Raw genomic sequence first — 274198 nt, 5'->3', positions numbered from 1 at the left:
CAGGAGGTCCCCTGATCCTTTGGGGCTCTTACCAAACCCATCATTAGGACACTGCACACTGGGAGAGAAGCCTGCTGTGGGACTGGGCTTGGCCACAGACACTGCCAGGCCGGCAATTCGGCTGGTTCTCCCCTTCAGCTTCTCCATCAGATTCCTGGAATAGAGAGGCAACACCATGAAGAAAGATGGACAGGTTATCAGGGGCCCAATATCTTGCCCCCAAGGATGGAAACAAATGGGGAACTAATGGAATCCAACCTGTTGACTCCTTGTCTGCCTAAAACTAACGTAACACTGTGTGTCAACTATACACATAAAAAAAACAAACTAAACCCCCCACAACCTTTGACTCATTTCTTGCGTTCTCCGCCTCTAACTCCTTTTTTTTTTTTCCCGCCTCTAACTCCTAAGTGAGAACTATGATGCAACCTGAGCTCAGGGTTTAATCTCTGAGGGACCCTATGGACCCCTCCTTCCTCCCTGGAGCTCTATTTATAAGGTCACCAAGATGATTCCTTTGCAAGTGCATATTTTCTTCTGCGACTCACTCCCACCCCTGCCCCGACCAGAGCTGGGCAGCCAAAGGATGTTTCCATTCACAGGGGTGAGGACAATCCCTCAAATCTTCCCCTCTTTGGCCATGGTTTCCCAGCAGGCACACATAGCCCCTACCTGGTGAAGAGCGCGCCCTCCAGCAGAACCACGTACGGAGGGTTGGGGCCATCGGTCAGCACCCACTGCAGGTCCTCTTCCTTCTCCACGACGTGGATGACCCCCGTGTCCCCGCTGACGGAAGCTGCCAGGATACGGGTCACATTAAAGCTCTCACAGCTGACGATTTTGACTTTGCTTCACTGATTCTGCAGATCGTTTATCCCCCAAACGTGGCACGGGACGTTGGGTGAATGCCGCCATCGCCAGCCTTAGACTTGAACTGAAGGCTGAGTCACCCGGCTCTGTCTGAGGGCCACCAGAGAGCCCAAGAAGTCTACTCATTAGAGGTTTCATTCACTAAATCTCAGAAAGGTTGTACAATCATTTTCTTGCCCTCTTCCTTCAACCTCATTTGGCCATACATAGAAATTTCTAGAAAGCAGACACGAAAGTTTTCAAACCTGTATTTTCTCTAGGAAATGGCAGGTTCTAGATTCCTAAATCTAGTTCAAAGTTCTAGCACGAATCTTCTTTGTGAGAACACATGTGTAGACTCCTTTGGCTTCTTCATTTTTTTTTCAAAGATTTAATTTATTTATTTGACAGAGACAGAGAGTGAACACAAGCAGGGGAGGGGCAGAGGGAGAAGCAGGCTCCCCACTGAGCAGGGAGCATGACGTGGGGCTCAATTCCAGGCCTCTGGCATCATGACCTGAGCTGAAGGTAGATGCTGAAGCGACTGAGCCATCCAGATGCCCCCTGGGTCTCCATTCCTTTGCCCTATTTGGGAATGACTTTACTTGCTTTTATCCAGTTTTAGGTAAGGTTAATGAAGAACTTTGAGGTCTCTAGAAGACGGCTTCCCAACTGATGGGCTTTGCTAGATTAGCAATGAGATGATACTGACCTCCCCCTAATTTCTGGGGACCTAGGTTTTCCAAAGGCCCTAGACTGGTCACCCCCAGCAGACTCATCCATTACCCCAGGATGCCCTACAAGTATCATCCATTTCCATATATGCCAGGATACCACACAAATAACATTTTCTGGGATCCCTGGGTGGCGCAGCGGTTTAGCGCCTGCCTTTGGCCCAGGGCGTGATCCTGGAGACCCGGGATCGAATCCCACGTCGGGCTCCTGGTGCATGGAGCCTGCTTCTCCCTCTGCCTATGTCTCTGCCTCTCTCTCTCTCTCTCTCTCTATCATAAAAAAACAAAAACAAAAACAAAAACAAAAAACAAATAACATTTTCTATGTGTCTCAAGAATGACAAAGATCGGGAAGCACTGCAGTAGAGGATGGGTGGTTCACAGTCCTGAATGCCTGTCAAGTCCCTAGTGATTCACGTAGACATTCTACGGTCTCCCCATGAGCCTTAAACCCAGGGAAAATTGGATGTGTTATTTGCATATTGTCTTAGAGCAGTAATTCTTGACTCTGGTTGTGGAACACTTCGGAGTTTTAAAAAAACAGGTACTTGGGCTTCATCTCAGATCTACTAAATTAAAGTCTCTAAAGCTGAAGCCAAGGTATGTGCACTTTCCAAAGTTGCTACATAGTTTTTTTTTTTTTTTTAAAGATTTATTTTAAAGAGACAGAGAGCCAGCAAGCACACATGAGTGGGAGGGGCAGAGAGAGAATCTCCAACACATTCCACGCTGGGCGTGGAGCCTGACACAGGACTCAATCTCACAGCCCTGAGATCACAATGTGAGCCAAAACCAAGAGTCTGACACTTAACCAACTACACCAGTCAGGCGCCCCCATATGATTATTATACGAAGCCAGTCATGAGAATTATGGTTCTAGGTCAAGGCCATGAATTATTTCTAACTGGCACGACACAAAACTTTACCCACATTCTGACCTCCAGCCAAGTAGGTTTCTTTTGTGGAAACTGGTAAAATCTAGACATGGAAGCAAGTCCCCAACCTTCAACTATGTCTTACAGAGAATAAGTACCTAGTAAGTTCACGAGAGATAATAATAAACTTAAGAGGAATATCAGAATGCGGATTGGCTAAAATAAAGATCTAGCTATGAAATGGCAGTTCTCAGTTCAATAAAAGGCAACAGTCCTTGCCACACGAATCCCTGAAAAAGGAAAAGCTGTTCAGGCAAAACGATGTGTATCACTGCAGGCCCAAGGAGCACACAGAGAACACGAGCCAGGATGCTGGAATGAAACACCCAGATTCTAATCTGGATTGCAGTTGGTGACTGTGTAGTCTGGAGTAGCTTGCTCACTTTCTCTGGGCCTTTGATGAGGAGAAACATTCTCAAGCCTTATTCATCTTATATAGTGGAGGCAGATTAAAAAAGGAAAGGAAGGAAGGAAAGGAAAGAAATCTACATAAAGCCTCCTCTGAGCACTTTAAAAGGGGCCAAAAGGGGCACCTGACTGGCTCAGCCGGTGGAGCATGTGACTCTTGATCTCTGGGTTGGAGGCTGGAGCCCCATATTGGGTGTAAAGATTACTTAAAAATAAAATCTTTAAAATAAATAAAAGGAGCCAAGAGAAGCAGAGCATTATAATTAGAAAATCAGACCTACATCTTTTTTCCTTAAGTTTATTGTGCCAGCAATCCTAATTAAAGAGGGTGTGGCTTGCTTGGGATGGACAAATGTGAAGTAAGACTTAGAAAGAAGTTGAAAAGGAGACAAGCTCTCCATGAGGAAGTGGCCAGAGTCCAACCCCACCCCTCTCGTTTCTCGTACTGGCACTTGGCTTACTTCTACAGGCTACTGCTTTGCTTCCTACAGAGCTGCTCTAAGAACATGAAGCAGAATGACTCATTCCAAAGAGGTTATCTTAGCACACACCTCTGGGAGGATGGGGGCCCTAGCCTTTTGGCAGGAGAGTGGAGCTCCAGCAAGCCCAGCAGTCTGATCTCACCCCACACTGGACGTGGCTCTCCTCCACCCACAAATCCAGTTTAAGAATGATGTCCGGATATTTTATTCGGAACTGTCTGGAGCCAGTTAATCTACCTCTAGAGCGTTCTGTGACAAGGACGCAGCACAATTAACACAGAGTACAGCTCTGGGAAGGATGGATCCTCCCCAGTGTGTGTCCTCCTACCAATCCGGAAGGTTTTAGGCAATCATAGTACTCCTGGGACCATGCTGCTTATGCAGCATCATCAATTAGAGTCTATACAAGGTAGTTTGACTTTCAGCTTTGTGCATGTATATTTTAGCTTTTTTTACAGGTATAAACTGAAATTCACACGTAACCAATTTAATGATGAAGCAGCCAAGATCTGGGGTGCCTGGGTAACTCTGTTAAGGGTCTTCCTTTGGCTCAGGTCATGATCTTAAGGCCCTGGGATTGAACCCTATGTTGGGCTCCCTGCTCAGTTGGGAGTCGGCTTCTCCTTTTCCCTCAGCTGCTCCCCACCCCACTTATGGACTCTCTCTCTCCCCCTCTCAAAAAAAAAAAAAGGCAGCCAAGACCTGACTCTAAGTTTCCTGCTTACTGCCCAATTACATTCTGACAGAGCAACTATTCACAGAAGAACAATATCTGAAGACTGAAGACAGCAGGTGAAGCAGCAGAGGAATCAGGCTTTCTCCCCTTGCATAGTTTTATGACCATATTGTCACCGGGCCCTGTTTTGGGCATAAAGGCATAAAAACAAATCTAAATGCTTTACTAATTCCTCTTGCAACTGTTTGGCTTTCTCAATGTCTTCTCTTTAAAGAGTCCACTGCCTTAACGAAGCCCATTTTGGTTCCAAAGAGATTATTCAGAGTGCTGGTGACAGTGGGCTCCATAATATACGAGGCTTCCTTTTCCTTAGAAGACAGTAGTTTTCTACCTTAACTAGTGGATGGTTAAGAGTCCCGGCTTAGAACTTGGACCATGAGGCTCAATTTCAAGTTTCATCACTTAATAGCATGATGATCTTGGAAAAGTTACTCAACTTCTCTCAGTTTCAGTTTTGTGATTTGTAAAACAGGGCTAATAAGAGAATCTACTCCACGGGGCTGAGGTGGTTAAACGAGATGCTCTAGAAGAAGCTTAAGTATGCAGCATTGACTCATTATCTTGCCTGACTTGACCAACAGTTCTCTATCACCTCCTACACACATGGACTAATTTGTGTGCTGAGACTCTGAAGCAATAACGCGGATCTTGGGCAGCCCAGGGGGCCCAGCAGTTTAGCGCCGCCTTCAGCTCAGGGCGTGATCCTGGAGTCCTGGGATTGAGTCCCACGTCAGGCTCCCTGCATGGAGCCTGCTTCTCCCTCTGCCTGTGTCTCTGCCTCTCTGTGTGTCTCTCATGAATAAATAAATAAATAAATAAAATATTAAAAAAAAAAAACCTAGATCTTTATACCGAGGGCACAGAAATACCAACGGCCACAAACACAAATCCAACCTCAACTCACACTGGCAGCCAATCTGGTGAGTGGCATTGAGCAGACGGACACAAGGAGCTGTTTTATTTAAGGAGATGTAGATCTTCCTCTCCACGGAATTGCCCCTGCAGAAACCTGATAGGAAGATAAAAAGAGAGTTAGGAAAAACCGAGAGATATTGCCGTTATCAAGTCATTTGCTCGCTGTACGGCTTGGGTATATCACACTTTCTGAAATGGGGCTAACTAATGTCCACTCTTCTCATGTCCTGGACGCAGTTTGGGGGGACGGATAAATGCACCCAGCTGGGTGCCAGAGAGTCATTACAAATTTCACTTAGGGCAACGGATATCAAAGCTAAAAGCAAGCAAGCTTCATTTCCTAAAGGAGAAGCACGAAACCTCAGGATGTACTGGCTTCTGGTCCCGGAGGGGCCAACATGCTTCTGCTTCCTATCCCGTGTGTCTGTATCTACCTACTTAACAAAAGGGTGCCAGGGCCAAGAATGGAGATTACAATAAAAAGCTTTTTGAGGGGCAGCCCGGGTGGCTCAGCCGCCTTCAGCCCAGGGCGTGATCCTGGAGTTCCCGGATCGAGTCCCACGTTGGGCTCCCTGCATGGGGCCTGCTTCTCTGCCTCTCTCTCTCTCTCTGTGTCTCTGATGAATAAATAAAATCGTAAAAAAAAAAAAGCTTTTTGAGGCATGTTTGCAGGAATCTGGACAGAATTGGGAGCAACCTCCTGCCACAGATCCACCAGCCGGTGTGCCAGCCCTTGGTCGCCGGTGTGTGGCTGCGGGGTGGGGCGACCGACTAATCTTTCTCCTCCGGGAATCTTCGGAGACAGCGGGAGCTTGGGGGCAGGTAGTGACGGTCGGTCGCATCCAGGCGTGTTTGCATCTTAGGGCTTGGCCTACCCACCCAGCAAGGCCTACACTGCGGCATCCAGGCGCCTAAGCCAAGCCTCCTGCCAGCTCCTTGAGTCGTTCGTTATTCCACGGTCTCAGCGCTTAGGAGCAGCCACGGCCACCTTCGTCCCACTTTACTGATGAGACAAACGGAGGCAAAACGCAGGGACGCGGGTTTCGGGCGCATCCGCACGCAGAGAGCCTGGCCGCGTCCACCTTGAGCGGCCCCCGAGCTCTGGCGGCAGCTGGAGCGACACCTGTCCTGGCTGACAGGTGGGTGCGGAGGAGGGAGCAGAAGGGAGGTGCAGGGAGGTGGAGGGAGCGCTCAGGTGAGACGCTCCCAGGACGTCCAGGGAGAGGCCCGGGGAGGACCTGGGGAGACACGGCGCGCCGCAGGGGGCGGGGGGCGGGGCGGGGAGGCAAATCGGGGGGAACTTCTGTCGCGGGAACGAAAGAGAAAGAGGATTCACAGGGCGCGGGGACCAGAGCGGGGCCCGGCCGGCGGCGCTCACGGCCTGGCCCATCCCGGCGCTTCTGCGCACGCACCGCAGCTCGCGCGCGGAGGACTCACCCGCCAGCAGGACGCAGAAGGACACCAGGCGGAGAGGACTCCGACTGCCCGGGCCGGCCGCGGAGCCGCCCCCAGCCGCGGCCATCTTGCCTCTGTGCCGAGCGGAAGCCTCCCCGCCACGCCCCGCCCCTTCCGGGCGGCCGGCTTCTCTAGGCCGCCGGAGTCTCTGTGGTCTGGAGGTGGGGTGGGCGGGGGCGCCTGGGACCGGAAGTTCGTGTCTGCGGAGCTTCCGGGAGCCACGGCGGAGCGCGGCTGACGTGGAGGGAGCCGGGGGCGGCCGGCCGCGGCGGGCCTGAAGGATGCTAACCAAATTCGAGACCAAGAGCGCGCGGGTCAAAGGTAGGGGCGCGGACCCGGGAGCGCTGCGGGCGGGGGGGGTGGGCCGCGGCGCTGTGGCGGGGGGCGAGAGAGGCCGAGCGGGCCCCGGGGCCCCGGGGGCGGGCCGGCTTGGCGGGGCTTCTGCTGCCGCTTTCTCCGGAGCGGCCCGGGGGTGCGCGCGGCTGACCTCCGAGGCCGCGTCGGCCTGCCCCCGGTGCCCCCCCCGGGCCCCCCTCCTGGGCCGCCGCTCGCGGCTTTGCTCCCGCCGCCCGGGCCGGCGATGACCCCGCGGTGACCCCGCGGTGACCCGGCGATGTAGGGAGCGGGCCTGGGGACCTGGGGACCGGGCCTGCAGGCGTCCCGCTCGCATCCAGGTTCAGCGTTTGCTCGAGCTCGGCGGCGCCACGTCCACGTCCACGTCCACGTCCACGTCCACGTCCGGTGCCTCCCACGGACCGTGGTATCCTGCGAGGCCCGTGACCCCGGTGAAGTCTGTGCGGTTGCCGCGTGGACACCTATAGTTAGAACTTCAGATGAACCGCGAAGGGATCCCCGAGTACTGTCCGCTGTTTATCCGACCTTCAAGTTTAACGCGGCGTCTTCACTCTTGTTCCCTAAATAATGGCAACGCCCAGGCTTTGAGTTATCAGCAAAGGGAGGCGGCGGGCAAAGTGGCCTAAGTCGCCGAAGTCGCCGTAGTCCGTCCCTTAGGATGTTAGAGGGGGAAGGACACAGAAGTAAGGTCTTGAGATGTTGAAACGTATGTGTACGTACATCTGGAATATTTGGTAAGATGCAGTAGAACAAGGTGTTTGGGAGCTTGGGTGTTTGGAGTCCCACTGGCTTGCTTGCTCTGGAATCCTGAACATCCCGCAGCAAGAAGTATGATCTTGGGGGACCTACTTAAGGTTCCCGAGCCTCTACTTTCTCATCCCTAAAATGCAGATAGTTTTCTCTTACAGAGAGAATTAGAATAAGATATCAGGGGATCCCTGGGGGGCTCAGTGGTTCAGCACCTGCCTTTGGACCAGGGTGTGACCTCGAGTCCCGCGTCAGGATCCCCGCATGGAGCCTGCTTCTCCCTCTGCCTGTGTCTCTGCCTCTCTCTCTGTGTCTCTCATGAATAAATAAATAAAATATTTTTTAAAATTTTAGGTTAATAAAACAAAACAACAAATAACCAATTAACACCTGGGTTCAGTGACGTATGCAGATTCATATCTTTGAAAACCTGGTGAGACTTTAAACCCCTAGTCTTTTTGCAATCAGATAGTATCTACAAAAATGTTAAATGCACGTACGCTATTCCTGAGCAATCCTACTTTCAATCCTACTTTAGGGATCCATTGTCACTAGAATAATTTTAAATTTTGCTACAAAAAAAAAAAAAAAGAAAGAATAATAAAAATAAAACATGCTACACATTTGTGTTTTGCTGTTAGAAAGAATGAGGTTATGATTATACATACTTAATGAGATCCAGGGTATATAGCTAAGCGAGAAAAGACATGTGCATAACATATTTCCATTTTCACAAAATGAGGTTTGCATTAGAAATCTGAAAGGAGGGGATCCTGGGTGGCTCAGTGGTTTAGCCCCTGCCTTCAGCCCAGGGTGTGATCCTGGAGACCCGGGATCAAGTCCCACATCGGGCTCCCTGCATGGAGCCTGCTTCTCCCTCTGCCTGTGTCTGTGCCTCTCTCTCTCTCTCTCTCTCTCTCTCTGTCTCTCATGAATAAATAAATTAAAAAAAAAAAAAAAGAAATCTGAAAGGATACACTCCAGACTCTTAGCAGTTGTTACTTCTGTGGACTTCCATTTCCAGTTGTGATGGAGTAAGAAGACCAGAGTTACCTTTTCACCTTTAAACAGCTGTACAACTAAACAAAATGTATGAAACAAAGGTTTTCAGGTATGACAGGCAGTGTAGGAGAGTGATTCTTGAGAGAGAAATAAATAAGGTGACTCCTATGATTGTTTCTACCTGGAGAGTTTCCAGGCCGTGACATATGGGAGGGGGAAGAGCGCTGTGATCTCATGGAGGAGACAGTTTAGAGTTCAGGGAGGTCAGGACAGCAAGAATTTGCTGGACAGAATAACAAATACCACATGGAACCCTCTGCAGGCCTTTGAGTCCTAATCTGCATATGCATTTGAGGAAATGACCCAAAGCCTGGGAAGGAACCTTTGGAGAGAAGGCAGAGTAATCCCCTGAACTCTCTTAGAGCTGGGAATAGTTTTGTGTTCCTGCTAGCCAGAATGGAAAGGCCTCCTGATACTTACTGCAAGGCGTCATCTCGAGATCTCGGATGCTATCACCTTAATAGTGGTTCCAAATTAGACCTACACTAAAGGCTCTTACAGACCGACACTAACAAAACTAAAAGCACACTTTAAAACAAGTAACCTCACAACATCCTAAAACAAAGTTTATGTGTCTTTAAGGGAATGTAACAAAATCCAGTGCCTAACAGCATAAAATTCATAACGTCTGGCATCCAGTGAATTCCTAGGATTAACCGAGCTCTTTGTTTTCTTCTCTAAATTGTAGCCCATACTTAGCTAATTGGATCATTCCCTGTTTGTTTGTTTTTTCCTCCCTAGGGCTCAGTTTTCACCCCAAAAGACCCTGGATCCTGACCAGTTTACACAATGGGGTCATCCAGTTATGGGACTACCGGATGTGTACCCTTATTGACAAGTTTGATGAACATGATGGTAAGATAACAGTTTCTTGGAGGAAATTAAAGAACTATAAGTATTTATTGTCTTCTGGAGTGGTTTAAGCTTTGTTTAAGATTGAAGAATATGGAAGGGCTGGATCTGAAAACTCCTGAATAAGAATTACCTTAGAGATTATGCAGCTCTCTTAAACATATATTGCCTGCTTTCTTCCCCAGGTCCAGTACGAGGGATTGACTTCCATAAGCAGCAGCCATTGTTTGTCTCTGGAGGAGATGACTATAAGATTAAGGTACAGGGACACCTGGGTGGCTCAGTGGTTGAGCGTCTGCCTTTGGCTCAGGAGGTGATTCTGGGGTTCCGGGATTGAGTCCCACATCAGGTTCCCCACAGGGAGCCTGTTTGTCCCTCTGCCTATGTCTCTGTCTCTCTGTGTGTCTCTCATGAGTAAATAAAAAAGATCTTAAAAAAAAAAAAGATTAAGTTACAAGGGATCTGTTATGACTGGGAGTAAGGATAGGATTTGGGATTTGGCAATTATGGAAGGGACTAAAACCAGGATGTCATTCATACAGAGTTCAGGCTTCTGATGTTATCAGGGACCCTTACCCAGCAAACATTTACTGAATACTTACTGTGTACCAGACACTGTATTATTTTTTTGGGAATTCAAAAATAAATAAATGATCTCTGTTCTCAAGAACTTTTATCCTAATGGAGGAGATACACATATACCCAAAATAATAGACGTATAGTTTGGTGGGTGATACAATAGATAATGAAAGTGAAATTGGGAAAGACAGTCCACATCCAAAGACAAAAAGGCATAGGTGACATACATAGGTGAATACATATGAGAAACAGTAACTAATTTTGTGTGAATAAACTCTGAAGAAAAGGTGAGATAAGGGCCAGAAGATGAGAGGGGCTGGATTATGGGTACATATTTGCAGTGCTCAGAAGTTTGGGTGTCATCATATAGATAACAAAGAGCCATTATAGGGCTTTAAATAGAGAAGTGACATCAGATTTGTTTTTTTTTTTTAAAGATTGCTTGAGTGGTAGTATAGAGAAAGGATTGGATGAAGTGGACAAGCCTCAAGGCAAAGATGCCAATTAGGAGACCATTGTATAACCCAATTGGTAGTTGGGCGGGACCTGACCTCAGGAGGTAGCGTTGCAGAATGGAGAGGTGGAGATGAGAGTTTAGGGAACGGCATCAGTGAGTCTGCTGGAGGGATGGTGGGGGAAACAAATGAGATGAAACTTATCGCAGATATCTAGCCTAGGTTACTGGGTGCCATTCATCAGGAAAGGAAAAACAAGGAGATATAGTTTCTGGAGTGTTGGGAGAGAGGATGGTGTCTTGGTCTGTTGGGGCTACTGTAACAAAATACCACAATGTGGGCGCCTTATAAACAACAGAAACGTCTCACGATTTTGGAGGCTGCAAGTCCAAGATTAGGGTGCTAGCATAGTCAGCTTCTGGTAAGGTCCCTCTTCTAGGTTGCAGATGGCTGACTTCTCTCTGTGTCTTCACATGGAGGAAGAGTGAGGGATCTCTGCAGAGTCTCTCTGATAAGGACACTAACCCCCTTTAGGAGGGTTCCACCCTCAGGACCTAAGCACTCCTCAAAGGCCCCACCTCCTCATTCCTAAACATTGGGTGGTAGAATTTTAACGTAAGAATTCTGGGCAGGATATAGACATTCAGTCCATAGCAGATGGGTAACGAATACTGTCTTGAAACATGAGTTTGAGGTATGTAAGGGGAAAAATGCACCTGTGCTGGAGTCCTCTCTGGGACCTGGCATTGTGAAGGAGGGAGCCAAAGCAGAGGTGGTATAAGGTATCCCTCTGGGATTATGTTGAATGGGAAGATAAGCTGTCATTTAAGAGCTAGAGGAAGTAGAGTTGTATAGGAAAGAATGATTTTAGAAGTTGCAGATGGAACAGGCGGAAGCCTGTGAGATGCCAAGGAAGGAGAGAATTTTGGGAAGGAGAAAGTGGTCGGAATAAGACGGACCCAATAACCTTTGGATTGCTTAATTAGGAAGATCTTAGTGGTCCAGCACCTTAACATAAAGTGAGGGAACAGAATATAGGGGATTCTTTGAAGAAGCTTGACTGATAAAGGCAAAACTAGAGCCAGAGGCTTGGAATATGTTAAAAAAAAATCAAAAATTTCTTTTTACTTTACAAGATGTTTTCATTAAAGCATGTGTATCCAATCAAACTAGTGAAATTTACCTCACGAAAAAAGTTGACAGTTTTTTCAGAAGCCAGTTCAGAAGGTTATGTTTTAGATTACACAGCAGAACCGAGGTGACAGGCATGACAAGTGAGGGCTGCCCACGGAGAAAAGAGGTGTTAGGATTATAGGAAGGACAGTCCTGTTTCTTAGATTTTGGTCCTGCATCCTGGGGACAGCTAGTGGAGGCTCAAACCACCTGACAGAGACCTCAAAAGCTCTTAGGGATTTCACTTTATTGTAATATTTTTAATAAAGTATTTGTTATTTATATTGATGACCATTGACTATCCAGAATGGTTAACTTGGGTTCCTTATAATCTGTTTAAGAAAGGAAAGACTGGGTGACATTGAAGGAAAAAGATTTCCCCAAAAATCATATTTTTAAAAAAGGATTATTTTTCATTTATATGAAATGTCCACATAGGCAAGTCAGTAGAGACGGAGGTAGATTAGTGGTTGTCTGAGGTTGGAGGGGTTGGAAGGAAATGGGGAGTCACAGCTATAGGGTATTGTTTTGAAGGGGAGGATGATAATGTGTTCTAAAATTGGTGGTGATGATGGTGGCACAGCTCTGAGTGTACTAGAAACATTGAATTTTATATTTTAAATGGGCAAATTTGGGGGGATTTGAATTATTTCAGTAAAGCCATTAAATAAAGAAATTAGCTAGCTGGCAGGTGTGCGGTGTTACAACAGGAAGCCACAGATAGCCAGAGTTTAAAAACCCTTTAGGTCTTTGTAAGAATGCACCTTCTGGAGTTTGGTAGAGGACTATAAAGGAGTCGAGATAGTTTGAAGCTGGAAATGTGGAAGTTTAGAACACTGAACTCTGTAAGGAGGAAAAAAGTTAAGAGAATGGTATTTATGGTGTGATCTAATTTCTGTGTGGCACTCAAACTCCATTGGGTACATGTATTTTATTTATACATAATTCAGCAGATGACAGTGAAAGTATTGGGATACTTTCATGTTTCGTGTTCTCTTTTCTCATTTCTACACATACTGTTGAGCACCTCCTAAGTGTTAGCTGCTGTATTAGGTACTAGGGAAATAGTGTTGAGCATGGTAGACAAGGACTCTGCCTTTAGGGATTTCACATTCTCGTTTGGACAATCATACTTTCAGGTTGTTTGAATTTGTTACAGAAAATGGTATTACCTTTTGTAATTTGCCCAAAAAAATTGAAAAAAATTTTTTTAAAAAAGATTTTACGTATTTATTCATGAGAGACAGAGACAGAGAGAGAGAAAGAGAGAGAGGCACAGACACAGGCAGAGGGAGAAGCAGGCTCCATGCAGGGAGCCTGACGCGGGACTTTATCCTGGGTCTTCAGGATCAAGCCCTGGGCTGAAGGTGGCACTAAACCGCTGGGCCACCTGGGCTGCCCTGAAAGTTTAAGTAAAAATAGTAACTAGTTAGTTTAGGGATGGTAGATTATAAGAAAATTTTAAATGTTAAAAGTATAGAAAGCCAAAAAGCCAACTGGTCTTGTAATTGGGCGCTTTTTGGGTGGTTTTCTGGATGGGAGTGCATACTTAGGTTTTTGGTCCTGGTTTAGCATCTTCCTCAGTTATGTGCATTGATATCTGCTACTTTGGTAGTTGGCTCAACTTTATATCTGAATATGATGTCTTTCTGATTAGCTCATCCTAGCTGAGCAACGTAGTATTTTCCATAGTGAAGGAATAAAGTCTGTCTGCCAAGTACAGACCGTGAATATATGGTCATCATTTGCCACCAAGTTAGCAGTCTAAGTGAAGATGATGCCATATGTTATATTATTGTTTCCTTTAGAGTCATGGTATTTGTCCTACTTTTTTCATCCTGAGCTAAGGTAGTAGGTAATGTACTAGGGGGTCAGTGTGCAAGCTAAGAACACAATTATGCAGTAGAAAGAAAAGTTAAGCCCTGGATAAACCTCTTGTTTCATGTTATTAAATAGAGATGGCTTCTCCCCAAGCAATATACTATTGCTTACTTGGATTTCTCTTTGCAGGTGTGGAATTACAAGCTGCGGCGCTGTCTCTTCACATTGCTTGGGCATTTAGACTACATTCGCACCACATTTTTTCATCATGTAAGTAGCCATGGTGGCTCTAGTTGTAGAGTATTCTTCAGTTTCGTTGTGGGAATCTTCTACTTCTCAAGAAGCCATGCTTTGATAACAGAATTACTGGAGTTCTTTAAGTGGCTCTTCTAGACTGTGTGTGGTGTTGACCTTTCTGCTTTGTTTTCCTTCTGCAAAAGGAGGTACTCAGGGTTATATTGAACTTAACTTAATTGGATTCATTGGACTGTATAAGGAAGGCATTGGTTTTCTATAGGGAAAAGTAGAGATTTGATTTCAGGTTTGCTGAGCTAGTGAACAAAAGTTTACAGACTAACCCCATGTGGAGTGTTATTAAGTAGGTGGGTCTGGAGGGATGTAGAGGTTAGATGCCATTGTGATGAGCTAATGTTTTGAGGCACTAACAATCAATTCTATCCTAGGATTTTAGGCTATAGTAGAGGCTGTTCCTCTAGCCAGGCTTTCTACCCTCCTTGATCTGTCAGATATCCTAGAAGACAGATACTGATTTATATGTAGATTAGAGATTCCAGCCTCTTAATCCAGTCTATAATTCTATGCTATTAGATTTAATTTATACTGTTGTTTTTACTCTCAGTAAACTAAGTCTCTTGAGTTAAGTTAGAATGTAATGAAATAAGAGTTTCTAAGTATACTTTATTTTTTTGTAATATTAAAAAGAAATTAGGGTAGAATGATTATAAAATTATAGCTAAAACATTTGAGAATGATGAACCAAATAGGCAAAATAATTATATTCTGAAAACTATAAAGCACTGATGAAAGAAATTGGAAATGACACAAAGAAATGGAAAGACATTCCATGCACATATTTTGGAAGAACAAACAAATACTGTTAAAATATCTATATTCAAAAAAAAAAATCTATATTCCCCAAAGTAATCTAAAGATTTAATGCAATCCCTATCAAAATACCAGCATCATTTTTCACAGTACAAGAACAAACAATCTTAAAATTTGTATGGAACTACGTAAGGCCCCTGAGTAGCCAAAGTAATTTTGAAAAAGAAAACTAGAGGTAAAAAGAAAAGGAAAGAAAACTAGGATGAAAACTATCACAATTTCAGACTTCAAATTATATTACAAAGTAGTAGTAATTAAAACAGTATGGTGCTGGCATAAAAATAGACACATTGATCATTGGAATAGAATAGAGAGCCCAGAAGTAAACACACACTTATAAGGTCAGTTAATCTTGGACAAAATAAGAATGAATATACAATGGGACAGTCTCTTCAACAAATGGTTTTGGGAAAACTGGGCAGCTACATGCAAAAGAATGAAACATGACTGTTTCCTTTCACCATAGACAAAAGTAAACTCAAAATGGATTAGGGACCTAAATATGAGACCTGAAACCATAAAAATCCTTGAAGATGGTGCCTGGGTGGCTCAGTTGGTTAAGTGGCTGACTCTTGATCTCAACTCAGGTCTTGACCTCAGGGTTGTGAGTTTAAGCCCCACATTGGGCTACACACTGGTGTGGCACCTACTTCAAAACCAAACCAAACCAATTGTTTTTACATGTTATTTTCTGCTTCGGTTCCTGAGATGGGAATATTTTGAGACTGGATGGTCTGACAAGAAATCTGACCATAGAAGTTTCTTATAGAGGATCATATGGGAAGGGAGGGAAAAATAAAACAAGATGAAATCAGAGAGGGAGACAAACCATAAGAGACTCTTAATCATAGGAAACAAATGAGGGTTGTTGGGGACGGGTATGTGGTAATTGGGTGATACATTATATGTTAGTTAATTGAATTTAAATAAAGCAATAAAAATAACAATGTTCTAATCCTAGAGTTAGAGAAGATCCTCTCAAAGGATCTTAATTTACAGGACTAGTAGTGTATAAATAGAAATACATTTATGCACACACATATAAATAAAAGTAGGTATGGTATGTATTATTTGCCTTTCAGAATCCTTTATGCTTTTGCCTGACTTCTCTTCTGAAATCTCCAGGTGAAAGTGCCAGTGTGGGAAAAGCTGGTAGAATGGTGGGGAGGAGACAGCGAGGCTGTGAATCCGAAGATGGGATCCCTTTGCTGGTTCAGCTGAGACACCCAGTAGTGGAGTGTTTCAGAGCCTGAAAGTACATGTTTGTTTAGTGTTAAAACCCTTTGTCTGAAAACAAAGCAAAACAATCCTTTGTCTGGATTATCTTTCAGGAATATCCCTGGATTCTGAGCGCCTCGGATGATCAGACCATCAGGGTGTGGAACTGGCAGTCTAGAACCTGTGTCTGGTAAAGCAGGAGATGCAGCTGAGAGAGAGGCTTCATTCTGCCTCCTATATTCATAATGAGCTTTTCTCTTCAGAGCAATCATTTCCCTTTCCCAGTAGGCCCTGCCTGCCGATTAATTCCTGATTGTCCCTGTAGGATGCTTTTACGTACAAAATGATAAATACAGAGGCAATCTTGTTAATAATGTATGAATCTGGATTTTCTGATCGTTTCTTGCCAAAGAAGGGAGGTCATAGCACTAGGTTTTTGCTGGTTTTCAGTTCTGTTCCTATGAAATCTGAGTTAAGGTCTAGACCTCCATTCTGCTTTGTGTTCAGGTCTTGAGCTTTCCATGAAGATATAAGGACCATTGAAAATGATGCCATTTAAGAGGGATGTCCTACCAAAATGTAACTGGTAGTTTTTTGTGTAAATTACTAGATTCCATTTATTTTGATCTTTGAACATCTTTAACATGAGAGGAGAGTTGTGCAATTTCACTTCTCTTGAAATTGGTAATATTTAAATACTGAAGCATCGGGGATAAAAGAGGACTATTGGTAAAACAGCTGACCTTGTTTATTGTTACTGATTCAGAATTGTTAGGATGACTTGCCTTTGCCTCCAAGAATACTTGGGTGTGTAGGCTTCTGTTGAGTCCTGCCTCTAATATGGTATTGTCTTTTTTCTTCTTGCAGTGTGCTAACGGGACACAACCATTATGTAATGTGTGCTCAGTTTCACCCCTCGGAAGACCTGGTTGTGTCAGCCAGCCTGGACCAGACTGTGCGCGTTTGGGATATTTCTGGTGAGCTGCCCAAGTTCAGGGGACAGTCTCATCACATCTGACGCAAAACTGCAATTGCTGAAAATAGTGAGGGTAGTTGGCTTAGAACAGGAAAAGTTAGACTATTCTGTTCTTGTATAATAGTATCTCTGCTTATGAGGGTATTAAGTCTGCTTTTGGTGGTTCTTTATGTTAGTATTCTGGAGAAAAGTGGCTGCTCTAGAAAGTGCGTTTAACTTGAAGAAAATTTCACTTTATAGTTTGTTTCAGTTTGTAGTTTAAGTTTGTGGATACCATATCTAGTATAGTTTATAGAATCTGTATAGTTGGGGGTATTTTTTTTTTTTTTAAGATTTTATTTATTCATGAGAGACACACACAGAGAGAGAGAGGCAGAGACACAGGCAGAGGGAGAATCAGGCTCCATGTAGGGAGCCTGATGAGGGACTCAATCCTGGGACTCCAGGATCACGCCCTAGGCCGAAGGCAGGCACCAAACTGCTGAGCTACCCAGGGATCCCCAAGTTGGGGGTATTTGATTAAGATTCATGCTTTCCAGTAAAATAAAGCAAGAAATGCATCTTCCACAAAAATGAATTTTAGGAATAGCTCAGTGCTGGGAAACAGGACTCTGGGGTCATGTGGGCTCATTTAGAAATAGGAAAACCCCTCTCTTCCTTCTAGTGTAGAGAGTACAGGGGAGGGTGGGATTTTTATGTCCAGAACACCTTTCAGTGGGCAGACTTCTAGAAATTAAAATAGATTTGTACATTTTTTAATAAAATTTATTTATTCATGAGAGATGCAGAGAGAGGGGCAGAGACATAGGTAGAGGGAGAAGTAGGACTTGATGTGGGACTTGATACTGGGACTGGGGGATCATGCCCTAAGCCAAAGGCAGACGCTCAACCACAGAGCCACCCAGGCATCCAGATTTGTACATTTTGGATAGTAGGGATAATCCCTCTTTTCACAGTTTATATATCTTGATTTTGGGATAAGGATTTGTTTTTTTTTGTTTTTTGTTTTTTTTTTTTTAATTTTTTATTTATTTATGATAGTCACACACACACACACAGAGAGAGAGAGAGAGAGGCAGAGACATAGACAGAGTTCTCCCGGAGAAGCAGGCTCCATGCACCGGGAGCCCGATGTGGGATTCGATCCCGGGTCTCCAGGATCGCGCCCTGGGCCAAAGGCAGGCGCTAAACTGCTGCGCCACCCAGGGATCCCGGGATAAGGATTTGTATGTTTAGTGCTATGGAGAGGAAATGTGAGAAGTTGCTAGGTTGAGATTGTAAATTTGAGGGAAGGACGGCCCTTGTGAGGCTGTCAGGCCAGCTGGCTCCCTGGAAGTGCTTTGTGGATGGTTGGAATATGGAAAAGGAACTCCTAAGTGCTGTGGTTTCCTGCCCAGTCAAATCTGCCTTATCACTTGTTGAATTGTCTCCTTTATTTGTTTATTGCCTTTGGAATTCTCAGAGTTTGGGGTTCTGGGGAAGGTCAGTTGCTACACTGCAAAACACTTGCTTTGTTCTATAAAAGGAAGGCCCTTCAGAGGCCCTTGCCTGGTTCTTTATGGTGGTAAAGGTATCAATTGTGAATTGTGTGGCCAAGATGACAGGGTGGGCTAGAGCAGTATGGTACTTGCTGTCCTAATAAGCCACAAATGAATAGCAAGTCAGAAATCTGGATTTCCGGGTGCAGCACTTGGAATGTTGTAATAGTAGTTGGTTAAGATTCATGCAGCAAGAGAGCAACCAGGGGAGGAGGACAGTGGGAGAGCAGAACCTTTGGGTTCTTTCTTTTTTCACTTTTTGACTTTCTGATGGTTATGTATTTTGGTGCAGCAGAGATCTGAAGAGCTGAAAACTAATTTAGGTGGCCCAAGTGCTCTTACATATCTCTCCAGCTCCCTTCCCTTCTCAACCATGAGAAGAATTTTTGACAAAAATTCAGTGTATGTTAGGTATGGTCTTGAATTCAGGGATGACAGTCTTGAGTCCTGTGTCCCCATGAATCATTGTGATGACTCTCATCTTAGGATTTCTAGAATCTCGTGCAGTTTTCAGAGGGTCAGAATTAGAAGGGAATGGTATCAACAAGATTGTGTTGGAGATAGGGAAGTTGAACTCTTTCCACTAGAGTTTTTGCCATTGCAGTTTTTCGTCAGACTGATGAGGCTTTTTGAAGTACACCCAGATGTGACCAGCCTTGCCGACAGGAGTTAAGTACAGGCCCTACAAGCCTGTGCTCTCTCCTCACTGCTAGTGCCAGGGAGCTCCTTGTTTACTCTCTCAGTAACCTAGCTGTGGCTTTCCATGGTTTTTTGCTGTGCACACATTCAAAGCCCCCTCTCTGTCTCAGGATATAGGAGCCTGGTGGGGTTGGATCTGGCTCATGCTATTCTTGCTGATTAGCAGCCAGTTTTTGGAATAGCGTTTCCCAGCCAGAGCTCCGTGACAGAAGAAAGCACCACTCAAATACTTTGAGTGGCTGTTTTCTCAGTTCTTATGAGAACAGTGTATAGCTAATGCCATTGCAGATCATAAAGAAGTTTACTCATCACACACATAAAAGGGACGGTTTGGCCATTAGGGCTTAATTCTTTCCTCAGAGCACTGGGCTGAGAAGGGCCTCTTACTGCCCTCCTCTGAGAGTACTGTTCATGCTACCTGATGCTAGCATGGCAGGTACCTGTGGCCCACGCTACAGCGATTGGGGCAGTTGGGTGGATGGATTCTCACCGATAACCTGAAATGCCCAAGGCAAGAAATCCTTTCTTTGCTTTTGTAGGTTGAAGATCATTTTTACATCAGAATTAAGGACCTTAGAGAAGAGAGGGAGTGTGGCCCCAGTTGCTTGTGGGTCACACTTGCTCTTGAATGTGTGCAGTGCCTGGGTCACCATATAAAAATATTGCAGTAGCTTTACTTGTTTGGCATGTGTGATGCTGAGAATCTTGCACTAACTTGCTATACTAATGTTAATGTTCTCTTTACCATTTCTACGTGTTTTTCTCTACTCACAACTCTCTTGACTTCCAGTAACGCCTTAATCAGAGTAAAAGGAGATGTTTTAGTCTTTAGCCAAATGGAGCTTTAAGTTAGACTTTTGCATTTATTCTTTCCTTTTCTGGAAATCAGCATACTCTTTTTAGCAGTTATGTTTGCCTGGGTTCAAATAAGTGAACACAGGAAGAGGAATTAGCTTTTAAGTCTGTTAGGGACCAGAGTAGTAATTCTGAGAGAGGAAAAGTTAGTTCTGAGTCAGAGAATGAATACCCACATTTAAAGACTGCTGGAAATCCTAATTGTTTGGAATGTCTAGCTGTTGGAGCTCAGTATACAATGAGAAAACAGATCTTTAAAAGAAAACCTGTATTCTTGTTATCTGTCCCATGAGAATTGAGCCCTCTAGGGCTTACTTAACCTGAATCTTTTCTGTTAGCCTGGCAAAAACATGTATTTAAAAGAGAATATATTTATAATCTAGTTCTAGAAGATAATTTTTTTTAGCTTGATTTTCCAAGTAAACTGACAGTAAAATGATCTTAATGTGCTTACATCTTTGCATGTCAAGCCCATGTAATTTAGACTTAATCTTTGAAATGACAACTAAAAAAGTATTAATTTGCTGCCAATTCCTATCCTTATTCCTCTCTTCTTACTCCTGCCCCTGGCCCCCGTTGGGAAGCGTGCGTCAAACTGGTCCAGTCTGAGAGTGAACTCCCTTCCCTCTGGATTTGAGTAGCTGCTGTAGAAATTTTCCATCTGTCGTTCAGTCATAGCGAGAGGCTTGTCACAGGCTCAAATACTTCTCTAAGTATCTTTTCACTGCCTGTCACTATTCATCTGTCTGTTTTTGCTCTCCCTCCCCCTCCCCACTGTCGTGACAGCGAGTGCAGCAGAGGCTTGCATTCTGTCATACGGCTTTCCTTTTAATGTGTGTGTGTTGAAGGTTATTAGAGGTGAAGTTCCTCACAGGTGTCTGTCTTTGCACCTTCCTCTGAATCTGTTTCATACTCCAGACTCATTAGAAGAAGTTGACAGATCCTATTAAAGAGACAGGCGAAGTAAGTGAGAAGAGACATCCCTGTGATAACGTATTTATGAAGCCTGGGAGGGTGCATTTTTGTTCAAGTGTGGCTTTATTCCTCTTACCTGTTAACTGCTCACCTTGGACAGAGGATGAGATGATCAACATTGTCAGGCCATTGTGAAGGCCTCCCTCTCCGATGCTGCTGTCTGCATGCCCTTGGAAGAGAGATTACATGAATATTGTGATTTTAAAACAACACAGATAAATATAATCATTACTCTTAAATGTTCATATTTCCCTAGAGATTCCAAAATTTGGGCTTAAAGTGACTTAGGTTTTATTTTCAGTGATGGCTTTTATTTTCCCCTCAATTATGATGAATACTTGCTTTTTATTTTACAAGTGCCAGTTGCTTGAATTTCCTCTTTTCCCCACAAATACTTCAAAAGATAGAATTTTAGTCCCAATTCTATTTTCCTATTTATATATAATCATACCTGCTAGTCTGTCTCAAGGGTTGTTAACAGGATCAAATTACAGAACATATATTAGCACTTTGAAAATCACGGAATGCTTTTCCAGTGTAAAGCAGTTGTATTGTTTGCATAACTTTGCTTGTGACTGTACCACAGATAGTTTTAAAAGGTGTGGATGAGTTGTAAGTTTGGGTCCTATACACATACGATTCTTCTTATCTTGGTGTCTTTTTTCTATTTTCAAATTAAGGGCAGTTCCTCCCAGTGATACTACCCTCCAAAAGTTTTACTGGCAAAATACACGTATTCAGATCTGTAACTAGCCTTTTTAAGTAAGAGCTTAAAAGGACACGATGGTTATTTATACATACATACATACATACATACATAATGTACCTGAACTAGATTTTATTAGTCATGATCTAAAAGAAAGAAGTTACGTTCATCTGGCAGTCTTTTTGTTGAATACATTTATAAAGTACTGTTGTGCATAAGGACATGATAGTTTAAATCATTTTGTTCTGTGCCCAAGAGTCACATAGAAGAGTACACTTGCTGCGATAGTTGTAGTTTTATACTCTCTTCCACAAGGTAGCTGTTTGGTTTCCTCTCCTGCTCTGGAACTTCCCCGTGAGTTGCCGAACAGCTTCTGGTTTGAGAAACAAAGAGCCGTGGCTTCCCCAAATGGCTTTTCTTTTAAAAGTTTTTGAGGTGATGGAAGAGAAGTTGCTGTAGTTGTCATAAAGTTGAGAGTGGAAATGGGACGCTTATCATTTGAGTCTGCATTTCCAGAACAGTAAAGACTAGAAATTTTCTCAAGTAGGCTGCTCCTGAGGCAAGGCTTGCGGAGGAAGTTAGCTGTGTTAGAAGTTTAGATTGTCATCCTCTGGGAGGAAACACAGTAGCAGGTCTGTTAAGTGTCAGGGGAAGAAAAGAGAGGATAGTGAAAGTGCTTCAACATCTGGAACATTTTTAGAAAGAGAGAGATAGGAGCCCTTGACTTCTTTCTTGAGTCTGTCTAGATTTCTTTTCCCCTCCTTTTTCATTCTCATTAGTCTATCCCTGTCCCTTCCTGTGCCTCTCTTACTGTGTTCTTTTTGGTAACACTATTTTGTGTCTTCCATCCCACTCCTTATCCCTTCAAAGGTCTAAGGAAAAAAAACTTGTCCCCTGGTGCAGTGGAGTCCGACGTGAGAGGAATAACTGGGGTTGATCTATTTGGAACGACAGATGCAGTGGTGAAGCACGTGCTGGAGGTACTTGTCTTCACAGCCTGCAACTCACATGGGCTCTTCTCCGGGAAATGGTGACAGCATGCCACTCATTTGTTCATTCCTGCAACAGAATTGTGTGGTGCTTATGAAATGGCACTGTTTTGAGGTGCTGGAAGCAGAATATCCCGTGAGCCAGGAGAAAGGAGGCTCCTGTGCCACCTAAGGGAGAGTCACATTACTTCCTAAACCCAGCGGGGAGAGCAGGAGAACGCTGGCGTAGGCTCCGTCACCATTCCAAAGCAGAGTCCGTTCACACGCCTCTTGTGAGAGTTGGGGCGGGGGGTGGGAGGATTTAATCGGACTAATTGAGGACCAGCCATGTGTAAGTAATTTGTGTGCGTGGTGAGAAAATAGAAAAGCGCTAGAGAAAGAAACTAGATTTTAAAAAAACATCTAATTTAATCCTCACAGCTATCCTCTGAAGTAGATATTAGTAACCTCATTTTACAGATGAAAAAAAATTGAGACTTAGAGAAATTGAGCAGTATACCAAAATCCACATGTATCTAGTAAATGGAAGAACTAGGATTTGAACGTGGATTGGATTCCGAACCCAGGGGACTTTGCCCACAGCATGAAGTCTCTCAGAAACACTGGTGATTTGAAACTACCTTATCTATGATTCTGCTGTAGTGCTGAGTACAACTAGATAAATGAAGTATAAGATATATTAAAGTTGGCAGTTCTTTTTTTTTTAATATTTTATTTATCCATGAGAGACACACAGAGAGAGTCAGAGACACAGGCAGAGGGAGAAGCAGGCTCTATGCAGGGGACCTCATGTGGGACTTAATCCTGGGACCCCAGGATCAGGCCCTGGGCCGAAGGTAGGCGCTAAACCGCTGAACAAGGGAATCCCTTAAAATAAGCAGTTCTTTCTTTCTTTTTTTTTTTTTAATTATTTATTTATTTATGATAGTCACACACAGAGAGAGAGAGAGAGAGGCAGAGACACAGGCAGAGGGAGAAGCAGGCTCCATGCACCAGGAGCCCGACGTGGGATTCGATCCCGGGTCTCCAGGATCGCGCCCTGGGCCAAAGGCAGGCGCTAAACCGCTGCACCACCCAGGGATCCCAAAATAAGCAGTTCTTAAACTTCGTGGTCTGAGAACCTCCTTATCCTCTTAAGACTTACTGAGGACCTCAAAGAGTTCTTGTTTATGTGGTTTATATCTTTCAGTTTTTACCATATCTGAAATTAAAGCTAAGAACACTTAAAAACACAAAATATATAAGCACATATTCTGTTAACCATCAAAGCAATGATATCATTTCATGTAGCCTCTGGAAAACTTTATCCTTGGGAGAGAATAAGAGTGAAAAAGGCAAATAACATCTCAATGTTACTATGAAAATGGTTTTGACCTTGCATATTTCCTCACTCATCTGAGAGTTTCCCAACCATATTTACTTATTATGTTATGAGATTGGTTTTTATTCTTGAACTAATCATTAATAATTAGCTGAGGAAATAACATATAAGTAGACAACAAAGCAAGGCAGTATATCCCAAACGCAGATGACACTAAATTTGGGAGTAGAAAGATTTGGGAATTGGCATGAGAATTTGGGTGTAATACTGAATGGGTTGACGTACCTGTCATGTTTATATCTTAGAATAGCAAAATCCCTTGAGTCTTTTCACAGGAAGAACAAAAATCAGACATTTTTTATAATCACCCGCATGGCCCATAAGTTTTCTTTCAGTAATAGTACAAAGTCATTTCAGAAGAACCAATTCTTTTTTGCCACAGGGTCATGATCGTGGAGTAAACTGGGCTGCCTTTCACCCGACTATGCCCCTTATTGTCTCTGGGGCAGATGACCGTCAGGTGAAGATCTGGCGCATGAATGGTGAGTAGACCAGTGACCAAATCACCATGTCTAAAAAATTGACTGCTGAGCAGCAAGGTGAAGTAGCTGGGTCTTCTGCACTTAGTGACCCATTTTCCTACCTTAGGTTCTTTTTTCCTCTTTTTGAGGCATCCTGGTTTTGAGGAGTCTGAGCATAGTTAAGAGTAACCATTTATTCATTCAAAAAATATTTATTGGGTACCTGCTTTGGAGTTACAATGGTGACTAAAACACATGGAGCTTATATTTGTTCTATCATGACAGCTGGTGACAAATAAGACCGGGTAAGCAAGAGGATAAAGGATGATGGAGAAGAGGTGCTGTCACTGGTAGGAAGGTCCAAATGAAAGAACAAAGAAACATGTATAGATTCTGAGGCTTAAATGAAGAAAATTACTCTGTTCGAGAGAAGTTGCTGATGCAGCTTTGGAGTAGCACCTAGCATTTGATGACAGATGCTGTGATTTTAAGTCCTGGATTTGTAATAGTAGAGAGTTGTTGTAATCTAATTCTTCTCCATCCTTCAGAGTCAAAGGCGTGGGAGGTTGACACCTGCCGAGGTCATTACAACAATGTATCTTGTGCTGTCTTCCACCCTCGCCAAGAGCTGATCCTCAGCAATTCTGAGGACAAGAGTATCCGAGTCTGGGATATGTCCAAGCGGTAAGGGGGTTTTGATGGGTGTGTGACCAAAGCCAGGGGAAGGCCCCTCCTTTCTCTCATTCTGTCCTAAAAGTTAGATTAGAGGACTTCTGTGCATCTCTTCATCTTCAGCATATAGAGACACCAGGTCCGATGTAATGGAAGCTTTAAGGAGCCTAGCAACAGCCAGCATTTACAGATCTCCCCTCAAATACAGTCTCCACGTGCATTCTTTTTCTCCAAATTTAAGGGTGTTCTTCTGTAGTTAGAGAAATAAGAAATATGGAATGAAGGTAGTATTACAAGAAATCATGATGAATAAGGGGAAATTGAAATCCCAAAATAGTAGGGTCTTTGTCTTCTTGGTAGAATTTATTAAGACTCCCCTTTACTTAGTATATGCGATTTGCTGTCCCTGATTTAATCTTTAATCAGTGTGCTGGCTTATAGTCAGTGCTCTCATATATGATGGGCTGAGGATTTCTCAGAAATGAACTCTTTCATTTGTGTACCTTTTGCTTTCCTAGGACTGGTGTTCAGACCTTCCGCAGGGACCACGATCGTTTCTGGGTCCTGGCTGCCCACCCTAATCTGAACCTTTTTGCGGCAGGTAAGGGCCATTTCTTCTCTTTTTCCCTTGAGTTCAGAGTTTGTAAGATATGAGAGTGATTCTGCATTTGCTTTTTCTGATTGATGCATAGCAGGATGGCGGGAAGGAGAAGGAGGGTTCTCAGAGCTGTGCAGTTGAAGCTTTTCTCCTTTGCTCTCCTTTACCTTCCTGGAGAACCATTCTTTCAGTGTTCATTGTCCACCTGGATCCATTTGCCAATAAAGCCCATTACCTTTGATCATTTAGGAGGCCAGTGGTGGACACTCAGGATTCTCTGACAGAGGAAGTGAGAAGCTAGAGGCAGAGCTTCTGTCATTCGTTTAGCTGATACAAACGGAGCCTCAGGCCCTAGTCTGGGTGTTGGTGTGAGAGCAGCCTCAAGCAGTATCCCTGACATTATGGAACTTTGATTTGTAGTGAAGGGAGAGAGACCATAAACCGTAAATATATAAAACAAATGTGGAAAATACTTTGAGAAAAGTAAGGCAAAAGGAAGGGGCATGGAGAGGGATGCATGTGGGGCACTGCTGCTTCCTACTGGGTGTTGAAGGAAGTGAGGGGTGACCCACTCACTGACAGTGCTGTGAGCAGTGCTGGACCTGTGTGAGTGGCATCGGAGGCCAGGAGGGTACAGCCAGTGTAGGCTGAGTCATGGGACGGAAGAGCAGTCTCGGTTGTGGCTCCGCCTTACGGGCCAAGCTCAGATTCAAGATTTTATTAATGGGTGGAGAGCCATTGGAAAGTGCTGGATAGGGAAGTGAATGATCTGGTTTGTGTGTGGAGAGCTGACTAGAATGACAAAGGTCAGAGGTTGATGATGCTAGTAGGGAAAAAGCAAAATATTTTTAAAAAAACAACTGTACAGGCTTTTTTTTTTTTTTTTTTTAATATTTATTCATGAGAGACAGAGAGAGAGAAAGAGAGAGGCAGAGACATAGGCAGAGGGAGAAGCAGGCCCCATGCAGGGAGCCCGATGCGAGACTCAACTCCAGACCCCAGGATCACACCCTGAGCCAAAGGCAGATGCCCAACCGCCAAGCCACCCAGGCATCCCTGGACAGGCTTTTTAAACTAGCATCCCTGTTCAGCAAAAACTTTTTTGTTCTTGCTATATGCTAAGGATGGGGGAAGGGTGGAAATTACCGTAATTTCTGTCTTCAGGGAGCTCGTGGTATAGTAGAGCTGGTGGACTTAAACAATCACAGTGCAGGGTGTTCAGTGCTATACTAGAGAGTTTTTTTTTGTTTTTTGTATTTTTAATTGAAGCATAATGGACAAGTATACTCTATCCTATTAGTTTTAGGTGAACATCATAATGATTTGATATAGTTGATAAAATGATATATGGAATAGGGGACAAAATAGTCTCCTTGATTAAATCTAGTTACCATCGGTCACCACACAGTTCTTAGAGTATCATTCTTTATGCTATTCATTACATCCCCATGACTAACTTATTTTGTAACTGAATATTTATACCTCATAATCTTCTTTATCTATTTGGATCACTCTCCACCTCCTCCAGCCTCTGGTAGCTTGTTTATTCTCTATATCTGTGCTCTGTTTCAGTTTTGGGTTTTTTTGTTTTTGTTCATTTGGTTTTTTTTTTAGATTCCATATATTAGTGATCTTTTACAGTATCATTCTGTGTCTGAGTATTTCACTTAGCATAATTCCTCTAAGTCCATATTGTTGTAAATGCAAGATCTCATTCTTTTTTATGGCTGAGTAATGTGCCATTTTGTGTGTGTATGTGTGTGTGTATGTGTGTAAAACATTTCCTTTATCCATTTATCAGTGGAAACTTAACATTGCTTCTATATCTCTTGGCTACTATAAATAATGTTGTGGTGAATGTGGGAGTACATATATCTCTTCAAACTGGTGTTTAATTTTCTTCAGATGGATACCCACTAGTGGAATTGCTGGATCATATGGTGGTTCTATTTTTAATTTTTTGAGGAATCTCCATACTGTTTTCCTTGGGAGCTGCAAACAATTTACATCCCCACCAGCCGGGCACCAGGAGAGTTTTCTTTTCTCCACATCCTCACCAATACTTGTTATTTCTTGTCATTTTTTTAACTAGCCGTTCTTAACTGGTGTGAACTGATACTCATTGTGGTTTTTGATTTGCATTTCCCTGATGATAAATGATGTGGAGCATCTCTTCATGTGTCTGTTGGCCGTTTCTGTGTCTTTGGAGAAATGTCTGTTCGAGTCCTCTGTCTGGTTTTTAATTGGTTGTTTGTGTGTGGTTTTCTTTTTTTATATTGAGTTGCATTCTTTATGTATTTTGGATATTAACCTCTTATCAGATACGTGATTTGCAGATATTTTCTCCCATTCAGCAGTTTGCCCTTTCATCTTGATGATTTGCTTCAGTGTGCTGAAGCCTTTTAGTTTGATGCAACTCCATGTGTTTATCTTAGGTACAATGGAACTTTGTACAGAGTGTTAGGAGAACACAGAGGAGGGTGTGTCTAACTGTGACAGTATGATAAGAAAGCATTAGGAAAGGATTCACAGATTTTTTGAATAAGAAATCTAATAACTGTGAGAATTTAGGCAAAAAGCATTTAGGCATCTTTGTTTTTAGTACACATACAGCCCTCGTCCTTGTGTATCTCCTGTTTCCAGCTTTCTTGCCTACAGCTAATTCTTTCCTCTTCTCACTGTGCTCCAGGCCATGATGGTGGCATGATCGTCTTTAAACTAGAACGGGAACGGCCAGCCTATGCTGTTCATGGCAATATGCTACATTATGTCAAAGACCGATTCTTACGTCAGTTGGATTTCAACAGCTCCAAAGATGTAGCTGTGATGCAGTTGCGGAGGTAAATCAGACCTGTTCCCTCCCTCCACACCCTCCTCTGTCACCACGATGTGATACCTACGAACTGGACTCTGTCTTTCAACATTTTGCATTTTGGATCTCCTCTCCTCTCACAGATTGAATCCCTACTGGGGAGACTGCTCAGTTTAAACCCCAAGAGCACGGTGGGCACAGAGGAGGCCATGAGGAGAATGAGAGTTTCCCTAATGAGAATGCTAGTGACCCTGTGCAGAGGAGATCATACTTCCACTGTTTGCCAGGTCTCTTGCAAACCAGAGAAAGTTTCCTGGTAGAGAGCAGCCAAACTTGGTGACAGGCATTTTTGCCTCTATTTGGCATTTCTGTAACTCTTCTTTGCTTTCCAGCAAAACGCACACATCTCTAAACTAGAATATATGTCTCTGGAAGCTCTTAACTCTGAAGATATGATAACCTCTGGGATGTCTGGCAAAAAGAACTGTCCTCTTGGAAAGCCAGCTGCATCAGCATGCTGAAACATTCATGGTGGCAAACTCTGGCATGAGGGTTTGATAACCAGCCTCCAGCATTACTACAATAAAAAGATGGGTTTATGTGAACACTCCAAGGGACAGGAGAAATTAGCCAGAGACAGAGCACATCATGTTACTCTGTGGTGTCCCCTGCAATTATGTGTAGGAATTTGTACCCAAGAGGAACCAGTCCCACTCAGTACAATGAGTGCTAACCCTACCTTCTGTTGAATAATTGGGCTTGTAGTAGGGTTTGCCTTTTTTAAACTGTTTGTCAAAGCTGAGTTAGGGATCTCCTCAAGCGTTAAAGGAAGGAAGAGAGTAGATGCAATATTTATTTTTATTCCTGATTATAAAAGTGATGAGTATATGTATAAAGACTAGATAAGTAGGAGGTTTGGGAGTAATTCCATTCTTTCTTCCGTCCTTATTCCTCTTCCTTATTTTCTCTTTTTTTCCACGTATAACTCCAGTGGTTCCAAGTTTCCAGTGTTCAATATGTCATACAATCCAGCAGAAAATGCAGTCCTATTGTGTACGGTATGTAACCCACGGTGTCCTCCTATGATTGTCCTATTTCCCGTAACTTTCTTTCTCATGCTCTTAGGGAACCTCTAGTGGCTGTTTAGAAACTATGTAGTGGTCATTTTAAAAGAGCTAACATAGTGAACAGGCTCAAACCAGGTCCACTCCAGTGATACCAGCATGTTAGGGTTTATGAACTTTCATAAGTCTGACAATTTCTAAACTTAACAGAGCATCAAGATGAGTGACCCAAATCACTACAAGTATATATATTCTATGCAAATAAGATGCTTATCTTGATTCCTCCATGTGGGTAAAAATTGTAGGGCTGACTTGGAAGAGGGTTGCTTTCCTTGGAGTTGCCTTTGGGGCCAGCAGGTGAGCCCCCACATTTCTTCATATAATTTGGGAGAAAAAGGAAATGACATTTTACTTTTAGTGCCCCTGTTTGCCAAGTTAAAAAGAATGAAAACCTGTCTTTCCCCATATGACTTCTAGTCTAACCCTAGTTAGTATCTAAGAACATTTTTTTCCTCACAGTTGTGTTTCTTATCTTTTCTTTGATTTTTTTTTTCCCCCTTTTGAACAGATTTTTAAGTTGATGAGTATACACAGGTAGAGCAACCAGAATATTGGGGATTTGGTTCATTAAGTTTTCGAGGCAAGAGCAATCCTTGCTTCCTTTCAAATAACATCTGCGTTTTTGGAAGATAAAGGTGCTGTGAATTCGGAGCCTGAGAATTTTTAGCAGTAGAAACATTTGCTTGCCCTCTGGGTGAAGGAAAAGGAAGGGATAGCTTCAGATTGTTGTACGATGGCACAGTTTTCTCTGTCAGAATAAACTGCCATCTTGGTTCCCCTCGCTAATGATTTGACTTCTTTCTCCTTTACAGAGAGCCAGCAATTTAGAGAACAGTACCTATGACCTGTACACCATCCCCAAGGATGCAGACTCACAGAATCCTGATGGTAGGTGCTTCCTGTGTCTGCAGGCTTTGCGCACAGCTCCCGTCTCCCGCGCCGTCACGCCTCTTCAGGTTTTTCACTTTCCATCCCCAGCCTGCGGCCACATCACTCATGTCTGTTGGCAGGTGCCGCTGACAGTTGCATCAGAGGCGACCATGGTGTGAAATATTCATGTTCCTCCTCCATTTTATTACTCCAGCTAGATATATATTTTTTATAATTTGGTTATTAGAAACTCTCCATTTTCTCTTTCAGCACAGCATGTTATCTTGGTTTATTGTCAGCTGATATGACTTTCACCCTGGTAGTTTCATTTATTTAAGAATGTGGTTCCAATCTTGCAGTGTCTCATCCTGGGACTAGGGATTTATGCCCTCCCATCCACATCCAGATCCGATTGGCTTCCTTTTGCATGTCAGAGAGATGAGGCTATTCGCAGCCCCATGCCCCACCAGGGATCCTAGGATCCAGCTGAGACCCCTGTCTACCTCTTCCATCACCACCACCCCTGGTTGAGTCCTTCCTATTAGAATTCGCTGACAAGAATTCGCTGACAGCCTTCTCATAATGGACATGTCTCGCCTAAGCTCCTTTCAGTCCACTTCCTCCCGTTGCTTTACAGAGGGTTTGTTCCTTGGGTCCCCACCTTACTAGCACACTTCCATGATATTTTAAACTCCTGTCAGCAGAACGTGAGAAATCATTGTGCTAGTTCTGTCCCTGTTGTTAGTGCTACTGTGTCCTTAGTGTTGCTAATATGATGTACCTTAAAAAAAAAAAAAAAAAATGTGGTTCTGGTGAGAAGAGGGGAAATCTGTCTTTGGTATCCATAAATCAGTTTCCCTATAAATTAAACAGTTAAGTCATTTCTGACCAAATTTTATGATTAAGTTCCTTCCTATCCACCCCCTTGCTCTTTTTCCCCATCTGTTACAATTAATAGAGTTTAAAATATCTTAGTTCTGTTTTCCTACCACTTCTGTTTTCTTCGTCTTTCAAGGGAGAGAATAGTAAAGGAGTAAAGGTGCAGCCCGGTGACAGGGAGCAGAGAGGAAGAGAAAGAGCAAAAGCTTGACTCAGCGTGGGTCCCTAGCCCCTGCAGAATGGGGGTGTTGGTTGTGATAAGAATTGCCTGTCACCACAGGTGCTAGAGAGGTGTACAGAGCAAGGCTGGCCAGCATGTTTTGTTTACTTTTCTGCTGATGCTATAGATCAAAGAGTATTTCGTGCAGCCTTCTGTGTGTGACTGTTGAAGTTTCCCCAAGAGTAGAGAGCCCATTCAGAATTCTCATCAGCCAGTGAAATGTTGGGGAACTGAGGAGCATTTTACAACTTTCTTCAGGGTAATAAGAGTGATTGACATTTATAGAGCAACAGCTTGGTGCTAAATAGTGCCCACACAGAGCTCATCTGCCTGTCGAGATTTAGTTGGGAGCGCTGTGCCCCACCCTGCTCTACCCGGAGGTCTGCATTTGCATGTTAAAAGCAGTAGAGCAGCTGCGTCCTGGGGAGGGGGCTCGGTCTCTACTCCAGCTTGTTGAGATAGGAGGTCCTAGACACTGACAGGCTGCTTGCAGCGCTCCATGGCTTGGCCAGCAAGGCCCTGCTCGTTAGCTTGATGGAGTGTGCTGTCTCCCAAGATGGGCGGTCCTTCTGCCAGTACATGGTGTTGGCTGAAATGCAGCCACTTGGCCTAGAGAAAAGAGGCTTGGCAGGGGTGGAGGTTGGAGTTTGGAGGGGACTGGTGGGGAAAGTCACTGACAATAGCCTCAGGTTACAGCTGAATTAGTTAGGAAGCAGCTGAACTGGCGAAGCCAACATGGCAGCCAGCAAGACTGGCAGCTCCGTGGCACCTGACTCTGTCACCTGCCAGTGGTTCACCACATGCTCCCACCCTTTGGTTTTGTTCTCAGCTCCTGAAGGGAAACGATCTTCAGGCCTGACAGCCGTTTGGGTTGCTAGAAATCGGTTTGCTGTCCTAGATCGGATGCATTCGGTGAGTTAAGCCTAAAAGGGGAAACTGACACAGGCAGTGTGGTAGCAGTGGTCTACGTATTGCATGAAGAAAGAGCATGTTTTTTCTCTGCTCACCACCTGGGGAGCTGTGATCATTGTGCAGATACCCTAGTCCCCTTAGGAAATAAACCTTAAAATTGATTTGACTGGGTTGATGATCACTGTGGGTCTGAGCTTGAGAACAACCAAGCTAATACCACTCTTGATAACACAGAAGCCAAAAACCATCAAATGTGAAATAGGTGGATTGGACAAGGAGTAAATCCTCTTCCTTATCCTAGTTATTCCCACTGGTATTAAAATGTAAGCCATCCTCAACAAGACAGCCAAAGCTCTTTCAAGAAAATATGTAACAAAAATTTAAGCCCCAGAAGTGCTGTTCTCTGTTTGAAGGAGGAATTCAGACTTTAGTTGGTTTTCTCAGGATGTTTCAGTTGGGGGAAGAAACAGAAGCTCTCAAGGCCCCTGAAGAGGGTCTTGTTTGGGGTGGTCTGCCCGGCGTGGTGACTCACCTGGATAGAAAATGACCCAGACTTGGTTTCTTGAAGCTGAGGAACAGTTGCTGAGGCACATCGTCAACTGCAGCTTACGAATGTGCATTTCTGATAACCCCACCTGTGATCATTATTTCAGCTTCTGATCAAGAATCTGAAGAATGAGATCACCAAAAAGGTACAGGTGCCCAACTGTGATGAGATCTTTTACGCTGGCACAGGCAACCTCCTACTTCGAGACGCAGAATCCATCACGCTGTTTGATGTACAGCAGAAGCGGTAACGTGTTAGGTGCCCCTAAAGCAGATAGGCATATGGGGGGGTGAGAGTGGACATCTGTAGTGGGAGGTTTTTCTCCCAGTGACTCTACCTTAGGCTTGGCCACTTGTGTGCTCTAACTCCAAGACTCTTTCTCACCACTTTCTCCTCTGGGTCACTTTCCATCCTGTCTGTACACACTAGCATTACAATGAGGGGCTTATTTATCTGTTTTTGGAGCACTTGCCTGAACAAAGAATGTTTTGGAGACATAGAACTGTAGGCATATAGGGATGAATAGCACAATTCTTATCCTTAAAGGAGCTTACAGTCCACTGGTGAGACCAGACATACACAAATCCCTAGTAGTACGTGGGAATAAGAGGCAGGGAGTTGAGGGAGGGCAAAGTGTACAGTGTGAGCCAAAATGTTTCAGTCACTCAGCTACAATACAGAGAGCGTTCATTTGGCATTATTTTAAGAAACTGGGGCTTACGTTAATTTTGAGATAAAAGGATGTAGGTCTCAACCTGGGACGAGAGAGTTGAGTCCACTCACATTCGTTCACCTTTCTCTCTCTGCCCCAGAACTTTGGCCTCTGTGAAGATTTCCAAGGTGAAATATGTTATCTGGTCTGCAGACATGTCCCATGTAGCACTACTGGCCAAACATGGTAAGTCTTCATTGTATCCACCCTGATTTAGAGATCAGCCCTTCCCTCCCCATCCCTGCCAGTCTGCTTCACTCACCCTGTCCAGCAGAGCACTCATGCCCTTTGCCTCTTACAGCCATTGTGATCTGTAACCGCAAACTGGAGGCTCTGTGTAACATTCATGAGAACATTCGCGTCAAGAGTGGGGCCTGGGATGAGAGTGGGGTATTTATCTATACCACAAGCAACCACATCAAATATGCCGTCACCACCGGGTAAGTGAATTATCTGATACACAGAGAGGGAGAAGGTAGCTCTTGAAATCACTGTCCTGTCTCGAGGGATGTAACTGATTCCTCCTTGAACTTGCTTCGTGGGAAATCGTTCTCGGGCACATATGTACTGGGCACGGCTGACCAGTCTTTTTCAACTCTTAAAAAAAATTGTGACATATGACTCAGAGAAATTCATGGAGTACATATGTAGAAAATAGCAGATTGTCAGAGGGGCTATAGCACACAATATAGTCCACAATAGCAGATTGTGGACGTCCATGTACCTGCCACTCAAGTCAGGAGCTAGGGCAGTGCCAGCGGCCAGAAGCCCTTGGCCATGTGGTTGTTACTGATCACAACCATGTCCACTTCCCACCCAAAGATCACATTATTCTGATTTTTAAGGAAATTTTGACCTAGCTATTCTTTGTAATTTTACCACCCAATATGTGTCTTAAAATAGTATCTTAGTTTTGCCTTGTTTTGAATGTCATGTAAATCATACTGAATGTATTGTTCCATATTTTGCTTATTTTATTTACTATTTTGTTTGTAAGATGCATCCATGTTATAGCTCTAATTTATTTATTTTCATTGTTATGTCATATTCTCTTATATGAACATACCACAGTTTATCAGTTCTACTCTACAGGGATATTTGAGTGATTTCTAGAATTTGGCTGCTATGATGAACAGTGTTCTTTTAAGCATTTCTTTATATGTTCTGGTGCGTATGCACATAACGTTTCTCTAGAGTGTCCACCCAGAGTTGAATTGCCGGATCATAGAGTATGTGTATCTTTATGTTTACTAGGTAACGTGAAACTGCACTCCAAAGTGGCTATACCGGTTTGCATGTCTACTAGCATACTATAAAAAGGTCCTTGCTTGTCTTCCTGGCCAACTTATTTGTGTCTTTGCCACCTACTTGTGTCTGTCTGATGGGCGTGTAATGGCATCTCATTGTCATTTTACTTTGCTATTCTCTGATTCCTGAGATTGAGCAACTTTTCAGTTGACCATCCATCAGGATTTTCTCTTTGTGAATTCTGTTCAGGCCTTTTATCCTTTTTTTTTTTTTTTTTTTTTAAGTGAATTATCCTGGGCAGCCCCAGTGGCTCAGTGGTTTAGCGCTGCCTACGGCCGGGGACGTGATCCTGGAGACCCGGGATCAAGTCCCATACCGGGCTCCCTACATGGAGCCTGCTTCTCCCTCTCTGCCTGTGTCTCTGCCTCTCTCTGTGTGTCTCTATGAATAAATAAATAAAATCTTAAAAAAAAAAAAAAAGAAATGGGTGATCAAGCAATATCAGAAACATCATGACCAAGTTAGATCTGTATCAGGAGGGGCAGCCCCAGTGGCGCAGCGGTTTAGCGCCGCCTGAAGCCCGGGGTGTAATCCTGGAGATCCGGGATCAAGTCCCATATCAGGCTTCCTGCATGGAGCCTGCTTCTCCCTCTGCCTCTCTCGCTCTCTCTGAATAAATAAATAAATAAATCTTTTAAAAAAAAAAAAGATCTGTATCAGGAATACAATGTTGGTCTAACATTTTTTAAAAAATCAATTTAATTCACTAATCAATAAAAGGAGAAAATCCTATGATTACCTCAGCATATGCAGAAAAAAGTATCTAATAAAACTCAATATTCACCTGAAATATAGCAAGAAAATTCCTTAATAAATAAAAGCTATCTCTAAAGATATCTACAACAAGCTTACATAATGCCAATACAATCAAAGCTTGCTCTTTTTCTTTTCTTAAAGATTTTGTTTACGGGCAGGGGGTGGGGTGGGCACACAAGCAGGAGGAGTAAATTGAGGAATCTCAAGCAGATTCCAAGCCAAGTACGGCACCCAACGTTGTTGCACTCAATCTCACAACCCCGAAATCACAACCCAAGCTAAAATCATAAGTCAGACACTTAACGAACTGAACCACCCAGGCACCTCAAAGCTTACTCTTTAAAATTGGGAACAAGAAAAGAAAATTTGCCATCACCACATTTATTCAAAACTATGCTGGAGGGATCCCTGGGTGGCGCAGCGGTTTGGCGCCTGCCTTTGGCCCAGGGCGCGATCCTGGAGACCCGGGATCGAATCCCACGTCAGGCTCCCGGTGCATGGAGCCTGCTTCTCCCTCTGCCTGTGTCTCTGCCTCTCTCTCTCTCTCTCTCTCTGTATGACTATCATAAATAAATTAAAAAAAAAAAAAAAAAAAAACTATGCTGGAGATTCTGGTCAGTACAAGAAAAACACATGAAAGTATAAGTACTAGAAAAGAAGAAACAAATTGTTATCACCCACAGATGCTATGATTATCTGTGAAAAAAAGACAAAAGGCTAACAAGGTCTCTGAAATAAAATCAACCTAAAAATTTACTTGTGTTTCTAAATATCATAAAAAATTAGAAAATTAAATTCTTAAATGGATACTATCCACTTACAAATCTCATTGAAAACTACCAAGGGCCTAAGAATAATCTAAAGAACTCTATGGAGAAAATTGTAAAAACTTTATTGAAAAAGCTTTTGGAAGACCTAAATAAATGAAGAGTTACTACACCGCATTCACAGATCAGGAAATTTAATACTGCAAAGATTCAGCTAGGCCCAAAATGACAAACAGATCCAATACAATCTCAACTGAAATCACAATAGTGTGTTTTGTTTGTTTTATTCTGCATGGAATTTCACAGGCTGATTCTAACATACTTTTTTTTTTTTAAGATTTTATTTATTTATGAGAGAGAGAGAGAGGCAGAGACACAGGCAGAGGGAGAAGCAGGCTCCATGCAGGGAGCCAGATGCGGGACTCGATTCCGGGTCTCCAGGATCACGTCCTGGGCTGAAGGTGGCGCTAAACCGCTGAGCCACCCGGGCTGCCCCTAACATACTTTTTTAAGGAAAAAAAAATGTGACAATTTGCCTTTTCAAGCCAAAATTAGAAAATAGCCTAATAACTTCAAAAACTGAAAGAAAGTGGGAAAGATGTGAAGAGTTGCTTTAGCAGATGCGAAGACTCCTCATGGTTTAAATGCTTAAGACAGAAGACACACACCACAAGAAACAGGTCCTTGCATTTTTGTAAAGATGATTCATATGTGACAAAGACGGCATTGCAGGGCTAGAGAATAAAGGCTAGTCTTTTCAGTAAATGACATTGAACAGCTGAATGTCCATAAGTAAAATGTGAAACTGAGCTCCCTGTACCTCACATGCCACACAAAAATCAACTTCAAGCAGATCACAGTTCTAGATATAAAAACAGAACTATAAAGTTTCTACAAGAGAACATAAAATAATGCCTTTATAACCTTGGAGTCGATAATGATTTCTTACATGAAATACAAAACCTAATATCCATAAAAGATAAGATTCATAAATTCAACAATATTAAAATAACACCTGTTCATTAAAGGGTATCATAAACAGAATCAAGAGACAAGCTACAGAATGGAAAGAGACATTAAGATTTGCAATGTGTAGCCCTAACAGAGGACACATACTCAAATATATGAAAAGCTCCTAAAATTACCAAGGATAATTCATTTATTTTTTTTAAGATTTTTATTTATTCATGAGAATACACAGAGTACAACTCTCAGTGAGTTTGTAATAAAATTCAATTTAATTCTTCCTGAGATGGGGTGGCCCGGGTGGTTCAGCGGTTTAGCGCTGCCTTCAGCCCAGGGTGTGATCCTGGGGACCTGGGATCGAGTCCCACGTCAGGGCCCCTGCATGGAGCCTGCTTCTCCCTCTGCCTGTGTCTCTGCCACTCCCTCCCTCTCTCTCTCTCTCTCTTTCTCTCTCTCTCTCCCCCTCCCCCCCCCATGAATAAATTACATCTTTAAAAAAATTTTTTTTCCTGAAATGTTAGGTAGAATTTGCCTGTGAAGTCATCCAGGCCTGGGGCTTTCTTTTATAGGAAGATTTTTTTATGATTCAGTTTATCTTGTGTAATAGTTACAGGACTGTATGGGGTTTTCTAATTCTTTTTAGTCAGTTTTGGTAAATTTTACTTTTCTTGGAATTTGATCATTTAAAAAAGTTTATGCCTATCCTCATCCTACAAGAGCCAGAGGAATACCCCATTTTCCATTCCTATTTTTGCTATTCTTTTTTTCTTAATTAGCCTAATGAGAGGTTTATCAATTTTATTTAGTTTTTGTCTTTATTGAACTTCTGTGTTGTAGTTTTGTTTTCCATTTCTTAAATTTATGATTGGCTTCATTTTTTTCTAAGTATATTCTTTAACTTTTAAAAGAACAAAGTTTTTGAGCCAAGTGCTTATTAATTTTTATTACATTTTAATTTTTTGTCTTATATTGATTTTCTAATGTATGTACGTAGAGCTCATTAGTCTTCAGTGTTTTCTTTTAGTACAGTGTGTGCACTTAGCATCCTAGATTATCAGTCATGTATTGTGTTAGCTGTGCCCATAAGTTTGATAAACTTTTTTTTTTTTTTAAGATTTTATTTATTTATTCATGAGAGACAGAAAGGCAGAGACACAAGGCAGAGGGAGAAGCAGGCTCCCTGCGGGGAGCCTGATGTGAGACTCAATCCCGGACCCCCTGGGACCATGCCCCGAACTGAAGGCAGATGCTCTATCACTGAGCCACCCAGGCGTCCCAGTTTGATAAACTCTTAATTTTTGTTCAACTTAAAATATTTTTACTTTTTGTTATTTCTTCCTGTGTCAGAAGGTTGCGTCTCCTGCTCTTCTACTTTCACTTGTAGCTTGCAAGGAAGGATTTAACTGGCCTGGTGACTATATATCAGAACTTAAGATTTAACTTTAGGGGAAAAAAAAGAAAGATTTAACTTTAGGCCTGATTCCTATAGCCGTGTCTGTTGGCGCCCAGAATAATAGCTTATGAAGGGAGATCATATCATGCGCCCCATCTTTTCCTGCTTCATACAAAAGAATAAGTAAATGTGGCATTTAGTTCTGTTTTTTTTTGACTTGCTTCCCATCTATACCATTGTGCAAATAGCAGTGACAAGCTAAAAAGTAGTGTCCTTGGCTTGTTCCAGGTCCTTACAGGTTGTGTTTTCCCCATCACTTGCTGAAATTTGTGCCCTCTAATTCCTGTTTGCAGGGACTATGGAATCATCCGAACCCTGGATTTACCAATCTATGTTACGCGGGTGAAGGGCAACAATGTGTATTGCCTGGACAGGGAGTGTCGTCCTCGAGTGCTCACCATTGATCCCACTGAGTTCAAGTTCAAGCTGGCCCTAATCAACAGAAAATATGATGAGGTATAAAACGAGAGTGCACACTGGGGGTGTGAGAGAGGGCTGGCACTCCTTTTTTCCTCTGCGTGATCTCTTTTTCTGCCCGACCCCACCCCAAATGTCTAGGTACTGCACATGGTGAGGAATGCCAAACTAGTAGGCCAGTCTATCATTGCTTACCTGCAGAAGAAGGGCTACCCTGAAGTGGCACTGCATTTCGTCAAGGATGAGAAAACTCGCTTTAGTCTGGCACTCGAATGTGGAAACATTGAGGTGAGGGAGACGTGGTCATGAGCCCCATGTCATTGCAGAGAAGGTTGAGAGGGTTATGATCACATTGTGAGGACTTTATTCTAGGCCGCTTCTTCAGCAAGTATGATGCAATTTGAGATTTTTCTAGTTGTTAGGTAGAGCTATTTTCCTGTTGCTGTTTGCCCATCTCTGCTACTTCCTGTCTCTGCTTCTGCCATAGCATTGCTACTGTCATCATTATCAGTCATTCTGAATTCATTAACTTCTAGAATTGGAGCAACAGAGCATGGAATCTGAAAAATCTCATTATTTCCTTCACCTTTTACTTCCTGGTGGGCTGCTTAGATGTAATAGTACTTACGATATTTTGGGACCTGGAGGGGTACTTGGGTGGCTCAGTCAGCATCTGACTCGATCTCAGCTTAGTGAGTTCAAGTCCTGTGTTGAGCTCCACGCTGGATGTGGAGCCTACCTAACGATAAAATAAAATCTTAAAAAATTGTTGAGGGGCGCCTAGGTGGCTCAGTTGGTCAGGTGTCTGCCTTCAGCTCAGGTCATAAGTTCCAAGGTCCTGGATCAAGCCCCACCTTGAGTTCCTTGCTCTGTGGGGAGCCTGCTTCTCCCTCACCCTCTGCCTGTTGCTCCACGCAGCTTGCACTCTCTTTCTGTCAAAGAAATAAATAAAATCTTTAAAAAAAAAAAATGTGGGGACCTAGGGTGTACAGGCATTATTTTTAAATGGGGGGAGGGCTTAGGTGAGTTAATTTTCTAGTTCTATTTTCTGTAAAAGTAAACATCTTTTTTTTTTTTTTAAGATTTTATTTATTCGTGAGGGGAGGGGCAGAGACACAGGCAGAGGGAAAAGCAGGCTCCATGAAGGGAGCCTGATGCGGGACTGGATCCCAGGACTCCAGGATCACAGCCTGGGCCTAAGGCAGGCGCTAAACCACTGAGCCACCCAGGGATCCCCTAAAAGTAAATTGCTGAGGAGAAGGATAGTGTGATGTGATTCTTTCCATGGAGCCAGAGGGACTCTGTGTGGTGATAGGAATTTTCAGTAGAATTAAACTGAAAACTGGGAGTGATTACAGCTATAGAGAGCCTGTGGGAAATTTATGTAGAGGCAGATACTTTGTAGTCCCTGGTTTTGAGTCACAGTATCTGCCAACCTGTTAACTCTGACCCTCGGGATTCTTTAGATTGCTCTGGAAGCAGCCAAAGCACTGGATGACAAGAACTGCTGGGAAAAGCTAGGAGAAGTGGCCTTGCTACAGGGGAACCACCAGATTGTAGAAATGTGTTATCAGCGCACCAAGAACTTTGACAAACTTTCTTTCTTGTACCTCATCACTGGCAACCTAGAGAAACTTCGCAAGATGATGAAGATTGGTGAGCCCCGGCAACTAAGGATGGGAAGAGTGGTCCTTGGGGAAGGGAGGAAGGCAAAAAGAGGAACATGAGAACTTAAGAGAAAAGAGCTAACATGGTATCTCTTCCTGTCTTGATGCAGCTGAGATCCGAAAGGACATGAGTGGCCATTATCAGAACGCCCTCTACCTGGGGGACGTGTCTGAGCGGGTGCGGATCCTGAAGAACTGTGGGCAGAGTAAGTCAGCACGCGGGACTCACCAGCTCTTTTGGGGCTTAGTATTTTCTCTTCGTGGTGAGTTACCAGGTGTAGGGATGAGGTATTTCCCTTTGTTGTGCGTTTTTCCAGGAGAGAAAGCATGCTCCCATCCTGCTCAGAGAACATTCTTCAGAGCCAGGTGGGGGGGTACAGCCAGAGTATTCAGTCTGACCAAGCACTCCTAGGAAAACAGTTAATAGTCATGTAGAGCTAGGAGGTTTTAAAAGGTCCTGAAGCAGAGACATTAGTAAATAGTTGGATGCCATTAAAATTTTACCGTTTTGCTTCAGGTCTGGAGGTTTTACTCATTTACTTATTTATTTGTTTGTATATCGAAGGGTTATTTTCAGAGAACCAAGAGGGTACCAAACACAATACTAGTGTTTGAGATATGCTAGGAAACAAGAAAGGTGAAAGATGTGATTTGCACGAAGGTGCTAAGCTGTGAAGGGGTCAGACTTGGCGTATGTTGTAAATGTGGAAACAACATGATTTATTGAAGGGTTAGGTGTGTGACGAGAGGAGTCAGGAATGATTCCAAGATTCTTGTCAGTGCTGATGAGTGAGCTTAAGGACAAGCGACTGTATTAGTTCCTTACTGCTGTGTAGCAAATTACCCCAAAGCTGAGTAGTTTAAAATAACAAATGCAAAAAAAAAAAAAAATAAAAAATAAAATAAAATAACAAATGCTGATTATCTCTGTGGCATGGCTTAGCTGGTTGCCTCTGGCTCAGTGTTTCTCAGGAGTCTGTGGTCAGGGTGTTGGCCAGGCTGCAGATATCTCAAGGCTGGAGTGGGGGATGATCCCTCTCCCACACTCTCCACATGGCTGCAGGCTGCCCTCAGGTCCTCGTGGGCTGTTGGCTGGGAAGTGTCAATTCTCTGCCACATAGGCGTCTCCTTAGGGCAGTTTACAGCATGGCAGTTGGTTTCTCTCCGAGCCGGCGATGGCATCCTGGTGGAGGCCACTGGCTTTGTATCCTAGCCTTGGAAGTGACAGCCCATCACTTCTGCTGTGTCTTGTTCAGTAGAAGTGCATCACCAAGTCTGTTCCACCCTTAAGGTGTGTGTGTGGTGGGGAGTGGATGGATTTTGCACAGGCTTAAATACCGGGAGGCAGGGATTGCTGGGGGACATCTTGGAGGCTGTCTGCCACAAGTCTCTCTTCTCTGCAGAGTCACTGGCCTATCTCACAGCTGCCACTCATGGCTTAGATGAAGAAGCTGAGAGCCTGAAGGAGACATTTGACCCAGAGAAAGAGACAGTGAGTCTTTATTTACATGAGTGTCTGGTTATAGGAGTAACTCTGAGATCTCAGGACAGTTTAAATCTAGAGACGTTAGTCTCCCACCTGGTTACCAGGAGAGGCAGAGAAATGAGATCAAGGGAGGCTCTGTAACGTTCCCTACATGATTCCTGAGAGCTGTTTGCTTTTAATCTTCTGCCTTTTAGATCCCAGACATTGATCCCAATGCCAAGCTGCTCCAGCCACCTGCACCTATCATGCCATTGGATACCAATTGGCCCTTACTGACTGTATCTAAAGGCTTCTTTGAAGGCTCCATTGCCAGCAAGGGTAAGTGCCCCCTTCCGTAGTGTTTTCGTAGTCATTTGTTTTGTGAAGAGCTGCCTACAGAGTGCCGTCAGCTCCTCTGTCCTTTCTTCTGTGTGAGCATTGTGGAGCACTGAGCCTCCAATCTGAGCTGTGGTACCTGCTTTTAAAAATGAAGTAGGAGCATTATGAGATCATTAAAATTTGGAAAATAGAGAAAAGAACGTTGTGTCTTAGTCCAGGCCTCCAACACCACTCTGAACATTTGGATGCATCCTCAGGCTTTTCCATGTGCATGTGTTCACTCAGTCCCAGTCAGTATTTCATCATTCATGATGTGCAGTCTTAAGGTATCAGGGCAATGACCTCAGGCTCTGGCATGTGGGTGTATGCAGACATGTGCTACCACCTGCCACCACTCCCATCCTTACCTGTTCCTGTTTTCTTGGATATGTCTACTGGCTTGTTTTTCTTGGCTGACGGCCTAGATAGACTCCTGGGCATCTTGTGCCCAGCCCTGCTTGTTCCTCCATCTCTCGCCAACCCTGTGTCACCATGCCCCGTATACACTTGTGGTGGTGGTAGCTTAGCAGAGATCTCAGCAGGAAACTTAGTCTAAGAGTTGCTAAGGAAAAAGTGGGTTAAGAGGGGCGCCTGGGCGCCTCAGTTAAGCGCCTGCCTTTGGCTCAGGTCATGATCCTGGGGTCCTGGGATTGAGCTGTGCATTTGTCTCCCTGCTCAGTTGGGGAGCCTACTTCTCCTTCTCTCTCTGCCCCACCCCCTTGCTCGTATACATGCTCACTCTCTCTTTCAAGTAAATAAAATCTTAAAAAAAAAATGATTTTAGAGGCAGGGTTTGGGAGCACGAAGGCCAGTTGTTTCCATCTTTTTTCAATTCCCTCTCACTTTGAAACCTACTGCAAGTTAGCATAGCATATATACTACAAAAATAAAAAATAAGAATGTTAAGTGGACAGAGCCTTGGCACCTGCATTGGTAAGGATGCAGCTTGCCTGTAGAAGAAGCCAGATTTCAGACTTGATTGGCTATAACCAGCTCCTTTTTGTTCCTTCCCTCCACAGGCAAGGGAGGAGCACTGGCTGCTGACATTGACATTGACACTGTTGGCACCGAGGGTTGGGGAGAGGATGCGGAGCTGCAGCTGGATGAAGGTAAGAGTGTGCTTCTTGGACTCTCCTAGCAGGATGGTGGCCTGGACAGGGGCTGGGTCATGGGGAGAACCCTGGTCCCAGGGTTCCAGACCATGGGACCCACAAAGATCCCAGCATTGTGATTTATTTGGGCTAAGATTGTATCACTTTGCAAATCCACTTTGAGCCTGGATTTTCTTACAGACGGGTTTGTGGAAGCTACAGAAGGTCTGGGGGACGATGCTCTTGGCAAGGGACAGGAAGAAGGAGGCGGCTGGGATGTTGAAGAGGACCTGGAGCTCCCTCCTGAGCTGGTGCGTGGGGTTCTCACCCTTAGAAGGGTCCCTCTGCTTCTCCCTGTGCAAGCCGGTATCCTTACTGCCCCTCTCCCCCTTCCTGAGACTCCTGAAAGGGAGGGGGGTCTAGACCCTCCTGATCTGATGCTTGTCTCTCAATTTGAAAGAAAGCAGGAGGTAATTAGGTTGTGCCAACAGCAGCTAATGAAAAGGCAGCAGGCTTTATTGTCTGAATTGGAACTTTTGGGGTATCATTTTGCTGGTGAAGCTGCTCCTATTTTGAGGGTCTTCTCCCACAACCACCCCCTTCCTCCACAGTTGAGGCTGGGAACAAGGCAGAGGGCTATGTTTAGATTTATCAGGACAAAGTGCTTGAATGGCTTATAAGATGACCGACCTGTTTTTTGCCTAGGATATACCCCCTGGGGCAGCTGGGGGTGCTGAGGATGGGTTCTTTGTGCCCCCCACCAAGGGAACCAGCCCAGCTCAGGTAAGCAGGGAGGCACGGCCTTGTGGGCATGACTGTTTATGAGCTGGCCCTGCTGGGTTAGTGTGTCAAGAGCATCTGTACTCCTCTGCTCTAGAGACAGAGTTGGATAGTTTAGGAGGAGAAAGGGCAAAGTTTCACTTGGCTTGGGTTTTCCGTTTCTTGTTAGATCTGGTGCAATAACTCTCAGCTTCCAGTTGATCACATCCTGGCAGGCTCCTTTGAAACAGCCATGCGGGTAAGTCTTGCAATTACGTTGGCTTTTGTTGAGTGTTCCTCGTTCAGGGTCCCCAGGGAGACGGTTGACTCATCTTCACCAAGTGGAAATTAATATATCCACAAGGGCAGAGGTGTGTCTTTATCGTGGGAACCCTGGTCTTGCCTAAGGAAACTTGCCTCATAAGGCCTTCCCCTTCCACGCTTTCCATTTGGCTTAGTAATCTCTTCAGGTGGGTCTTCGCAGCCACCTCCCCCTCATGTGTAGTTTGCTTTCCGGCTCACATCAGCGAAATCAGCACCCCTGAAGGAACAGGTGTGGGTTTTGAACACTAAGCTGTATGTTATGATTGCAGTAACAGTAGCTACAAATGCAGTAGCCTCAAATGCTTCCTCAGTGTTGGCTGTGTGTCAGGCACTACCCTAAATACTTTATAGGTGTTATTAAATAAGGCAGGTCCTATAATTAAGTGTAATTTACTGGTGAGGAAACGAGTACAGAGAGGTTAGGTACCTTGCCTAAAGTCAGCTAGTTTTTCAGTGGTGGAATTGCAATTTTTGTGTTTCTTTCCTCTTGTATTCCAGCTCCTTCATGACCAGGTGGGGGTGACCCAGTTCGGCCCCTACAAGCAACTGTTCCTGCAGACATATGCCCGCGGCCGTACCACCTATCAGGCCCTGCCCTGCCTGCCCTCCATGTATGGCTATCCTCATCGCAATTGGTAAGGCCCTTGCTGCTAGCTGCAGTCTCCAGCTCGGGGAGGTATTTCAGACAGCAGCCTGGGGAACAGTTAAGCCCCAGAGCTGAGGTCCCCTAGTAGGAAGAAAACTAGGGCTGGAAGCCCCGTGAGGTTTGGTTTACACATCTGCATCCTGCTCCCCTTTGAGCCGAGTGGGTTTCCCATTGTGCTTTCTTCTTCCTACTTCTCCAAACTCCCAGGAAGGATGCAGGCCTGAAGAATGGCGTGCCGGCTGTGGGCCTGAAGCTTAACGACCTCATTCAGCGGCTGCAGCTCTGCTACCAGCTCACCACGGTTGGCAAGTTTGAGGAGGCTGTGGAAAAGTTCCGTTCCATTCTTCTCAGCGTGCCTCTTCTTGTTGTGGACAACAAACAGGAAATTGCAGAGGTAGGAGGGGCACCGCTTGTCCCAGTCTGGGCACCCTCAACCTCCACACCGTGACCTTGCTTCGCCCGTCTCTGTAGGCCCAGCAGCTCATCACCATCTGCCGTGAGTACATCGTGGGTTTGTGCATGGAGATAGAAAGGAAGAAGCTGCCCAAGGAGACTCTGGAACAGCAGAAGCGCATCTGTGAGGTACGATCTGTGGGCCTCTGCACCGTACAGAGGCGTCTTCCCCTTCCCCTTCAGTAGATTTGAATTCTTGAATTCTAAACCCAGATTTCAGTGTGGGGAGAATGAGAGATTTGGGCTCACTTCTGTGAGGAGAGGATGTATCTTCTGCGCTTCTTCATTCCCTCAGTCCTCCATACCCAAGGGGCAGAAGCTCCTCTGCTGTATAGTCCTAGTTTTGTTTGCTGTGTATCCTGTTTAATGCACCGGCAGCAGCCTGTAAATGACCTACTAATGCTGTAGCGTCAGCCTGGCATGTGTCCCTCCTTCTGTCCACCAGATGGCGGCCTATTTCACCCACTCAAACCTGCAGCCTGTGCACATGATCCTGGTGCTGCGTACTGCCCTCAACCTCTTCTTCAAGCTCAAGAACTTTAAGACAGCTGCCACCTTTGCTCGGCGCCTGTTGGAACTGGGGCCCAAGCCAGAGGTGGCTCAACAGGTATATGGGAAATCATTCCATAAGCATAAAGGAACCAGATTTGCTCTTATGTGGAGCGGCCAAGGCCATTGCCTCTGAAACAAAGCACTGAATAGCAACATTCCACAAAAGGAACCAACACAATGCCATCTTCTCTTTCCTTAGTGGCACAGGTGCCTCCTTCTGTTCCTGGAAAGTGAACTTCTATCTCATTCAGACACGGTGCAGGTGTAAGAGGGACCTACTACCTAGTAGAGTCCACTCTTCCTGTCCCTAAGCTTTACCACCCAGTACCACCACTGCTACCCACCCCCCAACACGTGCCAGCACTTGAGTTCACTAAAAGCATTCCTCTTGGGTAATGGAAGCCAATCTTAACCCTTGGAGTCCTGACCCTGATATTTCTCAGACTTGGGTGGAGGAATATGGGTCTAGATCTGTGGAACCACTTTGTTATCGAGAAGGGGAAATCCTGACATGGCAGGAATGGTGATTGTGACCCCTCACATATGTCCTGTACAAAAGACATATTCTGTATTCACTCGGTGCAGTTGGATCTTGAATCAAAGAAACTACTAAAGCATGGTGCTGAGATCATTTGAGTTGCAGTGTGCAACTTGCAGTCGTCTTAAATAAAATCTTTTTTCCCTTCAGACCCGCAAAATTCTGTCTGCCTGTGAGAAGAACCCCACGGATGCCTACCAGCTCAATTATGACATGCACAACCCTTTTGACATCTGTGCTGCATCCTACCGGCCCATCTACCGTGGAAAGCCAGTAGAGAAATGTCCGCTCAGCGGGGCCTGCTATTCCCCTGAGTTCAAGGGTCAAATCTGCAAGGTCACTACAGTAAGTACCATCCTCCAAAAGTGCATCCCCGATATTGAGAGAAGAGGAAGGAGAAAGAGGCATGTTGGTCCTTTTTTTCTCCTGGATTTGCCTCGAGCTCCTTGGGGCAGCAGTATTGAAGAAAGCTTGAGCTACTCCCACTGCTGTTTACTGATGAGTCACAGACATTAACAGCGTACTTTCCTGTGCTCCCTGAGGACCGGAGGGAGTAAGCTTTCTGGGTTTCTCGCCCTCACAGATCCCTAACTTTTCCCTCCGTCTCCTTTTCCGCAGGTGACAGAGATTGGCAGAGACGTCATTGGTTTAAGGATCAGCCCTCTGCAGTTCCGTTGAGGCCCCCTTTGGTGTGTGCAGGTCAATCACCATATTTTCCTCCGGAGAAGCAGCATCTCTGTCCTTCTAGCGCCTTCTTCCTCAACTACCCTTCAAATTATTGACATTTAGATCACCTGCTCTAAGACCTAGTATCCCTTTCTCATCTTCTATGACTAATCAAAATGTCTACACTATTTGTCATTGTCTCAAGGTGACTACAGTTATGATCACAGTTGGTCTTGCCTTCCCGGCTTAGATCTTTCAAGGAATAAATGAAGACTCAGTGATGCGCATTTGCTTACTAAATTCCTTCAGCATTTATTCTTTCCCTCCCCATCACCTTTGTATCTTCTTTTGGAAAGAAGCAGGGTGTCATAAATAAATAAGATCCCATCTTTTGCTCAGCCACAGCAAACTATTGCCATCCCCCGTTTATCTTGGACCTTCCAGGCAGGTACCGTCTGTGTGCCCAGAAACTTTAAAATGTGAGAAGAAACTTGTTTTCCAAAAATGCACATCACCTTTTATTGATTTGTTCTCTATACCCATTGTTCTTGTGTTTTGTTTCTCACCCTTAATAAATTTCTTATGAGAATTTTGTGACCCCATTTGTTTCTCAGACACCCTCATGTTCCTATTCCATGCAGCTACCTTCCCAAAGCAGATAGCTTTTTTTAATTAAAAAAGTAATAAATGCCCATTTTTAAAGCATATATTATTCACATATTAAACTGAGAGTGTAGAAAACAAGTAGCTCCCCTGTTCCATTACTGAGGGCAGCCTTCCGCCTTTTGCTAGTTACAGCCAGTACCTACTGAGCTGTTCTAGATGTTTTACAGGTTATTCACATGTGTATATTAATTAGTAATACAATACGTTGTATTATCTTACAGAGGTTACACTGGCAATACAGTAGTTTGCTTGTGGCTTTAAGACTACAGTTGGGGGATCCCTGGGTGGCTCAGCAGTTTGGTGCCTGCCTTTGGCCCAGGGCGCGATCCTGGAGTCCCGGGATCGAGTCCCACGTCGGGCTCCCGGCATGGAGCCTGCTTCTCCCTCCTCCTGTGTCTCTGCCTCTTTCTCTCTCTCTCTGTGTCTATCATAAATATAAATAAATAAAATAAAAAAGACTACAGTTGGATAGAGTGATATATTGTGCCTGTGATTACAGTTTGTACCTTTTTTCATTTTAAACTCATGTTTTCAATAAAATACATTCATCTAATTCAAAACTCAGTAAAGGTAATAAGTATTGTGACATCCTTCTCCCACTCTTTTCCTCAGCTACCCAGTTCCTGTCGCCTTCCCCCAGGAGCTGCTCTTTGGGCGTCCTTGTACGTACCAGCAGTTTATATATACGCAAGCAGATAGAAATAGGTTCTTCACTGCTCCCCTGCTCTACATAATGCAGTACGATACTAAATCATTTTGCACCTTGTTAGTTTTATCATGTACCGTATTTAAGATATTTGTATCGTATATTAGCTTCGCTTGCTTTTCTTCTCTGCCTAGTGTACCCTTGTATGATTTACTATAGTTTATGTAAATTGCCTGCTTTGTTGATGGGTATTTGGATTGTTTTCCATCTTTGGCTATTATAAACTGCTGCAGTGAGTAACTTTAACATACATTGTACAGTTTAGGGAAGTGTGTCTGTAGGACAATCTCGAAATGGAATCCTGCGTCAAAGAGCACAGGCCTTGGTGTTTTTTAGCTTTAAAAGTTGCTTGCTTAAACTTAGTATCCCCAAAGTTTGCCTCCTCAAGAACTTGCATACTGCTTTGATGACATTCTCAAGCTGTCAACATTCTTTCTGTAAACAGGCAAGTTGGTGATAAATTTTGGCAAAAAAAAAAGAAAACCCACAAAACACTTTTTATAAGTTTAAAAGTTATATTACAAAACTTCATTTATTTAAAGATTTTATTTATTTATTCATGAGAGACACAGAGAGAGAGAGAGAGAGGCAGAGACACAGGCAGAGGGAGAGGGAGGCTCCATGCAGGGAGCCCGATGTGGGACTTGATCCCAGGTCTCCAGGATCACGCCCTGGGCCAAAGGCAGGTGTTAAACCACTGAGCCACCCAGGGATCCCCTCAAAACTAACTTTGATACAAACATAAACTTTATTCTGAACTGAGGGATATAACAAAAGGAGGACAATCTATGCTTCCTGAAGCTCAAGTTGTTGGGGAAACAAAATGGTTAAATGTAAAATAACTGTGAATATCAGGCAAGAATTTGCAGTTAGGCAATAAACAATGAAGAGCCATTAAGTCCTTAAGTGAGAGGATGGTATAGAGAAAATGCTGTAGCGGTGTCTGGGTGGGTCAGTTGGTTAAGGGTCCAACTCTTGATCTCAGCTCAGGTCTTGATCTCAGGGTTGTGAGTTCAAGCCCTGTGTTGGGCTGCATGCTGGGCATGGAATCTACTTTAAAAAAAAAATGCTGTAAAATACTATTTTGCAACAGTATTCAGTATACATTAGAAAGGCAGGAGATGAATAAATGTGCAGATGAGGTTTTAGGAGTATCCCTAGTGAGAGAAAAGCAGAGCAAGTTTAAGAAATGAGGCAAAGGAAGAATCATGCTTGTTTTCAACTTCATGTTCTCATTTATTTCTGGTATTTTGCTTATTAACATGCTAATGTTACCACATTAATGTGAAACCAATAGAAATACCTGTAACATGACTGATGTAACTATAGTCACATTCGAAAGACACATGTAAGTGGTTTGGAGTTGAAGGAGAGAAGCCTGGGATAGATTCTGCAGGTGTTGGGGAGAAAGGGGTTAATCAGAGGGATCCCTTATGGAAATTTAGAATTGAAAAGAACTTCAACGTTACATAGTTGCCATCTGAGGCCTTGAGTGGTGAAGGGTTTTGAACAAAAGCAGTTGGTTACAGAATTGGGACTGGGACTTAGCCCTGCTGACTTTGGGTTCAGGATGTTTTGTCCTCAGTCACAGCCCTTGGGGTGGAACAATACAGCACGTGTTGCACAGGTGTGATTTAGGAGTCTGGGGGATCCCTGGGGGGCTCAGCGGTTCAGCACCGCCTTAGGCCCAGGGCCTGATCCTGGAGACCCGGAAGAGTCCCAGATCCCACAGATCCCACGTCAGGCTCCCTGCAGGGAGCCTGCTTCTCCCTCTGCCGGTGTCTCTGCCTCTCTCTCATGAATTCATCAATTAAAAAAAAAAGTGCGCCCTGTCTGGGAAGCAGAGAGTACCTAAGCTGGTGCTCGACACACATTCTAGCGTGTTTTCGGGAAGCCAAGGACGAAAGCCGCCAAGGGACTTCATTTAGATGTGATTTCCCCATTTTACGCCCCGCAGCACTCGAGGGTTCTCCGAAGCCGTGAACCTGGCACCGCACCTCCGTGTGCCGGTCGGGGCCGCCTCCAGCCTCATCCCCGGGCAGCGGTCCCCCCCTCCACGTCCGCGGAGCCCAGCACGGGGTCCCAAAGGCAGTGGACGCCCCCAAAGTGCTAACGCTGGCCTCCGTCTGAGGCAGGGGCGCCCTATGTCGGCAGGGAAGGCAGGTGTCCGCCTGCGTCCACGCGAGCGCCCCAGCATCCCTGGGTTGGGCGCTGGGTTCTGAGCAAAGGAGATGGTTCGGGGGAGGCCGGGGCGCCGCTGCGGGGTCTGCGGGGTCCCCGGCTCGGTCCAGGCGCGCACGCTGGCTTTTCCTGCCGGGCCTGCCTCCGCCGGTGCCGGCTTCCCAGTTGCCGGGCCTGGGTCGTCAGGTCCCGCCCCGCCGCTGGGGAACGGGGTGGGGGGGCGCCCCGCCGGGGTCCGGGCAGGTGCAGGGCGGGGTGCAGGGCGCCAGGGCCCCGCAGTGAGCGAGTCCCGGCCCGCGTGGTGGTTGAATTAGGGGCGGGGCGGGGCGGCGGCGGGGAGCCGGGAAGGCCGCGGGGGAAAGCGGCCCGAACGCCGGGTGCCCTGGGCAAGACGAGGAAACGGCTGCTTCCCGGAGAGTGCCAGAGGCGGCGGTAAAGGGAGCCGGGCTGCTAAGTGACCCGGCGGAAGCGACACGCTCCCATGCCGTTAGTTCAACGGTTCCCGGCCAGAAAGAAGAAGGAAAAAAAAAAAACCCACACCAAAAACAAAAACACAAGCCCACGAAGCTTCCTGTCCCTTTAAAGATGGCGGCTCCGCACCGGCCCGCTCTGCTATTGGCTGCCCGAGGGGGCGGGCCGGGGGCGGGGCGAGGGGCGGGGCGGGCGCCGCGGAGCCCCGCCCCCTACGGCAAGCCGGACAGAGCAAGATGGCCGCCGCCGAGGAGGACTGTGCTGCCGGTGCCGACGCGGACCGGGAACTGGAAGAGCTCCTGGAAAGTAAGAGCTCGTGGGACAAGAGGCCCGACGCGGGCGGTTGTGAGGGCTCGCTCGAGGGCAAAGCGAGCCCCGAGGTCCTGGGGGCGGGGGAGGCTCCCGCAGGGTTGGCGGGGGCGGCGGGTCTCCTTGCGACCCCGGAGCAAGCCCCTGGGCCGCGCGGGCCGCGGTCTCCGTCCTCCGCGGCGGGTCAGACCGGAGGTGCCCGGGCCGCAGGGGAAGCGGCAGCGCGCGGGAGGGCCCGACCCCAGCCCGCCTTGGCCTCGCCGCTCAGGTGCCGGGGCCGAACTTCCCGCCGGCAGCGGCTTTCGGCGCCTGGGGTCGGCGGCCGCCGCTCACCTGCCCTTCGCCATGTCAGAGCCCCACCCCCCCCCGCGCCCCCACTCAGGCCGCGTGTTCTTTCCTGCCCGCCCCGGCCCTCCCGTCTTCGGGTGGTTGCTTGCCCACAAGGGCCCGTGTCGTGCCCCCCACCCCCCCTCCTCCCCCAGCCTGGCAGGCGGGATGGCGGTGAGGACTCAGGTGTTCAGGGCAGAGGTGAACACGTTCTGTCTCCTGCCCAGTCACAGAGACGTGGGCAGACAGAAGTACGGTCAGACACGGTGAGGAGCGCCAGGTGGCCCTGTGCATTGGCACACGGTTATCTGCAGGGGCGAGCCGGCTGCGGGGAACTCCGGGAGCTCCGCCCCCCTCCCTGGCCGGACTGAGGCAGGGCTGAGTCGGAGGGTAAGAGGAGAGACCTTAGTGCCCTCCGGGGAGTCCGGTGTGCTAGCCCTCAAGTCTGTGCCACACCAGGACCCAGGGGACGCCGGGTGGAACATCATGTGGCTGCCGCTTCCTTGCCAAAAATCATTCTCTGGAGGCCTCCAGAGTGAGTTCAGGGGTTGAGGGACATGTGTGCTCTCTGCCCTTAGACGTTTATGTGGGATTTCTGGGAAATCGTTACAGTGCGGCAAGAAGGCCTCTGTGTAGTGGGAGATGCGTTTGCACAACTCTTAACTCCCTCCTCCTGGCTCTGGGAGAGACGCCTCCTCTTCCACCCTAAGGGATTCCTTTTATCGTTGATCACCATAAATTGGGTGGGTAGATGAGGAGGGAGGTGGGGAAGCTGATTGAAGGGTGGGCCAGGAGAGGGAGACTCAAGAAAAATTTTTTTTTTAGGAAGCTTGGCACATTGATTGTTCTCCTAATGCTTTGCCCAGAACTAACCCCCCCCCCCCCCACCGCAGCCTTGCATCCTCATCCACCCCCCAACACACACACTATGTCTCTTGTCTCTGAAGGTGCTCTTGATGATTTCGATAAGGCCAAACCCTCCCCAGCACCCCCTCCTACCACCACGGCCCCTGATGCTTCGGGGGCCCAGAAGAGATCGCCAGGAGACACTGCCAAAGTATAAATTCCACCCTCTTAAGGGACGGGAGGGGATGGGCGTGCATCTCTGAGCAGACGTGGGGCAGGCCCCTGTGGGTTGGAGTGGATGGGGGGAGGAGGCCTCGGCCTTAGAGAGCTGAGCGCTCTTGCAGGCCTCAGTCCTGGTAAACAGGGACTTTCCGTGATGGAGAGGTGGGTTCTCAAGGCAGTTCTTTGAAAAAAAAAAGAGTAGGTTTACATAATTGTTTTGGGAATGCCACCCTATACCCTTTCCTCAGTGGCCAGATGCCTTTTGTACTGTTCTCCTTAAGAGAGGTAGTTAGAATGTCCAGTGGAGGCCGGCGGGAGGGAAGCACTGCATTTCCCAGAGCCACTGCCTGTGGCTTTGTGTCAGAGGGGTGCCAAATAAGAGATGCATTTTGGCCACCCTTTCCCTACAGGATGCCCTCTTCGCCTCCCAAGAGAAGTTTTTCCAGGAACTGTTCGACAGCGAGCTGGCTTCCCAAGCCACTGCAGAGTTCGAGAAGGCAATGAAGGAGTTGGCTGAGGAAGAGCCCCACCTGGTGGAGCAGTTCCAGAAGCTCTCAGAGGCTGCAGGGAGAGTGGGTGAGAAGGCAGCCCAGAGGGCTGGAACTCTGTGAACCAAGTCCTGACATCTGTGTTGCCTGAGAACACTAGGTCTCTTAGTAAAGCTGATAGCACTCATCATATCACTGCCGTGGGAGGGGCCGGGAGGTGGGAAGAGGTATGGGAACATGGTATGATGAAAGGGAGGAGGCTGAAAAGACATTGAAAAGATGACTGAAGACTGACCATTTTAAAGGTCGTAGTGTTGTGGGTGTCATCGTGGAGAATAAACTGACATGCACAGTTCGTGTAGCTTCATGAAAATGACTAGGAACCACAGAGGATTCAAGAGATTGGTGTGCTAGTGATCCACTAGTAAATGTTCTATATCTATATCTACTATATAGAAGATATTTATATCTTCTATTATCTATATATCTATAGATATAGCTGTATCTACTTGATAACCAAGTCAGTCTGGGTTAGCAGACAGTTAAAATCTAAAATGGCTTTTTATTTTAAGATTATTTATTTATTCATGAGAGAGAGAGAGAGAGAGACAGAGACAGAGACACAGGCAGAGGGAGAAGCAGGCTCCCTGCAGAGAGCCCGATGTGGGACTCAATCCCAGGACCCCCGGGTCACACCCTGAACCAAAGGCAGATGCTCAACTGCTGAGCCACCAGGTGTCCCCTAAAATGGCTTTCTTGATCTTTCTTAGGCAGTGATGCGACATCCCAACAAGAATTTACGTCTTGCCTGAAGGAGACACTAAGTGGACTTGCCAAAAATGCTACTGATCTTCAGGTGAGGGAAAGGGGTGGGGTCCACGAGGGACCCCTCAGGCATATCAGCAGCAGAGTCTCAAAAGACAGACTTTGTTGGGTAGCATCTAAAGTCTGTTCCTGCCACACTGTTTTGTTGCAAGTGTAAATCGTTTTCTCCCACCTGAAAGGGTGGTAAGCATCTCAAGAAGGCAATATACAGATCTTCCTCAACTTATGATGGGGTTACGTCCTGATAAATCCATCATAAGCTGGAAATAACATAAGTTGAAAATGCATTTAATACACCTACCCTACTGAACGTGACAGCTTAGCCTCGCCTACCTTAAACACTACAGAACACTTACACAAGCCTAGAGTTGGGCAGAATCATCCACCACAAAGCCTATTTTCTAATAAAGTATTGAGTATCTCATGTAATTTATTGAATGCTGTGCTGAATGTGAAAAACAGAACGGCTGTAAGCAGATAGAATGGCTGTTAGTGCATCGGTTGTTGACCCCGGTGATCACGTGGTGGCCTGGGAGTCACAGCTGCTACCCAGCATCACAGGAGAGTATCATCTGCGTTTCACTAGCCTGGGAAAAGATCCAAACTCAAAATGTGAAGTACAATTTCTACTAAATGTGCATTCCTTTCACACCATCATGAAGTTAAAAAATGGTCCTAATTTAGGGACCATCTGTATTTGCTCACCTCTCTCCTGGTCTTTCTAGAACTCAGGCATGTCAGAGGAGGAACTGACCAAGGCCATGGAAGGGCTGGGCATGGACGAAGGGGATGGGGAAGGGAACATTCTCCCCATTATGCAGAGTATCATGCAGAACCTACTGTCCAAGGATGTGCTGTACCCGTCACTGAAGGAGATTACAGAAAAGGTTTGTGGACTTAGATTTCTGCTTTCCCTCTTTGTTTTCCATTGCATCAACCCCTGTGGGCTACTTTGTCTGCTAGAGCATACAGAGCTAGAGTAACTCCAGTGCGTGATCCATTCACTCTTTTGTTTATTTGGAGCAAGAGAGCTGGGAGGAGCTGTGTCTCTGGGAATAAAGGTACCACACCGAAGATGTTTAAGGTAGAAAGGGAAGTCCTTCAGCTCTCGTTCCTGTAATATGGTTCGAGACTGTTGCTGACCAACCCTTTCTTACATAGTTGTAATAACTTCATTTGTTTCTCCAACAAGGTTTTACTGAGGATTTACTGATTTATGCCACAAACAGTTTAAGAGTAGTGTGAAGGATGGCCCCTGCTGTCAAAGAGCTTATGGTTTCACTGAAGAAACAAAATACAGGAATAGTAGCTCTTCAGTGCCACGTGTGGTCAAGTGTGATGTGAACCGTGTGGACCAGGAGACAATAGACCAGGGTTTGGGTGGACCAAATCCAACTCTCAAGCTAAGAATGGTTCTTACACAGTTAAAGGTTGTAAAGTCAGAACAGAAAAAAGAAAGGATATGTGACAGATCATATATGACCTGTAAGGGCTCAAATGTTAGTGATAGCACAGCCAGGTGATGTGGTTGGAGTCAGTGCTGCTTCTCACACTGTACTCGCTTCTTTAGTATTTCCTTCCTCAATATCTTCTTTGTTTCTTCAAGTTCTATTGTCTTTTATATTTAATTGCCCTTCCCAGGCCATTGTTCATTAATTCTTCCCCACCCATTCTCTCTTTCCTTAGTATCCAGAATGGTTGCAGAGTCACCGGGAATCTCTTCCTCCAGAACAGTTTGAAAAATATCAGGAGCAACATAGCGTCATGGGCAAGATATGTGAACAGTTTGAGGCAGAGACCCCCACAGACAGTGAGGCCACTCAGAAGGCTCGTTTTGAGTTAGTGCTGGATCTTATGCAGCAGGTAAGGCCTCTCCTTGCCGTCTGCCTCCTGGTGCTGTGTGTTTGGGTGTTCAGTGGAGGAGGTATCAGGGAGGCATGCCGCACTGCCACACCTGGGTGGAGGAGGGTTCCCAAGCGAGGTCACATAGCCTGGTCCTCAGAAGAAAGGTGAGAGACCATGGCTCAAATTCTTAATTGGTGTGCTGTATTGTCTTCCAGGATTTTCTCTTTCTCAAATTCCTCTTATTTTCCAGCTACAGGATTTGGGCCATCCTCCAAAAGAGCTGGCTGGGGAGATGGTGAGTATATGTTCCCCTAGATTTGAATCTGAGTCCAAGTTTCTGGAATTCTGTAATTGTTAATGATTGCATGTGAGGTGATCACCATGGCTACAGGGGAGGTACCGTCAGAAGCTCTCATTTGAAGTAAGGACAGTAATCTCAGTCCCCCCGTCTCTTCTCCAGCCTCCTGGCCTCAACTTTGACCTGGATGCCCTCAATCTGTCAGGCCCACCAGGTGCCAATGGCGAACAGTGTCTGATCATGTGAAACACACACGTGTTTTGTCCCTGATTCCCAGCCCTGGGGAACATCTGGAGTCAGCAGGACCACTGGGACCTGAGGCTGGAGTGTCATCTGCGAGAGCAGTCTGCCCTCTGCCCTCTGTCATCCCAGCTGAGATCGTGCCATACCAGCTGAGGCTTTTACTCTCTCTTTCTAGTAATAAGGCCTATTGTGCAGGCCATTTCTGTGAGCCCCATCCATATGGTTTCTGCTGCTAGCAAAGGCCCAGCTACTTACCAGATGAAGGAAGGCACCCCTTGTGGGGCATGCACTTTCTTCCCTCCCAAATAATGTTATATATGGCCACACAAATGTTCACTTTTGCATCCAGGGTCTTCGTGCCTTGTCTCTACTCCCTCTTGGACCTGGGGAGCAGAGACAGAGTCCTGGGACTCTGTATTTCTCTAGTTCTTTGGGGCAGGGCCTTTGGGAATGAATGGGGAGAAACTTCACCTGGGCTGGGGCTCTAGGTCTTTCACCATTCCCTCTTGCCTTCGGATAGACCGTTGTGAACTCTGTGAAGGAAACGGAGGTGGGGGCTTTTGCATCTCATCACAGTAGGACTGAAAGAGAAGCCCTGGGATTCTCCTCTCTCTGGGTGCTGAGCCTTCAGCTCCTTGTTCCAGCCCGAGAACTCAAGGTGCTACCTTGGTTCTTTGTACAATGCTGTGTGATCTGGGTGAAACCAGCCCTTGACCTTCCTGCGCCCCTGCCTCCTCATCTTCTCTCTTTTTAAATACCTGTTTATTCCAACTCTTCTCTGAACCCAAGCTGTGACAAAGAAGGACCATCCACCACTCTCATTGGCCCCTCTCCCTGGAAAACATATAATTACAGTGTCAGGTCTAGGAAACGAATGACTGTTCTTCCCCAGATCCAGATATGTTCTGGCTTATTTGAGACCTCTGATTTCTTTGAATCCTGTCCCTTGATTAAGCAGGTGACTTGGGAACGGGAGTGGGGTGCAGCCTGGGTCCTTTTTCTTGACTAATAAATATTCTGATTGAAGAGTGTGGCCTGTTTTTCATTCAGGTCTTTCTCTGATCTTCCTCACCTTCTGTAAGCTGCCATGTGAGGAATGTTTGCCCGCTAGTTCTGGCTTCTACCACCACCCCCCTTCCTCAGCTCAGTCTGCACCTCAGTTGGCAATGGAGACTGAGTCGCCATCTTGCGCCATCTCATTCCCTCTGGGTGTTTCAATCTGGGAAGCCCTTCAATTGGTATCATACCCTAACGTTTGGTATTCTTATTGTTAGTAATATATCGTTAACATGGTATTTTTTTTATTACTTTTTTTTATTTTTTTGAGTTGACCTTGCCCTTTTCTTGGGGAGCCAGTCCGTGGACCTTGGCTGCCATGTGTCAGTGGATACTCTGGTCAGACCAGCTGGCATCCCGTTTCTGCACTTGGAAAATAATGCACAGAGCAAGTGTACGTTCAGCCCGAGACACTTTGTGCTCCTGATATGCCACTTACCTCAGATTAAGCTTTTCACCCCTTAAAATGATCCTGCATGTCCCAGGGTATTGGCAAGGAAGGAAATACTGTGAGGGCCTCAAGCTGTTTGGGAAAGTCCTGCTACTGTACCTTTTTTTTTTTTGTTAAGATTTTTTTTTTAATTTATTCATAAGAGACAGAGAGAGAGAGAGAGAGAGAGAGAGAGAGAGAGAGAGAGGGAGGCGCAGAGACATAGGGAGAAGCAGGCTCCACACAGGAAGCCCGACGCGGGACTCGATCCTGGGTCTCCAGGATCACACCCTAGGCTAAAGGCGGCGCTAAACTGCTGAGCCACCCGGGCTGCTCCCGCTACTGTACCATATCAGAGTAGGGAAGAGTCCTGGTCCCAGGCTGAGACTCCTCTACTCTGGAGGAGGTGGGAGCAGTGTAGGTGGACTTGCGATGGTGGGCACAGGGCCTCAATGGCCAAAATTCTCTCCTAGCTCTAGCCAAAAGGTGGACGAGGATAGAAAGGAAAGGGGAAGAACGAACCCTGTCCCTTGAACCAAGTGCCTACCATACTGGCAGTTTTCTTTTACAAATTGTCATCTCCTGCTGGCCTAGTCAGGGCTTACTCCAGGAATCTAACAGATGCCCTAGTCCAGTTTACTTTAGTTACCAAGCCATTTGTTTTCATTTCATTGAACATAAGCAAATTGACCTCCACTTACGCTCTGTTCCAAAAGTTATTATTTGAGTGATTCTGGGACTCATGAAAGGACAGAGCAGTCCTTCTCAAACTGTCTGTGGTAAAGGACCAGGCTTTTTGCTTTATAGATATCCAGTCCTTTGTACCCTAAGATGTGTTCCTGTTGCCTGTGACAAGTGTGCAGTTCACACGGTACACAGCCCACTACACAGGCTTGGCCACACCTGAATTGACTGCACCCCTTTCAGGAGAAGTCCAGTGATTAGGCATCTGGATATTACAGCAGGGTCACAATGCTCAAAGGTTTCTAAACACTCAGTTTCTAACTCATCATGTCATAGACTGTTAAAAAAAGTGTTCATGGACCAGTACAAGTCTTGAACCATCTTGAGTAGCACTGTTCTGCACCCCCCCCCCCCCCCCCCCCCGGTTTCCATAGCTCCATCAGCCGCACTGATACCTTTCTGTACCTGTTCTCTCTCACTTGAGGATTGCTTCTAGTGAACTTTTTTCTTTGGCAAGGTATTTCACTGTAAAGATACTTATAGTATTTTTCTAGCCTTTTCTCTTGCTTAAAAATAGCCATCACAGAGTTTAGGTTTAAGCTGTATATGGAGTTTTTATGCCACTCTCAAACTTTAAAGGAGGTGCCCTTTTGTTCCGAAATTCTGTATGTTAGATAATAAATTTGTAGTTGTTTGGATGGTTTAATGAATTAAGAATTGAATTCATATAGAATTTGTGATAATGATATTTTAGCAAGGGCCCCAAGAAGTGCTTATAAATAAGCTGTTGAGATGGCTTTGGGGAGCTCGGAAACAATGATAGCTTACAGTAAATGAAGCTTAGATGATAGACCATATAAGAAATGATCAAAAGGTTTAGAGGAAGTGGGCATGCAAGAATGAATGTATATTACACTGGAAAACCCGCCACTGACCATGTTCCACAGGACGGCCTAGGGACAATTTTTTTTTTTTTTTTTAAGGAAAGGCACTAATGAATGGGTCACCAGCATCTTTGAGAAGTTTAGAAGTGTCTCTGTGGGTGGAGGCTGATGGAAGGGGATGTTTAAAAACTGGTTTCCTTTAGAACAGTGAGGATGATAGGATCCTGGCATAGCAGAGGCCGAGTGGCAACACTTAACTCTCAGATGCAGGGTGGGTGGATTCCCAAAAGGGCGGTGGGTTCAAAGTGGAGATGGCTAATGGAACGTGGGTGGTTGTAGGGACCAGATAAATGGACAGCCAAGGAATGTATTAATTTATAGTTAATTAAGAGAGATGAAGAATGATTGAACAGAAGGAGGTCAGTAACTTCAAAAAATCAAAATTCCTTGCCTGTTTCCTACGCCTAAGATAGTTCTCAGACTCAACCTATCATCTGAAAGAACCATATACTTAATTAACCATTGGGGAATACTACTAAATTTTTTAAGTTGGAAAACTGGGATTTAACTCTGATACCCAGGGACCTAAATTAGCACCGCCACAGCTCTTCCCTCCTTACACCCTATCCCTATTGCAACAGGGAAATATTGGATCAGAATGGAGTGCTTGCCCAAGTCAGTCTCACAGTGGGTCCAAAAAACCACTTTATGATCTTTTCAGTTTCCAAATGTATAATCAGAATGGATATATTTGGCAGTTGGTAGAAAGTCCCAATAGAAGTCCCTGAAACTGTACCCTCACTCTGCCAAGATAGAAAATAAAAAATAATATTGCATTCTGGGGAAAATGGCAGTGATTAGTTCAATGCTTAAAAAGGTAGAAGGATGCAGGGATGTGGGTTTCCATCTTTGCCTCCTTTAGTTTCACCTGTCTGGCTCTTGTAACTACTGGATTGCCGTGGACTACAGCAAACTACAGTAGGTAGTTGTTCCAATTGCAATATTGTGTTGGGTGTGTTTTCTCTACTAGAGAAAGTACTACAGCTTTTGTCACAGGTATACGGTTGTTAGTTAATGTGTACTGTCTGACCCTTTACAGAAAGTTTGCTGACTCTGTGTTCTAGTGAATATGTTTTTCATTAAAGAGTATCAGAAGCAGTTTGCATTCGCAAGTGGTGGGCACCAGTGTATACTCACAATCCTGACTAGAGCTCTGTCCATTCTCCCCCTTTGACACAGTGTAGTCCGAAGGGAGCTGGACATTCTACAGAATATCACATTTGTATGCTTTATTAAGCTTACGCCACTCAGGAATTAAGGATATGCTAATCGGACCTGATGAACAAGCAGTGTCAAGTGTTCTGGATTCCTTGATGTGACACATAGACTCCAGAGGGTAGAAGATAAATCCTGTAAAACTACAGGGTCCTGCACATTGGTTAAGTTTTTAGGAGTCTAGTGATCTGGAGTATTCTGGGACATTCTCTGTAAAGATTAAGTTATTGCATGTTATGTGCTTTACTGCAAGAAAGAAGCACAGTGTCTTGGTAGGCCTCTTCTTTTTGGAGGCACCATATTCTGTACTTGGGAATGTGGACTACAAGATCAGCCTTTGTAGCAGATCCAGGCTAAGATACAGGCAGCCCTGCTGCATGGGCCCAATAGCTTGGAAAGTTCTATGGTACTGAGGTATCTGTGATAGGGAAAGAAGGTGTGTGGATTCTATGGCAATCCACAGTAGGAGAGTTCCAGCATAGATCTCTAGGGTTCTGGAATAAGGTTATGCTGTCTGAAGTAAAGAAAGTTTCATCATTTGAAAAGCATCTCCTGGCATGTGATTAGGCCCTGATAGAAACTCAGTCAGTACCTAACCACAAAATGTCAAGTGACTGTGATCAGTTGGCCATATAACCAGTTGGTTATTGTGAGACCTGTCAAGTCATAAGATTGGGTACAATAGCAATCCATCTTACAGTGGAAGTGGTACATTTGAGAAGAAGCCCAAACACACTTGGTGGGCACAAGTAAGTTTATCCTTGGTGAACAAGGGTCCCCAGACCTCCATATTACCTACGTCTGTTGCACTGATAGCTTTGTCCCAGCTCCTGCCTGTGGCATTGTAAGAATTCCTACAACCATTTGACAGAGGAGGAAAAAAATCTAGGTCTGGTTTGTGGGTGAGTTGGTTTGATATGTAAGGGCAATCCAAATAAGGACTACTGCTTCTCAACAGCCCCATCTGGAGTGGTCTTGAAAGTCAGTGAGGAGAAATTCTCAACCAGTAGGTCTTTTTATGTTTTTTTTTTTTTTTTTTTAATTAAATTAACTTATTTTTGAGAGAGAGCCCGAGCAGGGGGAGGGGCAGAGGGAGAAGCAGGTTCCCTGCTGAGCAGAGAGCCCAACTTGGGGCTCAATCCCAGGACCCTGGGATCATGACCCGAGCTAAAGGCAGATGCTTAACGGAGTCACCCAGGTGCCCCAACCCGCAGGTCTTTAGGAAATGTAGCTGATCATCCACTTTGTCTGGAAAGAGAGAAGTGGCCTAAGGGCAAGGGTATACATGAATCAGTTGGTGGGCTGGTTGGTCAAGGGCCCAGAAGGTACAAGATAAGAAAATGTGCAAGAAGGTCTGGTGAAGAGCCTCTTGGTGAGGCTGTGAGAGTGGGACTTGTCACAGTATTCACCAGAAAAGTGTTAACTAATAACCAGAGGGACAGGATAATTTAGTCAGGAGCCTCACCTAGCCCAGTTCTTGGTTCTTGCACAGTGTGCTCATGATTCAAATCACTTTGTTGGCAGAGATGGAGCTATTTATCCACCGATTAGTGTTGGACTCTTCTCTTACCCAAGGCTGACATAGCTATTTTTCAATATCTGTCATCTACAAAGAACAGTGCCCTTAGCTCAGTACCACTGCCCAAGGAGAACAAGCAGCCACCTGGTGGCAACAGTTCCATGCTGGCAAAGTCAACAACTTACTCTGCTTGCGTATTTTCCTTTGCTTATCCTGCTGAAAAGTGCCGTGGCTAGTACTACCATCCAAGGACTCAGAGACCTTTGATCTGCTGGTATGGGATCCTACATGACAATGCCTTGGAACAAGGGGCCCATTTAATGACAAAGCAGGTGTAGCAGTAGGGATAGGACAGTGGGGTCTGCTGTTCTACCAAATACTGTTCCATCTGGAGACTTCCTACCTGGTAGAGCATTGGGATGGCCTTTTGAAGGTGCATTGGTGGTGCCAGCAAGAGTGAGGTGCTGTCCTTTACAATATAAACCTACATGGCCTTAAATAAGGTGCTGTATCCTCAGCCCTCCGGTAGAGTCCAAGGGCTCTGTGGCCAAGGGGTGGAAATAGAAGTGGCCCCATTCAACATCCCTCCCAGGGATCTACTTGAGGAATTTGTACTTCCAACCCTGCAACTTTAAATTCAGTCTGGAGGTGCTGGTTTTGGCGGTGGGGTGGGGTGGCACGGGATATCCCTCTACCAGACAACATAAGAATCTCAATAAACTTAAAGATATGCTGCCTTCTGGTCCCTTTGAGCTCCTAATGCCAGCAGACGATCAAGCAAAGAAGTTAACCACACCACCTGGAATAATGAACTGTATGAGGAGGTAGGGCGGCTGCTAACATGGACACAGAAAGCAAAGTATGTGATGCACATATCCTTGGGATATCCCTTGGTCCTCCTATACTCTAACTACAAATAAGTAAACAATTACAGCCTGATAAGGGCCTGATCTCTAGGGATGAGGGTCTGGGTTACTCTACTGGGTAAGTCATCTAGACTAACAGAAGCGCTCGCCAGCAGGGAGGTGAATCTAGAATAGATGCTAGAGAAGAGAGACAATATCATTTACAGCTTAGGGACCCCTCTTGCAAGTGTCCCCAGAAATTGTGATTAACCAGAATGCTGGAGAAACTGCCTGGATAAAATGAACTTGTGCTCTTTCACAAAGCACATGGATCTGAGCAGTGCTAGAAGTGGACTGTTGTAAACATTGTTGGTACCAGATTCTCTTGACCAGGAAGTGTTAAGTCTTGGCTGCTAATAGTTCGCAGTGGCATCCTTGTGAGAATTGCCCTCTGTGCCAATGGAGCCACTTCTGAAAATTCCTAGAAGGTTATTCCCTCCTGAGGACAGCCTCACAGCCAATGATACAACAGCAGGTTCTGCAAAGAAGGCAGCTGGGATTCTGATGGAGATTGTATTATCAGTGATGACATGTGGTCATAATTGTGTTATCAGCAAATGATACTAGGTTGTCAGGAAATGATCCTTCCCTCTTTCCCCACGGTGGAGCAAATGTGCCATTTATGTGCCAAGAGTTCCCAGTGGAGGGTAAAGAGGAACACATCTCTACCTACTTTTCCTCCCTGTCCTGTCTTGCTTCCCTCGCTGCATTACAGATTTTACTTGAGAGCACTCCCTCAACAAACCATTTGCACAGAATCCCTTTTTTGAGTTCTGCTTTTAGGGAATCCAGCCTATGAACAGTGGTATCAATTAAGAGATAAGAATAGGAGCAGTTTGAGTTTGGCAGAGGTGGAGCAAAGGTGAGTTCACTTTGAGAATGTTAAAAGTACCAGTGGCTGGAAGAAAAGGGAACATCCTCAACCTGATAAAGTACAGCTATGAAAAACCTACAGCTGACACTATACTTAATGGTGAAAGCCTGGATACTTTCCCCCTAAGATAGGAACAACACAAGGATATCAGCTATCACTATTAGTCAACATTGTGCTGGAGGTTCTGGCCAGGAAAGTCAAGAAAGAGAAATGAAAGGCACTGAGATTGGAAAGGAAGAAATAAAACAGTATTTGCAGATGGTATGATCTTGTATAGGAAATTCTAAGGACATGCGATCAATGTACAAAAATCCACTGTATTTTATATGTTTGCAATGCACAAAAATGAAATTAAAACAGTCCTGTTCACAATAACATAAAAAGATGGGCACCTGCGTGGCTCAGTGGTTGAGCATCTGCCTTTGGCTCAGGTCATGGTCCTGGGATCAAGTCCCACATCAGGCTCCCCACGGGGAGCCTGCTTCTCCCTCTATGTCTCTGCCTCTCTCTGTGTGTCTCCCATTAATAGATAAATAAAATCTTAAAAGAAAATAACATAGGGGATCCCTGGGTGGCTCAGCAGTTTGGCGCCTGCCTTTGGCCCAGGGCGCGATCCTGGAGTCCCGGGATTGAGTCCTGTGTCGGGCTCCCTGCATGGAGCCTGCTTCTCCCTCTGCCTGTGTCTCTGCCTCTTTCTGTCTCTCTCTGTCTATCATGAATAAATAAATAAAATCTTTTTTAAAAATAACATAAAAAGACTTCTTGGGGGGAAAAAGTACTTAGGAGTAAGTTTAACAAAAGGAAGTGCAAAACTATACTGTGAAAACTACAAGACCTTGTTTAAAGAAGGGAGATCTAGGGACACCTGGGTGGCTTAGCGGTTGAACATCTTCTTTGGCTCAGGGAGTGCTCCTGGAGTCCCAGGATCGAGTCCCACATGGGGTTCCTTGCAGGAAGCCTGCTTCCCCCTCTGCCTGTGTCTCTGCCTCCCTCTCTGTGTCTCAAATAAATAAATAAATAAATAAATAAATAAATAAATAAAATCTTTAAAAAAATAAAGAAGAGAGATCTAAATAAGTGGAAAAGCATCTTGTGTTGATGGAGCAGAACACTTAACATCTTTAAGATGGCAGGACTCCCAAGTGATCTCAAGACTCTGTGCTGTTCCCATCAGAATCCCAGCTGACTTCTTTATGGAAATTGACTAGGTAATTCTAGAATTCGCAAGAAATTGCAGTGGACTCAGAATAAGAAGAGTCCTGAAAAAGGAGGACCCATACTTCCTAATTTCAAAACTTCCTGCAAAACAGTGGTAATCAACACAGTGTGGTATTGGCACAAGGATAGACACAGATACCAATGGAATAGACTTATGAGTCCAGAAATAAACTCATATCTATGGTCAACTGATTGTTGACAAGGGTGCCAAAACCATCCAGTGGGGAAAGACAATGGTGCTGGGACAACTGGATAACCACATCCAAAAGAATGAGCTCAATCCTTACCCCACATTTTACTTAGAAATTAGCTCAAATAGGTCAAAGACCTAAGAGCAATAAAACCATAAAGCTCTTAGAAGAAAACAGGGGTAAAACTGTCATAACTTTGGGTTTATGTAGGGGTTCTTAGATATGACACCAAAACCATGAGCAACAAAAGAAAAAAGATACATTGGACTTCATCAAAACTAGAAAGCTTTGCGCTTCAAAGGATGCCATCAAAAATGAAAAGACAACCCACAGAATGTGAGAAAGGATTTGTAAATCATACCTGGTAAGGGATTTGTTTCTAGAATATATATTCTTACAACTCAGTTAAGAGAAAATTTAAAATTGGGCAAAGGATCTGAATAGACATTTCTCCAAAGAAGACAAAAATGTCCAATAAACGTGAAAAGATCCTCGACACCGTTAGTCATCAGGGAAGTGCAAACAGAAATCACAGTGAGATACCACTTCACATCCACTAGGAAATAAAAAGTCAGATAATCAAATATTGGCCAGGATGGGGAAAAATTGAAACCTGCAGGTGTGAATGTGAAATGGTAAACTGCTTTGAACAGTCAGTTTCACAAACGATTAGGCATAGAGTTAGCCATGTGACCCAGAAATTCTACTCCTAGATCAAGATCTGAGAAATGAAGTATGTGTCCACATGTGAAGTATATGAATTTTCATAGGAGTACTATTCATAATAGCTGTAGGGAGCAACCAAAGTGTCCAGCGATAAAGGGACACACAAGATGTGGCATATTCATACAATGGAACAATATTTGGTATGGAATACTGATACACGATACAACATGGGTGAAGCTGAAGACACGCTAAGTGAAAGGAACCAATCACACACGCACACATGCAAATGTATGATTTCATTCATACCGAAGTCCAGAATAGGGAAATCATAGATACAAAGTAGTTAATGGTTTCTTAGGGCTGGAGGGAGATGAGAAGATGGGTGATAGCACAGGGTCCCGGGTTTCTTTTTGAAGCAATGAAAATAGTTAAACATTGACTGGTGATGGTTGCACATATCTGTGAATGTACTGAAAGCCATCCAATTGCACACTTTAAATGGATGCTGTGAATTTCATTTCAATAAAGGAGTTCTTACAAAATTGCCATTGGCTATCAGCAACGTAAGTCTAAAGCTTGAAGGAGAAGCCTGATTGGCAGTAAAGGTTTTGGGATATGGGTGGTAGTTTAAGCCTTGAGGGTGGTTAAGATCACTCTGGAGGAACACATAGAATGAAGAGGAAGAGTAGCTCCTGAAACACATGGTCAAGAGATATAAATAGAACTATGAAATAGTGTTATAAAAATCCATGAGACAATATTTAGAAGGGGTAATGATCATCAACAACCTCAAATGCAGTAGGAAAGCTCAAAATAAGAAAGATTTGGTGGTTAGAGCAATGGTGTCCATCAAAGCACAATAACCAGGTCAGAGTGGGAGTTTATTTCCAAATCACTCTTGTTGAGGTCTTAACCTCCATGTTTCCAAATTCGGTAGTCGACTTTTAGTCCTCTTAACCTCACACTGTTAAAACAGGAATGACAGTTGACAGGCCCTTCTTGAAACATTTAAGAAATTTGTTTTATAAGACCCCTTGCTCTTGGGTTTTAAATTATATTTCCTGGTTGCTCATTTTAAATGAATTTTCCTGGATTTTTTTCCCCCTGACCTTTACTAGTTGGAGCGCCTTGGGATTAGAGGGTTCAGCCTATAAATAGACTGCTTTTCTTTTCTTCCACATTAAGTGAGCACTCTGCGCTCCATGGTTATATATGCTGTTTTTTATACCTAATGACTCCCCAGTTTATACCACCAATTGTCTTCTCCTGTGAGCCTCAGATTCATATTTCAATTGTTTACTCAGTAGCTCCATTTGGAAATCTAATAGGCACCTCCCATTTAACATGTCTAAAATAGAACTGGACATTTTTCAAAAAAAAAAAAAAAAAACCCTCCCCCTGCTTCTCCCCCCTCCTGCCAGGAGTTCTAGCTCAGTAAATGGCATTACTATTTATCCTGTCGCTCAAGTCAAAAAACCTAAAATAGCTTGACTCTTTATCTTGCACTCTATATTGAATCTATTAACAAATCACCTCTGCCACCTTCAAAGTATGTCCTGAATCCAGCCACCTCCTACCATGTCCACTGTAACACTAGCCTTGCAGATCTTTTGCAATAGCTTCCTTCCTAACTGGTCTTTCAGCCTCTATTATGCCTCCCTGCAGGAGTAAATCTTTTCATTTATAAATCAGATCACGTCACTTACTCAGAACCCTCCATGGCTTTCTAGCACTTTTAGTCTGGAGATACAATCCAAAGTCCTCTCCTTGGTCTATAAATCTGGGAGTGATCTGGCTCCCGTCGTACTTCTCCAAACTAATTTCCTATCTGCCCTCTTGCCACACTGGCTTCCCTGCTGCTCTTTGGATACACCAAGCACACTCAGGCTTCAGGTCTTTTTACCTTACTGTTCCCCCTGCCTGGAATTCTTCCTGTGTATATGATTTCCTCTCTCACTTCAAATCTTTTTTTTTTTTTTTTTTAAGATTTTATTTACTTATTCATAGAGACACACAGAGAGAGGCAGAGACACAGGCAGAGGGAGAAGCAGGCTCCATGCAGGGAGCCTGACATGGGACTCAGTCCTGGGTCTCCAGGATCATGCCCTGGGCTGCAGGCGGCACTAAACTGCTGAGCCACCCGGGCTACTCTCTCACTTAAAATCTTTATTCAAATATCACCTCAGCAGGGCCTTCCCTGAGCCCCCTCTGTAAAAGAGCACACCTACTCAATCCTGCTTTATTTTCTACTGGCCTTCATATCATCATTATTGTCGGTGTGACCCTGTCTTCCCCTTACACTCCCAACCCCTACACTGAGAAATAAGCTGTGACTCCAAGAGTCTTGGTTGGTTTTATTCATTGCTTCAGCCCCAGTACCTAGAACCGGGTCTTACTATAGGAATTCAACAGCTGTTGGGGTGAATGGAAGAATGGATAGAACGGTAAGGCATCAGACAGCTACTTTGCACTTTGGTCCTCTTCTAGATACTGGAATTACAAAGATGAGAAGCCTAGTCCCTGCCGTTACAGAGCTTATATTCTAGTGGTATACTTAGGTTACAGACACATAATTATATGTTAACAGGTAAAAAAAAAAGTTAGAAAAAACAATGCAGAGTGAGAGGACAGAGGATGATGGTTGGAAGAGTCAAGAGCTGCCTCTCAGAAGTAGGATTTCAGTAGAGGTATGACTGAGTGGAGAGAGCAAGTCTAGTAAAGATTGGGTAGGTGAGGGCAGCCCGGGTGGTTCAGCGGTTTGGTGCCTTTGGTGCCTGCCTTCGGCTCTGGGGCATGATCCTGGAGACCTGGGATCGAGTCCCATGTTGGGCTCCCTGCATGGAGCCTGCTTCTCCCTCTGCCTGTGTCTCTGCCCCTCTCTCTGTTTCATGAGTGGATGATTAAAATCTTAAAAAAAAAAAAAAGATTGGGTAGATGAATATCCCAAGAAGAGGGAACACATGTGGAAGCTCCAGAGATGGATCGTGCCTTGGCTGGAGTTAAGAGTGGAGAAGGCTCCACTCTTAATAAGGCTAGAGCAGAGGCAAGCTGTATGGAAGGAGATGAAATCAGAGAAATAGGTGCCAAATCAGGTAAGGCCCTCTTTGGAAGCAAGCCATTGTTATCACCTTTTTTTCTTTTCCCAATTGAGTGATGAGGAAGCTTTTGAGGTAATAATATGGGGAGTGGGGTAATATGACCTGACATATTTTAAAAGGTTACTCTGCCTGCCATCTGTTTAACTGGCAGGTTAATAGTGGAAGTAAACAAACCAGCTAGGTGTCCTTTGCAATAGTCTAATATATAATATATAATGACTTCGAATAGGGAAGTAGCCATATGAGAGGTGAAAGGGGTCAGAGGCTAGCACCTGGCCCTCTGGTCAAATATCCCTGTGCCCTGAAGGCACCTTTCCAGGCGACCTGTCGGAGGGGAGCACAGCACATCACCAGACCCGTTCTGCAGGGCCCGCAGCACGACCCCCAGCTCCCCATCTGCAGGGCCTGGGGCACGACCCCCCCATTCTTCAGGACCCAGGGCACGATCCCCACCTCCCCATCTGCAGGGCCCGGGGCACGACCCCCACCTCCCCATCTGCAGGGCCCTGGGCCACGACTCCCCCATCTGCAGGGCCTGGAGCAACAGCCTCAGGAATAGCTCGCCTGCACCTTAAGCTTCCGAAATCCTTCTTTTAATTTGAAAACGGGTAAATGGAAACGGGGGGGGGGGGCGGGGAGCGGCCTCGAGGGCGTAGAAACCACCGAAGAAAACAAGGTCCTCGAAGGAAGCGGGGTCTGCGGAGGAGACCCGGCGGCGGCCGCCCGTTCCCCGTGTTGGAAGGCAGGGCGGACGCGGAGGCTGCCCGGAGCCGCCCGCCGCCCCCGCCGCGACCCGGGGCACCCCCGACCCGTGCGGGTTTCGGTGGCGCCGCGGGGCCGGGCCCAGGCTCGCCTTCCGTTGTGCGCACGCACCGCCCGCCGCTGGGCCCCGCCCCGCCCCTCGGCGTCCTGGGAGCCGCGAGCTCGCGCGACCGCTCTTCCCCAGCCCCCCCCGCCCTCGTCGCAAACGGGGCCGGAAAGCGCGGCGGCGCAGGCGCAGGCGCCCAGAGCGGAGGCGGCGGCGGCGGCGGCCGCTGGCCAGTGTAAGATGGCGGCGGCGCTGGCGGCGGCAGCGGACGGGGCGGCCGGGCCTGGGACCGTCGGAGCAGCCGCTGGCGGAAGGATGACCCGAGGCGGGGAGCGGGCCGCTGAGCCCCGCCGGCTCCCGTGCTTGTAACCGCCCCGCGGACACCCCCCCCCGACCGACCCGGTCCGTGTCTCGTTCCGGCTTGGCCCGACCCCGAGCCCCCGGCGCGTCCCGCGTCGGCGTAGGTCGGACACCGGCCCCGGCCCCGGCCCCGGCCCCGCGGCTCAGGCGAGGCCCCGGCGCCAGCCCCGCGGGGAGGCCCGGCCGCGCTTGCCCGGCTCGGCGCGGGACTGCCCCTGAGGCCGGCGCGGCGTCCTCGCGGGGGGCGTGCGAGCCCGGGGTGGCCGCCGGCGTGCGCGTGCGACCGGGGCGCCCTGCGGGTCCGAGCCGGGGCCGCCGCGCCCCTCCCCCCCCCGCGCCGGGCCCAGCCCTGCCCCGCGAGGCCGCGCGCGTCCCCTCGGAGGGCCGGCCCGGCGTGACCCCGCGCGCCCCCGCGCCCCCGGGGCTCCTAGGCCGCGCGTGCCCCGGTCCCCCCGGGCGGCTCGTGCGCGTCGCCCCCCGCCCTGCGCGCGCTTTATCTCCGTGGCGGCCGCGGGGCCCCGGCCCAGGGAGACCCAGGTGTGCGAGCCCAGGTTCCTCCCGGACGCAGGCCTCCGCCGTGTAAACTTTTGACTTTTCTCAGCCCTTCAGTGACCCGACAGACGCATTATCTCAGGAGCCCAGCCTGGTCCGCCCGCAGGGATAGGAGGAGGAGGAGGTGAGTAGGAGCTGAAGCATGCGCATCCCCGGGCCACGGCGGGCCCCACCCCGGTGCTCGGACGCCGGGCCCCGTGCCCCGGGGCCGGGGTCTGGGGCGGGCCGAGTCGCAGCGCCGGCCCCAGCTCCCGCCCCAGCTCCCCGGGAGTCACTCTGGCCAGTTCCACGGGCCCGCGGGCGCCCCGACTCCCCGTCCCGCAACTGTTGCTGCGTATCTTCCAACGACTCTGGCTAAGCCTGGAAGCGAATGCGCCCCCCCCCCCCCCTCCTTCCCTCCCTCTTCCTTTATGCCTTTGCCTCGTGCGTCGCCTCCGTGTGGATCGTGTTTCCTGCACTGTTAGAGGCTGGGAATTAACTTTGCCGGAGTTCCTGCGGCCGCGGCCTCTCATCGAACCGGGTGTCCTCCCTCCTCAGGGCCCTGGGCCGCGCTAGTTATTTCTATTTAGAGGAGAATCTTGAGCTGCTTGTCACTAAAAGCCGGGCAGGGACGCTGCCGTCAGCTGGTGCCCGAGTTCAGTCCATCCCGCGGAGTTACAGCTTGGCAGGAGACCGTAGCAAATAAGGTTAAATATATATATTATACGTACACATATATATGTATATAATAACACCAGCCGCTCCTTTGGAGCCGCTCTGAAGAGTTCTCAGTCATCCTGTGCGTTCAGCAGCAGCAGCAGCAGCACGGTCCGGGGCCAAACAGGGAGTCCGAACATACTGGTAGACAGGATTTTTTAACACTCCTAGGTTGTTACTTTTTTCTTAGGTGTAGTGCTGTGGTTAAAGTCTGTGGGTTGTGACAGAGGAGTTGGGTGGCTCTGGGAGGTTGGGCCTGGCTGACTCTTAATTCCTTTACAGTTTATACTTGGTGAGGGTTGTTTTGTTCTACGTGCTGTCCTGATTAGAAAACGAACTGGAGTAAGACTATATTACTGGTGGCATGTATGTGTATCCGTGAGCTCTAAGGAGATAATACAGCCTTTGGAGCTGGACAGACCCGAGTTTAAGTACCGTGCTAAGATTTATTGGCCGTGTGACCTTGGGCAAGCTACTTAAACTTCTCTGACTCTTAATTTCCACATCCCTAAACGTGGGATAATGCACTAACGTCCTGGGGTCATTGTTAGTATTGGATGGGGGAACTTACATGAAGCTCTTAGGTTATGCCTAACGTATGATAGACACTAAAGAAGAGCGTTCTCTGTCTCCCTTAACATGTCGTTGCCATGGCTTTGAGGAAGGTCTGCGTTAGTTTACACTTCTTTGGATTCGGCTTTTTAACATGTTTTCCTTTTTTTCCCCCCTCCCCACTTTAAATCATTTCTCATTGGTCAGCTTAGAGTTATACTTTGTGGATACACCCCTGGAGTTATCTTTTGAGCGTGATTGAGGTCCGTTTGGTGGGGTTCAAGACCAGAGGACAGTGGAAATACTAGATGTTAGTCTGTGTGTGTCTCCAGATGCATTTTTATTTTTTTATTTTTTAAAGATTTTATTTATTCATGATAGAGAGAGAGAGAGAGAGGCAGAGACACAGGAGGAGGGAGAAGCAGGCTTCATGCAGGGAGCCCGACACAGGACTTAATCCCGGGTCTCCAGGATCGTGCTCTGGGCCAAAGGCAGGCGCTAAACCACTGAGCCACCCAGGGATCCCCCTTCAGATGCATTTTTAGACTAAACATCAGCACATCTCCATAGTCGATTGCTTCTTTCCTCTTGGTCTGTTAGCACACCTGATGATCGTTGACACAAGGATTATAATTCTTTCCCTTGCTGCTTTGGTGGAGGTCACTGTCTCTGCTCCAGCTACCTGTTAGACCTTTTCCTTTTGGCCTTGAATAGAATACATTTTTTTTTCCCAGGCTATTTGGCACTGCAGTGATCCTCATCAATAGATTATCAGAGAACTAGATCATGAAAAGGTCTCCTTGTTCTTGGAAGTGAGTCTGGGGCTAGGGAGCAAGGAATGCAGAGCGTATTATTTCATCTCCCCAGCTGGACCATCTTAACAATACGATGGCATAGATGCAGGTTTTTAACTTTCTCTGTTGGCTATTCTTCTACATCTTTTGGGGGGAGGTAAGGGCACATTTAAACTAAAAGTGTTGATAATATTGCAGTGAAGTCAACTGTATTCATTCAGGCCAGTGGTCCAGTTAGAGTTGGTCACCTTGCATTACCACCATCCAGGGTCTGAATTCTCCCAATTGAAAAGTAGACTTTTGGATGGAGGGTTTTGCGGTGGGCTGAAACTGCATTTTTATTATTTGTTTTTATGAGATCTGGAGATCTGTGTTGGGTAAGGGGTGGAGTTGGGAGGAAAGAAGGACGTATGTTGAAAGAGGCATAACTTTGTTCCTTATTACTCTGTGTGCCGGGTAAGAATCCCTCCTCCCCCAGGCGTTTCACAGTCTGAGCTCAGGGTGCTATCTTTGTATATAGTGAACCCCAGTGTTCTTAGTCTGTGGACCCCAACTGCAAAATTCTTAACCTTTCTGAACGTTATTTTGTATTTCAGGGCATTGCATAAGAATTGTCGCATCTTATTAGGAAGTATTAGGAGGTGTCTTATTAGGAAGTATTTCCTAGTAGGGCTGAAGTGGGAGGCGAGGTTTGCTTATGAACTTTATTCCCACCACCAATCTGACAGGGCATTTTATACGGCAGTCTGTGGAATGTGTAGGAACCAGTACCAGTGCTGTGATCTTTAGTGTTGACTAGGATTAACCTAAGACAGAAGCTTGTCTTCAGAGAGCGCTAAAAGAAAGCAGCCTTTTTGTTGCCAGTTTAAAACAATACTGACATTTCAAGAGCAAAAGGACTCTAGGAGAAGACGTTCTGCAGAAGCGCGCCCTGTTGTGGAAGTCTGAGGCCTTCAGGCTTTCACGCTCACAGTCCCTTGTTCTAGCAGGTGAGTTGCAGGCTTTTAAAATCGTGAAGTGACTAATTAAACTTTGTTTTCAGGAGATAGGTTTGTTTCTGGATTGTTTCTACCCTAGGAAAGTTATTCTAAACATGTCTAGGAATGGTCTAGGTTATAAAAGACAGTTATCCAAACAGAGCTTTCCATTGTATAACATTGGCCTTGAAGTTTTTAAGATTGAATTAGCTTTTTCCTTTTTTTAAAAAAGCAAATTATCAGTAAGCCAAGATAATCTCCTTACCCTCACCCAGTCTGGAACCCTGGCCACCAACTGAAAGAATTGAATCAGCAACAGACGTGGAGGTGGCGACGTGTATCTTGGTGTCAGAGCCAGATGCCAGTGATTTTAGTTTAGCTTTACGGTAACAACGAAAACTTTTCATCCTAATGTTTTTGTGAACGTGATAGAGAAACTTTTCCATTGTTAAGATTGTCAGAAATTCTTGTTTACTTGATTCAGTTGTTTTCTTGGTGAAGAAAGTCCTTGAAAGGTCTTTGAAAGTTAGTGTGTAATGAATTTTGTGAATCGGTCACACTCCTTTACAGCAGTAGGCTTTTATCTCTGTCTCCATAGGATACAGTTTTCTGGGCCAGAAGCCCACTTTCTCAAGTACTGCCTCAACTTCTGGAATGTGTATGCTAAAGATAAATTAATGACCTAAGTCTGCTCTGAGTTTGCAGATAGGGCTTGGGGAGTTATTAATATGACAAAGATGGCATCTTATTAATGAAATGTAGTGCATCTAATGGATTGGGTTATTGCAAGCATTGTTGGTATCACATCTGAGAGGTTAGGTATTTGCTCCTGTCCTCTGGTGGTACTGTTGAAGTTCTGACGTGAGGCATTCATGCTTGCCTCTCATGTTCTTTTGTTGTTGTTCTTGGTTTTTCTTAGCCATCTGGAAATCTCGTGGTAGCCAGGAGGCTGTTTGTCTGGTGTACTTTAAGCCTCGCCACGTGATCTGACCTGTTTCTAACCTTATTTAGGACCCCGGCGTTAGGCTCTCTCCTCTCACCTAGTGCAGGTAGGAGGGCACTTCTTGATGTTTTTAGCTTTTCTGTTTTTATTGTTTTGTTGTCAGTTGTGTCTTTGGAGTATCACTCTTCTGTGTCCTTTCCCATGATTAAAGAAAAATTTGAAGTGTGAGTGGTAAAAACTGGTAATGGGAGCTGGATTCTGATGTAAATGTAAATCATTTCATTGTGGAAACGCAGTGGAGTTTCATTAGAAATGACTTTTCCTTAGAATCATTAAATCGAGGTAAATGGGCTTAAATGTTGTCATAAAAAGTTCCTTAGCTGTATGGCTGCAGACAGCACTTAAGAGTTAGAGTGCATTCCTAACATACTCTGAAATACTGTTGTTAGAATTAAAGCCAATAAACTATAAACACGGGACATGTGGTATTACCAACAGGGAGAGAAGGCATTCATCCAAAGGGGGAATGAAGCTCCTTGTGCATAGTATAGCTGATGCAGGAATTCCTTGTTTCCTTCCTCCTCATCTGTGAGGACTGCTTTGAAGTGCTCATTGTGGCTCTCCAGCAAACCTTCAAGAGGGAGAACAACTGAGAGAGAGGGAGGCTTATATTTTGGGCACCTCAGTATGTTGCTTTACCATAGTTTGTAGAGCATGAATGTGCTCAAGAGATACTGACAGAGCCCCTTGATTCTTCAAGAGGCCAGTGAGAGCAGGTAAGCAGATCTCAGAGCCTTGGAACCGTGTCCTCGGTTGTGCACAGTGTTTGGAGGATTGTTGCTGAGTGGTGAAGCAGCCCAGGCTTCTCTAGGAAATGCCGTGGCGGGGGGGGGGGGGGGAGGGGAGGGGGGCAGAAATGAGAAGCTAGAAAAATAATAAACATCTTTACCATGTACAGACAGGCTCTTTGCAAAATCCTTGTCTCTAATTCTCTATACCAGCTCTTGTGGGGTAATGGACTTGTCCCATTTTATGGAAAGAGAGACTTAAGTCTGTTATTAGACGGTGTGCTGTCTTCAGAAACCTGGGCTCTTCGTGGCCAACCGATGAAGCAAAAGCGCTGAAAGGAAGAGTTTAGTATTTCTTATAAAAGCATATGTAGGAAAAAAAAAAAAAAAAAAAGCATATGTAGGGCAGCCCCGGTGCCCCAGCAGTTTAGCGCCTGCCTTCGGCTCAGTGCCTGATCCTGGAGACCCGGGATCGAGTCCCACGTCGGGCTCCCTGCGTGGAGCCTGCTTCTCCCTCTGCCTTTGTCTCTGCCTCTCTCTCTCTGTGTGTCTCTCATGAATAAATAAAATCTTTAAAAAAAAAGCGCATATGTAAAGTATAAAAGGTCTGTCCACGTGACAGTATGAATAAAAACATTTCTGAATTGTTTAAACATGGGTCTCAGGTTGTGATAAATTGGTAAGCTAATGAGTTTTTTGAGGAAATAACTTTAATGGACGTAACCAGACTGCAAGAGATAGCTGGATCCTTTCCTGGTCCTTGAAGAGAGAGAGAACAGCGTTCTCCCTTCACAGCGGAGGAAACCCCACAGAACACTGCCTGACTCTCAGAGCCTCTCCTCGATCTGCATCTTTCTGTACTTCTCTGAAGCATTTGAAATGTGGACGGTCCCCAGTTCTTGAAACCTTTTTGTCCCTTGGCTTCCAAGATGTTTGATGCTCATTATTCCTTCTGTTCTTCTGTGCATTTTTTTGGTCTCCCTCTTATTTCTTTTCCTACAGGTAGGTATTCCCCAAGATTCCTTCCTTGGACTCTCTCACCTTTCTTAGGTACTTAAATTTTTGATTTTTTTTTTCCCAGTGAGGTATAACTTATAAGGTGGTTGATTTTGAAGCTTCTCTGTACAGTAATTCCCAAGTCTGCATCTCTGACCCTAATTTCTCAAATTGCAGACCTGCATTTGTTTTCCACTACCTTCCTGATGTGTCAACTTGGATTTTAAACATAAAGTCAAATTCATCTCTTCTCCCACACATGCTAGCTTCTCATTTATGACACTGATCTCCCCTGGGCACCCAGAGTCAAGCTTGTCTTTTTGATTTTGGGGCTTGTGAAGAAGTGCTGTTGAAGCAGGTACTATCGGTTCCGCCTCAGCAGCATCCTCACATCCCTACTTTTCATTTCTTCTGCCAGCAGCGTGGTGCTTTTTACCTCCATGACTAGGGGAGCTTTTGAACTTGTTTCTCCTTCCCTTTCTGTTTCAGTCTGTCTTCTTATCCTTGACAAAATAACCCTCCTGATTACTCAACACACACGCACATCTTAACCAATCAGTTGCACCCTACCACCTGCCCCAAACATACCAGGTTTTTCATCTTCCATGTATTTGTTCATTCTTGGCCTGATGTTCTCAGCTTAATCCACTGAAATCCTGTCTTCCCTTCAAAGCTGAGATTATCTGACACTGATGCTTATTATGTCATTTATATCATAGTTGTATACTCATTTTTCCTAATTGGCGATTGGCTACAGAATGGATCAGGACTGCCCTGCCTGTATCTGTAGCTCCTGTGTCACTTTGGAGGTTGTTGCGTTACTAGCTTGTCTGTGTATGGATGGGCCACTGGGTGGTGCCAGAGGCCTAGAATTTGGGTAAACAAGGGCAGCTAGAGTGCTGGCAGATCTTCTGCACAACATGAATAGAGATTAATTTTCCTGATCCAGAAGCGTTTATAGTTTCTTTCTGCTCCTCTGTCTAGTTTACCAGAGGAGACAGTGCAGTCTGTTCACCTCCTCTAAGTACTCAGTGGAGAGTGGCACAGAACTAAAGGCCTACCCGCCCTGTAAACATGTTGTATGTAGTATGAGTTTCAGTTTCCTTGGGGTTATTCTTTGAATTTCAGTGCCTAAGGCTCCCTGATTAATAAACACCATACTGTTGGGAGTGTGGTTGGCGGCGGGAGTCAGGAAAGTTGGCTAGAAGAACCGTTTATTGTGAAGTAGAGATATAAGGTGAGGAGAATGAATTGAAAGTGAGCCATTTCAGCTTGAAAACTACACTTGGGGTGGGAAAAGTAGGACTGGTCTATTCCAGATGGACCACAGAGCCCAGGGCAGAGAGGCAGATTTGTCTTGTGGATGAAGATTGGCCCTGAACAGCTGTCCTGTTATGGGTGTGTTGGGACGTGTGTCCTCCCAAAAGGAGCCAGGGACTGTGTGGCTCTTGGATATCTGTTCTAATAATAATTTAAGTATTTTCTACCACCGTTTCTCAGTTTCAGAGGAGATTCTAAAACTTTGTCTACTTAAATATGGGTGTTGGTGTAGGGTAGTTGGGCACTTGAATTGCAGAGGGAGGCGCACCAAACCAGACTGTTGGGTTTATATAAGTCACAGGGACTCACAGGGTGGGGAGAGTTTGGGTCTTAGTAAAGGGATCGGGGATGGTAATGTTGTAGGTGTTGATGCTCCCATTGGGCCTGAGATGAACAAGATTTACCACACCCATTTTCTTAGACCCTAGACTCCAAAGGAATTAAAATGAAATTGAATTTGAGAGAAATTTAAAAAATAAAATTTTTTTTTAAAGATTTTATTTATTAATTCATTCATGAGAGACAGAGAGAGGCAGAGACACAGGCAGAGGGAGAAGCAGGCTCCATGCAGGGAGCCTGACGCGGGACTCGATCCCCAAACTGGGATCACACCCTGGGCCCAAAGGCAGGCGCTCAACTGCTGAGCCACCCAGGGATCCTTAAAAAATAAAAATTAAAAAGCGTTAAGTAGGGACGCCTGGGTGGTTCAGCAGTTGACTGTCTACCTTTGGCTTAGGGCGTGATCCTGGTTCTGGGATCGAGTCCCACATTGGGCTTCCTATGGGGAGCCTGCTTCTCCCTCGGCCTGTGTCTCTGCTTGTGTATCTGCCTCTCTCTCTGTGTCTCTCATGAATGAACAAATAAAATCTTTAAAAAAATAAAATAAAAAATAAAAAGCGTTAAGTGTACAAATCAACAGTACAACCACTGGAACTCTTTTAAACTGCTTGAAGCTCCCGATACTTTTAGTTGTCTCCAAGGCAGTGAGGTTGGAATCTTTTTATAAGTTTAGGATTCATCTTGCGTTTTATGGCGTTGCTGGTAAATCATAGGTGCCTTTGGTCACAGCAAAACCCCTCCCATACCGGCTTTTTCAGATAAGGACTGATGTTTTGCTCTCACTTACTGTGGCATATTGATCATTTTAGCTAATTTCTATTAATAATCACAGTGTTGAGAATTGAGTGTTTTAAATTTTGTCCTCTATTTTTTTTTTTTTTCAAGTAGGCTCCATGCTAGGCATGGAGCCCAGTACAGGGCTTGAACTCATGACCCTGAGATCAAGATCTGAGCAGAGATCCAAGAGTCGGATGCTTAACCGACTGAGCCACCCAGGCGCCCTGAGAATTTAATATTTTTCACTTTAATTGTTGGTCTTTGTCACTTAGCACTTTGCCTGACTTTCTTCCCCCTACCTCCCTTCTCTTATTCCCTTTTATCGGCCACATTTCTTGAAGTATCATTTACATGTAAACATGTATGTAGTATGAATTTCAGTTTCAGTAAAATTTATGCCTTTTCTCAGTGACCCATTCGGTGGATTCTGACAAACACGTAGTCCCATGACACTATGCTGGTCCAGGTGTAGAACATTTCCATCACTTCCAGAAGTTTTCTTGTGCCTGTTCTTCCCTCACCCCCAGCAACCACTGTTCTGCTGTCTTTATAGTTTATTTTTTTTAGCATGTCCCGGGAATGGAATCCTATTATGTAGCTATTTGAGTCTTGCTACTTTGACTTAGTGTGACATATTTGCCACCTATCCACAGTGCTGTATCAGTAAGTCGTTCCTTTTAATTGCTCAGTAGTATGCCAGTGTGCGGATGGACCACAACTTGTGTGTTATCCATTACCCGGCTGGAGGACATTTGGTTGTTCTCAGTTTTTGGTGGATCTATATAAAGCCACTAAAAAAACATTCACCTGTAGGTGTCTGGATAAATGTATATTTTCATTTTTCTTGAGTACATACCCGAGTGGGGTTCCTGGGCTATATGGTAAGTTTGTATTTGGCTTTATAAAAAAATTGCTGCTTTCCAAAGTGACTCTGCCGTTTTGCATTTCTCCCAGCAGTGTGTGGGACTTCAGTTGTTCTTCTCCTTGTTAGCACTCAATCAAGGAAGCTTATGTTATTATTTTAATAAATTTTAGCCATCCTAATAGGTATAGTGAGGTGTAGTATAGTTTTATTATATTTTATTATTATTTTAAAGATTTTATTTATTCATGAGAGACACAGAGAGAGAGAGAGAGAGGCAGAGACACAGGCAGAGGGAGTAGCAGGCTCCTCGTTGGAGCCTGATGTGGGACTCGATCCCGGGACCAGGATCATGCCCTGAGCCAAAGGCAGACGCTCAACCACTGAGCCACCCAGGTGTCCCTGTAGTGTAGTTTTAATTTGTATTTCCCTAAAGACTGATAATGTTGAGCATCTTTTCAGCTGATGGATGCTTAGCTGTGAGAAGTAGATTTTGTCTGCTGCCCTCTATGAAATCTATTGCAGGTATTTTCTTCCAGTCCATAGCTTGTCTTTTCATTTTCTTAGCGGCATCTCTCAAAGTGTAAATTTTTATTTTGAGATGTCCAGTTATTTAATTTTTTTCTTTCATAGTTTTTTTATTTTTTGAGTCCTGTCTTAAATACTTGCCTAACTTCTGTCCCAACATTATCTTCTTTGTTTTCTTCTGGAAGTTATATTGTTTGTGCTTTTACATTTTTTTGTGTGTGGTTTGTTTTTTGTTTTTTTGTTTTTTTTTTTTTTTGCATTTGGATGTCCTGTTCTGGTGCACGTAGTCTCTTGCACAAATCTTTCATCAATATTAGGAAAAAAAGAAAGCAGCCCCAGGGGTTTTAAACAAGAGATATTTGGTACCTCTTCCACAAAATATTTTTATACTCTGTATTAATTGTCCCTTTGCTTCGTTTTTAGTTAATAATTTGTCATATATTTGGTTAAGAATTTAAAGTCTTTTTATTAGCACAAGAGAAATCTAGGTCATTGGAGTTTCTTGGGTAGAAATTAAAATGACACCTGGATCTTTTTTTCCCCCCATCCCCCAATAGTTTACTCTTTAACCTTCAGTTTGGCAAGGGTTATGGTTATTTTTAGAGTATAGGCAGTTGAGCTAATCTAATTAAACTCCCCCAGCTACCTGGGACAGTCAGCTCATCAGCTCTTCCAAGCTCACATTGGTTTGCTCTGGACTGGATTTGACATGGAAATTGGTCAAGGTAAAAGCAGTGGATTTGTTGGGAATACAGTGCATTAAAGAATGAAGAAGGTAATTTATGTTTAGGTCAGGTATGGTCCCTAACTTCTGATCGCAAAATAAGGTTATATTCTTTGGTAATGAAAGAGATTCTAGAATGGCTCCTACCTTTTGAGACCTAGGGTACCGTCAAAGCATCCTAGCCTGCTTTAATTTGGATACTTTAATTCCTGTCCCAGAGTTGAGATGGTTTTAAGTTTCTTCATTCTGATAGAAATGTGTATGATTAAAAATAACAGGTCATTTCCAAAGTAACTGTATTTCTTTTTTTTTTACTGTATTTTATTGTCATCATTTCTTGCCTTTTTAGAAAAGTGGCCCTTGGCATGGGGGAGGGTGTACCAAGGGGTATTGGAGATGGGCCAGTGATGTATAGAAAAAGCAAGTTGGGATTTCTATTTTTTTCCCTAGAAAAATTAAACTTAGTATTTGATGTGGTTTGATTAGTTGTGCATATGTACATATACAAGTGTTGAGGATTTATGGTAAAAATTTTCACTGATGGGGTTTATAGTCAGTTTTGAGACCACTGCTCCAGAGTATCCTTCTGCACAATCTTTAACATACAATTCTACTTATCTGTATCATCTCTGGAATTATTAATACTATTTTACCAAAAAAAAAAAATGAAGTCTGAGAAGATTAAGGAGCTCATCGATGGTCAGAAAGGATGCTACTGGCTGAGATACTACAACCTTGGACTAATTTTCAATCTAGAACTAATTTTGCTAAACTCTGGCCCCTAAATTGTGACCTTTAGAAGCTATCTGCCTACCAACTCAGTGGTTAAACACAGTTGGCATAGGCATTTGCAGGCTTGTCCCTGCTTCTGAATTTAGTAATACATTTCTGTCAACTTCTCCCCAAAAGATCTCTTTTTGCAAGAACCTTAAGTCATTTTCCCCAAAAGGCAGATCTTTCAACCTATCAATATGGGTTGAACTGTATGGCTCTGCTTTTCCCGCCTCTCAGGGCTAGGAGCTTTGGCTTCTTCTGGTCATGGAGGCTGGGAAGGCAAGTGTATTTCCTAGCGCCAGTATGCGTCTACAGCTCGGGCAGTCTGGGCTTCTGTAGGAATTGATGCAATTTGATTTTGAGAGAGGGTTTCTGGAGCCACTTTCTTCTTTAGAAGATGATAATGGTGGGGTGGAAAATATGGCTGGTATGGTTGAGAGTTTTGCTTCTGGAGGTGAGAACATCGAATCTCTTCTCAGTTGACCAGAACGTGTGCTTAATGACCCGAGTTTTTAATCTTTTTTTTTTTTTTTAATATTTTACTTATTTATTTATTTATGAGAGACACAGAGAGGCAGAGACACAGGCAGAGGGAGAAGCAGGTTCCATGCAGGGAGCCTCATGTGGGACTTGATCCTGTGTCTCCAGGATCATGCTCGAGCCAAAGGCAGATGCTCAACTGCTGAGCCACCCAGGCATCCCCCGAGTTTTTAATCTTAACAAAGTAGTGCACTTGTTTTTCCCGCCTCAAAGGACTTTTTGCAGTTAATATAATTAACTTAAACCCTAGATGGGGAAGAAGATATTGCTGAGATTCTCAAGAATAAATACAGGGACTACCAATGGGAAAAGGCCAGTGCTGTGTGAGGAATGCTGTACAAAAATACCTCCTTGGAGTAGGAGGAGGAAAACAGCCTACTTTGCAAACCGTTCTTTGCTGTTGTTTTTGACGTGGCTTCACAAATCTGTGCTTTGTTGGCGTTGTCTCCCAGCACCCTTCCAGGTCCTTCCTTGGACTCGGCCTCAGCCTGCCCGTGCATTATTTCCACTCCCCCGCCGCCTGCCAAGCAAGCTTTGGGCAGCTGTCTCTTGGCAGGGGACAGTTTTTGAAGCAACTTGGATTTCTGTAGAGGAGAGTAGGGGGTCAGGATAAGGATGAGGCTGCTTCTGGGATAATTGTTATGGGAATGAAAGGGCTGTTGAAAGATTAGAAGCCAGTGTGCCTGGGTACGAGGACTTGAGTCATAATCATACTTTGTCTTTGACCAGTGCCTTTTGTCTAGGCACTGAAAGAGCTTAACAAAATTCTGGTCTGAATAATATTATTCTTTGCTCTTTGGAATTTGCTCGAGGTGGGAGTGAGGCCCTGTAAAAATAATGAATATGTTAACAGTGGTATGAAAGGAGAAAAGCTAGGTACCCAGATTGCCAGATAGGACTTTTCTAAACAGATCTGGTGAAAGTTGGTGGAATTGGGTAGAAGAACATTTGACGTTTTTAAAGTGGACTGAGATAGTTTAATGGAAATGTGGCCTTTACAAGCTTCTTCCCCAGCTGACTTAGTTGTAAAAGGAAAAAAAGAAACCTTTTAGGTTCTTTCTTGGGGAGAGGGTGCTCCTGAATTCTAATTTGGCTCTGTTGCTTATAATTCTTCATTAATATCTGTGCCTGTGAGCTTGAAGCTTGGCATCTGAGTGAACCTAAAGCCCAGGCTCTCACCCCAATAGCTTGGTCTCTTCTGTCTCTGTTGATTTGTGTGTAAGGTGATATTCAGAGTCTGGCCCACTTGTTCATGTTATGAAGACAAGTCTTTCTTAGATTTTATGGGTGATCCATCTGACTAAATTTGCAACAGAAGATTCTTGCCTAGAGGGCAAGACTGAAGGTAGCTTTCTTGGTTATGGTCCTCTGCATGCAGTACCTGTCACTGGGTATGTGCCTGCTGGCACAGGTGGTATCTCAGTTCCTTCTTTCCCATCTCAGAAATCACTGCCAGCTACTCAGTAAAGAGATGGCAGTTGAGGGACCCCTGGGTGGCTCAGCGGTTTAGCGCCTGCCTTTGGCCCAGGATGTGATGCTGGAGTCCCGGGATCGAGTCCCGCATTGGGCTCCCCGCATGGAGCCTGCTTCTCCCTCTGCCTGTGTCTCTGCCCTACCACCCCCCACCCCCCGTGTCTCTCAGGAATGAATGAATAAAATCTTTAAAAAAAAAAAAAAAGAGAGAGATGGCAGTTGACCTCTCAAAGATATGTTCCGTTATGAAATTTAGACATGGGGGATGGGGACCTGGTATGATTGTCAGGAGCTAATGAGCCCTGTTGAGCACACACTCAAAAAAATCTTCTTTTTCTTTTTAATTTTTTAAAGCAATCTCTACACCCAATGTGGGGCTCAAACTTATAGCCCTGAGAGCAAGAATCACATGCTCCACTAACTGAGCCAGCCAGGCGCCCCTCAGAAAAATCATTCTTATGAAAATGACAAAGGCTGTGTGCATGGTTAAATGTCCTGGCTCTTTTATCTTCTCTTATAGATTATTTCATAATTATTTCATTTTCTTCCTCTCCTAAATGCAGGCTGGCCACAATAAACATCATTCAAGATGTCCAGCAAAGGGAGCAGCGCAGATGGCAAAACAGACTTAGCCAATGGTAAGGAGCTACCTGAGGTTCTCCTCCTTCCCCAAAGAAAGTGGAGAGACCTGGATTTTAGCGGAGGAAATCTTTCCTAAGAGTGGACCCTTCCTGTGTTTTATGTGTAGGACACTATGCAGGAGACACCTTGGACTATCCGGTACTTTTGTTCGTTCAACTTCTGATTGTTTCCAGAAGATCAGTAATAGAGCTGTGCCATTAGGAGGAGTTCAGGTAGTTTGGAATTCTGAAAAGTGGTAAGAGTGGATGAAACTTAGGAAAGAAAGATCAGTTGGTGGTGGAAATAAGGGAGTTGTGGGAAGGTGAGGTTCCCCAGTTGTGATAAGAGGTCTCTTTCTACAGCAGGTCCTAGTTTGGTAGAGACAGCAGACGAGAGATGAAGTTACAGCCCACACTGACTGGAGTGAGTGCTGGCCTGCATTCTTTGTAGGGTCTGGCTGGGTGTGAACTCACTGGGTCCAGGGCCCGTTTGAAGGTTTTGGTAATGGATTATTTGGTCAGTGCTTCAACCCTGGGCCAGCTTCTAAACTAGAGACATGTCCTTCAAATGGATATAATTGAACAGCATAGAGTTCAGCATTCCTCAGCACATTGCAGGTCAGGATTATAGGCTCAATTCTAGTTGATGTGATTGTAGAGCAATGACATTGAGTAAGGGAAAGTGAGATTTTTCAACAACCTGGTTTATTGCCCCTGTGTTCTCTTCTTACCAGTGCTGTTCGTTCATCTCTGTAAAAGAAAGTGGTTGAGATTCTTCACTGGGTTCATTTGAGAGACTCAGGTTTGAGGTATATAATTGATTTGGAATTTGGCCATTAGCCAGATCAGACATTGGCAGACTGTGGCCTGCAGGCCAGATCCAGCCAGCCACTGTTTTTGTAAAGTTTATTGGAGCACAGTCATGCCTTATTCACATGGTGTTTATGGTTGCTTTTGTGCTCTAACAGTGGAGCTGAGTACTTGTGACAGATCCATATGGCCTGTGAAGGCCCTCTACAGAAAAAAATTGCCAACCTCTGGATCTTGGTCATTGACTGTTAGGGTCCTGTTGCTGAGCTTGTAATTTGCTGGCCCTTACGTTAATGCGGTAGGGCCTCCGAGTCGTCTTGATTGGTTAATCATAATTTTAACAAGAAATGCTGGGAGCTTTGGTGTTTCAGTTTTCCTCATCTGCAGAAGTGAAATGTGTGGTGTTTTATCCTTTCTCACCACTCCCAGTTTCAAAGCCAATTGTATTTGAGAAACCACAACGACTAATCTTTCTCAGTATTCACAGCAGTCTCAGCAAGTGTGGTTCCTAGGGGCGAATTGCTGCACTTTCCCCCTTTTTCTTCCAGTTCCTACACCCGTTTGTTTTCATGCTGGGATCTTAGTTGTGGTGCTTTCTGAAAAGAGCTGTTTATGAGTCTCCCAACCTTCAGTCACCACTTCAACCAATGTGTTTGTATTGTTCATTGGTTTTCTGTGTCGGGTTTTGCCTGAGAGTTTGTCGTGCGGAGGTTCCATTGCTGCAAAGATCTTTGGAAATTACTGCTCTACTCCAGGTGACTAAGCTGTCAGGCGCTACTTGGAATCCTTTCAGCATCCTTGTGGGGTTGGATAGCTCCTACCAGAGTTGCACATAGCTGGTCTGCTGTTGCTAACAGCCTTTACTTCTGGCAAGGTAAAGTCTGTCATCAGGAAAGGAGACTGTGAATGGTACTTAAAGTCCTCATTCCTGCCTTCCTTCATACCTTGGCTTCAGTGTGGAAGTTGTGGTCATATTGGCCAGAGTGCTCTTTTCTTTTTTTTTTTTAAGATTTTTAAAAATTTATTCATGAGAGACACAGAGAGAGAGGCAGAGGGAGAAGCAGGCTCCATGCAGGGAGCCCAATGTGGGACTCTATCCTGAGTCCAGGATCACACCCTGGGCTGAAGGCAGGTGCTAAACCACTGAGCCACCAGGGCTGCCCCAGAGTGCTCCTTGAAATATGATTTGCTGTTGCTAGGTAGGCGAATGCAGTGTCTAATTGTCAGGGATGAGAGTGACTGAGAGTCACTCAAAGTGACTCCGTTCTGTTACAACCACCAACATGGCAGACTTAGAATATGGTGAACTTTCTCTCAGATACCACTCACAAAGCCCTGCTTTTCGTCAATTTTACATATGCTTCCTTTTTTTTTTTTAAGATTTTATTTATTTATTCATGAGAGACATTGAGAGAGAGAGAGAGAGAGAGAGAGAGAGGCAGACACAGGCAGAGGGAGAAGCAGGCTCCATGCAGGGAGCCTGACGTGAGACTCGATCCCCGGTCTCCAGGATCACACCCTGGGCTGAAGGCGGCGCTAAACCGCTGAGCCACCTGGGCTGCCCTTGCATATGCTTGCTAATAAAGCTCTACCTGGATAAAAAAAAAAAGTTCAACTAAAAGTCCTATTAACATTATTAAATTAATAGAAATCAGAATACATTTATTAGTAAAAAGTTAACCCATTCTAATGGTCAGAATCCCCACGTGTCCCTTCTACTTCTTCCTGGATTGCTATTGGATTTTAGGACCTCAAGAAATTAGGAATTAGAAAGTAGGAGGTAGTGGTGCTTTCTTTAAGTAGGAAATCTTTCAACTCCACACCCATTGTCAGAGTGATTTTAATCCGCTATTTTGTATCCTTCTCTAAGAAGATGACTATACCAGTTCTTCCTGGAGATGGCTATTCTTTTTGTCTTATATTCAGTTTAATTCTTTGCTGTGGCTGCTGGATGTGTGTCCAGCAGAACTGAGCTTCAGGTGGTTGTATAGGATGTACTTCCACACAGCTGCCCATGCTTTGCAAGATAGACTCTTAGGCTGTCCTGCAGTTCTTCACTTATAGTGAAATACCTTTGTTTGTATGTGGCTTTGGTGTTAATCTTTTCAGTTTTTTTGTCCTTTCCCAGATTCCTGCCCAGAAGTTAGTTTTTATAAGCATTTGAAAAAAACACTTTAACCAGAGTTGGTTTCTGGGTCTTTTGATGTGATGATTTCTGGGACTAAGGAGGGGCTATACTTCTGATCACTATCCCATTTCCTTATTTTCCCCCCTCACCCACTCATTCCTCATAACCTGCAGGAAGCCTGTCTAGCAGTCCAGAGGAGATGTCTGGAGCTGAGGAGGGGAGGGAGACATCCTCAGGCATTGAAGTGGAAGCCTCGGACCTGAGCTTGAGCTTGACTGGGGATGATGGTGGCCCCAATCGCACCAGCACAGGAAGTCGGGGTACAGATACAGAGAGCTCAGGTGAAGACAAGGACTCTGACAGCATGGAGGACACTGGCCATTACTCCATCAATGATGAAAACCAAGTCCATGACCGCTCAGAGGAAGAAGAGGAAGAAGAAGAGGAGGAGGAAGAGCATCCTCGGCGCCGTGTCCAGCGGAAGCGGGCCAACCGTGACCAGGACTCGTCAGATGATGAGCGGGCCCTGGAGGACTGGGTGTCTTCAGAGACATCCGCCCTGCCCCGACCTCGCTGGCAAGCCCTTCCTGCCCTGCGGGAGCGGGAGCTGGGTTCCAGTGCTCGTTTTGTATACGAGGCTTGTGGAGCAAGAGTCTTTGTGCAGCGTTTCCGCCTACAGCATGGGCTTGAGGGCCATACTGGTTGTGTCAACACCCTGCACTTTAACCAGCGCGGCACCTGGCTGGCCAGTGGCAGCGATGACCTGAAAGTGGTGGTTTGGGATTGGGTGCGGCGGCAGCCAGTACTGGACTTTGAGAGCGGCCACAAAAGCAATGTCTTCCAGGTGAGGCAGGGGAGCAGAACAGCAGTAGAGAAAGTCAGGCAGGAGTTAGAAAAGCCTGAGGTGCCTAGAGTGGGAGCTGATAGTGAGATGTGGTAGGAATTAAGGCAGCAGGATTCAGTCCTCGCGTGCTCCCACTATGACTTAGAGGGGTTAAATGCACTAAGCGACCAATGACAACCTTTTATTTTTCCTAAGCATAGAGGTGTTTGGAAGTCATCAGGAAGGTACTAAGTGTGCCCTAGTAGAAGGCATGCAGAGTAAGAGCAGAGGCTCTTGAACCAGACTGGGTTTAATTCCTGGTCCTACACCTATTAGCTTCATGATCTTGGGCAAGTTATTTAATGTCTGTCTTTGGTTTACTTATCTGTAGTGTAGAGCTAGTAACATAGAAGACCATGAGGGTTATATAATGATAGAGGTTAAGCAGTGTAAAACCATGCCTGGTGCTTTCTGAACATTTGATGAGTATTAGCATTATTGTTCTGTTTCTTCATCAGCCCTCTCCATCTTCTTGGTACTAGCACTGATTCCTAGGCATAATCTCTTCCCCAGTATCCTCTCTGTTTTCCTTTGTCATTGTAGCAAATTTGTTTGCTTCCTGAATTAAGATAGATTTTCCTCCTTTTTTCCTTACATTTTCCCCTGGTAGGCATAGTCCTAGTTCACGTGAGCGCTTTATCCTGTACCAGGTCCTTGCAGAGTCAACTGAGATACTCTTATATCAGGAGGTTTTCCTCCCTCTTATTTAACTCTTAGAAGAAATTGGACTTGAGCCAACTGTAAGACTAGGAGAGCTAAGTTTCCAGCTGTTGTGCAACCAAGGGGATAGATTGGGGTTGTTATTATAGTCTTTCCCTCTCAAATTAACCTCCTCAATTTCTTTCGTATATCCCTTTTTTTCATGAACATCCCAGGCCAAGTTCCTTCCTAACAGTGGTGATTCCACCCTGGCCATGTGTGCCCGTGATGGGCAGGTGCGGGTAGCAGAGCTGTCTGCTACACAGTGTTGCAAGAATACGAAGCGTGTGGCCCAACACAAGGGAGCGTCCCACAAGGTAAGTTAGCTTTGCTCCCACAGTTGTGCAGTCCAGCTGCTCAGTCAGGCATCTCAGCCAGGACCTTCCTAGATCTCTGCCTCCGTGTGTCCTGTCATGATCACCTGCTTCACTTCTTCCAGTCCTAAAATTTGTAGATAAGAAAGGAGAAGTAACAACCACCCTAAACTTCTTGGAAGTGTTTGAAAGCTCTCTAGATCTTGAGTGTACAGTATTTAATTATGCCTAACCCCTAAGCTGACCAATGGTCGGTTTGGAAGTCCTTGAGGTCTCCTTTGCCTTCCTCTTAAATTTACTTTGCTTGTATCTAGAACACCTTAATAGCTCCAAGATTCTGGTGGTTGGCTCCTCACATGTGAGAGCTCCAACTTTTCTCCTAGGTCTCAGGGCATAGACAGCACTATTTCTGGAAGCCCTATTTAGGACTGGGAATATAGGACAGACAGTCATAGGGGCATGGGTGAGGAGATGAGAGCTGCCTCGTCTCAGAGTGGTCATGCTGTAGAGGTGGGTGGCCTTCTCTTAGAAACTCTAAGCTAATATATAGGTGGACCTGGAATATCCTTTTCTAGTCCAGATGGCTCAGAAAATAAGAAAGTTACCTATTTCTTTGATTCTTAAGCCTACTACCTTCAACCCATTAGTTAACTAATTTTACAACTAAGATGTAGGGAGTAAAAAACTTGGGCATCATTTCTCTCCCTATCTGAGAGTGGAATTGATTTCATTTGAGAATAACCCTTTTTGGGATCCCTGGGTGGTGCAGCGGTTTAGCGCCTGCCTTTGGCCCAGAGCGCGATCCTGGAGACCTGGGATCGAATTCCACGTCGGGTTCCCGGTACATGGAGCCTGCTTCTCCCTCTGCCTATGTCTCTGCCTCTCTCTGTGTGTGACTATCATAAATAAATAAAAAAATTAAAAAAAAAAAAAAGAATAACCCTTTTTAATGGTTGAAGTTTTTCTTTGGTATCACTATTCAGATCCCTTGGGGACTTAGTTGAAATAAGAAAACTCTTGTCCTTTTGACTTGTATAGAATAAACAAGCTATAACTAATTCACATCTAATTCACATAGAACAAGAGTGAATGGGTTTCTTAGTTCCTTTCCTGGGGTTTTACAACAGAAAAGCTAGACATGTCTCTTAATTGAGATACTAAAAATGCAATCCTTCCTAAAGATAACGAAATGAACTAGATGGCTTCTGATTCTGATCTGTAGAAACCTTTCTTTTTCTCCCTCAGTTGGCTCTGGAACCGGACTCTCCCTGTACGTTTCTGTCCGCAGGTGAAGATGCAGTTGTCTTCACCATTGACCTCAGACAAGACCGGCCAGCTTCGTAAGTATAGCGATAATGTTTTTACAGAACTGGACCTCTTGGCCTTGAAAATACCCCACGTGTCCTAGGTAATACCCACCTCTCTGGTCAATCCAAAGAGTCCCTCTGTGCCTGTGCTAAGAAACAGATTGAAGTTCAGGGCACTTCCTCCCTTTGTTGTTTGCCTGCTTCTCAGCAGTACCGTACTATTCAGTCCACCTTCATGTCTAAAACAAGATACAGTTCTCTTATATGTGGGCTTTAATAACTACTTGTTGATCTCCTCTCTGTCCGCTTGGGTGCCACTCAGCTCACCCATAGGAAGCGTCTACAGAGCAGCTTAGGTCCTGTGTAGTTTTCAGTTCAATTATGTATAGAAATATGAAAATAAGTGATAAATCGTACACTAAAATATTAGTAGTGGTAATAGAGTTCTGTTGTATCACAGCTCATTTCTACATGAATTTGAGGCTTATGGTTAAATGACATCCCTCATCAGCTGTGTGATGTCATAGAAAGAACAGAGCTCTTGTTTGGCTCTGGACGGACCTAGGTCAGATTGCAACTCAGGCACTGCTATCTAACCATTCCGAACCTCTGTTTCTTCAGCTTTACTTTGGGCATAACCCATCTCTCTTTCTCTCCCTAGGCTCTGAGGGGGTCATTGATAAATGTGATTGATGGCCCAGCATAGTGTCTGGCACCATGGTTGGAACTGATTATATTATGGCTACTAATTAGTTTTTAAAATTTTAATTGTTTTTTATAATAAATATATCTTATTTTTAAAATTCAAATAATAAAGTATATGGACAAAATGTAAATGCTCCTTCAGGCACACCTCCCCTCCCTGACTTTTCTAGCTATTGGTAGCCGCTGCTAAAAATTCTGGAATACCTTTCCAGTCCTATTTGTATATTTTTATGTTTCTTAACATATATTCATATATACACTTTCCCCTATAAATGGGATAAATATATGTATGTATAAACATACATAATGTAAGTTTCTGCAGTTTGCTTTCTTCGTTGAATTGTGTTTTGGAAATCTTTATGCATCAGACCATAAAGGTCTTCTTAACCATGGTACATTACAGCATTGGTGTAATACAGTTTATTTAATTGCTGCCTTGTTGATGAATTATCTAGATAATTTATGGTCTCGTTAATCTTAAAATTATAAGAAAGCTTGTATGTCAATACCAATATTAAGTAAGGGATGTCATTGATTTACATAGAATACAAGTAGAATATAAACTAATTTAGGGAATATAATTTCAAACTTGGTTAATACTAGATTTTTTCCTTTTTTTTTTTTTTTTTAAGATTTTATTTATTTGAGAGAGTGCAAGCAGGGGGAGTGGCTGCCAGAGGGAGAAGGAGAAGCAGGCTCCCCACTGAGCAGGGAGCCCAATGTGGGGCTCAATCCTGGGACCCTGAGATCATGACCTGAGCCGAAGGCAGATGCTTAACTGACTGAGTCACCCAGGCACCCCTTCTTTATTTTTTTTATTATTATTATTTTTTATTTATTTATGATAGTCACACACACACACACAGAGAGAGAGAGAGAGGCAGAGACATAGGCAGAGGGAGAAGCAGGCTCCATGCACTGGGAGCCTGACGTGGGACTCGATCCCGGGTCTCCAGGATCGCGCCCTGGGCCAAAGGCAGGCACTAAACTGCTGCGCCACCCAGGGATTCCCCCCTCTTCTTTATTTTTTTAAGTAAGCTCTACAACCCACCATGGAGCTAGAACTCACAATCCTGATATTAAGAGTTGCATGCTCTACCAACAGAGTCAACCAGGCACCCAGACTTTTATTTTTAGAGAGATAATTATAGAAAAGGTTGTTTAGAAAGTGGAACAATTAATTAATTAATTGGTTAATTTATTTAGAAAGAGATGGGAGGGCAGGGGGAGGGAGAATCTTAAGCAGGCTCTGTGCCGAAGTTGGAGCCCAACATGGGGCTTGATCTTAACAACCCTGAGATCATGAACTAAGCTGAAAGCAAGAATCAGATGCTTAACCAGCTGAGTCACCCAGTCACCCTAGAAAGTAGAAGAATTTAAAAAATGTTTTAGGCTTGTGGAAAGGATGTTCAGGTTACTTATATAAACCTTCAAGAGAACGAAGTTTGGGAAATTATGGTTTTTACTGGAAAGCGAACAGGACTAATTGACAAGGAATCCATCTGCCTTCTAGTACTAGCCCGCAGTTCTTTAGTTGTGAGGAGATCATTGGATTTCTCAGTCTACATGTTTGTTGTTTTCTTATTTTATTTTTTAAAGATTTTATTCATGAGAGATGCAGAAAGAGAGGCAGAGACATAGGCAGAAGGAGAAGCAGGCTTCTCGCAGGGAGCTGGCTGGGGGACTTGATACCCTGACCCAGGATCAGGCCCTGAGCCAAAGGCAGACGCTTCCCTGCTGAGCAACCCAGTCCTCCCTCATTATTTCATTCCAAAGTTGCAGAGGTAGGGGAAGGACAAAGATGTAACAAATGAGCTGAGTTTGTTTGATCCGCTTTGGTAGAGGTGTGAGGCAGACTGGGAGCTTATCCTGTATGTCAGGTCATAGGAAAACCACCATTAGGCCACAAGGAGTGGGCGGGCGGGGGGAGACCACATAATGGGCAGAACAGATGACTTTGGCAGATTATTGAATTTGGAATGAAATGACATAAGCAGTGGCTCTGCATGCAAGCACTGATAGATGGGATAGAAATTCAAAGAGGAAACTTTCCTAGGAAGCCCAGATTCTAGATTTGGGGAATAAGAGACTGAATTTTCATAAAGTTTTTGCTTTATGGGTTGAAGAAGTACAGAAAGCCTGACCGAAGTGGGAAACTGAATGTGAAGGTCATGGCTGGAAAATCCAAGCTATCCTAATGTGTTGAGTTAGTGTGTGAACATCCACCTACATCAAGAGGCATTTGTATGTGGAATTTTTTTTTTTTTTTTTTTTTTTTTTTTTTTAAGGGGAACTTTTGTGTATTTATGATAGCTAAGTTTCTGGAAGCTGGTGAGGTTGGCTGACATCTTAGGAAGAGTTGGATTTGGAGCTGTGGGTGGGATATTCCACTAACCAGTAGAGGCCAGTTTGAAATATTCTTCAAAGGAATTCTTTGGTCTGATCTGTAATTATTTTTCCTTTTCGTTGGAACATACCTGTTTACTAAAAAAATTGCAAATTTTAAGGCAAAATTTGGTAAATTTGTTTCTGATGCTGTCATGTGCTCCCTCCTGATGTGAAAAAAAATTTTTTTTTCTCCTACTGCCATGATTGATCATTTTTACAGCACCTCTGCCAGTTCCCTAGAGAGCCCAAGGTACTCTGCCTTTACCCACTGGGTGAGAGAATTCTTCATTACAGATGAATAAATTGAAGCAGTAGAAAGATTGAGCTTGTTGTCAGGATTACAGGACAGCGGAGCCCTATTACATAATCTCCCATTAGTTTCTTTTGTTTCCACATGGTCACCTTTATATTTATCTGACTCTCTTTTTCTGAAAGTCCAAATTGCTGAGAAAATGAAATAATCCTGTGAAAAGCAGATACTGCTGTCTAAAACCCGATTAGAGATGCCTCTTCTCCATTGCTAGTTTTGTTCCTTCAACTCACTTTGGGTATATTTTTTATCTTGTGTTCTTGAGGTTTGTGTATGTGTTTGTTTTCCCTAAAGGCATTCATTTTTAATAATCTCTATGCACTGTTTCAGTGAAAAACTACAAAGATTTTAAAATCAAGTAAAATCTCTCCACTTGGCTTAGAGCACTTCTAGGCTGGAGAGACTTTGACCATGCAGAGAGGATGCTAAAATAATTTCTTTACAAAGACACTCGTTGTCATGGTTATATTTCTTTCAGTTTCCATAACAACAGAATGAGCAAAACCTTAGAATTAAAAATGAAAGCTAGAACCCAGCCCTTCTCTGTCTTTCCTTTCTTGTAAATTTACTAATCTCTGTGATATATTTGACTGGCTGGACACTTAGATTTGGGAAGAGCATTCATAGTGCCACCCTTAAACTGGGTCAGATTATGGCTATTTAGCCAGAATATTCTGGTTCAAACTCTAAAATTGTGTAGAGTTTTCCTCAGGACCCCAGTGCCCTCCTAAGGATCACCCTTTTTTGTAGTACAACTAGAAGAGTAATTTAGAGATGATTTCCCAGCTTTAGAAATAGGTGTCTTCATAAGAATCTCCTCTCCTAACTTGCTTCAGATAAAGGAAGAATACTGCTTTCCTTTGGATGGTCCCTGTGCTAGAGTGGCTTGTCATTTTTCGGTGTGCATTTTTAGAGCTGGGTTGTAAGTGACACTTCTTGTGGAATCTGGGAGGTCGATTCTAACCTAAAGATCTTTTCTGGCCACTGCTTTTATGATTCATCCTCCTCTTACTCCCTGCTCCCAGCTGATTGGGAGGATGTATTTATTTAGGATGGGAAGATGTGGGTGGTATCGACTGTTTAATGATTGGTTATCATCATGTTGGACTCCAGCTAAACTGACAGCACCTGAGGAGCAGTACTTTTATATACCTTTAATTTACACGTCTTGAGGAACACCAGAAAATGACTTCACTACATGTTTGTTTTTCCCTCCCCAAGGTAACATTTATTAAATACACGTGGAGATGATTTTTGTTTTTTCTTGTCCCAGTGTTCAGAACAAACAAAGCCACTTTTTTTTTCTTTCTCAGTGAGATTCTGGTTTCTTACTAGCTATGTCTGCATTACTCTGTCTGCTCTCTCTTGCCGTGGCCATCTGGGTCTTTTACAGAATATAACTTTTACACTTTTCTACTCTCAAAGGAAACTGGTGGTGACAAAAGAAAAGGAGAAGAAAGTGGGGCTGTATACGATCTATGTGAATCCTGCCAATACCCACCAGTTTGCAGTGGGTGGACGAGATCAGTTTGTAAGGTGAGTCTGGCTCTTTCGTGTCTTTGAGACTGATGCATCAGGTACCACCAGGTATCCCTTGTGGGATGGTGTGAAAGACCTAGGAATCTATTAACAACAATCTTGGATTTTTTACCATCTACCAGAGAGTTTAGGCTCCTTCTGAGGCATTCTGTTCCCTGATGTAACAATCCCTGACAGATGGCTTAACATATTAGAGGGTTTGTCAAGTTTTAAAGAAGTTCGATGAATTGACCAAGGTCCCCACATAGCAGCTAAGACATTAATCCAGGTTTACTAGTAAGAGCTGTATTAGTCAATATTTTCCACCATTTTTCATATATAAATTAATGTGTACTAGAAATTTTGAGTGCTGGTTTGAGATACAGAAATGATTCGAGTGGGAGTACTGAGTGAGAACTCAGGGTTTTTGACTCCCACTGTCATGAGCCAGTTTTCTTTCTGCGTAGTGATATCTTTGTTACTGTGAATGCTTGTTGTAACACTGGCTGTTGAGGCAGATCTCAAGGAAAACGAGAGTTCATAGGTTCATTCCCCATGTGTACTACTTAGTTTCCTTCTGGCCCTTAGTCTTAAACTGTATCCTTTCCCTACCCAGCTGGCCTATTTGAGCTGTATTGCTGTGGTTATCTATCCCCCTTCACTGAAGGATCATCAGTTTGAAAAAGAGGAGGGAGAGGATCACTAGAAAAATGAATGTTTTTTTGCTTTCCTGATGGTGGGTGAAAAGCATTATCTTTTAAAATGAGAGCACATTTTTATAACTATATTTTGAAATTAATTTCACTGTTAAGTATCATCAGATAGGGTAAGTTTTTAGAAATATATGAGAGATGACCTTCCCTTGTTCAAGAATCCTGCCACAAGAGAGACAACTTTGTGCCTCTCTACTTCCTGTTTCCCTTGCTTTCCAGATTTCTTTCCTTTATTCATCAATACTAGATATGTCATAGTAGGTTTTTTAAGTAAGAAGCTGTTGATCAAAAAGAGTTGTAGTTGTCAGGTGCTGCTTCCTCCAAATAGAGCATTTACTGAAATTCCTAGTTTGGATTTCCTGTTTAGAGCTCTGGATTGCTTGAAAAGTCTGTATCTATATAGATAATTCAACCATTAGGTCCTTGATGTTTGGAGGAGACTAAAGTAGTTGACTCCATGGAGAACTGCAGTTGATAATGTCTTAATCCAAAGCTGATACATTCCAGGGTTAGAAGAACGTAAGGCTGGAAATCCGTTTGTACATTTTAGCACAAGGAGAAATACTTAGATGTTCTGTCTCTTATCAGCTTAACATCCTCTGTCCCTTTGTACATTGCAGATTTTCAGCAGATACAAACTATTTACTTGGCAGAGGCATGTATAGATTCTGAGGCACACTGACCCTGTGTGGGCAGGTGGCCTTGTAGCACCCCAGCTCTTCTCTGACTTTAGGGTCATTCCTGCTTTCTCTGGCATCTCTTCAGTTCAGCCAGTTGAGTATTTGGGGTTTCCCCTTTCTGATTCTTTCTTTGAAAAAAACCTAAAGAGCTCACCTTCTAGTACAAATTTGAAAATATTTATGGTGAATATTTTATAAGAACCATTAGCTTTCATTTGTAACCTGAAAGAATTCCTTCAAAGGAATACAGAGGAATTGCTTACTCATCCTTAATAAGGCTTAGGGAATTTTGGTTTGGTATTGTGAAGAAGCATTAAAGGAAGCTTAGACATGCTTTTTGGCCTATAACCAAAAAAAAGGGGAGGATGCGGGGAAGGAAGGAAAAAGTAGGCAAGTGGAAGTGGTGGAGGTGTAAGTGCCTATTACTAAGTCCCATTTCGTTTGGTTTACAAATTGATAGGAGTGAGGAAAAGGAGAACGTATCAGATGAATGAGTCCTGTGGTGGTTGGTTGACGTGTAAATTTATTGGTAAAGGATTTGATATAGGCCCTGGCTCATAAACACTCAATAAATAGTCCCTTTGCTTCTCTGTCCTTAGGCTGATATCAGCAACACCAAGAGAACACTAGATTATGGACAGGTGGGGGGGGGGGGGTGGGGAGGGAGGGGAAGCAAAGGTGAGAAGGGAAGAGAGAGGCTTAAAGGGTAATGAGTTAATGGGTGCCTGAAGGCCTGTGGAGATTCCAAAAGGGTGTCGAGGCAGTACTGAAGTCATTATTTGATTTAAAATGTGTGAAAGGCATAGGAAGACTCAATATTGTGGAGGTGTCACTTCTTTCCAACTTGATCTGTTGATTCAGTGCAATTCCAATAAAAATCTCAGCAGGCTATTTTATGGGTATTGGTAAACTGATTCTAAAGTTGATAAAGAGAGGCAAGAGACCCATAACAGCCAACTCAGTATCGAATGGGAAGAACAAAGTTGAAGGACTGACACTACCCAACTTCAAGACTTGGATAAAGCTATGACAACGGAGACGGTATAGTATTGGCAAAAGAACAAATTCATCAGTGGAACAGGATGGAGAGACCTAAATAAACCCATGTACATATGGTCAGTTTATCTTTGACAAAGGAATAAAGGCAATACAATGGAGCAGAGATAATCACTCCAACAAATGGTGCTGGAAACAGTGGGCATCCACATGTGAAGAAAAAGAATCTGGACAGACCTCACACCCTTCACAAAAACTAACTCAAATGGATCACAGACCTAAAAGTAAAACCCCAAACTATAAAACTCCTAAAAGATCACATAGGAGAAAACCTAGATGACTTTGGGTATGGCAGTGGCTTTTTATTTTATTTTTGACTTAATAAATTTTTATTTTCCAAAAGGTAGAGTTAGTGGGATCTGTTCATGCATATTCACTAGCAGCCAGGGCATCTCCGCCCTTGGTTTTTCTGGTGTAAGTTCTTTGAGCTCTGTGCTTTGAAACTAGTTCAGTAAGAGTACTTCACTAAGGAGCTCCTGAAGAGAGCTGCTCCTCACATCTTTAGTCTCTCAGAGATAGAAGCTGAGAGTTGGGAACTTCCTTTTTTTTTTTTTTTTTTTAATTTTTATTTATTTATGATAGTCACAGAGAGAGAGAGAGAGAGAGGCAGAGACATAGGCAGATGGAGAAGCAGGCTCCATATACCGGGAGCCCGACTTGGGATTCGATCCCGGGTCTCCAGGATCGCGCCCTGGGCCAAAGGCAGGCGCTAAACCACTGCACCACCCAGGGATCCCTGGGAACTTCCTCACAGAGTTCATCATATGTCACTTTGTCAGACAATACCAGGTTATTGAGGTTGTCCCAGACTTTGCCTTTGGACTACTTCTTTTCTGGCTTTGCCCCCAGATTTGTTCACTTGGTCTTGGTCTTTTTTGGCCACCTCTCTGGCATCTTTCTTCTTGTCCTTGGGTGGCGTTGCGAAGCTCAGAGAGTGGCGGCCGCTCTGCAGCCTTGCTAAGATTAAGATGTCAGACAAAGAGTGGTGATGCCTTTTCAGATACAATACCAAAGACATGATTTGTGAAATAGTTGATAAGGTAGACTTTGTTAAAATGAAAACCTTCTGGTCTGTGAAAGAGAATTAGAGACAAGCCCCAGGTAAGGACTAAATACTTGCAGAAGACATAGCTGATAAAAGACTTGTTACCTCAAGTATAAGAAGAACTCTTAAAACTCAACAGTAAGAAACCAGCCCAATTAAAAAATGGGTCAGAGACCTTAAGAGACATCTCACTAAAGGTATATACATGGCAAGTAACTATATAAAGAGATATTGCACATCCTATGTTATCAGAAAAATGTATATTAAACAACAAGATACCGCTCCAGAACACACCACCAAATGCCGGCAGGTATGTGGAGTCCCGGGAACTCCCGTTGACTGCTGGTGCGAATGCAAAGTGATGCAGCACTGGAGGACAGCTTGGTAGTTTCTCACAAAACTAAACATGCTGTTACCATATGGTCTAGCAGTCATGCTAGACTCCTTGGTATTTACCCAGAGGAGCTGCGGACCTGCATCTGCACAGACACCTGTACACAGATGTGGACAGCAGCTTTATTTATTATTGCCAAAACTTGGAAACAGCTAAGGTGTCCCCGAGTAGGTGAATGGATAAACTGGTACATCTAGATAATGGAAGAGGATTCAGTGCTAAATAAGAAATGGGCTGTCATTGTCAGGACGTGAAAAGACATAGAACACGAAATGTAGATTACTAAGTTTAAAAAAGCCAGTCTGAAAAGGCTGTATGCTATATGATTTCAGTCAGATGACATTCAGGAAAGGGCAAAAAAAAACTGGGACACAATAGAAATACTAGTGGTTGTCAGGGTTGGGGTTGGAAGAGGAACAGGCACAGGAACCTGTTCCAAGAGGAACAGGTTGGAAGAGGATTTTTAGGGCAACGGAAATGTTCTGTAGGATAGCAGAATGATAACTGTGTGTCATACAATTGTTCAAACCTGTAGAAAGCATAATAGCAACGCTCAGGTAAACTGTGGACTTTGGCTGATTGCGATGTGTCAGCGTAGGTTTGTCCTTGGTAAAAGCTAACAAAAACCATTCTGGTGAGTGGTGTTGATAGTGGTGGAGGTGGTGCATGTGTGTGGGCAGAGACTGTGTGGGAGATCTCTGCTACCCCTGCAGTTTTATTGTAAACCTAAAACTGCTAGAAAAAGTAGTCTCTGACTTTAAAACATTTTTTTTTTTAATGTCAAGGTCCTGTTCTGTGCTCAGGAAATAGGGGGAAAATTTGTATTCATCTTTGTATCCGTACGGTCTAGCACAGGAGCTGAGAAACTACACTGCCTGTTTTGTCTTTAAGATTTTATTTATTCGAGTGAGAGAGAGACAGACAGCAAGCTAGAACCAGGGGAGGGGCTGGGGGAGAGAGACAAGCAGACTCCCCCTGAGCGAGAAGCCTCATGCTGGGCTCTATCTCAGGACCCTGAGATCATGACCTGAGCTGAAGTCAGATGCCTAACCAACTGAGGTAGGCAGGTGACCCTACACTGCCTGTTTTTTATAAATAAAGTTTTAGTGGAACACAGACAGGGCCATTCATTTACACATATCCAAGGCTGCTTTCATGCTACAATGGCAGAGTTCAGTATCGTGACAGGGGCCAGATGGCCTGCCAACTTACAGTATTTACTATCTTGCCATTTAAGAAGTTTGCCAACCCCTAGTCTAGTGTCATATCTAGAATATAGTAGATTCTTCTTAAATAGTTATGGAAGAAGGCGGAAGGAAGGTAAGGATTGCCTCATAAAGGGGAAGGGCAGAGAGCATCAGCTATGGAGGAACACCAAATGGTCCATACACCAAAATATCAAATACATAAATATGTTTTACTAATTTGCTGACTTACATAGTTTATGATGGCTTAGTGACATTTAAGAGCTGTTAATTTAGACTTAGTTAAGAAGGAAAATATCTGATTATCAGATGGCTGTGTTTGCTGAGAAATAGTAATTGGTAGATAGTACAGTAATATCCTTTTTTTTTTTTTTCGGGGTTCATTTAGCAAACATTTCCAGATAATTCTCTTAATGCAGGATATTAAGCAAGAAATTGTGGAGAATACTGACCTGTGTTGATTGATTCATTTATTCATCCAGTGTTCACTGAGCAGCATCTCCTATGTGCTAGACATACAATTGACGAGACAGTCTCTGCCTTTAAGGAGCATTCTGGAGAAATAGGTATATAAGGATTGAAAATAATAAGTAAATGCCCAGGATTACTCAGCTACTAAGTAGCACGGTTCATATTTGAACTCAAGTCAGACTCCTTAAACATGGGATAAACCATTTCTCCGTGTTCTTTCTCACAGAGGAAATATTCGGAACGGATGGGAAATTAGTATTTCAGGTAGAGCGGACGGTATGTGTAGAGTGACATGGTATGCTCAAGGAAGCATAGCTTTTTTGTTTTGTTTTTATGACGTATAGAGTATTTGAGAAAGATGGAGAGTTATACAAAGGAGTTTGGACTTAGAAAATACAGTCACTGAAGAGATTTTAAGCAGGGAATTTGCATAAAATGTTGCATTTTAGAATAATTCTGGCGACAGCATGAGCAAGGAGGTCAGTTTGAAGGATACTACAAATAATCTAGGCAAAACCTCCCTCTAGGTTATAGTTTCCCTGTATAGAGTCCAGGGAACTTAAGACCAGACCTCGGGGGAACGTCAGCATTTAGGAGATAAAGACCAACAAGCTCGTGAACACGATGAAGGGGGGATGGTTGGCCATCAAGGAAAGAAATGGTTTTTAGGGAAGGACCAGTGAACAGTGTCAAGAGGAGAACGAGAAGCCTGAAAGGGACACTGTGCGTGGAGTCTGTGGGGCTACAGGTGACCTGAGCCAGGGAAGTATCACCAGTGGGCTGCGGGCCAGACCTCGATGGGAATGGATTGAGAGGGGAATAGGAAGTGAGGAAGTGAAAACACTGAACACAGGTTTTCAGTGATATGACTATGAGAGGGAAGGACAGAAAAAACAGAGGGAGGGTTTTTAGGAAGTGGGCAGACAGGCCCGAGGAAGAGGTTGAGGAGTGGGCTAAGGAGAGCTGGTCCTCGGAGTGAGGGAAAGAGCGGCACTGGAGAGGAGGTGCGGAGATGGGAGGAAGCACACCCAGCCGTGTCTTGGGTGTCCTGTATGTCCAGCACTGACGTGATAGCCGGCTGGTGACATCTGTCCTAGATGTTGGAACGAATGGTCAGAGTTTGAATTGTAAAGATAAGGAAAGGTGACGGTGGTTGGATGGGAATGAAGGCCAGAAGAGGGAGTCTTGAGGAGATGCTTGCGGGGTTTGTAATCATCACTGTGGGGAGCGCAAGAGAGAGCGGGCCGAGTTAGGAGCCAGGATAGGCTTGAGGATACACAGACTTGAGCATGGCCTCTGTATGCAGCAGGAAAGCCTGTTGGGGGCTTTCAGTGGAAATAAACAGTAAGCAATTGAAAGCTGAGAGGAGAGAGAAGCCACTTTAGACTGATGTGATTTAGTATTACCCCTTGAAAATACGAGTGTGTGGCTCAGAGGCAGGATTCAGAAAGGGCTAGCAGAGGAGGACCTGCGGGGAGGAGTGGGAGCCACAGACTTGGTTGGGCGGTGTCCTTTGTCTGTCCTGACAGCCCGCCGACTGCTGATCCTGCCACTGCTTTGCAACTCTTCAAGGTATCCCTTTGTGAGTTTCAACATTTTGTTGTTTCCTCCATTACAGGATTTATGACCAGAGGAAGATTGATGAGAACGAGAACAATGGAGTGCTCAAGAAATTCTGTCCTCATCACCTGGTAAGATTCACGAGGGGCCGCTGGTTCCCGGCTTTTCTAACTCAATCCCAAGGCTGTCCCCGAACTTGTTGGCATGGTGGGAGGAGCTTGGACTTTTGAGTCAGATCCTTGGATTTGAATCCCGGCTCCACCACTAGCCAGCTTTGTGATTTTGGGCAGTGACTTCACCTGTTAGCCTAGATTTTCTTACTGACAAAGTGTAGGGCAAAGATAACTGCCTTGCCCCGTGATGGTAAGGCCGAATGAGATATGGAGTGTGTGTCAGCTGGCTAGCACACAGAAAACAACCAACAGGAAGCCCTCTCCCCTGACGTGGCCACGTTTCACTGGTTGTACTCCTGTCTCTGTCTCTCTTTCTCTCTCTCTCTCTCTGGGAGAAGATAGAGGGGAGTTTGAAGGAAAACCTGTTTCCTGAAGGTGGTATAACAAGTGGGGGGGTGGGGCATCAGTCAGTATCTGCTCCTTATTGCAGGTGAACAGTGAGTCCAAAGCAAACATCACCTGTCTTGTGTACAGCCACGACGGCACAGGTACGTGAGCAGGGCCCAGCTCCTAGGCTGGCACGCCCCCTCTGTCTAGGGAGCTGCTGAGCCAGTGAGGCATGTGCCCTCCGGTGCTCACCGCTGTGCTCTGGCTCCTCGTGGAGCAGCTGGGGATAGTTGCTGACGGTGAGCACGCAGCGGGAGGATGCAGCCGATGACCCTTGGAGATGCCAGGCGCCTCTTGCAGAATGCTGCAGATGAGATTTGGCAGTGCCTGTCCTGAAGCCCAGGCTCCTTGCCTGAGCAGGTGCTTATGCCTTCGGCTCATTCTTGAGTTAGTGGGTGTGACTTCCTGAGCATTCTGCTACCCCTGGGTTGGCAGTGTGTTCTTCGGCTGCCCTGGACACCTGACTGCCTGCTGCTCCAACTGAGGGAGACGGGTGCTAGACCTGGGATTAGGAGGGGGCACCACTGGCAAGAGGCTGCGCCCCAGCCCCCCACCTCTGGCCCCAGCTCTCTTCAGCCTTTGCCTTCACGGCTGTGTGCTTGTTCTTGGCAGAGCTCCTGGCCAGCTACAATGACGAAGACATTTACCTCTTCAACTCCTCTCACAGCGATGGGGCCCAGTATGTGAAGAGATACAAGGGCCACAGAAATAATGCCACAGGTGAGCCTGTCTTCCCAGTTGCTGCCTGGTGGCTCAGAGAACTGCAGTAGCTCGTTCAGGCTGAAGGATCACAATTACCGGGCCCACGAGGGCGGCCCTCCCTGGGCCAGAGCTTTCGCGGGCCTGCTGTGCTCAAGCACCGAGGGCCCGACGCCCCTCTCACGGCAGAGGCGAGATTTGTCATTTGGGCATAAGGAGACTTGAGTGACAATATTTCACTTACGATTCAGGTAACTTCAGGCTTCACGGGCTTGTTAGAGAGTCTGGGAAAGCCCTCCTCAGTCTGTGGTACTGAATTGCCTGGAGTCGTGGAGGGGGGAGCCTCTAGCTCAAGGGCAGAGGTGGCAGTGACTCTTTTGAATGGGGCCGAGGAGGCGGTGTGCTGCGGGTGCCTCCCGTCTGTGGCGAGGGTGGGCCCGTGTGTGTTCTGCGTGTGGTTCCTGAGCGCGGCTGCAGCGCCGAGTCACCTGCCGATCTTTAAAAAAAAATACTGAAGCCTGGCTTCTGTCCCCAGACATTGTGATTTAATTGGTATGGGGTACAGCTTGAGAGAGGTTTCTAAAAGGCTCCCTGTGTGACTCTAATGTACAGAAAGGTTGGGGTGGTCACTGCTCTTCGCGGTCGCCACTGCTCCTAACAAGTGTCTGTCATAATTTTGATGTGGAGAGAGCAGTGACTTGCCCTTTTTCTTCTGAGCTGGTGAGGGGAGCGGGAGTACTGGTGCTTGGAGCTTAGTCCACGGGCAGACAGAAGCATGGGTACAGTCCCATGACTGCTGTGCACTGCACATAGCTGCTGGGGCCCCAGCTCCCCCTAGTAATTGCAGAGAGCGGAGCCTTGTCACTCAGACTCTCGGCAGCAAGCACAGTTCAGATGCTTCCTCCAGGCAGTAGTGGCATGTACCTCCGTCGTCCTCGGGCCAGCTGCCGGCCCGAAGCAGTGACAAGGTACTAAGGAAGTACGCAAACCCAGGGTGATCCTGGGGTGTAGGACGGGGCGGCCTGGGAGTAGGCGGAGCAGGGGTGGTCAGGCTGGGACAAGGAGGGCAGTCGTGAGGCCGGAGGTGCTCCAGGGGGTGGAGACCAGTGAGCCTGACGCTGCTGCTGCTGGGGGTGTGCAGCCCCTCAGCCCTGGGGAGCTCTGCAGGGGAACAGAAATAGTCCCTGGGACTGTGTGATTCTTGTTCTGTCTCTTATACACACAGCCCCTTGATGTGTTTTGTGAAAATGAAAGGAATTTTTTGGCTCTTTCTTAGCTGGCTTAGAGTTTGTGAATAACTAAAGTCCCTCTGAGGTAAATATATACAGGCATAGGCCTGATGCCAACTCTCGTGTGGTTTCTTCCCTCGTTTATCATTTCAGTAAAAGGCGTCAATTTCTATGGCCCCAAGAGTGAGTTTGTGGTGAGCGGCAGTGACTGCGGGCACATCTTCCTTTGGGAGAAGTCCTCCTGCCAGATCGTTCAGTTCATGGAGGGGGACAAGGGAGGCGTGGTGAGTATGCCGTGCTCGGCTGCCTGGCTCCGTGCCCTCGCCAGCAAGGTAGGTTTTGGCAGGGCCACTGAACTTAACCGTGGCAACATGGTGCCAGGTCTTAGGGGTCTAGCCAGCTAAATTAAAGGCAGTATTGTAGTCTGGGGTACTGAGGTTTTGGTGGAATCCTTTCTTCCTCTTTTGGTCTTCTGCCCCTCTAACGTGTGGTTTATTGAGAAGAACCACCTCCGGCTTGAATAAGGGATCCCTAGGCGTGCCCCTTTCCTAGAGAAAACCATTGGAGTTGGGGGCGCTCCATCCTGCACTACGCAAAAGACGTCTCCATGCCTCATGCCTCATCCCTTAAGAGTAGCTAAGTAGTGATCTTGACTACATCCTGGGTCAGTGGATACAAGCTAGAAGGAGCTAATAGGGACAGCGCAAATACAGCAAAAAAAAAAAATTTTTTTTAAATGATGACTGAGCAGCCTGCTATGCAGCCCATGATCACATCACCGTCTGTCTCTCCTTGGAGTTCTGGACTGCCTTCCCAGAGGGAGGGCAGAGAGGAAGCACGAGGATCCTGAATGGGGGGTGAAGCATGGTCAGCTTCCAAGATGGATCTAGCTAAGCATATATTTTTTTCTGTTTTGAGACCCAGTATCAGGAAGGGAGTTGAGTGGCTTCTTATGGTAGAGTTTTGGGCTGCAGAAGATCTGAAGAGAGGCATTGTGGGAGACTGCCTTGTACCGATTCCCCGAGGCGGTCTGGTTAAGGACCTCAAAGGGGAGTGGCTGAGACAGCTTGGTTTCTCTTCTGTTTCATTCCATCTAAGCTTTGGGCGGTTGCAGAGAGCCCAGCCACATCGTCATGAGGCTTGTCCCGAGAGTGCTGGTATAATTTAAAATGGGTCCTTGCCGTCAGGCTCCCTTTTCTTGTGTGTCTCTTCCCCTAGTGGGAAGTTATTTCAGATTTTTTCTGATTTTGTCTAAATTTGGGGGACCTGGGGCCAGTACACATCCAAGGCTTCTGTGGCCTAAATGTATGTGGAGAGGAGTTTAGATCATGAAGGCTTGTCTCACTCTTGCCTGCCTCATGTCCTGCTCTGCCATAAGCCCTCTTCTGTCATCTGCAACGAACATACGAAAACCTCGGAGTCTTCATGAGAATTCTGCAGTGGGCGTGGAGTCAGAAGGAAGTCAGGAGGGGCCAGTGAATCCTTTCTAGATCATAAACTGTCTTGCGTCCTGTTCCAGAGACGCGGGGCTGAATGCCCTCCCCCAGGCCAGCACTTGTCCATTCTCCCAGACTACTCTGCAGGCCACTGTGCTTTCACCGCAGCCAGTATCAGAGTTGGATGATTAATCCCGGTGCTCAACGGGGAGGGCATCTGCCTGGGACAGGTGGGCCTCAAGCCTGGATTCAGGGGTCACAAGTCACAAGAGTGAGAGTCCCCAACAAGAGATACAGAGACTGCACCCCGAGACAAGGTTCCCAGCTTCTGCGTGCCCCTGGGTGACTTGATGATCTGTGTGTCATCACTTGGCCTCTGTTTTTTGGTCTTGACTTCCCTGTAGTGTGTCTCCAGGCACCAGCCTCAAAAGCACATTCATAGCAGCTCATCATAAAGCAGAATATTAGAACCAGAGGGGATCTTAGAAATTCTCCTCTCCTTGCCCAGGTCTCTTGCCTCTGGTTTTGGCTCAAACTCTAGTCCTTTGTTTGTTCCCATTCAGAGACAGGGGTGGGGGCATGACGTCAGAGGACAGTCCTTAGTGTCCTGAAGCACTCGACTGCTTCCTATCCCTGCATTCCCCAGGCCAGTCCTTCTAAGGCTGGAGCTCTGCTCCGGGGTGTCACTGACAGGGTAAGGCAGGCCTGGCCCGGAAGCTCTCCGTCGGCTCCCCCCTGCGGCTCCAACCCAGGTACCATGCGCTACTGACTTACTCCCTGCGCCCTTGACTTTGTCTTTAGTCGTAAGTTCCAAGGAGTTTCTCCTCTGTGCTTTTTGATTTACTGACGTGCTCGAGCAGAGCTAGATCAGAGTAGAAGGGTAGCAAAGACTTATTATTATCTGGAGGTGGATGAATGAGTTCAGGGTTGTATGTGTGAGTTATCACGTATCTTTTGATCATATTCTCAGGCAGTGGAGTTCATGTCTAATGCCGCCTCGAGCTGCAGATGCCGGAAACTTCCACACTACCTCAGAGAGCCCCAGTATAAACTTTGCAGTGAGCAGACATGGGGAGTGAGAGAAGGAAAAGAGGAGAAATGGGGTTTCTGCTTTATTCTTAGGCTCAGGCTTAGCTTCAGTTTTTTCTGGAGCATTTTTATTTACTTGTAAAGTGGGAGAACAAAGAAATTGGAAGTCTGTGGATCAGTTTTATTTTCCATGCTGGCCCCGGTTTCCCCCCAGCTGCTCCCTCTGCGCGTGCAGGCCAGGCAGAGAGGAGTTGGTCCAGAGAGAAGTAAAAGATAAAAGAGGCTTTTTGCCAGGGGTTGTTTTCTTGGCCTACGGGGCAGCTGCAGGGCAGGATGGGATTGGGGATGGGATTGGGGGGGGGGGGCGGTGAGGAGGGCGAGGACCACACCCTCTTCCTTCCGGGTGCCTTTCCTATCTATTCCTCATCTGACTAAAAGCCTGAAAATGCTTCAGCAGCTGGATCTGGGACCAGCTCTTCCAGTGGCCATGGGAGCGCCCTGCCCTGCCCTGCCCTGCCCTGCCCAGCCCAGCCCTGCCCTGCCCTGCCCTGCCCTGCCCGGCCCTGCCTGGCCATTTGGAAGGCTGATGTTTTCAAGTCAGACAGCAGGGGGCATGGGTGCCTCCAGACAGAAGGAAGCTGCCTAAGCCAGAAGGCCTGCCTGTCTGCCCAATTACATTTCTCCTGCCCAGTGACTGTACCCGGAGGTGGCGGACATTGAAACCATGGGTGCTCCAGGAGGCTGTCTTCCTGCACTGTGCCTGTCGGGCTTCCAGGGCCACTGCAGGGTGCTGTCCCCTGGGGCGCGCAGGGTTCTCAAGCAGACTAGAGCTCCAGCACCGCATCACCCCCCAGCCTGTGCCACCCTCCAATTCAAGTAAACAGCGCCAAGGGAATGTAATCATCCCTGGGCTCTTTTCTGGGGGTTCAGCAGCAGCTGTTGCTTTCTTCATTTTTAAAACTTTATTTGCCATTTGATGAAACCCACTGAGAGGTTTTTCTTTTTCCAGCCGTGGGCAAGTTGGAGCTGTGGAATCCGGAGTGGATGAGGTCATCTGGACCTCACTGCCTTTTTGTGAAGCCAGCAGTAAGCTTGGCCAGTCACCCGCCCACCCCTAGGGCTGTGTCTAGGGTGAGGCCACCCCTGCCTATACTTAGGAAATGAGCGATGGGCCTGGTCTTCTACCCAGTCTGTGTCCAGTGTTTCTTCCACCCCCAGGGCCCTTGGCCCACACTCATGATGGTTGGGCCTGCCTTCCCAGCAGCTGCCTCAGCTCTGATTGAGGAATATGTTTGGCTCAAGGTGAGTAGTGGTTTTTAAGCCCCGTTTGCATACACCCCCTGAGCCTGTGTTTTCCTTTCCTTCTCACCAGGTGAACTGTCTCGAGCCCCACCCTCACCTGCCAGTGCTGGCAACCAGTGGCCTTGACCATGACGTCAAGATCTGGGCGCCCACAGCTGAAACTTCCACTGAGCTGACAGGGCTGAAGGACGTGAGTAGCTGGCTGCCCATGTCCACGTTACATTTTGAGTCTTCGTTGTCATGGGAAGGAATAACTGCTGCTCAGTTCTTTAAAGGCACTGATTGCCCCTTGGGGAGTGGTCCCAGCGTGGGGGCTCGGGGGGGCAGCGGGGTGCCTCTAGTAAACGCTGGAGCAGTTGGGGTATCTTCAGAAGAACCATTCTGGTTTAGAGCTTCCCAGCCTTCTTTGTGGATAAACGTGGCAAATCCTTCCCTGATCTCATACAGCACCTCTTCAGCTTAACAGATCCTAAAGGAAGTTTTCAGTGGGATAGAATGCCAATCTTTTCTGGTCAGGTCCAGGGTTCTTACTCCTTGCTCATGCCCACTCCTACCACCCATTTTGGTTCCAGGTGATTAAGAAGAACAAGCGGGAGCGGGATGAAGATAGCTTGCACCACACTGACCTGTTTGATAGCCACATGCTCTGGTTCCTCATGCATCACCTGAGACAGAGACGCCACCACCGGGTAAGCGGGTGGGGGAGGTGAGCTCCCAGGGCGGTGATGCTGTGGAGGGGAGAGTGTTCCAGTGCCCACTTCCTCACCACCTTAAAAGGGATCCGGTGGCTTGGGTTGGGTGTCCTCTGCATGGTCCCCCATCCCCGTCAGAGCCCTGGTGTGGCAGAATGGGTGGTGTCTGCTTTCCGATCCCCGTCGCCGTGCATGAGAGTGCTGTCTCCATGGGGACAGAGGTGTGAGGGTGGGGAAAGAGTTGAGGAGGAATGTGGGGGAAGGGGTGGCCGCCTTTTTTCCCTTAGGGGGGAGGAAGAGGCTTAGGACAGGGGTTGGTGAACTCTGGCAACTTTTGTAAATAAAGTTTTATTAGACACAATCCTACCCATTCATTTACGTTGTCAGTGGCTGCTTTCATGCTGCAAGAACAGAGCTGAGTAGTTGCGGCAGAGCAGCGGCCCAGGACTCTGAAAGACTCCTCATCTGGCCCCTTCAGAAGCATTCTGCTGACCCCTGGCCTAGAGCATCGGAATTAGAGTTAAGACCTAACAGGCTTGTCCTGGTTCAGGGAAATTACTAACAAGCCTTTCCCATTCTACAGCGCTGGCGAGAACCTGGGGTTGGGGCCACAGATGCGGACTCCGACGAGTCTCCCAGCTCCTCCGACACCTCGGACGAGGAGGAGGGCCCCGACCGGGTGCAGTGCATGCCGTCCTGAGGCCTCGTACCCAGGAAGGGCGGGCTGGGGCTGCCAACCCGATCCTGCCTGGGCAGCCCTTTCCTGTCCCAGGCCCTTACATTCAGCAGACACGCACTTTGGACTTTTTGCTTTAGATGAAAAAGACAGACATCCCAGGAGAAAGACCAGAGGGGGAGCGAACCTGCGGAGTAGCTCGGAGTGGGAGCAGGCCCCGGGGTGGGCTGCACGGAGAGGCGCAGAGGGCTCAGCAGAAATGGCCTTTCCCCAAAGCCTTGTTTTTTGGGAGGGGGGAGCCTATTTTGTTAACTGGTTTGGGGGTAGGGAATGGGGTTTCCTTTTCTTTAATCTCCCTGTTTCTCGGGTGGGGGGTGGGGGTGACTGGCTGTTCAGGACCCATGGGCCACAGTGGGGGCGGTACAAGTGCCACTCTCTCTTTGGTTTAGGTTTTTGGCCTTTTTCTTCTTTATTTTTTAAAAGTCTGTGACAGTTGCATTGTTTTTTTTCCCCCCTGAACAACCCCAACCCCGGATCCTGTTTTTTCTGGGAGGTCCTTAGAGCCCCTAACCATCCCACACTCTTCACTTTCCTTCCCACCCGCTCGTCCTCTGTACTTCCCACAGTGTTTCACATTTGATGAGGTGTCCTTCCCGCTCTTCTCTCTGTCGTCCCGTCACCCCAACTAGGCCTGGTGAGGGAGGCTGGGGGAGGGGGAGGAGGAATCTGAAGGACGTGTTACCTCTTCTGTTAATGTTAAGAAAAAGTTGTTTGGTGGCAGCGATCTCCTTGCCCTGTCACTGTTAGAGGCCTAATTTTATATCTATAAATATATTAAAAAGCAAGTCAAACTTGGATGTATCACGTTAAAATTATTGTCCGTTTAAATACCTATATATCCTCTATGACTGCAATAAAGGGACGAGAGCGGATCGTGAGCTCACGGTCACACCGGGGTCAGCCCGCCCTCTGTACGCAGCCCTTGGAGGTTGGGGCAAGCCCCTTGGGCTTTCGGAGGCTCTAGAATGGAAGGGTCCTCAGCTCTGCCCTGCCCTGCTTCCTGCCACAGCTTCGGGGCTGGGAAAACCAGAAACTCCTTTCAGTCCTTTGCCTCGGGTCTCCCACCTCTCCTCCCGGTGGTGTTCCGGGGCAGTCTCAGGGCCTCTGGTCCGCAGAGGCCGGCGTCTCTCGCGCCTGACTGAACTGACTGCAGGCGGTCTCTCCCGCTGTGTGCGGCGGGGGACACGGGGACACACGCCCTCGGCGGCAGCTGCTTGATTCTTGAAGCCCCCACCTCACCGCAGCAGCTCTTCTCCCGGTGGAAGAGCGAAGTAGAGAAGGCCTTCCTGGGTCGGCCGCTGGAGCTTGTCCGCCTCTGACATCTTGCGATTGAGGGACACGTCGTTGGAGGATGAAGATGGCTGGGGCTTGGACACCCGTCCCGTCACCGGTCACGGATACGGAAGTCCTAGTTGAATTCTTGCCCTATTGCTTGTGCTGCTATTTCTTTGCCCCCCCCCCCCACCAGAAACTGCACCCTGGGGCAGCCCGATTCTACTAGAATAAGCCAGGGAGGAAGGGAACAGTGAAAGGATGGAATTCCAGACACTCCTTCCTTCTGCCCCTTTCTTAGCCACGGTCAGACCAGCTGTGAGCTGCTGCACTTGCCCCGAGGTAGGGGGTGTGTGGTGACTGAGTGGTCTGTGTTCCTGTTGCTGGGGGGGGGGGCGACGGAGTGGCCTGAAAACCACGCATTCTGGACTTTGTTGTGTATTTTCTCTCAGTAAAGCTTTTTTTTTTCTTCTTTCTGACTGCTGTTCTGTGTGTGATGTGTGGCCCTCTCACCCAAGATGGGCTGGTGTGGTTCCTGCCGGCCTAGGTGCTTGGCCCTGGCCTTCCTAGGGCCTGAGGAGGTGTGGTGTGCGGGGCGTGTCTCCGAGTCTCCAGGCTCGGGCTGCGTAGGGGCTGGGGGAGGGGAAGGACACCACGATGGGGGTTTTCCTGGCCTCTGTTCCAGGCTAGTGAGGGAGTGGGATTAAGTATCCTCCCCCCCTTCCCAGTCATCCAGAGGCTCCAGAAACCTTCACAGAAATTCTAGAAGCAGTCAAGTACAGTACAATCACCTTTATTCCAGGGTTAGAACAAGGCCGTGCACACTGCAGACAGGAGCACAGGATGGGGACAATCTCACAGCCGTACAGGGTGGGAGGGCAGGTTAGTCTTTTTAGGTTATTTTTGCCTTACAGAGAGATTTCTAGACTCTGCTGGAAATGACCCTGTCTCCCTTCTCCCATCTCCCCCCTCCTCTCCTCAGAGAAGGCTCCTATTCCTTCCTCCTCTTCCCCCTCTCGCTCTCGCTCGCTCTCACGCACATTCTCACATCACATAATCCTGACCGGAAGGACAGTCGTGCTCAGCTCCCCCCTCCCAATTCTACAAGTGCCTCTCGGTCCTGGAGGGAGAAGCAGACAGGGCTGGGGCATCTCGGGGAGGTCCTTTAAGGCAAAACTGTGGAGTACTCCAGGTGTCCGTGTTAAGGCAGGTGTCCGCAGCAGTGGCCAGAGGGGACGGCTGGGCTGGGCTGGGCTGGGCGTGCAGGCTGCTCTGCGGCCCGTCGGCTTTCTCCCTCCCCGGCAGCCGGTCCTCCCCCCGCTTAGGCCTGCTCCCTCAGCTGAAAAGCTCAGAACTGCGCTCGCTCCAGCCTGTGGAGGTGGCACGTGGACGCAGTCTCCCGTGTGGACTCCGCAGCGACTCGACCGGCAGTCCTCTGGCTGTGGCCTCCCCCCAGCCCCGCCCGGGCCTAGACAAGAAGTTATGCTCGACACCACGAGAGGGCAGGCATGGCAGTGCGGGTTTAATATACATATATGTCGGTATATATGTACACACAGTTAGCACGGTCAGGGCGGGGAGGGCGTCGGCACAGGACGAGGCCGGGGTCCGGGGACTGGCTGGGAGGCATTCACGAGCCCGACGCGCCAGGGTATTGAGGGAGACAGGCCAGCAGGTCCCCTCCTAGACTGAACTGGGGGTCAGTGCGGAGGAAGAGGCCCTAATTAGCTCCTTCCTGTCTTTCTAGCTGGGGGTGCTGTAGACCCCAGAGAGGGCAGGTGGCCTGTAGTCCCCACGCTGGGACCCTGTGGCTGGGGCAGGGGTGGAGTGAAGACCTCAGGGGCTCACTGCTCAGCCTCCCTAGGTCTGGAGTCCGTGTGTGCAACAGTCTGAGTAGGAATAAAGGGGTGGCAAGGAGGCCCCTCTCTGCCCGCGCCCCCGAGTTGGTGGGGCTGCTCCCAGCATGGGCCCTTCGGGGGGGGGGGGGGGCGTCTACCGCTCGGTGCTCCGCGAAGTTGGTACTGAGGGGCCAGGAAAGGATCCCATGGTGCTCTCATTAGATCCCTGGCTCGTACCCATCCTAGGCCCGCGGGACGGGAGCAAAAAGGGACCTGCTGGGGCCCACGCCCTCTGGCCTGAAGACCGTCTAGAAAAGCTCCCTCAGCCGATCCAGCACGGGGTACAGGCGCCAACTCGGCTTTCCTTTCCCCCTTCCGGGGAGGGGGGAGGTTGGGTGACCACCTTCCCTCCCGCTGCTTTTCATTAAATGCACCCACCTTGCCCGTGCTTTACCCGCAGCTCGGCTCCTCAGTAGGAAAATACAGGTCCTTTCTGCTCCCACACTTTAGCCGTGGAGGGAAAGGGCAGTAGGAGGAATGTGCCCATTTCTATTTGCATAGAAATAGCCCCCACCTCCCCCTAAAGTGGGGATACGAAGCCCCCCCCCCAGCCCGACCCCCATCCCCTCACAAGGAGGAGGAACTAGATGAGCTAGACATAGAGACAGACAGCCAGAGCGTGCGCACACGCACACACACGCGCACAATAAGGGGGTTAGGACCGGGTTAGTAAGTGGGTAGACTGGGGGGGTTGCCCGTGCCCCTCCCCTGGAGGCTGGGGGAAGGGAGTGGTCCAGTGAAGGTCCAACCTTCCTCCTCTCCTCCCCCTCGCTCAGGCTTTCTTCGGTGGCGGAGCCAATTTGATGATCTCCTCCTCAGAGGGCTGCCGGATAATGTCTGGGGGCAGAAAGGCACATGTGCGGGACGGAAGGCGACAGCAGGCAGGCCCACCCGTCCGCTTCCGTTGGCCCCAAACCCGCGCGCTCCAGGGATCGCCGTGGGGCGGGGCGCAGGGGTGTGTGACGGGCACGGGCTCCTACCTTTGTACTTCTTGGCACTGGGGATCCGGGTGAGCTTGGTGTCCAGCTCATCCTCCTCCGAGATCTTCAGGACGCGGGTTCTGTAGTCCACCACCATGGTGAGGAGGTCGGGGCGGCGGGAGATCTCAAAGATGTGCTCGATGTACGAGAGGTTATCTGGGGGGGGCGGGGGACGGGGTCAGCTGTGTGCGGGCCGTGGGGCCGGGAGGCCAGGCCCGCAGCGGCTCGGACGAGGGCTGCAGGCTGAGCAGCAGGGACGACAGGGAGCTGCCCTCGCCGTGGCCCCGCCTGCCTTGACCCAGCCAGGGCCCCACTCTGGCCTCCACGGTGCCGCTCCCCGGGACTGCGGCGCCACCGTCCCCCGCCCCCGGGCCCTCGCTGCTCACCCTGCTCTGTAGGCCCCCCCAGAGCCCCTCGGCCGCAGCACGGCCCACCCTACCCTAGCCGCTCCCAGGTCGCCTGGGCCCCGGGCGAACAAAGCAGGTGGCCTCATCCTCCAAACACCCCAACGCTTCCGCCTCTGGGACGCCCCCGGGGTCCACTGGCCTTTCGGGGCCTCCTCACCCACAGCTCCCTTGCACCCGCCCTCCCCGGAGCCCGGCTCTGAAAGTGCCAGAGCGGTTCTACTTCTGACACTTGTGGCTTGGCTGGGCGCTCCCTCCGGCTCTGCCCTCCCTGCGCCTGCCGGCAGGGGCAGCAGGTGCATGGGGGCGGGGGGGGGGGGGGGGTCCGTGGGCCCCGTGGCTCGGCCCCCGCCCACCTTTGTCCAGCTTGTTGTGGCTCTCCAGGAAGCTGAACCAGGCGCTGCCGGTCGTGATCTCCTCGCTCTTCTCGCTGGGGATGTCCTCCTTGCAGGCCGACTTGAGCTGCTCCAGGTCCTCCAGGGTGATGTTGTTGGTCAGGTCCTGGAGGAGGGTCCCGTACTCGGCCATGACTGATCGGAGGAACAAAGGGAGGCGCTGAGCTCGAGGTGCCCGGCGGTGGACTCGCTGGCACCTCCCACCAGCACCTCCACTCTGGGGCGGGGGGGAGGCTGGGGAGGGCCAGGCCGTTGGGAGAAGCCAGGGAGAAGCAGGGGGCCGGGCTGCGGCCTCGAGGGACCAGTCACACCTCCTTACCCCCATCTTTTTTCCTCATTCCCCCCAAGAGTAACCCTGGCAACAGCTCCCCTGACTGAGGAGGCGGTTACCATAGCAACCTGCTCCAGACTTTCTCACCCGCAGCCTCCGAGCCCCCCATCGCCCCACCCACCCGCAACCCCTCCCCCTGTCAAAAAAAAGGAAAGAAAAAAAATACTCCAAAACCACCCCGAGGGAGAGGCTGGCCGGGCCGGGGCCCCTTACGGGGCAGGAGGCTGGGGCACTGGGGCGCCTGTGTTCCAGCCTCCACGTTTCCCCAGCAGTGAGGGGGACCCTCACTTCACCTCCCCACCACCCCATGGTGACTCACTTTGGATGGATGCCCGGGGGCTTGGTCTAACGGTCCTCCCGGGATTCAGGGCTGGGGCCGGGGTGGGCGGGGAGGGGGTGGCGGGGGCCACCCCAGCCTTGAGGAGCCCATGCCTCCCGTGCTGGCCCCCGGGCCTCCGCGCCGCCCCCTCCGCCAGCCTTTGTGCTACACCCGCAGCCCCCGCGCCCAGGAATACCAAGCGGCCTCCTCTGGCCCCCTGCCCGGTTCCCAGGCCGGCTGGGTGGCAGGGGAAGGGGTTCCGACGAGGCTGTGCCCCACGATGGCCTCTGTGGGGGGCTGGGCAGGCCTTCCTCCAGGCCTTCCCCCTTGCCTCATCCAAGGCCTTCAGGTGGAAAGGGAGGGAACATTCGAGGCCCTCCCTGCCCTCGCCAGGCACAAAGTGTGACTGACACAGGAAGAAGGAGGGTCGGTCCTTTGCAGGTGCTCCCCGGGTGGAATAAGACGTGAAGCCCTCGTGGGAAGTTTAAAGGGGCTTTGATCCCCCCACAATGAGGATGTATTTCTTTTATAATCAGAAAAATAAAGCGTTTTAAAAAGTAAATTACATCACAGCTCTGGCGAGACGGAGGGCCACGGCAAGGAGTGGGAGGACGGCGTCCTTGGACTGCCCCAGTCACCCCGGCAAGGGGATGGGAATGCAACACATAGCAGGGGGCATGTGGTGTAGACGCAGAGAAACTGAGGCAGAGAGGTGGCAGCCCAGGGGTGCCCATTCCCAGCCCCCTCGGTGGGCCAGAACGAACCAGCCTCTCTAGCTGGCAGGCACCGCGACGCAGACGCACGATGAGCCAAGCGGCAGGACCCCCACGAGAAACAGGCGCTCACAGGTGCAAGGGGACAGAAGGGCCCAGCGGTGGCCCTGCCAGGCGGGGCCGGGAACAATGCTCGCCGACTGTCAGCACCAGGAACCGTCTCGCCTTGAAATCTAGGTCACAGCGGCAGCTCTGGAGCCCAGCCCCCACCCACTGATAATCCCGGGACAGGAAGGGGGCGATCGGGAGGGATCCAGACGCGCGTAGTCAGAGGGGGTGGGGCTTCCCCAAAGGAAGGGGTGGCTCGGGAGGCGGCAGCGTGCCCCCCACAGGGAGACCCTGGGACCAAGCCCTCAGGGGAAAGCGGGACAGCCCTGAGGAGCATCCTGTCCCGTTTTCATGTGGAAGAAGAGGCTGTAACTAGATCCCGGGGAAGGAAAATGTGTGCGAATCTCTGGAAAGAGTTAAGGCTCCGGGCTCCGATCCTACAGCACAGACTTCCAGGGGAGGTGGGCGGGCCGGGCTCAGGGTGGTGAGCAAGCCACCCACGGCACCCACGGCCGGGGGCGCGGGCAGCAGCGGACTCCAGGAGGCCCCAGGAGCAGGGTGGGGGGGCGCACGGGGGTGGGACTCTGCGGTGGATGTGGGGCGGGGGGGGGGGCACAGGTGCGGGGGACGGGTGCATGATCAGGGCACGGATGTGCACATGCCAGCCCCGGGGGCGTGCGTGTGTGAAGAGTATGCGGAAGGTCTGCAGGCACAGGCCCACATCCAGAGGAGAGGGGACAGCGGAGGAGACCCTGCGGAATGGAGGCAGGCCTGGGAACGGCCAGGAGGCGGCAAAGGACAGACCCTGGGGGGCAGCCCGGGACTCAGCGGCTGCCATGGCAACCTTGGTTCTGGGTGCCCCCCAGCGCTCAGGACAATGACACCACTGGACGGGAGGGGGTGGGGAGTGGTGAGTGAGGGTCGGCCGCGGGGAAGGGGGTGGGGAGGCAGCTGGCGGCCGCAGGGCCATGGCTGGTCCCCTGGGGAATCCTGTGGTGCAGGGAGGTGCACTTCCTCACGTAGCCCTCAGGTCGCACTGCCCAGCGCTCGTCCCGGCTGGTGTGGCCACGGCGGGCTACGCGTCTGGGCCCCTTCACCTTCCTCCCGGCTCCCGGCGAGTCCCCTCCCCTCCCGGGATCACCCCGCAGCCTGGGCGGTGGCCCTTCTTGGGACAGGATACCGGGCAGGAACTGGCCCGGCCACTGCCAGGAAGTCCGTCCCCTTCCCTCCCGATCATTCTGCGCTCCGCTCCCTGCTTCCTCGCACCTTCCTTCCTTCCTTCCGCCGCCCTGCAGCTGCCCAGGTGGAGCCCCACGGACGTGGGACCCGCTGGGGACGCAGGGGAGGAGGGGCAGGGATCCGCTTGCTGGTCCTCGGGTGGGAGCCAGAGCGGGCCGGCTGGGGCTGTGGGGGTGGTGCTGGGGGCGGTGGGCCAAGGGGACACCACCGCGGGGGGCGCAGCGCCCCGATAAGGCCGGGCGTCCCGACAGCACTTCCGGATCATCCCTAGTGGCGCCTTCCAAACCCCCAGTCGACTAGGGAAGAAAGCCCGAGGCTCAGGAGCCACCGCCCCCCTGCTGGCTACTTGTGTGGGGGGGTGGGGGGGTGTGGCCTGGGTGGCGGGTGGAGGTGTGTCCCAGGAGCTGGGAGGGAGGCAGGCAAGGAGGGGGGCACACGGGGCCCACTTCAGTTTCCACCTGGGCCCCTCGTTCGCCCCTCATTATCCCGAGTGTCACACGCCGTGGACCTCTGCCCGTAGCTTCCGTTCAGCCTCACCCTGTGACAAAAGCAGGGGGCTCTAAGACTGAACCGCCAGAGGGGAGGTGGGTCCTGGGGCCTCGAACTGTTCAGCGTGGCCTGAGAGCAAGAGGCTTAGCCCTGGGTACGGACACTGGGCTGAGCCTGTGGGACTTGACCCAGGTGGGGGCATGGAGCGTGTGATGGGGGGCTGCCTCCTGGTGTGGGGAGGACGGGGGGGGGAGAGGAGGGCCTTGCCTGCTGCTGAGTCGCCTGTCTCTCCCCTGCATCCAGCTCCCCCCCCCCCATCTCTCCCTCCTCTTCCTCCGGTGGGCTTCCATCCCATGTCACGTGGTGCTGGCCCTGAGTACTGAGGACTTCAGGGCCCTGTGCCCCAGTGTCCGTGTCTGAACACTCGGGGCCCCTACCCCAACACCCATCAGGAAGGAGTGAGATTCCCAGCTGTATAGGGATCATCACTGTGGTGGGGAGGAGCCTGAGCGGGTTGGCTGTGCCCAGGTGGTGCTGAGGGTCTGCCTACGAGGCACAGCCTCAGCTCTCCCCGAGGGTGCTGGGGTGGGCACCCAGGGAGGGCATGCAGGGGGGGCACGTGGGGTGGGCACCCAGGGTGGGCATGCAGGAAGGGCACCCAGGGAGGGCATCCAGGGCAGGGCGGGCACAGGTGCGGGGCGAGGAAGCAGGCCGCGGGGGCTCTGGCGGCCTCGGGGGCTCTGGCACGGTCCCCGACGCGGCGCTTAGCCACAAAGGGAAGAGCAGTTACGGCTAATCGCTCTGACAGCCCGGGGGCCAGGCTCACCCAGACACAAAACCCACAGATTCAGCGCGTTTCCCCGCTCGAGCTCCCGGGCGCGCCCCCTCCCCCGGCCGCCCCGACCGCCGCGGCCGCGTCCCTGTCCCTCGCACACATTCCCCTCATTCCCTCTCCCCGACTCGGGCTCCATCCTCGGCTGACTCATACTCATTCTCTCCCGCCCCCTCCTCCGGCCTTCCGCCGCCCCGGGGCGCAGACAGCGGCCGCTCGGGCCCCGGGCGCCCAGCGGGCCCAGCACAGCGCCCTGCGCGGCCCCGGACCCCGGATCGCAGCCCCGGATCCCGCCCCGGATCCCGCCCCGGATCCCCGCCCTGGATCCCGGATCCCGGATCCCAGCCCCGATCCCAGCCCCGGATCCCGCCCCGGGGGACCGCAGGACCCGCCCCCCCGCCCGTCCGCAGCGGGTCGCCCGGGGCCGGGCACATGGAGGCCGTGGGGGAGGGGGATGCGTAGCGCGGGGACGGCTGTGATTTGCTGCGTGCGAAGCGGTGTGTACGAGTCACATGGGCGTGTGTCGGCGCGCGTGCCGGCGGGCTCCCGTAGGTGTGTGTCCCGGTCGGCCCCCGCGCCCGCCCGCGCCCCGGGCCCGACCCCCCGACCCCCGGCCCCGGCCCCGGCCCCCGGGCCCCGGGCCCCGCTCCCCGATCCCAGGCCCCCGATCCCAGGCCGCCGCTCCCCGGCCCGCGCCCCCCGGCCCCCCGCCCTCACCGCCTCGGGCTGAGCGCTCAGGGCGCGGTCTCCGGCGTCCCGGGTCCTGGGCAGCGTCCGGAGCCTCCGCTCGGCTCCCGCCGCTCCTGCCGCCGCCGCCGCCGCTTCCGCCCGCCGAGCCCGAGCCCGAGCCCCGCGCGCGCCCCGCCCGCCCGCCCGGTGACGTCAGCAGGGGCGGGGCCTGCGGGGCGGGGCCTGCGCGGGCGGGGGCGGGGCCTGCGCGGGGGCGGGGCCGGGGTTCTGGAAGGCTCGCGGGTGGGCTGCGGCCGGCGGGCGGGGGGGCGGACCCCGCTGCGGGCCTCGTCCTCTCCGTCCTCGCCCGCGGGCACCGGGGCGGCGAGGCTGCGGGGTCCGGGCCGCCGGCCTGCGCGGGGAAGCGACGGCGGAGGCCGAGGCCCCGGATCCCCGAGCGGCCGCGGCAGCGCGGCGGCGGCCCCCTGCCCTCCACCTGGGCCCTCCCCCGGGGTGATGCCCGCGTGTCCCTCTCACCTTCCGCAGATATCCCGCCCGCCGGCCTCCCCCCACCATGATGTAATTTGATTTTCTGGGAGGAAAAGAGCAGCAGTGAGCTCAGCGTGCAAATATAGACGCCGCCGTGCAAAGCCACGCTCAGCTCGGCCTCCCCGGCCTCCCCTCTGCCTCGGCCGGCGCGCTCTCACTTCCTCTCCACCTCGGGGACTTTCCTCCCAGAGTCTCGGCCACACTGAAACAGGGAAGGAACACGGGGGGGGGGGGGGGGCAGTCTGCGCCCCATCTGCAGCCGGAGGGCTGTTGCCTCAACTCCGGCGCGTGGGGCCCTGGTCAGAGGCCTGTGCCACCTCCAGCTGGGGAGCCCCCCTCCTGGCCTACAGGCCCCCTCCTGCCTCCTCCCTGCTCCCCCATCACCACCCTCTGCTAGCAGGGCGACCCGGTGCCCTGGCTGTGTGTCTCCTGTGCTGTGTCCTGGGACCAGGAGCCATTTCTCTGAGCCATCAGTGAGACCCAGAGACCCAAAGTGACGCCTGTACAGGAGCTGGGGCTTCGCGCTGGCTCTGCCCCTCCCAGGGGGCAGGGTATGCCCCTGACACCCAGCACCCTCGCCGGGAGGGTGCACATGCTGCTGCCCCCCAGGCAGGGCTCTCCCGAGACGCGGAAATCCTGAGTGTCAGGAGTGGCGCAGATGGGTGCTCAGGACCCAGCAGCAGATGGGCGGGGGCCCTGCCCTGAGCTGTGCGGGCTGCCGACTGCCCGTGGTTGGCCCAGGGCCCACTCCGCGTATTAGACGCAGGACTGAATGGTGGCAGGAGCCCTCCGCCCCCTGCAGGGGCGCTTCCTGGGTTTGTCCAGGACCGTGATGTGTCTCCTACACTTAGCCGTCCTGTAGTCTCAGCGGCACCTCTGTACCTGGCCCACAACTGTCACGTCTGTGAGTTCCGGGCAATCAGTGCCTTGGTCCCCCCCCCCCCCCGACGGTGTCCCACTCCCTTACCCGGACGCCAGCCTGGGCTGTGCTGGGGGCCGTGGGGAGCCTTCCTGCCCGGAACCTCGGCCGCCCAGGCCCAGGGGCAGGGTGGGGGCCCGCGTGGACAGAACTCTGTGCCTCCTCTGCAGAGCAGGCCCTTCTGGTGGCCTCTGGCCTTGAGGGCCGGGGCCCCCTTCCCTCCCTCTGCCCACCCGCCCATCAGTACCCTTCCTCCCGGCTCCCAGGACGAGACCCAAGCCCCACACACCCCGTGACGCCCGCCCATCCTCATGGGGCCCACTTGTGGGTCTCCTCTTGTCCTGCTCATCTCTTTTGCGCCCCCAGTATGACACCCACATCCTGCAGGTGCTTCTGATGCTCTCCACTGGCGGGCAGGCCCCTTCCCTGCCTCCTCTGCCCCGTCAGCCCCCACTCTTCACAGAGGGAGGGCCTAGCAAGGGCTCACTCCTTGGAGCCTTCGGAGCCCGCTGCGTGGCGGCCACTCCCTCCTGAGCCCCTCTGTTCACTGGCACGTTCTGCTAGCAGACGCGATGGGGGCCGCCCTTGGTGGGCACAGAGAAGCCTGGGCTCCTGCCTTCAAGGGGCCCACGGTCCAGTGCAGGGGGACAGACACTTAGCCACAGATGGAGGGGGTCGCCGAGGAGGGGACCCCAGATGAGGGGGCTGCAGCGGGCACCGCCTCTGGGAAGCCCTCACCGAGGAAGTGTCACTGGGGCTGAGTCTTGACGTTTGGAGAAGAGCTGCAGGGAGGGTGCGATCCAGCAGCGCAGGATCAGTCTGTGGTGGGTTTCCATGTGCTCCGGCCTGTCCTCACTTCCAGCCCGGCACTCCCAGAGCCTCCTGGGGTGCTGCACAAACATCTTGTGTTGGGGAGGCGAGGAAGCTTGGTTCCTGGCCACAGATAAGTCATCCACTCTCCTCTGGGGACGATGGTCTGGAGGGAGGCACCCATCCTGCTCCGATCGCAGTGCCCGCCCCTCCTGCCCCCCTCTCCCGTCCTCATCCTCCGGCTGCCCCCCTCCTGCCGCGGGGTGACACCTCTCAGCAGACACCTGCTCATGCTGCCCCAGATCCTTTATTGAGGCCTCTCAATATCTGACCCAAATACATTAACAAGAGATTGCCACGAGGTGGCCCGGGATGTGGGGCCCGCCCTCCCTCCTGGCCGGAAGGACGGAGGATTTGGGGGTGTGGGGAAGAGTGTGCGCAGGTGGGGGGAACGGAAGAGAGGAGGGTCATGAGGGAGAACACATGGACCGGTGGGGGAATCCGTCGTGGGACGGGGCCACCGAGGGACAGGGGACAGTCAGTGAGGCGGCTGGGCGGGCGCGTGGGGGACAGGGGGTCCTGTCCCTGTCAGGTGACAGTCGGGGTCAGGTCACCGGGCCCGATGCAGATGGAGGGTGACCCAGGGTCCCTGGAGGAGCCCAGGGAGGGGCAGGGAGGGGGGAGCACAGGAGAGGAGCAGGCGGGAGGGCAGGGAGAGGGCGGCCACAGCTGCTAGTCATCGTCGTCGTCGTCCTCCTCCTCATCGTCGTCCTCCGTGTTGATCTCGCCCTCCAGCACGTCCTCCAGCCAATCCTCCAGCTCCTCGGCAGAAGGCAGGTCCTCCTCGTCGTCCATCTCCATCCACACACTGTCGGCCTGGGGCGGGGCACACGCAGGGAACCGGGTGAGCCCAACCCAGGTCCTCGGAGCCCGGTCCCCCAGCTCACGGGGCCCCCGCCGTCCTTCCCCTCCTGCGCGGCACCGGCCAGGTTGGCAGGGCGGCCTCCGTCCTTGGCCTCCCTAACAGGCCTCCGGCGTGGGCCGGCGGGGGCCTTCGGCGGGGAGAGTGAGGCCTGGCTCCTGCCAGCACTCCATCACCTGCCGTTCCAGCACCTTCCACAGAACCCTCGAGCCTCGCAGGCCGTAAACACGACTTGCCTTTTCCAGAACTTCACAGTCCTTCTCCTACTTGTGACCTTACTTAGCTCTACCTCTTGCATCGGTTTGGAAAGGCCTTGTGTGTGCACGTGGCATGCCCCGCAGGCTGTGCGGGTGCCGCGCCAAATGCCCCCCACCCCCAAGCCTCTCTCCAGCGGAAGTGGCTTTGATTTCTGTGGCCTCCTAGCACTTTATTGGTCTCCTCGTGGTCGCGTCTATAAGATCTGGCCGTGTCGTCAACACAGCACCTGCCTCCCCGGTCACACCGGGAGCTGGGGGGACGCAAAGACCGTACATAGCCCATTCGTTTCATCGCCACAAAACCACGGCTGAACACCTGCCACGTGTGGGTGAGAGTTCTGCCCTCAAAAAGCTCAACGTCCGCTGGAGAGGCAGACGCGCCCCATATGTAGACCCGAGACGAGCCACATGGCAGTCACGTCCTCGATGCCCAGGGGGCTCTGCAAGTGCCAGGGGGCGGGGTGGTGACTCCAGGTGGGGAGTCTGGGGACCGGCCCTGCAGGACGGGGCGCATGTTCAGAGCCTGAGTGCGTCCGTCCAGCCCTGAGACGGCGTGTCTGACTCCTGGGGGGTCCGCAGAGCAGGGAAGCAGGGGTGGAGGCCAGCGGGGCGGGAAGGGGACTCACGTCCGTGACGTTGACCACTCCTATTTGTGGGGCCGACAGGTCAATGTCGAACGTCTTCTCCCAGTATGGCACCAGCTGGGGAGAGACCACAGGGCGCCGTGAGGGGGTGCAGGGGGAGCGGGTGTAGGCGGCTGGCACAGGGGCGTCCCCGTGAGCCCCGGGGCCGATAGGGTGCGGGTCCAGCTATAGGGCCTGCAGGGAAGGGCGAGAGGCCAGCAGCGGCAGGGCAGTGCAGACGCCGGCCCCTCCCCGGAGGAAGGCTGGGCCGGAGCCCGTGTTCTGGGCCTGGTCCCGCCGCGGTGCCACCAGGTCACCTCAGAGCCGCTCAGCCGGGCGCCCCTGAGCTGAGGCCTCCGTGCGCGGTGATCAGGGCCACTCGGGCAGCAGATCACTCGCTCCTGCCACGTGTATGCTGGGGGTCGGGCTCTGGCGGGGACCGAGCTGTCCCCTGGGACTCGGCACTCCGCGTGCACCCACCTGCAGGGCCCGCCCGTCTGGTCTGCCCCCCACAGCGCTGCCAGTTGGGGCTGGGGGGGGCGCCTGCCGGGCCTCCGCTCGGGGTGTCGTGTGTTAGGCTCCCTGCGGTTGACCTGCCGTCCTGTCTCCCCACCTCGGGCTGCCTTTCAGTGCCCTTGAGGACCCGCCGTGACCTCCCGCGCCCCCGGGCCGGGAGTCGGGGCAGGAAGACACCCGCTCAGGGCCCCGTTCGGGCCTCTTACCAGGGGGAAGTCGTCAGGGTCGATCCAGATGATGCTGAGGTCCGGGTTGTCCGTGTTATCCTGGGCCACGGCCTTGAGCGTCTCCAGGAACTCGAAGCCGTCTTGGGGGGAACCCGAGTGTTGGGTGGTCGGGGGGTGGGGGCAGGCGCCCTGCCTCTGCCTCCTGCTGCCTGGGCCGCTGCGCTCCCAGGAGCCCCCCCCCATGCGGCGCCCTGACCAGCCCGGGCTCCCCTCCCGCCCGCACCCATCCAGTCGAGCTTCCTCCCTCACCAGGATCGGCCTCCTCAGCGAAGGCCACGATGTGAATCCCGTCCATGTCGTCCTCCTGGGAGGGGAGGGAGCTTAGCTGTGCGCCCGGAGGAGGGGGCGCCCCTGGCTCCCTTGGGCCTGGACGTGGTGCAGCCGGGGCTTCCGGGTCAGGTGGGTTCTGGCGGCATCGCTTGCCCTCCAGGCCCCGCGCCGGCAGAGCAGACCCCTCCACCCCACGTCCCCCCGTCGTCGTGTCAGCCTGTGTGTCTCCCAGTCCCCAGGACACCGCCCTGCAAACTCGGCTGCCGCGCGGTGGCTCCTACCAGCGAAGCGCGGGCCGTGGCAGGGCCGGAAGCTTCCAGAACTTGGGTCTTCAGCCACCTGTGTCCCTCCCCCTGGGGCCCAGCCCCGTCCTGGGGCGGGGGGGACACTCACCCAGGTCTCATACATGCTCTCGGGCTTCAGCTTCCTCAGGGTGGACCTAGAAGAGATGGTCACTGCTCAGTGGGAAAGAGAGAAGGATGCCCCCCCTTCCAGAGAGTTCTGCGTGACGCCGGCTGCCTCTGGGTCAAGCCTGGGGCACAGACGGCTCGTAGCCCAGAGCAGAACCATCTGGCAGAGTCTGAACGCTGGGCTCCGGGCCCTGGTGGGGGCGCAGCGGCCAGGCCCATGGCCTGGAAGAGAAGAAGGTCTTTGGGAGAAAGGCGGGAACGGGGCGTTGGGGCCTTCATGCGTTGTTGTGGTTCAGCTGAGTCTGAGGCGTGTTAGGCATGTGCCGGGCACCCTGGACGTAGGCCCTGCCGGGCCGGGGGGTCCCTAATCTGGGGGGGTCAGGCTACTGGCGTCCCACAGAGCTGTGCATGGTCCTGGCGGGGAGTGCCAGGAGGGAAAGGGTCCTGTGGGTGCGGGTGGGGGACAGGGGGCTCAGCCTCGGCACCACTGACCTTTGGGGCTGGAGAGTCCTCGGGGCCCGGGGGGATGCAGGGAGTGACCGTGTGCCCTGGAGGTCGTTACCAGCACCCCCGCTTCTCCTCCAGCGAAACCTCCTCACTGCCCCCCAGGAGTTCCCTCCTCCAGCGAAAATGCCCCATGACCCCTGGAGGGCAAAACCCGCTCCCACCCCGGCTGCCCTGCCCCCTGTGCTGAGAACCGCGTCCTGGGATTGAGTCCCGCTTTGGGCCCCTGCCCAGCAGGAGCCTGCTGCTCCCTCTCCCCCTGCCCCTCCCCGCGCTCGCCCTCCCTCCCTCTCTCTCTCCCCCCCCCCCCCCTCTCTCTCTGTCAAATAAATAAAATCTTTAAAAACTAACTGATAACGGAGGGGGATGGCCGTCGGGGTTCCTGGCAGACGGCAGGCCGTGAACGCCAGTCAGGGTCAGGGAGCAGGGTGGGCGACGCTGTGGGGCCTGGCGGCGTGGGAGGGATCGCGGGCACCCAGAAGACGGGTGCAGGGAGAGGGAGACGAGCTCCGGACCGCCCCCCCCCCACCTGCCCCTGCCCCGGAGGAGGAGCTGCCGGGCACCCACCTCCTGTGCTCCTCCACGAAGCTGACGATCTCCTCCTCGCTGTTGGGCTTGTCAGGGATGGTCACAGGCTCTTCCATGAAGGCCTCATAGAAGTCGATCTCATTCAGCTTCAGCGTCAGCTTCTTCGCCACCTTTGGGGGAGGAGGCAGGGGCGAGGGTCAGGGGACAGGCGGCTTCCCGGGGCCCGCGCCTCAGGAAGGGGTCGGACCAGCTGGCCCCGGCCGCTGCCTTGACTTCCCCGGGCCTGGGCTGGACGAGGGGTGGGGTGAGTAAAATCTGGGTGGTGGTGGTGGTGGTGCGGGTGGGGAGCGTCCCGGGTAGCAAGCGGCCAGGTTCCCGGGGCCCCGGGGGCGAGGTCGGGGCGGCTGCAGGGAGTGGGGCACCCCTCCGGCCACAGGGACGTGAACCTTGCTGTCGAAAGTGGCAAAGAAGGGGATGTAGGGGTGAAACTCCTCCGCCGCGTCCTCGAAGGCCTTGTAATCTGAGGGAGAAACTCTGGGTCGGTCTCTGGGGAGCCGGTCTCCCGGTGGCCCCCCCACCCTGCGCCCTCCGCGTCTGGGTGGTTCGTGCTGAGACCCACCCCCTAGTCCTCTGAGAACAGCCGAAAGTCAGTGGGGGAGGTCGGGTGCAGGGGGTGCCCGACCGGGAGCCCCAAGTGCAGAGAGGTCGGAGCGGGCGGGGGGTTGGGTGTAGACACGCGGGTGGAGGGGGGTTAGGAGATGGGTAAAATGGGGGTCCCGGGAGGGCCTCAGGCATCAGGGGTTACCCACGCTCTGAATCCTTGTTCTTGAAGTAGCCAATGAGTTTGATCTCGTCCTCGATGTTCTCGAATGCCTGCAGCTCTCGTTCACCTTCGATCAATTCCACAGGGTCCTCCAGGACCTGGGGGGGCAGTAAGGAGGGGAGTGAGGGGAGTGGGGGGCATGAGGAGGGGAGCAAGGGGGTGGGGGGGTCGTGGGCTGCGTGCGCGTGTGTGTGCACGTATGTGATGCATGTGCACGTGTATGCATGCTCGTGTGCTTATGTGCGTGTTCATTTGTGTGCTCATGTGCATGCTCCTGTGTGCTCGTGTGTGCTCATGTGTGTGCTTGCGTGTGCATGTTCGTGTGTGCGCGTGCACAGAAGCGGGGGCCGGGTGGGGCCGGGTGTGGGGGGCTGAAGCAGGGCCGGTGGGGCAGGCGGATCCTCACGTCGAGCAGGAACTCCACCAGGGTGTCAGCAGAGAACTCGCCGTCGTACTCAATGACTTCGTCCCCCTTGAACACGTAGATGCTGTCCTCCTCCGTGAGCCCTGGGGGACACAGGGTGGGTGGGGGCCGGCTACCCACGGCTCCAGGCCCGGCCTCCCCCCCGCCCCCTCCCCGCGCATGACGCATCCCCCCACAGCCTGAGGTCTGTGCCTGCGGCCTCAGCACCCCCGGAGCAGGCGGGTGCAGGGGGACATGGGGGGATCCATAGTCCGGCCACACGCCCCCCATGTCTGCTTCCCCTATGACAGGCGGGCACCCCCCCAGCCCCCGGGCACTGTCCCAGGGCTGTGACTGCCCCAATGCCCGCCTTCCCCAGCCCGGCCCACCACCTCAGGCCTGTGCTGCTCCCTGGTGGCTGCCACGGCGCCCTGACCAGGGCTCGCCCCCCCCCCCCCCCCCCCCCCCCCCCCCCCCCCCCCCCCGCCTGCTTTCCAGGGAAGTGTGAGGAAGGCCACCCCCACTTTGGGATTAGAGCCCGGGTGTCTGAGGAGGGCAGACGGGCCAGGCCCCTCACCAGTCAGTGTCTCTGCCCCCGGGGTGAGGCCCTGTGCCCGGGCCTGTGCAAGGACAGCTCCTAACCCCTGGCCCAGGCCGCCCCCTCCAACACCTATGCGCCTGGGCCCCGGCAGTCCCACACCACCCGCCCTCCCGAGTCCACACCACCCATCCTTCCAGGTCCACACCACCAGCCCTCCCAGGTCCCAAACCACCCGTCCTCCAGGGTCCACATCAACTATCCTCCTGGGGCCACACCACCCACCCTCTTGGGTCCATACCACCCACCCTCCCGGGTCTACGCCACCCGGCCCCCCAGGTCCCATACCACCTGTCCTCCTGGTCCCACACCACCCACACTCCTGGGTCCACACCACCCGCCCTCCCGGGTCCCACAGCACCCGGCCCCCCAGGTCCCACAGCACCTGGCCCCCCAGGTCCCACACACACCCCCTTACCTAGTTTCTTGGCCACAGCTGCGTCCTTCTCAGAGTCCACCAGCCCGAAGCCAACGCCCTTGTCTTCGAGGACTTGGGCCGCTAACTGGAGGGAATGTGTTCAAGTCAGCTCCAGGGTTCTTGCCCCGTTCCCATGTCATGCTTCAGGTGGGGTCATTTGGGATGCAGGGAGTGAGGACTTGGCCTCGGCGCTGCACGGGGCTCTGGGAGCTCCACCTTCCCTGCAAGCCCACCCTTGGGTCTGCAGCTCAATCTTGACCCCTGGCCGTCTATTGCTCCTGGACGCTGTGCTTCTGGGGTTGCCCTGTAAGGGCACACGCGACACCCCCGGGGGCCTAGGGATGCTGAGGGGTCTGGCTTCAGAGTGGTGGAGGCCCTTCCTGCTCCAGAGCTGAGCCCTGCCCTCCATCCTGGGTAAAGGCCATGCAGTGTGGGGCGACGTCAGAAGTCCCTGTGGTTCTTCCAAGTGACCCCCACTGGGCAGGGGGGTGTGCGGGGGGTCTGGCCATGTCGTGAGGAGTGGGGAAAGCCAGAGAGCTGAGTCTGAGGTCCCCGTGGCTTCCGCTTGTCACCTTCGGAGACAGGGACCCCAGGAGGCACTAGAGGGGACACGGCGGACCCCCCCTCGCCCCCTTTCCCTCTTCACTGCAACCCGCCTTTATGCAGGCCATGGTGGTCTCTGCCCTCGGTGCCCACCTCCCAGCAGGACCCTGGGCCACTCTGCACGGCCTTGCGGCTTTCCCCGCCTGCCAGAGCTGGGCGCCTGGATTCTCGGGAGGACGGGGAAGGGAGGCTGTTGGCAGGTGGATGGCCCGAGATGCTGAGCACTCAGGATAAAAATACTCCACGCACATCAGATGGCAGGTCCCAGCAGCCGCAGGGGCACGCAGGAACAGCCCGTGGTCCTGCCCCGCTGTCCTGCAGGGACGCAGAAGGGCTGCAGAGCTTGGGCCAGGAGGCTGGCAGCCTGGGGCTAGAGAGGTGGGGGCCCGGCTCCGGGCATCCCCCCCATGGGCTGCTTCTCTCCTGCTAAGTCCACTTGGGGGCCAGGAGAACCTTCCCGCAAAGAGAAGCTGGGGAGGGCGTGCTGAAGCCTCCTCCAATCGCAAGAATTCTCCAATTGGGGTGTCCAGCCCGACCCAGGAGGGACTGATGGGGAACGGGGGAGAGCGGGAGCCATGCTGGTCTCCCCTACACCTTCAGCAGAAACAGATGCCTCGCAAATAAGATGTCAGGAGCATTTAAAATTCGAGCGTTTGCATCTTCGTGGGGGTGGGGTGCAGGGAGGGGAAGGTAGATGGGGCGCTGTGTGCAGCTCCTCCCCCTCCTCTCTCTTCCTCCTAGTGCTCCCCTTCCTCCACGGACAGACACCTGGGTGCTAGCAGCCTCCTGTAGCACGGAGGCCGGGGGCCTGCAGCGCCTCCCTCCTGACTGCCTCCCTGCAGTGGAGCTTCGGGCCCCAGGCCAGTCGCCCCCAGGCCCCCCTGCACAGCCCCTCCACATGTGCATGCAGCCTCGGGCGGGGGCTGCCGGGGGTGGGGGGACCGGTGTGCCTGCGACCCCACCGCTCACCTCCAGGATCAGCTCTTCCATCTCGAACTGTCTCTGCGAGGCCTTGTCATCCTCTGGGGGCTCGTGGTACAGCAGCGCCAGCACCTCGTACTTCTTGAACACGTTCTTGTAGTTCTTTGCGTTGACGTTGACCACACGGTCCACGCCGTCGTACTCGGGGAACTCCAGCCCATCCTCCCCCTGCACCCCCAGCCTGGGCTGCCCGAGCACCAGCAGCAGCAGCAGTGCCAGCGGCAGGCCGGGCGCGGCTCTGGCCCCCATCCTGTCTGCAGTGCGCAGGGAGGTGGCGGGCTCAGGGTCGGGGGTCCTGGTCCAAAGGAGGGTCGCGGCCGGGCCCTGGGTCCTGAGCCCTGAGTTAGGGGCTCGCCGTGGGGGCGGGGTGGGGAGCGGCCCAGGGCAGTGGACAGAGGACACTGCTGGGTCCTGGACAGGCCGCCGACAGAGCCAAGAGTGAAAGGGTCAGGAGGAGGGATGGGAGCAGGGGGCGGGGAGGGAACTGGAGCCGCAGGCCCCAAACTGGCACCGCCGGGCCCCTGCCTGGCTCCATCTAAATATGTCTCTTCGGTTGGCAGGTGACAGGATAACCTTCTGAGGCCAGGACAGCTCCGCAGGCCCCGACGTCCCACCTCCTGGCCTTGCCCCCAGGCTCCCGTGCCCCTCCCCTCCGCCTTCCCCGACAGCCAGGGCTCCTCAGCGGGCTCTCCACGCTGCCCTAAAAGCTCATCGCCATATTAAGAAAGGAAAAAGCCTGAGCTAAAAATAAGACCAGATGAGTCGGAGGTAAATGAGCTGGGCTGGGGGAGGGGAGGTGCGTCCCGGGAGGGCAAGGGTACTCAGACCCAAGGAGCGGGGGTGCGGAGGAGGCCTTCTGGGTCAGGACAACGGGGACACGGATGGCAGATGGCCTCTGGGCCTCAAACCCAGGGATGTCCTCTGGGCGCAGTCTGTTTCCTTGATCCTGAGAGGCCAGGGCAGTAGAGAGCGCCCGGGCTGCAGGGGAGACCCCCGCGCTGCCCCACAGAGAACCAGGACCAAGGATGAGGTCATCCCCCAGTAAAAGATGGAGCCGCGTCCAGCACTGGCCACCTAGCTCGGGCCCAGCGGTTTCCTGCGCCTCCCTCCCACTCGAGCGGCCACGGCCACCCTGCGGGGCTGTGATTTAGGGTTTCTGTGGGCAGAGGCCCCAGGCGGAGAGGGGCGGCGTCCTGCTCGCCCTCTGCACTCCCATCGCTCCCATCGGAGGGGACTTGGTTCTCCAGGGCCCAGTGGGAGGGGGGTCCCCGGGCCTGGATGGTCTCAGGGAGGGAGAATAGCCACAGGGCGTCCTTGCAAAGACGTCAGGCGGCCAGGCCAGGGGCAAGTTAACCCTGGGGCAGCCCGGAGAGGTGGGCCTGCCCCACGGCCACAATGTCCCCTCGCCTGTGCCCTCCAGGGCCCAAGGGGACGTGGCAGGAGGGACTCTGACCTCTCGCATCCCATCCTGGGGGTGAGGGCTGTGGACCAGTTCTGCTCTGGGTACCTTGTGGCCCCCCCGGGGGCTCTTCCCTGGACAGGTAAACTGAGGCACGAGGGAGCCCGTGGAAGAGGCTAGATCAAAGCCCTCCATCCCCACCCTGAGGTGTCTCTGATTTTGGAGACACAGGGTTTGTTTTGCACCCAGACAGGGGCATGGACTTGTGTTAGAGGAGGAACATCTCCCGTCCTGTGGGGTGGGCCTTGCACAGCTAAGCGGGGAAGGCCACAGAAAATCTCAAGCATGTGGCAGGAGTGCGTCCAAGAGAGACAGCTGTGCTGGAGCGAGGGAGGCCGGGGCTGGCCTGAGCAGGGCTGCTGGGAGCTCCAGCCGCCCCGGAACCCATCTCCTGGTCTCACCAGGGAGCCCCTGACCTGCCCTGCCGGTGGGTCCCCCAGCCCCAGGGCCATGGCACGGGGCGGCTTCTGCTGCACGCTGGGGAGGGGGCCACCCTGGAATATGGGACCTCCCCTCAGGCCGCGAGACCGGGCTACGGGGTGCCCTGGGCCTGCAGCCCCCGCCCTTGGCTCCCAGGCCTGCCCGGGGCTCCCCAGCAGCTGCGCCCTCCTGCCTGCCCCTCACCCCTCTCCCTGCTCCCCTCAGCCCCTTCCCTCGGGCCCCTGACTCCAGGCTCTTGGACTTAATAGGCCCCCGGGCAGCCGGTATCAAATGACCCTGAGTTGGGGCCTCTGTATTTTTAACCCACCAGACACCCGAAGCTCCTGCTGCTGAAACCCGAGGAGCTGGCCCCTCGGCCTCCCCGTCCCCACTCAGTCCCCGCAGCCCGGCCTCTGCATCTTCCAGGTCTGGTTCAGCCTCGTCAGCAGCGGGAAGGACCCCTGTCCCCAGGGGACCTGCTTTTGCAGGAGGGCTGGCGACAGGTGGGAGCGCCCTGGGGACGCTGCTCCTCACAATGGCCCAGCCTCCCTCCAGCCTCCGCCCTCACCCCCCCCCTTGGTCTGTAGCCCGCATATCGGCCCAGCCCTCACTGTGGGCCTGGGCGCAGGGGGCTGAGGGTGTAGGTCTGGGAATCTGCTGCACCCCGGTTCCCTCATCCGTGAGCCAGGGTGGGCGCTAGGAGCCTGCGTGTCGTGCGCGTGGCAAGCGCTTGTCCCACGGCCAGGGCAGCACGCGTGTCCTGCGGGTGCGGACGGTCTGCCATTTCCAGCAGGTTCCTTCTACCCGGCCCTGCTCTCCCCGCTTGGGGCACAGTCCCCCAGGAGGCGTGACAGCGACCTGAGCTAGAGGGCCAGGTGGCCCCGCTCACCACGAAACAGCCCGCAAATGGGTGAAGAGGAAGGCGGGGCGCCCCGGGGTGGGGGTGTGGGGAAGGCCCCAGGGCTCCTCCTTCCTCTGCACAGACTTCAGGACTGTCTGGCACCCTGTGGGCCCGGGGGTGGGGGGGGGGCAGGACGCTTCCTGGGAAGTCAGGGCTGTGGGGATCCAGAGTGAAGGGAGGGGTCAGGATGGCCGCTAGCAGGTGCGACCACCATCCCTGCCCCAGGCGACCCCTCACCAGGTGGTGCTTCCCGGGTCCCGCTGGGCACCGTCTGCCTGATGAAATGCGGCCTGTTCTGCCCCGAAGTTCCACGAGGAGCCCGCTGCCCGCACGGTCGGGGAGCCGTCCCCCGCCTCCTATTTCCCCTCAGGTCTTCGGACTTTAAGTTGGGGGCTCGCCCTCGAGGGCCAGGGATGCTTGATTCCCAGCCCCTGCCGGCCTCCACCTGGGCCAGAGACACCGCCCGTGCATATCGAGGGGACCCTGGCGCCGTCGCCCCGCTCTCCGGAAAGCAGACGCGCACAGGCGGCCAGGGAAGGGCTGTTGCAAACATTTACTGTCGGGACTGGCCACCGGTTCGCAGGACGGAGCCCCCAGGGCCCCAGGCCAGCCCCGGGGGTGCTGGCCCCTCTCATCCCAGGTCATTCATCCTAGCATCTCTGCCCCCACCATGCTCTCTCGAGGCGCCAAGCCCAGAACCCTAACCCCCCCTCCCTGGGGCGCCCCCGTGTCGGGCAGCTCCTCTGCTGAGTTCAGTAGTAGGTCTCTCTCTCCAGCCAGCCTGTGGGCGAGAGTTGACCACAGTGAGCTGGGGAAGGTAGAGGGGAGGCGGGTGGGGAGCGCGGATGAGGTAGGTGGGTGGGGTGGGGGGATCTCAGGGCTCCCCAGGGCGGAGGGCAGGAGGGCAGGGCCCGGGGCAGCGCCAGCTGAGGGGAGAAGGGAACGGCGGGCACAGGCTGGAGGGGGCTGCTGAGCGCTCAGAGCAGGGGCAGGAGCCTCACCGCCAGGATGACGTCGGATGGTGAGTTTTCGGATTTCGTCATAGACAAAGATAAGAACGCTGTAGGGAATGGCGCAGAGCCACCAGGGGAGCCTGTGGGGAGCAAGCGCGGGTCAGTGGGGCCGGGCCGGAGTGGCCGAGGACGGGTGGCCCCCAGTGTGTCCTGTCACCCAGGGTTGAGCCCCCTGTGGGGAGGTCAGAGCCTGCTGGGGGAGGGGCAAGACAAAAACTGAGCGGCCAGCGATAACAGACGGTGACAAATGCCCTGTTGGGGGTGCACGTGGTGTCCCCGGCTCCTGCGGAGCCGTCAGGGCGCTCCCGAAGCCCTGCAGGGCCTCTGGGCTTCGCACCTGCAAAGGGGGGCTAGTCTGAGCAGCATGGGCCTACCCGAGACCAGACGTGGGGGCTGTGTCACCAGGGAGAACATACACTTGTCTGTATCGGGAACACGGGGACCGTTTTGCTCCCAGCATCTCTTCTGTAATGAGGGGCCAGGGAGAAAGACTCTGGGGGGGGGGGCCCAGTCGGAACCACATCTGTCCCTTTGGGTGAGAGGGACGTGGCCTGGACCAGGGCCGGCCCCGAGCAATGCACTGCGAGCCACCTGCCAGGCTTGATGTCTTCCAGTGGCCACATTAAAATACGTAAGAAGAAACAGGGGCAGTGAATTCTAATAATAGATCTTTATTTAACCCAGTTTATCCAAAGTATCATCATTTCAACACGGAACCAATGTAAACATTATAAGGAGATATTTTGCATTCTCCTTTTTATCCCAAGGCTTCCAGAGCCAGGGAGTCCTGTACCCTGACACGCATTGCGCGCCAGACACTCAGTTTTCCAAGGGTCAAGGGAAACGTGGTCCCACCCAGACGGGAAAGCTGCATTTAGTGGGATAATATCTGCCACTGCTTGAGTCTTTAACTTGACATTCACCGGATAAAATGACCAACTCAGTTTCTTGGTAGCCGAACGCTGAGAGCCCAGCGGCGGGATGTGACGTGGGAACGAAGCAGACGCAAGATTAAGGTTCCTTCCCGCCTGCAGCCCACCGACACATCCTGGACGCAGGCTGAGGGGCCTCCCCCTAGGGACTCATCTGCCTCGGTGTTGACACTTGCTAAGGCCACAGGGCAATCCTAGCCCGACCCCCGGGTCCTGGGAGTTGATTTGAACATATAAAAATTCCTTTGGAAACTATCTGCAGCCCCCGAGGTGCGTGTTGACGCTCATCCTCCAAGCACACGACCCACTGATCTACATCTGGAGGGTCTCATGGGTCGGGTTTCATGGCTAGCCGGCCATAAATGCCCCCTCGAGGGTTGGGAACCCTGCTGCCAAATTGCCGGGGGACTGACGCGCTCCCTGGGCCCCTCCCAGCCTGGTAGTGTCCAGTGGGCGCTCACTCCTCGCGACCCCGTGCAGCTCTTTCTGCCAGCGGGTCCTGTCCCCGTGCCTGGTAATACCACCACCCTTTGGCACCAAGGACCGCTTAAGAATTCTTTCTAGGCCCTTGGCGTTGAACCCTGACACCTTTCCTGCATCAGACAGCAGCTGCCATGGTGGCCCGCGTAGACCTCGGCTGGCGCTCAGCCACGCGCGCACCTTTCCCTACACACGCTCACGGCGGCCTGCCCGGGCCGTGTGATGCACGCTCGGCAGGTACCCCGGAGGCGCAGGCGGGTTACGCACACCGTAGGGCTGAGACTCAAACCGGGCCGGTCAGGCTCTAAGGGCAGCGCCAGTGTCTGTTCCGAAACATTAATGGAGCACCTGCAGTATACAAAGCACTGTGTCAAACACTGCAAGGGGCGGAAAGGTGAGCGCGCTGCGTGCATTTGCAGCAGACAAAAGCTGGAAGAACAAGGTCTATGTCACTAGTAGGCAGCCTCTGCGGGTGAGGGTGGGTGGGGGTGGTGGGACCCGGCGGAACGGCGGTTTTGCTCTTTTCCCTGTAAAATTTTCTTTCTTTCTTTCTTTCTTTCTTTCTTTCTTTCTTTCTTTCTTCCTTCCTTCCTTCCTTCCTTCCTTCCTTCCTTCCTTCCTTCCTTCCTTTCTTCTTTTCTTTCTTTCTTTCCTTCCTTCTTTCTTTCTTTCTTTCTTTCTTTCTTTCTTTCTTTCTTTCTTTCTTTTTTTAGGATTTATGTATTTATGGGACACCTGGGTGGCTCAGTGGTTGAGCGTCTGCCTTCAGCTCAGGGTGTGATCCCAGAGTTCTAGGATCCAGTCTTGCATCGGGCTCCCCGCAGGGAGCCTGCTTCTCCTTCTGCCTGTGTCTCTGTGTCTTTTATGAATAAGTAAAATCTTTTAAAAAATTATTATTATTTTGGGACCCCTGGGTGGCGCAGCGGTTTGGCGCCTGCCTTTGGCCCAGGGCGCGATCCTGGAGACCCGGGATCGAATCCCACGTCGGGCTCCCGGTGCATGGAGCCTGCTTCTCCCTCTGCCTGTGTCTCTGTCTCTCTCTCTCTCACTGTGTGCCTATCATAAATAAATAAAAATTAAATTAAAATTATTATTATTTTTTAAGATTTTATTTATTTATTCATGAGAGACACAGAGAGAGAGAGGCAGAGACACAGGCAGAGGGAGAAGCTCCCTGCATGGAGCCCGACGTGGGATTCGATCCCGGGACTCCAGGATCACACCCCGGGCTGAAGGCAGGCGCTAAACCGCTGAGCCACCCAGGCCACCCTAAAAAAATAAAAAAAAAAAAAAAGATTTACGTATGCATTCGAGAGAGACAGAGCGAGTGAGCGAGAGTGCTGCATGCACACAACCGGGGCAGGGGCAGAGGGAGAGGGAGGAGAAGCCGACTCCGTGCTGCGCGTGGGGCCCCAAGCAGGGGCTCGATCTCAAGACCTTGAAATCAAGACCTGAGCCGAAACCGAGGGTCAGACACTCCTCCTTGCGGGTTTTTTTCACAATAACAATACACGGACGTAAAACAAAACAAATCAGAAGACAAAAACATGGGCATGATTTGAACCAACCAGGGTCCAGACAGTGAGAACTTCGGTGTGCGCCCACCAACACGAGCGTGTCGGTCACAGCAGGATGAGAGGCACGCACTTCAGGCCATTTTTGTGCTCGCCTGCCCTCCGCGCAGCCCACCCTGGAGGCTCTAGCGTGTCACCGTCGGTGCCCCGCCAGCCACGCTCCTGCCCCGCTGCTGGAGGTTCCAACACCCGGCGGCCCCTCCACTCTGCGTCCTGAGGGCCGGGGAGTCCGCTAACCTAGTGTGCCCCGCGCAGTGCCGTTGCTCGGCCCAGGCCCTCGTGCCTCCGGAGTCGGACACACGTGTGGGGGTGCAGACGGTTCTCCTTACATCCCTGAGGGTAGCCCATTCACCCAGGCAGCTTCCTCTCTCAGGCCCCCGCCCCGGCTGAGGCCCCCGGCTGAGGCCCCCCAACCTGCGTGGCTCCCTGACTCACTTGAGGGGGTACATCCGCAGGGCCATGTCCATGCCTGGGGTGTAGGACAGAAAGGCAGCCAGGAATGTCTCCTCCATGATCCCGAATATTAGGATGTTGTTTCTGGGAAGAAATGTTGCAGGGCGTGCTGCAGGAAGGGAACGAGATGGGGGGGGCGGGGGAGTAGGTGTCAGCGCGGGGGGCCGGGGGCGCTCACTTCATGCCCTGCTGGAAGACTGAGTTGCGGCGGGTCTTGCAGATGATGAGGTCAGCCCACTGCACGACCACGATGCTGACGAAGAAGGCTGTCTGGCAGGTGAACTCCAGCACCTTCCGCTGCTCATAGGTCTGCGGGGTGGGCGGTCCGTGTCAGGAGGGATCCCATCCACCCCACAGGCTTGGTCCCTCCCCTGCCACCCTGGGCCCCAAGGCCAACCCAGGGGTCGTAGGCCCCACACGTCACACTGTCACACCGTCTGGCCCCAGCCCTTCCCGCGCGGGCTCCGTGGGTTCATGTGGGCTACCCGGGACCTGCCGGCGCTTTCCTGGCCCCCCCGGAGCATGCCAGGGGCGAGCACCTGTCCCGCTTACCCTGGTGCCGCCCTCCCACGCCCAGGGCACCGGGTGGCAGGTGTTAGCCGGGTGCCCAGAAGGGCGGTGGGGCGGAGGGCACCCCCGCAGGGAGGGCAGCGAGTCGGGTGCTCACCCTGGGGCCTCCCTCGCGTCTGAGGAACCCAAGTCTGGCCTAGACCCTAAGTCTAGCGGGGAAGACGAGTGGGCCGGCCAGGCCAGCGCCCCAGGAGGTCCCGAGAGGAGTCCCCAGGGCAGCGGGAACCGGGGGAGGCGCATCTCCGTTGGCCCCCCCAGAAAGCCCGTGTCTCAAAGATGAAAACGGCACAGGCATAGTGAACAGGGAGACGGGACGAAGAATTTGAGACTGTGGACCACTGAACGACGAGACACCACGTACAGAAGCTCGTGGGCTGGGCCCTGGGAGGGCAAGACGGAGCCTGAGATGGTTGGAAGGCAGAGGCTGGGAGTCGGGGATCCGGGCCCCACCAGTCCTGTGAGCAGTTGGCGGCCAGCACCCGTGCTTGGGCCCCACACAGCCCTGCTCCTGCCTGAATGCTGGGGATGCAAACGCTCACGTGGGTGCTCGGCTGTGCATGCCTCGGCCTCCCTCCCCAGCCGTGCGGCCCTCCAGGCCCTGCCAGGGCTGCTTGCGCCCGCGGTCGCCCCGGTCCGGCTGTTGCCCTGGGATTCCCGCTTCGAGCAGCTCCCTCTCCCTCACCACCACTTCGCTGTCTCCTTCTCGCCCACTCCGGTGTCTCAATTCCCAGCCTTCCCGGACTCCACTCGGACCTCAGTCCCATCGACCCAGTGTGTTAGGGATTTGCTTGTCATCCGCCCACCTCCCGCCCCCTGCCCCGGGAGGATGTAAGCTCCACAGGAGCAGCAGGTGGACCGTGCGTGTTGTTACGGCGCGCGCAGGGCCAGGACAGTGTCTGGCACGTAGGAGATGCTTCGCGAATGAATGAGTGGCGATCAGTGGAATGAAGGGCGAGAGGTGTTTAGAAGGTAAGGAGCTCTCCTGGCTCGCAGCAGCCTGCAGAGTCCTTCCTGGGGGCAGCGGGGTGCGGGGGGGTGGTCCGTACGAGATCACCTGGAAGAGGCAGCGACCTGCCTGACGAAGTTTACTCCTCGGGGCGGCTGTTACCAGCCCGTTCTGCGAGACCTCAAGATGTCTTTGATGCAATCTGGTGTGACTTCAAATTAATTTTAATTACCTTTAATTAATTGTAAATGAGTATACGGTAAGCTTCCTCTTGGCAGCAGAGAGATGGCCTCAAGGTATAAAACTAACAAAGGCTGGAGCAGAGGATGGAGGAGACGCGGACGGTGTGATGACTTTGGGCATCATTGGACCGTGGAGCAACCTTGGTGGCTGGGAACACTGACCTCTGATGGCCTCGTGGGGCTCAGCGAGGGGAAGCCAGGTGTGTATAGGGGGCCCCTTTCCAACAACCTGGATTCCAACATTCTTCTGAGAAACCTGCCATCAGCTTGGTTTGGAGGCATCACGGTGCAGGAGGAAGGGGCCGGGCAAGAACCAGTGCAGAGGCCCTCCTGGGATTCGGTGCAAGTTGTAAAGTCTTTCCAGACTCAGTTTCCTCATTTAAAGAATGATGATGACAAACTATGTGTCCTCTATAGACTTTGCATCCTCTGTGGTCCTACGACTCTAGCAATAATCGGTGTCACGTCCCCCGCGGTTTTGGGAACTGGGACAGGCACGTTCACAGGTAGGGGGATAAACGCCTACCTACTAACACTCTTGAACACGTCCTGTTGGCTCGAGGGCTGCAGTTTGAGCCTCACTCATCTAGGGTCTTAGGAAAGAGTACTACAGAGAGGTGCCCGCCGGGCCTAACACGTTTGGAAAGGCGAGGGAGGGCGGTTGTACAAAGCACATGCTTTTCAGACTTGAAGTCCTATAATTTGGACTCCCCTGGAGGGAGGGACGGAGCGAAACACAGAGAGAAGACCCAGCAACGGGTCTTTCAGGGGCAATGATATTTCCAGAACCTGGAAACACAGAAACCAGCCCCTGAACGTTGGCATGATGATGAAGACCTCCCGGTGCAAGGAGGCTGAGAGACCCAGCAAGGTAAGGACTGGCAACGGACAGAAATGAAGTCCGCGTCCAAAAAGTGCTCATTTGAGGAGCATTTGCCGATGTGACCGGAGAGCGAGGTCCCGTAGGACTGGACCTGAGGCATCACCTCTGTGTGCTGCCTGTGTCCCCCACTCTTCCCTGTCCCGTCCTCACCCCTCCCGGTCCCGTGTGGGCCGCCACCCCTTCGCTCACCCACTGCTGTCCGTAGCTGTCCTCCAGGTCATTGAAGAAGCGGTCCTCCCAGTTGAGGCGGATGCCCAGGAGGTCAATAGGCTTGAAACCATTCTCGGCCAGGATCACAAAGTAGGTGAAGAATCCAGCCAGGGCCTGGATCATGCCTGTGAATGACAGCCACGGGCCGAGGAACCTGGTTCAGGGAAGGACCTCGAGAGGCAGACTGGGGCAGGGGTGGCGGCCGGGTTCCGGTGTGCAGGAGCCTGCATCAGCGACCCGACCCCTTCACCTCCGCAGGACTCGTCTCCAAGCCCCGACATTTGTTTCGGGGCTCTGACCCAGGATCACCTTTGGGTCACATACTCTTAAAACTGAAAGGACCTCAGAGGGAATTGATTCCCACCTCCTCCTGAGCTAGCGCTGGGCTCCTCTGTGTCCACTTCCCGTCACACGCGGACCCTCATCAGGTCCTGTCCTCCCCTGGCGCCTCCCCCTCTGCGTCTTGCTGGCCTGTCCCCCCTGCCCCCCTCCCCAGGCGACAGCTCCATCCACCAAGCGTTTGCCAGCGCTTGCCTACCGACCGCTGAGCTGAGCAGGTCCCCGTGGATGTCACCACGACTGCGAGCTACTATTTACCCTTCATAAGTGGGGACACTGAAGCCCAAACAGCATTCAGTCCTCATTCAGCATCACACAGGTAGGAAGTGGTGACCTTGGGATCCAGACGTAGGTCTGGCTCCTAAATCTGTTTCTCTCCTCCTCTAGATATTGGGGTGTCTCCCCTGCCCTCAGTCTCTTCTGCGTCCATCCCCCTCCTGCTCCCCAAAACACTACAGTGGCAACTCAGGAGCCAAGACTTCCAACGGCTGGCGAATGCCTTTCAAGGCTGGTCCAGCACAAATGCTACCTGCATCCACAGCCTCATTCTCTACAGCTCCTTGCTCGGGAGCAGGGGCCCCCCCAGACTGCTCAGTCTTCTGGGGGCAGCACATGGGCTCCCCCTCCTCGAGCCTGCTCAGCTGACCGTGCATCTGCGATCTTCCCCGTACCAGCGCCAGCCCTGTTCCCTCCCCTCGGCCGCCCTGACTGCCCCGCTGGCTCGGGAGCCTCCTGCCCTGTTCTGCCCTCGCATGGCCCGTGCACGCTCACTCCTGGGCCCTTGGAGAGACGCTATCAGTTCATATATGTTTGCTCCTTCCCAGCTGGACTCCTAAGGGCAGATGACGCACAGGTGGCTCCCTGCGTGCCGGAGGGAGGTGGTGGCAGCACACGGTTTGTTGTCACGAAAATATCCCCCTGACTTGCAAGTGGAGCTGCCTGCGGCGGCCGGGCAGGTGCAGCTGCTCCCCGCCCCAGCCCCACGGCCTGGGCCGCACCGATCTGTCCGTAGGCCATGCCGATGAGGCGGTTGTTCACCAGGTTGTCGATCTTGGGATTCCGTGGGGCCCTTTTCATGATGTCACTCTCAGCTGACTCGTAAGCCAAGGAGATGGCTGGGACCTGGAGGGTGGAAAGCAAGACAAGGGAGACAAAGCTCAGAGGGAAACACAGGGGTCCCTCGAGCGAGCCCTGTCCCTCACCCTGCGCCCTGGTCCCCCTCGCAGGAGCTCCGTCAGCCACGTCTCGGTTAGGGCCTCACCATGTCTGTGCCCAGGTCGATGCAGAGGATGGTTATGGTGCCCAGAGGCAGGGGGATACTGAGGATGATGAACAGCAGGAAGGGGGTGATCTCGGGGATGTTGCTGGTCAGGGTGTACGCGATGGATTTCTTGAGGTTGTCAAAGATGAGGCGGCCTGGGGGAGGACGGCCACCCTCCTGTGAGAAGCGCAGAGAGGACCCCGCCCGCACAGCAGCTCCTGGGCAGAGATCACTACAGAGCAGGGTCCGGAGGTCCTAGACCCGCTTTCCTCCTGAGCTACATGACCCTCGGCCGTGCTTTATCAGCGAGCCCCCCGTGGTCAGATGCAGTGGGGGTAACGGCCCCTGATCCCTGAGGATGCCACATGCTTGGGCCTGGCCGAGGCTGAAAGGTGTCTGGGAACGCCGACACCAAGGCCGGAGAAGCTTCAGGCTGAGGCTGAGACAGCCTGGACTTGGCTCCCAGTTCCATTTTCTACCACGAATAGCTTGTGACCTTGGGCCCCTCTCACCTCCCAGAGACTCATTCCTCCTGCCTCGCAAGTCCCTGACCCCAGCCCCATGGCGCTCATCTCCCCGTAAGCTACTATGCACTTGACTGTCTTGCTCCCCTAGAAATGAAGGAACATGAGGGTTGGGATTTGTGTCTTTTTATTCCCCGCCCTTGCTCCCCAGTATCTAGAATAGAGCCTGGTGCACGGTGCTCTGGAAAATGTATTGAATGGAGACCGGATAGTGAGCATGGCATCAGGATCATGCTAGGCCTAGTTCCACAGCGTGACTATTACTATTATATGGGTCGTCCTGGGTTTCAGTGAGCTGGCCGCAGGCAGAAGGCAGGGAACCCCGGGGAACAGACTCTAGGGCTCCCCCGCTTGCCCGGGGGCCTGGTCTTCAGATTTCTCTGGGACAGAGGGCCGGTGGTGAGGCTCATGCGGTCAGTTCTGGGGTCACGCTCCAGCTGATCTCACCGTATCAGCATCACTCAGGCGAGGGGTTCCTAGGGACCCCAAGACTGTGGCGTATGGAGCAGTCCCAGGGAGGGGCCACATCCTGGAACCTGCTGCAGACTCCCCGGGGTGCGCGTGCGAGGACAGAGCACCCTATGCTAGACCACACCCTGGTCTCCTTGTCGCACCCGCGCTTTCTTCCCACCTCATCCAGAAGGGCTCCCAGGGGTGATGTTCTCAGGACGGCCAAGGGGATTTATGGAATTTATGGAATTTTGCCTTATGTGGACGCTTCCCAGCCCGTGCAGGGTCGTGGAGCTTGGATGCCAGGCAAGGGGAGTGACAGCGATGCCCACCAGCTCCCGCCCGCCTGGGGTCACCCGAGTCGACGGGCGCCCTGCCCCTCACCCTCCTCCACGCCCGTGACGATGGATGCAAAGTTGTCGTCCAGCAGGATCATGTCGGCGGCCTGCTTGGACACGTCGGAGCCCGAGATACCCATGGCGATGCCGATGTCGGCCTTCTTGAGCGCGGGGGAGTCGTTCACGCCATCCCCGGTCACGGCCACCACGGCCCCCTGGGAGGAGCCAGGTCATCACTGTTTCACATCGAGACCAGCCCCGGGGTCACTCGGATCCCATCATCCCTTGCTTCTGAAAGCCCTTGTGCCTGGCCCTTCCCTCTCCTGCTCCTCCCGGGACATTACAACTCTCGGGGGGCCCCAGACTGGCGCCCCTCTCAGAGGCCAGGCAGGCGGCGCTTTGGAGACTCCCCCAGCCAGAGGAGGTCTGGGCTGGCCGGGCCCCGTGCGGCGCCCGCTCACCTGCCTCTGGCAGCCCTCCACGATGATGAGCTTCTGCTGCGGGGACGTCCGCGCGAACACGATCTCCGTGTGGTTCTTGAGGATCTCGTCCAGCTGCTCCGACGTCATGTCCTTCAGGTCCGAGCCGTGCACCACGATGGCCTTGGCTTCCCTGAGGGAGACTTGTCAGGGGCCGCGGCAGGAGCCCGTGATGCCCTGGCGCCCCTGTGCAGCCTGTGCTACAGCTACAGTCTGCTTTCTGCCCGGCCCCTTCCTTTTCCGCAGCCACCTGCTGTCCCCGGATGGACAGACGGACGCCCCGCTTCCCACCCGCCCCTCCCCTGCTCTGCGGGGTCCTCCTTCCTCCTGCTTCCTCTGAGAACCCACGGCCAGAGTCATGTGGTCGTTCTCCTACTAAGCTTTACTTTGCAGTGAGTGAACCCCAGCCTCCTCCCGGCTGCAGGGGCTTCCAGGCAGGGTGGTGAGTGGGGTCGGAGTGGGGTGGCCGAGGGTGGAGGGCAAACAGTGGATCCAGGCTCTCCAGGGGCCCCACCTGGGGTTGGTCTGGCTGACAGGGACCTGCAACCGAGCTGCCACGTCCTCTGAGGTCTCGGTGCCTTCGGATATGATGCCCACCCCTTTGGCGATGGCCTTGGCTGTGATGGGGTGGTCCCCAGTCACCATGATCACCTGGGTCAGGAGGGGAGGGAAGGGGCGCAGAATCGTCTTTGTCCCCATGACCTAAGGGCCTAATGGATCCCTATTCATTCCCCGGGGCCTAGTTGCAGCTCATTCCCAAGAATGTGCACTAAGGTGGCTTAACCCCCGGGGACTGGGTCAGGACCCCCAGACCATAACACAGGACAGTTCGGGTTCTAGGTTCCCCAGAAACAAATTGGGGCTCTGGGCAGTTCATTACTATATTCATAATTTCACAGAATGGCTCCAGAAGCTATTCTGCATCTTTAAGCTCAAAAGACAAACACCTACACGTAGAACACGTGGCAGCAAAGGGACGTCTGGCAAACACGCACTGGGCCCGGGTGTGCTTGGACCTCCCCCTGCCTCTCGCTCACTGTGGCCTCCCCTGGGCTGCAGCCCTTTGCAGGTGCCTGGTCCCAGCCCTCCCCGTCCCTGTCTCCCCGACGGTCAGCTGCGAGCGCAGTGCTGTCCTAGCAGTCTGCTCCTTTTCTCTTCACCGCACGGGGAGGGCTGGTCTGTCCCCCACGGGCCCGTGCTCTGCAACAGGGGCCGCTCCCGGGGGCTCGTGTGTGGCCACCTGGGACCCATTGGGCAGGTGCACCGTGGGCCTGACCCAGCCCGGCACCGGCCCGGCCCGGCGGCTCGGGGGGGGGCTGTCCCGCAGCCTTCCCCATGCCCGCGCCGGGCTGGACGGACAGAAAGGCAAAGTCGGTCCCCCAAGAGCGAGTTCCCAGGGCGCGGGCTCGCGGGGCTCCGCAGTAGCGCAGGTGCAGCAGGTGCAGCAGGAGCGCAGTCCTGCAGGGGCGGCTCCCTGTCACGGAGACGTGTCTCGGGACTGAAGCAATGTCCTGTCCAACTTGCGGGTGCTGATGGCATCTCCGAAGTCCCCATGGGGTTTTGCGAGTCGCCCCCTTGTTCCCTTGTCCCTTCGGTCCCTGAATCCGTCCCGTCCGAGAGCCTGAGTCCGCTGTAGGTGCCTGACTGCAGTTCTTGGAGGGGCCAGGTTCACGGTGAGGCCCAGACACCTTCACGGCGTCCAGAGCCTCTGCCAGTGGCAAATAAAATTGGATGCTTCTATTTATCTATTTTTAGTTCCCTTTTTTTTTTTCCCTCAAGGGCCAAGCACATGGCTCTCCCTGGGAAGTACCAGCCCTGCCGTCATCTCCTTGTAAGAACTTTGCTGCCCTGTGACCCTGGGTCCCTCCGACCCCTTTTAGCAGCTCTGCATCATTGCCGTTCTGGAAGTGGCCCTGGAGGGCTCTACCCCATGTGACAACCCACCGACTGTCCACGACCTTTGTCCTCCCCGAAGGACAGCGCCCTGCATGTGTCTTACGCTTCCGTACAGCGAAAAGGGGCCGACTCAGAATTTCTTACCACGTCTGCCAAAGTCCTGTGAGCTTAGGGCCCCGAGGAAGTGTGAGATTATAGCAAGAGCTGGAAGTGGGTGCCCAGAGCGCCGCCCCAAGGCCTCAGGCTCGCCTGCCTCGGGCTGAGATGACGCCCAGGCTGACTCACCCCTCCCACCTCGTTCGGGCCTCCCTGCCTGCAGGTGCAATCGTAACTCCTTCGGGCCCTAAGGGACCCACGACTCCCCAGACGAGTCACGTTTCACATCCACAGAGTGATTCCCTATCCAACGGCCACCTCGAAGCTCAGAAATCTCGAATGGGCCCTTCTCCAGCTCTGCCCACCATGAGGGAGCCGGGGAGGTCCGACGTGGGCTACCTACGCAGACGTGCTGCAATGACGCTGCTGCTTGGACAGCATGTGGCACATAGGGAGCTCACTTGGAATAGTTCCTACGTCCGTGCCTGGGTTGTCACTCTAGTGGCCCATCATTGAACTTGGCACGGCCCAGCTGCCCCCAGACGAACAGCCTGCCGACAGTCAAGGTCTAAGAGAAAGCCTGCGCTGACTGTTCCCATCCCCTTCCCCCTAAATACCTCCAGCGCCGCCCCCAGCCCGGCCTCGAACCTGCTCTCCCCCAAGCCTGGGATCCAGACTATCAGGTATGAGCAGGAAAGGTGTTGACCCCTGATCTGTGAGGATGTGGGTGAGCCCAGCATCTGACCTGGAAGCGGGGTTCGGACCATGTCAGAACTAGAGGAATCCTTGCATGAAGCCCCCCAAGAAGTTGAGCCCCACCTCACGCCGGGCCTGGGAGCTTCACTCTCAGACCAACCCATCTTAGTTTCTGCTTTACACGCACCTGCTGGCATAGCTCTTCACCCTGAGTCAGGTGCGGAGGGCCCGGCTCTCAGCAGCGCAGTCTCCCCCCACCCCGTCATCCACACCAGCCCCAGAACCCTCCCGGCAGCACATTGACCTGACCTCTTCTAGCACCTTGCTACTCCGGCAGTGGTCTGCAGACCAGCGGCAACGCGTCACCGGGGAGTTTGTTACAAATGCACAGACTCAGGGTGTCTTGCACCTGCTGAATCAAGATTTGCATTCCAGCAAGACCCCTAGATGAGTCCTGTGCACATCCTTGGAGCTGGTTCTCAAACTTACCTGCCTACTGAAATCTCTGAGACTTAAGGTTTTAAGAGTGTAGATGCCTGCACCCCCACCCTGGAGCTTCCAAGTTAATGGACTTGGGGGTGTGGCCTAAGCATCAGATTTTCCTTAAGTTTGTTTGTTTAAGTAATCTGTGTACCCAGGGTGGGGCGTGAACTCACAGCCCTGAGGTCAAGGGTCTCCTGTGCTCCACCGACTGAGCCAGCCGGGTGCCTCCCAGTCATCAGATTTTTAAAGCTCCCTACACGACGAGGCTCTAACTACAGAAGAAACTTAGGATTTCCTATTAGGTTCTCCCTGAAGACTAAAAATCATCAGCTCAAGGAAACAAATCAATTCAATTCAACCAAGGTTACTGGGAAGCTACTCTACACAAGGCTGTCTGCCGCTGCTCCAAGGTGCGACAGGCCAGGGGCTCCTGGGACGGTCGGGGGTTTACCTTGATCCCCGCACTACGACACTTGCCCACAGCGTCAGGCACGGCAGCCCGGGGAGGGTCAATCATCGATATGAGCCCCACAAAACAAAGGTTCTCCATGGGAAAATTGATTTCATCCGTATTAAACCGGAATCCCTTGGAGAAAGTGCTAGGCAGGTTCAAGAAGCAGAACCCTGGGGAGAGACAGAGGGACCAGTCGTCACTCAGGGGCCTGCGTCCCAGCCCTGCTCACCCCAACATCTCCAACATCTCAGCCTGCAAATGACCATTTGGATGTCGTTCTTTCCAGGTTACGTCCGCAGCCCCTCACCTAGCACGCGCTCCCCGAGACCTCCCAGCTCCAGGTAGGCATTCTGGAAGTTCTTCTTCATCTCGTCGTCCATGGGGTACTCCTTTCCCTTCAGGAGGTACGTGGAGCAAAACTCTAAGATCCTCTCAGGGGCGCCCTTCATCATCAGGACGTGGGCCTGGGAGCCGTCCTCCTGCAGGTGGATGGACATCTGGGGAGGAGAGAGGAGGAGTCCTCGCAGCAGCAGCAGGAGGAGGGAGCAAGCGAGGGTTGGGGTAGGAAAGCAGGGGAAAGGTTTTTTTTTAATGATTTTATTTATTTATTCATGAAAGACACACACAGAGAGAGAGAGAGGCAGAGACCCAGGTAGAGGGAGAAGCAGGTTCCACGCAGGGAGCCTGACGCGGGACTCGACTCGACCCTGGGTCCCTGAGGTCATGCCCTGGGCCAAAGGCAGACGCCCAACCGCTGAGCCACCCGGGCGTCCCAGGAGAAAGGTTTTTGAGGGTAAAACAATAAACAACCTGTCCCCCCCCCCCCGCCCCGCACTTGCTTTGTCCCACGACCCCAACACAGCCCCCTCCCTCCAGTCAGATCTGACTCAGGCTCGAGCCCTCCACTCCTCCCGTCCAGGGATCCTAGCCACCCCCCCATGCATTATTTGCACCCACATCTCTGCTTTCCCCTGAGGCACAAGCAGGGCTTGGCTTTCTCTGCTTCCTCTCTGCCTGGAAAGCAGAAGCGTGAGCCGGGCAGAGGCAGCCGAGTGGATAGGGAAGGGGACGGTAGTCCACAGGCCTGCGTCCCGGGGCCAGCGGAAATGCTCCATGACCTCAGGCCAACCCGTGTAACCTCTCAAAACCTCAGCTCCTCTGATACGGTGCAAAAGAGCCTGTGGTGCTGACTTCACTGGGTTTTTGTGAGACACGACACAGTCAAAAATCCGCCCCAAACCTAACTACAAATTCAGCCTGCCGTGACCCTTACCAGTAACACGAACAGTCAGTTAACACCTATGCTGTGTGTCCTTTGTCTCCCAGGCTGTATGCTTGCAGGAAAGTGAGCCAGGGAAAGGAAAACGTGAAGAGAATCACAGGGGAGAGAAAATCCACAGACAGGACCGAGCTGCGTTTACAGAGAAACGTCGGCGTTTCAAGTGGATCCACGCAGTTCGCGTCCTGCTGTTTGAGGGTCAGATCATTGTTAAAAAAGTGCCTGGACAACCACGAAGCAGAGTCCAGGAATAGGTTAGTCGTGGTTGTCCGTTTGCAACTCTCCCGACGGCGTGGAAGTCCCAGGGGCTAGTGGCTGCGTGGGGTCGGGGTCGGGGTCGGGGTGGGCAGGAAGGCCACATTCACGAGTGAACGTGAGGGGACCACAGACCCGGAGGGGAGAGGGTGCTGTGCTCTGTGAGCAGGGACTACGCTGCAGCTCCCCTTCCGCACCAGGAGGCCCCTCTCCCGTATGTAGCCTGTTCCGGCCCAGAACCTGCGCCTCGAGGGGAGCAGGTGCAGAGGCGACCACACCGCCCAGGGGACCAGCAAGGTGTGGCGGGGGGAGCCTGTGCGTAAAATGCTCTTAAGACCGTCCCACTGGAGACTTTCAAGTGTTTCCTGTGACTTTCAGCTACATTCAAAACACGCTTGAGCCGGTAAGAGGGAGAACTGCGACTTGTTTCAACAGAAAGCTCTACGAGGTTTTTTAAAAAGCTTGATCTCCCGAGTGCTTACTGCAGATGATTGGGGGGGGACAGCAGGGCCTACACATGCGGGGTAACTTGGTCTCGAAAAACTCACATCTTGTTAGAAATTACGGATAAAAGGTGGGAGAAAGCTGGAAATATCAGAACAGAGGACCCTCCTTTCATTTCAACCTGAGAGCAAGGAAGAGGTGTCGGGGGGCGGGGGGGGGGCGGCCTCGCAGAGCCCAGGGCTCCCGCTGCCCCTGGAGCCCCCCGTGAGGCTGAGCGCACGCGGGGCGGGTGCCGCAGAGGAAGACCGTGCCCTCCGCACATGCTGCCTGGTAGCTCAGAAGATCCACTAATTAACCTAGTCCTTTGGGGGAAAGTGGCTATTTTTTGGGGGGGGGAAAGTGGCTATTTTGTTGGACACCCCAACAAACGGCAGAGATTACGTTTTGCTTTTATTTCAAATCACGTGGGGGAAGAAATATCTACCTCTTTGCAGGCACCGGCTTTGATCCGGCCCCGCCATGCACAGAATTCTTGTCTGGGCTGTGAGGCCACCGAACGTCGGGAGAAAAGTAGACGTACGTTTGCAGTTCGGGCTCGGGAGACCTATCTTATTACACCGGCTGGGAGCCGGCGGAGACAGGAGGACTCTGGATCTATTCCTTTAACCCTTACTGGCTCCGTGTGCAGTGTGAGGACACAGGCAAGTGGGTTTTAAATACTCAAAACCCCGTATGTAACTTTTGTTATGTTATTGCTATTTTTTTAAGCTATGATTTCCTTTCCGTCATGAGGAAAATCGGGGCGGGGGGACCTACTGTCTTAGCAACTTTCACCTATGACTCCAGGTGCGTTAGCCCGTCCGCAGACCCTGCTGCCCCTCTGTGTTGTTCGCCCGTTAGTACCTGCGCTGCCAAAGCGAGCACGGTTATGTGTTTTTTAAGACAGGAAAACAAAACTGACTTTTTTTGGGGGGGGCTCCTTTCTCCTGTCTCGGCCGCACCTGAGCGTCTGGCCCCTGTGGTAGCACATGAGAATTCCGCTCCTCTGAGCAAACCATGACTGTCCCGTAGGAGCCCAACCTTCCTGGTGGCGCCGCCCAGCCCCTGCTTCCACCACGACCCCCTCTTCACGTGGGAGGGTCCCACTGGCCTTCCCGTCTGCCTGGTGCATTCGGGGTTAGTGCCCCACCGATGTCCCTCAGCCTGCACGTCTCCCTCCATCACTCCTCCCTGGGCGGCGGGCAAAAGCCGGGAGACGAAAGAGCTCACACGTGCTGTCTGAGGGCCATCGCCCCATCACCTACCTGCTGGCAGCTGCTAGGATCACAGCGTGGAGTGAAGCGAGGCGCCAACGGGCAGGGCCTTGCAAACCCAGCCTCACCTGCATGGCCAACCTCACAGGAGCCCCCGCGGCTGTCCCCGAGCAGCCCTTGCTACCCACGCGACACCCCCCGCGCGCCCTCTCTGCTCCGCTTAGGCCCGAACGCCCCGCCTCCCTTTACCTGCCGGGCACTTTCCCTTGAGCTGAGCCTCCTCCCCCCCACCCCGCCGTGGGGTGCTGGTTACCCACGGTCTCTATTCCGTTGTGCTGAGGGGACGGTGAAGGCAAAGGTGAAGGCAAAGCTCCCGTTTCCCCAAATGCTGAGCCCCTCCCCGTCCCCCGCCACCATCCCACCCCCGTGGGTTCTGTACCTGGTACTTGTTGGTGGAATTAAAGGGAATCTCTGCCACCTTGGGGTTCTGCTCTCTCATCTCCTTGACAGAACTGTACGACTGCTCGATGAACTTGAGGAGGGCAGACTCGGAAGCATCCCCTGTTGTTGCCCGCTGCCGGGACGGGGTTGGCAAGGGGAGCCCCAGGTGAGCCCGAGGGGTGCGGCCCAGGACAGGGGTGCAACAGGGAGGTCCTGGCGGCGATCACTGAGCGCCAGGATAGGGATCTCTGGGAAGAGGGCGGGGTTGCCCTGGACACCCCGGGGTCCCCCCCAGGACTGATACCTTGGCAATGGGAAGGGTCTCCTGGTTAGGCTTAAAGTCAGCTCGGTTGCAGAGGGCAGCGATTCGGGCCAGGATGAACCAGGTAGTGGAGCCCTTGGCAAACGTCTTCCCTGGGGAGGAAGAAGAGACTCGTGAGTGAGGGAGGGTGGTGGTGGGGGGTTTAGAGCAGGGACTTACCTGCACCCTGCCCTGTCCCCCCACTCCCTGCAGCCAGGGCCCAGCCGTCCCGTCAGTCCCTCAGCCCCGCACCAGCCATCCCCACCGCGGGGCCCGTCCGGGCCGCTGCTCACCCGTGTGCTCTTCGCTGGTGTCGGCCTCGTATATGGTCTTGTCGAACCACATGTGGGCGACGGTCATGCGGTTCTGGGTGAGGGTGCCCGTCTTGTCGGAGCAGATGGTGGACGTGGATCCCAGTGTCTCCACTGCCTCCAGGTTCTTCACCAGACAGTTCTTGCGCGACATGCGCTTGGCCGTCAGGGTCAGACACACCTAAGGCCATGAAGACATCGAGAATTACCGGAGACGGCCAGGGCAGTGCTCCCACCACTTGGCGTTCTGGAAATCCGATGGTTTCTCCTGCTATTGACATTTTCTGGGTATTTCCCTTTTGCTCCCACCTCGTCTTTAGCAATTCCATCTGCGGCCATGGCAAAGGAAGTCGGGAAGGGATCATGTTTGTGCTTTACCGCTGAGCTTTGGAAAAAGAATGTCTTCCTTTACCAGGGACCATAGAGGATGACCTTCTTCCCCAGAATGTTCTGCTCCCCCAGGACCCTTTTCGTCTCTTCTGTTCAGCAGCCCTGTTCCAGTCAAGTTCAAGCCACCCTTCTCAAGTCCAGCCTTCCCGGGGACCAGGTCAGTAGCTAACCTTCCACTGTGGCGTAAAGGGACTTGTACCAATGGTTAGAAAGAAAAAAAAAAAAGAAGAAGAAAAAGGGGGAGAATCTTGAAATTGAGAAAGAATATTGCAACACTGGAAAGGACTTGAGAAGTTGTTTAAACCGGGAAATTTTTGTTGACGTTCATTATGTGGACCAGGAGTTCAATGAAAGTCAGCTGGGTGGCGGGGTTGTTTTAAAAACTAGTACGTTCTTAGGTGAGGGTTATATATTTTTTTTCAAGATTTTATTTATTTATTCATTAGAGACACAGAGAGAGAGAGAGAGGCAGAGACACAGGCAGAGGGAGAAGCAGGCTCCATGCAGGGAGCCTGACGTGGGACTCGATCCTGGGACTTCAGGATCAGGCCCTGGGCTGAAGGCAGCGCTAAACTGAGCCCCCCGGGCTGCCCAGGCGAGGGTTATATGAATACAGAAGCCTGATCACGGGGTTATGATTTATTTACATATTAACACCAGTCCTGAGGTTTCTGTGCTAACCAACCACACCCTGAGTATTATTCTTGTTTCTATTTTAAGAAGAATATTGATAAACTAGAGCATATCCCAACATAGGTGACCAATAAGCCAGGGATGACCATGTTATGTAAAAAACTGGGGGAAAAAGATGATTTCACCTCCCACCAGAGAGTGTGAGGGTCACACAAAAGCATAGTTTGTAGGAGAGAGAGAAATGACTTGTTTTGTGTTTCTTCAGATGGGAAAACTAGGACCAAACAGGAAATCATATTTCTGCTCAACACAATGAGATCTAGCTAGAGCAACCCAGCGGTGACATGAGCGGAGACCAAAGGGGCGGACTTCCCAGGACTAGAAATAATCATCTCCTCCTGTGGATTGTGCACGAGATATTCAGCATTGGTCAAAAGGTTGAATTTCTATGGGCTTTGAAGTCCTTCCCAACAAGATGCTATAATTCTGAGTTAATCTGGAGATGTTCAGTGATTTGGCCAAGTTCCCCGGCCGGTGCAGCCAGGACCGGAACTCACTGCCGGCCATGAAGAATCTAACGCTTCCTGCATCACTACCCACGGGGAAGAAAGAGAAGGCACCAGAAAACATGGGGGGAGGAAGCCAGGAGGTTTTGGGAGCTGAGGCACACATGTCAGGAGTCCTCTGCACTGGGTTCAACAGCCAGAGAGAGACTAACGGTCTCACCCCCTGGGGCGGGTGTCTGCCCAGAGGCCGCCCTCCCCCTTGGCCACTCACAGTGACGGTGGCCAGCAGCCCCTCGGGCACGTTGGCCACGATGATGCCGATGAGGAAGATGACAGCCTCCAGCCAGCCGTAGCCCAGGATGAGCGAGAGCACGAAGAAGGAGACCCCCAGGAAGACGGCCACCCCCGTGATCAGCTGGATGAAGTGCTCGATCTCAGCCGCGATGGGGGTCTTGCCGACCACCAGGCCGGACGTCAGGGTGGCAATGCGGCCCATCACCGTGGAGTCTCCCGTGGCGATCACGATGCCCCGGGCTGTTCCTGCAGAGCAACGGGGAGGTCTGAGGTGGGGGCGCTGCCGGCCTGGGCGCCCACAAGGAGAACCCTCTGTGCTCAACAGCAAGGTGGACACTCGAGGCCCTCCGGGAGGCTCTTGTATTCTATGCTCCGCGTGTTCAGGTTTTTTTTTTTTTTTAAGATTTTATTTATTTATTCATGAGAGAGAGAGAGGCAGAGACACAGGCAGAGGGAGAAGCAGGCTCCATGCAGGGAGCCCGACGCGGGACTCGATCCCGGGTCTCCAGCATCACGCCCTGGGCCCAAGGCAGGTGCTGAACCTCCGAGCCACCCGGGCTGCCCTCGCGTGTTTACTTTATACAAGTAAAGTTCTCGCCCGAAACACCTCTGCAGAGAGTTCATAGTTGTCCAATGTCGTGGACTCGTCGCCTTGCCTGTCGAGAAGCTCGATGGCCTGTATGTGTCCTTCTCCGCCCTCAGCAGCCGGAGTTTCTAGAGCCCCAGGAATAGGGGTGCCCTTCTAGAGTCCTCCCTTCCAGCATCTGCTCATCCCCCAAACCAGTGGTCCTCAGCTGGTGGCAGTCCGTCCCCAGGAGACACAGGGCAACATCTGGAGGGCTGGCAGTTGCCACACCTGGGGCGGGAGGGGCGGGTAGAGCTGGGGTGCAGCTGCGCCTCCCCTGCGAGTAGCAGAGTGCCCCGTCACCCTTACCACTGAGAGTTACCCCGTGGATGGGTGGTGGCGAGGCCGAGCCCCTCCCCGCTCGGCGCTGGAGCCAGCCTGACCCCTGCCGGGGAGCAGAGGCCATAACATGGGCTCGGGCCTGCGCGGCCTGGGGTGGGGGGGGTGGCCTCTGTGCCTCCGAGGCCGCTCACTCACTCACGGGGCTTGAGGTGATGGCCGAGGGCCCAGACTAGGTTCTTGGCTCAAAACAGGTTTCCCGCTTCACCGTGATGGCGGGAGTTGCTACCCTTCCAAGTCACGGTCAGAATCACCCTGCAAAGCAACCTGTTCTAGAAGTAGCACTTAGTTTAGAATCTGGGGACTCCAGCCGCAAGTTCAACTTTCCACCGGGGCAGCATGTGCCCAGGGCTAGCTCCTTACACCGACACTCGGGCTTCCTCAGCTTTAAAAGGGGGGTGAAAGCATCTAGGAGGTGCGAGGGGTGCGCGCCCGTCACGGAGCCCAGAACTGGATTGGGCACACAGAAGGTGCACGACTGTCGGTGTCTTTCTTTTCTTCGTTTATAGTAGTTCAGGGTCTTAAAGAGGGATGATTCAGAGTCACACGTGGGGCTCAGTGGGGGTGGCTCTACCCCGACAGCTCCCACAGACACTGTGGTGCAGGAGGCCGCTCATCTCTGGGGTGGCCTCCATCTGAGTGTGCCTGGGAGCAGGGTCCCACCTGGATGGCCACGGGAGGCTGGTGTTCCAGGGAAGAGTGGCTCGGGCACGAGGCCCTTTGCACACGCGCTCCACTCTGGCTGCCACTGGAAGGGCCGAGGCCTTTGCCGGGTCTTGTTGAGAACGCTACACTTGCTGAGAGGTGCTGAGAGCGTTTGGTGTTTGGGGCAGGCATGGAACCTGTAACTACTTTGTGTCAAGGTTTGGTCTAGTTCTTCATTTTTACTCCTTCATGGGTTACCCCATGCGCAGAGAGGCAGGATCTAGTATCTAGACGTAGGATGGGTTGATGTCAACCTGGGGAAGTTAAGCCCAAGGGCAAGGCTCTCATACCCCTGGCCAGACAGACACCTCCGTTGTCCTGCACATCTCCAGGGAGACAGCTCAGACCCCATGGAGATGCATGAGAACCCAAAGACAGATGTCTGTACCCACTGCCCCGTCAGGGCCACGGAAAGTAGGGAGCTGAGGGTCAGGAATAAAGGTTAAGGTATGTTCCTCGTTTGCAAAGCGCATGGACATTCCTCGCTTTAAGAGTCAAGAGCTCCTTCAACCTCGCTCCACCCTCTGGGCCACATGTTGAGTCCCTCTGGTCTCCTATTAAGGCCGCCTCTATCCCGGCCAGACCCTTGTTTCTCGGATGGGATGCTACTGCCCACTCTCCCCCTTCTCTGAAGCATATATGTTGGTGATAAAAAACCTACTTGAGAAGGACAAATGTGAGCAAAACTTTTCCCTAAAAGTTAATAATAGGAATCTAGTGCTTGGGGCAGCCCCAGTGGCCCAGTGGTTTAGCGCCGCCTTCAGCCCAGGGTGTGATCCTGGAGACCCCGGATCGAGTCCCACGTGGGGCTCCCTGCATGGAGCCTGCTTCTCCCTCTGCCTGTGTCTCTGCCTCTCTCTCTCCATGTCTCTCATGAATAAATAAAATCTTAAAAAAGAAAAAAAAAGAATCTAGTGCTTTCAAGGGAAGCTTGCTAACTGCATCTCTCTGCCCAATCAAAAAAAAAATGTTTTTTAAGTTTCAATATATATATTTTATTTTCTGGATGGATTCTTCTTCAGCTTTATTGTTATTCTCGTCTTTTAAAATATTTGTCAAACAATTTAATGACCGGAGAGGTCGTTGGCAAGCTTTATTCCAGGGAAGGGTCTGTGGAAAGAGCACGAGCTTTGGGAGACAGACCCGCACTCAAGGGTTCCTTGAGTCTCCTCTTTGCTATTTACTTGTGCCCTTGGGTACCGCATTTAATTCCTTTGAGCTCTTCACATGTGAAGTAGAGATAATGCCTGCTGTGTTGTGTTGTGAGGGCCAGAGACATCTGTAAGCACTTGGCCCATACGGGGCATTCAATTAAAAAAATAGCTGTTTCTTAGATACCTGAACACTTATTCTTAAGCATGAATAATGGCTTTCACGTATGTTCCAGAGAGTCTTGCTGACCTCCTTCAGGGGGAAGGTTGACATGAGACTGAGTCCGTTGCAACCACCTTTCAGAATTGCCTCCCTGTTCAAGGGTGTCTTAGGTTCCAGGAGCAAAGCCAAAGTGTGAGTGGCACCCTGGGAAACTCAACTTTCCAATGCCAATACCTCCCTGGAATAGTGAGAAACTGGGGCTCATTCAGGAGAAGGTTGACCTAGTGGGGCTGAATAATTTTCTGCCCTTCTGGGCTGTTTTCAACTTCTACTTATTTTTTTTTAATTTTTATTTATTTATGATAGTCACAGAGAGATAGAGAGAGGCAGAGACACAGGCAGAGGGAGAAGCAGGCTCCATGCACCGGGAGCCCGACGTGGGATTCGATCCCGGGTCTCCAGGATCGCGCCCTGGGCCAAAGGCAGGCGCCAAACCGCTGCGCCACCCAGGGATCCCTGTTTTCAACTTCTAGAGAGCACAGTCCATTCACCGGCTGGAATGATACGCGGTGACGATCACAGGGCACTTCCAACATGTGAGGCTTTGTGCTGGGTGTTGTATACGCATTGTCTCATTGAATCCACATAAAAATCTACGGGATAGCGACCCTTGGTATCATCGTGGTGCAAATGTGGAAATGGTGGCTTTGACCTTTCACCAAATGTCGTACAGCTCGTGAGTGCTGGAGGACCTGGGCTGGTCACCAGCTGTTACCTACCCAACTACCTTGAGAAGATACGTCGTTCTTGAAATCTTTATTTTAATCTCTGCTTTTGCAACGAGGCTATTTATGGTGTGATGCTCACCTTCCACACAGTTGGTGGAGAAGAAGCAGATGTTGCGGGTCTCCAGAGGGTTTTCATGGGTGAAGTCAGGGGAGCGGGTCTGGGGCTCTGACTCTCCAGTCAAGGATGAGTTGTCCACCTGGGATGGGAAGGAGGATGGGTCGTCAAGTGAGCATGGGAGGAAAGATCCCTTTATGACAGTGACACGTCTTCGTCTGCCACCACCATCATCATTATTGGCACGCGGGGAGAAACAAATTTACACACAAGCACCTGTTGTCTCCAACCTCAAATTTGCACTTGTCACTTCTGGAGGTTCTGAATAATAAGAGCATGCTTTCCTTAACCGAGTCCGGCTCACTACCTGAGGCCACCTAAGACCGTGCTTGGCCCCCTCCCGGGGCTCCCCTCACTCCCTCACCTTACATCCCTGCGTGGAGATGAGCCGGAGGTCCGCCGGGATTCTGTCTCCCCCCTTCACCTCCACGAGGTCTCCTACCACCACGTCCTCTACATTGATCTGCATCTTCTCTCCAGCTCGAATCACCAGAGCTTGCTGTGGGAAGATGGTGCGGGGTCATTGCTGAAGTTTTCTGCGCCTCCATACCCGCTCCTGGCCTGTAAGCTCCTGTGCCTCATCGCCTTCCTTCTGACTCCCTTCTCGATGCCGTCCCTCGGCACACCACCCTGGAGGGGCTCTGTGGCAGACTGTAAATGCTGACCATCCTGTCCCTTGAAGCACGACTCCAACGGCCCTCTCCTAGGAGATGGAGTCTGCCTCCGCATCCCCAAACTGAGGCTTGGCTGTACGCCGTGCTCCAGCTCATCAGACATTAGAAGCATGATGTAGAGCTTAAAAAAAAAGCTTAAAAAGTACTTGCAGGTGGGGGCTTGCCCTGCTGTCCCCGGGAACCCCCCTGCCTCTGGATCCATCAAGCCTGAGCCAGCCTCCCGGAGGAAGAGAGGTCAGAAGGAGAAAGGCCCTGGCTGTCACAGCCGGCTCGGTCATCCCCAGACACGGGGGTGAGGTCATCTGTGCCCGTGCAGCATCCCTCAGCTCAGCCCAGATCAGAACAGCCCTGCCACAGACGTGGGGCAAACGCTGATTCTTGTTCCGAGCCACGACGTTTGGGGTGGCTTGTTAGGCAGCAAAAGCTAATTAAAGGTCTCCAAACTCTGACTTCATTTTACCAAAGCATCGTCCCCTGACTGAACCCAGGAAAAGATCCTGGGCTGTGACACCAGAACATGACAATGCTGTGGGGAAATTCTGGCGCCCGTTCCTCTCCCAGTTTCCAGCTCTGTGCCTAGAAACCTCTTTCTGCTGTCATCTTACTTCCAGATGCTTAAACATCACTTCTTATTAGAAAACCATCTAAACTCTCAGAAAAGTGGCAAGCATAAAAATTGTGCCGCGAATACCTGTATAACCTTTATCCAGATTCACCTGTTGACATCTTACCCCATGAGCTCTGTCATTTGGTCACTGTACAGGGTGCGAACACGTCTGTGCTGGCACCATCGTAGGGTAAGTTTCCTACATCGCGATCTTCTCTCCTGCGTACTTTAGTGTGGACATCCCAAGAATCAGTATGGGTTTTTTTTTTAAGATTAATATTTATTTATTCATGAGAGACACACAGAGAGAGGCAGAGACCCAGACAGAGGGAGAAGCAGGCTCCCTGCGGGGAGCCCGATGTGGGACTCGATCCCAGGACCCCAAGGTCATACCCTGAGCTGAAGTCAGGTGCTCACCCGCTGAGCCACCCGGGCGCCTGAATCAGTGTGTTAAACACCCGCAACGTGGTTGTGGATTTCACTAGATTTCCTTTGACACCAGACCGTCATCGACCGTCTGTCTTCCAGTTTTGTCAGGGCCCAGTATGTCCTTTGCCACACTATTTTCTCCTTCAGCACAGGATTTGCTCTCAGCCAGGTGTCTAGATACTAGTTGTTGTGTCCCTTTAGCCTCCTGTGGTCTGGAACATTCTCAATTCTCATAGCTGCAGTTTGTCTTTTTTTTTTTTTTTTTAGAGAGAAAGAGCATGCACAGGGTGAGGGCAGATGTGCAGAGGGAGGGAGGGAGAATGGCAAACAGACTCCCCCCCCAGCGTGGAGCCCAAGGCAGGGCTCAATCTCACAACCTGGAGATCACGACCTGAGAGCCGAAATCAAGAGTTAGATGCTCAACCGACCGAGCCACCCAGGCGCCCCTGTGCTTTGTCTTCAAGGTCACTGACATTTGAAGAATCCAGCTTCTCCAACCTCCTTTGTACCTCCCACCTTTCAATAGAATGTTCTCATTTGGGACTCCAGATTATGCTCGCCACATTGAGATCATGCGTTGCAGACCACGCTACTCATGGTGATGCTGCGTCTTTCTCAGGTACTTTTAAGGCCTGAGAGTAAAATCTGAGTGACCCTCATCCTCATCACCAGCCTCACTCAGCTCACGTACTGTTGGGTATAATTTTCCAGGGACTTTAAAATTCGTGTGTTTGGCCACATTCTACACCTCCCTTACTCCATCCTCTCACCCCAGTCCTACCTGAGGCACCATGTTCCTGAAAGACTCCATGATCTTGGAGCTCTTGGCCTCCTGGTAGTAGGAGAAGCAGCCGGTGATCATGACCACAATAGCCAGGACCATGCCCAGGTACAGCTGGGGGCGGGGAAACAGAGGGCTCGTCAGGAGGTCTTCGTCATCTTCTTCATCCTCAGAAAATGAGCTTGCAAGGGTAACAGCCGGGGTTAAGGAAGAGTCCGAGGCGGGGGCCTCACTCCGGAGCCCTGAGCTTCCGTGAGGGCCAGCAAGGTCCAGCAAACACCCGGGAAGATGGTTTGTAGGCTGGGGGATGCGGAGGGGAGGGGGCCTGGCCAGGGAGGGGGACCGGAGAGGATGCGGGGATGAACCGTCTGGGGAAGAGGAGGGGCTGCGAGTGCTCTGCTGGGCGTGGGTCGATCATGAAGCAGAGCACGTGTCTGGGGGAAAGCATCCTGCTCGGGGAGCTGAGCCGTGGCCGCTAGACCGCAGGCCGGGGAAGCAAGGGGCTGAGGGGTCCCTCAGCGGCCGGGGGCGCCAGGGATTCGGGCAGGGACCTCGGGGGAATGCGTGGCGGGCGCAGGCCGCAGCCCAGCACACTCACGTTGTCCTTGGTCGAGTCCTCCTTGTAGTGCACCTGGATGCCGTAGGCCAGGAAGCAGAGGACGGCCCCAATCCACAGCAGGATGGAGAAGCCCCCAAACAGCTGGCGACAGAACTTGACCCACTTTGGGGTTGTGGGGGGCGGGGTGAGGGCGTTGGGCCCATTTTTTTTCAAGATTTCCTGCGCCCTTTCGGGGCTAAGGCCCTGCGTGGAGAGGAACCAGGGAAGGATAGAGAGCCCCGAGGGGAGGAGCAGCACGAGCAAAGCTCAGGGGTGCTGCAGCCCCAGGCGCTGGAGACCAACCGACCCCCTGAAGGTCACCTGCGCGTTCTTCCTCGAGAAGCGGGGCCTTAAACTGGCAGGACAGGGGGGTTCCCCTCGTTTAGCACACGCTTGCGCGGGCCGGGACATCAGCTGATGGGCTGACTCACAACCGAACACCTGTCTCGGGCGGGTGCAGCAGCAGGACACGGGGACGAGCTGGTCCCTGCCCTCCCGGGGTGCCAGCCCTCACGCCGATGAGCTAACGTGCAAGCCCAACGCCACGAGGGGGCATGCCAATGACGTACGGACGTTCACACTTGGGGTCTTTCACTCAGACTCGGGGGAAAATGCCAACCAAACCCATGAATGCAGAGATCCTCCCCGTAGCCGGGGCCTGCGTCTGTGTGCCCTTCCCTCTACCTGAAAGAGTAGAACCCACCAGAAGGTCCTTTCTTTTCTTTTCTTTTTTATTTCTTAAGATTTTATTTATTTATTTCATGAGAGACACACAGAGAGGCAGGGACCCAGGCAGAGGGAGAAGCAGGCTCCATGCAGGAAGCCCGACGTGGGACTCGATCCTGGGACCCTGGGGTCACACCCTGAGCTGAAGGCAGATGCTCAGCCACTGAGCCCCCAGGGATCCCCCCAGAGGGCTCTAGAACAAGCTCTCCTTAGTCCCCACCGGCCCCTCCCCAGTTCCCCCTGAAAGACACACAGTTTGAATGAAAACATTCAAGGCTCCTGCGCCTCCCTGGTTACCAGATGGAGCCCTTCAGTGAAGAGATTCTAGAACTAAGAGCTTGTACTCTAAGTTTTTATTTGGGGTCCTCGTGTCAGTGGTCACAGTAGCAGCAGCACTAGTGGTGATATGCAAAGTATTAGTTCACTGTTAAAGCGGTGGTTCTCAAAGTGTGGTCTGGGCACCCATGGGGCCCTGAGACCCTCTCGGCGAGTCCGAGAGGTCAGACGATTCTCACAAGGGGGCTAAATCATGGTTCGTCTTTTCCCACCCTTGCTCTCGGGCATGTGGTGGAAGTTTCCAGAGGCTACGTGACGCGTAGCATTGCGACGGATTTAATACTGAAAATATATGGGAATCCAGCTGTCTTCTATTAAAAAGCTAGACATTAAAGAGGTTTGCAAAAATGTAAAAACGCCGCTAGATTTTTATTTGGGAAAACAGTTATTTGTCATGAAAATATTATTTTTACTCATATATGGTGGATCTACCCTCGTTTCGAAATGAATCAGGGAGTGCTTTTTAATTTTCTCAGTGGTCTTGTTGAATATGATCATCATGGGTAGATGTACCTCACATAAACCAAAGCTCCTTAGGGTCTTGATACTTTGTGGGAGCCGAGAGGGGGTCCCGGGGACCCCGGCTGGAGAGCTGCCCTGCCCCATCTCCTTTCTCTCACGTCACCCTGAGCTCTTGGGGGCGTTGCTGGGCGACGTCCCTGGGTGCAGGGCGGGTAACAGCATCGCCCAGGAAGTCGGGGCCCCGAGTGGGACCGGTGGGACGGAGACCCTCCACCCTCCGAGGGACCTCCTTCACTCACCATCATCAGGTCCACGGAGTACTTGGTGCTCAGCTCTTCCAGGGTTAATCTGTGATCATCCTGAGGGGACAGTGGAGTCGTTGAGGGACAGCTGGTGACCCGGGTCATTTCCGGGGGGCGGGGGAAGCACCTGGGGAAGAGGGACAGGCCTGGCCTGGGAGCTGGACCCGGCGGGGAGGGCCGGCCCGGGCTGAGGAGGGCAGCAGGGGGTTCTTACCAGGACCACTTCCTTCTTCAGCTCCTCCACATCAGTCTTCTTTTTTTTCCTCTTCATTTTTCTTCTCTTCCCCATTTTAGGCCCCCTTTTAAGTCTTGGGCTTGGGTTCAGCTCCCGAGGGGTCACGGTCCCCTTCTTCCCCCCGTGCCCCATGGTCCTCCCTGGAGATGGCAGACCCAGCTCAGCTGGGGGGAAGGAGGCCCAGAGCACGGAGGAGATGGTGGCAGCGCCCAGGGAGAAGTGGGGGGCCGGGTGGCCCGGTGGGGATGGGGTGGGGGAGCAGAGGCTGGAGGGGGGCTCCCGGGAGGGCAAGGCCGAGTGGAGGCGGGCGGCAGGGCCAGGGACAGGGTGGGGGCAGCCCTGTCTCGGGGAGCAGGTGCAGATGCTGAGCGCCAGTGGTGGCTCAGGGGAGGAGTCCCCGGCCCAGGCCCTGCGGGCGCCATGGCAACCCCCAGCTCTGTGGTCACAAAGGCCTCAGGACAGTTCTGGCCCAGAGTCCCTGGCTGGGCTTGCAGTGGACAGGGGCGGCTTCCGCCACAGGGTCTGAGCCTCGGCGTGATGGCCGGATGGGCCGGGGCCCGCAGGGCCCCTTGGCAGCTGATGGGTGACGCGGGCCCTGCGTGGGGGTGAGCTCTTCCTGCGGCCACCACCCTCCTCCTCCACCTTTTAGTTTCAGGAGGTCGGAGCAGAATCGGTGGGACCTTGGGCTGAGACTCAGTCCTGGGATCGCATCCTGGCTCCTGGGCTTACCAGCTGTGTGGCCCTGGGCGAGCGACGGAACCTCTCTGTGCCTCTCCTGCCCCGTCTGCGAGGGGGGTACCGCCTACCTAAGGTGGCAAGAGTGCGGATTTAAGTGGAGCTGCTCTGCGTAAAGCACAATGTCTGGCGCATGTAGTAGGTGCTCAGGAAATAGCTTGAATCAACCATTATTACTTTTATTTGTGGCTTCATGTGTAGCTCGCCTTAGAATAAAACCCGGCTTTTCCGCGTGACGGCGCTGCATTTCCTCCTTTTAAGACGACATATTTTTCTCTCCTGTTCTCCTTCTTTGACAGCTCGGAAAGTGCTTTGATAATGTTAATTGTATTTGTTTTATGTGTAAATACCTCCTTCCAGAAAGCATCTCCGAAGCAGCTGTATATTTCTGTCATTTGTAGATTTTTCTCCGTTACGCACGCCACAGACATCCTCCCCGGCTGTTGTCTGGTATCTGTTTCACTGCAGTCTAGTCTGGCACGCTTTTTACAAATACGAGCCAAAAAATATGACTACATCAGAAAACCTCGCCTTGGTTGCTGACGCAGTGCTCCTTCAACTGTTCAGAAGTAGAGATTTTTTCCCTCCCCGCCAGGACAGTGATGAGCTGTTTCTCCACTAGACTGGCCTGGGTTTCTCTTCTCTTTTAAAAATGGACAAAAAAGGGCAGCCCGGGTGGCTCAGCGGTTTAGTGCCGGCTTCGGCCCAGGGCGTGATCCTGGGGACCCGGGATCGAGTCCTGCGTCGGGCTCCCTGCATGGGGCCTGCTTCTCCCTCTCCTGGGTCTCTGCCTCTCTCTCTCTCTCTCATATGAAAAAATAAAATAATAAAATAAAAATGGACAAAATAAAAACGATGAGTCCCACTTGGACTCCCTCCAAACCAGATTCGCCACCGGTGGTGTTACTGCCGGGGCGACGTGTGCACATCCTTCCAGTCTCTCTTCTGCTCACACAGTCTCGAAGGAGATAGAGGCTTGGTGGGTAAGGAATCGTCCAGCCCCCCTTCGGCCGTCGACCCGTGCCAGAGGCCAGGGCTGCGATGGTTCCAGATTCTTCCCTGACCCTGCTCTACTCGGCCTCTCCCCCGACCGATGAATCTACCGGATGATTTCCTTTGCCTTTTACTCATTGGAGACATTGCGGCAGTGGCCGCGTCCTACGTGGTTCCCATTCAGTCCTTTGCTTTGTTTCCTGGGAAGCTGACTTCTGCGGCTGGATCACAGGCTCCTCTCGTCTAGATTTTTAGGAGGTTCTCTGGATCGCTCTTGGAAAGGGCTCTTCCAAGCTCTGTCCCGGCAACCAGAGGCGAGCATGTCATCGCGCCGGATGACTTTGCTCTTGTTTCTGCCACTGTAACTGGTGCAATGCGGTACCCTAGAGCTTTCGTTTGCATTTCTCAGTTGTCTAGGTGAGCATGTTTTTCCCTTATGGGCTTTCTGGATTTCATTTTCCTTTTTGTGGATCATTCCTTATCCTTTTCCCAGGTTCCCACTGCCCGCTTATTCTTAGGGATTTGTTAGGGCCGCTTGTCATATCTGTCACAAACCTTCCCCGTGCCCCCCCCCCGCCCCGGTCTTTGTGGGTCATGCAGGGTCTTTGTGGGTCATGCAGATCGTAAAGCCCTAAAGAGCAAGGATCAAATGAAAGTTACCGTCACCAGGCTCACCTGTGCATCATCTACGTGAGCGCAGCCCTCAGCCCAGCTTTGCACATGGGCGGTCCCCCTCGTCCCCAAAACAACTAGAATCAATGAAATTATTTTTGAAAACCTTATTCTGCTCTCAGATCTTAGCTCAAAGGTCTACTTCTTCAGAGAGGCCTTCTGATTGCCGAAGCCAATACAGCCGTCCTCCCCCTGCCCGGCACCCTCACCCCTCCCCTCACCCTTAACCTCCCATCCCCACCCCTCCCCCATCTGCACCCCTTACCACCTCCACCCCCACACCCCCACACCTAACAGCCCTCAATCCATCCCCGTGGCCTTCGCTGTGCTCTGCACCCTCTGAAATCATCCCACCCACTTATCTGCCGGTCGACTTGCTACCAGTCTGTTTCTCCGTGACCATGACCGTGACCGTGGGGACCTCTCCCGGCTTATTCACAGCTGTATACCCAGTTCCCAGAATAGCACAGAGCGGCTGGTCCACAAATGGTTCCTAAAAATATGTTGGATGAATGATGAACTTTCAGGTTTTATCTCAATGTTCAAGGTTTTGCTGATTGTCCCTTTGGTCAGCTACGGTTTAAAATCTACCAGAGCCAACATGCTAGCCCAACGGCTGCCGCCCATGGCTCTCATAATCACCTAGAAGAAGCTCTGATAGTCTTGCCCGAGCCCGCTTGCAGTGAGGTCACGACTGCCAGGTCGTGTTTTATGAAAACATGGTGAAGATTCTGATATTGGATCGAGTCTTCAGAGCAACTTCTGTTTCTCTTTCCTACATTCTGTCTCCCAGACAGCAGCGGGGACTCGCAATCCCCTAATTCCTGTTTGTCTTTATTACTCTCCTTAGTTGTGCTTTTAAAGTTTCTTTAGTAAGTGCCATATGTCACGCACGCAGAATCTTGACTGTAATTGGCTTTGGCTCTGTCGTAAATGGAGGCTGTTTGTACCGTATCTTCTATCTCACTAATTTTAGGGCTCTGTGTGATTTTGAAAGAACTGATATCTCCTGCCCCGTGACTTTGAACTCATTGCTTCCAGGTGTTTGTTGTTGCTGCTGTTACTTCGTTTGGGAAGACTACTGCGGATCTTTGACTTATTTAACAGCATCTCCTTTACCACACACACACATGCACAAAAGTTTTTATTTCTACTGGTTTGTCTCTCTATTTAGACTATTTAAATATAAACTCCTAATTCGGGATTTCAAAAGTTGCTAGAGCTTTTGTTGTAGTTGCTATGATAGTTCTCCAGACTTACTGCATCCCCCTCCTCTTCTCTGAGCACAATCGCTCTTCCTCGATGCTTTTTCCTTCTTTTCTTTTTTAGGTTTATGTATTTATTTGACACAGAGAGAGCACAAGCAGTGGTAGCAGCAGGCAGAGGGAGAGGGAGAAGCGGGCTCCACAGGGAGCCGGAAGCCCGGCTGGATCCCAGTACCCCCCACCCCCCACCATCTTGACCTGAGCCAAAGGCAGACGCTTAAGGGACTGAGCCACCCAGGCGCCCCCTAGATGCTGGATTTTAATCCACAATAGATGCTGAATTTTACTGATCACTTTCTCAACATTTTTTGAAATGACTATTTAATCATTTTTCCTAGTGGATGTTGGTGGTTGGTTTTCCATATAATACACTGTACTTGCATTCCGCGATTTGTTGGTCGTCATTATAGATACGTTTCATTAAATTCTATCAAAACTGTATTTGTCTTATAAAATAGGCTGGGTGATACAGTTTCTTTTCTTTTTCCTTTTTTATAAAGATTTTATTTATTCATGAGACACACACACACACACACACAGAGGCAGAGACACAGGCAGAGGGAGAAACAGGCTCCATTCAGGAGCCCAATGCAGGACCCGATCCCAGGGCCCTGGGGTCATGCCATGAGCCGAAGGCAGATGCTCAACTGCTGAGCCGCCCAGGAGCCCCACAATTTTTTTTCTATACCCTAGCACAGTTGAAATAATATAAGGATGTCTTTAAGCAACTTAGGGGAAAAAATTATCCACGGAATTCACTGGAGCTGAGGATGTTTTTGAAAGACTCATTTAAAAAAAATCAATTAATTACCAGTATTTATATGCTACCAGATAACGTATTATTAGTTTCAGAGTAGAGTTTAGTGATTCATTAGTTGCCTATAACACCCAGTGCTCATCCCATCACGTGCCCTCCTCCATGCCCGTCACCCAGTGACCCCATGACCCCCTCTCCCCACCCCCCACCCCTCCAGCGACCCTCAGTTTGTTTCCTGGAGTTAAGAATCTCTCATGGTTTGTCTCCGGCTCTGATTTCACTTTGTATCAGATGTCTTCCTTTGATAGTGATCTACTCATTTTTTCCTATTTTTTGCTGCATTCTTAGCATTGTGAATATTTAGCTTGTCATCTGTCTCTGGTGAGTCATCATGTTTCCTATTCCGTAGATAAAAAGGAAAGGCCGTGGAGAGCGTTTCTGCCTAGATCAGAGGTTGGCCTTAACCTCTAGCACCACCTCTGCCTTGGGCTGAATCCTCTAGCAGAGGGTTGAATCTCTGTATCCTTTTTCTCACCCCCCTGCAGTATTTTTAAGACCAGTCCTCCCGTTGCCTGGCTCTAATCACTTGGGTCTGCCCAGCCCCTCCCGCGGAACAGTCATTTCCCACAGAGCCCTGGCTCCCTCAGAGGCCTCCCCAGTTCACTGGACCACTGGGCTGACCAGGCTCCGTCCGGGCCTGCAGGCTGGCGGATGGAGAGTCAGATCCTGATTCTGAGGCGCACCATCCTGGAAACGTCGACAACATATTTTAACCCTTCCAAGCTGGGGGTGCCTGGGTGGCTCAGTCAGTCGAGTGTCTGGGTCTTGATCTCAGCTCAGGTCTTGATCTTGGGGTTGTGAATTCAAGCCCTGCGCTGGGCTCCATGCTGGGCCTGGAGCCAACTTAAAAAAAAAACAAAACACGGCAACAAAAACCCTTCCAGGCTGAAATTTTCTCCCCTGTAAATTAAAGATAACAGTAGCATCCATCTTCCTGGATGGATTCTTTCAGCCATCCCGCCCACCCTGACTCATCGTCCAGTCTGCATCAGGCATTGTTTCAGGTACTAAAGACAAAGGTGGTGAACGAAAGAAAAACAATCTCTGTGTGCCTGGAACTGACCTTGCAGATGGAGTCAGGCAAACAAACCAACAACTCTGCGTATATTTGAATTGTATCTGGGTGATGGGCACTGAGGAGGAGGGCCCTTGAAGGGATGAGCACGGGGTGTTATGCTGTACGTTGGCAAATTGAATTAAAAAAAAAAAAGTCTAAAGAAATGAATTGTATCTATGTTTCTATGTTTTCCTCTCTGAATTTGAGGCAGTAAGCATTCACGAATAAAAACGGAGAAGATAGGGAATGAGCTGCTGGAAGTGTCAGCTTATTGGGGTGGCCGATGGGAGCCTCTCCCAGGAGGGACTGTGGGAGGAGCCGGCGGGTGGCCCGGGAGTGTGGGACGAGGCAGGATCCTGGCTGCTGGACTGCGGACTGCAGAGGAGAAAGGCCCCAAGGTAGGATTAAACAAGGTCATAGGGACGAGGGTCCCAAGCGGACAAGGGTCCCAAGCGGCCAGGGCACCAGTGAGCTGCGCTGGGTTTACCAGGCCATCGGAGGGAAGCAAAGGGGCCAGGTTCAGACTGCCAACTGCCCTTACCCGATCCCGGCTCAGGGGTTTATTGGTTGGCATCATCCCCTCTCCCATTCCCAGGGCCCTGGGGGGAATGCACAGCACCCTGCCACCCCCGCATCTGCCCCCACAGGGTCCCTCCCGCCTGCCCATGGTGCTTCCGGGGTGGGCACCTTGGGTGAAATTCAAGGACTGCAACTACTTTTCCCTCTGCGCCAACCAGCACCTAGAACGGGCTCTGCCTGCAGTGTAGACTGTGAGCTGGTGTTGACCTCAGGTGAGGGGAGGGTGCCTCAGCCCGCCGTCTCCTTCCCCCACCCTCAGAGGGAGAGCGGCTTGATGTGGGTCTGGAACAGGACAAGCAGAAGTGGCCTTGAAAATTTGGGTCCCGGGCGACTCATGGGTCCTTCCCTGCTCTGGACAAGGCTTTGTGACTCCCAGGGCAGCTTTGCCCGGAGAAAGGCGGCCTCTACTACGACATTTTCCTCCAGGTCACTTTGCAGCCTGTTTTCCATCCCGGCTCTCTCCACTGACGTCATCTGCCCCCAGATCGTCCCCTCCCTCGCTGCTTCCCCCGCGCACCTTTCAATACCCCAGGCTGGGAAGGAGGCCAGGATTCAGTCTGGACACCTGAATGACCGACGGGATTTCTTTGTCATAAATGCGACTTTATTATTTTCAAGTACATACGTAGTACCTCGAACTAATGTCTTACAAAAGGTCACCGAGTGAAGGTCTTGCAAATGTTTCTTGAACAAACACAGGAGAATTGATGATTAGTCCATGCACACACTACTTCTACGTAGATATTCCTAAAGTGCCTCCAAAGTATACTTTTAGGTGGACTAGATATGCCATCGCTAGTGGTTTATGCTTTTAATTTGCTAAACAGATGCCTTTTTTTTTTTTTTTTTTAACTGACGGTGCAAAGGTAGACTTTGTCCATAGTCAACAGATCTCAAACTTCTCAGGCCCAAATTCATGTGGTTTCCCATTTCGTTTTCTGAGCTGGAGCAACGACTCACTTATTTCAAGGTATTTCTGATAAGGTAAAATTCCAGTGTAGTGAAGGGGCGCCCCCCGGGGGTCGTCCACGGACCTCCCTCCCTCTGCCTTGGGTCTTCCCTTTGGCCGCTCAGCTGGGTGTCTCTCCCGGGCTTCCCAGGGCTTCTGGGCTGGGCCTAGAGGAGGGGCTGAGCTGCCTGCAGAGCGGAGCTGTTGGGTGGGGGTAAAGGGAGGGCAATGTCTCCCAGGAACCTGAAACCAACTCCCCGTCCTGGGAAGCGGGGTTAGTGCTCCCACAGAGGGGGGGGCGTTCACCTGGGAGGAACAGCCCTCCCAGCACCTGCTCTCTTCTTGTCGGGAGGTTCTGAGCAGGCTGGTGACCTAAGCTGGTTCTGCATGTCCCTGGGCCGTGGGAAGGTCCTGGGAACGTCCTCCACCCCGATTGCAGCTGGTGGCCGGGCGCTTCAGGGAACAAGGCAGCTTCGTGGGGATGGACACAGCGGGGAAGGGGGTGGCAGGGGCAGGTGTCCCTCTGGGCCCAACACGGAGCCTCTGAGGACCTAGCAGCCTGGAGGCATGAGTGAGTGAGGACAATGCCGCCAGACCATCTGGGACACCTGGGCCGCAGGACCCAGAGGGCACGAACCGGGTGGGTGGGGACTGTACGGGGCAGGGGTGCGGGATCCCAGCGGGGCTCCTGGGTTCTCTGGCTGCCTTTGCCGCTACTCTGATGACATTTGAATTGGGTCTGCTGGCAGGAAGCTCTAAAAGGGCAGGACACGGGGCGGAGACACTGCACATCAGCTGTCCTGTCCTGGCACTCTCTTCCCCGCTCCCTTTGCCACGTCCCTCCTCGGCCTCCCACGCCCCTGCCCGCCCTCCTCTGGAGGCTCCTAACCAGCCTCGCCTGCCTGCGGAGGACTGGCTTCTACAATCAGCTTCCCTTTCCGGCCTGGCACTCCCTAGGAGGAACTGTGTCTGATCCCAAGGGGCGCGGGCGGCAGCTTGCAGGAAGCAAACGATGGGTGGACTGGATGGTGGGGTGAGACGGAGAGGCGGAGGGGCATCAGTGATCTGAGACAGTCCCCTCTTCCCAGTTAAGACAGGTCCCTGGCCGGGAAGGGAGGGCGTTGATGTGTTCTAGCAGGAGGCGGGTGTGCGGGGGCAGACGACGGCATGGGGTTGGGGTAACCCTCAATTCCTCGGAAAAGTGGACAACAGGGTGGAGCAGTGGAGCAGGATCTGGGAGGGACCCTAACGTGTGGTGTCTAAGCCGATTGTTCATAGTTAGGTCTGCAAGGCAATCGCCCCGAGCTTACGAGAGCTTACGTGCCCGCTGCCCCCAGCTTAGTCTGCTGAGCGGCTCATTGTCCCTCCCTGGACCCTCCCCCAGCACCCCCAGTCTTCTGCGCATCACCATTCCCTGCACCACCTCCAGGCGCCCGGCCTGAGCCTTGTCCTTCTTCTGAAGGCTCAGTAGTAGGTCTCCTTCTCCACCCAGCCTGTGGGAGAGATGGGGCACGGCGTGAGTTCACGGGGGGCAGGAGGGGCACAAAGATCCATCTCCCTGGGCTGGGGGCTCACGGCCATGCGCAGCACAGGCCTGGGGCAGGGGCCCCGGGATCCCAGGGAGGGCGAAATCAGGGTGCAAGGGAGGGCGGACGTCAGGGAGCGGAGGTCCCGGGTTAGGGGAAGGGAGAGAGTCCTATTAGCACAGAGCAGCGCGGGCACAGAGTGGGCTGCGCAGTAACAGGTGACTGTAAAGGGGCGACCGCCCTGTGGCTGTGCAGAGACGTGGCCGTGGGGTTGACAGCTCACGATTCCCTGGAAGTCAGAAATATGGATTTTATGTGAAAGCCCCTAATTTTAGTCATGGGGCCAATTGAAAAACACAGCCACACAATAAAGGGTGGACCAAACCAAACAATATCCACGGGCGTATTTGGCTCAGAGGCCATCCGTTCTCAACTTCCAGGAAGTGGCCAAAAATGCTTGTTGGAAGAAAAAAAAACAAACTTGATTGTTGCTCTGGAACCGGGAGGCCTGGGTTCCAGCGCTGGCCCTGCTGTTCTTTGCCTTACGACCCCAAGCTGATAAATTCTGCTCTGCACCTGTTGGTTTCTGTAGATTGTGGAGGGGGAAGGGGGTGCCCTGGGCCCTCCTAATTCTGTGCCCTGCAATCCAGGGGGCTGGCGGAACCTGAGGATCACCTGTCTGTTTGGTGGGGGGGAACCCGGGCCTGTGAGGAAGAGGCAGGGTCAGGGCTCCGAGGACCTGGGGCCCCGGGATCTGGGGACTGCAGGGGAAGAAGGCGCGAGGATACGCGGTAGGAGTGCTTGGGCGCTCGGTGTCCTGGGGGGTGGGCAGCAGCGGGGCGCCCTGGCGGGCGGTGGGCAGGGGTGCTCACCGCCAGGATAGCGCCGCAGGATGAGCTTCCGGACCTCGTCGTAGATGAAGATGAGGAGGCTATAGGGGAAGGCACAGAACCACCAAGTGACCCTGCACCAAACAGAAAGGAGAGCGTGTCAGGGGCGTCCCTGGTGGTCAAGCCAAGGAGGCTGTGGACACCGGAGCCCGGGTCCGGGGGGCCGCGCTGGGGACACACTCACTTGAGCGGGTACATGCGCAGGGCCACGCCCATGCCCGGGCAGTAGGACAGGAAGGCCGCCAGCGCCGTCTCCTCCAGCAGCCCGAAAATCAGAATCTTGTTCCTGGAGAGGCAAAGAAAGGAGGGTAGGTGGTGCTGGAAGGGGGGGTGTGGGGGCAGGAGATGCAGGGGGACTCTGGAGATGGGAGGGACAGAGGCCCCGAGAAATGTCCGGATGGTTAGAGACACCCCCGCCGCCCTCTGTGTGCAAACACCCTCTTCCCAGGCTAGATGGCTGGACGGCTCCTTCGCAGGTTCTCTTTACTTTTCCTGCCTGCTGACCTCAGCTCCGATTATTGCCTGTCACACACGCAGTCACCCAGCAGGTAAGTGTTTCTAGCGTGTGGGCCGACGAGCTCTGTGCGGGGGGATGCTGTGCTCCCCACGAGCTTCCGCCCCAGAGGGGGGCCGCCCCACGCGGCCTACGGCCTGGTGACGGCTCCAGGCACATACTCACTAAGTGACATGTTCAATAAAGCAGAGAGATGTGAGGAAGGCACCCAGCCAAGAGGAAGCCGTCGCTCCCCGGAAGGTGAACGCTGGAGATGTACGCACACGACGCCAGGACCCAAACACAGCGTAGAGCACGGTCCTGGGAGCTTCTCTGGGACTCTCCACTTTCCTTTCTTACATGCTATTAACTTCACCAGGGTTTTGGCATCTTGCTTCGTTCCCCACACTGAGAAATTGTGTCAAAAGTGCCCTAGGGGAGCTTGTGCTCGAGGAGGACCCTGATTCCTTCAGCGCTAACCACTGTCCACGCCGCGGTCACCGAGTGATCGCTGAGCACCGACAGGGGCCAGACCCCGACAGGAGCCCGCCTGGTGCCGTCGCCAAGAGCGTGGGCCCTAGAGGCCGACCTGGGTGACCTCGGGCACGTCATGTAAGCTTCTTGGGGTCTCTGGCCCGGAAAATGAAATCAGCACCTACCTCGCTGAGCTATTGTGAGGGTAAACGACGTGTTTGAATGACAGCACGCCGACTGGCACCTGGTGACTGATGCGCTAAGGACACACCGAGCCTGCCCCCGGGCAGCTCCCAGCCCCCAGGAGGGTGACACACTCCGAGTGGCGGGCGCTATGAGCCTGAGCTCCCTGTGTCCGGGGGAGCGAGGGGCACCCGCACTTAGGGCTGGGCAGGGGGGAGCGTGGGGGCGGGGGTGGACACGGGATGCAAGAGGGAGGATGGAGGAGGGAAGACATGTGGGAAGATGAAGAGGAAGGGAGAGGGCAGGGAACCTTAAAGCACCGGATTAGGAGCAAAGTGAAAACTGGTCAGAAATGGTGCTCGGACCGCTTTCTTCTCAGCCACCCATTTCAGGCTGGGCTGTGGCCGTGCGAGTATCCGGGCAGGTGCAATCTGATGCTCTGCCCCCGGATGTGGCCACGGGGCGAAGGGGTCTGGGGGGGGTGGGGGCCCGGCTCTCTGCCGGGAGTGGGGGCCGGGGGCACTCACTTCATGCCCTGCTGGAAGACCGAGTTGCGGCGGGTCTTGCAGATGATGAGGTCAGCCCACTGCACGACCACGATGCTGGCGAAGAAGGCCGTGTGGCAGGTGAACTCCACCACCTTCCGCTGCTCGTAGGTCTGCGGGGCGGGCGGGCAGCGTGAGAGGCAGCTGAGGGGCAGGGGCAGCATGCTGGGGGCCCGGGCGGGCTCTGGGCGGGGGGCACCCTCAGTGGCCACTCCCGCAGGCGCCGAGCCCGCCCCCCCGGCCCCGGAGTCCACAGCCGAGGCCCCACGCACCCACTCCTGCCCGTAGCTGTCCTCCAGGTCGTTCATGGACCGGTCGTCCCAGTCCAGGCGGATTCCCAGCAGCCGCGACGGCAGGAAACCGTTCTCTGCCAGGATGACGAAGTAGGTGAAGAAGCCACCCAGGGCCTGGATCATCCCTGCGGGGGGCGGGCAGAGGGCAGGCCCGGTCAGAGGAGGAAGCGGGGGGACCAGCCACTCGGGCCACAGACAACGTCCGGGGCCCTCGGGGGGTGGCTGCTGGCCTGGGATGTGCCTGGGGCTCCTCCGTCCAGTGGCGGGGCAGAGACTGCCCTCGGGCCCCCCCAGGCCCCAGGGCCCCGCCGCACCAATCTGTCCGTAGGCCATGCTGATGAGCCTCTCGTTCACCAGCTTGTCGGTCTGCGGGTTCCTTGGCTGCCGCTTCATGATGTCGCTCTCGGCTGCCTCGTAGGCCAAGGAGATGGCGGGGACCTGCGTGCGGGCGGATGAGGGGAGGATGGCGGTGGAAGGGAGCCGACAGGTGCAGGGGGTGGTCAGCGGGGGGGAATCTTCGATGCCCTTCGGCGCGTGCTGCTAAGGCCCTATTATGGTGAGGGTCTCGGCTTCTGTTCCCTCAACCATGGCAGCCCGGCCAGCGGCCCCGGGGGCACCTCTCCCTCCCCGTCCACCCACCTCCACCCCCCATGCCGCTCCACCCCGGCCTCACCATGTCTGTGCCCAGGTCGATGCAGAGGATGGTCACGGTGCCCAGAGGCAGGGGTATGTTGGCGATGATGAACAGCAGGAAGGGGGTGATCTCGGGGATGTTGCTGGTCAGGGTGTACGCGATGGATTTCTTGAGGTTGTCAAAGATGAGGCGGCCTGGGGGAGGTTCGGGGGGCATCAGGGGGATGGGGGCCCCTCCACAGCCCCAGCCCCTGAAGCGAGGCTGCCCATGTTCCCCAGAGAGGGAGGGAGACTCTGAGTTTGAGGGGAGCCAAAGTGGGCTGCAGGGGCCTGGAATCCCGGGTTGGCTCTGCTTGGGGGTAAAGGCCCAGGAAACGGGGTGCTGGCCTCCACCATGCTGGGTGCCAGCCCGGCCCACGAGGCTCCTCACCCTCCTCCACGCCTGTGACGATGGACGCAAAGTTGTCGTCCAGCAGGATCATGTCGGCGGCCTGCTTGGACACGTCGGAGCCCGAGATGCCCATGGCGATGCCGATGTCGGCCTTCTTGAGCGCGGGGGAGTCGTTCACGCCATCCCCGGTCACCGCCACGATGGCCCCCTGGGTGAAGACACAGCCAGAGCAAGGAGGAAGCCCGTCCAGGCCCGTCCAGGCCCGTCCAGGCCCGGCCCTGTGCGGCGCCCGCTCACCTGCCTCTGGCAGCCCTCCACGATGATGAGCTTCTGCTGCGGGGACGTCCGCGCGAACACGATCTCCGTGTGGTTCTTGAGGATCTCGTCCAGCTGCTCCGACGTCATGTCCTTCAGGTCCGAGCCGTGCACCACACACGCCTTGGCTTCCCTGGATGGTGGGAGCAGAGGTGAGTCCCTGCCGCTGGGCTGCAGGGTCCCTGCAGAGTCGGGGGCATTGTCCCCCTCACCCTCTCCCCGTGGCCTGTCTGTCCCATCTTTCTCGGAGGAAGTGAGGCGACATCGTAGCCCAGCAGAGTCGTTGCTAGGCAACGTGCTGGTTTTCTCACCCATGCCTCACCCCCATAGCCACCCTGCAGTGTGGTTTGTGCCCTAAATTTGTAGTTGAGAGAGTGGAGGCTCAAGGCTGCCGTAACACGGCATCTCCAGGGTCACGCAGTGAGCTAGTGGCACAGCCTGGACACGCTCGGGGCTAAGGGGCCGGCCGCTGGGGTGTCAAAGGTACAGCCTCAAAGCTCACAGGGAGGTGTTCTGTGGACGGGGCGGGGTGACCGGGGACGGGGCCTGCGGAGGCCTCACCTGGGGTTGACCTGGCTGACGGGAATGTTGAGCCTGGCCGCAATGTCCTCCACGGTCTCGTTGCCTTCGGATATGATGCCCACCCCTTTGGCGATGGCCTTGGCTGTGATGGGGTGGTCCCCGGTCACCATGATCACCTGCGAAAGAAGAAAAGCAGTGCTGAGGGCCTCTTCCAACCCACTCCTTGCCATAAGTCAGAAAGAGCCAGACTGAGAGATCCCAGCCATGCTGGGGGAACCGCGTGTGTGCGTGTGCCCATGTTTGAGGGGGACAGGCTGTACTTGGGGGTCAGAGATACTGTGTTTGGGTGGAGGAAAGCCTCCCAACGAGTAACGAATTCACCGGGGTCCCTTGGCAGAGGAGACTAAGAGGCTGGCTGTCCTGGGATACGAGGCTGTCAGGGCTCCAAGGGCCCTCATGTTCCCAGAAAGGGCCCATGACTGTCTGTGTCCAGGCTCACGTCCGCTCTGGTTGCTGCGGCCATGCAGCCTGGCAGGGCAGGGTGAGGGCACAGCCACTGCCCCGGCCTTCCATCACCCCTTCTCCGCATGGGAAGAAGTTGATCCATGCAGAGTGCATGGAGTTTGGTGGGGGGGTGGCTGGCATCTGCGAGGTGGGCTACGGGGCGGCCTGTCACGGGCGCGGGGGGATCAGAGCCTGATGGAGGAGCGTGTGCACCTGTGGATCTGTGGGCAGATCCCATGGACGCCGAGGAGCCAGCCCCTTCAGGGCCCTGTGCCCCTGACGGCAGGTTTGCAGCCCTCATCCTGCCTGACACCTCTGAGCACCGGGCAGCATCCACCACCCCCTCCTTGAGAGCCGGCCCCACGCGGTCTGCATGGACTCTGTTACTCCCAGGTCCCTTCCCAGCTCGTTCCAGCTCTTTCCCGCATCCTCAGGGTGGCCGCCAGGTGGAGGGGAAGGGGCGGCAGGCCTGAGCCCGCACACACACTGACCTTCCCCTCTCTCCGCTGGCCCAGGGTGGGGACGACCCCAGCTTCCCGGGTCGTCCTCATGAGGAGTCAGGGACACTGGGTGGGCGCCCAGCAAACGTGAGCTGTGACGTTCTCCCCCTCCTGCCCTGGTTCCTCTCTCTCCATGTAGCCCACGACCCGTGGCCCTGGTTTCACCCTCATCCCTGTGTCCCCATGCCTGCTATAGGTCTTGAGCTGCACTTGGGTGCCCACCAGCCTCGCTTTCCGGCCCTGACCCTCTGTGCTGGTCTCTAAGCTTAGCCAGCTTTCCCGGGGACGTCTCTCCCTGGGCGTCTACTAGACGCTTCCCACGGAAGGTCAGAACTGAACTCGAGGTGCGCTTGGCCACCCCGCCAAGCCTGCCCTCTGCCCCCACCTCCACACTGTTCCCTCCCTTCATCCCTGCACCTTCCTCACCAACCGTGTCTGGCCTGGTCACCGTGTTCTCAGAGTGTTTTTCAAAAGGGACCCATCGCCTCCACCCCTTTGCCACCCTGGTTCAGGATGTTGCCCCGGCTGGAACCACCGCAACGGCCTCTCTCCCTGTGTCCTGCCTCTGATCCTTCTCCAGATCCACCCCCCTCCACCGGGGGGCCTCTTGCAAGCTGGATACCTGTGGCTCCCTGCGGACCCCAGGATCAAGCCCAAGTCGGGCATCTGGGCAAAGCCCTTCCACGTGGTCCCGGCCCACGCCCCGGTCTCCTATGCTCCTGCCCCATGCACCTGTACCCCGCGTGCCGTCTCATGGCGTCAGGCACGCACTGTCTCTGACCTTGACAGCCTCCCTCTCCCTGCCTCACAAAACACCGCGGCCTTCGAGGCCCAGATCGAGTATCAAGCGCTCTGTGAAATACTGCCCAGTTCTCCGCGGCGGAATTAGCTGCTCCCCACTCTGAGTGCCCGGAGGTACTGTCCCCAGGCTCCCGTGCAGGTTCCGGTCATGGCCACAGGCAGCCCGATGTGCCCGAGCACGGCTTGCCAGACGCTGGGCCACGCTTCACATACCTGATCCACCCCTTACCGGCAGTTTTATTTTGGGAAAGCGACTTACCCACTCTGAGTCTCAGCTGGTTTTATTTTTAAATGGGGATGATGACGCCTACCTCGGAGACGGAGTGATTGGGGTTGAGAAATCCCTTACACACACGCACACGTCTACACACTGTGCTTCGGGGTGATAGCAAACAGCAGGCTGCCTTGCTTCACATCCCGGCTCCAACCACTGAGGAGTGTGCTACTTGGTGCCTCAGTTTCCCTTTTCTGTTGTAAGGGAAAGTCCCAGTGCTGACTCATAAGGTGCTTGTGGAGATCAGATGAGCTCATGCAGGCTGAGTGCCGAAAACACTGCCTGGCTCCTACGAGTGGCTGTTTGTATTATGGGAGCATCTGGGCTGTGGCAGGTGCCCATGACCCTGGCTGTCGGGCTGTTCCGTGATTAAGTGTACAGGCATTTGTTCCCCTGAGAGCCCGTGAGCTCCGGAGGCCAGGCACCACGTCTCCGTCGTCTCACTATCCCCTGGCCCTCAGTGGACGGGCAGCCTGAGCTGCTCTGGTGTCAGCTGAGATGCTGGAAAAAGAGGAGCGGCCACGGCACGGTGCCTGGCTGTGAGATGGGGTGGGGGTGCTGAGGAGGTGCCTTGGCTCCGCGGGGGAAAGGGCTTACGTCTCCGCTGGCCTCCAGCTTTGGGCAGTGCCTGGTCCACAGGCGCTCGAGATAAATGCAGAGTGGGGAATAAAGTGGCAGGGAGGGTGCTCACCGAGCAGCAGTTGCAGGTGGACACAGGGACCTAGGAGAGGTGTGCCTGGAGGATGAGGACCAGAGCTAGCTGACGGGGCGCGTGGGGAGCACGAGGGCGCCGGCAGGAGCATGCTCGTCCCACTCCCGGGGGCCGAGAGAGTGGGCCTAGTCGGGAAGGTAGGACAGCCCGATCCCTGAGACACAAGCGCCAGATCGGCTCCGGGTCAGAATAGCAAGAGTGGGGGAAGGGATGTGCCTGGTAGCTGTCCTGAAGGGACGGGGCCAGAGCTAGGGGCGGGCCGGCTTTCCCTGCTGATGCACCGATTCTCCTCTCAGCTGGCGGGAAGGCGGCCGCCGGGACCTGGGTGTCCTCAAGGCAGCAGCCCGCCCGCCCCTTGGCTCCTGGCGTCTGGGAGGGAGGATGGGAGGGCGGGGCCCGTACCTTGATGCCAGCGCTGCGGCACTTGCCCACGGCGTCTGGCACGGCGGCCCGGGGAGGGTCGATCATGGACATGAGCCCCACGAAGCAGAGCTTCTCGGTGGGAAAGTTCAGCTCGTCCGTGTCAAATCTGAAGCCCCGAGGAAACTTCCCGGAGGGCAGATTCAGTTGACAAAACCCTGAATCAGGCAGAAAGGAAGAGCGAGCGCAACCAGGTGACCCCAGGCCCTGGCCCGGGCGCCGTGGAGGCCCAGAGCCCCTCACCCAGCACGCTCGCCTGGCCCCTCACCCAGCACGCGCTCGCCCAGCCCGCCCAGCTCCATGTAGGCATTCTGGAAGGCGTCTTGCATCTCCTTGTCTAGCGGGATCTCCTTGCCCTGCACCAGGATGGTGGAGCAGCGGTCCAGGATGCGCTCCGGGGCCCCCTTCATCACCAGCACGTGGCTCTGCGGGCTGTCTTCTCGCTCGTGGATGGACAGCTGGACAGAAGACAGGCCGTTAGGAACGGGGCCGGACTTGCCCCAGGGCCTCCCAAGGGGACACGTCCTCTGGTCTGTCAACTAGTGTCAACGGAGGGAGAGCTGGCGTGTGAGGGGGCGTTTGTCGTGCCAGCCCTGTAACCCGAGAGCCACCTGCCCATAGATACTCATTCGCCTCACAAGTAGGTGAGAGGCGATCAGTTAAGAGAGGCGTGTGCAAGGGGCCGGGTGGCTCTCTTGCCAGCACCCCACCACCGTGCTGGCCTCGGGGTGCTCCCACAGGGCGGCTGAGGCTGCCTTGTCAGCACTCAGCGGGTGCCAGCAGCCTGAGGGACACCCCAGGGAAATTTCAGAGGTGTGGCCGACCCCACAGCTGAAGGGATGGCAGGCTGAGGCCAGAGCTGGGAGGCAACGGGGTTTAGTGAGGATGGCAGTTTGGAGGTCAGGGTCATTGTCACCAGACACAGAAACCCCTGGGGTTCCTGGGGGACACGGCAGGGGCAGGGCCCTCGGATGCCCCCACCACTCGCAGGCTTTGTGCGCCCCACTCATGTCAGCCCCTTCCCCCGCTCCTGACCCGGCACCCCAACCAGACCTGGTACTTGTTGGTAGAATTGAAAGGAATCTCTGCCACCTTGGGGTTCCGGTCCCTCATCTTCCTCACGGAGCCGCAGGACAGCTCGATGCACTTGAGCAGGGCCGACTCCGAGGCATCGCCCGCCGTGTCCCGCTGCCAGAGGGGAATTCAGTGTCACACGGGCGGGGGTGGGGGGTGGGGAGCGCCGAGGGAGGGGGTTCCGGAGCCTCAAGGCTGGCAGAGGGTGCGAGCACAGGAGCCGGGCATCGGCAAGGTGGGCGGGCCGCGGAGGCGCCCCCGGCTCCCTACCTTAGACACCGAGATGTTCTCTTGTCCGGCCTTGAAGACGGCCCGGTTGCAGAGACCGGCGATCCGAGACAGGGCCGTCCATGTGGGGGATCGCTTGTCGAACGTGGCGCCTGGGAGGGAGGCAGAGAGGGAGATCCGGGAGCCTGGCTCCCCTTCCCAGCCCCAGTCTGCTCCCGCCCTCCCCGTCGTGGGCGTCGCGTGGGTGCCCTGGACGCCCCCGCCCCCGTGGAGTGCCCACTCACCAGACTGATCTTCGGTGGTGTCCGCTTCATGGATCTGGTTGTCGAACCACATGTGGGCGACGGTCATGCGATTCTGGGTGAGGGTGCCCGTCTTGTCGGAGCAGATGGTAGACGTGGAGCCCAGCGTCTCCACCGCCTCCAGGTTCTTCACCAGGCAGTTCTTGCGCGCCATGCGCTTGGCCGTCAGGGTCAGACACACCTGGACAGAGGAGAGTAAGGAGGGCTAAGGCCGGAGCCGGAGGGGCCCGCGATCTCGCCCCAGACCAGGCCTCGCACTCCTGCCTTCATCCCGGTCCACGGACACCTGGTGGGACCTCCGTGTGGGGGTGGGGGTGTTCCGTTTCAGAACTGTTGAACTGACACCGTGGGTGTGTATTTAGGTGAAAAGTCCAGCCGGGAATTGAAGATACAAGGCCTGAGCCCCAGAGCGGGCCCCAGAGAGCTGGGCCGAGGGGTGTGCGAGTGGTGGAGGGGTGGTGAGCTCACTCCAGGGGTGGGGAGAGAGGGGTGGGGGGCCCGAGGATCAGGGTCGGGGTCGGGGTAGGGGGAAGAGGAGACCCTGCAGGGGACAGAGGGGAACCAGGATGGCAACATGTCACAGACGGAGGGGAGAAGTCCAGGAGGGTGGGCAGCGGTGCCGTGTGTGGGCAGAGCCATGGAAGGCCCCGAGGAAGGGTCACCGCTGGGTTTGCCAGTTAGTCATCCGTGACCTCTGAGGGAGGCTTTGCGGCAGGGTGGGTGGGGACGAGCTGCAGAGTGCGGTGGACAGTGCAGCGGGGGGGACAGGGTGGCGACGAGCTCCGGGGGAGCCCCTGCACCCCGAGGCGCAGCCATACCGGGGATTTTTCAGGCTCAGACTCTGAGCCATGTCTTAGATGACAATCTGACGAGTGACTTTAGGGGCTGGAAGGGAACAAATTGCCCAGATACCATTAGGCTCTAGCGCCTTTGAGGAAAGGGTAGCAAGACTCTCCCTCCCTCCCTCCGCTGGCGGCACCTGAGCCTGAGCCACTCACGGTGACCGTAGCCAGCAGCCCCTCGGGCACGTTGGCCACGATGATGCCGATGAGGAAGATGACAGCCTCCAGCCAGCTGTAGCCCAGGATGAGTGAGAGCACGAAGAAGGAGACCCCCAGGAAGACGGCCACCCCCGTGATCAGCTGGATGAAGTGCTCGATCTCCATGGCTATGGGCGTCCGTCCCACCTCCAGGCCCGAGGCCAGCGTGGCTATGCGGCCCATCACCGTCCGGTCACCTGTGGCGATCACGATGCCCCGAGCTGTGCCTGCAACACAGAGGGAGCTGGGGCCTGACGTCCCACCCTACTCCTTGGAGAAGCAGAACCGCCGAAGAGTAAACGAGCCTCAGATGGGACCTGCAGGTCACCCCGTGGCAACCGCACCTCCCGCGCTGGCGCCCCCCCCCGCCCCGTCCACCCCCGGCACAGACCGCCAGGCCCAGACTCCAGGAACCGCATCTCATTTTCCCTTAACACTTGGGCCTGAGAAGAGACCTTGCAGAGAGACTCAGATTCAAACGGAGGAGGTGCAAGCAGTGAAATAAGTGTTGCTCGAGCAGCTCAGTAAAATCTGGCTCCTGCTTGTTAGGATCCAAAAGTACATGATGTTATGTTTTCTGTGTGGTCTGAAGATTTTCTCTCTCCGCCTCGGGCCAGAGAATCCACGGAGGCAGCCAGGCCGGCAGACGCCCCCGGGGCTCCCGGGGAGGGAGCGTGCCGTGAGGGAAAGAGCGGGTGTGCGGGGGCCGGCCGGTCCCGGTCCACACTCTTGCTTGGGTTCCCGCCTGGGATGGCTCTGATCCGGAGCTGCGGGGTGCCGTGACACACCTGGCCGGCGCCCGGCACATAGTAGGCGCTCAACACATGCCTGTTCTATTCAATTTTTCTCCTTCCTCCAAGGCCATTTCAGAGAAAGCTAGGCGCGTATCTTACCAGGCATTTTTACCAATTGTGGGAAATGTGGAGCAGCTTTCAGAACCTCAGTACATTAGAAATTGAAGAGATTTCATGTGCTGTGACTTTCATTGTAATCCAAACTTGCTAAAGGATTGGGAGAAGCTCCGAGAGGGGCGCCCGAGTACGCATCTAGCTCCTGATTTCGGCTCAGGGCATGATTTCAGGGTCCTGGGATCGAGCCCCACATCAGGGCTCATTAGTCCCCCCTGAGCAGGGAGCCTGTGTGAGATTCTCTCCCTCTCCCCCTCACCTCCCCACACATGCTCTCTCTAAAATAGATGAATCGTTTTTTTTTTTTTTAAACTGCTGGGAGAGACATGATACACCGAGGAGAGGTGAGAATTGGCAAGGGAAGGGCATGGAGGCAGGGCGTGCAGCCTCCTCCTGCCCCCGTCCCCCGCCCGAGGTCTAGCCGGTCCCCCTTCCCCTCCAGCTCTCACCATCGGCCCCTCTCCAGGAGGCACAGCCACAGCGGGCAGGGGTTTGGGGTGGGCTTGGTCTCCTGCCCTTACGTGGTGGCAGCGCGGGGAGCTCCCGCTGGGCCTGGCTGGTCTCCAGGACCCTGTATGGAGATGGGGTGTCCTGGGCAGCCCAAACCTCCCAGCCTGGTCACTGGGCAAAGCAAGAGTGAGACAGGTGAGGGGCTGGTCCCAGAACCAGGAGAAATGGAAGTTCAGTCCAACCATGACTCGTAGGCGTCAAGGCTGACTGGGGGCATGTGCGTGCTGCCTACTGTGTGTGTCTGTGTGCCTCCGTGTTGTGTTTTGTGTATTGCGTGTGCGTGTGCGTGTGCACGGAGGTCGTGGCCCGATATCTGCAAGCACTGGGATCTGCTGCGTCTTGCCGTAGACGGCCCTCAGATCTTCCTGTTGTGGGAGGGGGTCACTTCCACGGAGCCAGGTCCCCCCAGCCTGTAATATTCAGGCCCCCCTCCCACCCCGGGTCTGGGAGCGGACTGGGGAATCAGGGTCCCCCACACCCTGGGCTGGAGGTCTGACAAGTGAGCACAATCACAGCCCCCTGGGGATTCATGGCAGAGACTCTTCCCTCAGTCTGGCGAGGACGGGGATCTCCCAAACGGCCAGCTTCTCACCTTCCACACAGTTGGTGGAGAAGAAGCAGATATTGCGGGTCTCCAGGGGGTTCTCATGCGTGAACTCGGGGGAGCGGGTCTGTGGCTCCGACTCTCCCGTGAGCGATGAGTTATCCACCTGAGGAGGAAGCAGGTGCATGGTCAGCGGACGGGCGGACACGGGTGTGCACAGCTGTCTTCCGGCTCCAACCACGCTTGACCCCGTGACCCCAGGGACAAAATCACGCTTGTGCTCATCATGTATTTAGAGCATTACTCAGCTAATGTCCCTGCTCTGGTTCAGAATCCTGGCTGTCCCCGACTTCTTATGTGACCTTGGGCTGGTTACTTAACCAGCAAAACCTCCACGTACTCGTCTGCAGACTCGGGACCGTAACGGGCATCCCTGTGTCACACACCCACAAGGGGCGCCTCGGACACAAGGGTCTGAGATAACACCGCCGCCTGGGGTTGCACCTGGTACCACCTGCGGCCTGTGCGGCAGCCCCGCAGGATGCACTGCTCTGCGGAGAGAGGTTAGGCGGTGTGCACACCTAAGGGGCATCTCACACCTAACGACACCCACCACGCAGCTGCGATCAAGTGGGAATCAAACAAGCTTGGGGCATGGCGCATGCCCAGCACAGCCTCCTGACACTCCGTGTACACGGTGGGAGACCAGCTGGGCTGGGCGTTGCGGGGGCCAGGGCCTCCCAGACCTTCCGCCTCTAGCCGGGGTCCCCCAGCGGTGTGCGGCCTGCTTCTTAGGGCCGCCGGGGCCCCCCGCCGCCTCCTCACCTTGCAGCCGTGGGAAGAGATGATGCGCAGGTCCGCAGGCACGCGGTCGCCGCCCTTCACCTCCACCAGGTCTCCTACCACCACCTCCTCCGCGTTGATCTGCATCTTCTCTCCTTCCCGCACCACGAGGGCTTGCTGGGGGGTGCGGGGCAGGAGGCTCATGCTCTCCGCTGCCCATGGCCCCACCGCCGCCCACCCCCGGCCCCGGCCTCCCGCAGGCCCCCCGGGCGCCCTGAGCCATGGAGTGAGGTCCGGGCATGGAGAGCGGGAGCCCGGGTCTCGGAGCACGAGGAGCTCAGGAGCTGGGACCCTCGGCGAACCCTGGCGCCAGCCCGGAGCCCCGTGGGTCTACCTGAGGCACCATGTTCTTGAAGGAATCCATGATCTTGGAGCTCTTGGCCTCCTGGTAGTAGGAGAAGCAGCCGGTGACGATGACCACAGCTGCCAGCACCACGCCCAGGTAGAGCTGGGGAGGAGGAAGCTGTGAGGCACCTGCAGCCCGGGAGGGGCAGCCGCCACTCTGACCGCCCCGGCCCTGGGGACTTTGCCTGTGACTGGGAGTGACGGCGGCGGAGAGCCCTTCTCCCCAGCCTCCCACTCGTTCTCCTGAGAAGGGGGGACTGTGGGCGTTGCCAGGACTAGGACTTCTCTAGGGGCTGAGGCTCCAGGGAGGCAGCCAAGCCCACGCAGGCGGGAAGGAACAGGGACGGGCTGCCTGGAAGGCAGGGGCCTGTGGGGCTGGGACCCGACGCTCTCGCTCCCTGCCCCCAACCGTATCGGGCCTCGGGGAGGACGGCGGAGCCCGGGGCCCGGCTCACGTTGTCGTTGGATGGCTCATCCTCCATGGCCGCCTGGATGCCGTAGGCCAGGAAGCAGAGGATGGCCCCGATCCACAGCAGGATGGAGAAGCCCCCGAACAGCTGGCGACAGAACTTGACCCACTCCGGGGTTGTGGGGGGCGGGGTGAGGGCGTTGGGCCCATCCCGAGCCAGGATGTCCTGGGCTCGCTGGTTGGTGAGGCCCTGAGGGAGTAGGGAGAGGAGTGTGAGCGCGTGTCCACAGTTGTCCCGCGGCCCCTCGGCAGGGCCACGATGTCCGCAGGGAAAGACCCCACTGCTCGGAAGAGGCAGGGGAGCTTTGGGAAAGGCCACGCGGAGGAGCTGACATTTGGCGCCGAAGCCCGTGGAGGCGTGGACTGTGCCCCAGCCCCGGGGGTCCTTGGGTTGAGGCCCCTGCGGGTCAGGACACAGGCTCCCCGCAGACGCAGCTGCGGTCCCCCCCGCCCTGGGCCTTCCTTCACATCCTTTCCAGCGAGCGTTCAAGGAGAGGCCAGTGCTCCCGACCGCGAGTGTCACGCGGCTTTGGTAACAGGTGTCCTCCCCGACAGCCTGGCCTGCACCGCCCCCCCAGCCCACCGGCCCAGGCAGTCCCGTGTAGCCCGCGCGCTGACGGAGCCGTGCTCTGCGTGGGGCATGTGAGCTCTGCAACACGTCCTTTCCTGCTGCTGGACTTCGAGCCCCTGGAGGGCAGAGTCCACTTAGTTACCCTTCCATCTGTGCACTCATCTATTTAATAAATGTGCCTTGAGCGCCTATTGCATATGGGGTGCCATCGTCGGCTCTGGGGACCCAGAGAACCCCTGCCTTGGGGGGCTTACGACCTGGTGAGGTGACACATGATCAGGAGATATCCCTGCCAGGCCATGAAGAAAAATAAAATAAGGGGAAGGAACGGGCCGGGGGCAGGGCGGTGGGTAGGGAATTTTCAAAAGGGAAGTCAGGGAGGGCCTGCAGGAGGAGGTGTGTGCACAAACTACCATCATGGATGCTTTGTGTTTCAGAAAGATGGGCTTGCTGTCTGACTGTGCCGCTCGTGGGGCCCTCCTCGAGTCCCCCCGCATCAGGAACAGGCATACAACAGCTTCCCCGCGTGGGCATCAGGGAAGTGTACCTGGACCACTTGTCCTGCCACGGTGCGCATGGCGGGCGCACGAGTCACACTGAGAGCGGTGGGGTTACCTCACCGTTTCACAGGTGTCCCTTCCCTGAGACGTGTGTCCCTTCAGGGGCAGAGGACAAGCGCCACCTGGGGAGCCCCTGGGGCCTGGCTGCCAGGTGCGCAGGGGAGGGGCTGTGGCCTATGCAGCAGGGGGTCTGGGTTCGAGTCCTGGCTCAGCCCGCAGCTAGTCACGAGTCTGCGGGTCCCAGGGCTGGGATTACAGCTCAGAGGCCCTGCCTGCGTGGGTCCTCCGGTCGTGGGCACCCTCCCCCAAGGTGACCTTCCACTCACCTTGGACAGGTCCACTTGGTACTTGCGGCCCAGCTCATCCAGGGACAGCTTGTGGTCATCCTGGGGGGACAGTTGAGTTACTCTGGGGCGGGGGGCTGGGTACCGAGCCTCGAAGGCGTGTGTGGACGGAGGGGCCCGGGGCTGAGGCGAGGGACCCGGGGGGTGCTGGGCTACGGGGGCCCCTTCCCACGGCCCGCCTCACCATGGCCACCTCCTTCTTCAGCTCATCCAGCTCCTTCTCTTTCTGTTTCTTCTTGCCGCCCCCATTCTCCGCAGTGGTGGCAGCAGGCGAGTACTCACGGCCGGCCTGCAGGGGGAAGGGAGAACCCGGAGAGTCAGGGAGGCCGGACACCCAAGCCTCTATGCCCCCTGGAAGCGGGAGTGCAGGCGCTGGGCCGGGGGTGGTGGGGTCAGAGGTAGCAACAGCCCGGGGGGAGGGAAGGGCGTGGGTGGAGGAGGGACCCCAGTCCTTCAGTTCCCCCACCAGTCGCAGGGCCACGGGCCCTATGTTGGAGGTTCAGGGAAGACCGTGGGCCCCGGGGCTCAGGGCCCCACTCGTAGCTGCCTATTGTTGGGCTCTGCTAGGATTTTATTGGCTCAGAAAACCCTGCTGCTTAATACTGAACGGAACAAAAACTTTAAAAAGCAGCATCCTCCACTATTTAGAACGCTGGCAGGCAGTGGCCAGGGTTGGGGGCCGCTTTGAGGTAGAGCAGCCTGTGGGGGGGCTTTGCCCCGACGCCACGGACGCTGAGAGGAGCGGAGACGGCGAGGCACCTGGGGGAGCAGAGTCTCTTGGGAGCCTCGGGTCCGGTGGTGGAGCTGGTGGTGCGATGGGCAGGGCTGATGGGCTGAGAGAAGCCATCAGCCGGGGGGTCCGAGCGAGTCCCAGAAGCGGGGACAGAGGGGAGCCATGGCCCGGTCCTGACTGTGGGCCAGCCCGCCCGCCTCTGGGCAAGGGGGTGGTCTGCACAGTATGAGGCCTCGAGATGCGACGGGGTGACAAGGAAACTGGGCCCCATTTGTGCAAAATACAAGAAATCAGCTCTGAGGACACAGCTAAAACTCAAATGCTCCCAGGCCCTGGCATCCTGGGGGCCTCCGGGGAGACCCGGTGACCATGTCCCTGGAGCCTCGAGTGGGCCCTTGTTCCCTTCCCCTTCACGGCCTCCGTCCGGCCTCCTCCAAGCGCCGGGCTCCCAGGCTCCACGGGGAGAACAGATTTCCCCTTCCGCGGGGTGGGCAGTGGGGCTGCTGGGGCGCTGGGGGAGGGGGGCAGGGAGGGCCTGGGGGCGCCCCGGCGTCCTCCTCACTCCGCCCCCACTCCCGCGTCCTTGTTATAGAAGGTCTGGATCTCTGTCCCCTGCCTCCTTCTCCACTGGGCCCTCAGGCCGTGTGAGGCTCTCAGGAATGCGCCTCTCTACATGCTGGACTGTGGTGTAATTCATCTTTTTGTACAGACTGAACACCCAAGGGGGGGTGCCTGGGTGGGAGTGCAGTCGCTTAAGTGTCTGTCTCTAGGTTTTGGCTCAGGTCGTGATCCCAGGGTCGTGAGGTCGAGCCCCGCCTGGGGTCCATGCCCGGCATAGGGTCTGCTTAAGACTCTGTCTCTCCCTTTTCTGCTCCTCCCCCTACAATAAATAAATCTTAAAAAAAAAAAAAAAAAAAAGCCTGGACACCTGGATGGGATCTACAGCCAACGTATCTATCCTTTTCTTACAGGATCATGAGCATTCTTTAAAAGTAGACTTTTCTTTTAAAGGCAGTTGTGCGCTCACAGCAAAGCTGAGCAGAGAGTACGGAGAGTTCTCAGATGCCCCCTGCCCCCCTGCCCCACTGTCAACACTCCTACCCACCCCCGAGGGCGCATTCGTGGCCATCGGGAACCTACTCTGGCCCCTCGGTATCACCTAGAGTCCAGAGCTGACAGGAGGGCTCGCTCGTGGCGCTGGCCACTCTGTGGGTTGGGACAAATGTGTCCCGACGTGTGTCTATTGTAGCTCCCCCCCCCAAGTGGTTTCACTGCCATAAAAATCTGTGCTCGTGGATAATGCACTTTTCCCCCCATTGAAGAGGCAGGAGCAACCCGGGAACGTGGCTGCAGCCGCTGCCCTCATCAGGCGGGATCACGAGGCCTGTGCCCGCAGAGGGAGCCGTCTGAGCAGGGAAATCGGGCACAGGCAGGGGGCTCAGGGACAGGGGGACACCCTTGTCCCCACCTGCTTCCATAGGGAGCACCAATGAATCAAGTATGTCTTTGACGTACTGGAGGCTGAGCATCTTGGGGAGACGGAAGCGGCCCAAGCGGAGAGGGGAAGGGCTCCTGGGAAGTTGTCCGACCCCCTCCCCAGGAGACCTAAGCTGGGGGGGGGGGGCTCATTGGGTGGGATGGATTCCTGTGTTTTGGGTTCACCAACACTCCCCGTGCTGGGACCGAACTGTGGGTCAGACGGAGAGCAGCAGAGGGACCAGAGGCGAGACATCAGGCCAGACCAGCTTCAAGGGACCCTGCAGAGCGTCGGGGGCAGGAACAGGGCCTGGGCGTCAGGGTGGGGGTGCAGGGGGCTGTGGCGGGGGGCAGAGGAGCAGAGCCCCGAGAATTTCCATACATTCAGACATGAGATAAAGTTCGTGAAAATTAGAATCCAATTGGCAGTCGGTGCGCTGGGGGCACATTGGGTGGCGGCCGGAGTGAGCATCCCCACGCAGCACCCCTTCTCCTGAGCCCCCACCCTGTTCTCCCCGAGGCCTGCACAGAGCTGGGGACACACGGCCCCCTCCCCCTCCCATCCTGGCAAGGATCTCAGGCTCTGCAGCCAGGATCCTGCGGAGATTTGGGGCCAGCGGGCTGCCCGGGCAAGAAAGAAAGAGAGGAAGCAAGGACCCCCCCCCCCCGGGCTCCCCCCACCACGAGTCCCCCTCTCCGGGTCTTGAATGCTGAAGGAGAACAGAGAGTTCTTTCTGAGGGAGCCAGAGGCTGGGACAGAGTGGGGGCAGCTGGAAAGCAGCCACGCTTCCCCCACCGCAGCCTCGTGGTGGCAGCTGGAGCGGGTTGGGCGCTCTCCTACCACTGCCATCCCTGCCCCCAGCTCCCACGCTGCCCTTCACGGCCACAGGGCGCAGGGTGACACTCAGGCCTGGCTTTGTGGTGCGGATGTAGGGAAGGAGACAGGAGACAGAGGAGCCCTGGCACTGCCCTGGCACTGCGGTCAGCGGCTCTCCTGGCAGGTTGAACGCTGAGCTCCAGCCCTAAGCGCCCCCATTGCCCCCCAGCCCGTCCTCCCAGCAGAACCAGGTCCGCTCCCCAGCCTGCCATTGCCTGCGCACAGCCAGGGGGGTGGGGGTCGGGGTCGGGGCTGCTGGCAGGAGGGCAGAGACCCCAGGCAGTGGGGTCCCTGGAAGAAATCAAGGTCGAATTGCGTCTGTCTGTCCGTCCGGAGCAGGACCTGGTGGGCTGAGCCTCCCTGCTCTAAGAGGGAGCAGCAGAGGAGACCTCCCCTGGCTCTTTGCGCTGGGCTGGGGGCTCCGGGCTGGGGGCAGCCCGGCCTCTCCTCAGCGGTCCGCATGTCAGAACAGGACATGCCAAGGTTCAGCTGAGGGTCCCAAGTGGCTTGCTTTCCCAGGGGTTAGCATGGGGGTCGGGGTTGGGGGCAGCGGCTCACAGAGCCCCGCTCATCCCCATGCGGGGACATGTGCGCTCCCACGTGCCCGGAGGCCTGCAAGGTTCTCGCAAACCTGCCTTCTGAGGCACACACCGGAGCTCACCCTGGAACAAGTGTGTCAGCTCTGGCCTATGGAGAGCACATGTGTCACACACACACACACACACCGGTTCTATTTATAGCTCCTACCCCAGCTCACGGACCCTGGTGTCCAAGCTCAGAGTTTTCCCAGCTGCTAAACCCAGTGCAATAACACGTCCTTGCGTGACCCCTCCCTGGGCCCAGAAGCTCCCCCAGGCTCCCCACGGGCATCCCCGTGCCTCTGCGCCCTCCCACCGCTCCCCAGACCCTTCCCCTCCGCCAGAATTCCACAAAAGGAAAGCAGCCAGGCGCAGTGTGTAAGGGATTGGGTGACTTTTCTCCATATGGAAATTTCATTTCCAAGAATCCAGAGCCCGGTCCCTGCCCCCCCAGCCCGCCCCACTCCACAGTTGTTAATCTTCCCCTTGGCATTCCCAGGGCTGCAGAGTGGCCCAGGCAGGGGTGGGCCACGGGGGCGCAGGCAGCTCTCGCCAGCCCCTGGGAACGCGCGCAAAGCCCAAGCCACGGAGGATGACCGCCCGCGCTGCCAGGGGCTGGGGGCACACGCCGTCCCGGCACTCAGGGACCCTGGAGCTGGTGACTCGGGCGCCGTGCCCCCGGGCCTCTCCAACTGTGACCTGGACCCCCATCTTCTCGGGCTGGGTCTGCCAGAGGAATGGGTATTTCGGGGAGATGGGGTGGCACACACAGGAGCATTCACGGAACCAGGTTCCCTTCGGCGGGCACACTGGGAGGCGCAGTGAGCCAGGGTCTGTCTAGGATGCGGGGAGACCAGGGATGGGGGTGTGGGGTAGGGTGGAGGGCCGCGGGCTCATCCTGGCGAGTGGTGCAGAGGGGGGCACTGGGGCATCTGAGCGCTGGGACCTGTGGACCGAGCGCGTTTGTAACTGGGAGACTCTCAGCCCAAGTCCGAAGGGCCGGCTTCTTGTGTCCCTCCCTTCGCACCCCTGCCCACCCCATCCTTCTCCCTTGCGGCCTCCCTCACCCCCCAGAGAGCCCTCCTCCTCCCTACAGGGCCGCTGCTCTCTTTGGGGATACTCACCCCACGGCCCATCTTGGGGCAGAGTGGCTGAGGGAGCCTAGACTGCACGGGTCACGGGTCACGGGGACCGTCCCGAGCCCCCGCCTCTGGTCCCGGAGGCCAGAGACCCCGGCAAACAGACAGAGCGGCAGCGAGCCACGGGGTAGCTTTAAATAGGTCCCTCTCCCCCTCTCCCCCCGCCTTCTCCTCGGGAAAGAAACGTTTGTTGAAACAGGATCCCTGAGGACTCCTCCCCTCCCGCCCCTGAAGCAACAGGCGGCTGGACCATGGAAGGTCCATTTGTCCGGCTGTGCGCTCCCCGTGGCCACCCCCCTCCCCCGGCCCACGGCAGCCCCTGCTGAGAGAGGCATGGGGGGGGGGGGCAAGGCCGGAGCCATGCGGCTGGGGACAGGCTGACGGGAACAGTCCCACAGCATCCCAGGTGCCACAGGCCACATGGCCCCACTGTTTCCCTTGTTTTTCTGGTGGGGAAACTGAGGCCCAGGGAGACAAATAATGTGAGTGGATAGAACAGAATCTGGGGCTTCGGACTCTGTGCCCAGCCTCCCAGAGAAAGAAGGAGAGACCGTTGTCCCCCCTGCAGAGGTTGTGGGGACGCAGGAACTGGGGAAAGGAGTCGCCTGGGAGCCCAGGGCCACTGCTTCTGAGGCACCTGGGAGGGGCCCTGGGCTCAAGAGGCAGCGCGATGCCTGCACGCGGAGGGGACAGGGTCTCGGCAAGCCCTCCCTGGGAAGCCCTCCCTGAGTCTGAGGATCGTGACTGTGGGGGGCGGGGGACAGGCCGGGGGGCCAGGCAGGCAGGGGGGCCACCCTGGGGCCAGCCCACGGACGGACGCACAACCACGGCAGCAGCGCGGGTCCTGTTCGCCCCTCGTTACTGAGGGCACCTGCCCTCCCCTACTCCCCGTTGAGAAGTCCTGGGCCGGATCTCGGCCTGGGGTTGGCAGGTGGGAGGGAGGAAGCCAAAGGGGGACAATACAGAGTTCCTCGGAGGTAGAGGGAAGCCAGCATCATGACCTGGGCCAGAGCCTGGAACCAGAGCGGCCTCGGTCCTTCTCATGCTGGGGCAGGGAAGGCCGGTCTGCAGCGCGGAGGCCAGAGGTTAGACTGAGGACCTGAGTCCTCGGCGGCAGGGGAGTGGCGGGAAGTCCCTGGGAGTGGGGACGGGGCCTGCTGGCTGGAAGGGGCGTCTGTAACCCCGTAGCAGCTGGACACAAGGGTAGAGAGGAGCTGGATCAGGACCAGCTGGGGGGGGGGGGCGTTGTTGCCGTGCATCTAATAAAGGAGCCAAAGAATGAGGGGCAAAGAGGGGAAGGGGAGGCCAGAGGGGGCAGATAGGAAGAAAAACTGCCCCTGGCATCCGGGAGCAGTAGGGGGACAGGATCTGCCTGTAGTGTCCCCATTTCTCTGGGCACAGGGATGGGGTGGAGGGCAGCCAGCAGGGGGGCAGGTCCGAGAGCTCTGAGCCCAAAGATGCAGAGGGAGGGGCGAGGTGCCCGCGGGGCTGGGTCCTCTGGGCCCCGCTGGGAACTCCCCGCAGAGGGATTATCGAGCTCTTCAGCAAATCCACTCTCAGGGCGCAGGGCCCATGCCTGAATTCCCCAAATAACTGGCCCCCTCCGGGCCTGCGCCTGGGATTTTCCATGACAGGGATCCGGAAGGTCACATCCCGCTTCCGCCCTCCTCCTCCTCCTGGGTTACAGCTGGAAGGATGGGTAGCATGGGGCAGACACCTTCTGTCCTTGGGCCCTTCCGCTGGCCTTGACTTTGAGCCTGGTGGGGAGCAGGCCGGGGGGCAGCCACAGGGAGGAGCAGACCCCAGTTCCAGCCCCGTGTGGACGGGGGGTGGGGGGGAGCAGTAGCTGATGCCCCGCAAGAGGGCCTGCGGTCAGCCCCTTGCAGGGCCGGCCCACGGAGGAGTCCCTGGAAGAGCTGCCCACAGACGGCTGGGCCGCTGGGCAGTTGGGCGGCCCGAGGGCAGCCTTGCTCTGGACCGGGAGGCGGGGGGAGAGGGTCACTGGAGACTTAGGAGGCTCCTGCTCCCTGGTTCCGGGCTTGGAATCCCTTCTCTGCTCCAGGGCGCAAGGTGTGCTGGGAGAGAAAGGCAGCCTGTCCTTCCCACCGCCCCCGCACTGCCCCTGGCACCGCCCGGGCCTGCCCGTCCTTCCAAGGCCCTGGCTCCGGTCCCCGTGGCCAGGCCCATACCGGAAAGCACTGTGCCCTCCTTCTGCCCACCCGGCCCGGTGGGGGCTCCAGCCATACCTGGCACTGAGGTCAGCGGGCGGCCCCGGGGGCGATGCTGCTCACACGTTTGGGGCCCAGATGTGAGGAAGGCTGGACAGGTCACCCTGGGGCCCGTCCTTGCCCGAATGTCCCCGACCACCCTCCTTGCCTGGGCGAGCATGGACGCCCTGAAAGTCGGACCCCCCCCTCCACCCGGCCCCGCTGCTGCGTGGACCTCACGCTTCGGGGACATCGGTGGGATGTGGGCACCTGGTGCCTTGATCTGGGGTCATGGCGGGGGCAGGGGGGAACTAGGCCTGTGAAGACAGCCAGAGGTGGCTTCGGATCCAGGCCCTGGAAGTAAGAGGGACAAGCAGAGAGCAGCGAGCCTGGAAGGCAGGAGTGGAGGGACCAGGGCCTGGCTTTGGGAGAAGGGCAGAGGTCGCTGAGGACGGCTGTTCCCGAATCAGGTGTTTGGTTGGCACAGGGAGGTGCGGCAGGCAGGTGTGCGTGTGTGCAGGGGTGTGCGCCTTCCGACTGCGAGGCTGGCGGTGGGGACCCGCTGTGGGGAAGGGGCGGCTTAGAACTCGGACGCAGGAGCTGGTGGCAGGGGAGGCTCTGGGATGCGCAGGCATCCGGTGAGGACGTGAGGACGGAACGACTGTGTCCCAGGTGCGTGGTCTCTGGGCCGTGCGTGCGTGCATGCTGGGGCAGAGCCGCGTGGCCTACGTGAGAGGCTCTGGGAGAAAGTGCGTGTGCGCCAGGGGGTGGGGAGCCGCTCAGCTGCAGATGGGCCGTCAAGGTCTCCCAGAAACAGTTCTGTTTCCTAAGTGACTAGCCTCCTGGGGCCGGCAGCCCAGACTTGAAGGTTGTTTCAAGATCATGAAAGGGAGGGGGAGGGGGAGGCTGGGGAGGCGCTGTCACCCCCACTGTCCCTCCTCCGGCCCCCACCCCGCAGCTCGGCCGCTCCCCACTTTGGCCTAGCTCTGCGGTCCTCCTCCCCAGGCCTGCCCTCTCCGGGGGGCCTCGCTTCTCTCCATCGTCTTCCATTCCCTCAAAGATCCTTCCTCCCTTCTCCAGGGCCTGGCCTCTTGGCTCCCCCCGCCACCAGGCTTCCGGGGCCTTCGGGAACGGATGGGACTCTCTCGTTCCAAGGGCAGGTTGGCTTGGGATGACAGCAAGGACGGGGAACCTGGAAAGGCCTGGCCGTGACAGGCGTCCAACAAAGGTCCCTTTCACTCCCCTTCCTCTCCGGGCCTCTCCTCCCCTTCCCCGCACATGGCAGTGGCCTGGTGGTGGAAAGCCTGGGCTCAGAGCCACAGAGTGCCAGTCTGAGTCCTGCCGCTGCCTCAGTTTCCCCACTGGACCACAAGGCCAGTGTTGGATTTTCTCCCCATCCCTCCCTTGATGCCTGCACCCCTGTGTTCTTTCTGGTCGTTCCTTCCAATCTCCTTGAGTAGATTCTAAGCCCCCACCGGCTTCTGTTATCCTTAGTCTTCCCTGCAGATGATTTCTATTATCCCCTTTACTGTTAACACCATCGCATAAAGAATGCAGAAAATACGGGAGAGAACACCCAGGATTTTCCTGACCGTCTCGTGTCCGGTCCAGTCCCACGTCTTCTTGCCCTCTGCACCGCTGTCTGGGTGTGGACAGCGTGGGGGGCCCACGCCAGCCGTCCCGGGCACCCTCTGTCCTGCTCTCCCGGCTGTCCTGCCTGCAGTCCCTGCGAGGCCTGACCTAGCGAGCCCCTCGGCTGAGGCCGGTCCTGCTGGGACCAAGCAGCTGAGGGACCTGGGATCAGAGGCGCCCCCACGCCGGCCTTGCTCCTTGTTTGAGGGACCCTCGAGTTCGTCGAGGTCACCTTCTCCTCAGCTCCTGGCTCAGCTCAGGTGAGCAGCGGGGGAGGTTACTTGTACCCGTGGGATAACCCCCCATCTGGAGTCCGGGGCTCGGGGTGGCGGGAGCTGAGGCGGCAGGTGCCCCGATGTTGATTAGCGTGACCCACAGAAATGAGTGTGCGATGGCTTCGACCCTTGGCTCAGAAGTGGGGAAGGGCTCGGGGTTGGGCACGGACTACCCACTTCCTCGCAAAGGGCCGAGGGCCGGGCAGGCTGGGGAGAAGGCCAGGCTTGGGGTGATGCTGCCGAAACCTGACATTTCTTGGCTGGCGTTGGTTCACCAAATACCAGATTAGTCTGTTTCCAGAGATTCTTTGGGCTGGAAAAATATGTGAGGGGCGATGGGGTGCATGGGGTTAATGGACCTTGCTGAGTTTGGGGGTCAGGGGTCACAGCTGGGCCCTCTAGGGTTCCTGTTTGCCTTTGATTCCATCCGGGCAGGGAGGGAGAGGCCCTGCAGCCGCCCGAGGCAGGTTTGCTTTGGCCGGAGATCTGACCCAGCCACTGGCCCGGAGCACCCCGCCTCCCCGCTCCCCCTATCAAGAGGCAGCCTGTCCTGGCCTCCTCCTTCCTACCTCCTGCTTCCCTCGCCAGGCCCCCTCCACTGGCCTGCCCGTCCCCGCTGCTGCTCCGGACACCTGGCTGGGGAGGATGCCCTGCGAACATCTGGCACGGGTTCCCACATCACGAGCCCTCCTAGGGGCTTCGGGGAGCTCAGCCTCCCCTGTGCCTCAGTTTCTCGGCGAGTCTGGGACGCTCTCGCTCTTGTGCTCCCGCCTGGGTGCTCACAGTGCTGCCTCCTGGGGCATGTGGGTGCCCCCCCCCCCACTCAGTCAGTAGAGCTTGCTTGTTTTCGGGGCACCGTGCCATTCCCATGTCCTACCAGCATTTGCTGAGCGCCGGCTGCCCATTGCCCAGCAAAGTCCTGCAGAGACGATTGCAGTTGAGGACGACAAGGCCCCCACCCGCATGGTCCTCCTTCCAAGTCTCACGCCCCTTGGTCACCCTGGTTTGCTCCCAAGGCCAGCCCCTAGCCCTTGGGGACAACTCCTCATTTGCTCCAGCGCCCTCACTTCCTGACCTCTGCTTCTGCCAAGTGGGATTGGGTGGGCCTGGGCCCCGTCTCCCACCTGGGCGTTCCTGCACCCCAAAGGGGCAGGAGCCGAGTCGGGCCAGGGGTTGAATGGGGTGAGGGTGGGGGCTTGCCATATGGGACCGGCTCTACCACCAAGAGCTGTGGGCTTGAGTAGTGCTTGGACTCCCATCCCTACAGCGAGGGCCTGTGTGACTCCTCATGTCTGCACCTCATCCCAGTGGCCGTGCTGTGACGGGACCGTGGTGGGGCCCGGGCACCCGTGTCCTCTGAAATCTCCCCAGAGCATTCGATGCACAGGTGGGGTTGAGAGCCACGGAGCCTGACTGTCCCCAGGATGTCCAGCTCATCACCTACTGAGGTGCCAGGTTAGGGCCTTGGCCATTTCCACGCGTTACTCAAATGGGTCCCTTTCTAGACAGGGAAACTGAGGCACCGTGCTCCTGAGCTTACCCGACAGGGGGAGCTGGGACTCAAACCCAGGCAGGCTGGTGGCAGAACCAGCACGTGGAAAACTGCGCCGTTACGACGCAGGGAGGGCTCCCCTCTGGATTTCTGTCTCTGGGGTGGCATGCGCGGGAGCCCCCAGGCTGCAGTGTGGGGTGAGGGGAGTCCTGCTAGATTAAGGGGAAGGGACGGCGCCGCCCGGGGCCAGATGCCACTGGCTGCTGGCTGCACCCCAGTGGTTTACAGGGCATTGGGGACTCAGAGGAGGGAGAAGGGCTTCTCAGCCCGAAGAATCAGGAGGCCTTAGGGAGGAGGTGGCTTCTAGCTGGGCCTTGGCAGACACGCAGGGTGTGGCTCCGAGGACCAGGCAGAGCATGTGCCACGTAGAGGCAGCCGTGTGGGCACAGGCGCAGAGGCCTGGAGCACCCAGTGGGCAAAGACATGGCCTGGGAGCCCGCCCTGGGTGTGGGGCGTGGGAGCTACTGCGCGGGCGCCGTCCCGACCACAGGTGTTTCCTACGGGGCTTTGGCGTTACTAACCACCTGCACGGAGGAGGCGGGATGCTCTAGGAAGGCTTGTGTGATGGCAGTGTGGGTGGGCACACGGGCCGGGGTGTCTCACGGAAGGGAGAGACAGGGAGGCGGTTCTGGCAATAATTTAGGCGAGAGGTGGTGGGTGTCAGCCACAAGACGGCGGCCACACAATGGGGAGAAAGGGCAGACGGGAAAGATCTTCGGGAGGTAGAATTTCAGGATTTGGTAACGGGCCGTCTGTCACAGGGAGGGAGGAAGGATGGGGCGGCCGTTGGTGCAACGTTGACTATAATCAGGGTCTGGAGGAAAGGCAGTTGTTGGGGAGGGAAGACACATGTTCGCTGTGGGACACCTGGCATCCTTGGCACCGATGCCCAGTGCCTGAGCAGCCCCCGGCCCTGGAGCCGGCTGGCCCTGCAGCCTCGCTGCTCCCCCGGACACCAGCTCCCTCGTGGGAGGACGGCCTGTCCTGGGCAGAGGCCGCAGGGCAGCGCAGTCCGAGGGCCTGGAGAAGGAATCCAGATGTGCCGCTCACCCGGCAAAGTTGTTGCTTGTCTGAGCTCGGTTCCCGGGGTGGTGTTGAGAAGCCACGCGCTCAGCGCTGGTGCCCCTGCTGTTCCATGCCCAGGCCTCGGGACGGCCAAGTCCGATCTCCGCGCCCTTCCCTCCCTGGAGGAGAACAGCCCTCGGCCCTCCCCCCCGTGGCCCCGGAAGCCAGCCTGGGTGGTCTCCTGAGGGACGGAAGGTTCGGGCTCTGAAAAGGGAGGGGAAGCTTTCTGTCCACCGGTGGATGCCTGGGCCCCGGGCAAGACGAACGCCAGAGGCGGGAACAGTGCCCTCCGTGGAGGTGATCGGGCCACCCAAGAGGAAGCACCTGGCTTCCCTCTCCCTCGCTCTCCCCCATGCTCCCTCCCTTGCTCAAGCACTCAGCAGGCGTCCACGCAGCTTCCCCTCCTCGCGGGCACTGCGGGCACCGCGCTGGGCGTGGGTCAGAGCCGCGGAGGGCTCACCGCCGTGGGATGGCAAGGCCCGATGGGAAAGGCCGCCCGAGAGCCGAGAACAGGGTGCCGGGAGCCAGGGTAGGGTCACGTCAGCAGCAGGACTGGGCCCCGCGCTCCCATGGCCCACGCCTTCGCCCCCGCGGGCCCATCTGTTTCTTTGTTTTTGGAGTTTTTATTTCTGGGTTTGTTTTCCCAATAGAGAGCCTTTGGAAAGATGCCACCCTTGTTTCAGTTGGACTAGGGAAAAGAATTGTCCACTCTGGGGCCAGGCTGGCAGGGGGGTGCCAGGTTCCCGGAGTGCCCAGGTGTGCCCGGTGGAGGAGCCAGGGGCAGTCAGGGCGGGGGGGTGGGGGTGCCCGGGAAGAGCATGGGGCATCCGGGCTGGGAACGGGGACAAGCAGAAGCCGGGCCGGCTCACGTGGCTCTGTGGCTGTGTGTCCCCAGACCTTCCCTCGTGCCCCCCATCCCGTGACGGCAGGGAGAAGTTAAGACCCCCTTTCGCCTCAGGGAGCCCCATGAGCCCTGGTTCCATCCTCTCGCCCCCACCCCGCCCCCGGGGTGCTTTACGGGGCTGGGACCCAGAGTCCGAAGGGAGCCTGCAAGACCATTCCAGCTCGGGAGGGCTCTGTGTGGGAGACCCCCGGGGCCGACCCCCCCCGACTCTCCTGCTATTCCCCTCTTCCTGGTCCTCACCCATTCATCCAACACATATTTACTGAGCACCCACTACGTGCCAGGAGCTCGCTGGAGATGACGCTGGTGGGAAAGTTCTTTCAAAAGGGTTGTAGAGGCACCAGGTGCGTGTGCGTGTGCGTGTGCTCATGCACGTGTGCGTGTGAATATGTATGTGCAGGTTCGGGAAGCAGGAAGAAGAAGAATGTTCCAGAGTCAAACAGTCTGCATTTGAATCTCAGTGCTGCCCCTTAGCCAGGTGACCTCGGGTCACTTACGTAACTCCTCGGGCCTCCTCTCCCATCTACAAAACAGGCCTTGGGAGCACTCGGCCCACGGGGTGCTTGCTGTGGGGACTGAGCGAGCGCGCCGTGTTTAGCGTGGAGCCCACAGAAAGCAGGTGCACAGGAAGTGTCAGCAACAAGGGGTGCCTCCTCCTGGCCGTGCTCAGGGCTGGCTGCGCACAAACCCGTCAATGACCCGTTCTTCCAATCTGGCCCTTGCTCAAGCTCTGTGACTCAGAAGCAGCCACCTGGCCCTAACCACCTCCTGTCCCCTGAGGCTCATCTATATGACGCAGCCCACAAACCTCTGTCTAGCAAACCACCGCCCGCTTCTGTCCTTGTGGGGGCTGCCTCGGCTCCAGGCTACCCTCTGCACGGGTGTCTGTGCCCTCAGCTGGCTGCGAGAGCAGGGGAGGGACAGGAGGGGCTCTGGGATGGCGCCCAGGCCCCCAGCACTCTGGGACTGGGGAGCCAGGGACTTGTCAGGGAGGGAGGGTCAGGGGATTCCAGCTCAGAGGGATCCGTCCTTGGCATTCCGGAGTGCTGGCGCCAATCCTGGGCATGTAGAAATGGCAGGGCCTCCCTGGGAGTTAGGGCCAGGTCCTGCTGAGGCCAGCATCGGCCTGGGGGCTCCTCTGTTCTCCAACAGCTGTCCGAGGAGGGTTTGAGAAGTGGGGAAGGAGTGTGGGCTCGGCCAGGACCAGAGGAAGGCCCGGGAAGCAGACACACACACACACACACACACACCCAAGTCCAGCACGAGGGTGCAGTGCCTGCTGGCGAGGACGGAGGGAGGGAGTCCGGCCGGCCTGTGTGTGGGTGCGGGAGGCAGCTCTGCGGCTCTGCCAGAAGGCGCGAGCGCCCGTAGGGACCAGGGACCTATGTTGCCCTGTAGGTTTTGGCTCCACCTCTGTCCTGCCTCTTTGCCTGAGCCTCTCCCCAGGTCAGCAGAGAGGATGCTCCCATTGGGGAGGGTGGGAAACTACGGCTCATCGGGCGGTGTGGGTCAAGGCCTTACAAACACGCAGGATCACAGGACGTTCTTCTACGTGACCCTCAGCTCCACCGAGCTGGGATTTATACACATTCAAGGGGGAGAGCTTGAGAGCTGCGTGTGCGTGTGTGTGAGCATGCGTGTGTCACTTCCATGTCCGATGTCGGGGGCGGGGGGGCACATGCGCCGTGTCTGATGTGTCTGTCACCCTCTTCAAGGCCTGTGTCTATCGCGGGGTCCACGCCGGGGCATGCTGGGTCCACGTTTGCCTTCAAGAAGCCACGTAGCAGGGCAGGAGCACAGGCTCCTCCAGGCCCAGCCGATCGCAGGCTCAGATCCGAGTTGGGATCCAATCCATGTACCTTGGACATGCTCCAAACCTTCGGCCCACCTCAGTTTCTTCCTGGGGAAAGCAATAGCACGAACCACACCAGGTGCTGGCCAGGATTAAATGAGACTAAAATACGCACCTGACACAGGTGAGAACATGTTAACGGTCCATCCTGGTGCCTCTCGCAGAACCGTGTCATCACAATCGTGACCGTCACGCGTGACACCTCCGTCAGATGGTGAGTTGCTTTAAGGCAGAGCGTCGGTCTTGGTTATCTTCAACGACACTCAGGACCCCTCGCTGCCGTCGCAGCATCCTGCACGTCTGTCCTCTTGAGGGGGTTATATCAGCCTGGGGAACAGAGGCCTGGTGCCTGACGTATGCCCAGCCCTGGTGGCACCTAGGGGGCGAGTGGGCAGCCGGTGATGGCACAGTGATGACAGCACCCCATGGCCACTCCTGGACCCCCCACCCGTGTCCCTCTGCAACCCCCAGCCTCCCGTCCCCTGCCTCAGGCTGCCTTCCTGTCTCTGCTCGCTCCTCCACAAGCATCAGCCACGGTGCTGGGCAAGCCTGTGTGGCTTCTCATGGGCCAGCTGGGAGGACACAGGAGCACTCTCCAGTCCGCGGGATATGAGCCCCCTCCGCAGCGTGTGCGTGTGCTGTGCGTGTGCCTGTGGGTCTCTGTTGGGACGTGTGAGTGACGTCTCTCCGCGTAAGCTCCTCTGTGTCGGTTGTGTGACGTCCTGGAGCCTGGGCTGTGCCCCCCTCCCTGCACCCCCCACCAGCATTCTGTTATGTAAGCCTTGAGCTGGACTCAGGCCTGGGCTCCGGGCTCCCCCTGCTGGCAGCCCCGGAACTCCCAGCCTGGGGAGGGGCGCTTGGAAGAATCTGGTTCTCCCGGCCTCCTGCCTGCCCCAGCTCCCGCCCAGCCCCAAGCCAAAGGGTGTTCCCAGCAGCCTCAGTGTCCCCTCTCATAACGCTCGGCCTGGGGGGTGGTTATTACCTGCTTATGCTCTGTCTCCCTGGCATTTCCATGGTCCAGTCCAGGCCTGGCCTAATCAGTGTGTGTTGAATGACCAAAGTTATAGGGTGAAGAAGCTTGGGAAGAGAAACAGTGGGATGTGGGAAGATCTGGGGCTCTAGGGACAGATAAGCCAGAGCTCATCAGACATTGGCCACTTAAAAGCTGTGTGGCCTTGGGGAAAATTCTTAACCTCTCTCAACCTTCAGTCTCTCACCTGTTAAATGGCACCATCTGGCAAAATACACTGTAAAGACTAGAAATAATGTCCAAAAGGGCTTTACTGTCCTTTTAGGTGTAGGTGTAGGTGTCCCATAAATGGCATGTACTGGGATGATGATGAATGGCAACATCTCCCGTCTCTCAAGCATCAGGGAGCAGTGAGTCCATTCCGTCCCCAAATAACAGGAGAGTGGGTTTTCCCCCAAAGCCTCCCTGTGCCTTTCTGCTTTCACGTAGCTCAGTCTGACCTGTGGATAGACTGAGGTGAAATGGATCCGGAGAAATCAGGCTGTGAATCTAGTCTAAGCGGGAGGAAGCAGGCATTGTGCGGCCTGGTTCCTGGGCCAGTCCTGGAGGTGGTGGGGGGTGGCGCTGGGCGAAATCAGCAGTCTGCTTCAGAGTTCCTCCCGTCTCTGAGTGTGGCTTCAGATGAGCACCTCGACTGAGCCAGGCACTGGCTGCCCCCCAAGGAAGATCTGGTCTGGCCTCTGCCACTTGGCTTTTTGGGGCCTCAAAATGGGGAGGAGAGGGGAGGGAGGGGAGAAAGAGGGGAGGGGGAGGTTGGAGGAGCCCGGGGAAGGTACCAGGTACGGGTTGGAGGGTAAAGGTGATGATGAGCCCGGGCTCACTTCCCAGGAACCCCCGCTTTGACAGCCTTAGCTTCGCAGACCTGGCTGTGCCTTCTCGGGTGGGTCCTACCCTCCCTGGGGTCCCAGCTCTCCCATCCTCCTGCCTCCAGGGCAGGCCCCACTCTTCCCAGCATCCCCATGTCTGTCCTGCTGCTAAGGCTCAACAGGACCCCTCAGGAAGCACTTTTTTTTTTTAAAGATTTTATTTACTTATTCATAGAGATGCAGAGAGAGAGGCAGAGACACAGGCAGAGGGAGAAGCAGGCTCCACGCAGGGAGCCCGACATGGGACTCGATCCCAGGACTCCAGGATCCTGCACTGGGCTGCAGGCGGTGCTAAACCTCTGAGCCACTGGGGCTGCCCAGGGAGCACTTTCAATAAGCATTCAAAAAGCATGAACAAAACCCCAGCATACCTTATCTCCCATTCCGTGTTATCCTGCGCCAAGAACCTTGTGTACATGATCTCAATTAACGTCACAAAAACCCTCGGGGTGGATGTTACCGACCAGAGAGCAGGTCGCAGGGAGTCAGCCAACCTGACGGGATCCCCAACCAGGAGGTGCTGGAGCCCAGGCGCCCTCCCTGACCGGCTCCCTCTGGGTCTGCCCCGCGGGTGGCAGCCAGGTTTCTGGGAGCTCCGGTCCCGCCCAGCCCCACTCGAGCCGGGCTGCGGCCAGGCCTAGCGGCCCAGAGCAAACGACTGGGTCTAAGCGCGAGGCCAGTCACCTGACCCACCCAAGGCCCTGCACCCTGCTCTCCGGGGAAGGCGGGCAGGTGCACGGGGTGCGGGGCGGGGTTGGGGCTTGGCCGAGCCCAGGTGCCGCCCCCCACCGCGTAGGCCGGGGGTGGGGGGTGGGGGGTGGGGGCGGAGTTGGGGTTGGGGTGGCGGCTCGGGGGGGAGTAGGGGGCTGGGCGGAGTCGGGACCGAAGTTGCGGCGGGTGGGGCCGGGGCCGGGGCCGGGGCCGAGCTGACGTCGGGGTTGGGGGCGGAACCTGGACCGAAGTGGGCGGAGCAGGGCCGGGGTCTGGAGTCGGGGCAAGTCCGGGGTCGCGGCGGGTCGGGGTCAGGTCCGGTCCGGGGTCGGGAAGCCGGGCGGAGACGGAACAGAGGGCGGGGCTGGGACCGAGACCGGGGCGGGGCCAGGGGCGGGAGGGGCGGGGCTGGGGGCGGGGCCAGGGTCAGGCGGGGCTTGGGGGCGGAGCCAGGGTCAGGCGGGGCTGGGCGGGGCTTGGGGGCGGGGCCAGGGTCAGGCGGGGATTGGGTCGGGGCTTGTCCAGGGCGGGTCGGGGCTTGGAGGCGGGGCCAGGATCAGGCGGGGCGGAGATTGGGCGGGGCCAAGGCGGGGCGGGGCTTGGGGCGGAGCCAGGGTCAGGCGGGGCGGGGCGGGGCGCGAACGGTCTCCGGAGTCGCGGCGGAAGGAGGGAAAGCGGTGGAAGAGGAGGGAGGAGGGAGGAGGGGAGGGAGGGCACTCGGAAGCTCCCGCGCCGCTCGGCTCCGTGCACCCACACCTCGCTGCTCCGCGTCGTGCCCCCGACCCGGGCATGCGCCCCCCTAGTCCCCGTCCACCCAGAGCCCGCGCCGACCCCCGGAGCCTCCCCGAAGCCGGCCGCGCAGGATGGGCGCCCTCGGTCCCTTGCCGCCGCCGCTGCTGCTGCTGCTGCTGGGTAAGCGGCCCCCGCCCCCCGGCCCCCCACCCCCCCACCCCCCCACCCCCCGACAGGTACCTGACACCTGGCACCCCGCTGGCCCGCCTCCGGAGCCGCCCCGGGCTCGGCGCCCCGCTGCCCAGTGGCTGCCCGCCCAGCCGGGACGCAGCTCTAGGCCGGGCCGGGGCCCAGGGAGGACGCAGCGGCCCCACTGCTCAGCCGGCGGCCTCGGGCCTCGGGGGGCGCTGCGCCCAAAGGCTGCGACTCCCTCTGCCTCACACCGAGCTCCGGGCCCGGCTCTGGGCGCCCGCCCTGCGTGGGCAGCGCTCGCCCGTCTTCGTAATTGCCCGGGCTTGGCTGGAGGCCCAGGGGCTGGTTCTGCCCGTGATCTTTGAAGTTCAGTCTCCCCTGGTGGCTCCCCTCCCCCCAGACTTCACCGTCTGAGATTTGGGGCAGTTCCCTCCCCCGTCACCCCCATCTCCATCCTGGGCTGGGCTCCCTTTGCCCACTTTCCCTCTCTCAGCTCCAGCACTTGGCTCTGTCGCCTCCCACCGCTCGTCACACCCCCTTGGTCCCCCAGTCCCTTCCTGGGGAGACACCAGGCTCCGTGGAGACCGATGCTGGGATCTCCAAGCACCTTGTGTCTGTGAGGGTGGGTGTCCGTGGTGAGGTGTTCTGGCCACCGCTGCGTGGATGCATGAGGGCACTGACAGCGCCATCGCTTTTGGCCTGAACTGGAGGGTCCCTTAGGAGGTGGTCCGGGGAGGAGTATGGCTTTGAGACAGGGATGCTGCCGGCACAGATGTTTGGGAGACTGAAGCTCTTGAAATAAGAGCGCAGAGTGGGGGTGGCCCTGCCCCCCAGATTCAGAGCTGCCACAGTCAAGGCGCAGGCTGACGAAACGCCAGCAGCCGGTCTCTAGACCAGAGCTCCACTGCAGTGCCAAGCAGATCCTCCCCTGGCTCCATGGGTCCCTGGGCCCTGGGGAACTAGGCCTCCTTAGGGCCCTGGGTGAGAGGCAGGAGGAAGTTGCTGTGGGGCCTGGTTGCCTAGCAGTTGGCCGGTTGTCCCCAGTGGATGGCATGGAGTGGAAGAGCCCAGGGGAGGTGGGGAAGTGTGATGCACAGACTTGCAAGAACCTGCAGAGGTCTGAGCACCCACTGCGTGCAGATGCTTACGTTCATTCTGAAGAGGAGGAAAATGAGGTAATTTGCCCCATAGAGCCCATCTAGTGAGTGTGGGGGCTTGGATTTGAACCCAGACCCACCTGACTCCAGAGCAGGTCTCTCCTGCCCCGCCTCCCCTCCTGGGCTGAGGAGAGAGCTGTCTGGCAGCTGGTTTCCTTTTTTTTTTTTTTTAAAGATTTTATTTATTCATTCATGAGAGACACAGAGACAGAGGCAGAGACACAGGCAGAGGGAGGAGCAGGCTCCATGGAGGGAGCCCGATGTGGGACTCGATCCCAGGTCTCCAGGATCACGCCCTGGGCTGAAGGCGGGGCGCTAAACCGCTGAGCCACCTGGGCTGCCTGGCAGCTGGTTCCCTAAGGCGGCCTGGCTGGCCTGCTTTCCCATGGGGATCTCCACAAGCAGCAGCAGCTGTGCGGCCAGGAAGGTGGGAGGGGGCCCTTCTAAGCAGAGTCTGCCTGCCCGGAGGCCCGAAGGTGTCAGCTCAGCTGTCTCCACCATCACCTAGATTATGAAATGCCCTGGGGCAGGGCCCTCCTGAGTCACAGGCTCACTCACTCTCAGAGAAGCAGCCCTGAGCTCTCCTCCAGGAGGGGAACTGTCTTGGGAGAGGAAGGGATGTGTCAATCCAGCTGAGCATGGGGCTGTGTCTGGGACCCAACCTCCTGAGGCCCAGCATGTGCTTTAACCAGGCGGCCATGAGGGACTCAGCCACAGGAAGAAGGGGCTGAGAGCCCACTCACGTGGGAAAGTCAAGGGGAGCACTTCTGGAGGAGCTAGAAGGCAGAGTTTGACCGCGGACTTTGTGTTTTCCTCTGGCTTCTGTAGAAAGGCCCTGGGAATGCCCCTGGGAGTGACATTCTGGTTGGTGAGGTCAGTCCCCTCAAGCCTGGCCTGGGAGTTTCCCATCTTCCTCCCTGGCTTCATCCCTCTGCAGGGGCCTGTGGAAGCCATCGGGTAGTAAGATCTAGACAAGACCTCTGCAGTGTCTTGGTTAAGACGTTGTACTTCTCTGGCCTTTTCCGTCCCTCGTCTGTGAAATGGAGGCGGGGTGCTGACCGGGGGCTGCAGTTCTGTGGTCTTGTGGGGGGGGTTGGCTATGGAAGAATGGAAGGAGAGAAGGAAGAAGCAAGGCCTCTCCAAGGGCCTCGGGAGTGTCCTCTGGGGCTGGATAAAGAACAGAAATTTGGCCTCTCTGAGGAGAGCAAGATGGGAAGAGACAGCTGGGGTTTGTGCCTCTCAACAGAGAGGGGACCTTACATAAGCGAATGCACACCATATGCAAATGAAGGCTTTTGTTAGGGAGTTGGAGGTGCCCTGCATCAGCTGGGCCAGCCCAGAAGATTGGCAGGCCCTGGGGTGGGGGGGGGTCTTCTGCCCCCAGAGGCCAGGGCAGAGGCTGGTTCTTGCCCCAGAAGCCTCAGCTGCCTCAGTAGCGCTGCCGGGTGGGAGAAGCAGTGAGCTCATGGCACAGCTGGAGGGGGGAGGGCATTGTGTGGTGAGAACTGGCTGGGCCTGTGCCCTGTCCTGCTCGGCCACTGGCTCCATTGTTTGGAGTCCCCTGGTCCAGGTGACACAGCGGAGCCAAGCAGCCCTCATAAGGAGGGGGACGTGTGGTCTCAGAACCCTTAGCTAGAAGACCCGAGGACCTGGCCCAGAGCGGATGAGGGTGGGAAATGCCAGAGGGACATGGAGGTGCAGCTGAAGCCAAGGAGAGAAAGCAGCTGGACCTTGCTCTGCCCGCCGGCGCCTCACCTCTGGCCTGCCAGAAATGGGATGTTTCTGGGTTCTGAGGCAAAGCCAGGTCTCTGACCCCCTGGAGACCCAGGTGTCTTACGAGGTGTCTTAGCTCTGGGCATTCTTCCCCTATGCTCAGGGCAGGGCCCCAGCCGGGCCCCCACCTTCCCCAGGTTTGCTCTCCTTTACCGGACAGGGGTCCAGGATGGTGCTGGCAGCGGGGGCTGCAGTGGGGGCCCAGGCCTCTCCAGCTTCTCTCGTCCTTCCCTACAGGAGTCCAGGGCTCTGCCCGGGAGGTGCTGGTCCCCAAGGGGCCCCTGTACCGCGTGGCGGGCACGGCCATCTCCATCTCCTGTAACGTGAGTGGCTACGAGGGCCCATCCCAGCAGGACTTCGAGTGGTTCCTCTACAGGCCGGAGGCCCCCGAGGCTGCGCTGGGCATCGTCAGCACCAGGGATACCCGCTTCTCATACGCCGTTTTCGGGCCCCGCGTGGCCGCTGGTGAGGTGCAGGTACAGCGTCTGCAGGGGGACGCCGTGCTGCTCAAGATTGCCCGCCTCCAGGCGCAGGACGCTGGCATTTACGAGTGCTACACGCCCTCCACTGACGCCCGCTACCTGGGCAGCTACAGCGGCAAGGTGGAGCTGAGAGGTACCGGCCCGGGGTGGGAGCGGGCCCGCGCGCCCTGAGGGGACAGGAGGGGCCGACCTAGCGCCCATCGCCCATCGGGTTGTGTGGCTGAGGAGGCTGAGGCACGGAGTCGGTGTGGGGCTCGCACACAGTCACCGGTTGGTGGCCGGCCCGGGGCTCTGAACCGGCATCTCTCCATTACCACTCAGCGCCCTTCCTCTTCTGTGGGGCTACCTCCTGGGAAAGGGGGAGCCGGTCCCTGCCATTCCCTGATGGGGGAGCCCCCTCGGGGGAACAGGCTCCATTCCTGGGGATTCCAGGATGCAGATCTGGGGGCAGTGGGGGCCAAGTGAAGGTAGGGTCGGAGGAGTGAGGCCATGTGACATTCTTGCTCTCTTACGTTTCTTTGTCTTCTGAAGAGGGAGACAGAGCCACTCTTCTGTAGTTCTGAGTAGTTCTGACAGGGGTTAGTTCCAAACACGTGGGTGAGTAGGCGTTGGGCTGGGCTCTGATCGTCAGCAAGTATTTATCGAGCGCCTGCGTGTGCCCAGCGCTGTGCCTGGCACCACCGGGTCGCAGAAGAAACAGCACACGGTGAACCCCGCGCTGTAGGAGCCAACCGCGTGGGTCGCAGTTTGCGCGCGGGGACGGGGGCCACCAGCCCCGGGCCCTCCCTCACTCCAGCTGTTCTATCCAGTTCTTCCAGATGCGCTGCAGGTGTCGGCGGCCAGCCCCCCGGGCCCCCGAGGCCGCCAGGCCCCAGCCTCAGCCCCCCGCCTGACCGTGCACGAGGGGCAGGAGCTGGCCTTGGGCTGCCTGGCACGGACGAGCACGCAGCAGCACACGCACCTGGCGGTGTCCTTCGGGAGGGCCGTGCCCGAGGCGCCAGTGGGGCGCGCGACTCTGCAGGAGGTGGTGGGGCTCCGGCCGGACTTGGCCGTGGAGGCTGGGGCTCCCTATGCCGAGCGGCTGGCTGCGGGGGAGCTGCGGCTGGCCAAGGAGGGGGCCGAGCGGTACCGCATGGTGGTGGGGGGCGCCCAGGCGGAGGACGCGGGCACCTACCACTGCACGGCTGCCGAGTGGATTCAGGATCCAGACGGCAGCTGGGCCCAGATTGCGGAGAAGAGAGCGGTGCTGGCGCACGTGGATGTGCAGACGCTGTGTGAGTGCCACGTGTCCCACTGTGGGAGCTGGGAGTCGCGGCCGGGGCAGGGGGCGCCGGGGGGTCCCTGCCTGACTCTGGGGAGCCCATCTTCCCGAGGGAGCGGCCCCATTAGCGCCACTTCCTCCCGTGACGGCTTTTCTCTGCTCAGAAGTTGGGTGGAGCTCGGAGGACCTCGGCTGAGGGGTGAGGGTCAGGCCCTGGGTGGTGGGGAGGGCCGTGCCCCGTGGGGGCAGACTGGCCGCCTGGATGCTGCTGTGGAGGAGGGAAGTACAGAGGGGGGGCGGGGGTCAGGGGCTGCATCCCTCCTGCCTCCGTGACACCTTATGCCCCTCTCGTGTTCCAGCCAGCCAGCTGGCGGTGGCCGTGGGGCCGGGGGAACGACGGATCGGCCCAGGGGAACCCTTGGAACTGCTGTGCAACGTGTCAGGGGCCCTGCCGCCCGCCGGCCGTCACGCGGCGTACTCCGTGGGCTGGGAGATGGCCCCCGCAGGGGCCCCGGGGCCTGGCCGCCTGGTCGCCCAGCTGGACACGGAGGGCGTAGGCAGCCTGGGCCCCGGCTACGAGGGCCGGCACATCGCCATGGAGAAGGTGGCATCCAGAACCTACCGCCTCCGGCTGGAGGCCGCCAGGCCGGGTGACGCGGGGACCTACCGCTGCCTCGCCAAGGCCTACGTCCGGGGCTCTGGGGCTCGGCTTCGAGAAGCTGCCAGCGCCCGCTCCCGGCCGCTGCCCGTGCACGTGCGGGAGGAAGGTGAGGGGGGGCCTGGGGCCTCACCCGGGGCCGGGGCTCCTGGAGGCGTTTCCGTGTGTTTGGGGGCCGCCCTCTGCCGCATCAGCCGCTACCCTGCCTTCACCTCCTGCGCTGCCTCCTCAGGACGGTGGGAGCCCCTCGAGCTCCCGGGGGTGCTGACCCGTGCCCTTGTCCTGCAGGGGTGGTGCTGGAGGCCGTGGCGTGGCTGGCAGGAGGCACCGTGTACCGCGGGGAGACAGCCTCTCTGCTCTGCAACATCTCAGTGCGCGGCGGCCCCCCGGGGCTGCGGCTGGCGGCCAGCTGGTGGGTGGAGCGGCCAGGGGACGACGAGCTGAGCCCCGGGCCTGCGCAGCTGGTGGGCGGCGTGGCCCAGGATGGGGTGGCGGAGCTGGGGGTCCGGCCCGGAGGAGGCCCCGTGAGCGTGGAGCTGGTGGGGCCCCGAAGCCATCGGCTGCGGCTGCACGGCCTGGGGCCCGAGGACGGAGGCGTGTACCACTGTGCCCCCAGCGCCTGGGTGCAGCACGCCGACCGCAGCTGGTACCAGGCGGGCAGTGCCCGCTCGGGGCCTGTCACGGTGTACCCCTACACTCACGGTGAGGCCGCCCTGCCCGCCCTCCTCCTGCCCTTCCCTGTGTCTCTCCTGCCCTGTCCCTCTGTCCCCCTCGTCACCCCACCAGAGTCGCGACAGCCTGGTTGCAGCTACCTCTGGCGCCCACATCCCCGCTGACAGCGCGGAAAGGGGTGGGGGGAGGAGGGCCCGCAGCCCAGGGAGAGGCGCTGGGATGCGGCTGTGCCGGGGGTGCAGGCCGGCGGCCCCCCAGCTGAAGACAGCCGTCCTCTCTGGCCCAGCCCTGGACACCCTGTTTGTGCCCCTGCTGGTGGGCGCGGGGGTCGCCCTAGTCACCGGCGCCACGGTCCTCGGCACCATCACCTGCTGCTTCATGAAGAGGCTGAGAAAACGGTGATCCCTGGCTCCTCAGGTGAGGGAGAAGAGCCCCAGCCCCGGCTTCTGTTCCCAGGGCCACCCCCGCCCAGCACCCCCTCCAGCCCCCCCAATCCCCCCGGGGCACAGCAGCCTGGGCTCCGTGCTCAGTGTGCCCACGCTCTCCCCAGGCCTTGCAGGTGCCCAGTGTCCTCCGGCCCAGCTCCAAGACAGCCTCCAGTCACCTGGCTGCCACCCCCCCCCCCCCCCGCTCCCCTTCCTTTAATTTATTTGACCCCTTGCCCCCCACTCCTTCCTTCCCGACCCCCCCTCTGGCCTTCTGTTCTTGATCTCGGCCCGGCCCAGAGGGAGGCCATTCCCTGGCCTAGAATTAGTTTTTCTAAAATGTGAATAAACTTGTTTTATAAAATCCAGGGCTAGCAGTGTCTTCCGTGGCGGGGGGGGGGGGGGGGGGGGGGGCGGGTGCTGAGAGGTGGGACAGGGCGTGGGGGGGAGCTGAACAGCTCACTCCCGCGACCCGGGCCTCCCTTCCCACCACAAACACCATCTGGCCCTTGTGGGCCGTGCCACCCACCCCAGGAGGGGACACCTGGGTCCCATCTGCTGCCTGAGCTGTCGCTGCCTTGCCAGTCCCTACTTGGACTCCTACATGGGGGGGGAAGCACGGGGGGGGGGCGCGTTCCCCGAGCCCGGCCCCTCCCCAGCCTTCTCTGTGCTCCAGGGCAGGAGCTTCAGGGAGGCCCCATTCTGAGTCCCTGACACCTCGGTGCCTTCTCAGGCTTGGCCCTCCTCCTGTGGAACAGAAGCCCGGGACGCAGCCCCCGGGGGTGGGAGGACAGCCGCGGGGGGGGGGCGCCTGTCACAGAGCCCGCACACTGCCCCCCAGCAGCCGGTGTGTGCCCCCAGGTCTTGGCTCCCCCACCCAGGTTCCCCACAGCCCCCGGAATTTGTCTTTGCTTCAAGACTCTCTCCTCCGGGGACGCTTAGTTGCCCGTCAGGGGCCCAGTCCCCCCCTCCTGTCCAGGCTCCCCGGGTTGGCAGGTAAACCTAACGACAGTGGCCCCCACCCCAGCATTTGTTCTGTGGGAACAACCGATGCCAGGGCCTGGGGACCTCATCTTTGATGGTGACCCAGGTGGCCCCGTGACATGAGGCAGACGATTCCTGGAGGGCCCGTGCCGGCGGCTCCCCCGACCCCTCGCCCGCCTCACGGAGGCCCAGGCACCCGCGGACCTGGCTTCCCAGCCCCACTGGGTGAGGAGCCAACGCAGTGCTTTGCCCTGAGGGGCTCAGTCTTTTATTAAAGGACAGGAACAGGGTGTGGCCAGGACCCAGGGTGGAGGCCCCTGCGGGGCGCGGGGCAGTTTGTGGGAGCACAGGCCAGATGAGCTCCTCTCCCAGGAGGCCGGCCTCAGGTCCCCTCCGCCTCTGCCCGTCCCATCCTGTCACTGCTCTGCCCTCACCGTCTGGAGCGCTGCCCCTGCCCGCCCGTGACTCCCGGGGCACCACGCAGGGGGTGGGGCGGTGATAGTGTCTCCAGGGCCTGGTGGCCCAGCAGGGCAGGCAGCAGGCCACAGGCACATCCCGAGGTTGGGCTCTCCGCTTCTCCCTGGCACTGTCCCTGTCCCCCGTATTCAGTCCTGCCTCTGTGCTCTGCAAGGCATTCGTCTCTGCTAGGCCCCAACCCAAACCCTGCGCAGGAACCACCCCCCCTCGCCCCCCAGGATTCGGGGCCTTGCCTTCCCTATCCTGCCTATTGGGCTTCCCCAGGCGCCAGCTCCAGCTCCTCACTGTGCTATTTCCGCTGAGTTCCCAGGCCCAGAGTCAGACTCCTCAGCCTGGGTGTCAGGGGCTCCTTTCCCCTCAGGATAGCCCACCCTTTAGAATTCCAGCTCCTCCCCAAGGCCCTCTGCTCCTCCTCAGCTCCCCCCACCCCACTGGCTATCCCTTAGCTCCTGCTCAGCTCCTCCTCAGCTTCCTCTGAGCTTTCCTTCAGCATCTCAGCTTATGCCTTAGCTACCCTTAGCTTCCCTCCTCTACTCCCCCTCAGCTCTTCCTCTGCTCCCCCTCAGCTACTCCTCTGCTCCCCCTCTGCTCCTCCTCAGCTCTTCCTCTGCTCCCCCTCAGCTCCCCCTCTGTTCCTCCTCAGCTCTTCCTCTGCTCCCCCTCAGCTCCTCCTCAGCTCCCCCTCTGCTCCTCCTCAGCTCTTCCTCTGCTCCCCCTCAGCTCCTCCTCTGCTCCCCCTCAGCTCCTCCTCTGCTCCCCCTCAGCTCCTCCTCTGCTCCCCCTCCGCTCCCCCTCAGCTCCTCCTCAGCTTCTCATGAGCTCATCAGCTCCTCCCCAGCTCCTCCTCTGCTCCTCCCCAGCTTCCCCTCTGCTCCTCCTCAGCTCCCCCTCCGCTCTTCCTCTGCTCCCCTTCTGCTCCCCCTCAGCTCCTCATCAGCTTCTCATCAGCTCCTCCTCAGCTCCCCCTCAGCTCTTCCTCAGCTCCCCCTCAACAACTGCTGGGCTCCCCCTCAGCTTCTCATGAGCTTCTCATCAGCTCCTCTTCAGCTCCTCCTCTGCTCCCCCTCAGCTCCCCCTCTGCTCCTCCTCAGCTCCTTCTCTGCTCCCCCTCAGCTTCTCATGAGCTTCTCATCAGCTCCTCCTCAGCTCCCCATCAGCTCCTCCTCAGCTCCCCCTCAGCTCCTCCTCAGCTCCCCCTCAACTACTGCTGGGTTCCCCCTCAGCTCCTCCTCAGCTCCCCCTCAGCTCCTTCTCTGCTCCCCCTCAGCTTCTCATGAGCTTCTCATCAGCTCCTCCTCAGCTCCCCCTCAGCTCCTCCTCAGCTCCCCCTCAGCTCCTCCTCAGCTCCCCCTCAACTACTGCTGGGTTCCCCCTCAGCTCCTCCTCAGCTCCCCCTCAGCTCCTCCTCAGCTTCTCATGAGATTCTCATAAGCTCCCCCTCAGCTCCTCCTCAGCTCCCCCTCAGCCCCTCCTCAGCTCCCCCTCAGCCCCTCCTCAGCTCCCCCTCAGCTCCCCCTCAGCTCCGATGAGCTGCCTCCTGATGTGGCTCCCAAGGCTTTGTGTAGAGCAGTGGTTCTCAAAGTGTGGCCCCCGCTCCAGCAGCATCACCATGACCTGAGAACTTACTAGAAGTGCAAATTTTTGATCTCCCCAGACCCACTGAGTCACAAACTGGGAGTGAGGCGGAGCAGCGGGCTGGCAAGCCTCCGTGGCTGACACAGCAGCGTGGTGCCCGTGGTGCCCCGGGCTTCCTTGCTCTCCGCGCCTCCTCACTCCCTTGATTTGATCCCGAAGCCTCCTGCCTCTGCTTGGACGCTGGGTCCACTTGGAACCACGGTGCTCACCGCAGGGGCAGGTGTGCGGCCAGGGTGGGGCCGGGTCCCCCAGTGCCCTCCGCCTCAGTGCAGGGCGCGCCCCCTCACCCGCCCCGGCCCCACCCGAGCTCGGCTGCGAGCTCCCTTTCTGGGTGCCTCCGGCCCTTCTCCCTCCTGGAGGGTCCCTCTCCGCCTCTGCCCGGGTCCTCTCCTGCGCCAGGCCCACTCCTGTCTGCTGGCGGCAGGCCACCTGCCCCCTGCTGTGCCACCCCTGCGGCCTTGTGGCCCCGGCTCCTGCGGGGTGGGGCACCTCCGGCCTCCCCCACCGGGTCAGCCTGGGTAAGCCCGGCTGCGTGTGAGGCACGAGCCCAACGGGAAGCCGGTGAGGAGCCCGTGAGGGCCAGGCCCGGTCTCTGCGTCCCAGCCGTGCCGGGCAGGGGCCTGGCCTGGGGGACAGGCAGCCCCTTTAGACTTTGCCTAGAGACGCTCCCGGCTCAGCGTGGCCGGGGGCACATGCTCCGTCCCTCTGTCCGTGCAGTGCAGCCGGCCGGGGGCGCGCGGAGGCCAGACGCGCACAGGCCGCCACGTTCCTCGGGCGCCTCGGCGAGGCCCTCCCTCCGGTCCGGCCGGCCTGTGAGGGGCCTGTGAGGGGCCTGTGAGGGGGCGTCAGCACAGCCCGGCCCGCCTGCCTCCGCCTCTGCCTCCGCCTCGCCATCCAGCTCCCCGTACGGTGTCCGGCCCTGCCACAGGCTCGGGAGGACGCGGTCACACCTTGGACTCCGACTCCGGCGGGGGCAGCCGGCCGTTCCGCTCCGTGTCGCCGCCGGGCCCCGCGTCCGCGCCCTCGCCGGGCCCCTCCTCCTCGGCCCGCTCGTCCAGGCGGCTGGGGATGGACCAGTAGAGATGGGCGTCGAGGCGGGCGGCCGCTTCGGCCAGCTCCCGGGCGCTGCACGACGGCGTGGGCACCTCGAAGGTCTGGTGGAAGCTGGCGTAGTCCACCTCGTAGAAGCCGTCCTCCAGCGTGAGCACCGACGTGAAGCGGTGGCCCCACAGCACCTCATCCACCAGGTAGGAGCTCCGGGCCTGGCAGGTCATCCCTGGGGGGAGGCGCAGGGGTCAGCGCGGTCCCGCCATCCCGGCCGCCCCAAGGCCCCGGCCCGCCCGCCTCCGCAGCCCCGACTCCTACGAGGCGCCGCTCCAGGCCGGGCCCCTGCACAGGCCTTCACAAGGGGCCTTCCCAGCCTGGCCGGAGCGCCTCCTGGGGGCCACCTCCTCTAACGGTGCTCCTCACAAGAGCTAAAGCCTGCCCCCCCACCCCGTCCCTCCCATGACCCCCCCTGGGCTCCCCGCCCCCCCCACCCCGCCTTCACCCCCCCCATCTGACACCCGTTCAGAACCTCGGCCTCGTGTCTTCTCTTCCAGCCGAACATCCCCGGCTCCCCCACCATTCCTCATGTGATCTGCCTTCCAAAAACGTGACCTGCTCGGGTGCACACTGGAAGGGCCGCGCAGGGCCCCCCAGCGCTCTGGGGGTGCCAACACCGGCCGCGGCCCGCTGGGTGCAGAGGCGAGGGCTCGCCACTCTCTTCCAGCCGCGGCGCCTCAGCTCATCGGGCCCAACATCACGTTACGTAAACATTTTTGGAAGCTGTATCACATTTTGCTGCAACATTAAGCCTGTGGCCAGCTAAAACCTCCAGTTCTTTTTTCACCAGAGCTCTTCAATGCGGTGCTTACATAAGTGATTTTTTTAAAGCCTAAATGTAGAATTTTATATTTATTCCTTTTAAATGTCATCTTGTTGGGCTTTGGCTCATTACACTTGCTTTTCAAGAGCACTTTGAATCCTGACTCTCTCACCCAAAATATTGCTGTCCTTCCCAGCCTTGTCTCTCTAGACAAGTCAGGCGGGTCCCATCCTTATCTTCTCCACGCCGTCCTCCCCAGTCCTCTGCACTCTGGGGCCATGTCCCGCCCTCCGTGTTGGGTTGGCACACCCACCAGGGCAAGCGACCGTCCTGCTGCCCCTGGGTGTCTCCCACGGCCCACGTCCAGCTCAGAGCAAGGCAGAGTGGAAGACCGAACCTTAGCTAACAGAGCCTGGCTCTCGGCATCGCAAGCCCTGCCCCGAGGTGTCCTGGGGACGTGGGTCTTGCTCTTCCTCGGGCGAAGGCTGCAATGGCAGGGATCCAGTGGGGGAAGGCGGAAGGGGCAGAGGGGACACTGGGGAGAGAGGTCGGTGAGGAACAGAGGCAGGGGCTGGGGCGCCAGGGGGCCGGGCAGGGACTTCTCTGCAGGGACAGCAGATGCCTCAGGGCCTGGCAGGAGAGTGACAACTGTCTAGACAGCAAGGAGAGGGTCTGGGTGAGTAGGAGAGGCAGGAGCTAGAGGGAGCAAGGTGTGGGGTGGTAGAGAAGCACTGGGGAGCACTGGGACAGAGGGTGCTCGAGGAGAGGCTTGGCCAGAAGGGCCAGGGAAGGGGTTGGAGGGCCCCAGCCTGGGAAGCCAGCAGAGGCCACGCTCGGGCCACACCTCGCAGCCCCGTGTCACCCACTGCAGCGCTCCTATCCTCCTCCTGCTTCCAGATCCCAAGCCTCAGAGCACCTTGTCTGTGCCCCTGCGTTGGCCTTTTGCCACTGGCTCCCAAGCCCCTCCCAAGCCTGACTTGGAGGTCCTGACAGCTCCTTCTGGAAAGGGTTAGAAATGCTGCGGTCATCTATTTCCTTTGTCAGTGGAAGTTGAGAAAACCTTGATGGGTGGGGAAACTGAGGCAGAAGTGAGCCCAGCAGGCCACCTGTTCCTAAGATCCAGGCTAGTAGGAGTCCCTCAGAGCACCACGTTCAGGGGCCTGGACCTGGAAGCCATGGAGAACTCTCCGAAGCTACCCCTGCTCCCTGGAGCGCGTGCCTGGAGCCGCGCAACCCCTGCCCTGTGGCCTTATGTCCCCCTCCCTGGCGACAGGCCTCAGGCTCCCCGGTGGTCTCTGCCCTGCGAAGGGGCACGATGCAGGAGGTGACCTTCCTAGGAGCGGGCCAATTGGGGGGTGCACAGCGCCTGGGCCCTGGCTGCGTGCGCTCGGGCGCTGTCCCAGCCCGGTGACCCCAGCCTCGTGGCTGCCACCTGCCCCCCGCCCCTCCCGGGCGCTCCCCGCCGTGCGCACCCGTGGCTTCCACCATGCCCTCCAGGATGACCACGATCTCGAAGTCGTCCCTCTCCAGGGCGCGGCGCGACGCCTCCCAGAAGGGGCTGGCGGCGTCGATCTCGTGGCTGATGACCAGCGGGGACACGAGGAAGAGGCGGTCGTCGCCCGTCTCGAAGCCCACGCTGAGGTCGGTCTGGTGCAGCGGGATGAACTCGCCCTCGAGCGTCTGGCGCGAGCGGATGAGCTTGGCGCGGATGGAGGCCTCGACGATGTGCGAGGAGCGCAGGTCGCCCACGCGGAACATGAGGCACAGGCGGCCGTCGCGCAGGGACACCACGGCGTGCGACGAGAAGACGAGCGTGGCGGCGCGCTTGTTGGGCTGCGAGATCTTGACGAACATGCAGCCCACCATGAAGGCGTTCACCATGGAGCCCAGGATGGCCTGCAGCAGCAGCAGCGCGATGCCCTCGGGGCACTGGTCGGTGATGACGCGGTGCCCGTAGCCGATGGTGGTCTCCGTCTCGATGGAGAACAGGAAGGCGGCCACGAAGCCGTTGAGGTTGTTGACGCAGGGCGTCCAGGCCGCGTCGCCCAGGTGCTCCAGGTCGCCGCGGCCGTAGGCCACCAGCCACCAGATGGCGCCGAAGAAGAGCCAGGTGAGCGCGTAGGCCAGCACGAAGAAGAGCAGGCTGAGGCGCCACTGCAGGTCGGCCAGCGTGGTGAACAGGTCGGTCAGGTAGCGGCCCGGCTCGCGCACGTTGCCCTGCTGCACGTTGCACCGGCCGTCCTTCTCCACGTAGCGCTGGCGGCCGCGGCGGCGCGGGGGCTCGCGGCCCGGGGAGCGCGGGGCGCCGGCGCGGGCCATGGCGACGGCCGCAGGGGGCCTGCGGGACCCGGGGCGCGGCCGGTCAGCGCGGGGGCGACCCCCGGCGGCGGGACGGTGGCCCTGCGGCCGCCCCCCACCCCTCCCGAGGCCCCGCCCCCGCCTCCCGAGGCCCCGCCCCTCACCCTCCCGAGGCCACGCCCTCACCCCTACACGACCCCGCGGCCCCGCCCCCTCACTCCTCCCGAGGCCCCGCCCCCGCCTCCCGAGGCCCCGCCCCTCACCCTCCCGAGGCCACGCCCTCACCCCTACACGACCCCGCGGCCCCGCCCCCTCACTCCTCCCGAGGCCCCGCCCCCGCCTCCCGAGGCCACGCCCTCACCCCTACACGACCCCGCGGCCGCTCCCCCTACACCCCTCCCGCGGCCCCGCCCCCACCCGCACGCTTCCTGAGGCCCCGCCCCACCCCTCCCGAGGCCCCGCCCCCGCCCCAGGCCACGCCCCACCAGAGGCCACGCCCCTCACTCCTCCCGAGGCCCCGCCCCCGTCTCCCGATGCCACGCCTCACCAGAGGCCACGCCCCCTCACCCCTCCCGAGGCCCCGCCCCCACTCACACGCTTCCTGAGGCCCCGCCCCCACCCCTACACGACCCCGCGTCCACTCCCCCTACACCCCTCCCGAGGCCACGCCCCCCACACCTCCCGAGGCCCCGCCCCACCCCTCCTGAGGCCCCGCCCCCACCTACAACCCTCCTGAGGCTCCGCCCCCACCCACAACCCTCCTGAAGTCCCCACCCCCTTACACCCCTACACGCCCTTGCGGCCGCCCCCCACACCCCTACACCCCTCCTGCGTCCCTCCACCCCTCCATCCCCCTGTGATGGTCCCCCACCCGGAGCGCAGGGAGAGGGCTCTCTCACTCCCGAGCCCAGGTGCTGGGGAGGCGGCCCTCCCCTCCCCTCCCCTCCCCAGACGGGACACCAGCCCTGCAGCCCTCCCCCATCCTCCCCGCACCCCTCCCTCGCACAGCTGCCTGCTCCCCAAGAGCTGGCGGAGGAGACAGGAGATGCGCAGGGTGGGGGGGCAGAAAGGCAGGCGCTCCCGCCCCAGGCCACAGGCGCCCCTGGAGGTCCCCGGGGACAGGGTCGGGGACGCATGGGCCCGGTGCGTGCCCCCTGTGCCCTGGGTTCTTTCCGCCCCCGAGGGAGGCAGCCTGACAGGGGGCAGGAGGGCCGTGGGCCCGGGAAGAGCAGCCGGGGAGATGCAGCCCAAGTTCATCAGGAGTTGGGCTTGTGTACCCTGGCCGGCACCCCGCACCCCGCTCGGCTCTGGGTCCTCAGGGGCCCCGACAAGCAGATCAGGTGAAGCACGAAGCACCCACATTTACCTCCCGAGCACCTCGGGTTTTGCCCCGGCAGCTCCCACCCCCCCACACTACCCTGAGCGCAGCCCCCACCATGCGCCCCAAGCTCTCATCCAAGGGAAGCCCACCTGATTTTGCTTCAAATGCTTCCCCCTGAGGAGCGATCTGAGCTGCAGTGTGCCCTGAGCGGGAGGTCCGGACCCCTGCCAGGGAAGGTTCAGAAGGACCTGTTTCTCTTCAACCTTCTCCTCTTCCTGGGAACGGTTCTGGCCTCCCGCTCCAGGGGAACCTGGGTGATGGGGCGGGGAAGGGGCGGGGGACAGGGAAGGTGACAAGGATCACAGATGGCCTGGATGTCTGACCAGGTCCTGGGGAGATAACGCCTGCATGTGCAGCTCCAGCCCCAGCGCTCCAGCATTTGAGTTCTGGGATGAGGTGCTCTGCTGCCAGACCTCGGAAGGCCGCGTGTGTGTGTGTGTGTGTGTGTGTGTGTGTGTGTGTGTGTGTGTACTGGGGTAGAGGGCAGGAGGAAAACCCAAAAAAGATAGTTTGCACCTTAGGGACATCCCCCCACACACATTTATTTTCCAAGAGGAGTCAGGGGGACACTGTCCAATGAAGATTTGGGTCTTCCTCTGGCCTGAGAGTGGGCTTCGCTTTCCCTCCCCGCCACCGGGATGTCCTCTAGAAGTTCTCGCTAAGCACACACTGGCTCAGAGACCCCAAGTCATGCAGAAAAATACCTGGGTCCCCCGTATCCCAGCGGCAGCCCCAGGAGGGCTTCCGATGTTCTCCCGGGCTCCGAGGCAATCTGACCCCCAATCTGCCTGCTTCGACAGATCTCTCTTTCCCGACAGATCTCTCTTTCCCGGGGGCGGCAAGGAACCCCGCGGTCTGGTCACCGCCAGGTCTCTCACTCTGCCTGGCCCAGGGGGCTGGGGGAGCCTTCTTCTGACCGCGTCCCCTCTCCTGACCTCCTGAGTGGAGGCTGCATATTTCTCAAGGGGGCAGTAAAGGTGTGAAATAGACTTCGCTTCTGCACCTTCCTCCGAAGATCCCCGTTCCCACTCCTTCCTAGTTCCTGCGCATGCCGTGACCCCTCTCTGGAAGGCCCCGGGGCCACATTTTCCTGGATGGCCCTTTCTCCCCTAGGGAGTGCTGGTCAGCAAGAGGCCTTCTGTTTTGGAAGGGGATCTGGTGAAGTCTCCCTCGGGAGCAAGCTGCTCCCGAGCCCCCACTTGCCTTGGATTTAGGAGCCCAAACCCAAGTCCCCCGCAACTCAACTCACAGCGTATGGAGAGGAGAGTAGCCGGCAGCAGAGACCCCTGGGGGGTAGCGTCCATGCCCCTGACACCACCCCTCCCCTGGCCCCCTTGCAGGGTGGGAGCCACAGACACCGCTGTTTCTCCTAAATGTAGCGGCAGCTCTGGCCAGGACTTGCTATCTGTGTCATCCCCATTTCCCAGGCTCCCCTGCTCCTCTCTTGTTTCCACAGCAACCAGTCTGGCGACAGCTCTAGAGCATCCCCCTCCCCTCCCCAGTCCTGGGTACCACTAGAGGCTGAGCCACACGCCATAGCTATTTTTAACCCAAGTCCCTCCTCCTGGACAACTCAGAGCTCGCCTCCTCGCCCCCTCAGGAAAAAAAAAAAGAAGAAAGAAAGAAAGAAAGAAAGAAAGAAAGAAAGAAAGAAAGAAGAAAGAAAGAAAGGAAGGAAGGAAGGAAGGAAGGAAGGAAGGAAGGAAGGAAGGAAGGGGAGCCCGCACGGTCTTCCCTAAGAAGCTTCTTCCTCTGAGAAAATACCGGCCCTGGTGTGTCAGGGAGTAAGGCCTTTGGTCCCCTGGGGATGCAGAGGGCCCCCTGGCAGCCGGCAGCTCATCCACCACCAGCAGGGGCCTCTGGGTGCAGGTACTGCTCTCACGCAGGCACCATCATGTCTCCCATTTTTGAAGAGAGCGCCCTGATCCAGAAGGAGGTACCTAGAAAAAAAGAGATTCACCCAAGGAAGGGAGGTGGGGTCGGGGGTTCTCATCTTTGTCACTGATTTGTAACGTGACCCAAAGGATTTGCTTCGTTGCCTTGAACCACGGTTGCTCTATTTTTCACAGGGAGTGGACACATGCAAATACCCCGTTTCTGCCTGCTTCACAGGGTGCGCAGATCAAATGAGGCAATATAAATAGAAGGGCTTTAAAGTGTGTTTTGTTAATAGCGGAGATTCTAGAAACAACCCAAACGTCCTACAGAGAGAAAAGCCGAGGTTAGGGCTTAAAACGATTCATCCAACAAACTCCTGTGGATGGAGCCCAAGTGCTGGGCAATGTGCTATGTGGGGGGTGGTGACAGATATGACTTTGCCTCTGCCCACGTGGAGCTCGTGGGCCAGTGGGGGAGAAAGACACACTATCACATAGCACATAATGCTAATATTACCCCTGATAACTCGTCAAGCATCATTATGAACTAGAAGGACTCATTTAACAGCCTTGGGGGGGACCCTGTGAGATGGGTATGATCCTCTCCGTTTATAGATGAGGAACTGAAAAGGAGAAAGGTGATTTGCCAAAGGCCACAGAAGCAGAGATCGTAGCCAGACTCCCCCAAGTGTGTCCCCGCCTCACTGCGTGCTCTTCACAAAGCCACAGGCCTCGGCAAGGTAATAGCCGCAGCGGAGAAACACAGTCGGTTACTATGCTCACATATGTAAGTGTCCGTGTGCAAGAGGCACATTCTTGCATGAAAAAGAAGCACATAAAAATATTCTTATAAGTTGATCATAACTGTACAGAAATAGCTGTAGGAACAAGCATAAAAATCAGAACAAGATTTGGAGAAATACAAATAGCTCAATACAAATTGTTCCTTTTCCCCAGGGAAATAATTAAAAGCCGAGAGTGGTGTACAAGTGCCAGGTGTTATCATTAGCACTATCATACCAGCGACGTTGATCTGTTCTTTTCCAGATCCTTCAAGTTGGAATAAGGAGATACGAGCCGGAGGAGCGGAAGATGTAGAAATGGACCCTGGAGGGTGAGAAGTTGCTGGCTGACCCGGAGAGGCGGGAAAGGTCGTAGTGAATAATATAATCTCGGGAGGCAGTGGTTCAAGTCTCCACTCTATGTGGTTCAAGTCTCCACTCTGTCCACTGCCAAGTTTCTTCATCCAGGAAGTGAGAATATGTTATCCATCTCTTGGGGGTTGTCATGAGGCTTACAGGAGGCAATGCCTGCCTGGCATATGGGAAGGACTCAGCAAGTGCTAGCTGGATCTTCCTCACCCACCCTGGCTGCCTTCCTCTGCTCTGGTGCCACCCAGTGAGCCCTGCAGGGGGCACTCTGGGTACGCTGCCCTCCTCTTCCCAGCCCTCCTGCCCCTGTTTCTTGTTGCAAGTGGAAATACCAAGTTTTCAGCCCGAGATTGGCATCAGGAGGGCTGTTACAGCCCCAGTCAACATCCCCGTCTCCTGGGCCTGGGCCTGTCACCTGAGCCTTGAGACTGCTAGCCTGCCCTCCTCTGTCCTGCCAAGAGGCTGCTCACGTTGGTTCTGCTGTGCCAGCAGCTCAGAGAGACGAAACCGGACCCCTAGGCGAGAGTGCATTTGCATAGAACTGGCCCCATTTGTTGAGGGGGGGGGTGTCACAGGGCTGAAGGGCCACCCAGAGGGTGCCAGCCAGCCCCCTGCCTCACTCGGGGTGCCCACCACTCCGCCTCTGATTTATCCCTCCCCACCCCACCCACCGCAGGTCTCCAACTTCAATTCCTTGTTTATCCTTGAGCTTGAACATGGGGAGGGGGGAAATGTTTTCTTAGGTTCCTGGGTACAGAAAACAGGCAAGGTCCCAGCTTTCAGGTATTGGGACAGAGAGAGCAACTGCGCACGGGACTAGTAAAACATGTCGGTACAGTGGTCAACGTGGTGGGAGATTGGGTTTGGAACTTGAGAACATTGAGGGCAGGAGGGGGCATGGCCGGAGCCACGTCGGTGGTGGTCTGCAAAGAACCTTGTTACGGAGTAGGAAAGGGAGGTGGCTCTGGGCAGGGGCATTCCTGATGGCATGTAGCTCGGAGAGCAAGTGGTACTTTGGGGCAAAAATAAAAAGGGGGAATCCCTCTCGGAGACATAGCTCCGAGCCAGGCTGCGAGGATTGGCAAGCCGAATGCAGTTCAGTTCTCAGCTTGCCCCCTCACGGAGTGCATTTGTGCAGTCCACAAGCTGTGCAGCTGTATGTGGGAGCCCTGGGGCCAGCCAACCTGGGAAGGCTTTCTTAAGCAAGATCATGAGACATCGCGGGTACAGTCTTGGAGGTGGGAGAGGAGCATGACGGGAAAACAGGAGATGGTTCAGGATACGAGTTTAATGGAACAGGGAGGCCCGTCTGTCAGGAACTCTAACAATTTTCATAAATTCAAGGGGATTGAGGGCCCTAGAAAAGTCAGAGCAGAGGGAGGCTATGGTTAAAGTAGTGAATGCCACTGGAGGTTAGAGTGACATGGGGCGAAGCAGAGCCCAGCTCCAGGACAGGTGGGACCCCCCCCACCCCCGGGCACCTGAGGCTGGGACACTCTCTAGCCTTCTAGCTCTTTCCAGCACAGCTGGAGGATCAGAGCCTTCTCATAACCACATCCATCTTGCTTGATAGGATTGGGTGCAGGTTGGCTATGATTTAAAAGTCCTCACTTTCCAGGTCAGGGATGGGTCCCCAGAGAACAGATAGTACTAAAACCTGGGCATCCCAGCTCCGGGGCCTTGGTTATTTCGTTTTATTTTAAAGATTTTTATTTATTTATTTGACAGAGAGAGAGGGAGAGGGAGAACAAGTAGGGGGAGTGGCAGGCAGAGGGAGAGGGAGAAGCCGGCTCCCTGTGGAGCAGGGACTCGCTCCCAGGACCCCGGGATCTTGACCTGAGCCAAAGGCAGACTCTTCACTGAGCCAGCCAGGCCCCTGTGGTTGTTTCTTTCTCTTTCTTTCTTTCTTTCTTTCTTTCTTTCTTTCTTTCTTTCTTTCTTTCTTTCTTTCTTTTTTCTTCCTTCCTTCCTTCCTTCCTTCCTTCCTTCCTTCCTTCCTTCCTTCCTTCCTTCCTTCCTTCCTTCTTCTTCTTCTTCTTCTTCTTTCTTTCTTTCTTTCTTTCTTTCTTTCTTTCTTTCTTTCTTTCTTTCTTCTTTCTTTTTAATAAATCTGTGGTTGTTTCTTTACTCCCTGTTGCCTTCCCACTACCACCATGGAATGGAATTCTTATCCATTGGACCCCACTGGAAAGACACTGGAGGGACCCCCAAGTGAAAACACTAGGGAGAGTCCTCGAGTAGTGACGAAGCATCCCCTGACTCCAGTCTAATGAAGGTGAGTTTGAATATATGGCGTGTACGGAAGGCAGAGGGTACCTATAAACCTCAGCAACAGTCCCTGCGTGCCCGGGGCCATGTGGCCCAGTGCGTCCCTCGGAGCCCTCCTGATGCGGTTTCAGTCATCCCGCTACCAGGTGCCCACTACTCGTGGAGACGGTTCAGCTGAAATGTCGCTCGGGATCCCGTAGTGAGCCCAGGATAGAGTCATCCTTCGTCTTTCCAGAACAGGGTCAAAAAAGACATGAGGCCACAGTTGGACAGACTGAGCCCAAAAGGAGCAGTTGAGAATGAGAAAGACCCGATTTGCTAATAAGCTGACAGAAGAGGGGAGGCCTTCAAAGAGAGCCGGTTCCCCTAGCTGCCATTTAGAGGTGGTCCAGGATGGGTCCTCCCTGCACAGGTGTGGCCCGGGCCCGCCCGAGAGACCGTCTTACGTGGTGGGCATGGACTTCACAACCCTGGCCAATTTTTCATACCAAAATTGGAGAAAATCTCCAAGCAGACTCCCCATTGCGCGTGTTGACGATTAAGATTCTATTTAACCCACATAGATTCACTCTAGTGTTGCCCTGAGACAAGCTTTGGAGTCAAACACATGTGGGTTCAAGTTCCAAAACTAACACCTTCTAGCTAGCTACGTTACGCAGGCCAGCCACTCACCCTCTCAGAGGCTTGCTTCCCCATCTCAGGTCATAATATATCTGCCTGGCATCATAAACACTCACAAATACTGATGTCCCATGCCCTTTATCGCTGATTCCCTCCTGGGCCCCCAGTGACTATTCTAGAACTTCTTTAAAAATTTTTTTTTATACACGTGAGCTCTACGCCCAATGTGGGGCTTGAACTCACACCCTGACCCCAAGATCAAGAGTCGCACACTCTACTGTCTGAGCCAGTCAGGCACCCTTAACCCTTAAGACTTCTCTTTTGTAAAAAGATTTAAAAATTAAAAAGGATCATTTGACAATCTGTACAAAGGAATATACACGATGGATATGTGCATATATGTTATAGAACATAACTTAAGAACAAAACTCCATTTAAACCACTCTTTTTAAAGAAAATATTTACTTATTTGGGAAAAAGAGAGTGGGAAGAGGGGCAGAGGGAGAAAATCTCCAAGCAGACCCCCCAGTGCTGGCGGAGCCTGACGCGGGGCTCCATCCCAGGACCTTGAGCCAAAGTGAAGAGTCAGCCGCTTAACTGACGGAGCCATGTGGGTGCCCCTAAATCACTCTGTTTTAATTAGAAACCTACAGTTCCATTCCAGCTATCTGCACTTTCCCACAGTCTTGCACCTCTGCTGTTCTAGAACTTCCAAGCTCTTTGTAATTGCCCAGTCCACCCTCCACCCTGATTTTTAGCAGATGGCTCTTCTGCTCTACAGGAAAGGCAAAGACCATTTGGGAGGAGCTTCTCCAGACCCTTTTCCCGCACCACTAGGTATCCCTTCTGCTCCTGCCCTTGGAGTCTTTCCTCCCTGTCGTCCCAGAGGAGTACCCTAAGTGCCGAGCTGAGGAGCTTGGACTGTGCTCAGGAAGCAAGGGGCACCCTGTTTGGGGCTTGATAGGAGAGCATAGGGACTGACACGGTGAGGACGGGTTGCCTCTTCTTTGAGAATGGAGAGAGGGGTGAAGGGTGGGTGCAGGTCCTGGGCTGTTAGCGCCCTTCCTGATGGCGGTAGTGGCCATGAACTAGAAAGGGACACCCGAGAGAAATATAGCAAAGGGAGACCTGGCAGGATTGGGTGGCTTAGTTGACATGTCAAGGGATGGGGCAGAGGAAGGGTGAAGAGGAGAGATCACTTAGTTTTTAAACCTGTTTGGTCAGGAGAAACACAGAAATAAAGAAGTCATGTGGATTCCCAGTCTTGAGGAGGAAGATGATGAGTTCAGTTGGGGGCCCTGTCTGGGTGGCATGGAAATCCCCTGCCAGCAGCCAGAACTGTGATGCTCTGAAGAGAGCCTCAGGGTGCAGCTCAGAGGTGGTAGCCGGAGCCACATCAGTGGTGGACACTCCCCTCAGACACGGAAAGAGAACCCAAGACTGAACCTTTGGTGTCGAGGGAGGGAGCGGCTGTAGGTTTGGGTGGGCAGGGCCAGTGGGCGAGGATGAGGCTGGAGTGGCACCAGGCCCAGGTCACGGCAGACCTTCCGTCCGAGGTGAGGGGTTTGGATTTTCCTTCTAGGCAGTGGGCAGTCACTGAAGGCTGTTACATTGGGAAGCGCCGCGGTCAAACTTGTTCCAGAGAGATGTACGCTGTCACTGTTTACTCTTAAACGTGGGACTTCGTGGTCTGCAGGATTATTTGAGTGGAAGAAACTGGAGGGAGGAAGACCAGTTAGAAGGCAGCTGTAGGAATCCTGGACCACAACCCCGTGGTGCCGCGCACACCAAGGTGGGCAGGCCTGAGGTGCTTCACAGCGCGGATGCGCTGATTTGGGGAAGATGAGGTGAGGCAGGATGAAGACTCTGGGGTGCCGTCCGGCTGCCCCCTGAGTCCAGCCCTCTTGCTCACTTCCAGATTTCGCTTCCTGAAATTCTGCTGTGACTTTGTCTGCTCAAGAGCCCCTGTGGCCTTCCTTTGCCTTCGGGAACTCGGAGCTGACCCCGAACTCTCCTATTTCTCTCTCTTTACTCCAGGTCTTTCCCCAACACAAACACAGCACCTGTGGTGCCCCGGGGGTAGCCCACTGCCTTCCCCCAGGGGAGGGTGTCCATTTACCCTTCCTGTGGCTTTTAGAGGTGGAACTAAACTGACAATTTCAAGTTTCCTTGATTTTTTTTTTTTTTTTTTGCAACATATCCATCACCTCACTATGGTAATACTGGTTACCAGTTAGTAGTAGTTCAATAGTTCAGTCCGTAAATATCTGTGATCCACAAAGATGGGGAAACAATGATTTCCTCAATAAATGCCAAGGGTGGGAGACTGTGGATGAGAACTTCTCAAAACACGCATTCAGATTCTGGAAGCCGTGTTTGGTGACAGAAAGGTTGAGGACCACCCACCACCTGGGCTCTGTCCCCCACCCCAGCTCCCCCCCCTTCCCTCCACACCCCAGGGGCGGCTGTTTCCCAAGCGGACTTGGTGATGTCCAGTTCCCTGGGCCTCGGCCGCCCTCCGGACGCTGCACACCCAGCCATGGCCCCGGACCTGAACCCTCTGCACCCTTTAGGGCCCTGCTCGGATGCCCCACACCCGCCAGGGCCCCTCAGCGGGGCGACTTCGCGCTCCGCGCGCCCCCAGCGCCTTCGCACCTGCGCCCTTCCCTTAGGGACCGGGGAGCGCTGCGCACCTGGCACCGGGGCGCACGCAGGGCGGGGGGGGGGGGGGGCGACCTGGCGGCCGGGGGCAGGGGGCAGGGGGGAGGGCGCCGGGCCGCCCGGGTTCATTTCCAGCTCCTCCTCGCCCCCCTCCCCGTCGGCGAGCCGGCGCGGCCCCTATCGCTTGGCCCATCGTCTCGCGGCCCGCTTCCTCCCGGAGGCTGTCTGGTCCCGCTCCGCGCAGAGCCCGCGGCGTCCGCGGCTCGCCCCCCTCGCCCCTGCGCCCCGCCCGCCCGGCCCCTCCAATCCCCGCGGCCCGGCCTGGCGCTCCACGTCCCCATTGGCCCGCCGCGCCCCCCCCGCGCCCGCCGCCGCCCCCTCCGGGCCCCTCCATTCACACCAAGTTTGGCTCCGGCGCTGCGGAGGGAGGGGGCGGCCCGGCCCGGCCCAGCTCTGCCCCCGGCCGGCCCGACCCCGGCCCCGGCCCCCGGCCCAGCCCTTATCTGATCCCAGCTCCGGGTTTAAGAGTCCCGGCTCCACCCGTCGCCCAGCTCGGTGCCTCGCTCCTGCCCGCCCCGTCCGTGCGTCCCCGCTGCCCATCCAGGGACCGACAAGGTAAGCCCCCGGGGCCCTGTCCACCGCGCCCCGGAGACAGCGGGGCCCCCAGCCCGTGGGCGCCCCCCCAGCCCGTGGGTGCCCCCGTGCCTGGCCGCACCAGTCTCCCACCTCCGGCGACCCGGAACAGACCCTCCTGGGAAGGGCTCCCCAAGAAGGAAACTCCACCCTGGCTGGTCACCTCAAGTGCCTTAGGCTAAGCAGGGGGCCGCCCCGATGCCCTCCCTACTAGGCTGACCTGGCCTCCCGCAGGGGCCTCTCAAGGAGCACAGTGACCCCCCCCCCCCCCACCGCACACATATGACCCTGCACCCCCACGCAGCTGCTCCAGACGCACCCCCTCTTCCCAGGATCATCAGGTTACTCCCACTGCCCTGCCAGCCGGGTGCCCCCTCCCCACACAGCGGCACTCACTTAGTGACACCCACTGATCACAAGTTCACACATGGGAAGACGGACACATCCAGCTTGGCTAGGAAGCGCTGTAGCCTGGTGTGTCTGGGACCCCCCCCCAGCCCGCCCCTACTGGCCTGGCTCTCCCGGCGGCTCCCCCTTCCCCACGTCTCGCCCCTCCTTCCCCAGCTCTCACCACCCCCTTCCCCAACTATCTCACAGTAAAGATCCCTAGGAAGAGCGCTGCAGGCCAGACTGGGCTCTGAAACATTCCCCCTCCAGATGGAGAAGCCCTTCCCCATCCCACTCCTTCCCCCCCCACACCGGAGGAACCGCCACGGCACCGGGCACCGGGCACCAGGCACCGGGCTAGGAGCAAGAGGAGGGTTGGAGCTTCCGGATTTGGGGGCAGAGAACTGAGCCCTGGGATGGAGCAGGACACAACCGGGGCCGGGTGGGAACAGGGCCTCTGGGCACTTGCTAAGCACCCCAGAGTGAGGCAGATGGGAAGTGGGGGTGGTGGAGAACCAGGGCCCAAATCTGGACCCGAGAGGCCAAAGGCTCAGGCCAGGGCTCAAAGCCTGATTCTGTTGCTTATCAATACAAATCCTGGCTAAAGCTTTTTTGGCCAGTCTGCCTTAGCTGTGGTGTTTGATGTTTTTTCCCCACCGGGACTGCTTCAGGGAGTTCAGGGTGGCAGGGAGAAGGAGATGGGAGACTTGGGGCCCAAGTGCGAGGAGGCCTGGAGGCTGTCAAGGGATCAGCCTGAGGAGGGGCCAGCGGCAGCCACTGAGTTCCATTGGGTTCCATCCCCAAACCCTCTCCTTAATCTCTACGACTTTCTGACCACGCTCCTGGCACAGTGGTGGGCACCGTCCTGTGCCGAGGCGCAGGGTCTGCTTATTCCTTGGGGTGTCGGCTGGGTACGGGGGACCCAGGGTAGAAGGAAACAGGTGTCCTGGCTCCTCACTGGTTCTTCGGGGAGCAGGAAGTGAGGGAGGGGGAGGGAGGCATCATGCCAGGGAGAGGGGCCAGGGCTAGTCTGCAGAGGAATAGGCATGGCCCAGGCAGTGCCAACTCTCTTTTCCCCGCCCCTCTGTCCTTTGGTGGTGGTGGCGAGGGAGGGAGAGAGGGGGTGTTGGGGGGTGATCTGGGCCAGTCCAGCCTCCCAAAGCCCTTGCCAGCCTGGATCCTGAAAGGAGCTGCTGTTTTCTGAGCTGTCCCCCACCCCCCACCCCCCAGCCGAGCCCGAGCAGCCAACTTGTCTCAGTGGGTATCAAATGGCAATGACTCCATGGAATGGAGGGGTGAGGGGTGAGGGGTGGGGGGTGGGCAGGGCAGGGTTATGGGCCCATTCCTTCCGTGGTTCTAATGCAGGATCCCACTGCTGCCCCCTACGCTGGGGAGAAAAAGCCCTGTCTTCCCAACATCTGGCTCACATCCAGGCCATGATCGGTCAGTTGTGTTAGGACCGGAGGGTTAGTTGCCTGCCCACTGGCATCCCCCTCTTCCCTGTGCCCCACTGAGCGGTGCGCGGGGACCCTACCTGCACCTGCTCACTTAGAGCCCCGACTGCTCTGGCTTGGGCCACAAGGGAAGGGCCTTGCAGATGACCCAGGGGCGTCCTTCCCTGTTCTCCCCGCGGGGACGCTCAGATCCGGTGGGCTCGGACCAAGTCCTCTGGGGTCATCCCAGGACGGGTGGGATGACAGGCTTAGGGCCCTGGGGGTGAGTCACGGGGAAAGACCCACTTCCTCAGAGGAGAAAAGGCCTCTTGGGCCTCCTGGCAAGACGCTGTGTCTGCATACAAGGTGGAAGATAGGCCAAGCCCCCGGCATTGGTGGGGAGGGAAGGAGACACGGGGCCTGGAGCCCCCAACGTTCCTGCTAAGGGTTATGTAGGACGGAAGGAGAAAGCTTCCACTGTCCCCCCCCCCGCCCCCCCGCCGGCCTAGATTCTTCTCTTGCCTGACTGGTCAGTGCCACCGTCCAGGCTGAGGCCACGCTGTCCAGGGTAGCGGTGAGGCCCTGGCAGGGGCAGGGAGGCCGCAGGGATGGACCTGCAGGAAGAGAGCAGACTCCTGGCGTCTGGTGCCCGGGCAGGGTGGTTGTGGGGGCAGCTCCCGGAACCTGAGCCTTGCGGGCCGACCCCGTCACCCCCGCTCTCCCACCGGCTCAGTTCGGTGCTTTTCTTCCTTCATCCAGTCTCACATCCACGCGTGGCCATGGCCCGTCTCCGGCCCCTCCCCCACCAGAACCTTGAAAGGGCAAAGAGAAAGGGATTGTGGGAAGAAGTGTCCCGTGGGTGTCGGGCGGCAGGGGGCTGGATTTGGGGCGGTGGGGAGAGAGGAGCAGCTGGCTCTGGAATGCGAGGAGAAGTGGGAACGGACCGGTGTGGCCTGGAGCCGGGGCTCGGAGCAGGCTGGAGCATGTCTGGCCCCTTGGGACGTTGTTCCAGGGGCAGAAGGCCCGGGTGGAGGGCTGGGCAGCCGCCAGCGGGACTTGGGTTAGGCTTTGGGAGGCACATCCCAGAAAAGGAGAGATTGGGAGAGAGCAGAAGACCACCTTCTGGAACAAAAACCCAGCCCCTGAGCCCCCAGGCCGATCGCTACAGCCTCTGTGGGGAGTGGGGACGCTGGATGGGCCTAGGACGACAGGGCAGCTGGCCGAAGGCCCCTCGAGCGCGTTGTCCCCGGGCTGCCCCTGCTCGGGTGTCGCCTGGGAGGCCACGGGGGCTCTGAAGGGCATGGCCTTGGAGCCAGGCTTGCTGGGTCCCAGGCGGTGCCACCACTCGCCGCTCCCCTTCCCCACCGCCGGGGGTCCTCATCCTTTCAGGGGCCCCATAGCCGTTGGGGAATAAGAGTCAGAATGGGTAAAGGGCTTGGAACAGTGCTTAGCGCCTAAAAAGCGTGCTTGCCGTGTGCTGCCTCCACCCTCTGGCCCGGCCGCGAGGGCTCCCCACGCCAGCCCGGCCCGGCCCCTGGTTCTTCTGCGGTTGGGTTGAGGTCAGGTCTGGTCCCTGTCCCTCCGCCTTTCCGGAGGAGTGACCAAACAGCCCTGCCCCCCCACAGCTGGGCCATCATGCGGCCTGCGTGTCCACTCCGCAGCTCCTTTCCCTGCCCTACGCGGACATCCTTGCCGTCAGCCTAGGTCCGAGGAGTGTGAACTGAACTGTCGAGCTTCCCTAAAACCACCTGCTTGCCCGTTCGGAGCAACTTCTCCCAGCCCGGCACTGGCTTCTCTGCCCCCACCCCACTGCTCGCACGGCCCTGCGACCTGCCTGTTCCTCTGGGCCCTCGTTCTGTCCTCTCGGGCTCACCTCCTCCTCTACCCCCACCCCCCGCTCCTTCCCCATCTGTCTGGGTGCCCCGGGTGCCCCTGCAGCCTCCCTAACAGCCTCCCTGACTCCGGCTTCTCTCTCCTTGGCTCCCTCCCTTCACCGTGGAATCGCCCCTGGGGCTCTCACCACCAGGCACCCGTTTTGTCCGGTCCCTTTTCCGACCCAGACACCCCTGTGGGTTTTCAGATGGACACTCCCCTTCATGGTCTCCAAGACACTTTACTGAAGCCTTGCCCTATCCAGACCTTGTTCTGGGGGTGGGGGGGATGTGTCCACGGCGGTCCCTGAGCCACCCCTTTTCTCTCTGTCTGGACCCTCACGGAGACCCTCCTGTCCCATCTCCCCACACAGCCCCTGCCTCGTTTCCCGACTGCCCTGTCCTCTGGTGCCCTGCTCCTCAGCATTTGGCTTCCCCTTTGTCACTCGTGTCTGCTACTTTGCCCCAATGCCCAACGCGATGGTGATGTCGGGAGGGGACGTCCTACGTCCTTCGTTGCACGGGGGCTGCCCTGGGATGGGGCCGTGCGTCCCCCCACAGCCCTGCAGCTTTCGGACGCCCTGAGGCAAAGGCATCTCTTCCCTCCCTGGACCCCTCAGCTCCTGGGAACAGAGTGGCCTCTGAGCCGCTGCACCCTGGGCAGGAAGCCCCTCTGGATGCTGATTCTGGGGGGAGGATCTGATGTGCCTGGGAGTGGGGTGCATGAGTGTAAGACCTCCTATTCCTCTCTCCAGGGAAGTTCAGAATAAGCCCCTCTCCTGCTGACGGCCCCGTCCTGGAGACAGCTTCACCCTGAGAGTCGAGAAGCAGACCCCAGAACCCTGAGTCTCCAGTCCGTTAAGCACGGTCGGCCCAAACACAAAACCTCATGCAGGGGTGCGCTGAGCCTTCCTCTTCTCCCTCCTGGACGTGCCGATGCTGGGCTTATTGGTGGGCGCCCGGGGTGGGGACAGGGCGAAGGTCAGGGGTGAAGGTCAGAGGAGCCAGTGTAGTCCACTGGGGCACACACCTGGTGCGGGGGCTTGCGGGTTGGCAGACCTGTGAGGGCACCTCCCGGGGTCGGGGTACATTCTCCCTGGGGCTGACCCCACAGGCCAACGGGCTGCTAGACCTGCCTGGCTGACCCTCCAATGAACAGGACGGGGGCAAGTGGCCAGCAGGGCGAGCTGGTCCGAGGGCCCCCAGGGCAGCACTTCACCAGCCTCTTCATGTGGGGAGCCTGGCACACGCCCAGAAATCACTGCGGGCTGCGGGTTTCTTTGGGTTGGATTTATTGCTAGGTTAGAAATGAAAACCGAGGAGGCTGAAAATAATCTCTTGGTTCGTTGGAAAGCAACCCCAAACCCCCTCGCATGTCAACATGAACGATACGTTGTCAATGAAAAATAGCTGTGTTTTTAAAAACGAAGAAACGACGCGTTTGGTGAGAAGGGTGGCGGCGTCTCATGTTTTCACAAATCTTTTGGACGTGCGTCTGAGCGGCAGACAGACGATGCCTCAGGTCTGCGTCTGTGTCCCACCTGCTGCCGTATCCTGTGTCACGCAGCCTCTAACTCCACTGAACACTCACGAGACAATGAGCGCCAGCGAAGCAAATCCCCTTTAGTGTTATTAGGAAGACAGTTCTGACCCCAGCGAGCCTCTGAGAGAGTCTCAGGAACCCCCAGGATCCCTGGACCACACTTTTGAGAAGTGCTAGTCCAGAGGAACTTCAGAAAATAGTTTCAAAAGACCCGCAGCCAAGCAGGTGTCCTGACTGATCTCCTTCAGCTGCCCGGGCTCCTCTGAGCGTTCTCACTGGGGGGATCCTACGGGGTGGGGGGATCAGTGGGAGGTGGGGAGATCCTACGGGGTGAGGGAATCAGTATAGGGAGGATCAGTATGGGGGATCAGTATGGGGTGGGGGATCAGTATGGGGTGGGGGATCAGTATGGGGTGGGGGGATCACTATAGGGTGGGGAATCAGTATGGGGGGATCAGTACAGGGTAGGAGGGATCAGTAGGAGGTGGGGGGATCACTATGGAATAGGGGATCACTACGGGGTGGGGGTTCAGTATGGGGGTATCAGTACGGGTTGGTTTAACACATGGGGCCTGCTCACTAGCTCTGTAATCTTGGGCAAATCATCCACATCTCTGTTTTCTCATCTATAAAATGGGGCTTTTAGAAAGTGCCTATTTTTTTAGAGTTGTTGGAGATTACTTGACGTGATTCTAGTGTGGTGCTGCACCACGTGCGTCAGCCCTTCATCCCAGAGCCTTGGCCCTGAATTCCCTGGGCCATGAAGGCGGGAAGCGGCCCAGGTGATCCTCCCAGGGGGCTTCCCGGGCCAGTAAGGAAAGGGACTTGGCCAAGGTCCTGGGAAGGTTAACAGGATTGCTGGCCCTGAACCTAGGAGTTCTAACTCCTAGCCCTATGTACCCCGCCCCTCAGCCTCCCCCAGATTCCGTGGGGAGCAGGGGTGGGGTGGGGTGCAGAACCAGTGTCCTGACCCGGAGAAGGAAGCAGGCCTTCCCTCCCCCCCAGCAATGGCAAGCCAGTGCCCCAGCCCTGGGGTACAGCAGGAAGCCTCTAGGGCAGACCCAGAGGGCCTCTGGCCATCAATGCAGCTGAAAAGTGGAGAAAGTGAGCCAGCCCCAAGATCTCCTCTGTCCTGCCTTGTGGGGGCAGTTCTGTAAAGTGGCCTCAGCCCGTTCTCCTGGGGGTTTCTGGCCCCGACCAGAGGAAGTCTTGATTGGGCAACACTGCCTCTCACGTGGTGCGGGAGCCCTGCTCGTCCTGGCTGCTGCCCCTTCCCGTTCCGGGCTCCTCAGCCCCTGGACTGCCCCCAACCCCCCAGCCGAGGTGCCCTGGGCAGTACCTGCGCCCAGCAACCCCTGTGGGCACAGATGGTGTGGTGGGTGGAGGAGGGAGCCGGGGTCCCCTGGGTGGGAGGAGAGGAGCCTCTTCCCCAGCATCGGAGGGGGAGGGCGGGGCAGGGATAGGGGGAGGGCGGGGCAGGCAAGCATCCCGCATCCCGTGTCCCCGGGGAGAGCTAGTCCTGGCCACACTCCCCTGAGGCCCTGAGGCAGGCTGCAGGCACCACCTTGCTCGACTCCCCGACTCCCCGAGCCCTGAGCACACTCCAGGTCTGCACCCCGTGGCCATTCAGCCCCGTGCACGGCTCTGCTCTCCTCTGCTGCCCACAGGAGTCCCTGGGGTGGAGGTAAACCTGAGGCACGAGGTGGGTGGGCTCAGACTGTCCACCTGCTTCGTTCCAGACCCGGCCTGGCCCCGCAGCCCCTCTGCCCCCATCGCCACCAGTCCCTGTGGCTTTTTCCACTTGCCAGGGCCCGTGTGGCCGGTGGCTGGTTTGGGGGCCCCTGGCTAGGCTCCCTCGGGGAGCCCCTATGGGCTAACCTCTCTCCCATCTCGGCGCTGCCCCACCCCCTGCCTCCACAGGCAGGCCAGCAGCCCCCAGCTCCCTCCTCTGGGCTGTGGGACAGGGAGAGGGCTGAGGGGCAGGCTCTGCATACTAATGGGCTGCCCATTGTCAAAGCCCCTTTGTGCCGCAGAGCTCCATTGAGGCGGCTCCGGGGCGGGCACAATGGGGGCTCTGTCCCTGAGTTCCCCCAAACAGTCACCTGCTTTCAAAGCCTCCCCCCACCCCCACCCCCACCCGCCCCGTGTCCGTGTCCGGAGGGCCAAGAGAGCGCAGGGGAGTGGGCCCGGGGCCAGGGGGGATGGGTAGGAGGCGACCCCCCACTGCCCTGTCCCGGGCCAGGCCAGGGAGATGGGCACTGGTGGAGAGAGGTCCCGGCTCACGGACGGGGTGGGGGTACAGTCTGTGGACAGAGCTGGAATGGGGGTTCTGTAAGGCCAGCGAAGGGGAAGGGGTGCGCCCAGCACCCACTCCTGGGTTCCACATGCCGGGCCTGGGCTGCGGCTCCCGCCCCTGCTCCTCCTCCGCGGGCTCATATATGCAAGGACACACAGGCACACACTCATCTATGCAGCCCCACACACAGGGCCCGACGCACGCTGGAGCGGATGCGCCCAGACCCAGCAGGCCCAGCCGGGGCCCGCTGTGGTCCTCGGGCCACCCACGTGCATATGCACCTGCATGCCTGCCCGCGCCCCACCCCACCCTGTCCCCGGTGCACCCCTCTGCCAGCCGCCGCTGCCCCCCTTGCCCTCGCTGCCCCCTGCTGCTCCAACACAGGTTATAACAAGTTTGCACTTGTTGTGACCTCGAGAATGTGAATGTAGCCCTGGGGCGGGTAATGTCCCGCTGCCCCAGACTGCGCCGCTTATTCGTTAACCACGGACACAACCTCCTCCTCCTCCACTGGTCACTTGAGCACGGCTCCACACCCCACCCCACCCCACCCCACCCCACCTCGGGGGTCTCAGTGCCCAGGACCCTGCCCCACGGCTAAGCCGAGCACACTGGAGGGGGGCAGGGGGGCTGCAGAAACCTCGAACCCAGCCTGCCCAGCGCAGGCAGCCAGGGCCCCGTGGGACCGTCCTTTGCATCTGCCCAGTGCACCCGCGTCACGGCCTGAGAGGCAGCGGGGGCAGTTCTCGTTGCCCTGGTTCTCAGGATGGCTCTGAGGGGTGACATGGTGGGTCCGGGTGGCCAGGTGGCGACCACGAGGAGGCCTGTTGCCTCTAGGTGGAGGGTTTCTCCTGGGGTGGCTGGGGCTTACTCTCGGTCTCTTGGCTTCACTCGGGAGACTTGCGCCCCCGAAGGTGCCCACCTCCCCTCGGAAGGAGCTGTGGGAGTGGTAGGGCAGGGAGCAGGGTGGACAATGGCTACAGGGTCTCGATTCTAGGGACCTCGAATCCTTAGGATTCTGGATCTAGAAAGAACCTCCGAAAGTCACCTTGACCTCCCGGGCTGCGTCAGCCTGCCTCCTTCCATTTCCCACCGGCCCGCCGGCCCCACTCCTGCCACCGATTCTGTGTGGCTGGCGAGAGAAACCCAACACCCCCCGGCCAGGCTCCAGAGCTCTCTGTTGACCCCGAGTCCTCAGAGACCCCTGCTCTGGCCTTCCCGCCCACAGCCCGCGTCTGTGTGGGGTCTGCGGGGACGCCTGGGCCTGCCCTGCTCATCCGGGCCTGAGCATCTTTTGGAAGCAGGCAATCTAAACAGGGAAGAGACAGAGGGCCCACCAGGACCCCAAGACCTGGGGTGGGGGGCGGGGTCGCGGGGGCAACTCCCTCAGGTGGGGGGCAGTGCTGACCCTGGTTCGCTCGCCCACGAGTGTTGTCGTCGGACGTTCACTTCCGTGGTGTTTCCCTTCTATCAGAATGGCACAGTGCCCTCCACCTCTCACCCCCCCCAGGGCTCCCCACTCTAGCCCCCACATTCTGGTCTTCCTCGTGCAGGGCACCCCCCTTCCTCTCTGGTGTGTCCTTTTGCCGCTGGAGGTCCCCTCACACGTCCCCTGTTGGAGAGAGAAGCCCCCCTGCTGCCCTTGGCCACTGCGACGGGAGGCTGGGGTGGCAGCCGCCTCCACACCTCATTCTAGATCCATCTAGAATCTCGACGTGTCTAGTGTGTCTTCATGCCCCCCACCTCCTCCACCGCCCCATACTGGTCTTCAAATGGGGGTGGTGGTTAGGAGTAAGCAGGCCCCCCTGCTTCAAATGGGGGTGGTGGTTAGGAGTAAGCAGGATGGTGGGGGTGGATAGGGAGGCTCCCTCCTGGTGATGGGGGCCCCTCAGACTTCCCCGCGTGAGGGTCGGCGTGGTTCTCTGTACGCGGAACCAGGAGCCCCGAGGAGGAAAGGGGATCCAGGGCTCAGTTCCCTAAACATGCATCGTAAGGACAGGGCACCTTGGGTCTCTGGCTCCACCGGGGTAATGATGAGGACAGACTGCTTGGACAGCAGTAGGTACATTTAGATGCAACAGGAAGCACTTCCTGGGGGGAAGGTATTGCTAGGCCAAGGGGAGGGGGGCAGGGAGTGGAACGCTCCTGAAGAGATGGAGGGGTCCACCTTTGGTGTCTCAGTGAGCAGAGGCTGAGGGGCCTGGGAGGAAGTTCCCATGACACCCTGAGGCCCCGGGGGCCGTGAGATCCCCAGCTGTCCTCGCTGGCGTGGTTCTGGGCCAGCCGCCGCGAGGCCGAGGGGCTCTGGAGACCTCAGCGTAGGGCCGTGCCCTGGGCTGTGGCTGTGCATGGCCAGGGGACGAGCTCCGGGAGTCACGTCCAAGGTTGGCCCTATACTGGCTGGCCCTTCACAACCCCAGGTCAGCATAGGATCTCAGGGGAAGAAGTCAGGATTCATGTTCTGACTCTGATCGAAAATCACATGTGCTACTGGCCAGCTGTGTGGTCAGAGGGAAGTGACTCCCAGGCCTTGCTTCCTCTTGGGGGAGCCGGGGAAGCCCCTCGATGACCCGAGGGCCTCCCAGCACGTGCGTCCTGTGGCCCTCGGGTAAGAGGTGGTCACCTGCCTGGGGCTCCTCCTGAGCGGTCAGCTCACCTGCTGCGTCTGGGCTGCACACATGCAGTGCGGGCAGCGACACTGCCCACCTCCCTCCCGGAGCACGGGTGACCCTGCTGCGGGCAGGCCCCGGCTTGTGGCATGGTGGGGCGACCCACACGGGGTGGGGGGCACGTCTGCAGAGGCCTCCCGGGGAAAGTGGCCTCTCAGCGGAGGCCTGGGAGGAGGCCGGAGGGAGGGGGACAGGGCTTCCCGAGGCGGCCCCCTTGTCTGCCGAGAGCCATGGGCGAGGGAAGCACGGCCTGTCCAAGGCCTGAGAGGAGCTGGGTGGGCTGCGCAGGGGATGCCGGGAGGGCCGAGGGAGGACAGCAGGTGCTGGTGCAGGGGAGGCCGGCAGAGCCGGGTGACCCCAGACTCTGTCCCAGCTGCTATTGGGGCTTCGAGGTGGGTCAGCCGCTTCCCCTGCCCGCGCCCTCCTGTCCCGGCTTCTCCAGCCTCCCAAGCTCAGCCTCTTGTCCTAAGGTCACTCAAGGAGCACAGGGCCCCAGGGTGGTCTGGGGGGTCTAGGCAGGAGCCCAGGGCCAGAGCCGACCGACCCTGAACTGTGGGAGAGGGGTCGAGCTCCCACAGTGGACCCCAGATTCCTGGCATGAAAGCTCACCACTATGGGCCTCAGTTTCCCCATCTGGCCCCTCGCTAGAGAGTATCTGGGGAGCGTGATGGAGGAGGGCTGAGGGAAGCTACGGAAAAGGCAGGTCTTCACCCAGAGCAAAGGTTGATGGGGAGACCCAGTCAGTGGCCCCGAAGGTTCCAAAGTGAAAACTTGGATGGGAAGCTGGGAGGAAGGGCCTCCCAGGGATGAAGCAAGTCACGCACAGGGAAGGGACCTGTGGGCGGGGGAGCTGTCTTAAGAAATACGTAGCCACGCTGCCGCAGAGGACACAGATAAACAAGATACAGGTCCCAAATCAGTTCAGAAAACACTCTCTTGTTTGGGAGGGTGGGCAGGGTCCTTCCCGAGGGAGGGGGCAGCTGCAGCGACCCCTGGAGGGGGCCCAGGCGTGGGGAGGTTCTCCTCTGCCCCCCCCCTGCCCCCTGCCCTCTGGGAGCCTGCACCCCCTCAAGGCCCAGCCCTTCCCCCCACCACAGCCAGTGCAATTTCTGAGACCACAGATAAAGAAGTGGGGGGGCCCTGGGCTGGGATCTCATAGGCCCCGTCCTCCTTCAGGGAGGGAGCCCCACGGGTCCCTGGGACCCTAAGGAACAGGTCCCACCTGTTTGGCCCCACTGGCAGATCTGGTGACCACTCAGTGGCTCACTGGCCTCCCCACCCAAACCCTTGTCTCCTGGGGCCTGGCCATCCTGGCTTTGAGAAGCCCGCCAGCTGCCTGGAGCCCCTCCCCCCCCTGCTGGGGGCAAGCTGGAGGGCAGAGGGCTGAAGGGAGTCCCTGGGGAGCCTGGTCTTGGGCATCCCTCGACAGGTTGAAGGGGTTTGGGAGGAACTTCCTCTTGGGAATGAGGAGCAGGTGGGATGAAGGAGAGGGGCTTGGAAGCCTCCTCCAACTCTGGGGCCATAGTCCGTCATAGCCCATAAGTCCCTTACCCTGGAGGGGAGGTGGGGGGCTGGGGCTGGTTGAGTGGCATTGAGCCCTGGGGCATCTGAGAGGCAGGGCGAGGGAAGGGCTGCGGGGCTGGGAGATTGCCCCCCACCCTACACCGCCCTGCTTTCTCGAATTCAGGAGATACTTTCCTTCATCTGCAAAGTGGGATAATAGTAAAATCTTATGAGGGCATGAGGGCTTTAGACTCCACATGCTCCATCCCGCGTAGTCCAGACCATACAATGAGAGGGTTTCCTGCCTCCTTAGGGAGGAGACGGAGCCCTGCGGAGATGAAGAGATGGACTGAGCTCCAGCAAGGCAGGGACCCGAGGGGCCACTAGTGGGGAAGGGGGGGATAGGGCCACTAGTGGGGAAGGAGGGGATAGGGCCCTCAGCTGTGGCCCAGCATGCGGATAACACGTAGGCCTCATCTGTCAGGCTAACGACAGGAAACGGTGCTCTGTGTCACCATGTGCGGGACGAGGGAAATGGGCGGCAGGGGTGGCAGGGGCAGGGTGCGCAATGGCTAGGACAGCCGGAGGCAGAGAGTGGGGGCGGGGGGCAGCCTGAAGGTAACTAGGGCACCCCGCTAGCAGGAGCAGGAGCAGCAGGTGCTGAGCCCCTTGCAGCCGCTTGCAGGTGGAGGAAGCGCAGGAGCCCCTGGGGATGCAGTCGTGGGTCACAGGTGACCTAACCTGGCCGCTGCCAGATGGGGTGCTTAGGGACAAGGGCCACAAGAAGGGGCCGTGACCCCCAAGGTAGAATCAGGCGGGAAGGGCCTTGAAGGCTCCGTCAGGAAGCTCCCGGGGCCCTGGGACCCACTGGAGGGTTCCGGGGAGCGGTGGGATGCAGGCCGGGCCAGCTGAGGGGTGCAGGGCACGGAGGGGGGTCCAGGTCACTGCAGCGCTCCCCGGGGGACCCACCGAGAACCCGCGGCTGGACTTAAGGCTGCTTGTCGGGAACTGAGAGACGCCCCCAAAGGCAGGACTGGTGGGGCCCGGCGCCCACCCGGACGCGGGGCTGGAGGGAGGCCGGGGGCGACTCTGTGAAGGGGGACACCCGGAGGGGACTCCCTCTGCAGGTGAGGGGAGCAGGCGGAGCTGATGCTGGGCGCTGCAGAGGGCAGAGGTGAGGAGGGACGGTGGAGGGGTGAGAGCCAGAGCCAGACAGCGGGAGGATCCCTGAGCCCCCCCCTGGGGTAGGGGAGCCTGGGGGTGCAGGGAGGGGGAGGACAGGCGGGAGAGGAGCGACCCGCAGCCCGCGACCCCCCACCCCGCACCCCTCCACAGGCCCGGCCTCCGCCCTCTTTGCGGTGAAGGGAGTGGAAACCAGAGACTTCAAGCTGCTTTGCCCCAAATCTTGGAGCCTAGAAGGGGCCACTCAGGAGCCAGGCAAGGACTCCCAAACCAGGGGTCCCCTGGGGAGCCGGGAGGCCGGGATGCCCTTGCTGTGAGAGGGAAGCTGGGCTGTGTCCGCGGGGCGCTCCCTGCAGCGCGAAGGGCCGCGGCTCGGGGTGTCACCCCTGCAGCTCGTGCTCTCAGGGTGGCTGATACTTCATTGCTCATAAATATTATTATTATTATTATTAAAGATTTTATTTATTTATTTATTTACGAGAGACACACACAGAGAGAGAGAGAGAGAGAGAGAGAGAGAGGCAGAGACACAGGCAGAGGGAGAAGCAGGCTCCACGCAGGGAGCCCGACAGGGGGCTTGATCCCAGGACCCCAGGATCAGGCCCTGGGCTGATGGCAGCGCTAAACCGCTGCGCCACCCGGGCTGCCCGCTAATAAATATTAGATGGGACCGTTTGATGTTGCTGACATGAGGCCTGTTGGGTTGTTTTCGGATTGGCAGTTTTTTTTTCTTTTGTAGAGCGTGGGGGTGGTGGGGGGGGTGCAGAGGGAGCATCTCAGGCGGATGCCCCACTGAGCTCGGGCTCAAGCGGGTCAATCTCGGGACCTCAGGGTCATGACCTGAGCCGAGACCCAGAGTCGGACACCCCGTTAAAAGGAGAAGGCTGGTGGGGGGCGGGTTGGGAAGGGTAGGGGTGGAGATGCAGTCCAGCGCTGGGGCGTCCTGCCCCCTGGTGGCGGGAGCAGAGGGCTCGCCCGGAACCCCCTTGTCCCTCCTACCTTTGCCCCCTGAGCAGTCCTGCAGCACCCTGCCTGTCAGCAAGAATGCTTGGAGCCTCTCGCCTGGATGATGCCCTCAAGCGGGAGGGGGTCCCTGGGGATGGATCCCATGCGGCGACCCCACAGCCCGGCAGGTGAGGCAGGTGAGGGCCGGCTGCCACAGGGAGAAGAGGTGAGCGGACACCTCGGTCCCTCCGACAGTTGCCCTGTCTCCACACCCCCGCCGGACCCTGGCCGTCTTGTCTAGGTCTCGGTGTGCTGGCAGCCTCCGTGTCCTGGCAGCCTCCGCAGCACCCCCTGGCTGCTGATGACCCTAAATAGCAGCAGCGGTGTCTGACCCTGCACTGATGGGGGTCTGGCTCCTCCGTTGAGGTGAGGAGGGTAGACTGACATTGGGGACAGCAGTTCTTCTGAGGCGAGGACACGGATGGGGCCGGCGCTGGAGCTGTGGGGGCACCGGGGCATCCTGTGTCCTCCCGAGCCAGGTGCCTCGCACGGAGTGAGCCGGGGCAGCCCTGCGGCCCCAGATGCGGGGTGGGTGCAGACAGCAGCCAGGTGCCCAGCCGGGGAGGGACTGTGCTCTGAGTGGGGTGGCAGGTGGGGCGGGGGCGTCCAGAGTCCGTGCCCAGGTGCTGCATGTGCCAGGAAGTCATCCTTGCTCCAGCTGGGGAGGGGAGGTCCTTGTGATCCCCCCCACCCCGGGGCGGTTCTCTGCAGGATTGTGGGGACAGGAGACCCTGCCTGGGGGTTGGGGCAGAGCAAGGGGCCGTGCCCCCGATCAGCCCACACCCACACACAGGGGTGGTGCCTGCACAGCGGAGAACATCGGCCGTGGTCCCCTCTCTGTGTCCCTCCCTCTCTTGACCGGAAAACACACAGAGGGGTCAGAAGGGCCAGACAGGGGTCACAGGCTCCCAGGAAATGCTTTGAAGGCTTTTATCCTTTCTTTTGATCAGACTATGAGAACTTTCCAAACGTTGACACAAGGGAAGAAAAGCCTATTCTTCCCTGGGCCAGGGCCTTGGTGTCAGGCCGAGGCCAGAGGATGGGAGGGAAGGGAAGGAGCCGAGGGGTGGCAGACGGAGGGAGGCTCAGTGACTCAGCTGGAAAAGCAGGCCCTGGACACACACACGCTGCCCTCCTTTCCCCACCTCTAGATTTGTGTGCATCTGGCTCTGTTTCTATTTGTTTATTTTCTTGGAGGCAGATTAATGAATCGAGGCATCTCGTCTGAAAAGAACCCCGAACCCAATTCCGTTCCTCTTCCAGCCTCGAGGGCTTACATAACCCGGTGTGCTTTTCTTGCTGGCCTCCCTCTCAGACCCCCTCCTCCTTCCCCCTCTCCCCTTTAAGGACACCCCGAAGCCCACACATGCTTCTCTTCAGGCCCCCAAAGCAGCCAATCTCCTTGGAAGCCTCCGGGTCCCTATTCAAGTTGGAGTTGGTGCCCAAAGAAGAGATAATATGTTTGGGGACGGGAGGCTGAGTGGCCATTTCCTCTTCTCCAAGGGAGGGGGAGGGCTCCGGCTGGACACGGGGTCTCGAAGTAGCAAGGGACCTTGATAATCTCCAAAGACAGGGCACCCCAACCCCCCCCCAGCAGTGGTCCTGTGAGGCCAAGCAGGGGAAGGCCCCCGAGAAGATACGGGGATGAGCCGTTCTCCGTCACACGTCAGACATCCCAGAACTGTTTTGCTTTTTGGATTAGGTAAGTTTTTCATTCGACTCTATTATGCCGTTTGTTTCATTGGAAAATAAGATTTTTCCCTCAAAGTCTCTGAGTGACACTGTGATCGCAGGAAGGATACATTACATCAAGCCGGGTGGCTTCGGGTCCCTCCCGGCACACTAGTTTGAGAAGCAGAACGGATGCAACGGCCTGACGGGCTGAGACGTTGCCCGGGGCACCGCTGGTCATGGCAGGTGGAGGCTGCACCTGAGTCCCGCTTCCCCGTCCAGCCCACTTCCCACCAGGTAATGCTTCCCTTAGGCCCTGGCGGGGTCTTAGGCATCCTTGCCCGACCCCCTCTTGCCACCTCCAGGATGCCCTGCTCCGACCGGCGCGGCCTGGGTTCTGGGGCCGAGAGTGCTCCAAAGCCCTCCGTGTGCGCATGGGGCTTCCCCGACACAGGACACGGCGCTGGGGTGGGACGCGGGGGCCAGCTGGTACCGCAACTGCCTGTTTCTGCCCATCTACTCGCTTGCGCTCGCCCCACGGTGGTTGGTTCAGAGACACCTTCGAGACTCAACGGACTGCTCTGGTTCACAGCCAGAGTGGGGCCCCCACCTGTCCTGGGGGCACTGCCTCCCCTTTCTGATCCCATCTCCAAACCCCTAAATCAAGAGGCTTTTTTCTGGAGGAAGGAAAGGGGAGAACAGGAGTCTGGAGGAGGGCTCATGATGCCTCCACCGAGGCAGACCCCCTGGGCCTGGGGTGTAGACGGAGGACCGGAAGGCAGAGTGTGATGGGGAGGTCAAAGGTCAGAGCTGTGATCAGCGGGACAGCGCCCGGCCTGCACATCACCGTCTTCACAAGGCAGGACGCAGGAGGCTGAAGGACAAGCCGCTCAGATGCGTGGGGCGACACAGGCCTGGAGGAGGGTGACGAGGATGGAGCGGGGGAGGGGGGTACACGTTAGTGTCGGGAGGCACCAAGTACCAGGGGACAGTAGGGACGTGCCACGCAAACCTAGAAGGGACCAGAGGTTAGAGCACTCTCTCCCACGCAGAGCATCGCTGCCAATCACGGGATGCCCCCTGGGTGTCTGGGCTGGTGACAGGTCCCTGTCTGGTCCCTGCTAACCCCCAGCGGGTCGAGGTGTCACCTTCTCCAGGGATTGAGTGTGGGATTTGCTCAGGAAGGCAAAAATCACTGTCTTGTCAGCCTGATGCTGTAGGAGAAAGGACTTTGGAATCCAGCCAAGGTACTGATCTGGGCTCCGCTGCCTGGACGTTGTCACCGGGGCTCCCCCCCCCCCCCCCGCCCCGGGTTCCTCAGCGACTGTGACGACTGTGACGGCAGAAACTGTTACACACTCCTCCCAACGGCAGGATGGGATGGGATGCGAAGTGCCGACCGGAAGGTGGGCATTCATTCGCCAAATGAAAGTCGCCCCCTCTTTCTGCTCCCATTTCCCCGAACCAAACGTTAGGAAGAGGAAATACTCCACAGCCAAAGAAAAGAAGCCACCTGGGGGGGGGGGGGGCAACGCCTGGGTGGCCAGTGGGCGAGTGTCTGCCTTCGGCGCAGGGCGTGGCCCAGGGTCCTGGATCCAGCCTCTGCCCCTCTCTCTGTGTCTCTCATGAATAAATAAATAAAAACTTAAAAAAAAAAATAAAGAAGTCATCTGGCAGCACAGTGAAGGCCTGGCACCTGGCGGGAGGCTAGGGCCCCAGTTGGGGAGCCAGGGCTCAGACCCTCATCCTTGTCATCCCCCTCATCCCCATAGGAGCCCAGGGCGCCCACCTGCCCACCTGCCATGCTGGCTGCCCCTCATCTGGCCGCTCAACCTTTAAGCACAGGAAGTGGGCCCCAAGGCAGAGGTGCTGGGGGCCGGGGGCGGGGGGCATCGCTGTATTCCCAGTTGGTCCTACGAAGACTCTTTATTGTGCTCCCAACCCTGCAGCCAAAACTGGCTCCTCCTCCCTGGCTGGCTCTGGATTTTTTCAGGATTGTGACTTCTGTGCACAGGGCTCCCTCCCCTTCCCTGGGTACCCCCCCTTCTCCAGGTGTCCCCCCCACGGTCTGGATCTTGCCTACCCTTCAGGCCGGTGCCAAGGCCTCCTAGCTCTGTAAAGCCTTTCTTGGGCAAGAGAGGCCGGTATGGAGGACTCCACCCTCGGGTGTTAGTCGCTGATTTTGCTTCCTGCTCTAAATGGGGGATAACAACAGTTCAGGGGTTGCTCCCTTGAGCCAGACATCACCTTCCCCTCTGCAAGTTCCTTGGTACCTCCCGGGTACCGCATCTGGGGCTCTCACCACTTCCTGCCTGTTGGCTTGGAAGGTCCCCAAGGCCAGAATCAACATCCAATTCATCTCCCGAACTCCAGGGTCAGGTTTAGGACCTGGCACCCCGTAGAGGCTAGAGAAAGCGTCTATCGCACAGACAGGATTCCGAGGCTGGAAGCGCACGGGTCTTCCTGCTGTGACAAGGGCTCCGCAGACCAGAGGGCTCCGCTGGTTTGCACGTGTTAGTGTTGAGGACTAGTTTGGGGGGTTTCTGTGTGTTTGGGAAGAGAAGATGTGAAAAGTCGAGAGAAGATCCAAGCAAGGAGGAAGGACAAGAGGGCCTCAGCGGAGAGGCTCTGGACCAGGGCAATGTCCTGTGCAACCTGTGCGTGGGGACAATGATGCCCACCCTGCGGGAGCCTGCAGTCCGCTCCTGCCTGCACTCCCGACACGCTTCTGGAGCGCCTACTACGTGTCCTATGTTGTGCTGAGCACACATCAGGGCCACGGAAGTGGGTTATGCCTGAATCCTTAGTTCAGTTAGCCTGCTTGGAGTAGAAGAGAGGTCGGGTGTCAGGTCCACCGCGTAGACCGTAGACCACGCAGGTGGCGATATGCGGGCGTGCATCTGGAGACTCAGACGAGGGAGGGGTTACCAGAGGATCTGTGGGAGAGGGGTCGTTTGAACAGGGCTCAGAGGTTTATCCTGGGTGCGTAGGGACAGGGACAGAGGGGAGGCCAGGGAGGGAGAGGGCGCGAACGCATGGGCCTGTGCAGGGGGGAGCGGCTGGGAGAGGGGTGGGAGGTAAGGCTGGAAGGAGGTTTGGAGGCAGATGGGGGGAGGCCACTCCTGCCCGGCGGAGTCTGGTCTGTCCTTGACCCGTGAGGCGGAGACTTTAACGTGTTTTGAGCTGGGGGAGGCACTGGGAAGCTTATGGGGCGGGGGGCTCGGGGGGACAGGACCTGGCCTTGAGGCCCACCACACGTGACTCAGTCATGCAATAAGGATTCTCCTCCGAATACCCCGTGGGCACTGTAGCCCGATAAAGCGTTGCAGGGGCTTGAGGGGGCAAAGGTCGAGCAGGAGGTGAGCGAGATGATGGAGGAGGAGCAGGAGGAGCAGATTCCCTGCCATCAGGCCATCAGACGAATGCTGAACTGAGGAAGGGGAGCCCGAGTGTGGCCCCGGGAGCAGGATGGCGCCTTGACCATTTAGGGAGCCCGAGGGGCAGCAGGGAGGAGGGTTGTTCGGGAGTGAAGGCAGGGAGCGCCGGACCAAAGCTGCTTTCAGGCAAAGGGGAAAACGGACCAAGCTCTTTGCTCAGGGTCACTTCCTGCCGCTCCGAGCTGTCGGGTTTTGGGAGAAGGTGCTCGGCTCTTCCTGGTACATCCGCCACAACCCCTGTATGGGGAGGGCGAGTGGGGGGAGAAGCATCCTTTCTAGCCACTTACCTTGGCCTGATGTGCCCCGGTGCCCATGGCCATTTATGAGCTCATCCTCTGTCTCCATCTTTCCACCGATTCAGAGGAGCTCGGGACGGATGCCTCAGGGACTTGTGCTCTCCTGCCCTTTGAGGGCAGCATCTGTAGGCATCTGTAGGGCCGAAGCAGTGGGGCTGGGGCTGGGGCTAAGCTTGGGTACCTCCCACTGTACCTTGGCTCCACCTGGAGGTCTCCGTGAGCTCGGCACCCGGCTCCCGAGCGCTCATCCGAGGCTGCAGCCCTCCCTCATTCGGGCCTCTGTCCCGGTCGGCCTCCGGTCAGTGTTTAGTAGCAAACTGTCCCCGGTGCTGGGGAAACAGGTGAAAGGCCTGGTTCGGGCGTCAGTGAAGAAGCCACAGATGACCCACAAGGGCGACCACGTGGTTGCAAAGCACGCTGATGTGCTGAAACAGGAGCGTGTTCAAGGCCAGGCTTCACAAGCCCGTGCTGGGGTGAGGCCAGGGAGATGGACACCAGCTATTTCTTTGATGCCTTTGATGGTCATGAGGGGCCAACAGACACTTGAGTCCAGTTCTGAGAGCTAAGCTGGAGGTCGGAGGCGGGGAGGCTTGGAGCAGGGCAGTGTGAACGCGGGTCCAAAGGTGGAAAGGATGAAACCGCAGGCTCTCTGCAGAGCTGGAGCCCAGGGTACGTGCAGAGACGCGTCAGGAACCAAGCCAGCGGGTAGGCAGAGACCAAACCCGAACGGCCTTGAAGGCTGTGCTCAGAGGCCTGCAGCGTTTCCTACAGGCAGTCGGGAGCCATGGATCAGTTTTAGTTGCAAGAGTCAGCAGAGCGGTGCGCTGGCCCAGAGCGGAGCGTACTCAGGAAAGGCCCGTGGGCCCACCAGTCCCCGAGAAGGCGGCCGAAGTGGGAGGCCGGCATGGGGTGCGCTGAGGCTGCGGGCAGACACCGCCGTGGGTGTGACTGGCCTTTGTTTTAGAGGAATAACCATGAGCACAGTTCCTGGAGCGGGAAGCCCGGGGTCTCCGTGTCTGTGTCTTCACCCCTCGGGGGCTGGTTTTGTGTTCAGAGTTCTGGAGACCCTGGCCCCGGGGGTCCGGCTAGGACTGTTCTGGGGGAGCAGCACCCTCTAGAGGAGGCAGCGAGCGTGGGTGAGCCAGGTGGGGCAGCGGGAGACCCCATGGGGCTCAGGGCTGGGCCTGGTCCCTTCCTCGGAGCCCCGCCAGCTGGCAGCACGGCGGCGCGGCTTGTTTATCTGCTTCTGACTCGGGCCACCTCGGAGAACAAAGCTGCCTGGCTGTGGGAGGTGGCACGACAGCTGGGAGCAGCTGGAGGAGGCAGACGGAAAGGCTGGCAGCAGCGGGCACACGGCTGGAGGCGGCAATCACAACAAAGCGTTGGAGCCAGGAGCCAAAATCTGCAGCGCCCGGATCTGTAGGCCTGACGCTGGGCTCTGGAAGCTCCAGGCTCTGTCTCCTGCAGCGCAGCTGGGACCCTCCACGCAGGGCACCCTGGAGGCACGTCCTGAGCCCGTGACACCCATGGGGATGAGCCTGGGTACACGGAAGTTGCTATGATTAAAAAGTTCTGGGGGCATCTGGCTGGCTCGGTCAGGGGAGCGTGCCGTTCTCGATCTCAGGGTTGTGAATTCGGGCCCCACATTGGGTGTGGAGCCTACTTTAAAAAAGTAAAAAGAAAAAAAGAAAGGTTCTGGACCAGGAACTGGAAGACCCAGGTTCTGGTCTCGTCTCTACCACTGACTTGTTTGGGATAAATCTCTGAGCCTGTTTCTTTTTTTCTTTTTTTTAAAGGTTTTATTTTATTCATTCATCACACACACACACACACACACACACACACACACACACACACACAGAGGCAGAGACCCAGGCAGAGGGAGAAGCAAGCTCCCTCCCTGCAGGGAGCCCGATGTGGTACTCGATCCCAGGACCCCGAGGTCGTGCCCTGAACTGAAGGCAGATGCTCAACTGCTGAGCCACCCAGGCGTCCCACTGAGCCTGTTTCTCATGATGACTTTTGTATTTAGTTCGTGGTACGAGGGTCAAATTACATATTTTATGAGCTGCAGCATGATATATAATCATAGACTTTCATTTTTGGAATGAGAAGCTTTCCCCTGGGCCCTGAGAGCCTCCCTTCCTGAAGATACAAAGCTAAGACTTTGCTGACGGGTCTGGGAACGTCACCGTAGGAGGTGCGGGGAGAGAGGGTGCGCAGGCAGGCGGCAGGCAGGCATCCTGATCCGCCGTGAGTGCAGGTGAAAGCTTTCAGACCTTCCCTGCCTCTGTCCAGGTGTTGATTCCCTCCATAGACCCTGCCCAGTGCTGTCCACCCTGCCCTTGACAGTGCTCCAGGGACAGAGCACTGTCTACCTTTGGAGAAGCTCTTTCCACGTTTGGAAGTCCGGACTGTTACCTGGATCTCTGTCGTAGCAGTCCGGAATCTTTGCTCCTGTGCTGCGAACTCATTGGTCCTGGTGGCTCCTCTTAGATGGCAAAGGACAAGGCCAAAGCCTCGTTCACATGACAGCAACTTCAAACCAAATACCTGCACACAGCCTCTTGTACCCCTAGGTGGTCTCTTCTCCCCACTAACTTCCCCACCTCCCTCAGCCACTCCTTACAGGCTTTGGTTCTGAATCCTCTCATAGCCTGACTGTCCTCAGAGACTCAAAACGGCAGGTGAGCAGAGTCAACAACTTCCTTATTCTACATACTTGAAGAGTAGCTTAGACAGCATCGCTGGGACGCCCCGTCGGTGAAGCATCTGCCTTTGGCTCAGGTCATGATCCGGGGTCCTGGGACTGAGCCCCGCGTCGGGCTCCCTGCTCAGGGGTTGCTGCTTCTCCCTCTGCCTTTGCCGCTCGCCCTGCTAGTGCTCTCTCAGATAAATAAAATCTCTAAAAAAAAAAAAAAAAAATAAGCACTGCTTGTTTTAACCAAAATGCATCCCATCTTTCCAATCCGGAATGGCTCAGGTGATTCTTGGACTCCAGTATGTACACCTACCTGATACCTTTTTTTTGTTAGATTTGGCTCCTCCTGGATCCTGATTCTGCCCAGATCTTGCATTTGTGATCCATCCCTGCTTTGTGCCATCCCCGTAATCCATGTGCTGTATAGTTTTGAATAGGATTACTGTCATGAATGTTGAATGGGGTGAAGCCGAAGATAAAGCTCTCTGGGACGTCACGAGAAAACAGATCCCAGGCCGTCATGATCCCCTCAGGAGCACCACTTGTTTTTGTGTGGGTTAGTCCCCAGCATCGGAGCGGCATTCTGCTCATTTTTCTTGGTCTTATCCTCAAGGACAGAAGGAGAGATCTTGTGCAAAAATCTTGCATAGACACACTTTATCTGTTGCCTTGCTGTGACTGCCCATCTTGTAACCTTGTCTTAGAGGGAAGTTAGGCCACTTGGTGTGACTTGTTCTTGGTCACCCCAGGCTGGGTCCTGCAGATAACTGCCCTCCCTCCGACCTTCCTAAGTGCTCACAATCCCCCCCCCCTTTTTTTTTTAATTCATTTGAGAGAGAGAGAAACAGAGAGGGACAGAGGGGGGAGGGAGAGAGAGAAGCTCAAGTAGACTCCCGGCTGGACGTGGACCCAGACACGAGGGGGCTCGTGATTCTAGAATCTTGCCCTGGGTCACTATCTTACCCAGTGTGTGAAATGTATCTTGTTTCTCTTTTTGAAAATTAAAAAAAAAAGAAAAAAGAAAATTACGTTCACTCATCCACAACTTTCCAGCACTTCCTCTGTCTGCTCACAGTTCTTCAGAATCTCTTAGAGGTCGCATGACTTTTCCAGTTTGAGGATCAAATGAGAAGGCACGCTAATCTGTAAACTTGAAAATGGCATAGAGATGCAGGCCCTGCACGTGTTTTTTTCAATATTACTACTACTACTGAGTATCGAATGGGGCTTTACTTGGGCTCTAAATAATAATTCTTCAGAATTATGGAGCTTCCCCTTTGCTCCAGGGTAGCTGAGGGTACTGGGAAGTGGACAAGCGGTCTCACCCAGGCAGAGGTTCCACATGGGCAGAGGCTGGCAAAACAGGCGCCTGGTTGCCTCTAACATCTTGGGTTTCCCGTCCAGTGGTGGTCGCCAGTTCAGTGTCTGCGTGGGTGGGTGTTTGGACGGGCCCAGATAGTTTCTTTTTCAGGGTGTCAGGTCTTGGGGAAGACGAGGTAAGGGACCAGGGTGAAGGACTGATAAAGTGCAGTGGTTCAGATTTTTTGGAATGGATACTGTGATGAGCCTCTCAGCTCTCCAGAGGCCAGACTCCCCCGAGATCGCCCTCCTCCCTCCCAGGTCTGGCCACCAGACCCAGAGTCCAAGGGCTCCAGTGATTGAAATCCTTTCTCTGCTGGAAAAGTACAAGTTACTCCTTGGGCAGGGGTGCCGGCACCTTGGAGGAGCAGGTGAGCGGTCTCCTGTTTCAGAGCCTCGGCCCACTTTCTTCGATCAGGACAGACAGCAATCCCGAATTCGAGCTCTTGCAGACGGGGGTGCTGACTACTATACACGAGCCCTCCTACTTCACTCGGTCAAGGCGGCTCGGCCGCGGTGAGCTGCTGTCTCCCCCAGTCCTCCGGGAAATGGTCCCGCACGGCCAGGAGGCCCGGATGGGACGTTCTCCTTCACTGTGGCTCGGCTGCTTGCGTGGGTCCTGTCTGCACTCCTCCCACCCACGTGCACCCCCGGGATCCGGCCTGAATCCCCCCACATGATGCAGATGGGTGATGACGGTGATAGTGATGGTAAAGGAGTAATAGTAATTGTAATAACACATAGTGAAATGGTCTGGTTGCTCAGAGAACACCTTGAAGGGCAGAAGGGTGGGCAGTTTCTGCTACTTCCTTGGCCAGATGAGCATCTTGGCGTCCCCGGCGAGTACTGACTTGGGGCTGGGGGGCAGGTGGGGGTATCAAGGGCCCGGGGGTTTTGAGGCGGGCTGGCCTGGGACAGCTTCAGCGGGATAGTCTTTCTTGCTCTGCCATTCACGAGGGTAGGGAGGGATCCTATTTCAGAATTGGAGATCTTCACAGAACTGGTTTTGCGGGGAATGGAGATGAGTAGAACCCTCTCGTCTTGCCCCACCTTCAAGGAACTGTGAACTTACGACGCTCTCTCTTTTCTGTCCCTCCCAAGAATTACAAATATCAGACTGCATTGCAGTTATTTGCTCGCTGAACTGGGTCTCGCTCGCTAGGCGTGAGTTCTTGGAGAGCAAGGATGGTGTCATTTCTATTGGTGACTCACCGGCATCTTGCACAGCAGTCGGCGTGGAGCAGGTGCTCATAAGTATTGGCCGACAGTGAGAACAAATCAGTGGCACTGAGCGGATGTCCCCTCTTCGTTCGCGCTGGGTGGTGGCTAAGAGTTGGCTGGATGTCTGCAATAACCTCCGTTATGCTGTCTTGCTCCCTCCAGATGACATCTGTCGCCAAAGTGTACTACAGCCAGACCACTCAGACGGAGAGTCGGCCCCTCGTGGGCCCAGGGGTCCGGCGGCGCCGGGTCCTGACCAAGGACGGCCGCAGCAACGTGAGGATGGAGCACATCGCCGACAAGCGCTTCCTCTACCTCAAGGACCTGTGGACCACCTTCATCGACATGCAGTGGCGCTACAAGCTGCTGCTCTTCTCGGCGACCTTTGCAGGCACCTGGTTCCTCTTCGGCGTGGTGTGGTATCTGGTGGCTGTGGCCCACGGGGACCTGCTGGAGCTCGGCCCCCCGGCCAACCACACCCCCTGCGTGGTCCAGGTGCACACGCTCACCGGGGCCTTCCTCTTCTCCCTCGAGTCGCAGACCACCATCGGCTACGGCTTCCGCTACATCAGTGAGGAGTGCCCGCTGGCCATCGTGCTTCTGATTGCCCAGCTGGTGCTCACCACCATCCTGGAAATCTTCATCACGGGGACCTTCCTGGCAAAGATCGCCCGGCCCAAGAAGCGGGCGGAGACCATCCGGTTCAGCCAGCACGCGGTCGTCGCGGCCCACAACGGGAAGCCCTGCCTCATGATCCGAGTCGCCAACATGCGGAAGAGCCTCCTCATCGGCTGCCAGGTGACGGGCAAGCTGCTTCAGACCCACCAGACCAAAGAGGGCGAGAACATCCGGCTCAACCAGGTCAACGTGACTTTCCAGGTCGACACGGCCTCGGACAGCCCTTTCCTCATTCTGCCCCTGACCTTCTACCACGTGGTAGATGAGACCAGTCCCTTGAAAGACCTCCCCCTGCGCAGTGGCGAGGGTGACTTCGAGCTGGTGCTGATCCTCAGTGGGACGGTGGAGTCCACCAGTGCCACCTGCCAGGTGCGCACGTCCTACCTGCCGGAGGAGATCCTCTGGGGCTACGAGTTCACCCCGGCCATCTCGCTGTCCGCCAGCGGCAAATACATCGCTGACTTCAGCCTTTTTGACCAGGTGGTGAAAGTGGCCTCCCCCGGCGGCCTCCGCGACAGCGCTGTCCGCTATGGAGACCCTGAGAAGCTCAAGTTGGAGGAGTCGTTAAGGGAACAAGCGGAGAAGGAGGGCAGCGCCCTGAGCGTGCGCATCAGCAACGTCTGACAGCCTGGTTTCCCGCCTCCCCGTCCCTCTGGTGTGTCCTCTGTCGGCGTCCCGGGGGAAGGCCGTCACCCCGGCTTCCCGGAGGCCCCCAGAAGCACCCATCCTCCGCCCCCTCTGCTTTAACCTGGCGGCCCGCGGGTAGGCGAGGCCAACTGGAGTCCCAGCTTTCCTTCCAGTGTCCCCTGCACCCTCCCCCAAGATATACAACCCCCCCGACGCCGGGAGGGGGGTGGAGAGGGAAGATTAGGCTGCAGTGGCCCAGGACGCCTCAGCCATGCTTGGAGACTCACATTAGGAGGACCGTGCAGTTGGATGGATAGACTCCCCCCGCCTCCCACCGCCACCATCCAGGTTTGGTGACCTGAGGCCGCAGCCCCCACCCCCTCTCATTCCCCACACGGCTAGTTCCCTGGGGCAAGACTCTGATGGTCCTTTTGGGGTCTGTGCCTCAAGATATAAGGGAATCTGGGTGAATCCCTCCCGGGTCCTCTACCAACCCCTGTTGAAAGAAGTCAGGGTTTTTCAGGGTGGTTCACTTCTGCCGGCAAATTCTGACTGTAACTCAGGAGCTTGGTCACCAGTTTTCCCCTGTTTTGTCCAGTGGGACCTTCCCTTAGGATACCCGGTTCTCCCTTAGCTGCCTCTGCTCCCAGAGACCTGGGGCCAATGCAGGAAATAGGCCCCGGGCAGCATTGCACCTACCGCGTCCTGGAATCAGACCTCTGCAGAGCTCTTGTCCAAATCCCTGACGCTCTTCCGCAGACAGCCCAGGGAGCATGTGTTGCCCTGTGGCCTGTGGATGGGATGGCCCTGCCAGCAGGTCCCCAGGCCCCACAGAGAGGTCTGGAGAGATGTCCCAGACATTTACAGGGCACGGATCCCCTGGGAAAGCACCACTGACCCTACCATGAGGGAGGAGGAGTAAGCTCTCAGATTTCCAGCCGGCTGTGTGGAGCCCCGGGGACCCGGCGGTGCTTTATTGGGGTTTGGGCCGGGGCAGAACTGTGTGGCTGGCGGACAGCATTGTCCCTGGCACCCCTGCCTGTGCCCCTCTGACAAGTGCCAGCTATTTTGTTAGGCAACGCTGGGAGGGAAGGAGACTACACGCCTCCTGATCCAATAACCAGGGTCTCCCTTAGCCATTCCTGAGACTTGGGATAGAGGGTCCCCAACCCCATCTCCTCTCCCCTGCAAGGATGCCACTTCCAGGTGAGTTAGAGGGCACACTTCAGGACATCAACCTCAGGCCATTCCTTGGTCCCTGGTGGGGGCTGTGCGAGGGGCTGAGAAGGGCATACGGGCACCAGAATTTTCTCTAAAGCCCCAAATCCCAAAAGTGCCTCCACCGACAGTGGCTTGGCATAGGGTCCCTGCACGAACCGTGGACCCGGTCAGTTGTTACAAGCCACACACTTCCCAGAATGCGTCCACGCGCCTGGGGCTGGACCCACGGTCACCTCAAGATGTGCATAAGATCCTCTCATGTGTCTTTCCTTGAACTCTGCTGACTCCGACCTGAAGACCCTTCATTCTTCACTGACTGTACACCCCACCCACCAGCACTCCCAAGCTCTCAAGGGAACGAGACCCAGGAAAACGTGAAAATCTGACACACAGAACGGAAGGCAAAGAGCCAGTGTCTGGGCTCCCAACTTTATTCAACATTAGACTTACCGGATTTCTTCCAGGGTGGGGAGGCCGCAGTTCTGGCGTGAGCGTGAGCGCGTGCGCACCCGGACGCCTCCTCCACCAGCAAGGCGTCTTCCCCTAGCTTCCTCTGCACACAGCTGCATCCCTCCTGAGGGTCTGGAATCCCTTCTCCCTGGTCCCCTGCTGTCGGCTCCAGGCCCCCAGGCTGCTCAGATTCTTGCTTAACACAATGAGGACATTTTCTGACTTAACTGTTTTTGATTTTGCTCTGCGACCCCAGACTTTGCTCTAAGCTGCACTTTAACGCGTCCTACTATCCTCTTAATACAGCCCAGCTTCGTCTGCCACAGGCCTCCCCAGAGGACAGTGCCCCCCACCCGCACCCTCCCTGGCTCCGCACAGCCTCTTCCTCGGAGCTGAAATCCTTCTGCAGGCTATTGGACGAGCTTCGGGAGCAGCCAGGTCCGGTGGGACGTGGGCCCCTGACCACACCAACCGTAGACTGGAATGTCAGGGAGCGCTCAGCACCCACAGGAACAGGAGAGTCCCCATGGGCAAAACAACAGATGGGAGAGGGCACTCAGGGTGTGACAACGACGATGACGGGGGTGGTGCTGACAGACCTCGTGAAACCCGCGAGACCAGTGTCCCCTGGACCAGCAGAGGAGACGGAGGCAGAGGCTCGGGAGGTGGGACGTGGTACATAGGGAGGCTGACCCGAGGAGAGAGACCGAGAGAGTATGTGCATGTAGAGAGATGTCTATGGATGTACATAGGACCAAACATGCTGAATGTACGGAAAGGAGATCGTAGCACGGGGTGGATACCTGGCTCTGGGTTCGGGGTCGGACTCCCCCGGTTTCCAGACCTGTGCCCGGTGATCCTGGTTTGCACGTGCAAGCGGGACAGCTGAGGAGGCTTTCAGGTTTGATGGCGGGAGAGGGAGGCGTGGAGGCCGCTCCTCAGAGGAGACACCCACTGAGGCTGCGGATACTCCCCGCACCCAGGCCCGGGAGGGAGGAGGGAGCGGGAGGACTCGGGCAGCCGCTCGGCCATGGGCACCTAGAACCCACCTACACCACACTCCACCCCGGCAGTGTCCTGTCACTGTAGCACTTTGGTTTTGGTTTTAAAATAAAAGCACCTTCTGCGTCCTTTTCTGGAAGTGTATTGCACGCCCCCTTCCTCTGCGGGCCCTGCCGGGACGCCCCCACCTGGACTCCACGTGCCGGGACCACGAGCTGCTGGGCCCACAGCCGGCCCGCAGCCACCCAGATGATCCCGGGGCCTGGGGCGTGCGGGCCTGGTGCAGGCGTGGGGGGAGCCCCAGGGGGACAGTCCCCCGAGAGGTTCCGGGTGTCCTCCGCCCCACCCCGTCCCCACCACCTGGCTCCACCAGCTAACAGGACCGTCCAGGGACACCCGAGGCCCAGCAGAGCAGAGAAGCCGGCTACCCCCCTGCTCCGAGGGGTGCCGGGAGCCTCGCACACCTGTGCACCTGTGCGCTCACACGCTCCCCTTGTAGGGTCAGCAGGGGCTGCCGCCAGCTCGGTCACGGCCGGCTCTCGGCTCTCGAAGCACCATGTCCAGGACAGCGGTCCATCCCCGCGTCAGGGACTAAACCGGGCCAGAGTCACCCATGGAACAGGGACAGATGAGCTCGTTTGGTTAATTTTACTTTAGTCTCTGCAAAAGAAGCTGCTGAATAAAAAACAGCACGGAGCTGTTTTTCCTCTAGCTTCTCGTAGACATGGAAGCCGGTCCTGGTGTGGGGCTGCCTGCAGGCCTACCAGGGGCGCAGCCAGCCCTCCCTCGGCCGTAGCTCCCTCCTCAACCCGGGGATCCTTTAGCAGAGGACCCTTCACACCGAGTTTTTAAAGGATTAACAGAAGAAAAAAGTCACGGTTTAGCAATCTATCGATATCCAATTGGCTTGGCTCAATCCAGGAATGTTGCTTTGGATCCTATGCCGTCCCTCCCAGCCAGATTCACATGCCCCATGTCCCTTCCACGCTACTGGGTCTGGACATTCCCTCGTGATCCCCGAGGCTCTATAAGCCTCTTCGTTTTGTTGCTGGGCATTTTGCCCCAACATTCAAAGAGATGGATTTCCCTTCTACTCTTATCCATCCCTTACCTGGAAGGCCTGGTTGTCAACAGCCAGCCCTGAACCCTCTCTGATGCTTGCTAATGCATCCCAGAGTCACCGACCTCTGTTCCCCAGAAAAGGAAGGACAGAGGGAGGGGGAGGAGGGAGAAAACGAGGGGTCTCATCGTCATCAATAGATACTTACCTACAGCGTTCAGGCAACACTGGTTCAGGGATGAGTCACAAGACATATGAGATAGAGGAAATATGAAATACACAGTCCCTTAGGCTTTAAAGAGACTTGCAAACTTGTGAGGAAAACAAGGTAAGTCGCACACACCGAGGGCATACCACAAATGTCAGGGAGGACAACAAGCACAGCCCAAGGGCCAGATAAACCACCACCAACACGTTCTCAAGAGTGAGACGCATGTGGAAAATACCTCCCGGGGACAGGCACTAGGCAAGGGAAGGTATCCATCTGTGAGGTCTAGTTAGAACACATGTGACATGAGACTCAAGAAAAATCAGCAAATACTGAGTTCCTATTACCTGGAAGGTACCATTCAGGTAGTAGAAGGACATTGAACACACGATGCACGTCCCAGGGAGGTACTTTCTCACTGGGCTTTGCACCTGCTGTTCTTCGCTGGAAACCCCTCCTGCCTGCTGCCCCCAGCCTTGCTCACTCTTACTTACCACGCCCATCTCAGCTGGAAATGCTGGTTAAAAGCTGTGGTGGCACCGCCTACCCATCTTTCATAGCACTTACCAGAGCAGCAGTTTGACTTGTGAATTTATTTGACGGATGTCTGTCTCGCTCACTAGACTTTAAGTGTCGCGTGAATGGGATTCATGTCAGTGTTTGGTCATCAGTACAGCCTGGAGCTTCGCCCAGGACCTACACCTGTGATGCTCCGTAAATGTAGCAGAGCAAGGGAAGGGGGAGGGAATTCTCTCACGTTCACATAGCTAGTACACAGAGGAGCTCGTGTGCTTGTTAAGTATCCATTAAAGATTTAGGTAACATATTTCATAAGACATGACATAATTAACTGTCAAAAAAAAAAAAAAAACAAACTAGTACAATAAACTCCACAGTTTTGGAAGGGGGGAAATTATTTGCACTAGTTAAGGTCTAGGGAGAGTTTTGAGGAGTTGAAGTTAGACTCCAGCACCAAAGGACAAATAGTATTTAAAGGGAACACGGGGGAAAAAAGGAAAAAGGAAAAAAGGAAAAAAGAAAAGAAAAAGAAAAAGAAAAAAGGAAAAAGGCAAAGACAAAAGGGACCCTTTGTAGGTGATACAGCAGGAACAAAAGTACCGTAGGACGAAAGCACAGGGCATAGCTAAAGGATGGGTAATAAACCTAGAATAGAGGGTTTTATAGGCGAGTAGATTGAAAAGGCAGTGTCATGGAGGGACTCAATGTCAGCCTAAATGGTCTATTTTTTTTTCTATAGGCAATTGGGAGCCATTGGAGATATCTGAGGAAGGAAAGAATCTAATAAAGTACTGTTTATGAACATCAAGTTAGCCGTAGAATTGAGAGACAGGACATGCTAAGCCAGTTAGGAGGCTTGCAAAAGCTTGGGGGAGAGGTAATTGCCACAGATCCTGGTGTAGTGGAGGTGGTCGGTATGTATCATTAATTAAATGAGTTGTTGAAGGTCTGGGCTAAATTCAACGAAAAGAATTTAGAACAGGTTCAAAAGGAAATTACAAAGCAGGCAATGTAAGCAAGGTCTAAAAAAACAAAACAAAGAAAGTGACTAAATCAGCCGGGACTAGCAGAAAACAGAGGGTATACTTAAAGAGCTAATAGGGGTAGGATTTAAGGAAGGGGTTATTTATAAAGGTGTGGGCAGGGCTAAGAAGCCAACAAGGGATGGTGAGGCACCCAGGGACTCCCCACGGCAGGAGAGTCTTTACCAGTCTTAAGCCTGGCAGGATGGTTACTGGAAACTGGTGAGAGTTGTAGCCAAGGCAGGGGGCTGTCGCCTCAGTGGAAGCCATGGTCTCAGGCAGCAGGACTCAGCCACGGCCAAAGGCCCGCTAGTGCCTCCCCCTGGCCTAAGCTAACGGGCAGCCAGAGGGCAGGGAAGACTGCGTGATGCTGGCCAGTACAAGGCAAAGAAGATGGAGAGTCGATCTGGGAAGGTCAGTATACTGACCGAGGTCGAGGTCACTGGCTAAGGATGCTGGGGACAATCTACACCTGTGTGTAGCTGGCTGTATTAGGGCAAAAGCCTGGAGGCAGACAGGAAAGGGGGGGATTAGAACTGTAAGTAATAGTTAAGAGGTAACCAACAGCTGAGCATCTCAAAAAACTGCAGCGCTTTTGGAAAGAGGTGAGAAACAGAATCCCTAAGCCCAGTTGCAGAAAGCTCAGGATGGGCTCCTGAAAGCCTGGGATGCTTCTGTCCCGCCTCGAAACCGTAACGGAAGTCGGGCCTCTCTGTCCAAGGTATGTTCCTGGCCTCCAGTCCTTTCTTCAGTTCCACAACTGCTACGTGTATCTCCCTCCTTGGACTTCAGTGATCCAAGCAGAGTTCATTTTGATTAGCTGTTTCCTGTTTCCTTATCTTCCCAATTAGGTGTCTTCTTCCACCTACCTAGTAGGTAAGCTCCATGGGGTCGGGTTGGTCGAAGCCTTCCTGCGAGACACCTAAACCAACCCTGCCGGAGGAACCGTTCCTTAGGTAATCCTCAGACGCCCACCTCCCATATCCTCTATTCTCTGGGATTAAGCCTCACTTAGCTATCGCTGGCGGAGAGAATAATCAGTGCTGGACTCATTGTGACAGTGAATATCAGAAAGATTCAGACAAGGGATCGAATCAGAGAAGGCAGAGAAGTAAATCAGAATTCATCATCGACATTTTATTTGCAGGTCAGCCACACAGTAGTTAGAAATAATCTGAGCCACATGGACCTGCTTTTGTATTCCAGCTCTGCCATTAGTTGATGATGCGACTTAGGAAAATGACTTCACCTCCTAAGTCTTGATTTCTTCATTTGTGAAGGTAGCATATCCACCTTACACGGCAAGTATTTAGCATGATGCCTGACACCCTGCAAATAAGTCCTTAACAAAGCCTTAACTGGCTCTTGGAAATCCTCCTCCTCATCAGCATGGTGATGTGCTGCCCTGTATGTGTAGCTACTATACTGCAAAAGAGGTTAAAAGTAACTACCTACATGAGGTATATAATTACAATAATGCACATAAAAGGAGAAAAAGATACCAGACTATGAATATGGAATGTATCCGACTAACATGGTCCATCCAAAGGATGAATGTAACTTGTAGGATGGGGGGTGGACAGTCCTGGGAGCTGCATGTAGAGGCTGAAGGGAGTCATCGACTCTTTATTCTGGTGGAGAAAACTTCCCCTAGGAAGCCAGGTCAATCTGTAAAATCAACTAAGTCAGGATTTGCTGGACATTTATAATGTGCCTAAAACTGCATCAAATTAGGAGCAACTGAAAAAAAAAACAACAACACACAACTAAGGATAAGATATAATCCCTAACCTCAAAAACCCTGCGGTTTCACTGAAAAGGTTATGAATATCACCTAAAATGAATTATGGTATTCACAATTTTTTTAAAAAAGATTTTATTTATTCATGAGAGACACAGAGAGAGAGGCAGAGACCCAGGCAGAGGGAGAAGCAGGCTCCCTGCAGGGACCCCGATGCAGGACTCGATCCCAGGACCCCGGGGTCACGACCTGAGCCACAGGCAGGTGCTCAACCACTGAGCCACCCAGGCGCCCATGGCATTTGCAATTCTGCATACAAAGTGCTATACGTGCCCATAGAAGGGAAAGAGCTAATGTGCGGGAGGCCTTGGTGGGAAATTCAAGGAAGCAGGGGTTAGAGTTGGGTGGGGGACGGGGGTTGAGCTTCAGACAGGTAAAGATGTTGGAAAGACAGTTGGACTGGGGGTTGGGGGCGCTCCCGGGAATGCCCTCCAGAGGGACTCTGGCAAGAGGGACCCCCGAAGTCAATTCAACCTTACCGAGTGCCCACTGTGAGTCTGCTAACGCGCTGACACTGTGGTACAGAAAAAAACAAGATCATCTCCGTTCTCAGGGTCCTGACGGAAAACAAGGAAAGAGGAAACAAAAAAATCAGGTGTCTGGGCGCCTGGGCGGCTCAGGTCATGATCCTCATCGGCTCCCTGCTAGACAGGAGTCTCCCTCTCCCTCTGCCTCCCTCCTGCCCGTGCTCGTGCTCACTCCCTCTCTCTCCCCCAAATAAATAAGTACAATATTTAAACAATCCGGAGTCACAAGGCACTGTGACAAAGGCCGTGATGAAGAACAGTCATTTCCAGCAGCCCTGGTGGCGCAGTGGTTTAGCGCCGCCTGCAGCCTAGGGTGTGATCCTGGAGACCCTGGATCAAGTCCCACATCCGGCTCTCTGAATGGTGCCTGCTTCTCCCTCTGCCTGTGTCTCTGCCTCTCTCTCTCTCTCTCTCTCTGTCTCTATAAATAAATAAATCAATAAATCTTAAAAAAAAAAAAAAAAAAAAAAAGAAGGGTCACCTCGGAAGAGAGGGCGGGGCGCTGGGACAGGGCTCGGGGGTGGGCGGGGTCTTCCGTGTGGGTGAGCCTCTAGAGCCCGGGGCCCTGGCACCGTGGTGGAGGGGAGGCAAGAACGGCGCTCGGCGGCCACTCAGGTGGGCACTTGGCAGGCGCTCCCTGGGCACTCAGCGGGCACTCAGGCGGGCATTCAACGGGCGCTCAGGTGGGCGCTCAGATGGGAACTCCGTGGGCACTCGGCGGGCGCTCAGGTGGGCACTTGGCGGGTGCTCAGGTGGGCACTTGGCGGGCGCTCAGGTGGGCACTCGGCGGGCACTGGGCAGGTGCTCAGGCGGGCGCTTGGTGGGCACTGGGCAGGCGCTCAAGCGGGCACTCGGTGGGGGCTCAGGTGGGCGTTCAGGCGGGCACTTGGTGGGGGCTCAGGTGGGCACTCGGCGGGCACTGGGCGGGCGCTCAGGTGGGCACTCCGCAGGCACTCAGGTGGGCACTCCATGGGCACTCGGCGGGCGCTCCACGGGCACTCAGGTGGGCACTGGGCGGGTGCTCTGTGGGTACTCGGCGGGCGCTCAGGCAGGCACTTGGCGGGTGTTCAGGTGGGCACTCGGCGGGCGCTCAGGTGGTTACTTGGCGGGTGCTCAGGCGGGCATTCAGTGGGGGGGTCAGGTGGGCACTCAGCAGGCACTCAGGTGGGCACTTGGGCACTGGGCAGGTGCTCAGGTGGGCACTCGGCGGGTGCTCAGGCAGTCACTCCGGTGGGCACTCCATGGGCACTCGGCGGGTGCTCCGCGGGCACTCAGGTAGGCACTTGGCGGGCGCTCAGGGGGGCACTCAGTGGACGCTCAGGGGGCACTCGGCGGGCACTTGGTAGGCACTCAGGTGGGCACTCGGCAGCGCTAAGGTGGGCACTCGACAGGCACTTGGCAGGCGCTCTGAGGGCACTCAGGTTGGCACTCGGCGGGCGCTCAGGCAGGCACTCGGCAGGCGCTCAGGTGGGTACTCGGCGGGCGCTCAGGGCGGGCACTCGGAGGGGGCTCAGGTGGGCACTCGGCGGGCACTAAGACGGGCACTTGGTAGGCACTCAGGTGGGCACTCGGCAGCGCTAAGGTGGGCACTCGAAGGCATTCGGCAGGCGCTCTGCGGGCACTCAGGTTGGCACTCGGCGGGCGCTCAGGCAGGCACTCGGCAGGCGCTCAGGCGGGTACTCGGCGGGCGCTCAGGGTGGGCACTCGGAGGGGGCTCAGGTGGGCACTCGGCGGGCACTTGGCGGGCGCTCAAGTGGGCACTCGGCGGGCGCTCAAGTGGGCACTCAGCGGGCGCTTAGGTGGGTACTTGGTGGGCACTCAGGCGGGCACTCAGCGGGGGCTCAGGTTGGCACTTGGCAGGCGCTCAGGTGGGCACTTGGTGGGCACTCGGCAGGTGCTCAGGTGGGCACTCGGCGGGTGCTCAGGCAGGCACTCTGGTGGGCACTCCATGGGCACTCGGCGGGTGCTCCGCGGGCACTCAGGTAGGCACTCAGCGTGCGCTCAGGGGGGCACTCAGCGGACGCTCAGACGGGCACTCGGTGGGCACTTGGCAGCGCTAAGGTGGGCACTCGACAGGCACTCGGCGGGCGCTCCACGGGCACTCAGACCGGCACTCGGTGGGTGCTCAGGTGGGCACTTGGCAGGCGCTCAGGCAGGCACTCCAGTGGGCACTCCATGGGCACTTGGCGGGGGCTCAGGTGGGCACTCGGCAGGCGCTCAGGCGGGCACTTGGCGGGCGCTCAGGCAGGCACTCCGGTGGGCACTCCATGGGCACTTAAAAGGGCGCTCCGCAGACACTCAGGTGGGCGCTCCGCGGGCACTCAGGCGGGCACTTGGCGGGCACTCAGGCAGGCACTCGGCTGGCGCTCAGGTGGGTACTCAGGCGGGCACTGGGCAGGTACTCAGGTGGGCACTCAGTGGGCGCTCAGGTGGGTACTCGGCGGCGCTCAGGTGGGTACTCGGCGAGCGCTCAGGTGGGCACTCGGCGGGCACTCAGGCGGGCACTCGGCGGGCGCTCAGGCGGGTACTCGGCGGGCGCTCATGTGGGCACTCGGCGGGTGCTCATGTGGGCACGGCGGGCACTCGGCAGGCGCTCATGTGGGCACTCGGCGGGCGCTCAGGTGGGCACTCAGGTGGGTACTCGGCAGGCGCTCAGCAGGCGCTCAGGTGGGTACTTGGCAGGCACTCATGTGGACAATCGGCGGGCGCTCAGGTGGGCACTCAGCGGGCGCTCAGGCGGGTACTCGGCGGGGGCTCAGGCGGGCACTCGGCAGGCGCTCAGGTGGGCACTTGGCGGGCGCTCAGGTGGGCACTCGGCGGGCACTCGGCAGGCTCTCAGGTGGGTACTCGGCAGGCGCTCATGTGGGCACTCGGGTGGGCGCTCAGGTGGGCACTTAGCGGGCGCTCAGGCGGGTACTCGGCGGGCGCTCAGGTGGGCACTCGGCAGGTGCTCATGTGGGCACTCGGCGGGCGCTCAGGTGGGCACTCAGCGGGCGCTCATGTGGGCACTCGGCAGGCGCTCATGTGGGCACTCGGTGGGCGCTCAGGTGGGCACTCAGCGGGCGCTCAGGTGGGCACTCGGCAGGCGCTCATGTGGGCACTTGGCGGGCGCTCAGGTGGGCACTCGGCGGGCACTCGGCAGGCGCTCATATGGGTACTCGGCAGGCGCTCATGTGGGCACTCGGGTGGGCGCTCAGGTGGGTACTCGGCGGGCGCTCATGTGGGCGCTCAGGTGGGTACTCGGGCGGGCGCTCATGTGGGCACTCGGGTGGGCGCTCAGGTGGGTACTCGGCGGGCGCTCAGGTGGGCACTCGGCGGGCGCTCAGGTGGGCACTCAGGTGGGTACTCGGCAGGCGCTCAGGTGGGCACTTGGTGGACGCTCAGGTGGGCACTCGGCGGGCGCTCAGCAGGCGCTCAGGTGGGTACTCGGCAGGCACTCATGTGGACACTCGGCGGGCGCTCAGGTGGGCACTCAGCGGGCGCTCAGGCGGGTACTCGGCGGGGGCTCAGGCGGGCACTCGGCGGGCACTCGGCAGGCGCTCAGGTGGGCACTTGGCGGGCACTCGGCGGGCACTCAGCAGGCTCTCAGGTGGGTACTCGGCAGGCGCTCATGTGGGCACTCGGGTGGGCGCTCAGGTGGGCACTCGGCGGGCACTCGGCAGGTGCTCATGTGGGCACTCGGCGGGCGCTCAGGTGGGCACTCAGCGGGCGCTCAGGTGGGCACTCGGCGGGCGCTCAGGTGGGCACTCGGCAGGTGCTCATGTGGGCACTCGGCGGGCGCTCAGGTGGGCACTCAGCGGGCGCTCAGGTGGGCACTTGGCAGGCGCTCATGTGGGCACTCGGCGGGCGCTCAGGTGGGCACTCGGCGGGCGCTCGGCGGGCACTCGGCAGGCGCTCAGGTGGGTACTCGGCGGGCGCTCATGTGGGCACTCGGGTGGGCGCTCAGGTGGGTACTCGGCGGGCGCTCATGTGGGCACTCGGCGGGCGCTCAGGTGGGCACTTGTCAGTAGCTCAGGTGGGTACTCGGCGGGCGCTCAGGTGGGTACTCGGCAGGCGCTCATGTGGGCACTCGGGTGGGCGCTCAGGTGGGCACTTGGCGGGCACTCGGCGGGCACTCAGCAGGCTCTCAGGTGGGTACTCGGCAGGCGCTCATGTGGGCACTCGGGTGGGCGCTCAGGTGGGCACTCGGCGGGCACTCGGCAGGCGCTCATGTGGGCACTCGGCGGGCGCTCAGGTGGGCACTCGGCGGGCACTCAGCAGGCGCTCAGGTGGGTACTCGGCAGGCGCTCATGTGGGCACTCGGCGGGCGCTCAGGTGGGCACTCGGCGGGCACTCGGCAGGCGCTCAGGTGGGTACTCGGCGGGCGCTCCGGTGGGCACTCGGCAGGCGCTCGGCGGGCGCTCGGTGGAGGCGCCCGGATCGCCTCCAGGCGTTAACACCCGGGCCTCCGCCGAGGGGTCGCGCGCCGGCGGGCGGCGGGGAGGCTCCTGTGACCCGGGGCAGCAGACAGCCGCGTTGCGGGCCCCTTTCGGGCCGCCCTCCCCGCACGGCCGCCGGCCAGGACACGGCCGCCAGCTCCCGGGGCTGCACACAGGGTGCCCGCCGCCCCCCGGAGCCCCGCTGGCGGGCGCGCTGCGCAGCTGGCGGCCGGACACCCCTCAGGGGTCTCAGGCTCGGGGGCCGCGGCGGGAAGGGCGGAGCAGAGCAGAGCAGCGGGGCGCCGCGGCCAGACGCGGAAGTCCCGCCCCCGCCGCAGGAAGCCAATCCGGAGGGAGAGAACCGCGGCGTGGCTCCTCCCCCGGAAGCGGGGCGGGGCGTGGGCGTGTCGGGGCGGGGCTCCCTGCCGGAAGCGGCCGCGGCGCGGTGGTTCGGGTCTGCGGGCGGGCGGGCGGGCGGGCGCGGGTCGGTGATGGGCCGGGCCCTGAGCCTGCGGGTGCGGCCCGCCGGGGTGTTCGGCGTGGCCTTCGTGGCGCGCGTGGCCCTGGTGCTGTACGGCGCCTTCCAGGACCGGGCGCTGCCTGTGCGCTACACGGACGTGGACTACCGGGTGTTCACGGACGCCGCGCGCTTGCTGTCGCAGGGCCGCTCCCCGTACCTGCGCGCCACCTACCGCTACACGCCGCTGCTGGCCTGGCTGCTGACGCCCAACGTGCACCTGTGCGAGCCGTTCGGGAAGCTGCTGTTCATCAGCTGCGACCTGCTGGCCGCCTGGCCGCTCTACCGCCTGCTGCTCCTGCGCGGGCTGGGCCGGCGCGGGGCCTGCGGCTACTGCGCCCTGTGGCTGCTGAACCCCCTCCCCATGGCGGTGTCCAGCCGGGGCAACGCGGACGCGCTGGTGGCGGCGCTGGTGCTGGCGGCGCTGTACCTGCTGGCGCGCGGGCGGCTGGCGTGCGCCGCCGTGGCCTACGGGCTCGCCGTGCACCTGAAGCTGTACCCGGTGACCTACATCCTGCCCATCGCGCTGCACCTGCAGCGGGGGGCGCCCCCGCCCGCGCCCCCGCCCGCGCCCCGCCGCGCCCGTGCGTCCGCGCTGCTCCGGGCGCTGTGCAGCCGCGCGGTGCTGCTGTTCGCGGCGGTGGCCGGGCTCACCTTCTGCGCCCTGAGCCTCGGCTTCTACCGCCGCTACGGCTGGGAGTTCCTGGAGCACACCTACCTGTACCACCTGACGAGGCGGGACATCCGGCACAACTTCTCGCCCTACTTCTACATGCTGTACCTGACGGCCGAGAGCCCGTGGAGCCCTTCGCTGGGCGTCGCCGCCTTCCTGCCGCAGCTGCTGCTGCTCTCCGCCGCGTCCCTGGCCTACTACAGGGACCTCGCCTTCTGCTGTTTCCTGCACACGGCGATCTTCGTGACTTTCAACAAGGTCTGCACCTCCCAGTACTTCCTCTGGTACCTCTGCCTGCTGCCCCTTGTGATGCCGCAGGTGAGGATGCCCTGGAAACGCGCCGCCGGCCTCCTGGTGCTGTGGTTCGTCGGGCAGGCCTTGTGGCTGGCGCCCGCCTATCTCCTCGAGTTCCAGGGAAAGAACACCTTTCTGTTAATCTGGTTGGCCGGTTTGTTCTTCTTCCTCATCAACTGTTGCATCCTAATTCAGATCATTTCCCATTACAAGGAGGAACCCCCGGCGGAGAGAGTCAAATGTGACTGAGTATGGTCCGGTTCTTCTGCAGGTGTTGTTACATTCTGATTGTCCCCAGTGGACCAGAACAGAGCCTTGGAAAACATTTTTGAACATCGCTGTGCGCCCTACTGAACATTGAGTGTGGAGCGTAAAACCCTGTTCTGGGGCAGCCGGGGGGGGCTCAGCAGTTTAGCACCTGTCTTCGGCCCAGGGCATGACCCTGGAGGCCCGGGATAGAGTCCTGCGTTGGGCTCCTTGCCCGTTGGGCTCCCTGCCCGACGGGGAGCCGGGCTCCCTGCTCCAGAGGGAGCCTGCTTCTCCCTCTGCCTGTGTCTCTGCCTCTCTCTCTCTGTCATGAATAAACAAATCTTAAAAAACAACAACAACAACAACAACCCTTTTCCAACAGAAATTAAAAGGCACGGTTGCCTTATTTGTAAAGGGGACTCAGTGATTGAGGTCTGCCTTCAGGAAATCTTCAGACTCATTTATCCGGGACATGATGGGAAGTCAAGTTACTTGTTTGAAAATGGGAAGTCTGATGAAACTATCAGATGCTAAAAGATTTTTGTAGAGAAATAGAGGAATGTAGTCAGAGACCTAAGAACTAAGCCGGTATTTGTACCAGTTACACTATATTGCAGTTGGAAGCTTTTTCTTCTTAAATCCTTCTCCAAAGCTGTGAAAATTTCAATACTGATCCTAATGTGCAGCTTTTGGATGTCAAGTGTCAAATAATACCACTGTGCTTATGGTGGGAGAGTTCATTCTGTATTAAAAGTGGGGGCTTAGAAAAAGAGGCCAAAAATTTAAATTGTAATCGTGTTTCACATATTTGATTATTTAGTTTTTCAGCACTTAGTCTCAGTGGCATTAGAATACCATTTGTTTTTTTACAGAAAGGATTCAATTAAAATTCACCCATCGTCAAACTTAAGTCATTACATATTTTAAAATAGCATCTTGCTTTTGATATTTGATATTTGTAGTCCACTAACTTTAGGGACACTTTAGTGTTCTCTTATAGCTCTTTGTTTTTAATTTTCTGATTGCCTGTAGAGTATTTTTCATATGGAATTTAAGTTAATCAAATGTCACATATATTATGAAAATGAAAGTTAGTAGATTTTAAGTGGTACAAAATATAATTGTTAGTAAGGCATTTCCCAGCCTAAAAATACCCCACTTAAGAAAATTCCATGGTGAAACTAAAGACTTATGTGGAGGCTCGGGAAAGCCTAAGAAGCATCCTAAGTAGACATTAGTCTTTTAGACCAGGAACTTGAGGGAGAGAATGTGGAAATCGGAGGCTTTGGTGAGCAGATCCATTTCCTGTGTTACTATAATATTTCTAAGGAAGAAGTGCTTTCAACTGACATCTTTCACGCAGATGGAAACACTTTCAAATGTATACGTGGAAGCATAAGGAAAGTGCCACATACGTAGTTAACAAGTTTGTGTAGAAACTGTCTTTCAACTAAGATCTTCCTTCAAGGAAACAGAAACTTTTTCAAATATTTTCTTGGAATCATAAGGAAAGTGCCATATACTTAACTCAGTGCCACAGGTCTGTGTAACAAGTTTCAAACAAGCAGCGTAAAACAGTTTTTTTTTTTTTTTAAACATAGCCCATCTTGGTTGGGGACTTCCTACCACTCTAAAATGCAATAGCAATAATAGGAGTTTTAGTTTATGATTGTGGTTTTAAAAGATGAGTAATTTAGCAACATTGTTCTTTCACAGTAAAAAACAAAAACAGCCTCAGAGAAGTACAATATTTCATATTGGTTTAGACCAAGAAAGACTTTGAGAATAAGATGTGTATAGGCTGAACATAAATAAGAGTGCTATTACAGGCAGCACTTCTTTGATGGCTACCTTTTTGGGACCTGCCATTAGAAAGAAGGGAAGAATGGGTGGTTTTGCAGGGGTTGTTGTTAGGTGAAAATAGCAGAGAGCATTAATTGTTGAGGACAGTGACTTTTCTTACAGCATCTAGTCTCATACCCTACATTAGCTCTTATCTTGAGAGCTCTTTGTATATGATTGTTCACTAGTGGCCTTCCAGCCATGGCATTCTTACCATTTTTTTTCATTCTTTTATAATATTTACTTTTTTTTTTTTTTTTTTTTGTACAACTGGTGGGAAGAGGGTGGGAAACAATTCCAGCATCCCGATATAATTGTCTTATCGGCGCCACCGGTGTAGTGGTATCGTGCAAGATTCCCAGTATAATTGTCATTTTGGTATTCCTGTGTTTTAGATAGTCATCAGTATATTCCCCTCTTAATTTAATAATCCTGTTTACTTTAATATTCTTCTTTTGTAGCAGCTTACTCCTTACTTACATTGAAATCGCTGAATAACATTCCATGACACGGATATTCATGTTGTAAACGTGTCACTCTTCCATGGTTAAACCTTTAAAATTGCTTCTAATTTTTAATGTTCCAAATAAGACTTTAAACATTTCCCATGTTTTATTATTATTTTTAAAAAGATTTTATGTATTTATTTACTTGAGAGAGAAAGCGAGAGAGGGTACTTATGAGGGAGGAGGAGGAGGGAGAGAATCTCAAGCAGTTTCCATGTGAGTGCAAAGCCCAACCAGGGGCTTGATCTCACCACTGAGATCATGACCCGAGCTGAAGTCAAGAGTTGGATGTTTAACTGACTGAGCCACCCAGGTGCCCCTAACGTTTTCCACATTTTAGATCATTCCCTTAATGTTCTCAGAATGTTACAATATTCTTAGAAGTCAGTAGAGTTCTGCTGGGTCTTTGGAGAGCTTTTTTGCTTTTTTTTTTTTTTTTTTTTGGAGAGCTTCAAATGCATAAGCTGCCCTGCAGGAAATTCTCTACCAAAGAACTGTAGGCATTTCTCAAAAGCTGTAGAGTATTTGTAGCTCATATGCTGCAAAACATTTATAAATTAATTAATTCATGAAATGATTTTAATTTGTCTCTTGAGGACTTTATTTTTTTTCATTTTTTTCTGGTTTTATAAACTCTGTCTTCTTTTCACTTGTAGTCCTTTTGAATTTTTTAAAAAATGTATTTATTCATTAAAGACACAGAGAGAGAGAAAGAGGCAGAGACACAGGCAGAGGGAGAAGCAGGCTCCCTGCAGGGAGCCCGACGTGGGACTCGATCTCAGGACTCCAGGATCACGCCCTGGGCTGAAGGCAGGCACTAAATCACTGAGCCACCCAGGGATCCCCCGCTTGTAGTCCTTTTGGATTCCTTATTAGTTCTTTAAGAATACCTTAAAATTGTGTAGGACTTTGCCTTATTTCCAAGAGGACCCTGTAATTTATTTTTTCAGTAGTTGCCTTAATGTCTTCAAAATGTGGTCCTTAAATATCTCTAGATAAATTACCTGGATTAGATTCATCGGAAAGGCCAATACTCACCACCCCCCTCCACCCACAGTCCAAGAATCTCTCTAAACCATAGATTGATTGATTGATTTAAGATTTTATTGGTTTATACGTGAGAGACAGAGAGAGAGAGGCAGAGACACAGGCAGAGGGAGAAGCAGGCTCTAGGCAGGGAGCCCGGTGCAGGACTCGATCCTGGCACTCCAGGATCATGACTTGAACCAAAGGCAGATGTTCAACTCCTGAGTCACCCAGGCGCCCTAAAACCATAGATTTTAGGTACTGACTTCTTAGGATTTGGCTGGATGACTCTGACATAATATTGTTTTCAAAAGTTGTATAGAACTTGTCTTTCAGTTACTTTTCTGCACTACCACCCAGCCCCAGCCAGCCGTACAATGAGTGAAGATGGAAAATTTCACATGGGACAGTCTAAATGCAACACTGTGTTTTTGTTTTTCCCCCCAGTGCTTTATTATGAATAATTTTAAACATGACCCATAAACCTACCATCGAAATTCAACAATTAACATTTTGCCCTATTTTTTATACATGCTATTTTTATTATTTATTTGTATATATAACTTTTTCTGAACCACATGAGGTTGCAGACATCGTTGAATTTTCAGTAAATGCATCACCATGCAGCTCCTAGAAATAGTCCTTTCTTTTTTTCTTTCTTTTCCACGGAAAGCCAAAAAATAATTTATGCCAGTAGATGGCAGAAATAAGAAAGTCATCCAGAAAATATACTTTGGTGTAATTCTGTTGGGACAGATACTCCCTCTGAACATGCTCCCCTCCTGACTGCCTTGTCTT

At 54.7% G+C, this 274198-nt stretch overlaps 12 protein-coding genes and 1 long non-coding RNA gene across 21 annotated transcripts in view; 7 read left to right on the top strand and 6 right to left on the bottom strand.

The window, feature by feature from the left end:
- The window catches only part of NCSTN (nicastrin), a 14849-nt gene extending 8210 nt beyond the window's left edge, over window positions 1-6639 (bottom strand). Inside the window, exons 1-4 of the mRNA XM_041774031.1 lie at window positions 6497-6639; window positions 5049-5153; window positions 673-796; window positions 33-154 (exon numbers count right to left, since the gene is read on the bottom strand). Coding sequence (XP_041629965.1) covers window positions 33-154; window positions 673-796; window positions 5049-5153; window positions 6497-6581 — 436 coding nt within the window. The 5' untranslated portion in view covers window positions 6582-6639. The remainder of the gene's footprint in view (window positions 1-32; window positions 155-672; window positions 797-5048; window positions 5154-6496) is intronic.
- A 42-nt stretch (window positions 6640-6681) lies between these two features.
- On the top strand, window positions 6682-49860 carry COPA (COPI coat complex subunit alpha). 3 transcript variants are annotated; one of them, XM_041774028.1, is made up of 34 exons: window positions 6682-6835; window positions 9419-9532; window positions 9715-9788; window positions 13747-13827; window positions 16014-16090; window positions 16768-16877; window positions 22520-22629; window positions 24402-24501; window positions 25029-25164; window positions 25671-25753; window positions 28440-28590; window positions 29554-29620; window positions 30499-30574; window positions 32485-32567; window positions 33221-33360; window positions 33927-34012; window positions 34101-34266; window positions 39370-39532; window positions 39635-39781; window positions 40960-41149; window positions 41271-41366; window positions 42564-42652; window positions 42841-42964; window positions 44023-44112; window positions 44296-44405; window positions 44800-44877; window positions 45044-45112; window positions 45676-45812; window positions 46031-46217; window positions 46295-46405; window positions 46722-46883; window positions 47517-47711; window positions 47985-48065; window positions 49311-49860. In XM_041774028.1, the coding sequence occupies exons 1-33, from the start codon at window positions 6796-6798 to the stop codon at window positions 48042-48044; spliced, it is 3702 nt and encodes a 1233-aa protein (XP_041629962.1). In that variant the 5' UTR covers window positions 6682-6795; the 3' UTR covers window positions 48045-48065; window positions 49311-49860. The 3 variants fall into 3 exon arrangements, with proteins under 3 accessions (XP_041629962.1, XP_041629963.1, XP_041629961.1); XM_041774029.1 differs by lacking the exon at window positions 49311-49860 and having other exon boundaries at window positions 34128-34266; window positions 47985-48621; XM_041774027.1 differs by lacking the exon at window positions 49311-49860 and having other exon boundaries at window positions 47985-48621.
- Window positions 49861-52233: 2373 nt separating this feature from the next.
- On the top strand, window positions 52234-58485 carry PEX19 (peroxisomal biogenesis factor 19). The gene is made up of 8 exons (XM_041722567.1): window positions 52234-52362; window positions 53640-53749; window positions 54171-54336; window positions 55019-55104; window positions 55799-55960; window positions 56760-56936; window positions 57169-57213; window positions 57379-58485. Exons 1-8 carry the CDS (start codon window positions 52293-52295, stop codon window positions 57460-57462), a joined length of 900 nt encoding a protein of 299 aa, XP_041578501.1. The 5' UTR covers window positions 52234-52292; the 3' UTR covers window positions 57463-58485.
- Window positions 58486-71329: 12844 nt separating this feature from the next.
- On the top strand, window positions 71330-113299 carry DCAF8 (DDB1 and CUL4 associated factor 8). 2 transcript variants are annotated; one of them, XM_041773366.1, is made up of 14 exons: window positions 71330-71469; window positions 72029-72103; window positions 85626-85700; window positions 88794-89464; window positions 90379-90519; window positions 91762-91856; window positions 96652-96762; window positions 103927-103999; window positions 104472-104529; window positions 105041-105148; window positions 106510-106640; window positions 110194-110313; window positions 110696-110812; window positions 111399-113299. In XM_041773366.1, exons 3-14 carry the CDS (start codon window positions 85652-85654, stop codon window positions 111513-111515), a joined length of 1791 nt encoding a protein of 596 aa, XP_041629300.1. In that variant the 5' UTR covers window positions 71330-71469; window positions 72029-72103; window positions 85626-85651; the 3' UTR covers window positions 111516-113299. The 2 variants fall into 2 exon arrangements, with proteins under 2 accessions (XP_041629300.1, XP_041629301.1); XM_041773367.1 differs by having other exon boundaries at window positions 71395-71531.
- A 301-nt stretch (window positions 113300-113600) lies between these two features.
- Window positions 113601-121409, bottom strand: PEA15 (proliferation and apoptosis adaptor protein 15). Its single transcript, XM_041773368.1, has 4 exons — window positions 121249-121409; window positions 116462-116635; window positions 115702-115857; window positions 113601-115558 (listed from the first exon to the last, which is right to left on the bottom strand). The coding sequence occupies exons 2-4, from the start codon at window positions 116631-116633 to the stop codon at window positions 115494-115496; spliced, it is 393 nt and encodes a 130-aa protein (XP_041629302.1). The 5' UTR covers window positions 116634-116635; window positions 121249-121409; the 3' UTR covers window positions 113601-115493.
- Window positions 121410-123766: 2357 nt separating this feature from the next.
- CASQ1 (calsequestrin 1) lies at window positions 123767-131957 on the bottom strand. Its single transcript, XM_041722918.1, has 11 exons — window positions 131550-131957; window positions 129978-130062; window positions 128965-129065; window positions 128545-128656; window positions 128182-128255; window positions 127775-127905; window positions 126687-126732; window positions 126273-126327; window positions 126003-126103; window positions 125284-125358; window positions 123767-124354 (listed from the first exon to the last, which is right to left on the bottom strand). Exons 1-11 carry the CDS (start codon window positions 131808-131810, stop codon window positions 124211-124213), a joined length of 1185 nt encoding a protein of 394 aa, XP_041578852.1. The 5' UTR covers window positions 131811-131957; the 3' UTR covers window positions 123767-124210.
- A 1956-nt stretch (window positions 131958-133913) lies between these two features.
- On the bottom strand, window positions 133914-166309 carry LOC121471981 (sodium/potassium-transporting ATPase subunit alpha-4). Its single transcript, XM_041722917.1, has 24 exons — window positions 166207-166309; window positions 164533-164609; window positions 163783-163943; window positions 163566-163625; window positions 161743-161946; window positions 161145-161258; window positions 159018-159152; window positions 158618-158735; window positions 154745-155013; window positions 152927-153125; window positions 152637-152746; window positions 152331-152465; window positions 148968-149157; window positions 148658-148830; window positions 145550-145686; window positions 145018-145168; window positions 144603-144771; window positions 143245-143399; window positions 142982-143105; window positions 141624-141769; window positions 138972-139102; window positions 138776-138877; window positions 135343-135434; window positions 133914-135122 (listed from the first exon to the last, which is right to left on the bottom strand). Exons 3-24 carry the CDS (start codon window positions 163933-163935, stop codon window positions 135094-135096), a joined length of 3096 nt encoding a protein of 1031 aa, XP_041578851.1. The 5' UTR covers window positions 163936-163943; window positions 164533-164609; window positions 166207-166309; the 3' UTR covers window positions 133914-135093.
- Window positions 166310-170503: 4194 nt separating this feature from the next.
- Window positions 170504-193027, bottom strand: ATP1A2 (ATPase Na+/K+ transporting subunit alpha 2). Its single transcript, XM_041721952.1, has 23 exons — window positions 192873-193027; window positions 188269-188373; window positions 188067-188126; window positions 186596-186799; window positions 186130-186243; window positions 185778-185912; window positions 185001-185118; window positions 182949-183217; window positions 181933-182131; window positions 181691-181800; window positions 181400-181534; window positions 180615-180804; window positions 180329-180504; window positions 177175-177311; window positions 176596-176746; window positions 176338-176506; window positions 175948-176102; window positions 175589-175712; window positions 175254-175399; window positions 174964-175094; window positions 173471-173572; window positions 173269-173360; window positions 170504-172363 (listed from the first exon to the last, which is right to left on the bottom strand). Exons 1-23 carry the CDS (start codon window positions 192882-192884, stop codon window positions 172335-172337), a joined length of 3063 nt encoding a protein of 1020 aa, XP_041577886.1. The 5' UTR covers window positions 192885-193027; the 3' UTR covers window positions 170504-172334.
- On the top strand, window positions 173468-174956 carry LOC121471341. Its single transcript, XR_005982654.1, has 3 exons — window positions 173468-173594; window positions 173735-173834; window positions 173987-174956. It is a non-coding gene; the product is annotated as an uncharacterized LOC121471341 (long non-coding RNA).
- A 12565-nt stretch (window positions 193028-205592) lies between the features above and the next one.
- IGSF8 (immunoglobulin superfamily member 8) lies at window positions 205593-212697 on the top strand. The gene is made up of 7 exons (XM_041723492.1): window positions 205593-205893; window positions 209073-209450; window positions 210127-210591; window positions 210938-211345; window positions 211525-211938; window positions 212195-212325; window positions 212459-212697. Exons 1-6 carry the CDS (start codon window positions 205845-205847, stop codon window positions 212308-212310), a joined length of 1830 nt encoding a protein of 609 aa, XP_041579426.1. The 5' UTR covers window positions 205593-205844; the 3' UTR covers window positions 212311-212325; window positions 212459-212697.
- A 2631-nt stretch (window positions 212698-215328) lies between these two features.
- On the bottom strand, window positions 215329-222372 carry KCNJ9 (potassium inwardly rectifying channel subfamily J member 9). Of its 3 annotated transcripts, none has more exons than XM_041773542.1 (4): window positions 222225-222305; window positions 221065-221225; window positions 218769-219634; window positions 215329-216705 (listed from the first exon to the last, which is right to left on the bottom strand). In XM_041773542.1, exons 3-4 carry the CDS (start codon window positions 219613-219615, stop codon window positions 216374-216376), a joined length of 1179 nt encoding a protein of 392 aa, XP_041629476.1. In that variant the 5' UTR covers window positions 219616-219634; window positions 221065-221225; window positions 222225-222305; the 3' UTR covers window positions 215329-216373. The 3 variants fall into 3 exon arrangements, with proteins under 3 accessions (XP_041629476.1, XP_041629477.1, XP_041629478.1); XM_041773543.1 differs by having other exon boundaries at window positions 221065-221139; window positions 222225-222296; XM_041773544.1 differs by lacking the exon at window positions 221065-221225 and having other exon boundaries at window positions 222225-222372.
- Window positions 222373-229680: 7308 nt separating this feature from the next.
- On the top strand, window positions 229681-258866 carry KCNJ10 (potassium inwardly rectifying channel subfamily J member 10). 3 transcript variants are annotated; one of them, XM_041723049.1, is made up of 4 exons: window positions 229681-230168; window positions 245670-245777; window positions 245869-246043; window positions 254923-258866. In XM_041723049.1, the coding sequence occupies exons 3-4, from the start codon at window positions 245939-245941 to the stop codon at window positions 256060-256062; spliced, it is 1245 nt and encodes a 414-aa protein (XP_041578983.1). In that variant the 5' UTR covers window positions 229681-230168; window positions 245670-245777; window positions 245869-245938; the 3' UTR covers window positions 256063-258866. The 3 variants fall into 3 exon arrangements, with proteins under 3 accessions (XP_041578983.1, XP_041578985.1, XP_041578986.1); XM_041723051.1 differs by lacking the exon at window positions 245670-245777; XM_041723052.1 differs by lacking the exons at window positions 245670-245777; window positions 245869-246043 and having other exon boundaries at window positions 229925-230168.
- An 8512-nt stretch (window positions 258867-267378) lies between these two features.
- Window positions 267379-272471, top strand: PIGM (phosphatidylinositol glycan anchor biosynthesis class M). 2 transcript variants are annotated; one of them, XM_041721824.1, is made up of 2 exons: window positions 267379-267419; window positions 267961-272471. In XM_041721824.1, exon 2 carries the CDS (start codon window positions 268785-268787, stop codon window positions 270024-270026), a length of 1242 nt encoding a protein of 413 aa, XP_041577758.1. In that variant the 5' UTR covers window positions 267379-267419; window positions 267961-268784; the 3' UTR covers window positions 270027-272471. The 2 variants fall into 2 exon arrangements, with proteins under 2 accessions (XP_041577758.1, XP_041577757.1); XM_041721823.1 differs by lacking the exon at window positions 267379-267419 and adding an exon at window positions 267550-267774.
- Window positions 272472-274198: the final 1727 nt, after the last annotated feature.

Source organism: Vulpes lagopus, chromosome 11 (assembly GCF_018345385.1).
Source record: "Vulpes lagopus strain Blue_001 chromosome 11, ASM1834538v1, whole genome shotgun sequence".
Lineage (NCBI taxonomy): Eukaryota > Metazoa > Chordata > Mammalia > Carnivora > Canidae > Vulpes > Vulpes lagopus.
This window is presented reverse-complemented; position numbering and strand designations above follow the sequence as displayed.

Bases quoted from the DNA above. Each gene is read 5' to 3' on its own strand.
- PEA15 (XM_041773368.1), bottom strand. From the start codon at position 116,633: ATGGCCGAGTACGGGACCCTCCTCCAGGACCTGACCAACAACATCACC. The intron at 115,858-116,461 runs GTGGGCGGGGGC...CGCCCCCCCCAG, and splicing joins CCACAACAAGCTGGACAAAG to ATAACCTCTCGTACATCGAG. The intron at 115,559-115,701 runs GTAGGAGCCCGT...TTCTGCCCCCAG, and splicing joins CAGTGCCAAGAAGTACAAAG to ACATTATCCGGCAGCCCTCT.
- PEX19 (XM_041722567.1), top strand. From the start codon at position 52,293: ATGGCCGCCGCCGAGGAGGACTGTGCTGCCGGTGCCGACGCGGACCGG. The intron at 53,750-54,170 runs GTATAAATTCCA...CTTTCCCTACAG, and splicing joins CGCCAGGAGACACTGCCAAA to GATGCCCTCTTCGCCTCCCA. The intron at 57,214-57,378 runs GTGAGTATATGT...TCTCTTCTCCAG, and splicing joins AAGAGCTGGCTGGGGAGATG to CCTCCTGGCCTCAACTTTGA.
- COPA (XM_041774028.1), top strand. From the start codon at position 6,796: ATGCTAACCAAATTCGAGACCAAGAGCGCGCGGGTCAAAG. The intron at 24,502-25,028 runs GTGAGTAGACCA...TCCATCCTTCAG, and splicing joins GAAGATCTGGCGCATGAATG to AGTCAAAGGCGTGGGAGGTT. The intron at 34,267-39,369 runs GTAAGTGAATTA...TCCTGTTTGCAG, and splicing joins AAATATGCCGTCACCACCGG to GGACTATGGAATCATCCGAA.
- CASQ1 (XM_041722918.1), bottom strand. From the start codon at position 131,810: ATGGGGGCCAGAGCCGCGCCCGGCCTGCCGCTGGCACTGCTGCTGCTG. The intron at 128,256-128,544 runs GTGGGTAACCCC...TTTCTCCCTCAG, and splicing joins CAAGAACAAGGATTCAGAGC to ATTACAAGGCCTTCGAGGAC. The intron at 126,104-126,272 runs GTGAGGGAGGAA...GTTCCCCCCAAG, and splicing joins CGCTGAGGAGGCCGATCCTG to ACGGCTTCGAGTTCCTGGAG.
- IGSF8 (XM_041723492.1), top strand. From the start codon at position 205,845: ATGGGCGCCCTCGGTCCCTTGCCGCCGCCGCTGCTGCTGCTGCTGCTG. The intron at 209,451-210,126 runs GTACCGGCCCGG...TGTTCTATCCAG, and splicing joins CGGCAAGGTGGAGCTGAGAG to TTCTTCCAGATGCGCTGCAG. The intron at 210,592-210,937 runs GTGAGTGCCACG...CTCGTGTTCCAG, and splicing joins CGTGGATGTGCAGACGCTGT to CCAGCCAGCTGGCGGTGGCC.
- KCNJ10 (XM_041723051.1), top strand. From the start codon at position 245,939: ATGCAACGGCCTGACGGGCTGAGACGTTGCCCGGGGCACCGCTGGTCA. The intron at 246,044-254,922 runs GTAATGCTTCCC...TGCTCCCTCCAG, and splicing joins TCCAGCCCACTTCCCACCAG to ATGACATCTGTCGCCAAAGT.
- KCNJ9 (XM_041773544.1), bottom strand. From the start codon at position 219,615: ATGGCCCGCGCCGGCGCCCCGCGCTCCCCGGGCCGCGAGCCCCCGCGC. The intron at 216,706-218,768 runs GTGCGCACGGCG...GCCTCCCCCCAG, and splicing joins GGGCATGGTGGAAGCCACGG to GGATGACCTGCCAGGCCCGG.
- ATP1A2 (XM_041721952.1), bottom strand. The intron at 188,127-188,268 runs GTGAGGCGGGCC...CTGTCCCCCCAG, and splicing joins TGAAGAAGGAGGTGGCCATG to GATGACCACAAGCTGTCCCT. The intron at 175,713-175,947 runs GTGAGGCCGGGG...GCCCGCACGCAG, and splicing joins TCGACCTGGGCACAGACATG to GTCCCCGCCATCTCCTTGGC.
- PIGM (XM_041721823.1), top strand. From the start codon at position 267,636: ATGTGGGCACTCGGCGGGCGCTCAGGTGGGCACTCAGCGGGCGCTCAG. The intron at 267,775-267,960 runs GTGGGTACTCGG...GTGGGCGCTCAG, and splicing joins GGCACTCGGCAGGCGCTCAG to GTGGGCACTTGGCGGGCACT.
- LOC121471981 (XM_041722917.1), bottom strand. From the start codon at position 163,935: ATGGGGCACGGGGGGAAGAAGGGGACCGTGACCCCTCGGGAGCTGAAC. The intron at 155,014-158,617 runs GTGAGCATCACA...GTTGCTCTGCAG, and splicing joins CTCCACCAACTGTGTGGAAG to GAACAGCCCGGGGCATCGTG. The intron at 145,687-148,657 runs GTAAACCCCCGA...CTCCTGACCCAG, and splicing joins GTCGTAGTGCGGGGATCAAG to GTGATCATGGTGACTGGGGA.
- DCAF8 (XM_041773366.1), top strand. From the start codon at position 85,652: ATGTCCAGCAAAGGGAGCAGCGCAGATGGCAAAACAGACTTAGCCAAT. The intron at 90,520-91,761 runs GTAAGTTAGCTT...TTTCTCCCTCAG, and splicing joins ACAAGGGAGCGTCCCACAAG to TTGGCTCTGGAACCGGACTC. The intron at 104,530-105,040 runs GTACGTGAGCAG...TGTTCTTGGCAG, and splicing joins GTACAGCCACGACGGCACAG to AGCTCCTGGCCAGCTACAAT.